The sequence below is a fragment of the Microchirus variegatus genome, assembly GCF_963457635.1.
Source record: "Microchirus variegatus genome assembly, chromosome: 12".
NCBI classification, from domain to species: Eukaryota; Metazoa; Chordata; class Actinopteri; order Pleuronectiformes; family Soleidae; genus Microchirus; species Microchirus variegatus.
In genome coordinates this window covers 18,110,141-18,377,511 of record NC_139813.1, presented here as the reverse complement: position 1 = coordinate 18,377,511, position 267,371 = coordinate 18,110,141, and the positions used below count along the sequence as shown (strand labels likewise).

Genomic DNA, 267,371 nt, shown 5'->3' with positions numbered 1-267,371 from the left:
CAAAGCAAGGTTGGTCTAAAACAAGCTTAGACATGTCTTGTTTTATTTATCCTTGTCAGTATCCCCCAGCCCACTTTAGAGGTTGATAGATGGCATCCATTTCAAGTCATAAATAAGTAACTGTAGTCTCTGCTTCCATGATGGGGAAATTATGATGTAATTTAATTATAGAAGTACGCGCACACAGACAGTGGCACACATGCAAACACATCTTAATTGCATTTATTGTGTGTCTGAATTATCTAACCACTCCCAGACTGTGCCAGATAAATGAATTTGCTGTGATGTGATGGGTCTATCATTCCTTTCCTACCACTTCCAGACCTGTGAAGAGAGGGAGCAGCTAATAATTGCAATGACTTAAGTGCACTCACGTCAGACGTTATAGTGACCAGTAATGGCAATTCAGAAATCTCTAACAGATGGTTTGAGGGGAATAAGTTCCTAATGCACCTTTTGGACAATTTAATGACATTGTCTAAGAGCGTGCCAAACATTTCCAACTGTGACTGCTCACACTTTTCACATGGTGTCTGTGCTGTGAGGAAGCAAGAATGGTGGAAAAAGCTTTCACATAATTAAGAAAAACAAAATATTTCCCACTGAAATAAAGAACCCTGCTGCTTCTTAACCAAGTCCAGTCACTTACTTAATTGTATTATTTAAATCAGTCAGACTTTATGCAATGCAACTCAAAGTACCACCACAAATGTAGCAGAAGAAATGGTAATGAGGAAGTGAGGTAACTCTATCATGGACAGCAGTCAGTGATGAGGAAACATTAGAGACTAAAGTATAAATGATAAAATAAAAAATGATGTCAGTCAATTTTAATTCATTAATAAAAAGTTATTGGAATACAATAAAGATATCTCAAAGAGCTAATAGAAAGGGTTTACAGAAAAGGATACATGTATGTCAGAAAATGGAAAAACTAAAACTTGACAGAGGATACAATTACAATTGCTGAGATGTACAATGAAATTCACATACAAGGTGACTAAAATCGTAAAACAAAGTTTAAAGTTTTACAGGCTGGCTGATTTTCTTTCATTTCTGACTTTCTACTCCCTACCCTTGTGGAATACCCTGCACTGGCTGAGAGCGAAACTACATTACAATGCCAAACTCAGCTGTAACAAGTTACTCTTATCCACACGGAAGCCTTTTTTTCTCCTGTCGTCTCTAAATAAAGTCTTTTCCACCGACTGTGTGAATCATTTTAGGGATGCTTTCACACTCACTGATCCACAGTGTGCTGAAACAGGCCTCTGGGAAATGATGTGAGAGAAACTCTGAGTGGCAGCAAACTGCAGGTGCGCGGTCAGTTTCACCATAGTGGCTGAGTCTGTGATGAACTAAGCTGCTGCTACCTGTGAAGTGAAATAACTATGAAAAAATGTCCTCCTTTTGTTATCGGGTTTCTCTTTGTTTTTTGGCAAAGTACTCGTAGACTAAAGTAACTGATATAAAGTATGTGAGTGACAGTTTTATGCGAGGCTGCATTTTCTCAAAGGTTCAAGGGGGAATTTGAGGACAGCAGTCCACTGAGCTACAGTACCAGGCCAATATATAATGAGTTTAATGTCCGAGGTAGGAGTTTTACTGTGTGCTTTATTAAGCTGTGGGGCCACACGGCTGGTGTAGTGGTTATAAGTCTTGCCTATGCAGCAAGAAGACCTGTGTCATGTCCAATAGTGATGTAAATACCATTAAAGTGTGTTAGTCTGTTCAATATTTACCCCAAAGGAAATATAGTAGGATTAAAGTTGAAATCTGCTTTATTGTGACTGACTGGATGAATTTTGTATTCCTCTGTTGTGTGAAGAAAAGGGGAATGCATTTATTGTAAAGGTCATTTATTACCAGGATAGCTTCACTGAACCTTTTCCTTCTCCACTTCTACAACAAAATCACCCACGACTGAAAAACTCCGAGACACTCTGCCCTCTGCAGCGACATTTGAAACAGGCTCACATTAGAGTTTGTCAGAGTTGGGTATGTACGAGAAGAAAAGCGCTGCCCAGCATGAGATGGGGAATAAGGCAGGTCGAATTGGACAGTGGGTGGATGTGCTGATTTTACAGAAGATAGGAGCGTTATGACTCTCACAACATTAGGTTTGGACAGTTGGACTATGGGGACTGCAAAGGACGACCGTCTCATGCCTGCACTTCTGTTTTGTCCCTGATTATCCAAGTTCTCTTTCTGACCTCACTCTCTGACGCACTACTTTCCCCATTTGTTTTATTTCACCACATTTCCCATGATAATGTTAAAAATATCTAGTAGCTGTGAATGAAACTGAAAAAGGATACACAGGCATGCACAACACCCGTCCCTCATGGATGTGTGACGGGGATAACCTTGGTTAACCTCCTCCCCGAGCTAATCAGACCATAATGAACACAGACACTTGTTAATTCCTGACAAATGGACAGTAGGCGTTCTAACGAGCACAGACACGCATCCATTACCAGCTCCATATTTACACCTAGCTAATGATAATAGGAAGAAACTCTGATGGGGGGCTGCCTTTACATGTTAGAGTTTTATACTGAATTTGCTGTCTAATGTAGAATACATAACACGGCTCATGTTTCACCCACACACTTACTCTGTTCCTTTTAACTGTTTATGACAAATACAATGCTCATCAACATTTTCTCCCATGACTTCATATGAGTTGCAAACCTGTGTGAATAATGTTAAATGCTGGTTTAAGAGGGTAATACAGGTTCAATTACTGCATGAGTTACACAAACTGAATACTAAATAGATGGCTTATTCACTGGCTGAGTGAGAAATGTGGTACAAGAAAGAAAAATCAATGTATGTCATTTATATCCACCATCTGACACATGCAGCTTTCCCAAATGAACTAATTTAACCTGATGCTGAAAGCCAAAGTTGCCTTTCCATGTCAAACCACTTTCAAACTTTGTCTCTCCACACAGAGCTGTAACCTGCGCAATTATTCAAGGTGGTTTGCAGTAGCCCTGTGATGAAAGTGGCACAGCCTTGAGCAGAAGGGCCAATGAAAGGAGCAAAATGAGAACCCAAGTAGGGCAGCAGCTGGCAAGAAAAGAAGACGGGGCTCCGAGCGGAATAAAGAGATCCTGCTCAGGACCTGAGGGTGAGAGCAAAGCCACTGTCCCGGAAATGAAGGGTGCTATCAGGACGCTGACACACTGACTTCTGCTTTCATTGCTTTATGGGTGGAAAGGCAGGTCAGTGCACACAGTCTCAGACACCTATGGGATGTTTAACAGCTTCCTTCATTCTCCTTTTAATATTACTGTCTCCACAGATGACTCACTGTACCCTAAATGTCCTTTCTCTCCCGTCTCTAGGCTTTAAGTCAAAAACATCAGCAGTTAAGTCTCAACTTAGGACCCCAATTAGGCAGTAGTTGTTCTGAATACAAATGTTGGCTGCTTATAATACAAAAGAGATTACTGTTTGTTTTCAACATTAAGAGAAAAATGCTCTTCTATTCTGCACATTCATTCTTTCTTTGGTTGGATAGCAATAATGGCTCCTCTGATTCATTAGTTGGAGCCCAGATCTGTTTGCAGAGCTGCACACTGTACGTAGAGGTTAGACAGAACAGTCAGTGTCTTCCTGGTCAGTATCATTTATGTCAGAGATAAGCTAATTAACCTTTTCTGTCTTCCTTTGTCCTCCCAAATGGCTGACTCCAGCCTACTGGAAATTGGTTCATGTTTTGTCCTTGACCTTTAATCCTGCTTTGTCTATGGGGACCAGTTCTTTTCTCAAGATATCTTGGCTTAGTTTATGGTCCTTGAAACCACTTACTGAGTATATTTTTCACTGTAAATCCTTGATTCTTACTAAAAAATAAGTTGTTAGAAGCACCTGATTGAATGTAGCCAGCTGATCATATACAGATTATCATCAAGGCTTTTCCTCTACATAATTATTATTGGCCAAATTTGCTAAATCTCAAATACTACTTGCATCTACATGGCCTATTTCTACTTCTTGGCATTCTGAGTTTTTGCAAACCATAGTCTGGGTTTCCACCTCTCACTGTGAAAGACCATGGAAGATGGTGAAAATGTTGCTATTGGTCGGCTGAAATAAAAAGCTGGAGCACAACCGGGTATGTTCATCACCGCAAGCTCCACCTCAATGGTTCTACCCCCCACGCAGAGACTTGTTGGTGGAAATTTTACCCAATACATGATTGAAGTTCTTAAACACAGTTCTTTATTGCGCTACATCATTTTCTCATCAAGTCCTGTAATGCAGTTCATATTAATCTCCTTATTTTACAGTAATTCTCAGTGCCTTGGCAGTCAAATTCCTGGTGTCTGTATTCAGTGTAGTGTACACAGGCAGGTGTCCGCTTAATAAAGGGAGAGATGGAGACAGTGGTGTGTGTGCTGCCGGTGGGACTCTAATATTCATCCATGCATCCAAGTTCAATTCCCAGAGCACATATAAAATTGGGACAGTTTTCTTCCCAGAAATAAAAAAATGAGATTTCCCATATCTGCTTTTTCCTCTTCCATGCTGGTCTCCACAGGACATGGTTGAGTACTTATGGAGCTTGGGAATAAACAGCAGATGCCATCTGACATCAGTAATATACATTGCAGCAGAGCTCTGATTGATGGGATGCGCCGTTGAAGAATTTGTTGTGGATGCCAAGATTTGAACCGAGAAAAGACAGAAACGATAAACTTGCCTGCATTTATTAAGTTACACTCTTTGGAAAAAACTTTGTTTTTGCCCTTTAAGATTTTCTTGGTACAGAACCATGAATCCTCAAGGAAATATTCTACAGTAAGATGATTCAATCATATTTATTGAAGTCTGTGATATATCTGTAATAACAGGATTTTCCCTCTTTTTAATGGGCGGTTTCTATGAAAGAATTTCCATCCAAAGCCAATTGTGTACTTAAATATGCTATAAATGTCAAGATATGTTTAAAAAAACTCATTATAAATGAAAGGAGCTCTTTTTGTGATACATAGAGGTGTTGATAAAACATGCTATCTGGGCCAGGACTAGCTGGTCAACATATACGAGAACCAAAGCAAAGAAATGGTAGCAATTAGAGCTAAACTTAGAGTTAACATTGACGTTGCTTTCTCCTGCAAGATTCTGAATTTCCTGTTTTTAATTGTAGTTGGCTGTCCTACAGGTAATCACAGTTGGAAGCACATTCAGACACACACAAATAAACATATTCTCATGCTCTGAAGACTACCCTTATTTCACGACTGTAACCCGAATAGTTACAATGGAAATGGTAGTCCATGGCAGGAGTTGTGAAAATTGAGTTCAGGCTGCACAACAACTTTGTTCTGTACTGTCACCATCTCCTTATTTATTAGTTGGGTCTGAGTAAACGTGAAGTCAGTGAGTTTCTCACTATCATACCTTCATTTTCTGCTATGTTTTAGTAATATATAAAATTGTTCCAACTGAAATACTTGCTGTGCTGTGCATCAGGAGCCCTGTTCATACATAACCTACACTACCGTTCAAAAGTTTGGGGTCACTTAGAAATGTCCTTATTTTTTTTTTTTTTTCAAATGAATATAACATTAAAGGTGCATTATGTAATACATTTAAAGCAACTGGCCATAAAAGCCTCCTAATATGTCACAGAGACTCGGGAATAATGTTCATATAACAAACTGAACTCATCAACAACAACAGCACAGCCAAAATATTTGCATTAAAAAACAATATTTTGCGGACTGCAAATCATGTTTATGTTTTGAAATCATGTTTTGGCGCCATGTGACGTCACCTACCGCCGTCTATCAATCATTGCAGTCAGTAGAGTCTCAGCTGCCAGTTAAGTCTGAGCTACAATGACAGAGAAAACGAAACCTAAAAGACATTGTTTTTTTGAATTTTAGTGTAGTAAGCGTGTTTGGCCACATTCTTACATATGGCACATTTAAATGAAACAGAAACACACTCTACACATTGTTAATGTGGTAAACGACTATTCTAGCTGCAAACGTTTTTAATGGAATAGGTGTATAGAGGCCCATTTCCAGCAACCATCTCTCCAGTGTTCTAATGGTACATTGTGTTTGCTAATCGCGTTAAAAGGCTATTGGATTATTAGAAAACCCTTGAAAGCCCTTGTGCAATGATGTTAGCACAGCTGAAAACAGTTTTGCTGGTTCTTTGACGAAACCAAAGTTTGAAGGGCAAATTATTATTTTGAATAAAAATCATTATTTCTAATCTTGTCAGTGTAACCCCAAACTTTTTAACGGTATTGTATAACTTTTGTCTTCAGTAATCTGCTCTGATTTGAGTAATCTGAACGGGGTCATTATTTGTGAGGAAGGGTCTTAATACCTTGGCACACTGTCGCTGTTGTTCCAGTGGAAAAGTCATTGACATTATAATGCACGTGGGTCACCATCTGCAGCCTGACTGTGATATAATCGCCAACAGGACTGGTGCCATTGTGTTTTCTTCCACATGCCCTGGCAGCTCTCACAGACCCCACAAAAATATTCCTTCTGTTCACAGACCGACCCACACACACATACAGTACACATAAACACAGTCCCACACTCAACAGGGAATTCATTAATTCTGTGTGCATCCAATTTTCTGTGCTAGTTACAGGAATGGGGTGCCCTTCTCAGCGCACTCGATAGCTTCCTCTCTCACCCATTGTGTTCTGTCCATGAAAACAAACCAACAGACATAATAAAACTTGGCCAGTTCGCCTTCAGAGTGTTGAAAACAGAATAACACAGATGGAAGGGTTAATAAAATGCCAGCAAGGGATGGAGCTTACTTACTGGGACTGGGATACTAGGCAATAAGAGAATCATTGAAATGGGCTTCCTCTGAGTTGTGTGTGCAGAATATTGTTTTTGCATTTTTCCCTGCTCCACACAATCATTATTATATCACTCTCAGGCTGGGGCACTTGGCTTATCCACAGGGACAACGCTTGCATCCCAAATGGCACACTGGGGTGACCCACTGTGTTGGCGGCTGGCCCACCAGGATTTGACTTTGTAGTCCCTACGGTCCGTGTGTCTGTTGTGCAGAGATGTCACAAAAGTTGAAAAGTATGAAGATGAAATAGAACGTTGCTCCGTTTCCTCTGCTTGATGTGTAGGTGGCATGAGTTTTGACGTTTTCAGAGCCAGTAGGTCACTGATATATGTTGTTGCTTTTATCCGTGGTGGCTGATCCCACCCCGATTTGTTATCAAGCAGATATATTTGTGTATTCAGTCATGTTATATTGCTTACTTACTTGAATTTAGCTGCAGTAGCAGGACAGTTTGTGCCGATGTCTGCAGTGTGTTGGCAAAGGGAAACGGTCTCATCTTATCTACGAGCGTACTTTACAGCAGCAACTGTAGTGACAGTTTGCAACGCTGTCTCATTATTTGCTCCACAATGTCGACTGTATGTCATCATATTTGTCTGTACAAGGAGCAAATGGTTTTATAGCCACGAAATACACAAATGCTGGCAAAGTGGGAATTTGCTTGCCTTGTGGAGACAAGACAAGAGAAGTGAAGTTCGTATGTCTTTTTATAGAATGGATACTTCATAATTCATATATTTAAATGGTCATTTCTGTCTTTATGAGTTTTTTCAGTGTACACTCTTGGTCTTTTCTGGCCAAAAATATTTACCTCTTTTATTCTACTTTCCACTTTGAAACCTCCCTGTTTGATACATTTGCTCATCATCAGCCAACAGTGTCATCACTTCAATATATAATTGGTCTACAACCCCATGGGCCAAGCCCAATCACTTGTACACAATCAGTCCTCTCCTCTTGTGGAGTGGAGGCGTTGTTTAAATGACATCATCAACTTTTGATTCTCTTAATTCTTGATTTCAGCATCCAGGGTTTAACAGTGTCAGCCAGCCTTACTCATTCATTTAAATTCAGACTCTTATCATAATCCATTCCAAAGTATCTGACATTAAAGCTTGTTTTTATTTTACCTGAAGCACAGCAGGATGTTCAGCCTTGATTTAAAATTACCCTTGCCCCAAAATTCTCTTTGAGAATACAAAAAAACATACTGAGGGAAAGTCTTTAAACTTGCCATGGTGCCTTCAGGATATTTCCAGCGCTGCCATGCAGCAGAGGACAGTTTATTAAATGAGGCACAACGCTGTTGAGAATTGCTGCTCTGGATTTTGTTGTTTACTTCGCCAGGATGATAAAAAAAGAAATGAAGCATCTTGTAGTGATGTGATTGTGACATTGTCCTGCAAATACATCTCACTCAGTAGGTGTTCATGTTTGGATTTCGCCAGTTTTTCTCAATGTTTTTTCTTCTGTGTACCGGCTTCTTCTATTATTTGTGGGTCAAAGCGACGGGGTGGCAACTGTGAGCATACGCAGAGTGGTCCAAATGAACATATATATTACCTATTCAACTCATAATCACATTATTTAGGTCTTCTAACATGTGAACACACTTCGTTCTTTTAATAAACAGCAGCAGCAGCAAATTGGACTTGACTAATCTTGCACCGACTTGGCATAGAGAGGACAGATGCACACTCTCTTGTGACATGAGTTGAAAGATGGGATATGTCAGAGCAGTGCGAGTGCTGCTGATGTAGCCACTCTTTCCCTTGCCACGAGGATGTGGCTGTTGGCAAGAGCAACAGCGAAGAAGCCTGAAATCTCAGCGCATGAGCTATAGTCTGCACTGGACCTCAATAGTCGATCTCAGCGCCCCGGGGTCCCTAGCAGTGATGGATGCTCAGCATCAACAACTCGGATTTCATCAGCACTGCCTGTTACAATTTAAACCTGTTGGTTTAATGATATACTCAAGTCTGGAAAAAACAAAGTCAGGGCATGCTTTATGTGTTTGTGGAAATTACAAAGTGTATAGTGGGTAAAAAAAAATGTAAAAGACAAGAGCCTTGGGAGGAAACTTTGTTTTATGCCTCAGAAGTTTGAAATGGGACCCCATAAAACCCTTTCCAATGGGAACTCTTGACAAAAGACAGCCAAGCCTTAAATTAATACAGTTTTATTGTTTTACCCATTACATTTTTGTCTCCAAAATTATGTTGTCAGGTTACATAAATTTGCTTAGCTGCATATTGATAAATTTCAGTGCACAGTAAAAAGCTGGTTAGACCCAACTAATCAAACTAGACAGCTAAGCTTCCATTGTATTTTAAAGGTTTTTCCTTAAATACTTTTTCCTTGATTTCAGTCATTTTCTTGTCCTCCACACCAGGGAGCAAGGGTAAAAAAACAGATTTTCTTGGCTGGAGATATTGTACATATGTGCCATGACTACCCTCTTGCCAAAGTGTCTGTGTGTGTGTGTGCTTGTAGGATGTTGTTTGTGGTTTCCATGTGAGAATGCACAGCTTACTCTGTCCACTGAAGCACAGACTGAAACGTTTTCCAATTTTCTACCTGTGAAGTTGCCAAATCGAATTAACAGCACACACAAAACAATGAGTCGGTGTCCTGACACCACCTCTTACTGTGTCTTATTTATTTTCACTGATAAACATTATACATACATGTTAGTTTATTAACTGCAGCTTTTAATATGTCAACAACTATGCAATTAATGTATATTCTATGTTATTTTTATAATATAAGAACTGCCTGATGGGAAATGGGAGCGGGATGTAAGGAAAACAAAGTGGAAGTATACCAAAGTAGAAGGATTGGACTTATAAAGTGAAGAGGTAAAGTTGTATGAGAGTCATTCATTGGTGAAATCACAGGATTAATGTTAATGTGGGTTAAGGTGGTAAATAAGTGACTGAGGTTCATTGTGAGGCAGCAGAGGAACCAGATCAGATCTAAAACCTGACTGTTTTACCTGAGCAAAAAAAAAGAATGTAAATAAGAGGTGGTGGTGGAGAGTAAAAATACTTTTTTTTGTGCAGAAACCAAATGCAAACTTTGAGTTGAGAGGGTGGTGATACTATCTTGTGTTGATTACATGTATATGCAGCTGTACTTTTATTGACATTTATTGAAAACTGTCAATGTGAATACAAATAGCATGTGGTCACAAATATATTTCAATAATCTAGTACTAGCTTTCACCTTCTCATATAGCACTCGGAACATAGAATTAGAATTGGTCGAATAGGCCCCACGAAGAATTTTAGACACTTTCATTTTTATCATGACTTGCTAATTGTTTGCCCTCAGACTTCGACCCAGGCACTGAGGGTAAATGTGATTTGTTTGTCTGGAGGTGGCTGGATCTCGGTGGAAAACAGAAATAAATAACATTAAAATTGTGTTAAACTGGAATGAGGTCGATATCGGTGACAAAGACGGCTGGTAGAGGAACAACTCATGAAGCTCGTTATTTTTAATTAGCTCCAACTTCTTCGTCTTGCCGTGTCTTTGCACAATAATGGTACTGCTGATTCTGCCAAGCACGTACTTGTTAAACTAGAAAACGGAGAGTTTGTGAATCACTGCAGCTCCCTGCTTTAGTTAAACTGATAAAGTGACCTCCAATCAGCTGGTGTCCGTGCTCTGTACTCTACTTACAGGTTTAGTTTGGCTTTATACACATATATATATATAGGTTGAACATTTGGAACAAAATACCTGTGCTCCCAAGTGGTTTGATGTCGCAGCAGGTCAACTGTTACCTCTGGCTTTCAACAACTCTGGCTCTTAATCACTGAAATCCTCCTCCTTCTTCTCCCCCTTTCAAAATGTTTTTCACCCTGGCCCATGGGTCTGTGCCAGAATCTGTTTGGGATTTTCACTTCAAAAAGGCCCAGAGCATGAATCTCACTCCATTAAAGATGTCAAGAGAGTTACTTTTCCTTGTGCCTGTTTAATAAAGAGTTGTGTAGGTAACCTGTGCTACCTGTTTGGTTATGGACAGTGTATCATGAGTGATATGACTTGGGTGCAAAAAACTTTAATATTCATGGACTTCATTTTCATATTCCTATGCTAATGTATACAAGCAGAAAATACACAGAATAATTTCTGAGTATTTAGAGAGAGGTTTTACTGTAGTGACTTTGCCTTTTCTGTCAGTGTGTGCTCACTGTGCTTTAGGCCATTATCTATCCAAAGACAAATCAGTCTACTGGAAATGTGACATGAAATTACCCATAATCCCTCTCTGCCCCATCATCAGCTTGGCAGTTTCACAGTCCCCCAGAGTTGCAGGATAATTTAGGAAGGGATTGTAAGTGAAAGTGTGTGTGTGTGTGTGTGTGTGTGTGTGTGAGAGACGCAGAATGAGAAAGAGATACAATTGCAAGACTGACAATGAAAATAATGGGAGTTTATTTCTGAAGATAAAGACTGGGTTGAATTTACGACAGAGAAAACGGCTTCATTTGCTCATTTGTCACTGTAGACCAGTCTTAGCCTGACATATAGGTAAACTCTTCATGTCTTATTACCAACTGTCTGAACTTCACCAACACTCCTTACCCTTAATTTCTCTGCTGTTTTGACGTTCTATGAGGCTTTCAGTCATATGATGTTACCGATGTATCCCTGAGTAGAGGTCTGAGCACCTGGCTCCGTCCTCACACTAAAGATGGGACTCATCATCTTCCCATCTGTCTGGCTCTGGGACCCAGATGTGCCGATCAGTAAAAGTAATAAAGACAGGATAGAGAGTAGGACATGAGTAAACTAAATGCACCAGATCATGTCTTCATTTATATTGTAATAAAGCTTGTTTTTTTTTTATAGACATATCAAATACAACAAATTAACACATGTTCCATGCATGTAGATCATGTTGAACACAAATATAAATTCCACCATCATCTCACAGAGATGATATAGTGATGAGCAAACCAGTCTCCTCTGATGGGTTTGCATTCATTACGTGTTGTCACTAGTGATTTATGAGTCCAGTGGACCAGGGGGCTGGCAACCATATGTCTGCTCCTCCCTCCACATGCAGGACTCTGTTATTAATGATTCATCAGCTACACACTCGATAAAGACTCCAAATGAACTTTTAATGATATCGACAGCACCGCAGCTCTTTGACTTTCCGACGCCCAGCTATGCTAAACAAGGAAGAAGCAAAAACTTAGGATTTAGGTTAGAACAAGCGCTGTGCTGTAGAGCCATTTTAGGCAATTGTGAAGGACAGACAAAGAAATTAACCGGGTCCAATCGTTTATCTGGCACCGTGGTTTGAAAGAGAGAAAATCACATTAGGTCCCATGATGTCAATTAGCTGACGGCTAATCTAAATTTGCTTCTCATTGTGTTGTCCTCATTGTGACTCATATGGTTACCCCCCTAATGCAATGCGAGCGATAAGATGAGCATCATCAGTTTTCGACATATAGTGAAAACCATGTGTAATATAATTAGTATAAAATGTTATTAACTAATGCCCCATGTAAAAACTGATTTGGATGATCTGGTCAGTTCACAGACCCTAAAATAATTAAAGTAATTAAGAAGGGAGAGTTTTTTTACAGCGTGTTCTACAGACCGAATATCCACACAATGGCTGTTTGTGTGTGTGTGTGTGTGGGAGACGTGAGCTGTGTTGTTCTCTGCTAAATGTTATCTGTTCTGGCAGTGTGTCCATGTCAAATAGTGTGAGGGTGACGAAGCGGGTTATTGTCACGCTCTGTCCTCTGTCAACACACTTCAGGTCACCCTCCTGCCCCTGGTCGCCTGCTGGCTTGCTGTGATCTGCGACAACTCAAGCACATCACAACATCTGATGGGATTAAGGGCGGCCATGTTGGATCTGCTTCCCTCAGAGGAAACGAAGGCTGGTAATTGTGAAAGGGCATAGCTTCCTCAGAGCTGTCGTTTGGGGAAACCTCTTTGTTTTATAGTCTAACAGAGGAAATGTCAGCTGAAGTGAAGGAAGATAAAATGAATAGAGCTGAGACTAAATTTGTTCTATAGTTGACAACAGAAAACATTCTGATTGAGATTCCTAATGTCAAAGCATCGTTTATATTCATGCAGTCAGTGTTTCCATTGTTGGACATATTTCTAAAGAAGAAACCAAACCACTGATACACATCACATATCATTGTCTTTTTCTTTAAAAAGAACCTGTCTTTCACGAGGTCATTAACTGCTGATTGGTTTCATGATTGCCATGTTAACCGAGCTGTCAGTTTTGGCATCTGGCATCACAGATTACGGCAGGAGGGAAGAAAAAAAGCAATCACACTCGCCATGCACGGCTACACGGTTGCTATTCCTTAACTGTCTCTTAAAGCAAGCTCGCTTAATTACAGGATAAAAGTGTATTCAGACGAGTGATATATACCTGTCCAGTCGGGTTTAGATGGAGCAGGATGACAAATATGAATAATAATAATGATAATAATAAAAAAACTGATTTTTCAGATACACGCAAAGATGTGAGAAACGAGAGATCTCATTTCTTTTGACATGTCACTGCTGTTGTTTACTGCAAAGGCTGGCGATGTATTGATGGTGTATTAGGTGGATCAGGAGACAATTTATTAAAGAACTGATTTGAAAGGGAAAAACATTAAATATGATTTGAAAGGCACAGACATCTTAAAAGTGATATATTCCTGTCAAACTGTCAATCCGTCATATCCACTGTCGGCATCAGAGAGAAACTGTTTAGAATTTTACAGCCAGGGGAGATTTAATGACACATTTTTAGACAATCTGATGCTCCAATTTATTGTGCTGTAAATCTGCTGTGCAGCATGGTGGGGCGGGGGGGAAATCACAGCATCTTTCTTCCTCACAGTCAAAGAGCTCACATCATAAATCATTTTGACAAAAATAGTCTCCGGGCTCCATATTTTTGATTTATATTTTAATCAAGACCCTTTTAGTTTGATTGCAATAATGCAGGTGTGGTCTTAGTTAAACAAACAAATCAAAATTAGTTAAACAAATCAAAGCCCACTCAATTTGAGATCAGAGTGCTTTAATGAAATTGAAGTTTCTAGTATATGAGCCAAATTATACAAGGCCACAGTTATAGCCCTTTAATAGTGCGACATTGTGAAAAGAAAAACAAGAGCCATTAAACTATTGGGCATTTTAAATGAAATTCAGTAAACGACTTGGTAATTTCTTATTAGATTTTTGTGCCTAGCTAATGAGGTTTTAGAAATGTACTGTAATTAATCAGTGAAATTATAACTGGCCAATTGGTCCCTTAGGTTTTCAGCATGCAACTGAAAATAACGTATATAGCATTTCCTCCATCTTTTATATAACTATACAAGATATTTGCCTTACTGCTCATGTCAGAGGTGACATACAGGAGAAGAATTAAAAAACACAGGCCAGTCAGGATTGTGTACATGAACAGACTTGAGCTCCAGGAAACAGAATTTATTGATTTGAGACATATCTCTATTATCCAAGGTCGCTGAACCGCTGCCTGTGAGGTGCCGTCAGTCTGTGCTGAGCATGATGAATGATATTCTATCCGTACAGACCTGCAGAATTTGATGCATCGCAGTAACATTTCACGACAGAGTGTGCACAGGGAGGTGGCTATTTTGATCGCGTGCACATCACACAATTCTTAAACTGTCAAACAACACAAGCTGCATCCGTCTCCCTGGTTCATATCAAAACTGCTCTGCTGACACTGATCAATGGCGGTGGCAATGTAGGAGATGGAGGGAACAACAGAGCTATTGACAAGCCGTAGATGGATTTAACAGGAAGCCAGTCAGTGCAGTCGCACAGTGACAGCCTGTCGTGGGGACTTGTCAAAGCAAATGACTTGCTTCATCCATTTCTCATTTTTCGCTTACCCTCCATACTCTTCTTGTCTCTGTAATGACCTATAATATGCGTCGATGAGTGTTGTGATTGAGGCAATAATTACAACAACAATAATTTATGTTGCATAGACTCGTGTCTTGGAATTAAAAATCGCCTTTCAGCACTTATCCTTAACTTTGCATGTGGGTGTAATAAGTGCATGCAGTCTTTGCTTGACAAAGATGTCTTGCCAAAACGCACACACTTTGGCTCATTGCTCATATTCATCTGCTGGAGCTTTTATCATCTAGATGAGCAACATTTCAAATACTGAGGAGATCTCAAACAAACATTCATTTAATCATGTTTGACATCGATTAAACTTCAGAGACTCCAGAAAATAACGCTTTTTTTGGTGCTTAAAGATATAAACACGTTAAAATGCATCTTAAAAGCATGATATAGTTTATTGACCACAGATCTCCGTAGCTAAGTTAAGTTTAAGTGCTGTGTTTCTCAGTAGCACTGACTGCATTACTATGGTGGGTGCACACAAGATAAACATGTTCCCGTACTTTAGAAGCTCCGTAGTCTTGTTACCTTAGCTGATTAAAAAAAACTACACCAGCAAATTATCTCATTATCAAATTGATTTTTTTAGTATCTAGGGTCTACAGTGGATATTATTTAGGTGGTGCCACACTCACTTAAATCATTTAAAAGAGTCATTAAAAGGCAGTCAGTTTCCCCATATAATATTACTCACTTGCTCACTTATGCTAAAATAAAGCTACTGTTTTCATCTCCTCGCAAGCAGATGCACTCCCAATTTGTAGCTATCACTTTTCAGGGGTGTTGTTAATGGTGTGATTAGCTGTTCATCAGCTGCTCTCATCTGTTCCAACAGCAGTAATACATGCTTTACCTCCTTAGCCAATCGTCTCGCTGCTGTCTTTTTCAAATGTGTTGTCTCTTTCTGCCTGTTTTTACTTGCACCTTTTCAAAATGGAGATTCGTTAAATCTGTAAAAAAAAAAAAAAAAAAGTTTAATGGCAAGACTGACATAATTATCCCTCTCCCAAATCTCAGTAAGCGTCTCAATTAAAAAAAGTAATAAAATAAAGTGCAACCATTATGAAGAACACAAAACTACCTACTAATGTGTTGCAACAATAAATGTCAGTCTGCATTTGTATATACAGTACAGTATCAGCCCCGTCATTATTATGGTCAAACACACACGACGACTTCATATTATTGAATATCAGTCGGGCACTGCCACTCATTCCTTGTGGTATAACTTGGGCTGCAAATAATGTTGGCTAACAATGCAATGGATGCATTGATGGTTCCCCTCTTTTTGGCTGTGTATTTTAAATTACCCTTACTTTCAAATCAATATATCACCAGAGTTGAAACTACCCAGTTACTACAACAGCATGATTAAAGATGGAAAACACCCAGGTCTTTTGATAGACCTGTCCATTAACTTAATAAAAAGGACATTCCCTGACACTTCAATGAACCTCACTGTGTCTTAATAGATATGTTTTTTGTTTGTATGGTATTTTATCTAAAGGGCATTTTTTTTTTTGGTTTCCTTTTCTCATTTCATTTGCTGCTACAGTGGAGGTGAAATGTGGAGAATTGTCAGCATTTTTCAACAAACGGCTTCTGGGAAAATGCTGACCATTCTCCAGACTTAACTGCTGTCAGATGCTGTACAGGGTTCATGTCTATCAAGCCTTAGTGCTGCTTAGTCTGAAGGAATACATGGCAGCGCTAATCGGTATATTGCAATCTCAGATTTATTTATTATTCAACAATGTTGCACTGCTGCCTTAGGGATTTGGCAGGGATAAGGTATTTTTTTTGTCTATTTATTTGGAAAATGTGTTGAAAATACATGGCAGAATAAGTGGAAGCTGCAGTCAGTACTTTAGTGTCGGTGACTGTCAGGGTGACTGGTGTTTTGCCTGGAAGCAAAGTCAAGAGCAGTGTCTTCATTGGTGCGTATGAAGAGCCCAGATAATGCAGATGACTTGAATGGACTTGGAATCTGTTTAGCAAATCGGTCAAGGGTGCCCAGACTGACGTGATGCATACGAATCATCTGTGGCTCTTTTTTTTTTTTTTTGACCTGTGTCATCCTCTGCACGACTAAAAGCTTAAGCACTAAGGAAGGCGTATTGCAGAATAGAAATAGAACATAGAATGAATTTTTTATATATTTTTAAGTATGGAAGATGAATGCCGAGTCGTTCAAAAGGCATAGTCCATGCCAAAAGTATTGAGTGTTTTTGCAGACAAAGGACTTATTGGACACTCTTTTCACTCTCCAAAAGTTAGACAGTGAGATCTAAAACTGAAAGTAAACAAACCTTGTGCCTTATGGACTCCAAACAACTCTGCTCATCCATCTCACAGAAATGCATAATAAAAGGGGAACATTTAATGAGCCTTTTAATGAGTCTTGTAACTGAAAACCACTTTGTTACCTAACAGTTGCTTGTTTCTTGCTCATTACCAAACAGTGTCTTTCCTGTGTCACTAGTGCATGTGGTATCAGTTTCAAAGATTTCCAGTTTGATTTAGTTTGTCTCAATTTATGTAAAAATATGTACAACAGTCACATTTAGCATTTAAAATGGTTACTGCAATCCCAACTGAAAGCATTGCAGCGCACCATCGGTTTTATTTTTATAAATACTGAAACTAATTGGTTAATTTTCTCATGTTGTGAACAGGCAGAGTTTGAAAGTGAACGTGTCTGCCTTAGAGCAGCAGCAGAGAATGATTACATGATGAGAGGGGACGATAATGGACCGTAAACGCGTTATTACCTGAAATATCGAGCTGCAAATTCTGAGAGAGAAAGAGAGAGTGTTGGCTAACCTTGGCTTATCTGGTTATCCGGTGTTCCTTCCTGATCTGGGAGAGTAGTATCCACACCAGACTGTCTGTAGAATGGTCTGCCATCCATATTTAACAAATTTTTTGAACAGGGTATCGATGCTTTCCTGGTTTGACTGCATTCTGTATTTGCGATGCTTAGCGGCTCACTTCTCTCTGCTAACTCTGTTCTTATCTTGTGTTTTGACGTTTCCTCAGTCTCTGATGACACATCATGGTCATTTAACATCTTAATTAAAGTAATTTCATACATTATATCACCCAGAGAAGATTATTAAATGGTTGTTGTGTGGACCTGTTATGTTATGAAGAGACCTTTGAATCTGACAAAGGATTCAGCCAAACACACAATTGTTTGCTTTTTAGTGTGCATTAGCAGTTAGGGTTGCGACATTTGTGCATTTTCCCTAACTGTGTTTATTAACAATAGTCAATTAAATGTTAACAATAAATAATAGAAACACTTTAGTTGAACATTTGAAACATTGTACATTTGTTGCTTGAAATAGCCGCTTGTGTTGTCCTGCTGTTAAAGTGACGCTCAGAGGCTAGACGAAAGGAAACATACATTGTCAATTAAATGATTAATACATTCTTAATCCTTTTAATTCTTAAGGGCAATTCATTGACTAACAGTTAATTATTAACACCCCTGCTTGCTGTTGTATTAAATTATATTTTGATGACCAAGCTCGTCTAAATGAGGCACCTGAAGGTTTCATTTTGAACATTTAATTAAAATTTGTTCACTTTGTTCAGATTAAAAAGACAAAAGGGACGCACTTTACAATAGTGAATATTATGTGGAGCTTTAAATCAGCAAAATAAATGTCTGTAAATTGAGGGAAATGGGGAACAAACTCTTGTCAGCAAACCAAAACACAAGGGAAACAACACAAGTGCACGGTGTATTCTCAGGAAACATTCTGGATAAAAGGAGAGTTTATATTTGTGGAACACCTGCTACGATTAAATCGTCTCTGTTACAGTTTCTAACCCCAAAGTATGTGACACATTTCCCAATAACATTGGCATCCATAAAGTGACAAACCTCAGTAGCTGCACACATATAGAAAGGTATAGAAGGTATACTGTAGGTACTTAGTTTTCAAACTAGCACCACATTCTGCTCCGATAAAAAAAAAAGAAAGAAATCACTGCTTCATATTCAGGTTTATGTATTTATTTTTAGAATGTTTAGAAACCCACAGTTTTGCTTCCGCTAGCACATACGCAGGGCTCCATCCACCCACCCGTCTCCACTGACACCCTTTAAGGTGCTGTCTTCTGCAGGGACTTACTGAAAAGAAATGAGAAGACTCTTCTCTACTCACAACTCCACTAACTTTCTCCAATCAAAACACTACCTTGTAAAAGAAAAAGCAATATATCCTTATTATGTGTCCAGGCAGACCAACGGTACTCCAATAATGTCTTATTGTGTATGCATTAAAATGGACCTGAAGGGATGTTGTGCTGGTTATTTAGGAGATAGCTCTGAATAACATCTGCTGATAGATAAATAAATAAAGATGAAATGCGATCAAGCTTTCAGAGGAAGGCAGAGGCGGCGCTGCGTTCGCCGATGTCTCGGAACAGAATACCTGCTTGACAGATATGGAGAGGCATTGTCATTTCACAAATTGATTTGTTGCTTTGGCAAGGAGTGCCATTTTCGTGCTGCATCAAAAAACATAATCTTTCCTTCGAAGGAAAAAAAAGATCCTTTTGATAGACAGTTGTGCAAATGGAGAATAACAAGGAAATAACAGTGTAAATAAACAAGTAGTTTGTATTTCCCTAAATTTCTAGCATGCTTCCCACCTGCCTACAAATGAAATATCACAACACCCTGCACTGTGCACAACGTCTCTGTCACTTTTTAGTATATTGATATTTAGTTTGTGTTGCTTTATGTTCCTCTCAATGCCTGCTGTTCAACACATGAGCTAAAAGTCACCTTCTCGCAAATGTCAACACTGTTCATTGATTATTACAAAAACACCTGAAAGAAAATGCCATTGCAATCCAAATTCACCTGTGGACATTACTGAGAAATGCTAATGTTTTCCTCAGTGCGTCATTTGACAGGGTAATAATTCCTGTAGATTAACGCCAAAATATCACAGTAATATTAATTGCTCACAACAATTATGCAGGCAGCCGGTAGAAATCTCGCATACATAAGTGGGGATCGATTAGATTTCAAAAGCCAAGTTGCTGACGTCAGTCATTTACACACTTGTATATTCGCTTCCAAGTGCAGCAAGGTTTTTCTTCACAACGAAAACTTCAAGACACTCTCATGTCTCTAGGTAAGAGAAGGACGGTCTCAGTTGTCCAAACTTTTGGACAAAGTCTGCCTGGGCCTGAACTAAAGCCTCCTCATCTATGTACACAACTGGCCTCCTGACGGTGACAAAGTACTGCACCTTCCTCAGGCTCCAGCCGAGGACGTACATGAGCAGACCACACACCGCAGCTGTCGACCTGCCCACTCCGGCATTACAGTGAACATAGACGGTGTGGCCGTTCGCCAAGAGGCCGTGAAGCAGGAATACAGCCTGGGGAAGCATCCTAATGCGACCTGGAGAAGAAGAAGAGAGTCACACAACAGACATTCAGATTAAACCCAAGTCTTTGTAGATCAGAGCAGATTTGACAGTTCACATCCTCACTAAGTGTCTTGCATCAGAACGAGAGCTGCATGGATTCTGATATAACCATTTTCATTCATGTATTTTAAAGTCAGAATTGACGATCTGAGACGCGTCAACTGGAAAATCAGATACGATTCACTTCAGCCTGGTTACATGGACGTAGCCGTACTTCTCTCGTGTCAACAAAGCCGATGAAAAGACTTGCCCTTGAGAAGTAAAAATCTTTCTCTTGGAATTTATCACACAAAAATCGACTTACCCTCGGTGCTCATGTCAGGTGTCGGCAGCCACACGTACACAATGCCGCAGTCTTTGTACAAGCGCATCATGGTCTCTGGGGTCATGGCCTCCTCAGGGTTGCGTCTGCAGCCATAGGAGTTGTTGGCCACATCCGACTCTGTCTGAAAGTTCATCACGGCAGTGATGCCCAAATCATGCTTCATCTTGATGGTCACATGTTCCACCTGTCGAGGACAGCTGCCGAGCCAAATGCATGGAAGCACCCTGCAAGCCGTGAACCAGGATTAAAGGAATGATTTATTTGCATGTTTGTGTCCTTTTCACAGCAGCACTACACATGATCAATAGTGACTAGCAAGTTAATACTATCAGACTGCACCAGATTATAATGGATTTACAATTCAAAAGCATGGTTTTAAGAAATTGAGCTGAGAGATGTTTAAGTTGTATTTTTTTTAAAGCATAATTGAACCCCTCAACCACTTTTTTCAGGTGAAAACAAATTCTGTGTCAGCTTCACGACCAGACCACACCCCCTGCACTGCTCCCCACTCTCCATCCCTCACTTATCTCGTAGCCTGCTTCCTGGCATTTTTCAAAATCAGGCATTGGGTGGAGTTAGCATCAGAAGAGGGGGTTTAGTTACCCTTTAATCACTGTCCTACACTGGTTAGATGAAAGATATTTTTTATTTATTTAGTACATATAAATACTTGCACAGTGATTTAGCTGGTATTTGTTTTTCATACCTATGTAATGAATGCACTGTATGACAATCTATGCAGTTTTATTTCTCTTGTATGATCAGTTTCACACTTTCAATCAATTCCATTAAAGTGAAAATGCAAAAAATGTGTTTTCTTGTTTTACTTGATCTTCTCATACATGGGAGATTATACAGTAGTTACATTTTTAAAGTCAATGTCTGCTTTGTGTCTGTTAATTGAGATATACCACTTGTTTGACCAAAAAAAACTCCCCTTTGAATATGAGATTAAGAGATAGAGGTATCCGCTTAAAAGGTGAATTTAATTTTCTCTCTGAATCATACCATGATTAACTGCAGAGGTGAGTTTGAATCGTACTTGGTCACAAGGTCTAAAAAGAGACTATTTAAAAAGCCATGGAACAGATGGATGTGTACAATGGTTCCAACTGAATATGGGTCCTTGTCTCAAGACTTGCAAGGTCTATCGATGCAAATTAAAACCCAGCCATGTGTATACAAACGCCACTTATGAGCTCACTATGCCAGAGGCCTGTGCTTAGTTTTGCGCAAAACATCCAGCATGAAATCAAAGTCCCAAATGCAGATTTAATTGACATAAAAACGTGTATCCAACACACTAAAGTTGTGAAGCTAAACCTGACATTTACAGCATCCAGAAAGTGGTGGATTACTGTTTAACCTACTGGATGACAGACCAAAAGGGCAGCATGAATATCTGCACTAAATATTCTGATCCCGTCCAAGGCTGGACAAGAGCCTGGGCCGAGCCTTGTTAGCACTTGAATGGGAGAACAAACCACGCCGGAGCTCAAGTCATCTGATATGAATCCACTGTAGATTTGTCGACGCATTACCCCGAAAAGTCATAAATGTCATTCTTGTGGTGGTAGGGGGATCACGCGGATGCATGTTGGTCTCAATCCACAAACCAGTGCCAATCACTATCCCTGTTATCAAAATATTTCTGTGTGGTTTCAAAGAGGCCGACTGTCTGACTGCTCAACTGACGATGATAACATTACAGTGACAGGCACTGATAACTAGATGATAGAAGCAAGGTAGAAAACAAGCAAACAAAGAAATGAAGAGACAGCTTTGTCTGCCTTGTCCATTTTGCAGGACAGTGAAGCATAGCTTCACAGGAGGTATTTACTCCGTCAGATTTAATATCAGGACAAAGTTTAACTCAAGCTTCCACTTAGAACACAGATTAATCCAGTTCAAGCTTTATTGAAGATCAATTATGTGTGAAAACTTGAGGGAAGCTGAGGAAAGAGCTGATTTGATCTCATCTGTTCCACGTCCTCAGGGGATTTTGTTAATTTTGCTATTATTAACTTTGAGATTTCACATCTCAAAGGCAGGTAATTTTTAATCAGCATCACATTCCACTGGATCTATGTCTGTATACGATACATTAATGTAGGAATAGAGTGTTTTCCATTGTAAAAAATCAACTACCTCTAAACCTCAAATCCATAACACATCCAAATTGTAAATACAGTATTTTCATATGCATTTAGTATTGCCATATGCAACTAAAAACTATTGTATTGTTCATAAATGTTCAGATAAAAGAGGGAGATTATGCACAGACCGATTCAGCAACAACAATAAGCTCTAATACCGGCATACACTCGAGCAGTTTGCATTCTCCTCAAAGTATTGAGTCACTGTATAATGACATCTGTGTGCCAACTTTCTAATGCTGTGGTTTCAAAAAAATCACTGGATGCATGTTTTACTTTGCTATATGAAAGTAAAAACACAGTTTTTTTATGGTATTACCTGGAAAAGTGCATGGCCTTGTGACCAGCCACACTGAAGTAAAAGCTGGTGGTGTGTTTCATCTCATCCGTGTGTCCCGTTTCCTCTATCCAGTGACCGATCGGGTGGCAGTGCACTCCGTCGACCATGTTCTTCTTATCATAAACACAGCACCGGTCATGGCTCGGACCGCTACCTGGTGACAGAGAAGACCGTGCCTCTACAGGTAAGTGACCAGCACTCATTAAGAAATGCTCTTAAAATAGATGTTGTCTATATTTTACTTTAAGGTATGTGTTAAACAGCAAAAATACAGAAGACTGTATTTCTATGTGTATTTCAAGTACTTTTATTGTACTGGTACATCCACAAATATGAACAGATAATAATCATGATTGGTTAATTTATTAATGGATTACTGATATCGGAAAATAATGTTTTTTGTGCTTGAGGTTTTTTTTATTGTTGTTATTATTATTATTATTAGTAGTAGTAGTAGTAGTAGTATTAATAATACTAATAATAACAAAGCAAGGGATTTGTCACTGTAAACACCACTGTTATATGAGCACAATTTATTTAAAAAAATGACTAGCGTTACATTACCGCCATCTTGTGGCGGTGAGTACACATTACACTGCATGAAGCAAACATGGCGGAGGTGTTTTTGTACCCACACACAAACACAAATAACCTTCAACAAAACAGCGTTGACAGCAGCCCAGTGATTGTTGCGCATGCGGTGTGCTTAAGTTGTTTTGTGTAGTTGTATACCTTCCCACACGTGAGAACCGTGGACTCTCTTGATGAACTTAAACCACAGTGGCTCTCTGCACGGCTCTGCCAGCTGCACGTCGCAGGTCCACAGACTCGGCTCGTGGCACGACGGAAGCTTGCGCGAGGCTGTCATGAGCACCGCTCTGCTCAGGTCCCAGTGGCCCATTTCCTCGCGCGAGCCCAGAATCAGCAGCTCCACGTCCGCGGACTCTGGCGTGAGGATGACCCCGAATCTGAACAACATGATGACGATGATGATGATGCGTTGTTTCGTTCAGTAACTCCACACGAGGGATAGTCGTATTATAGCGCGGGTTTTTAATTCTGTGTAGCCGGAGAGACAGAGTCAGGTGTCTAAAAATAACCTGGTCCGCTTCAGTCTGGTAGCGAAGAGGGGAATATGGGACACAAAGCCCACTTTGTCATACACTTTTTAGGCTTGTGTGTGCACACATAATCCCCGGCCACTTTATATGGCACACAGGCCACCTAATAGTATGGACTTATGTTGCAGGAGTCTAGATTATATTTGATAATGTTTAATATTTAATATTTAATAATTGCACACACAAATGTGTGATGATAATAATAATAATAATACATAGGTTTTATATAGTGCTTTTTAAGGTATCCAAAGACGCTTAAATAGTTGATGGTGAACTTGGCCCATTTTGGGTGTGACCCAACAAGCTGTCTTGTGGTTCGAAATGTTTTTATACCACCAGAGAAAACACTGGTCTCTTCCAAGTACCTACAGTGCTATAAATGGGTCTAACCGGTGCTACAGGTAATACAATGATTTTTATTCACCATTTTCTAATAGAATGAAGACATACTAACAAGAACCACGTACAATATACAGGGCAGGGTACAACTGTTGTTTTTTATTTGTCTTTGTGTTACTTGAACCATATCACTGTTACATGTTGAGAGTAAGTATTGTATTACAAAAAAAATCTTCATTTCACTCCCAGGGCTGCACAACAGTGGTCAAATATACTGTAGGTACATTTGTGCTGATCCCAATTCATGTCATATTTACAGATCAGTATGTATTTGAAAGCCTAATAGTCCCTCCTTTTTTCTGTTAAGTCTGTTAGGTTATAGGGCTGCACAGGTACGACAAAAGATGACAGGAAAATTACAGGTTTAGTCATTTTGGCTGCTAAAAGACTAGTGTGGTTGAACTGGAAAACACAAACAAACCACATAGTTTCAACCGTAGATAAGTATGTATTTGCATACGTGACAAGCTCGCACTAGAACAGGCACTAAATATCTCAGTTCTCAGACAGACAGAGTAAGGTGCAGCCTCTCTCTGAAGTTGTATTCACACTAACACCATGACTGTCGTGGAGAACAAATGGTGTTTTAAACAGCCACGTGGTTTATAAAGTCCAACCGCATTGCTATCATATTGTAACGTCTATATAGACAGCAGAAAAAGCGTGAATGTTGAGTGTTCAGCATGAAAAACAATTGAAAATGAAGTTACTGTATGCCAGAATTGTGAATTAACATAAGGTGTATCTGCCGGGATTGGTTATGCTATTATTAACAACAGTAAAAGCATATAAAAGATAGACGTAAGAGTATATTTTAACTCCCAGCGGCCTGTTTATCTTGAACAGAGGAGAATGTGAAGCTTTAGAGCACAAAGAAATGCTCCGACTGAATCGATTTACATTTCAAAGTTGCCTCTTTTCATCATTTATATTGCTGCCTGGTCCTTGTCAAACAGGTTTCTCTAACCAACAGACGAACAGTTACATGCAGCAACATTTCCTGGAAGAAAACTATGGCATAACAAACTGCATAAATGTGCCGCTGCGATTCACCTCTTTTGTAAGAAACACTAGGATCAATTTAGAGTTCAGACGTTAAATTACAGAAGATTTGGTAATGTTGCAGATGAGTAAAAACCTTCCGGTTCCCAGTAAATTCCCAGACACATATTTGAAGAAAGGGAAAAAAATAAGTACATCAAAGAACACATTAACCTGGAATAAGTGTCTGATTAAAATGAAAACTGATCAAATGTCACGATCATTAGCAAGACTGCAAATCTTTGTCAGCAGTGCTGTAGAATCTCCTTCTCGATGATTATGTTTATTAGCATCTTGATAAAACACAATTATTTGTCAGGTTTTCTTTGGTGAGGAAGCCAAAGCACAGGCTGGAAACCAGGAGAAGATTTCATTGTCTCTTGATGAACTTAAACCACAGTGGCTCTCTGCACGGCTCTGCCAGCTGCACGTCGCAGGTCCACAGTCTCGGCTCGTGGCACGACGGAAGCTTGCGCGAGGCTGTCATGAGCACCGCTCTGCTCAGGTCCCAGTGGCCCATTTCCTCGCGCGAGCCCAGAATCAGCAGCTCCACATCCGTGGACTCTGGCGTGAGGATGACCCCGAATCTGAACAGCATGATGACGATGATGATGATGCGTTGTTTCGTTCAGTAACTCCACACGAGGGATAGTCGTATTATAGCGCGGGTTTTTAATTCTGTGCAGCCGGAGAGACAGAGTCAGGTGTCTAAAAATAACCTGGTCCGCTTCAGTCTGGTAGCGAAGAGGGGAATATGGGACACATAGCCCACTTTGTCATACACTTTTTAGGCTTGTGTGTGCACACATAATCCCCGGCCACTTTATATGGCACACAGGCCACCTAATAGTATGGACTTATGTTGCAGGAGTCTAGATTATATTTAATAAAATATTTTGCACACACACATTTGTGATGATAATACTAATAATAATACAAAGGTTTTATATAGTGCTTTTCAAGGTATCCAAAGACGCTTAAATAGTTGATGGTGAACTTGGCCCATTTTGGGTGTGACCCAACAAGCTGTCTTGTGGTTCGAAATGTTTTTATACCACCAGAGAAAACACTGGTCTCTTCCAAGTACCACCTACAGTGCTATAAATGGGTCTAACCGGTGCTACAGGTAATACAATGATTTTTATTCACCATTTTCTAATAGAATGAAGACATACACTAACAAGAACCACGTACAATATACAGGGCAGGGTACAACTGTTGTTTTTTATTTGTCTTTGTGTTACATGAACCATATCACTGTTACATGTTGAGAGTAAGTATTGTATTACAAAAAAAATCTTCATTTCACTCCCAGGGCTGCACAACAGTGGTCAAATATACTGTAGGTACATTTGTGCTGTTCCCAATTCATGTCATATTTACAGATCAGTATGTATTTGAAAGCCTAATAGTCCCTCCTTTTTTCTGTTTAGTCTGTTAGGTTATAGGGCTGCACAGGTACGACAAAAGATGACAGGAAAATTACAGGTTTAGTCATTTTGGCTGCTAAAAGACTAGTGTGGTTGAACTGGAAAACAAACCACATAGTTTCAACCGTAGATAAGTATGTATTTGCATACGAGACAAGCTCGCACTAGAACAGGCACTAAATCTCTCAGTTCTCAGACAGACAGAGTAAGGTGCAGCCTCTCTCTGAAGTTGTATTCACACTAACATCATGACTGTCGTGGAGAACAAATGGTGTTTTAAACAGCCACGTGGTTTATAAAGTCCAACAGCATTGCTATCATATTGTAACGTCTATATAGACAGCAGAAAAAGTTACTGTATGCCAGAATTGTGAATTAACATAAGGTGTATCCGCCGGGATTGGTTATGCTATTATTAACAATAGTAAAAGCATATAAAAGATAGACGTAAGAGTATATTTTAACTTATTTCAGCGGCCTGTTTATCTTGTACAGAGGAGAATGTGAAACTTTAGAGCACAAAGAAATGCTCAGACTGAATCGATATACATTTCAAAGTTGCCTCTTTTCATCATTTATATTGCTGCCTGGTCCTTGTCAAACATGTTTCTCTAACCAACAGACGAACAGTTACATGCAGCAACATTTCCTGGAAGAAAACTGTGACATAACAAACTGCATAAATGTGCCGCTGCGATTCACCTCTTTTGTAAGAAACACTAGGATCAATTTAGAGTTCAGAGGTTAAATTACAGAAGATTTGGTAATGTTGCAGATGAGTAAAAACCTTCCGGTTCCCAGTCAATTCCCAGACACATATTTGAAGAAAGGGAAAAAAATAAGTACATCAAAGAACACATTAACCTGGAATAAGTGTCTGATTAAAATGAAAACTGATCAAATGTCACGATCATTAGCAAGACTGCAAATCTTTGTCAGCAGTGCTGTAGAATCTCCTTCTCTATGATTATGTTTATTAGCATCTTGATAAAACACAATTATTTGTCAGGTTTTCTTTGGTGAGGAAGCCAAAGCACAGGCTGGAAACCAGGAGAAGATTTAATTGTCTGACAAATAGTAAAGTACGACTGAAAAGACTGATTACATGATGATGCAGCCTTGGAATTAACGAAATAATCGACAAAAATGTTTGAATTTTGCAGGTTGTGCACTAAAGTTAATGTTTATACTGTATTTTTTTTATTGGATTATTCTGGCAACCACTGCTGCCAATTTTGTTTTGGGAAAACTCCTCCGACTGTCTTAAGTTTCTATACTGTTTTCTATCGCAACCGGGTCCAGGTATGTGTAGGGAACTTCCAGCCTGGAGTTTCTTGCCGTTATTTCTTCACTGAGGTGAGACAACTCTGCTTGAAACTCCTTAACCCACCACTGTTGTTGTACTTACCATCGCATCCTTCTACTTAAATGCCATGCTTTCTTGGTAAAATATCACTGTAGCATGAACTTTTCATATGGATATTCTTGTTGGATATCCCTAACTTTTTGTGAGTAGTGAAAATAACAGCTTTAAATTCATGTTGACGGAACATAAACCTGCCACCCGTCAGGTTTCAGGTTGTGTTTGTGAAGTTGTTTGGCTTCAAGATAAATATATTTATTGTCATTATACACCTGGTACAATGGAAGTAAGTGAGGCTCTCTTGGTTAAAAAAAATAAAAAACAAAAAATAGTAGAATATTTAAGATAAAAAAGATGTTAAGCAACCTAAAAGGCAAGCAACATTAACTTCTCTAACAAGACTACAACCCAGGTGTGGAAGTCAAAGTTGATGATAAAATAATCTTCCAGCCGTTTACTTCAACATTTGGAGTTGTTGCAGTTATTATAGACATTTGAAAAAACCAAGATATTGTGGAAAAATTTATTAAATGCGGCGGATCAGGGATAGAGCAGTCCTCTTTCAAGTTGACAGTTTGCAAGCCTTTGGTGCCATGTTTAGCTGATTATGGTGGAAATCATGAAAAGGCAAAGAGTAAAACGAACCAAAAGAACAGAATCCTCACAGTTACCATTATTACATAAAAAATAAAACCCTATTCACTGGAAAACCATATATATAACCATATATTTGAATGTGTTTTCTTACAGCTAATTTATCTCCGCCCTCATGCTCTTAATGTTTTATAAGATAGGAAAAGACATACATAATTACTGTCTTAATTATTAAAAACCCAGTATCCCTGCTTATCTTGTCATACAACATATGTTCACCCATGAAAACATACACTATCCCCCACAGATGCAGTCAGTAAATCATCCAGACTTGCTTCCTCTGACTGTCTTAAGTAGCTATACTGTTTTCTATCTCAGCCGGGTTCAGGTATGTGTAGGGCACTTCCAGCTGTGAGTTTCGTGCCGTTATTTCTTCACTGAGGTAAGACAACTCAGCTTGAAACTCCTTCATCATCTCCTTCAGGGCCGGCTCATCAAATCGTTGTTCAGGGTAACCACCCAAGGGAACCTGTGCAGAAAAGTACATTGACACAGGGTTTCCTGGTACAAAAGGTCTGAATCATCATCATCTTTAATGTATGTATGAGCACAAACTTACAAAGTCAGTGTATCTTTGTGAAAGCAACCACAACATTGCCATACTTTTGACAGTCTCTCCAATATTTGGAAGGGTCTCCAAAATTGTCGTCATGCTTGACTGCCCCTTAGTGGTTGGAGGAAGTTTGTGCAGCAGGATTGGACCATTTGGTATCCAAGAGCAGTAGTCGAACTATAGACGATGAAACAAGTTTTATTGTGGTACAAAAAAAGAAACGGTTCCTTTTGTGTGGCTAGTTAGAGAAAACAAATTAAATAAACTGAATTTATATTCAACAACAAGAGGCAGCTGGACTCGCTTGAGAATAGTCCTTTCATCTCTCAACCAGGAAGATTCCTCAGTTCTGACTGACTGGTGGAAAACTCTAGGTTTTAGTTAGTTAGTTAGTTGTCTCCTATGGGAAATTTGTTTCGACAGTTTTTGTACATTTGCATGTCTCACTTTGCGAAAAATCATATACATTACATACATGACTTTGTTTTGTTTAAAGTGGAGATAGCTGAAGGTATTAGGCTTCTACTGAAGCAGCCTTTATTGCATTTATTAGGTTAATGTAGGCCATTTACCTGATAAATCTAAACTCTAAGTACATTTCATCATTCATTTTTGTACAGTTATAATGTCAGATCAGGGCCTTGTTAAGGACGTTTATTAAAAGAAAAAAACTCTTGATCTCCTCTTAACTGTTGCCTCACCTGTCCGTTATTGACTGCAGCATGTTGAGCTGTCGATGTGAAGATCACCATGGTGATGAACCTGATCACTTCGTCTGTACAGTTAAAGCGTTCTGGTATCCCTGTCGGCAGCACCACAATGATCAACTATATGTGCTTTGAAATATTTTACAGTGTGTAATATAAGTTGCTTTATATCCAGGCTGTGTGAATACATTGTGTTAGAATGTGGGTTAAATACCTGACGCTTTGTTTCCCAAGAAGCCATGAGTGAATATCTCACTGATCCATTCCTGCAGCTCAGTGTCTTTACAGACGTCACTGTTTGTGGGATAATAGAACTCCACCACTGCCTTCACAAATCTGAGAAACACACAAACAGTTCTTGTCATTTATAGTGTAATGCATGTTTAGTGTTCCTAAACTCATCATTAGTGATGTATAGCTGAGGTCATCGGGTGTTTAGGGTCTGCCAACATAAGGGACTCCAGAAAGAGCAGAGATTGAGTTCTTTGTTAGTATGTACACAATGGCTGGTGCTCTGGAGCTTCTGCTCACCTGATATAGAGACTCGGTCAGTCCTACTTAGTAAACAATGACAATAAAGGCTTATTTTATTTTCTATTCTCTATATGAGGGTCTGCAGCCTGCTTTAAAATCAACAGCTCAAATATTTGTGTGTACTTGTTGATGATGTTCCACACTTTGAGTCCATCGTCTCTGTAGAAGAAGTTGGGCACAGACTCCAGTCCTCGCTCAGCGATGTTTTCTGGCAGACAGAGGGAGCTGTAGGTTGTTTCAGAGTGAGTCCTTCTCATGAACTCCATCAGACCGTCATACCCAAGTGAGCTCTAATAATCAGAAACATAGACATATTTATCATGAGAGGGTTTCTCTAAGAGTAAAAATTGCAATGTCAAAAAAGAAAAAACAAACTGCATTTGGTTCAATGTAAATGGACAAGAAATAATTCTGTATAAACAATACCAACCACAGCTAGAATTCCATCAGGTCCTAAAAGATTTTTTCGGCCTATTGTGTTTAAGTAGAGAGTGAACCGGGAGTGTGGCATCAGCAGCTGAACAGACAAGAGAAAAAATCCTTTATGTCAATAGGATGCAAATTTAAGTGAGGACATTAATTGATGGTGTGGCACTTGAAGGATGTGCAAATGAAAATTTTACAGATTATGCGGCAAAGAGGAAGCAACAGGTTCAGGCAGATATGGGCAAAAATATAAACTAAAAATCTAATATATTCATATTTATAGGCTTGAAAGATTTTGTCAAAAACTCTGCTGTGTCGTCATACCTTGTAGAGAGGATGAATCACAGGGAAGCAGCGAAGAGTGGCAACAGCATAAACCTCAGCCATAAAGTGAGTACACATGAAGTGTTGAGTCGATGCATGATCCATTATATCTGCATTTCTGATGAAGATCTTGGCAAGTAGCCAGTCTGTCTCTGTGTCACTCGGCAGGAAGATGGGATTCTGGTCTGATGGTTTTTGATGAAGCTGAACATAAAGAAAACAACCATAATGGTTGATTTTACTCACACCTACAAAAACTCATACCTGCGTAAAAATAAATACAGTGACAGATTAATTGTGTTTGTAAATACCTGAATCGCTATTGGCTTTAGTTTTTTTTCTGGGTTCATGTAGAACAAACAGAGACCAGCAGTCACAGGCAGAGGTTCTCCATTATAATCTCTTGGGCGAATTCCGTCCATCTTCTTCTGATCAAAGATGAATATGTTGCCTTTCTGTATGGGAAGAAAACAAGACAACACAGATATAATTTAGGAACTTAGAATTGTGATACAACTACAGACATAAATTTATAAATTGTCTAATAATTCATCCAATGTCTTGGATCTTATTCAGGAACATATACATGTTCAAGTTGTCACCCAAAACAGAAGAATTTCACCATACCTCCATTTCCATCTGCAGAGAGGTTCCCTCTTCCAGAAAAGGCTTCACCATCTCCTCTGTGACTGGAAAGTTTGGGGGAAGCTCCGAGCAGCGTTTAATCACGTTGGGGTTGATACCGTTTAGAAACTGGTATCCATAAAAGTCATCGTCCTTCCAGTGCTCGCTAACATACTCTGGAAGGAAGAAAATCAAAAAAGCAAATGCGACTGATTACTGATCGTAATTTTAGAGGTCACCTGAGTTGACGACATGCATGCTACATTTTAAGATTGACGCAGTAAATTCCCATGCATTATAGTAATTATCTGTGCACGTTCTGACAGGAATTGTAGTGTTGGAAGCCTCACTTGAAACTCAGGCAGTAGCTCTGCCGTGTTGTCTTAAAGAGTAACTAAACCTCTAAACCATGTTTTTCAGGTTAAAACTAGTGCATATGGTGATCTAGTAATATTATTCACTGATCCAAGTCCAACTCTCTGTAGTTTTGTGTAAAATATTCAAACTGTATTTTTTTTTGTTATAAATGGGTGTACGTACTGCCTTTCCTGGATAAACACCTCCCACTACATTTGAATTTTCGTATTAGCTGGCTGTAACCGGTTCTATGTCACCAACCGTTCTCCAGAGAGCAGAGCCACATAAATTCAGTGCATAAATTCACCATGAGCGGAAGAGGAAGTACAAAAATAAAACAACTGGTTTTACTTTTCAGATTAAAAGCTCCCGTGTTGACGCCACATCATATTTCACTTTACTACATAATGGATAGAGTCCTAGCGAGCTCATCGGGCTCCTTTTAAAAAACCCCAAAAACATTGTCTCTCGACCATAGCTGTGTGGAAGCAGGCTGTGGAGCTGTGAGCACAGTGTCCATTCCGCCCAGCAACAGTGAACACTATTTTCTGATTGGCTATCGGTCGCTAATTCAAGACAGCTGTTTGAATGAACTACGCTGAACAAACTGCCTTTGTGTCGTCGTTTCATAGATTACTAATTTATGTGTGGTAACTTTTATCACTTATTAGCGTGAGAAATGTCATGTGTGGCATGTGAGTGTGTGAACTTGCGTCTCACGCAGAATGCAGCTGCCACAGCAAATACAACAGCAAGCTGCCTGCAATTTGTGCTTGCTGTCACTCGAAGATCACGCCCCCAGCGGTGCTCACTCACCCCTACTTCCCCTCCCCACTCACTGATAACTCCCTGCCCACTTTTTGAAGATATTCAAAATCAGTCATTGGGTGGAGTCAGCTTCAAACATCGAAAACTACCTGACATTGTTGTCTGTTTGTTCCAGAAGACTTTTGTCATGTCTTCAATGCTTTCCCACTTTTCCATGGACCCAACCATCCCTTTAAGCTTGAGTTCAATACCACTGAAAACAAAGGAAAGCAAATGGAACATGACAATATATTGGATGCAGTTTGTTTTGATTGCAAATATTAATATCTAGTAGACTCACAGTGATTGTTCTGTATCTGCCATTTCAGTTGATCTGATCTTAGATAAGCCGATTTCAGCTGGGAACTTGGACTCATTATCAAAGCCGTTTACTTGAGGTAGTCCTTCAGCCATTGTCTTCCATCTAAATAACAAACAAACGGCTGTGTAAAGTCTTTAGATAAGTCTCTGAGACAATAACTGTACAGTACGTACTGTTCTGCGCACTTACTGGTACAAGCTCTTTTTAAATGTCACCTCTTTTTTTCGATGTTCAATCAACAAGGGATTGTCATCCTCAAACACCTTCATGGCTTAGAGGAGAAAACAAGTCAGATTTTAAGTTGAAACATACATTTCAAACAAAATATGTCAAAAGTAAAATCTAAAATAATGATTTGGTCTTTCTATGGTAACCAATTTTTACAGAGTTTACAGACCTCTCCCTCCCCTCAGCTCCACATCTTCTCCCCTGGAGATCCACCTGTGACAGGGGAAAAGAATGACTTCTCCTTCTGGAGTCGTCACCACTATTGTAGAGCAGTACCACTCATCTTCTGGGAAAATCCAGAACGGATCCTTTTCCACCTTGACCAGCAGCAGTTTCCCCAGAGATGTTGTTGTTTTTATGTTGTATGTCCCTGTCTGCAAGGGAAAATATAAACATACACAGGCAACCTAAACCAACATTTGCACTGTAAGAGCAATGAATAACTGGATTCAACTTACACTCCCAGTTGTAAAGTCTCTGCCAAAGTTGTCCAAGTCAGCTCGATCGCTCTGACCTTCATTTCCAAATAGGGTGAGGAATACATGATCCCATGTTCCTGCATATTGCATGTTACCTGTTGTCACTTCTATCTTGTACTCAGCCATGATCTCTCAGTGGATAATTGATTAAACGACAGGTCTGGGATTTTGTTTTCAGTGCTCTGCAGTTTTGATCTATGCCTCTTTATCTAGTCACCTGCCCCACCCTAGTTTGGAACAGTTCCATCTTTGGAGGAGGGGAATGTTTTGTTGACTCAGAGGCATAAAGAAACACATAATGTTTTGGGTTTTTTTGGAAAGAAAACACCGTACAGATACATAGAATCATGTCGATTTTATAAAAATTTGGAACATAACTGAAGAATAATCACTGTCATTCCTGCAGTGCTCACAAAAGATTCCAGTTCCAGTAATTTTGGCATTTTTTGCAAGAGTGATTACGACCTGTTGTGCTTGTGAAGTTGTCTTGCCTAATCGACTTACGCAATGTCCTAATTTCATGCCAACCATAAAAGGAATGAGAATGTTTCTGTGCCTTAAAACAATTACTCGATTTGTTTTGTTTTTTTGTGGTGAGGAAGCCAAAGCAGCGACTGGATAACAAAAGTAGATTACTGAACTTCAATGCCATGTTGGTAGACCCAGGCCTTAAACTTACCCCGTAGGCCCGACTTGTCCAAGGATTTCAGCCAGCCATCCTGACGCGACTGTCAATCTGAGCGTTATCTGCCACGCTCACACTGTCCAGTGGTCTAAACCAGTCCAAACAGCAAAATGAGCTGTTTTCAAACCAAAGTATTGAATAGTTATTTTCACTCAGACTTTTGTGGATGCTTAATTAGACACTCAACTTTGATATAATATAAGCATTTTTAATATTACAAGCCATGTTTCCACAGGCTTTAATTATTGAAAACCCAGTATCCCTGCTTATCTTGTCATACAGCATATGTTCACCCATGAAAACATACATTATCCCCCACAGATGCAGTCAGTTAATCATCCAGACTTGCTTCCTCTGACTGTCTTAAGTAGCTATACTGTTTTCTATCTCAGCCGGGATCAGGTATGGGTAGGGCACTTCCAGGTGTGAGTTTCTTGCCGTTATTTCTTCACTGAGGTAAGACAACTCTGCTTGGAACTCCTTCATCATCTCCTTCAGGGCCGGCTCATCAAATCGTTGTTCAGGGTAACCACCCAAGGGAACCTGAACAGAAAAGTACATTGACACAGGGTTTCCTGGTACAAAAGGTCTGAATCATCACCATACTGTATTCGTTAATGTATGTATGAGCACAAACTTACAAAGTCAGTGTATCTTTGTGAAAGCAACCACAACGTTGCCATACTTTTGACAGTCTCTCCAATATTTGGAAGGGTCTCCAAAATCGTTGTCATGCTTGACTGCCCCTTAGTGGTTGGAGGAGGTTTGTGCAGCAGGATTGGACCATTTGGCAACCAAGAGCAGTAGTCGAACTAGACGATGAAACAAGTTTTAGTGTGGTACAAAAAAAAGAAATGGTTCATTTTGTGTGTCTAGTTAGAGAAAACAAATTAAATAAACTGAATTTATATTCAACAAGAGGCAGCGCGACTCGCTTGAGAATAGTCAAAGTTCTTTCATCTCTCATCCAGGAAGATTCCTCAGTTCTAACTGACTGGTGGAAAACTCTAGGTATTAGTTAGTTAGGTAGTTAGTTAAATTTGGTTTGACAGTTTTTGCACATTTGCATGTTTCACTTTGCGAAAAACCATTATTTTGTTTAAAGTGGAGATGGCTGAAGGTATTAGGCTTCTACTGAAGCAGCCTTTATTGCATTAGGTTTATGTAGGCCATTTACCTGATAAATCTAAACTCTAAGAACATTTCATCATTCATTTTTGTCCAATTATAATGTCAGATCAAGGACGATTATTAAAAGAAAAGAAATCTTAATCCCTTAACTCTTGCCTCACCTGGCCACTGTTGACTGCAGCATGTTGAGCTGTCGATGTGAAGATCACCATGGTGATGAACCTGATCACTTCCTCTGTAGAGTGAAAGCGTTCTGGTATCCCTGTCGGTAGCACCACAATGATCAGTTATATGTGTAATATAAGTTGCTTTATATTCAGGTCGTGTTAACACGTTGTGTCAGAATGTGGGTTAAATACCTGACGCTTTGTTTCCCAAGAAGCCATGAGTGAATATCTCACTGATCCATTCCTGCAGCTCAGTGTCTTTACAGACGTCACTGTTTGTGGGATAATAGAACTCCACCACTGCCTTCACAAATCTGAGAAACACACAAACAGTTCTTGTCATTTATTATGTAATGCATGTTTAGTGTTCCTCAACTCATCATTAGTGATGTATAGCTGAGGTCATCGGGTGTTTAGGGTCTGCCAACATAAGGGACTCCGGAAAGAGCAGAGTTCTTTGTAAGTATGTACACAAGGGCTGGTGCTCTCAGAGCCTCAGGTCGCCTGATATAGAGACTCGGTCAGTCCTACTTAGTAAACAATGACAATAAAGGCTTATTTTATTTTCTATTCTCTATATGAGGGTCTGCAGCCTGCTTTAAAATCAACAGCTCAAACATTTGTGTGTACTTGTTGATGATGTTCCACACTTTGAGTCCATCGTCTCTGTAGAAGAAGTTGGGCACAGACTCCAGTCCTCGCTCAGCGATGTTTTCTGGCAGACAGAGGGAGCTGTAGGTTGTTTCAGAGTGAGTCCTTCTCATGAACTCCATCAGACCGTCATACCCAAGTGAGCTCTAATAATCAGACACAGACATATTTATCATGAGTTCATGGGTTTCTCTAAGTGTAAAAATTGCATTTAAAAAAATAAAAAACAAACTGTATTTGGTTTAATGTAAATGGAAAAGAAATACTTCTGGATGTTAAAATATCCCAACCATAGTTAGAGCCCCATCAGGTCCAAAAAGATTTCTTCGGCCAAATGTGTTTAAGTAGAGAGTGAACCGGGAGTGTGGAATCAGCAGCTGAACAGACAAGAGAAAAAATCCTTTATGTCAACACAGTATACAAATTTAAGTGAGGACATTTATAGATAATGTGGCACTTAAAGGATGTGCATATAAAAACTTTACAGATCATGCAGCAAATAGAAAACAACAGGTTCAGGGAGATATGGGCAAAAATATAAACTAAAAATCAACTATATTCATTGTTTAGGTTTGAAAGGTTTTGAGAGAAGTCACTGACAAAAACTCTGCTGTGTCGTCATACCTTGTAGAGAGGATGAATCACTGGGAAGCAGCGAAGAGTGGCAATAGCATAAACCTCAGCCATAAAGTGAGTACACATTAAGTGTTGAGTCGACTCATGATCCATTAGATCTGCATTTCTGATGAAGATCTTGGCAAGTAGCCAGTCTGTCTCTGTGTCACTCGGCAGGAAGATGGGATTCTGGTCTGACGGTTTTTGATGCAGCTGAATATAAAGAAAACAACCATAATGGTTTCACTATAAATGTATACAGTGTAAATAAATACAGTTACAGATTCCCTATGTCAGTAAATACCTGTATCGCTATTGGCTTCAGTTTCTTTTCTGGGTTCATGTAGAACAAACAGAGACCAGCAGTCACAGGCAGAGGTTCTCCATTATAATCTCTCGGGCGAATTCCGTCCATCTTCTTCTGATCAAAGATGAATATGTTGCCTTTCTGAATGGGAAGAAAACAAGACAACACAGATATAATTTAGGAACTCGAGACATCAATGTATAAATTGTCTAATAATTCATCCAATGTCTTGGAACATATCAGGAACATAAATGTTCAGGTTGTCACCCAAAACAGAAGAATTTCACCATACCTCCATTTCCATCTGCAGAGAGGTTCCCTCTTCCAGAAAAGGCTTCACCATCTCCTCTGTGACTGGAAAGTTTGGGGGAAGCTCCGAGCAGCGTTTAATCACATTGGGGTTGATACCGTTTAGAAACTGGTATCCATAAAAGTCATCGTCCTTCCAGTGCTCGCTAACGTACTCTGGAAGGAAGAAAATCAAAAAAGCAAATGTGACTGATTACTGATCGTAACTTTAGAGGTCACCTGAGTTGACAACATGTGTGCTGCATTTTTTAGGTTAACGCAGTAAATTCCCATGCATGATAGTAATTATTGTGCAAGTTCTGACAGGAATTGCAGTGTTGGAATTATCTAGTAATATTCACTGATCTAGGTCCAACTCTTTGTTTTGTAAGTATTCAAGCTGTATTTTGTGTTCAAAATGGGTGTATGTACTGCCTTTCCTGGATAAACACCTCCCATTACATTTGAATTTTCATATTGGCTGGCTCTTACCGGCTAATAAATAAAAAATCCGGTTTGACTTTTCAGAATAAAAGCTCCCTCGTATTTCACTTTACTACATCACACCAAGAGTCCTAGCTAGCTCAGCAGGCTCCTGTTTATTTTTGGTGTGTAGAAAAACTTCTCCGTTCGTGTTTACAACATTTAAAGTGTATTTCTGTGCAAGAAGAACCCCCCAAAAAACATTGTTACGCGACTCCAGCTGTGCAGCTGTTTGGCAGCGGGCTGTGGAGCTGTGAGCACAGTGGGTCCATTCTGCCCAGCAACAGTGAATACTATTTACCGATTGGCTGATCGGTCGCTAATTCAAGACAGCTGTTTGAATGAACTACACAGTGTAAACTGCCTTCGCGTCGTCGATTCATAGATTGAGTGTGTGAACTTGCGTCTCACGCAAAATGCAGCTCTCAGTTGCCACTGGAAATACCACAGCAAGCTGCCTCTGCTGCAATTTGTGCTTGCTGTCACTTGATGATCACGCCCCCCAGCGGTGCTCACTCACCCCTCCTTCCCCTCCCCACTCAGTGATAACTCCCGGCCTCTTTTTGAAGATATTCAAAATCAGTCATTGGGTGGAGTCAGCTTCAAACATCGAAAACTACCTGACATTGTTGTCCGTTTGTTCCAGAAGACTTTTGTCATGTCTTCAATGCTTTCCCACTTTTCCATGGACCCAGCCATCCCTTTAAGCTTGAGTTCAATACCACTGAAAACAAAGGAAAGCAAAGGGAACATGACAATATATTGGATGCAGTTTGTCTTGATTGCAAATATTAATATCCAGTAGACTCACATTGATTGTTTTGTATCTGCCAGTTCAGTTGTTCTGATCTTAGAGAAGCGGATTTCAGCTGGGAGCTTGAGCTCATTATCAAATCCGTTTACTTGAGGTAGTCCTTCAGCCATTGTCTTCCAACTAAAAAACAAACAAACGACTGTGTAAAGTCTTTAGATAAGTCTCTGAGACAATAACTGTACAGTGAATACTGTTCTGAGCACTTACTGGTACAAGCTCTTTTTAAATGTCACCTCTTTTTTTCGATGTTCAATCAACAAGGGATTGTCATCCTCAAACACCTTCATGGCTTAGAGGAGAAAACAAGGCAGATTTTAAGTTGAAAAATAGAAATTAAAAATGTGTCAACAGTAGTAGGCTACTATCTAAAAAAATGATTTGGTCTTTCTATGGAGTTTACAGACCTCTCCCTCCCCTCAGCTCCACGTCTTCTCCCCTGGAGATCCACCTGTGACAGGGGAAAAGAATGACTTCTCCTTCTGGAGTCGTCACCACTATTGTAGAGCAGTACCACTCATCTTCTGGGAAAATCCAGAATGGATCCTTTTCCACCTTGACCAGCAGCAGTTTCCCCAGAGACGTTGTTGTTTTTATGTTGTATGTCCCTGTCTGCAAGGGAAAATATAAACATACACAGACAACCTAAACCAACATTTGCACTGTAACAGCAATGAATAACTGGATTCAACTTACACTCCCAGTCGTAAAGTCTCTGCCAAAGTTGTCCAAGTCAGCTCGATCGCTCTGACCTTCATTTCCAAATAGGGTGAGGAATACATGATCCCATGTTCCTGCATATTGAATGTCACCTGTTGTCACTTCTATCTTGTACTCAGCCATGATCTCTCAGAGGATATTCGATAAAGCAACAGGTCTGGGTCTTTGTGTTGAGTGCCTTTATGTGGTCACCTGCCCTTCCCTAGTTTGGAACTCTATAGGCTTTGGAGGAGGGGGAATGTTTTGTTGACTCGGAGGCTTAAAGCAACTTGTTACATAACTGAAGAATAATGACTGTCCAGTTCCAGTAATTTTGGCATTTTTTGCAAGAGAGGTGACGACATGTTGTGCTCAACGCCTCATCGCCTAATTTCATGGCAACCATACAAAGGAATGAGAAATGTCTACTATGTGTCCTTGCCTTAAAACAATTACTTGATTTGTTTTTTGTTGTGAGGAAGCCAAAGCAGAGACTGGATAACAAAAGTAGATTACTGAACTTCATTGTCTCACAAAAGGGAAAAGTAAAAGTCTGCCTAACTGTAGAATTAGCATCCTTGAAGTCACGTAGCACTACCTGACTTGACTAACAGAATTATCTGGCAGAGTAGTGGAGTTATGGATGCAGAAGCCTCATCAGCTTAGTGTGTCACAAGAACAGAACAAATAAGAACTTGTTTAAATTCAGTTAATTTACTGTTTTTGATTATTCAAGAAATCTGATCAACACGAAGCATGAATCTGAAAAATCACAAACTCTTGGTCTGCTTATCTTGTCATGCAGCATGCTTACACTCATTAACCCATCCAAGTAGCTCTCAGAATGCAGTCAATCAACAAACCAGGACTCTTCATCTGTCTTAAGTAGCTATACTGTTTTCTATCTCAGCCGGGTTCAGCTATGTGTAGGGCACTTACAGCTGTGCGTTTCTTGCCGTTCTTCACTGAGGAGAGACAACTCTGCTTCAGGGCCGGCTCATCAAATCGTTTGTTCAGGGTAATTCTATCCAAAATACATCAATAGATAATTCAGACTTTATTCATGTAGCACTTTTAATACAAAGTAATATAATTCAAAGTGGTTTATAGGATAAAACGGCATCTTCCCACCCATTTCCCATCAATACAAGTACATACAAGATAGAATCCAGCGAGAACCCATGCACTCACAAGCTGAACATGCAAATTCCACACAGAAAGGCCTTCAGGTCAAACCATCTTTCTGTGAGTCAACAATGCTAGAAAAGGTCATCTCAGTCATCAGTGATGAGGAAACACTGGAGACTAAAAAAAATACTAATAAATGACCAGAAAAAAAATCAGGAATAAAGTCAAATCTATTTTAATCTCATCCAATTTAAGCAGTCAAACAGTCTTCACATTTTAGAGCATTGGACGGGCTGAATAACAGGAGAAGATTTCATTGTCTGACAAATAGTAAAGTAAGGTAGTAAACGTGGAGAAAAATGCAGACAGAGGGGACAGAATTAATAGGTGGAGCAGAAAATGACTGATTACATGATGAGGCAGCCACGGAAGACACTGTCTAATGCAGTCAGTAAATCATCCAGACTTGCTTCCTCTGACTGTCTTAAGTAGCTATACTGTTTTCTATCTCAGCCGGGATCAGGTATGGGTAGGGCACTTCCAGGTGTGAGTTTCTTGCCGTTATTTCTTCACTGAGGTAAGACAACTCTGCTTGGAACTCCTTCATCATCTCCTTCAGGGCCGGCTCATCAAATCGTTGTTCAGGGTAACCACCCAAGGGAACCTGAACAGAAAAGTACATTGACACAGGGTTTCCTGGTACAAAAGGTCTGAATCATCACCATACTGTATTCGTTAATGTATGTATGAGCACAAACTTACAAAGTCAGTGTATCTTTGTGAAAGCAACCACAATGTTGCCATACTTTTGACAGTCTCTCCAATATTTGGAAGGGTCTCCAAAATCGTTGTCATGCTTGACTGCCCCTTAGTGGTTGGAGGAGGTTTGTGCAGCAGGATTGGACCATTTGGCAACCAAGAGCAGTAGTCGAACTAGACGATGAAACAAGTTTTAGTGTGGTACAAAAAAAAGAAATGGTTCATTTTGTGTGTCTAGTTAGAGAAAACAAATTAAATAAACTGAATTTATATTCAACAAGAGGCAGCTCGACTCGCTTGAGAATAGTCAAAGTTCTTTCATCTCTCATCCAGGAAGATTCCTCAGTTCTAACTGACTGGTGGAAAACTCTAGGTATTAGTTAGTTAGGTAGTTAGTTAAATTTGGTTTGACAGTTTTTGCACATTTGCATGTTTCACTTTGCGAAAAACCATTATTTTGTTTAAAGTGGAGATGGCTGAAGGTATTAGGCATCTACTGAAGCAGCCTTTATTGCATTAGGTTTATGTAGGCCATTTACCTGATAAATCTAAACTCTAAGAACATTTCATCATTCATTTTTGTCCAATTATAATGTAAGATCAAGGACGATTATTAAAAGAAAAGAAATCTTAATCTCTTAACTCTTGCCTCACCTGGCCACTGTTGACTGCAGCATGTTGAGCTGTCGATGTGAAGATCACCATGGTGATGAACCTGATCACTTCCTCTGTAGAGTGAAAGCGTTCTGGTATCCCTGTCGGTAGCACCACAATGATCAGTTATATGTGTAATATAAGTTGCTTTATATTCAGGTCGTGTTAACACATTGTGTCAGAATGTGGGTTAAATACCTGACGCTTTGTTTCCCAAGAAGCCATGAGTGAATATCTCACTGATCCATTCCTGCAGCTCAGTGTCTTTACAGACGTCACTGTTTGTGGGATAATAGAACTCCACCACTGCCTTCACAAATCTGAGAAACACACAAACAGTTCTTGTCATTTATTGTGTAATGCATGTTTAGTGTTCCTCAACTCATCATTAGTGATGTATAGCTGAGGTCATCGGGTGTTTAGGGTCTGCCAACATAAGGGACTCCGGAAAGAGCAGAGTTCTTTGTAAGTATGTACACAAGGGCTGGTGCTCTCAGAGCCTCAGGTCACCTGATATAGGGACTCGGTCAGTCCTACTTAGTAAACAATGACAATAAAGGCTTATTTTATTTTCTATTCTCTATATGAGGGTCTGCAGCCTGCTTTAAAATCAACAGCTCAAATATTTGTGTGTACTTGTTGATGATGTTCCACACTTTGAGTCCATCGTCTCTGTAGAAGAAGTTGGGCACAGACTCCAGTCCTCGCTCAGCGATGTTTTCTGGCAGACAGAGGGAGCTGTAGGTTGTTTCAGAGTGAGTCCTTCTCATGAACTCCATCAGACCGTCATACCCAAGTGAGCTCTAATAATCAGACACATAGACATATTTATCATGAGTTCATGGGTTTCTCTAAGTGTAAAAATTGCATTTAAAAAAATAAAAAACAAACTGTATTTGGTTTAATGTAAATGGAAAAGAAATACTTCTGGATGTTAAAATATCCCAACCATAGTTAGAGCCCCATCAGGTCCAAAAAGATTTCTTCGGCCTAATGTGTTTAAGTAGAGAGTGAACCGGGAGTGTGGAATCAGCAGCTGAACAGACAAGAGAAAAAATCCTTTATGTCAACACATAGTATACAAATTTAAGTGAGGACATTTATAGATAATGTGGCACTTAAAGGATGTGCATATAAAAACTTTACAGATCATGCAGCAAATAGAAAACAACAGGTTCAGGGAGATATGGGCAAAAATATAAACTAAAAATCAACTATATTCATTGTTTAGGTTTGAAAGGTTTTGAGAGAAGTCACTGACAAAAACTCTGCTGTGTCGTCATACCTTGTAGAGAGGATGGATCACAGGGAAGCAGCGAAGAGTGGCAATAGCATAAACCTCAGCCATAAAGTGAGTACACATGAAGTGTTGAGTCGACTCATGATCCATTAGATCTGCATTTCTGATGAAGATCTTGGCAAGTAGCCAGTCTGTCTCTGTGTCACTCGGCAGGAAGATGGGATTCTGCTCTGACGGTTTTTGATGCAGCTGAATATAAAGAAAACAACCATAATGGTTTCACTATAAATGTATACAGTGTAAATAAATACAGTTACAGATTCCCTATGTCAGTAAATACCTGTATCGCTATTGGCTTCAGTTTCTTTTCTGGGTTCATGTAGAACAAACAGAGACCAGCAGTCACAGGCAGAGGTTCTCCATTATAATCTCTCGGGCGAATTCCGTCCATCTTCTTCTGATCAAAGATGAATATGTTGCCTTTCTGTATGGGAAGAAAACAAGACAACACAGATATAATTTAGGAACTCGAGACATCAATGTATACATTGTCTAATAATTCATCCAATGTCTTGGAACATATCAGGAACATAAATGTTCAGGTTGTCACCCAAAACAGAAGAATTTCACCATACCTCCATTTCCATCTGCAGAGAGGTTCCCTCTTCCAGAAAAGGCTTCACCATCTCCTCTGTGACTGGAAAGTTTGGGGGAAGCTCCGAGCAGCGTTTAATCACATTGGGGTTGATACCGTTTAAAAACTGGTATCCATAAAAGTCATCGTCCTTCCAGTGCTCGCTAACGTACTCTGGAAGGAAGAAAATCAAAAAAGCAAATGTGACTGATTACTGATCGTAACTTTAGAGGTCACCTGAGTTGACAACGTGTGCTGCATTTTCAGGTTAACGCAGTAAATTCCAATGCATGATAGTAATTATTGTGCAAGTTCTGACAGGAATTGCAGTGTTGGAATTATCTAGAAATATTCACTGATCTAGGTCCAACTCTTTGTTTTGTAAGTATTCAAGCTGTATTTTGTGTTCAAAATGGGTGTATGTACTGCCTTTCCTGGATAAACAGCTCCCATTACATTTGAATTTTCGTATTAGCTGGCTCTTACCGGCTAATAAATAAAAAATCCGGTTTGACTTTTCAGAATAAAAGCTCCCTTGTTGACACAGCATCGTATTTCACTTTACTACATCACACCAAGAGTCCTAGCTAGCTCAACAGGCTCCTGTTTATTTTTGGTGTGTAGAAAAACTTCTCCGTTCGTGTTTACAACATTTAAAGTGTATTTCTGTGCAAGAAGAACCCCCCAAAAAACATTGTTACGCGACTCCAGCTGTGCAGCTGTTTGGCAGCGGGCTGTGGAGCTGTGAGCACAGTGGGTCCATTCTGCCCAGCAACAGTGAATACTATTTACCGATTGGCTGATCGGTCGCTAATTCAAGACGGCTGTTTGAATGAACTACACAGTGTAAACTGCCTTCGCGTCGTCGATTCATAGATTGAGTGTGTGAACTTGCGTCTCACGCAAAATGCAGCTCTCAGTTGCCACTGGAAATACCACAGCAAGCTGCCTCTGCTGCAATTTGTGCTTGCTGTCACTTGATGATCACGCCCCCAGCGGTGCTCACTCACCCCTCCTTCCCCTCCCCACTCAGTGATAACTCCCGGCCTCTTTTTGAAGATATTCAAAATCAGTCATTGGGTGGAGTCAGCTTCAAACATCGAAAACTACCTGACATTGTTGTCCGTTTGTTCCAGAAGACTTTTGTCATGTCTTCAATGCTTTCCCACTTTTCCATGGACCCAGCCATCCCTTTAAGCTTGAGTTCAATACCACTGAAAACAAAGGAAAGCAAAGGGAACATGACAATATATTGGATGCAGTTTGTCTTGATTGCAAATATTAATATCCAGTAGACTCACATTGATTGTTTTGTATCTGCCAGTTCAGTTGTTCTGATCTTAGATAAGCGGATATCAGCTGGGAGCTTGAGCTCATTATCAAATCCGTTTACTTGAGGTAATCCTTCAGCCATTGTCTTCCAACTAAAAAACAAACAAACGACTGTGTAAAGTCTTTAGATAAGTCTCTGAGACAATAACTGTACAGTGAATACTGTTCTGAGCACTTACTGGTACAAGCTCTTTTTAAATGTCACCTCTTTTTCTCGATGTTCAATCAACAAGGGATTGTCATCCTCAAACACCTTCATGGCTAAGAGGAGAAAACAAGGCAGATTTTAAGTTGAAAAATAGAAATTAAAAATGTGTCAACAGTAGTAGGCTACTATCTAAAAAAATTATTTGGTCTTTCTATGGAGTTTACAGACCTCTCCCTCCCCTCAGCTCCACGTCTTCTCCCCTGGAGATCCACCTGTGACAGGGGAAAAGAATGACTTCTCCTTCTGGAGTCGTCACCACTATTGTAGAGCAGTACCACTCATCTTCTGGGAAAATCCAGAATGGATCCTTTTCCACCTTGACCAGCAGCAGTTTCCCCAGAGACGTTGTTGTTTTTATGTTGTATGTCCCTGTCTGCAAGGGAAAATATAAACATACACAGACAACCTAAACCAACATTTGCACTGTAACAGCAATGAATAACTGGATTCAACTTACACTCCCAGTCGAAAAGTCTCTGCCAAAGTTGTCCAAGTCAGCTCGATCGCTCTGACCTTCATTTCCAAATAGGGTGAGGAATACATGATCCCATGTTCCTGCATATTGAATGTCACCTGTTGTCACTTCTATCTTGTACTCAGCCATGATCTCTCAGAGGATATTCGATAAAGCAACAGGTATGGGTCTTTGTGTTGAGTGCCTTTATGTAGTCACCTGCCCCTCCCTAGTTTGGAACTCTATATCAAAAAAAAAAATATAGGCTTTGGGGGAGGGGGAATGTTTTGTTGTATCAGAGGCTTAAAGCAACTTGTAACATAACTGAAGAATAATGACTGTCATTGCCGCAGTGATCACAACAAATGTTTTTTCCAGTTCCAGTAATTTTGGCATTTTTTGCAAGAGAGGTGACGACATGTTGTGCTCAGCACCTCATCGCCTAATTTCATGGCAACCATACAAAGGAATGAGAAATGTCTACTTTGTGTCCTTGCCCTAAAACAATTACTTGATTTGTTTTTTGTTGTTGTGAGGAAGCCAAAGCAGAGACTGGATAACAAAAGTAGATTACTGAACTTCATTGTCTCACAAAAGGGAAAAGTAAAAGTCTGCCTAACTGTAGAATTAGCATCCTTGAAGTCACGTAGCACTACCTGACTTGACTAACAGAATTATCTGGCAGAGTAGTGGAGTTATGGATGCAGAAGCCTCATCAGCTTAGTGTGTCACAAGAACAGAACAAATAAGAACTTGTTTAAATTCAGTTAATTTACTGTTTTTGATTATTCAAGACATCTGATCAACATGAAGCATGAATCTGAAAAATCACAAACTCTTAGTCTGCTTATCTTGTCATGCAGCATGCTTACACTCATTAACCCATCCAAGTAGCTCTCAGAATGCAGTCAATCAAGAAACCAGGACTCTTCATCTGTCTGAAGTAGCTATACTGTTTTCTATCTCAGCCGGGTTCAGCTATGTGTAGGGCACTTACAGCTGTGCGTTTCTTGCCGTTCTTCACTGAGGAGAGACAACTCTGCTTCAGGGCCGGCTCATCAAATCGTTTGTTCAGGGTAATTCTATCCAAAATACGTCAATAGATAATTCAGACTTTATTCATGTAGCACTTTTAATACAAAGTAATATAATTCAAAGTGGTTTATAGGATAAAACGGCATCTTCCCACCCATTTCCCATCAATACAAGTACATACAAGATAGAATCCAGAGAGAACCCATGCACTCACAAGCTGAACATGCAAATTCCACACAGAAAGGCCTTCAGGTCAAACCATCTTTCTGTGAGTCAACAATGCTAGAAAAGGTCATCTCAGTCATCAGTGATGAGGCAACACTGGAGACTAAAAAAAATACTAATAAATGACCAGAAAAAAAATCAGGAATAAAGTCAAATCTATTTTAATCTCATCCAATTTAAGCAGTCAAACAGTCTTCACATTTTAGAGCATTGGACGGGCTGAATAACAGGAGAAGATTTCATTGTCTGACAAATAGTAAAGTAAGGTAGTAAACGTGAAGAAAAATGCAGACAGAGGGGACAGAATTAATAGGTGGAGCAGAAAATGACTGATTACATGATGAGGCAGCCACGGAAGACACTGTCTAATGCAGTCAGTAAATCATCCAGACTTGCTTCCTCCGATTGTCTTAAGTAGCTATACTGTTTTCGATCTCAGTCGGGTTCAGGTATGTGTAGGGCACTTCCAGCTGGGAGTTTCTTGCCGTTATTTCTTCACTGAGGTAAGTCAACTCTGCTTGAAACTCCTTCATCATCTCCTTCAGGGCCGGCTCATCAAATTGTTGTTCAGGGTAAGCGCCCAAGGGAACCTGTACAGAAAAGTACATTGACACAGGGTTTCCTCATAAAAAAGGTCTGAATCATCATGAGCACAAACTTACAAAGTCGGTGTATCTTTGTGAAAGTAACCACAACAATGCCAAACTTTTGGCAGTATCTCCAATATTTGGAAGGGTCTCCAAAATTGTAGTCATGCTTGACTGCCCCTTAGTGGTTGGAGGAGGTTTGTGCAGCAGGATTGGACCATTTGGCAACCAGGAGCAGTAGTCGAACTATAGACGATGAAACAAGTTTTCGTGTGGTACAAAAAAAAAAAGAAACAGTTAATTTTGTGTGGCTAGTTTGTGAAAACTTTGATGAAAAACAAATTGTATAAACTGAATTTATATTCAACAACAAGAGGCAGCTGGACTTATAGAGAATAGTTAAAGACCTTTCACCTCTCATCCAGGATGATTCCTCAGTTCTGACTGACTAGATATTAGTTAGTTAGTGAGTGAGTTTGTTAGTTGTCCTCGTGGGGAAATTCTTTTTCACACTTTCTGCATGTCTCACTTTGCGAAAAATCATATACATTACATACATGGCTTTGTTTTCTTTAAAGTGGAGATGGCTGAAGGTTTTATGCTTCTACTGAAGCTGCCTATATTGCATTTATCAGGTGTATGCGGGACATTTACCTGATAAATCCAAAATCTAAGAGCGTTAAATCATTCATTTTTGTCCAATTATAATGTCAGATCGGGGCCTTGCTAAGGATGATTATTAAAAGAAAAATTATAATGGATGAAGAAGATTGCGGATCTGTCAAATGTCCACCTTTTAACCTTTGAAGAGTGAAGGCAATCTTGATCTCTTATTAACTCTTGCCTCACCTGTCCGTTATTGACTGCAGCATGTTGAGCTGTCGATGTGAAGATCACCATGGTGATGAACCTGATCACTTCCTCTGTACAGCGAAAGTGTTCTGGTATCCCTGTCGCCAGCACCACAATGATCAGTTATTTCCTTTAAAATATTCTTTACTGTATAATTTTCTACATCTATCCAGGTTGTGCTAACACATTGTGTCAGAATGTGGGTTAAATACCTGACGCTTTGTTTCCCAAGAAGCCATGAGTGAATATCTCACTGATCCATTCCTGCAGCTCAGTGTCTTTACAGACGTCACTGTTTGTGGGATAATAGAACTCCACCACTGCCTTCACAAATCTGAGAAACACACAAACAATTGTTGTCATTTACTGTATAATCGTCGTTTGGTTTTTGCTCCTCTACATGGCTCTCCTCCCCTGATCCAGAACCATCTCAAGGCTTTCTTCTCTGACATCCCACTGATGCCCAATACACTTAAGCTTTGCACCCGACCTCCACTGGCATGCTTCCTGCCTTCCAGTACTGCTTGGAACAATCTGTGGTCCGATCTTCATACTGTGCCCTCTTCCTCTCATGGGCCATGTGTCAGTTCCCCTGGCTTCCCTGTATTTTGTTGCCTCCGAGACGAGGAGGATGTCTGCCATCTTCACTGTCTTGTGTAGTAGGTTTCAGCACTTGATTGTAATGTGCAAGTAATGTGCATGAAGTGCAACGGTCCTGCCCAAGTTCAATTGGGCCAAGTTCAAACTCATTTTGAGACTGTCATGTGACTACACACGGCGATCCTCGACACACGACGCTGACAGGACGACAACAGGGACTCCGGAAAGAGCAGAGATAGAGGAGTTTTTAAGTATGTACACAATGGTTGGTGCTCTCAGAGCCTCTGCTCACCTGAGACAGTCAGTCCTACTTAGAACACAATGACAATAAAGGCTTATTTTCTTTTCTATTCTTTTCAATATACGAGGGTCTGCCGCCTGCATCAACATTTCAAATCATTTCGTGTACCTGTTGATGATGTTCCACACTGACAATCCATCATCTCTGTAGAAGAAGTCAGGCACAGACTCCAGTCCCCGCTCAGCAATGTTTTCTGGCAGACAGAGGGAGCTGTAGGTTGTTTCAGAGTGAGTCCTTCTCATGAGTTCTATCAGACCCTCATACCCAAGTGAGCTCTAAAAATCAATGAGATAAGGTCATTTTCAGATTTTCCATTTCCAAACATAGACATATTTATCATGAGATGTGTTTCTCTAACAGTAAAAATTGCATTGTAAAAAACTAAAAACAAACTGTAGTAACCATAGTTAGAGCCCCATCAGGTCCAAAAAGATCTTTTCGGCCTATTGTATTTAAGTAGAGAGTGAACCGGAAGTGTGGAATCAGCAGCTGAACAGACAAGAGGGGGAGAATGTTAAATGTCTAAATGTCATTGTTTATATTAACAAACAGGTAGCACATTTTAGTTGTGTTCACCATTACAGGAAGACAGCATAATTTGAATCGAAGAAAAAAATCTCAACACATCTCAACACAAGTGAGCACATTTATTGATGGTGTGGCACTTGAAGGATGTGCAAATGAAAACTTTACAGATCATGCGGCAAAGAGGAAACAACAGGTTCAGGCAGATCGGGCAAAATACAAATTAAAAATCAACTATATTCATTTGTTTAGGCTTAAAAGGTTTTGAGAGAAGTCATTGACAAAAACTCTGCTGTGTCGTCATACCTTGTAGAGAGGATGAATCACAGGGAAGCAGCGAAGAGTGGCAACAGCATAAACCTCAGACATAAAGTGAGTACACATGAAGTGATGAGTCGACTCATGATCCATTACATCTGCATTTCTGATGAAGATCTTGGCAAGTAGCCAGTCTGTCTCTGTGTCACTCGGCAGAAAGATGGGATTCTGCTCTGACGGTTTTTGATGCAGCTTAACATAAAGAAAAATGTTGATTTTACTCATACCTAGATACAGTTACAGATTCACTGTGTCTGTAAATACCTGAATTGCTATTGGCTTCAGTTTGTTTTCTGGGTTCATGTAGAACAAACAGAGTCCAGCAGTCACAGGCAGAAGTTCTCCATTATAGTCTCTTGGGCGAATTCCGTCCATCTTCTTCTCATCAAAGATGAATATGTTGCCTTTCTGTATGGAAACAAGATAGAGTCCAGTTTTTGAGCAGTGTTATATACACTGCTCAAAAAAAGTTGTCACCTCAAAAAAAGTATCACACACTCTTTTTAAGTGTTTCATTCATTTTTCACCAAGATTTTGCATTGATGATGGGAGAGTCGCACCACTGCACAAAGCCTTCTCCAGCACATCACAAAGATTCTCAATGGGGTTAAGGTCTGGACTCTGTGGTGGCCAAGCATGTGTGAAAATGATGTCTCATGCTCCCAGAACCATCCATCCATCCATCATCTACTGCTTTATCCTCCACCGGAGGGTCCTGTGCCAATCTCAGCTGACATAGGGCAATAGGCGGGGTACACCCTGGACAGTTCCCCAATCCATCGCAAGGCCACATATAGAGACAAACAACCATCTCAACCACACTCTCACACCTACGGTCAATTTAGAGTGACCAATTCACCTAATCCCCAAATCTGCATGTTTTGGACTGTGGGAGGAAGCCGGAGAACCTGGAGAAAACCCACGCGCACATGGGGAGAACATGCAAACTCCTTGCAGAAAGGACCTTTGTTCCAACCGGGGCTCAAACCTAGGTCTTCTTGCTGTAAAGGCGAGAGAGCTAACCACTACACCTAGAAGTGCACGGAAGATTTCCACCAGTTTAAAGCTCCTCTTTTCATACCTCCATTTCTGCCTGCAGAGAGGTTCCCTCTTCCAGAAAAGGCTTCACCATCTCCTCTGTGACTGGAAAGTTTGGGGGAATCTCAGAGCAGCATTTAATCATGTTGGGGTTGATGCCGTTTAGAAACTGGTATCCATAAAAGTCATCGTCTTTCCAGTGCTCTTTCACGTACTCTTGAAGGAAGAAAATCAATTGAATCATTACTGATTGTTGTCACCTAAGTTGACGATTTTCAGATTCCCATGCATGATAGTAATTATCTGCGCAACTTCTGACAGGAATTGCACTGTTGGAAGCCTAACTTGAAGCTAGAACAGTAGCTCTGCTGTGTTGTCTAAAACTACCTGACACTGTTGTCTGTCTGTTCGAGAAGGCTTTTGTCATGTCTTCAATGGTTTCCCATTTCTTTGTGGACCCAACCATCCCTTTAAGCTTGAGTTCAATACCACTGAAAACAAAGGAAAGCAAATGGAACATGACAATATATTGGATGCAGTTTGTCTTGATTGCAAATATTAATATCCAGTAGACTCACAGGGATTTCTTTGTATCCGCCAGTTCAGTTGATCTGATCTTCGATAAGCGGATTTCAGCTGGGAACTTGGACTCATTATCAAAGCCGTTTACTTGAGGTAGTCCTTCAGCCATTGTCTTCCATCTAAAAAACAAACAAACGACTGTGTAAAGTCTTTAGATAAGTCTCTGAGACAATAACTGTACAGTAAATACTGTTCTGAGCACTTACTGGTACAAGCTCTTTTTAAATGTCACCTCTTTTTTTCTATGTTCAATCAACAAGGGATTGTCATCCTCAAACACCTTCATGGCTAAGAGGAGAAAACAAGTCAATTTTAAGTTGAAACATAGAAAGTAAAATGATTTCAATACTAGTATCTAAAATAATGATTTTCCACATCAGAGTTTACAGAGTTTACAGACCTCTCCCTCCCCTCAGCTCCGCCTTTTCTCCCCTGGAGATCCACCTGTGACAGGGGAAAAGAATGACTTCTCCTTCTGGAGTCGTCACCACTATTGTAGAGCAGTACCACTCATCTTCTCGGATAACGGAGCACGGATCCTTTTCCACCTTAACCAGCAGCAATTTCCCCAGAGATTTTCTAGTTTTTATGTTGTATGTCCCTGTCTGCAAGGGAAAAAATAAACATACACAGGCAACCTAAACCAACATTTGCACTGTAAGAGCAATGAATAACTGGATTCAACTTACACTCCCAGTCGTAAAGTCTCTGCCAAAGTTGTTTAAGTCCGCTCGATTGCTCTGACCTTCATTTCCAAATAGCGTGAGGAATACATGATCCCATGTTCCTGCATGTTGCATGTCACCTGTTGTCACTTCTATCTTGTACTCAGCCATGATCTCTGTTGATAATATCTTATATATAAAACGACAGGTCCGGGTTTTTGTTTTCAGTGCTCTGCTAGTTTGATGTGTGCCTCTTCATGTAGTCACCTGCCCCACCCTAGTTTGGAACTATTCCAGCTTTGAAGGAGGGAAATGTTTTGTTGAATCAGAGGCTTAAAGCAACACATAATGTTTTTTTTATTTGAAAAAAACAACAAAAAACACCATACAGATACATAGAATTATATTGAAGTTTTAAAAATGTGTAACATAATTGCTGCATTGCTCACAACAAAAGTTTCCAGTTCCAGTAATTTAGGCATTTTTGGCAAGAGGGATGACGACCTGTTGTGCTTGTGAAGTTGTCTTTCCTAATCTATTTACCTAATCTCTTAATTTCGTGGCAACCATACACAGGAATGTGTTAGTGAACTGGCTCATGTTGTGATGAAATGAAATCAGAGTGCACACAAATGATAGGGTAAGAGGCAACCTGTAATTTTGACAATGATAGGTTTTGCCATTTTTTGGGGCATGTCTGCTTAACATCCTGAAGATCCTCAAATGCACCTGCTCTGCCATGTGTAAACCACCTCATAAAAATGTCATAGATAATCAGTCGGTGAGCAAACTGTCCTTTGGATTTTTACAGAATACCTGTGTGGAGTAGACCCTATGGCACCAAACTTCCTGTATTCCCTCAAGCGATTTAGGCCTGGTTCACGCGGGATGCGTTGTGCTTGTGTTTTCACTTCACCGTCCATGTTCAACAAATGAGTGTGTTCACACTGCATGCATGAGGCATGCGTGTCTTTTTGAGCTTCAGGCTTCTCGTCTTGTTTTCACAAGTGTGATCTCAGCGAACAAAAAGACAGAGAGGAGCTCTGTTGATAATGATATTGACATTCGACCGACATGATGACATAGAACCGACACCTCTCGGGCATAGTTCTCGGAGTAAACATTAGTGGTGTGTGCAGAGCAGTGCGAGTGAAACACAGCCGACACGTGTGAACCCACACAGGCGAGGTCGTGACTCACACCTGATGCATCCACTGTTTACTGCACTGGATTATCCAGTTAAACATGTCTTGTTTCTGACATACAAAAACAACTGACACGCTCATGAGAACTTTTCTCATGAGCCTGTGCAAGAACGCGAACCACTACACTGACCTTGTGGCCGCAACTTGTACAACTAAAATGCAACCCAGCTGTCTCCATCATGGGGACGATTATCAGCCACCTTCTTTATGTCAAAAGATGAATATGTTGCCTTTCTGTATGTTAAGGAATCAAGACATGATGAAGCACAGACTTTTAATAACACACGCACATATGATTCAGGAAGTTTACACCGATAAAACGATAGATTGTACAAATTGTTTTGCTCAACAGATGATGATGGTGACTCGTTTAAAGCCACTCTTCTGACCTACCTTCAGTTCCGTCTGCACAGAGGTTCCCGTTTCTAGAAAAGGCTCGACCATCTCCTCTGTGACTGGAAAGTTTGGGAGGAATCTCCCTGCAGCATTTGATCATATCGGGGTTGCATCCATTCAGAAACTGGTATCCATAAGTCGTCATCCATCCAGTGCTCTTTAACGTACACTGGAATATAAACAAAATGGCAAAAAATACTAGAGGAAAATCGTCTATGATCTAAACTTGCCGCTAGTTTGTCTTAAATATTTGAGATAGAATGCAGCAAAGATCGACATATTTATGATCACACAGTTGAACGCTAAATAAATCAGTATATACAGAATATGTTTGTATATAAAGAAACAGTGGTTTCATTTATTGTTTTTAGATCAGCCCACAATAGCAAACTGATTTAAAAAGGGTATTATTTTTGATTATTTAGAGTATATCATTTAGATTATTGACCATATCAGAATCAGAACGTGTTTTATTAGCCAAGTATGAGAACATTCTGTGTACTCATACATTAAAAGACAGAAACGGAATGCAATGATCATAATTGGACTTCTTTGTGTCTGTCGGAAAATTGCCTGCAGCATCACTTGTCAGCGAGAAAGACCTAGAAAGACCTGTTGGTGCAGTGAACTGATCAAAGCCCATAATATGCAGCAGCACTGCCATGTTGAGTTATGCAGCAGAAACGACGTGTGAAGCCGTACCTGACATTGTCGTCATACAAGACGTGTCATGTTGTCAATGGTTTCCCATGTTTTCATGGATACAATCATCCCCTTAAGCTCGAGTTCATTAAAACTGAATCAATACAGGGTGACAAAAAAGGAAAACAAAACGCAACATGTAGTTTGTGTTGAACGTTAATTACTTATGTAGAGATGATGCACATCGATTTCTGTGTATCCAACAATTCAGTAAATCTAGATGAGCAGATCTCAGCTGGAGGTGTGGACTTATCGTCAAAGCTGATGATGTAAATATCAGACCAATTTTTTGGCATGATCCCAGTATCTGAAACAGTGTCTCGGTGCAGTTTCGGTGGAGTTGGACAATATTGCTTGTAGTGATTCCACGACACACCTGCATTTCTGCCTTTTAGAAGCTTTTATTCTAGTGAAAAGGTCCCGCTCAAATGCCGACACTGTTTTCAATTCCATCGGGGCTCATTTTAACATAAGGCAGCTCCAGCTCCAAGTTCCTTCTCGCAATAGCCACACTCAGGGAGGACAGTTCGGCCTGAAAATCCCTCATCATCTGCAACACTGCTGGCTCTTCAAAGCGCTGCTCTGGATAATGACCCAAAGGTACCTGCCAGAAAGACAAATGAGGCCAAAATGAGGCCGTGAATAAAACAAGCCCATCACGTCTTGGACCAAAAAGGTTATACTTACAGAGTCATCAAACTTAACACTGAGCTGCCATAAAAGACTCATTTGAAGTCCCCCTTCATATTTTGTAGGCAGAGCCCTCAAGATGGACTCAATGCTCGATTGTCCCTTTGTTGTTGGTGGCGCTTGGTGAAGCACCGTCGGACCATTGGGAATCCAACCTAAATATAGAAACTACAGACACATTAAAGCAACAGTTTACATCACAGATTTTGAGCCATGCAATTAAAAAAAAAAAAAACATGAACTGGTGTTGCTTTATGAACATGCATCGAACATCGATTTGACTTTGAGAGATTTTATTTGATGTGTGCCTTACAGATGGGCACCATTTTAGTTCAAGTACAGGAGTAGGGCGTACATGGCTGGAGGTCAAATGTCTGAAGGGGTATGGGACTGTGTAAAGATTGAGAACCATTGTACTAGAAGATTAAAGGCTGGATGCGGAATCCACAACAATACATATCAATTCATGAAATTTTTCATGAATTTTCATTTTTCCAATGAATATAACATTAAATGATAATCAGAAATACACTCTATACATTGTTAATGTGGTAAACGACTATTCTAGCTGCAAACGTCTGGTTTTTAAATGGAATATGTACATAGGTGTATAGAGGCCCATTTCCAGCAAAAAGGTTTACCTGTTCTTTCATTATAGAATGGCGAGCTGTTGAAGTGAAGATCACCATAGTGACCAACTTGGCAAGTTGCTCCACAGTTTGAAGGCTGGACGGAAATCCTGTCAGAAAGATGTTGTAGGGTTAGAGGTGCCATATGCAAGAATGTGGCCAAACATTCAAATTCAAAATACAGAGGTCTTTTATGTTTTGTTTCCAGTTGCTTTAGATTTATTACATAATGCACCTAGGGAATAGTAAATTCACCAATAAAGCATTACATTGTGTTGGACTTGAACAGCATTTAGAGTCCTCAGTCTGATAAAACTGCCATTTTTACTTTTCTGCAAACCATGAGCAATGTTACTTGTACATTTTTAATTTAAAAAAAATGTCATAATCACATCAGTATCATGTTATAAGTTTCACATTTGAAGCCTCAATCAGGTGCATTTATTTCTAAACCCAACCACCTTCATAACCAGGAACTGCCACAAGTGGTTAACTGCAGCTCGCCGTTTAGTTTCTTCACAAACTGAAATAGCTACCTGGAAAATTAAGGGGAGGAAAAAATAACAGCATACCAGAGTTGTAATTTCCCAGAAAGCCATAGTGGAAGATCTCATTGACCCATTCCTGGAGCTCAGAATCTACCGACACGTCACTGTCGTTTGCATAATAATAGGCCACCACTGCCGTGACAAATCTGAGGACAATCACAACAATACCGACATCAAAGTCTTGACAATATTTCAAAGCTGAATTATGATTTAGAACAGAGTTGGTTTAAGAACTGCCTATATTTAGTTGTACATTTAATCTCCAAAATCATAATGTTAACCTAGGAGGTCACCTGTTGAGGATGTTCCACAGCCTCAGTGCATCGTCTCGGTAATAAAAGTTGGGAATGAATTGCAGCTCGCGAGATGCAATGTCTTCAGGAGGACACAGGGAGGCGTAGGTTATTTCGGAGAGTGCCCTCCTCATAATTTCTACTTGTCCTTCTCCGTCGAGTGAAGTCTGACAAATAAAGAACAGGTAGCTCAAAACGAAATTCAAGCAAATACTTTGTCAATAGTCATAACCCGAATATTTTGAATTCAGTATGTACATCTTATAATAAGGAAAATATGATCAGTGTGAGGTTGTCGGACTGAATTATGCCAAAGAAAGAGTTCAAAAGTCACATTTGAGAACATTTTGCCGGAGCCATAAAGACTAGCACGAGCAAAGATGTTGATTTGGAGTGTATTTCGATGATGGGGGATCAGCAGCTGTGAAGAGGAGAAAGTAAGGATATATTAGCATGAATATGCAATCATGGACATCGCTGAAAAAAATAAACAAATTACTAAAAAGAACAGGCTACCTTGTGCAAAGGATGAATTGTAGGGAGGTTGCGAAGTGTTGACACTGTGAAAACCTCTGGAATTAGATGAGCCGTCTGCAGATGTGTTACTATTACAGTGTGGATGGAATCCGCGTTCCTCACAAAGAGTTTGGCCAGCAGCCAGTCAGTCTCCAAGTCACTGGGCAGAAAAACCAGGCTCTCCTGCTGATCGAGCTGAGGGCAGAAGGAATGTTTGAATTTGCAGAGGTTATTTAAAAACAAAAAATACTCCAAAGAGAAATACCTGAATTGCGATGGGCAGTAGTTTCTTCCCTGGATTCATGTAGAGTAAGCAGAGTGGAGCTGCAAGAGCTACTGGTTTACCATCAATAACTCTTGTAGGCAGGCCGTCCATCATCTTGTAGTCACTTATGAAAATGTTACCTTTCTGTTGAATGTAAATGAATTCATAGTTGACGACATGAAGACGACAATAGATGAGGAAGTTAGCCTTTCATACCTTCATCTCTGTTCTTAAAGAGCTTCCTTGGGCGAGAAAAGGCTTCACCATTTCCTCCGTGACGGCAAAGTTGGAGGGAAGCCTTGTGCAACGTCGGATAACAAAAGGGTTGACTCCATTTAGAAACTGGTCTCCAAAAAAGTAATCGTCCTTCCAGTGCGCCAACACGTACTCTTGTACATAAATTGATAATCAGATAAGTTGTGAACGTGTCGGTTAAATAACATCATATCATAATATCCAAAAGTACCTGACATGAGTGACTCTCTAAACCAAGGCATCCTCTTTATCTCCTCAAAGCTTTTCCATCGCCCTTTAAGAGTAGTCACTTTGAGCTGAGCAACTCTGGAATAATCACAGAAAAAAACTCTGTTCACTTAAGAAAAGAAATAAAGTCAAATGATTGTTATAGCCCTTACAGCTTTTCAATGGAATTCGTGTATTGAGCAACTCTTGAAAATGAGAATCGGATTCCCGCAGGCAGCTCTCTTGGATCTTTTATGTTCACATTGTACGCCATTCCCTCTTCGTACTTTTCCCACCTGCGCCAAGAGAAGAAGAAGAACCTCAATGTTCACAGAGCAGCAGCTTATTCAACTGTAGTTTGACAACAAAACACTCACCTGTACTTTAATTTTTGTTGTGCCAGTTCTTTTTTCCTTTGGTCAAATTGTAGAGGGTGCAAATCCTCATAAAGTTTTGTACCTGTGCGGAAAAAAGTCCAGATGGATAGGAGATACATTTTTTTTTAATAAAACAACTTCTACAAAGAAATATTCAAATAACATTCGCCACCATGCACTTTGAAACTTCTTTACCTCTTCCTCCTCTCAGCAACACAGATCCACCGGTCGGTAGCCATTGGTAACAAGGGAAAAGCATCTCATGCCCCTCAGGTGTCCTCACCACTATATTGGAACAGAACCAGGACCGGTGTGGGGATTTATATTGATAGACGGGGATGCTAACCAGTTTGAGGAAGAGAAGGCTTCCTAAAGGCAAGCTTGTCATCAGAGAATATGTTGCCATCTGTGGTGTGAGAGGAAAATGCACTCAGGATTATTAACTCAGACCACATGGCACATGGCATTTGTTGCTCACATCAGATTGTTTTCTAAATGGGAGTGTTAAGATAGCTTTCCAACTTTCCTTTCCAGAGCTGGTCAGTCGAATGGGTTCAGATTCCCTTTCAGTGCCAATCAGGGTCACAAAGATGTTATCAAATGGGTTTCCTGGCATCATCTTCCCTGTGGTCACATACAGAGTGTACTCTGCCGTCATGGCTCGTGTGCTGCAACAACAGAGACAACATACGAGAGCGAAAAGGGCACTGATGCTTTGCAGCAAATGGCGTAACTCCATTTCTCAAACCGCCTCAGGGTGTGATGTCATACGGGCAAACATCAGGAAGCTCCTCAGCTCTCCTGGAGCTTAAGTAACGGCAGTCACAGGTGTCGGGCATTTCCTGATTGCAAGACTGAGCGTGAGTTCATTAAGGCTCAGAATTCACTTTGTCTTAAAGTGTAATTTACTCACGTTCTCAGCCTTTATATTGAACACACAAGACGATGCATTATGAAAAGATACAGTCAGTGTTGTAGCGTGAAGGAAAAGGCAGGTGTAGGATTACGAGAGAAATATACACATTATCTAATTCTAACAACCGTCACAGGTGTGAGTGAATGCAATGCTGATTACATTAGTTGAGCTGTGAAATACAAATACAACACATTATGCAAGCTGTGGAAACTTGTAGGTATCTCTCTGTCTGTATATACACACATATATGTGTATATATATATATACATATATATATATATATATATACACACACTAGTACATATATGTACAGACGGTGATGAAAAGCTACTATCCTGATCCAGATTTAGTAATAGGGGTATTGTAATTAATAAAACATACATTCTTTGCCGTCTGTGAATAATGAACCCTCCTACCTGTTCTTCAAACTTACAGTAATGCAGTCAGTTTTAAGTAAATATATGTGGAGTGCATTGTCAGGCATTCTGAAGTTTTAAAAGTGTCTTAATTTTACTTTCAACTACAGGGAATGACCACACAGACTGGAGGAATTATATGTCGGCAGTGTGAAAAGGCAAAGGTTGTCAAGATTTTATTAAATGGTAGCAATTTACATACATTATCGGGACATTAATTATTCATCATCTCATTCCTGACATCCCAGACTACAGACTTGTATTAAGTTGACGCCCTTAGCTTGAATCAGAACGACCACAACTCTTGTTGTGGTCGTTCTGATTCAAGTTGCTTCTGTCAGTAGAAATAACGCAATAACCAAGTATCTCCTTTTTTTTCCATTGCTACAATCAGGGACGTCTCATTATCTCAAATATAGAATATAAATCTATTGTGCATATTTGTCTACAGGAAAAATATACTTTAGTTTAGTGGGATTGCATTTTCAGCAAAGGTTCATGCAAAGCTACAAGTTCATATATTTTTACCCACAACAACAGACACAAAAAGGTGTTAATTGATTAAGGCATCTTCATAATCCATAGTGAAATGCAAGAAGAGTTCACTGTCTTTCCAAATCTTTGATTGCAACATCCACATAATACTACGGTGACCCTGGTGCCATTGGTGAGAGGTCGGCCGTGTGCGCTCAGGTGTTAATGTGACGCAGGACGCGACGCAGTGAGTGCCCGTCTCGTGTAGGGCACATGGCAGGGAGAGGTATAGGTTCAGTCTTGTGCTCGACCACGTTGAAGTGGCACTTTTTAAGATGGTCCGACATGCTGGGGAGATCACGGAAACCCCAGGACGACACCGGGCTGAAGGCAGTGGTAAATCGCCACACCTGCAACAGTAAATAAAAAAGGATGTTGTGATGAAGAGGCAACAACATGCAAATATTTTAGTGGGACTCTTGCTCTAGCTGGGTTGATGTTTCTAAAATGTCCTTTCTTTGAGCTAGGCTTAGTTAAGTGGCTCTTATCTGCGGCTACATATTGTAAATCTAATTCACGGTTTCCTCAACATGACAAACAAATTCTTTATAAATTTAAAGATCCAGTGTGTAAAATTCCAGTGATATTTGTTTGTGTTATTATACTGCCTCTGTGACATTATTTGTATGCTGCGTCCTTCATCTGAAAACAGGCTGTGTGATGCAACACTATTAGACGTGTGTGTGTCCTGCAGTAGCATAAGGACAGGCGGACACAAGAAGTTTTAGTCCATCAAAGGGCTGAACAACCAAAAAGACAGAGAATCATTAATGTACTGAAGTGATTTGGTTGTCTACTTACTCTATTTTTGACCTGCCACGAGACAGTGCCATGTGCATCGGGGCCTCGTCTCTGCTCCCACTGCAGCTCTACTACACCCCTGGTCTTCAGGAGACTGGCACACACTTCCCTCATAGTTCGAGAAACCAGTGAGAGCTGGCACAGGCTGAAACTGTCCAAGAACCCAGCTATGTGCCACAGTATCTCAATGGGAAGCCCACTCAATTGGTCAGACTGGGATTCATTTGGAAGTTTAGCCCTTGGGCAAGGTTGAACCCCGAAGGACCTGAGGTGTCTGTCATGGACCACCTTGGCCCCCTGAGTGGATGGGTACAACCTCCGCTGGGAAAATGTGCAGCCATAATAGGCCAGGGGACAGCGGTGCACCATCCAACCATTGAGACCAGCATGAATGTCACCATGGACATTTGTGAAATGGGAAGAGAACTGGTCCCGGCGGAATGACTGGCCACAGATGAAGGGGAACATATGACGGTATGTCGACTCAACGTTCTGAGCTCCCAGCACAAAGCCAAGTCGAAGAGTGTGGAAAGGGCTGGGGTAAGAGAGCTGAGGGGCAGCATGTTCACAGGCAGACGCAGAGGCCATGTCCCCCACTCTGGTGTTTGTTACTAAGATTGCTGCAGGGAAACAGAAAGTCTGTGTGCCAAAGTCAACACAGTGGCCATCAACATAGACTGTATCGGAGATTCTTCTGCACTCTCTAGACTCTTCTAAACAAAACAGCAGTGCTGCTGTGATAAGATCAATGTCTCCTAGTCCCACTGGGTCATCATCCTGCTGCAGATCTGAGGTATCCACAGCTTTGTCCTCCATTTTGGGTTGGACTCTACACAGTGACTTGTCTGGCAGGAAACCAATATGTCCGTTGGGTAATGAGCACTGGCTCTGGTCTCTAAAAGCCTGGTAATTGTGGAACTTCTGCTTGGACCTATGGCTTTCTAATAGAGCTTGCCCTCTGTCTTCCAGGACCACAGGATCAGCCCTCTGTGCCACACCCTGGGTTATACGGATTGGAGATATCATCTCATGGGTCACTGGCTCTTGAGTGATTCCAGCATTGATGTCATCTACCTCAACAGCTGTCTCTTGAAAAGCCCCAGTTGGTCCTGACTCAAGTCTATTAATTGAGCTTAAAATCTTCTGATCTGTTCCTTTAGGTGCCACATTTCCATTTAAACAGTTAGAACAAACACTTTTCTCCAACTCTCTTTTACTTAAACCCTCAGTAACTACAAGTGCTGTGTCCTCCAGTCCATTCTGAAGTTCTCCATTACTGCTTGGTATACTCTCCTGCACAGCAGCTGCACTCACTGTGCTGCTGTGAACAGAATTGACACTGCTAACAAAGTCCAAAGCAGCAGCTAAACTCCGTGCAGTCTCTACTGTGGCTTCATAAAGTTTACTGAAGTGTTCCTCCTTCAGTCCATTAATTCCACTGACAATCTTCTCCTTTGCTGAGCTTGAGGCAGATGTTGGCAAGGCTGATTCCACTGGCCTGTTCTCTTTACTAACCAGGACATGTGGCATTCCCTCTGCAGTTGGTGCCATGGCGATCACCTTATGAGACTCAAGTAGTGTCCTCTGATCCTGAAGGGCAAGCGCCATATCCAACTGCTCCACATCCTCCACCCCACAACTCAGGTTTTCATAAGATGTGTAGTTCAGGCAGCTAACAGGCCACCTGTTCCACTCCATAGTGCAGCATACTAGACCAGCCGGACACACCTCAAGGTGTCCATACATTTGGTTGCGAACCAGCATGACAGGGCAGCCATAGCCGCTGTTTAGACAGGGTACCTTCAACAGGGGGCACATAAGATGGTGCTCACCACCTTTGCAGGAGTGAAACACTGCACCACACACTTGAGGGCAGGTGATGAGGTCACAGGAAATGCCTGGTTCAGGTCTGACCGTGCATCTCTGGTTAACACAGGCCATACAGTGAATGTGGTCCTCCTCCATCTTCAGAGCAGAGCACCTGAGTGTGACTGAGGAAATCCACTGACCTGCAAGATAAATGAATAAGCCAAATGTGAGTATAAAAGGTGCTACACGTGGTAAATTAATAGGACCGAGTAGATTATAAAACACCTGTATGACACTGATACACACAGTGCACAATAATGTGTGTAAAGTAGCCTTACAAGACTTAAACTGCACACATACAGTATTATATTATATCTAAGTTGTAGGTCTGTCCTGAAGAGCTGCTATACCGACTCCAGACCATTAGATGTCACTGTGCTTTCAGGGATCATTGAGCATAAAATCTGGGAAAACATATTTCAGTTCTCATGTCACACCAAACTCGCTTAGATTTTTGAACGTCTCAAACATTCCCTGTTCTCCAACAATGCTTGTAATTCAGCCCTCAAAAAACACAGTTTCACACACGGGCAAGTATCTACACCACTCACTGCATGAAAAGAACATTAATCAAACCAGAGACAAACACTTTTTAGTGCAGCTGACAGTTGAATGATCACATACAAAATAAATGATCACGTCACCACAATCTTCCTTATTATAAATAATATAATTATTTTTGGTATCTGTTTTACCATGTTTGTTCTTATATTGTGAATTGTATTTGCCTGTTTTACTTGATATTCTTGTATATTTCATATAATTATTGATTAATTCCTTTACCTTTTAATTGTTGATTACTGAGCAGTGTGCACTATGTGCATGCTTGCTCATGTAGTGATAATAAATTTGATTTTGTATGGTGTATTGTAAATGTTGGGACAGTGATAGCTGAGTAATGGAACTACCTCTTCCTATCTAAGTTGTTGATATAGTACAGAATTTTTTTCTAGAACTGACCAAAAAAAGCATTATTTTGGAAATGAGATGGTGAGAGGCAACAGAGCAACTGGTGGTCTGTCTACATCGGTAACCTTACATCACGTGACTCAACTCGCCATCCACCCATCGTTTCCTGAATACATCCTGACTTGTGATGCATATAATTCCAGGTATTTTTTAAATTAATTCATGACATTTTAGCAAGCATTCAATGTTGATTTACGTAACTGTCGAAGAATTACAACTGAGCAGAAAGTGGCTTATAACTGATGGTCGAAGATTACTGACAACAAACATTATTATAATGGTAAGAACCGACGATATAACGACGGCAATCTTTTGCTAATGTGCTCCAAAGTTTGTATACATACTCATATTGAAAGCTCGTCTCTTGTCAACTGTCCCTTCATCATGAAATCAACTTGTTTTTTGGAACAATGACAAAGCTAGCAGCGGCTAATGTTGGCTAACAACAGCTAGCCTGCTCCGAAGTTAAACGGTTCTTAATACAGCTAACTCGGCGACATAAAGTTGCGTTTGCATACGAGTAGATTCTCACCTTGTGCGTGTATAGGCAGGTACACGTTTCGTTATACAGTATATAGTCGATTCTTCTGTATAACTATAATTAGCTACTAATAGTAGTTGCCTCTGTGGAGCATAGATGTATCATAGGACTGGATAGAGCACCGCCCCCTCTGACTTGAAGATATTTCTTCCAGTGGCCACTCGTGGTACTTCAACAAAATATACTCAAATATACCCAAAAAGCAATTTTCCAATTGAACACAATAGTAAAAAAAAAACACGCATGTAAAACGGTTCACAGAACACCTGGATATATGGACATAGAGTCTTCCCAAATGCCTTAAAAGTACCAGAAAATTCCAAGTAGGTGACGTCACAGCTGTGTGCGAGCACGTCAAAGCGCGGCCATGTCCCGTCACGGGGACGGCGCTACTGTCAGGCAACCGCACGATATGAAGACTTTATGAGAAATGTGAATAAATAGAGGCGATGTGGTGTTTGTCGTTTCACAAGTTATTGATAAATGTGATGAACACATGAATCAGAGCTGAAGAAAAAACATGCTGAGTGAAAGAATCTGGCGTTATAAAACTACTGTTTTATTATCATTATATTAATATAATATCATGTAATACTGATATTACTATAATAATGTACACACTGTATTTTTCGTAGGGTTTTTTTTCAGTTTACAGCTACTTTGATTATTATCATACTGTATGTATCCGTGAAATGACGAGCTGAGGCAGATGAACATTTTAAAAATCCATTACAAATATATTAAATACTACATTTAGCATTATAAACAATACCATGAATCAAAACATTTTAAATAAAATGCTTTAATCGCACAGTAAACACTGACAGCAGCTGTAACTACGTCATTTCCATCATCCCTCTGACACTTCATGAACGCGCCGAGCAAGTAGAGAACGCGGACGGCTCGTTCACACAGCCGAGAGGCATTATGGGTGCCGCACAACCCGGAAATAAACACACTTGCGGCACAAACTTACGTTTCTTGTCAGAAAACACGGTCAAAGTGAAGTGGTGATCGTTACACACTGAGCGCACTGACTTGTACGTGACACACCGACCATTTACAGGTAACAAAAACGTGATTATTTGTATTTATTTATCGATAGGGGTGTCATAGTCTCGGCAGAGTAGCAGTTTAAAGTGCGTTGCCAAGCAACAAACATCATTGTCACATGATCAGATGTCCTTTATTACTACATGGATTTGCCCTATAGCTGGTTGATGCCTGGCATTCATTCAGACACCATTTGACGTCCAGACAGACGAGAGAGCAACTGAACAACTCAACCTCCACAAAGTTGATGCTGACTACAGTGAGGCCCCCTGGGCAGCCAAAGTGGAGACCCTTTATGTCAGCAAGGAAAGGAGTCAGAAACCAGTTCCAAACCGCAGATTTTCTTTTACTCCCCCACACCCACCCTTTCTTTCTCGCCTTCCTTCAGTCCATCCAAAAAGAAAAAAAAAACTTCAACCACACATAAGGGTCTTCTGTTTCGTGCAGTAACCACTCACAAACAGAAGAGGTCTGTGTTGCACTGTCCTTGTTTTTTTTCTGAGTAACGGTTAGATTCAGACTGAGGTCAGGAGGAGATGCCACGTTTTTAGGCTGAGATCAGTGGCGAGCTGCAGGACCTGACTCATGGACACATCAGCAGGGAAAATGGTCACTGCTCAGCAGAGCACTTTTCATGAGGTGTTGAAGCAAACATGTGCGGTTAGTGAGACTATTACTACTACCTCATCTAACATTTTATAATGCAAACAAGTGTTTTAAAGCCAATGTTTCAACCAATAATGTATGTATGTCCTAGACCTGCCAGACAATATAAAACACATTTCAGCTACTGCTGATACCACACGGATAGGGGAGAGAGAATAAGAGCACATATATACAGATCACACATAGTGCAATACATTATTTAATCCTGTGTGTATTACCTTATCATCTGCAACTACCAATCCAGGAGGAAGCAAAATAAATGGGTAAAAAGCATGAAAGCTGTGTGGAGGACAAGTGTGTCGCTGTCGATGTCACATAGTTAACAAATGTGTTATTCCAGAGCTCAGTCCACAGCATTTCCGTATTTATTTCATTGGCATTTAAGACACTGCTGATTTCAGGGCACCAATCTTTACCACAGGCTAGTTGTTGAAAAAATATTTTTGTATTTCAGTACTGCTGTGCTAGTTTACCCTTTAGCGATTGGTGATGGTGCAAAAAAAAAACCTCTTTGTCGTGTGTGTCTGCTTTTACCCTGGAAGTGTCCAGTCCTGAAACCCCGCTTGTTGTTTTAATGAGATATTTGAAACAAGACAGTTATTAGATTCTCTCTACTTGTAAAATGTATATGTTGCTGAAAATGTGCCAACAATACAAAGGTTTAACATTAAAATTTGACTGAAATGGAGGACCTACTACAAAAAGACAATATACGTGAAGTATTTAACAATATTAAATTGATAATCAGCCCATATAACTGACTCCTAACCCAGTATCACACGAGTAAGTGAATCTCATCTCCTTTGTGGTCAGCATTGAATAAACCAAGTATACCACCCTTTGCCCTGTGGCTGCAGCATCTAAGTAGTTGCTCCCACTCAAACATGTCACTTTTATTCATGTTCAATATCAGATGGTCGCTCCCCGAGCCTAGGGCACCAGCAGATGCGGCGGCGTAACAACTCCCATACAAATTTGTTTGTGATTTATACCTTCATTACAGCCCCCCGATCATTGCCATACACACAAAATAAAGATCTGTTCTAAAAATTAAAAAATAAACGTTTTATTTCAAAATACTTTGCAAAATCATCGACCCTGTGTTACAGTGGCTGCAGTCCTCCAGTTCTAACTGAGTTGTGATTTCTTCTTCACCTGCATCCAGGTACCTAATGCACCATCATGGTCCATGGTGTTCACTCAGATGTACCAGGCTGTTTCATCTATTCCCCTCTAATTGTGAACATCATTTACAAAGCTGACATCATGTGCCATTAGAGAAATTAGTAAACGAGACCATTAACTGCCACAGAAAATGTTTACTGATGTTATAAATCAAGTGAGAAGTAGACTAAATTGCCCATCTATTTGTGTTATTTTTGCAACCACTGGTTGGATAACTTGGGTGCACTGGGTGGATAACTTTCTGGACTTTACTTTTCAAACCAAAAGACGTGTCACTTTCAGTCGATGATATGAATGGGAAGCAAAGACAGTCAGCGTCCTGCTGATAATCCCTTCTAAACTGTTGGGGCAGCTGTGGCCTAGTGGTTAGGGCTTCGAGCTCGAGACCGGAAGGTAGCCGGTTCAATCCCCGACCTGTCCGCAGCTGAAGTGCTGTTGAGCAAGGCACTGGCCTCTATTGACCTGAGAACAGAAATATCATCAGTGACCTTCATTCAAACACTAGGTGGCGCAATGGGGAACAAATGTTTACTGCTGTCCTTGGTGCTGAACACATTCATTTCACTGTAGCTGTGCAGTGCACTCGCTGTGTGTTATATACGTCTATCCATCAGGTGAACTTGAAGAATGAAGACCAACTGTAAATCACTGAGGACAACACAAGTGTCCAGCTGCATCATTACAATGTCCTTCATTTATACTGAAGTACAATTCAATGGCAAATGCCTGACACCTTAAAGTTACACACATATGATGAATTGGACAGTCAGAAATAAGGATATATGGAAGGTTTTTGCTCCCACTACTGTTATTTCCACGTCCATTGTTTCAGCATGGGCGCATAACAGTATTATTATTACCTGAGCCCTTCACGTCACTGCTTTTATGAGATAATGGCAAGCGCGTCAACCAATTAAGGTGACAAATCTTGCACAAAATGTTTCACTGGTGTGATTTAAAAATAAATAAATAAAAAAAATAGTTATTTGTGACATAGATGCTCTCTCTCTCTTATCATTCGAGCTCTGATCGCATGTATCAACATTTGCCAAATGTACATATAGTCAGATGTGGTGAATACTGTAGAGAAGGCGACGGCTGCGTGGGTGAATAGCGGTGGTGGTGGTGGTGGGGGGGTCTTCATGTTCACGTTTCGAGTTGAGAGAGAGAGAGAGGAGAGAGAGAGAGAGACTCAAACGCTACAGGCGAGGACCACGCGCTACAGAAGACGGACGGAGGCGCGCGACATGTCTCAAAGATCCAGGTAAGTTTTGATGTTAAAGACATGTTTTTTGTGTTTTAAAACATACTTGTGCTGCTTCAATCTACATCTTTGTCATTATTATTAGCATCATCATTTTTGTAATAATGTGAATAATAATCGGTGCTTCACAGGGACAGATACAGTATTTACCAAGGGCGCAGTCTGATCCTTGCGTAGAATTCAAATGGGATTAAAGATGTGTTGTTGTTTTTTTTCTCTCGGCTTCAACTGAAACTGTCTTAAGTCAGATCGTGAAGGGGTGCGCGTACGTGTGTGTGTGTGAGAGAGAGAGAGAGAGAGAGAGGGAACATGACGAGCCCTTGCAGACTGGAGTCCGAACCCCAAACACGTCCCCGGCGCTGTCCGCGGTGCTGAAATATGATTTCTACCTCCTTTTCTCCTCGGCCTAAGAAGCCCAGTACACCGAGCCTCTGTGTCTCTGTCTCTCCAGAGCGCGGTTTTTATTTGGAAAGCAACGGTTGTTTGTGGCATTTTGTCGCTTCAAAGGCAACCGTTACAGTTTTGCTTTGCCCAGTGGACAGGACAGTAAGTGCCTTGCTCAAAGGCTCACAATTCGATGGTGTAGCTGATAAGAGAGGCATGAGGCCAGCTGAAGGAATGTATAACAGGGCGTCGATAGGACTGGAGGCATGTGTGTGTGTGGGTGTGTGCGTAGAAGAATAGAAGGATGTGAGAGTTGTTCTCTGTATGTTTTATTATTTAAGTTTACTTCTCGATAAGGACTAAATGTGTTGCTGTTTCAGGTATAGTTGTAAAACAATGCGTAGAAAACAATGAATGGTGTAAAGCACAAAATAGAAAAAAAAAAAAATGATGTATGAAGAAAAATCTAAGCGTGCGTGTTCAAATAACTCTGGACATTCAGCACATCTGGCGTCGCTTCTCACATTTTGTTCCCCTTTTCCCCCCCTGCAGGTGCGCGTGGACATGCCTCAGGTGTCACGCTCACAGATCATGGTCGCTGCACTGACAGACAGCAGATAGTATGCCAGCACAGTTGGCACGGCTCACGCGATGTGGCACAACATGGCACGCGTAAAGATGGGTCTCTTCGCTCTCCTGTGTCTCCCCACGCTTTTCCTCCGCGTCCTCGTGTTCACCCACAGCAGCAGCAGCAGCGTCAATGAGCGCTCGGTGATCCCTCGCGCCGTGTCACGCTCCGTGGCTCGCATGGACGGAGACGTGATCATCGGCGCGCTTTTCTCTGTCCACCACCAGCCGTCTGCGGAGAAAGTGGCCGAACGGAAGTGCGGGGACGTCCGCGAGCAGTATGGCATCCAAAGGGTCGAGGCCATGTTCCACACGCTGGACCGGATCAACACCGACCCGTACCTGCTTCCCAACATCAGCCTGGGCTGTGAGATCCGGGACTCGTGCTGGCACTCCTCTGTGGCCCTGGAGCAGAGCATCGAGTTCATCCGGGACTCTCTCATTTCCATCCGCGACGACAAGGACGGCTCCAAATGGTGCATTGACGGCACGCCGTCCAACCAGCCTCCACCCACCAAGAAACCCATCGCCGGAGTGATCGGGCCGGGATCCAGCTCTGTGGCCATCCAGGTGCAGAATCTGCTGCAGCTCTTCAACATCCCGCAGATCGCGTACTCTGCCACCAGCATCGATCTGAGTGACAAGACCCTGTTCAAGTACTTCCTGAGGGTCGTGCCCTCAGACACGCTCCAGGCCCGGGCCATGCTGGACATCGTCAAGCGATACAACTGGACCTACGTGTCTGCTGTGCACACTGAGGGTGAGAGTCCATCACTGAACTCATCTCAACCATCATCATATATCTGTCTCAGTTCATCTGACAGACTTCAAACATGTCATGTGACTCACTGAGGGAACCAGTGTGTGCAGTGCAAACTTCAATGTTATTTGGATATAAAATGTAAAGAGATATCAGTAGACACACTCTTAGAAATAAGGGTTCCGAAAGGGTTGTTCTACAAGGGCTGAGGTTCTACCTGGAACCATTTGCTTCTGAAAAACCCTTTCCCGAAGAAAGGGTTTTTCAAGGGTTCTTGGTAACACTAATGGTTCCAGTAAGAACCATTTTGATCCAAAGAACCCTTTAAAACCCCTTTCCTGAATAAAGGGTTTACATCATTGTCAGCATAGTTTGTGTCGTCTTATGTATGAATACCTGCATCCATCTTCATTAGAATATTAATGCTGTTGTTAGGAGGTGAGTTATTGTGTAGAAATACCTTTGAGACCCACTCAACCCTTGCATCATCACTTGTGTGTGTGTGTGCATTACCAGATGCCCTGCACTTGGGTAAAGTAGTAGTACGTAGATTGCATTTTTAATTAACATCAGGTGTCCGTTGTTGTTCCTTGGCACTTTTTTGTGCTTTGATATGTACACTCTTAGAAATAAAAGTGCTAAGTAAAACCATATAAGGTTCTTCGGCTTGTCCTCATAGGAGAACCCTTTTTGGCTCCAGGTAGAACCTTTTTTAAAGGTTTCACCAAGAACCCTTTTAAAACCCTTTATTCAGGAAAGGGGGTTTAAAGGGTTCTCTGGATCAAAATGGTTCTTACTGGAACCATTAGTGTTACCAAGAACCCTTGAAAAAACCTTTTTCAGAGGCAAATGTTCCAGGTAGAACCTCAGCCCTTGTAGAAGGACACTTTTTGGAACCCTTTTTTCTAAGAGTGTAGAAGTGACGCTGCTCGGATGTTGTTCGAGTTGATATCTCGCCAACTACACAAAGGATTAACAATTACAGAGGGTTTTCATTTAGAAATGTTAAATTATGCTTGATTCACAAGGATGACGCTTTTGTCGCGTATCACAAACTCATATTATTAACATCTATTAAACTCGTGCTGATGCATTTACCATTTATTCACAATCAAACATTCCGCTCCTGTAAAGAAGAAATAAACAGGCAACATTTTTCCAGACTGTGCTAAGTGAATCGTTTATGAGAGATTTAAAGTTTGGGATAGTAATAATGAATTTCATCCCTAAAATAAATTACAGGCGTATATAAATTAAAAAGCATATCTTATCTTTTCTTTTTTTTAGCAGTTAAGGTGGCGGCAGGAGGAAACAAACAAGATATGAGTAGACAGAGTAATTACTGTAAAGTCAATCATGGCCATGGTTTTTCATTTAAGTCAGTGTGAAACTCAGTGGCTTGCACAGAAACAGTGACTGCCATAATACCCAGCATCCCCATCGAGCTGCAGACTCAGAGGGAGTGCAAAACGTCTTTGGAATGTCTTATTATATATCGTCCAGTTTTTGGAGGAAAACACTGGTGACACAGGCAGATGGAGACAGCTGTAGTACCTGGAGGCATAACTAGGTGGCGTCAGCTGTCTGACCTTCACCATACCTGCAGGAAGATCCACTGAGAGTGAAGTCATAATTCAGGAGTAATCAAAGAGCAGCCTAGGGAAGGATACATTTGATTGCATGCAGCATCATGTATAAAGTAAGTTAAAAAGTAAAAAATAATAATAAACATGAGCACATAAAGTGCCATTTATCCCCCTCTTTCTCTGTAAATGCAAACCTATGTAAATGTGGTCAGGAGGCATTTTTAATATCTGAGTCTTCATTTTGAAATCTCCTTGACGCAGAGCAGCGCCCTGACCTTTAACAACTCATATTCAAATCCACGTGTTTGTTTCTCCGCTCTATCTTTAGTAATCTCTGAAACAGTGGTCACGACTGGCTTGAGCTCATGAGTTTTCCCTCTCCACCGCATTAGACAAGTTATAAATGCAGCCTGTTGCCCGTAGCAACGGCGAGGGCTGTGAAATTGCATAAATTACCTGTCTCGATTATCATCAGTCTGATAGGAATACTCAAAGCTGGGGTTGTGTTTTTTTTTTTTTTTTCTTCTCCCTGTGGTCATTGTCAGCTAATGCACCCACTGCCCACCTGTCTCACACTCTGCATGGAGAGAATGGAATAATTGGATATCATTATGTCCATTATGAGTGAGAGAATGAAATGAGGCAAATAAAAATACCATTAAAGGACCAGTGGAGAGCTAAAACACGGGCCCTTGCCTTCTACAGCTGCTGTAGCCTCTTGTCATGACAACTGCAAATCAAATGTTGTGACTAGTTCCTCTTAATTTCCCTCTTTCTACATGCACACAACGTTTAAGCATGCACCAGCGATTGGATTGTCTTGTGTAATCCGGCTGTCATGCTAAAGAGCTGAGGGCTCCATCAACAATCCTGGACCGTGACACATTAGACGACCAAAGCGGTCCACGTGGACGTCGAAGATTTAGACTCCAAACGGCTTAACCAGGGTATCTTGATTGGGATGCTTAAGCGAGGATAGCCATCTTTCTATCTATTCACCGCTATTTGGCTGTGATTGCAATCAGCTGACAGTAAACTCTCTGACACGGAAAATATCACAACCGGAGTATTATCCTTCTCCACAAAGGCTCATTTGTGAAAATGGGATTACTCGACGGTGGAACAAAATTCATTACACAAGGAAAGATGTTTGGTCGTAAAATTCCAACAAAGACTGAGAGTAGATTTTTTGTTCTGACACAATAACACCCCCGTATATTATACAATTATAAATAAAAATTATATACTTATAGATGTCATTTTTGAAGCAAGAAAGATGGAAAAGGAAAATTAAGTAACAGAAATAGACATTGAAAACACATACACATCTTCCCATACACCATTATGCTTAAGCCAGCGGCATCAAATTCATTTTAGTTCAGCACAATTTGATCTCAAGTGGGTCGGACCAGTAAAATAATACTATAATAACCTATAAACAACAGGAACTCTGAATCTCTTTTTCTTTGTTTTACATTTAAGTATCTTTTTACAAAACCTGTGTAATTTGAACAATATTATGCCTAAATTGACCATTTGCATGTGTGTATTATTACAACCTACAGCTCACAGTGGATCTATAAAAGCACAAACATTTACTCACAGGTATCTGGAACTGAAAACTATAGTATTTCACATTAGGATTAGCTTCTAATGGTAATGTGAAATTTTTATAAATTCATCCTGTGGGCCGAATTTGGCCCTCTGGTGGGCCGGTTCTGGCCTGCGGGCCATATGTTTGACACCCTTTCTAACCCTTCCGTAAAAAATACAATTTGTTTCTGAGAGGCCACCATGCCAAGTCCTGCAAACCAGTCTTGATAAGAGAGCATCTGGCTTTTTACATGCTACCTGAAATCACAGCAGTTCGACTGAATTCTGAAATCAAAAGTTTGGGGTCACTTATGTCCTTATTTTTTAAGGAAAAGCATGTTTTTTTCAATGAATATAACAGTAAATGAATCAGAAATACACTCTATACATTGTTAATGTGGTAAAAGACTATTCTAGCTGCAAATATCTGTTTTTTAATGGAATATGTACATAGGTGTATAGAGGCCCATTTCCAGCAACCATCTCTCCAGTGTTCTAATGGTACATTGTCTTTGCTAATCGCGTTAGAAGGCTATTGGATGATTAGAAAACCCTTGAAAACCCTTTTGATTAATAAAAGTGTGAGTATTAATGGAAAACACCCAAAAATTGCATAGGTGACCCCAAACTTTTGAACGTTAGTGTATCTGCGCACCTCGATCAAACAAGCTAGAAGAAAATAGATGATTGATTCATTTCTAATCGTCTGTTTTCCTCGTGACTTACAGGGAACTATGGGGAGAGCGGCATGGAGGCCTTCAAGGAGCTGGCCTCTCAGGAAGGCTTGTGTATCGCCCACTCAGACAAGATCTACAGTAACGCCGGGGAGAAGCACTTTGATCGCCTTTTGAGGAAACTTCGGGAACGTTTGCCCAAAGCTCGCGTGGTGGTGTGTTTCTGCGAAGGCATGACCGTCCGAAGTCTCCTGATGGCCATGAGGCGACTGGGCGTGTTTGGAGAATTCCTCCTCGTGGGCAGGTACGTTTGGTTTGAACACCTCCTTTTTTCTTTTTTTTTATTGACAGCTGAAAGCGTCTCTTTGAATGGCGAGAAATTTGCGGTGCTGTAAGGCTGCGAGGCGCTCCGTGTTGTCCTCCTGATGTTCAAATCACCATGGAAACCAAGAAGAATTAGACCACATAAGAGTAGAACTGAATGAATAATTGGTATTTCTTTAGAAAGGGAAAACAATCAAAAATGTGCATATAAAAATCATGCTGAGTCAGTATTATCCACTGTTTTGTTTGGATAATCACTCCATCTCTTTGTCTTTACATTACACTATGTCTTCTTTCTGTCTGTCAGAGTCAATGGAGAGTGACAGTGACTGACTGTGGCAAACATCTTAGTCATTAGGAAAAAGGGCAAGTAGAGTCTTGTCACACACTTATACAGTGGTGCATTACATTATAGAAATAGCCCTCGAGGAGCGTTCACAGTTGTCAGGAGACGCGGCGACCCTGATGCCAACTTTCAGTTCATTCATGCAACGACGCCCCCTCACCCTCCATCATTTCACAGACGAATGAGGTCTTTGGCACCAGTCTGTTGTCGAGCAGTTGTCAGCTGTATTTTCTACACGAGGGGGGGTGGGGGGGGGGGGGTGCGACATTAATAAGACAGCTAAGGATGACAGAGGCTTGTAGCCTTAGCTAAGCAGTCATTAGAGATTTGCTGAACGCTGCACGGGCGTAGCTCAAATACTCACCCATCATCCCCCCTGACAGGAAGAACCTCAGAGACAAACTGCAGCGTCACCGCTCGTCCTCACGTTCAAAGATTTACATCTGAACCCTTTCCACATTATAAAGATGCACGACTATGATGTGACACATTAGTGCACGGTGTTAACTGCGTTTTATTGGACCTTCTTAAAACTGTAGTGCATAACATCCAAGTCAAATCACACAATGCTGATTAAGCCGATCAGCTCCACACACAACTCTCTCTCTCTCTGTGTGTTTCTCAGCACTGTGGTGGGTTATTTTTTTCTCATGTTACCACACAGGAAGTGACTCATTTTACATCACGACTGATGGAAGCAAGACAGAAGCTTAGAATAGCTTAAATTAGTTAAATAGCTATATTAATAATAATAAGTAAGGCTGCTTTTCGTCTACGTTAACACACACAACGTGTTTCCATGTCACCATGAAAAAGTGACGTGACGTTTTGTTTATGTGAAGCGGCACCAGAGTCCAGGCACCGTTTACCAGTTAGCTCTGTTAGCTGCGTTAGCTGCGTTAGCTCCTTTAACTCCGTTAGCGCGCCTACAGTCGGACGGGAGCGGTCTGTTTATGGAACGAAAAGAGCAGCGCTACAAATAACCAGCGTGCTTGTGTACTGCGTATGTGTGCCACTGTTTTTAAAATTTAGCGTTACTACGTAAACATGACGTCACACGCGTCTTTTTCATCGTCATGGAAACGTGTCATGGGTTAATGTGCATTGCACGTTAGCGTGCCCAGCACTATTAAAAAGATTTGTTCAGTACTTCCTACACGACCAAAGGCACAGACTCGTGGAAGGGGTTCTCGCTGCTTTCGGCAAAGCTGTTGCTAAATACACAAATGTTGTGCTTTTTCCATGCTAAATGTTGGAGATTAACGCATTTTTTCAGGATTTTTAAGTCTTTTTAACTGATCTACATTTCAGTTTGATTCTCGTGTCGGACGTCGCGCTCATGACTCTTCCAGTGATGGCTCTCTCTGACCAATCAGTGGCCGGCAGTCTGACGACGTCACATATAGTATCGGCTCAGCTCTCTTGGAACCTCACAAGAGCTGGTACTAAAAAGAAGTACCAGGCAGCAGGTACTCTCGCTATATGGAAAAACAAAAGAAAACACGTGCCAAGTCGAGCCGTGCCGGGACCGTGTAGTGGAAAAGCATCATTTGAGTATGGCTACAAGCACAGAGGAGCACCCGCAAAAAAGTTTCACAAGTGGAGTCTATTGCTAATAATTAAAAAGGAGTATTTTGGGATAAATGCTTATTGTACCTTCATAGAGGACGAGCGAGGGTGGGGCAAGATCATCAAGGCGTACGTTATGTAAAGGAAGTTTTTTTTTGGTAATTACTCAAAATTCTTTATGAGGGCGGCAGTGATTCTGCCCTGGAGCTTTAAAGTCTATTTAGTGGCATTATTATGATGCATATGGAGGATGCTTTTAAATCCTTGAATAAATAAATTTTTGGTACAAGTAAGTGTGTTTTGCTCTTTGATTCTTACAGTTTATTTTAAATATAGAGTAGTATCACACTATTGGCCATTTCATTTGTTGAGGATAAAATGCTTTAAACACTAAGCAGCCTAGTTAAATACTACCTTGTTGCAGTCAGTAAAATCTGTCATTGTCCTCATCTTCTTTCTATAATTTCTCCCCACTGTGGAAACGAAGCGACGACGAGTGCTTCTCTTAGCAGCTTCTGATTGTGGTGATATATTCAGTGTATACAGTACCTGCATGTTTAAGTTCTGGGCAGGAGCACTCTTTCTTTTAAGATGCACAACATGCCTTTTAAATTATCTATTATAATGACACTCTCGGGGGCTACATTCCCATATCTCTCTCCATAGAATAGGACGGGGAAAGTGGGCCTTTTTATAGCTTTTGTGGACGTCTCCATGGGCGGAGAAAATGCTTCTGGGTCAGCGAGAGGGAGAGAGAGAGGGAAGGCAGGTGGCAAACCATGTGTGTTTCCTGGCATGTGCACTGGAAAAAAAGGTATTAGCTGATCAAAGAGGCACTTGTTTGAGTTTATATAATTTATATTTAATGAAAGAAAAGGAACAGAGCAAAAAGAGTAGTTACAGGCCGAACAGCTAAAACCCACTCTAATCTTTTTCATATTTCAAATGTATGATGGTCTACTTTGCTAAATCTGATAACATACTTGCATTAAACTGGGAAATTGAGCGAGAAGCAAAGAGCTAGACTCAAATCTGCATGGATTTTCTCGGGGGTGCTCTGGCTTCACCCCCACAGCCCCAAAGATTTTAGTGATTCAATATGTTTGCCCCCCCTGGAAATACTCTGGCGAACAATCCAGATCCCAGCCCCGTCTATCACACGGTGCCAGCTGGGACCGGCTCCAGCTCCTGTGTGAGGATAAGCGGCACAGATAGTGGGTAAATAGATGAGTCCACTAAAAAAACACTGGTGGAAATTAAAAGTTAACATTTTAGGCCGTGAAAGTCATCGCTTACAGCTTTAATGGCAAAATCATTACAAAATCATTACAGAGAAGTTGACGGCGAGGAGCATTATCAAAAATCTGTGCTGCTTTCAAGGTTTCTTTCATGAACCATTTGTTCTTTCAGTTACAGCGAGTCCATTAGAGCCAAACAGAATAACAATTTAAATGTTAAAGTGCTTATCGCAGTTGAACGGCGATGTTCACAGAATCACATTAGTGCTTAAATTTCAGCACCGCTTTAATGTGGTATAATAACTTGTATATGAGGATGTATAGGAGCGATTGCCAGGTACTTTAAGGCTTGCACTGGTCCTTATTCCCTCATCAAATCATCGGAGAAAAAAACACCACACTGTAAACTGTGAGTAGACGACAGTAGAGAGTTTTATTTTGGCTGTTGAGTGAACACTGCTCTTTCGACAAGAGCCAGGTGTGGCAGCTCCGCTCGACCCACTTTATCCCTGACCCTGCAGACTCCACTCCATCACTTCAACAACTTTACTTCCGCTCTGCTCTGCTCTGCAGCTGGCTGTCAGTTGAGGAGGAGTTCTCGTCTTTCTCTCCTTCAGTTGTCAGTCATGATTTTTGCCAATCAGCTGCTGCCAGTCACTGCCAGTGACTGCTCGAGCAGTTTTTTTTTATTTTTGGGGTGGAAGTGAAACGAGGCCGTTGTGTAATTAAGTGAGTGGATTGTTTGGCTGTGGAGTAGCTCTGTTGTTCAAGGTGGACGGTGATAGACAAGCAAATAAACACTGATCTATGATATTATAGAATGGTTCACATGGCAACGTCCCTTTTTGAGTTATGAGAAGAAGACTCGCCATAAGGCAATGACATAACATCACCTGACACGTAAAGCCTGTAAATTTAACCTTCCTGTAATGTAATGTAAGCAACATTAGTGCTTGTGTCAAAATGATATTTCTATTTAGCTCTTTTTTTAAAGGATGTGCAAAGTTTTGCTTTTCATTTCATAATCTATCAAAGACTAAAGCTCAGCGTCGGGCACTTCGATGACAAATAGAGATACAGATAAATGTAATACGCACACCTTAAGCTGCAAATGTGTATAAATATAAAAAACAGGTTAGTTGTGTATGACGGCTCGAATAAAAAACGGCGAGTGTTGTCTTCATCTAAATATATATATATATATATATATAAAAAAAGCGATTGTCAGTGATTTATTCAGCAGTATTTGTTTAAATTATGGATCATAATCTGGGAACATTTGAGCTTCATGAGGGAGTAGTGTGTGTGTGTGTGTGTGTTTCTTCACTCCTCTGTTGTCCTGTTCTCCCACAGTATTACACACCAAAAACAACTACATTTTTATAGATTTTGTTTGTCAGAAGAAGAAGCAAATCATATCAATGCAGCTTGCTTTTAAAGCAAATATATATTTCTTAGAATTTAGGCAGTTGATACGGGTAAAATAACTATTAACTTGTTGCAAGTTTGACATTTTAATGACTGATATTCAAAGTTATGACTCTGCTGCAGTATATCAGGAATGCATTTAATATGTGTGTGTTTTTACCCTGAGGCAAAAGCTATTAAACCACAAGTTATGTAAAGAAAGAGTACATCAGTAAATCTGCAGATTTGAAACTGTGCTGCATGTTTTTCCTCTCACTGCGTCTTCTGCCCGTTCCCCTCCACCAAGCCCATAGTTTCTGAGCTGCAGCGTGCAGTGAGTGAACCCACCTCCCCATTTATCCGCCTGCCCAATTAGCAGCATTGGTTTCCCCCTCTCCTTCTCCCTCTAATGCTGCCTCCAGTGCTGTTATTACTAAACACCATTTGCATAAGCCGCTTTTCCCACATGTAACACTCTGTTTTTTTTCTGCTTCATCGTTTTGTTCCGGGCAAAATGGACACTGAGACAGGGAAACGCGGATGTTGCGCCTCTGTTGTGCCTCGGCGCTATAGTCATTAGTAGGTTATGACTGTGTCGGTGGTGCAAAGAAAGCTGTGAACCTACATTGTGTGTGTCACATGCATTTTTCCGCAGTCTGAGCTTGAATGAAATGTTGAGGACACCAGTGACAGAGAGAGAGGGAGTTGTGGCTTGTCACGTATAGCTGCCTTTTTCCTGTCATCTTGCAAGGCTTTCATCTCCTCCCATGCATCTCCAGGAAGGAGAACGAGGAGGATGTGGAATTCTGCCTATTGACTTCTTCTCCCAAACCAATTTGGCAAATAGCGGGGCGCATGAGCAAAATAAGACGACTTTATCTCTGGCAACAACTCTGGCAACAACACCCAAATAAACAGGTGGCTTCTTTTCCTGCAGATTTGTAAATGAACAAGAGGCATTGATCCTTCCTGAATCAAAATAACACAATTAAACAGCCTAACAGGATTTTCTGCTGTACATACAGTACTTGAGGATTATATCTCGACTAAAATCAGTGGCAGGAGTTTTCCACAAACATCCTTTTCATGTCTGTGGTTCAGTTAAAAAACACAGCAGCGACTGATGCATTAGTAACGAATGCTAAGGTGTGCAGTGCAGAGGAAGGGTCTGCAAGAAATCTTCATCTTACTCTCCCGTGTGTCGCGTGATGCGGGAGGCATGACCGAGTTTATTGAGAGTTTACTGGGGCAAATATGCAGGAATCAAACTCCAGAACAAGGCGCTTGTGCGCTGCTTGCGTTACAGTCGCCATGGTGACGTTGTTTTTGGGGGGGCTCGTGACAAACTTGGTGTGATGCTCTCACGACAGATCTGTCATAAGCACAATAGTCCCTTTCTCAGTAAATATGGCTGACATCTAAGAAAGAAAATCCTCCCCGGCAGCAACAGCAGCAAAGATTGTAATTATGAGATAAGGACGACACTCTCTCTGTCAACGTTCATTCACAGACTCAGCTCCACTTCCTTTACTTGAACACATATGTGGCTCCGGAAAAAAAAAAGTATGTTCAGGTTGAGTCAGGATCTGCAGATTGCATCTGTTTGTGTTCCACTAAGCAAGCGAGCACAATGAGCTGCATTTGAATATTTATAACACGCCTCTGATGTTAATTGAAAGCAGCCACGCATTGTCAAGGACATCGCTCTGTTTTCAATTGATGCCTCGTGTTCCCCCGGTGCAAGGGGATGGGCGAGTGACATTGGAGCGATCAAAAATAGCACACTGGCGTCGCATCTGGACATAGTTGTCACATCACGATTCGCAGAGAGCGGAATCTGCAAACAGCGTAACATTGGATGAGAGAGCGAGAGAGTGCATGGATATATAATGTGAGCACAAAGAGACACACGTTCATCACAATCTGCCACAATAAGATATAAGATACTGTAGGGCTGCTGCGATTGGTTGAAAGATTAAATACATTTAAAGTTACGTTAAAACACCTAGAGCACCAAAATATGTTAATAAAAAATTAAGCTATAAAAAGTGTTATATCTAATTGTATTATTATTGTTTTAAACCAACATCAGTTCTTTCCATACATATCAAATATTAATGCATTTTTAACCCTTAAATTGCCAAGTTTGGTAACACTCTAGATTAGGGAACACATATTCACCATTAACTAGGTGCTTACTAACATAAGTAGCATACTAGCCCTTTATTAGTAAATACTAAGCACGTATTAACACCTTATTAAGGAAAAATCTTAATTCATGTCGTAATAGAGGTAGAATAAGGTGTTAATGCATGCTTATTGATTACTAATAAAGGGCTAGTATGCTAATGATATATGTTAGTAAGCACCTAGTTAATAATGAATATGTTCCCTAATCTAAAGTATTACCTCAAGTTTTTGTCAAGATGCACCTTCATTTTATGGTCTAAAAAACACACAATAAATTCATTATTTTCAGTATATTTCATGCAAACTGGATTATTTGTTGTTCGAATATTGCAGCCCCGGTATATGTGAAATATTTGCAGAAAGATTAGTTTATATGCATTATTATTTTCATCATTATCATTTAAAATACTATAATTATCATAAAAAATACTATACTTTTTTCTTCTTTTTTTTAAATCAGCCCTCATCATATCAAACATGAATTAATTTTTAAAGTTTTTAACCCTTAAATTGCCAAGTTTTTGTCACAATGCGTCAAAAAGGTGTGAGTATTTTACGTTAATGTTGTTTACATTTAAAATACATGAAAAAAATGATAACAGGGTGAAATTAAAAGCCAAAAAAACACAAAAAAATGTGTCTAGGTGTGTTTTAAATGCAAAAATCACCAACATTCTCTGCATTTCAGGTCCACTGTGTAACATTCATGAGGTTTATTGGCAGAAATTCAATATTCTGTATGTGTTAATCACTAGTTTAGTATAGAGTATTGCTAAGAAAAGGCAGTTTTGGAATAATGACCAATTAGCATCATGTATTGTGTTCTCTCCCCTTTAGTTAACTGACATTTTATAGATTGAATTCTAAATCAATAGAGACACTTTTCATTGTATTGTAGCGCTACTGAGACGTTGTGCATGCTGTTGATACTCGATGCAGAGACCGTCACGGGGTTAGTAGTGAGATTACATCTCTCGGTAGTAAAAAAGCAAAAAAAAAAAAGAAGCGTAGAGCCTCTCAACTCAAACTGGGGCATGATGAATAAGTAAAAGCAGCCTGTATGGGCTTTTAAAGGCTGCCCAGTTCACCCAGGGCCACTCTGTGTCACCTCGAGAGAGAGAGATCTGATGCTGCCGCTATAAAGCTAACAAGCCATATACCAGCACTCCACAGGGTCAGAGAAGTAAGAGAAATGGATGATATTGGGAGGCTGTGGAGAGGTCAGAGAGGAGGGAGAGAAGTCTGCAGGGCCAATGTGGAGTTTCGGAGCAAATTTCCGACATAGAAACGTCTGTATTCAGAATGAAAGAATATTTAGATATAAACACTGTACTGTGATTGAGACACAACAATGGTTCAAAATGACCTGGAAGAAAAGACAAATATTCTATAATAGTCTATTCATTGGCAAAATTTAATCAAATCTCACATTGAATCATGCAAGCGGTCATTTCAATCATGACATAATTTCTTCTTACTCACTTTAATGTGTGCATAGAAGCGCCCTTTTATTATTATTTTCTTTTTGCACATCTCATTTGATCTTACGATTATTGCTACAATATCCACGAAAAAACATATCCTGTTCATTCCTGTAAAAGAAAAATGATAAAATAAATAAATAGGGATAATCTGATAAATGAAAGACATTCAAATTAAAAGAAGATTCTCCACTCAGACTAAGTGCAATAAAATGTGGAGATCATGAAAATAATCATCTCAGGACCTGGTGTTCAATGAACAAAAACGTGAAGAAAACATCACAGATTTAGACTTAGTTTTTCTCATTAATGGAGTCATCGCTTTGCAAATTCTGCTTCATGACATTGCAAAGAAACTACTAAGACTAAATTAGCCAAAGCTAATTCAGCCTTAACCAAACACACCTTTTTGTTGTGCGCACATTACACATTGTTTATTGCCTTACGTATGTAACACAGCTCAGTTGTTTTATTTTATTCTTCCTCTGTATACAGTATATATTGTCAGTGCTAAAATGTCAACAATAATGACAAAAAAAGTGTTGACTCTTCTTGAATGTGTATTTCTCTAGTATAATGTGACTGAGGACATGTGTGTCTTTTCCAATATGTGAGGTATGAGGTAACATGAAATCCGATTCTGTGCTATTAGTTGTCTCTGTGTTAGGCCCTGAGAGTTTTTGAAGAGCAGTTTGGATCTCTGCCAGACAGAGGAGAGGAGAGAGGAAAAGCGAGAGGAGTTTCATTTTGCTTCATCAGGAACAGTCAAGCATGTCCTCAATCGCTTGTGTATTATTCATGTCTCTCTCTCTTCATCTAAAAGCCAATCTGTTTCCCACTATATATGTTTAACGTTAAACTGTATTGAACAGGCCACATTTAATGCACTTAGGGCCGTCAGTGTCTTTATGCTAAGGACTGGGGTTAACACACACACAAAGTCAGAGTGTGTGTCTGTGTACACACACACACACACACACACACACACAGAAGGGAAGGGAGACAGAGACCGAATTCACTCGGAGTGAATTAATAAAATGTGACCAGGACAGATGGAACTCACGTGTGTCTGACTCTAAACTCAATTAGGGCATCATGGAAAAGAAAACACACCTGTAGAGAAGATTTAAAAAATCACAGCAAACGATAAAATATAAAACATCTGTTTTGACCTGTGAATGAGTCATCAGTGTATTCATCCACAGCAAGAAATAGTCCTTGAAAAATCCCCTTACAGCAGGGGTGGCCACACTTTTTTCCTTTAAAGAGGGCAAAAATTTTTAAGGTGCCTCCTTTACTTTACATGTCATCTTTGAACTTAGTTTAACTTAGTTTTAACCAGTCAAAATCGTATACATGAGAATTCATTGCTTATTAACCAAATTACCAAAGAGCTCTGGACATCACGCGGTTCACTTTGTGTAGGCCACCATGGTGGCAGGAAAAACATTGAAGTGTTTGCCGGTTTCAAGCCATCAGAGTTCACTGTCCACTTTAAATCCATAGGGATTGAGCAGTGTTCAGAAATCTTTCAATTTTGTAATCAGTTAGTATTCGATAACATAAGAGGAATCTGTTGTCTGTTGGTTCTCATTGTTTTGTCTTTTATGCTTTGTGTGCCTTTTATAGCAGTGATTCCCCCTTTGCTATCTCTGTCTTAAAGAATCTGTTAAAATGCTCTTGTGGTATCCTGAAGGCACAACAGCTGTCCACCACCCTCACTTTGTATGCATACAGGCAGCAAAGAGATAAGTTGCCTGCCATATAACCTGGTATAAATAACGCTGCCGGTTGCATATGCATAAAAGGCATATCTTTACTTCTGGCTGGCCAAATGAAACCCTGTGGCAGGACAGCTTTTGCTCGCAGGCTCCTCTTTTGTTCCAAGCTCTTTTTTTTTTTTTTTAAATGATCCCTTTGTGATTTGTTTTTAGAGATAGAAAACAAAACAACACCAGCCTTATCCATTGTATTTCTATGTCTCTATGTTGCTTTCGTCAACCAGCAAAACTGTTTTCAGCTGTGCTAACATAATTGCACAAGTCGTTTACCACATTAACAATGTATAGAGTGTATTTCTGATTCATTTAATGTTCTGAAAAAAAGTGCTTTTCCTTCAAAAATAAGGACATTTCTAAGTGACCCCAAACTTTTGAATGGTAGTGTACATTGAGCAGTTCTCTTAATGTAGATGTGTAATTTCTTGAGACAGATGACAGAGAGACAGATGTCAGGGTCAGTCAAAGACTGTGAAACTTCCCTTCTGTCCAGAGGATGACAAGAGCTGCTCCATCTCGCCGGTTTTATGTCGTCCTTCCAAGATTCTCACAAAGTTTGACAGGCGTCTCCGTTTTCTTTGACTTGAAGTATTGCGTGGACATAAAGGTCGGAGACTTTGACCTGTGCGCGCACACGTGCACGCAAACACACACACAAACACCATCCATCACTCAGAACAATCCCATGTGTGCAGTAATTGACTCCGTGGCGAGTCGTTCGGCACCTAATTGGCGCGTAGCTGTCAATACTGCAGGTGTTTCGAACAGTATCTGGCAGCCTGCTTTAAAGTCAGAGAGGCTCTGGTGTTCAGAGTCAGAGAAACTAAGCAAGCAACAGTGCTGTTTATCTGTTCATTTGTTTGTCAGCGTCCCATTCGCTGGTGTTTTCAATTACTCTCCGAGCCCAACGGGCAGCGGCGTGTCCAAATTAGCTTGCTAGGGTAGAGGCTGTTGCACAGACGGTTGCACAGGCAAAACAAACAAAGCAAACCGAGGGGATTGTGCAAAGCCTACAATTACAGCTGAGGCACCATTGTTGAAATTGCAGATTGCTCCGGTGGACTTGAGATAAGCCAGTAGCCGACGCTGCCATGCTAATTTAACTTTGTACAAATGTGGAGGCAGAGGTTTACCTACACGTGGTGGAATCTCATTACTTGCTGATGCTGTTGCTGTCGTTTTTTGTTTTGTTTTGTTTTGCTGCTCTTTGATGAGAATTTGTCCATTAGTCGCCAACTGAAAAAACACAATGAGGTTGAACCTGTAGCTGCTTCAGAGTTTGTTCTCTGTGTTACTTCTCTTTTTGTTTGCTGGTTTGTATCTGCAAATTGTTTTTGCATGATTTTGTTTGTCCTCCGTAATCCAACTGCGCGTTTAAAAGTGGAAATAAAGTCATGGACCATGTAGTTTGCATATTTATATTCAGGTACATAGTGTGCCTTATTGGGCTCCTAGTTTGTTTTACATAGTGTAAAACTTTAGTTAGCCAACTACAAACTGTTCTTTTTGCCACAAGCAACAAGATGACATGATTTAAGTTGACTCAACAAAGCCTTTATTTTTATTCTGACCATTTCTTTTCTGTAGCTTTAAGTTTAAAATGATACCGAGCGTCTCGCAGACGACATTATTTGCGCAAGCCCGATTTGCATTACTGTAATTATGTGATGGTTTGTGCTGTCAGAAGAATTCCAGCAGTTTCTGAAAGCTGAGAAGTTGCACGTCAAAGCCAACGTGTGGTTATTACGGTAATTTCACTCGCGCTGTTTCAAGAAGTCACCGAATCAGCGTCTTTGACACGAGAGAGGACAGAGTTGGAAAAAATGCCTGTGCATAAGTTTCCATTATTTGGCCTGTTTTTGGACATTGAGACAGAAATTCAAACAAATGTTTTTTAAAATGTTTTAAACTGTTCATATTTCAAATTTAACATGCACAATCTGGTGTTTGTGTATGTAACTGCAGTGTTTTTATTCTAAATAAAACACTTAATAAAACACTTAATTCTTAAGACAATATTTTAAAATGCAGTAATTGTAAATATCTGTCAGATGTTGAAAGTTATTCTGGAAAAACGGACAAAAGCACTTAACTCACAGCACATTTTCTGGCACTTTTATGGTCAAAATAAGGAAAAAGGTCCTTTTGAGGCTTCGGTGTTAAAGGGTTAATATCCATCATATCAAAATCACTGGCAGAAAACTGTATTTTACTGCTCTGTGTTATTGCCTGAACACATCAGTCAGTGAATGCATCACTGGTCACACAGCTGTGATGCTCAGCCACTTCTGACTTTCTACTTTTCATTAGTATTCTTGCTTTGGTGCAAGCTGTTACAGTCAAAACGTAGGCGTGTGTGCGTCAGTGTGTGTACGCTTAATATCTCAGCAGTTGACTGTTGAGTTATCGCATTATGGTCGTATCATTTGATAATCTTTAGTGTTTAAATAATGGTTGACAGGAGCTGCATTGGTTAAATGTGTTTTATTTAAATTGTGTAAAATGAAATTACAGCCTGATGCTGTGCAGAAAGGTTTAAGGGCCTTGTCAATGTCAATAAGCAGTTAAAGGTTAAGTATCATCACTCTAAATTATGACAGTGTTTTGTGTCACATCGTCATGTCTCACCTTTGTTTTTATGGTCTCTTACCATTCCCCCCCCCATTAGCTTCTTCCTCGTTTCACATTACGGCTTCTTTCCTCTGGCTCCTGCAGTGACGGATGGGCAGACCGCTACGAGGTCGTGGAGGGTTATGAGCAGGAAGCAGAGGGCGGAATCACCATGAAGCTGCAGTCTGAGGTCGTCAAGACCTTCGACGACTACTACCTGAAGCTGCGCCTGGACACCAACACCCGCAATCCCTGGTTTGCCGAGTTCTGGCAGTACCGCTTCCAGTGCCGCCTGCCGGGTCATGCACAGGAGAACAAGAACTACAAGAAAGTCTGCTCTAGTAGGTGACAACGGACAAATTCACATTTCTGTCATTCTGTTTCAGTGTATCCATCATTATTTTTATCCAAGTGTTAATTAGAGTAGAGTATCTCTACCAACACAACCTTAAAGGGGGCATATTATACCCTATTTCCCCAAGTTAAACTAGTTCCCTGGTGTCCTAATGAACATGTCTGTGACATGCTTTTTGGTCAAAATACCTTAAGCATGAAGCACCACAGCAGTTCAATCACCCTGCCAAAATGTTATTGTTTATATCCTTATTTATGCATCAATTTACATATTTCCGTATGTAACCTGTGCCCCCCTTCTGTAGCACTTCCAGCGACTGCTGTCATTTTAAAGGTGCTCTAGAAATAAGGGTTGAGTTGAGTTGAGTCGAGGGTTGAATTTGATGCAAAACTGAATAATCTCTTCCTCTGTTGTCATCCCTGAATGTTTTTTTCCTTTTCTCTCAAAAAGGCGATCATGGTCAGCTTAAATCTCAATAAACATAATCAAGAATACAGTACAATATAATCAAATAATCACTGCAGTCAGAAAATGCTGAGCATGTTTTTATCACATGATTGATAAACTTCAGTTTTGTGTTTTGTGATGACTTTTCTAATGTCAGAGCAGTGCAGTCATAGATGGTTTTCTACTTTCTTTTACACTCTTTTACCTCTTTTATTCAAGACCTCCAAGGTGGTAAGTGCATTTTTGTAGGCACCGCTATAGCGACGACAGCCACTGCACACGCACTCACTCAGTATTTGACTCTTCCAAGACAGGAAGAGCTTGACTGATGCTCGAAGGTAGCCACAGCGCATCTCAGTAAACTGTGATTTAATTGAACGGACAGATGTTTTCATCCCGGCGGTGTCGGGCTCTCAGTCAAACTGAGGAGTGCATCAGTCAAACTCTGAGATGGTCTCCACTGTATGAGGAAGAGAAAAAGACAATGTCCTCCTCACACTTGCACAAAGGAATGTTTCACCAAGCGCACACCATTCACTATAACAGCTGTTACACCTAGAAATTGCGTTCCCTGCCTTTGTTTTGATTTTAAATGCATGTTAATGTCATAGACAAAAACATTTTAAATGCACTGTCAAGGGCAAACATGAATTATTCAACAATGCGAGTAATTTTCCCTCAAACATGAAGGATAAATCTTCTTAAACACTGAGGTTTGACAGTGCCTTTAGAAGGCTGATGGTGTTGCACAACTTAGCGTCCACAGATTTTCCCTCACAACAACAGATGCTCTCCATGTGTTTCATTGTGAGCTTTAGACATCTTATTGTGATTTCCTTGTATTTTGCTGCTGCAAAAAAGTTTTATTTCCATCATGCATCGTAAAAAAAAAAACCTTAGATTTTAGATTTTTTTGCAGCACAATATTTTCTCCATCCTCACATTATAGTGGCTATTTGAATACAGCACAGACTAGCAGACAGCAGACCATTGTGATGCCCTGATATATATTTATATTTTTCCTCTCTAACAGGGAATGAAAGCCTGCATGATAACTATGTTCAGGACAGTAAGATGGGCTTTGTCATCAACGCCATATACGCCATGGCTCATGGCCTCCACGATATGCACCAGGAGCTGTGCCCAGGAACGCCAGGACTCTGTGAGGCCATGGACCCCATCGACGGCAGCAAGCTGCTGGACTACCTCTTAAAGACGTCCTTCAGAGGAGTCTCAGGGGAGGAGATTTATTTTGATGAAAATGGAGACACCCCGGGAAGGTAAGACGATGAGGAAGTCTTGTATAAAGCACCGAAAAGGGATACTTGAGTATCTTACCAGAAAATGACTTTTTACTATATTTTTTAAAGTAAAGTCGAGTTTTTTTTTACTAATCTCCAGAGATAAATGTGTGGAAATTGACATCAACGTCACTTCCTTCACAGAAAATAAAAGCCTGACACTGCGCTTTTCTGTCAAAGTCATCGTCAAAGTGTCATAGTTACAGGAAATGTAGTAGGAATATATTGTTATCTTCAGCTTGGTCATAATCTGACTCTCGGTCTCTCTTCCTTGTTCGTTCCCATGCACCGACACGCACATGTTTGCCAATCGTAAATCGCCCAGAAGGATGTAATTAGATTGGACTGGAACAGATTCAGGGGGATCGTCATCCACTTCCTTCTCTCCTTCAGCATTCAAGAGTCAGATAACACAGATCACACATGATGTCATTCCTTCATCGACTTTATAGGTCAGGTCCAGCACGATATGTATAAATAAAAAAATGAGGCCACGGTGTGCACAGGCATGAGCTCTTGATGTTTCACTGACAGGGTTTTGTTGGATGTTTAAGTGAGAGAAAAGGTTTTGCTAAGCTGTGGGATCATCGTCATGAAATTACCTGTCACTCTCACCCTTCCCCCCCCATCCTCCCTCTGTTTCTACTCTGTTCTACTTTTTTCCCCCATTCTTCCCTTAATAACCTCATTTCCACTCTCACCCTCTTACCCATCCAGGTATGACATCATGAACCTGCAGAGTGTGGAAGACAGTCGCTACGACTACATAAACCTGGGCTCCTGGCACGAGGGCGTGTTGAGCATCGACGACAACAAGCTGTGGTTGAACAGCAGCGACGTGGTGCACTCTGTGTGCAGTGATCCCTGCTCCAAAGGACAGATCAAAGTAGGAATTCAAATCCTTTCTTCAGAGCAAATCCTTCGCCGCCGTTAAATCGACTGTGTCAATGTTCATCTAGTCAGGAAAGAAGCAGATGTCTGAGAAATCAATAGTCATTAACAGAGTGTGTGTGTGACTATGGAGAGAATGTCTAAAACTTTCTCAAGCACAGAAGTAAACACTGTGCCAGTGTTTATAGGAGTAAATCGGAGCTTGGCTCGAGTGAGCTCATTTCATTCTAACAAGTGCATGAGGAAAACTCTTGCTCCTGTTGGAAATAATACTGGAGGGATGTCAGCGTTTTTATGTACGTGCTTATGTTGTGCAAACCCTAATTGACCTCCGCCAGGAGGTATATGTTTTAGCCGGGGTTTGTCTTTCTGTCTGTTAGCAACATAACTCGAAAAGTCACGTACGGATTTGGATGAAATTTTCAGAAAATGTCCGCAATGGGACCAGGAACAAGTAATTTTGGGCATGATCCGTAGACATAGAGGTCTGTGCTCTTCTAGTTTAACATTAATTCACACAGTTTTGTGGAGATATAAAAAAAAAAAAAAAAGATATAATATATAAAACATTATAATAATAAATAACCAAATTTGACAATATTATTGCTCAGATATTTGACAAATATCTAGTGGCACTAGAAAGAAAATCACCTGTCTTTTAGTCTGGCAAAAATCATGTTTGCCAATCACTTTACCCTCAACTGAGTCGCAACATAACTTAGGATCAGTAAAGTCTTTATGATTCATTGATATGAGATTTACTCATTTAAAAAAAAGACATTCAGCTAAAGCAAAATCATAAAGGGTCAAGCAGACCACCAAACTCCTGGGATACAATCTCTAGGGATCATGAATGTCTAATAATTCATGCTGTTTGTGTGGCTAAAAATAAGCAGATACTACAATTAGCTCCTAAATATTTTGACTGGTAACTATGTCACTGAAGGAATTAATAATGGTGAATAATGGTACTTTTCTTTTTGCAAACCATATCATTCATTCACACACTTCTCTAAATAACTTTCAAAATGTCACATTGAAGTGTCGGAACCTCGCTTTATTGATCACGCAAAACTGCTAAAAAATACTGAATAAAATAATTGGCAAACGTGTTTGCTCTGTCTCATTAAACTGAGCTTTCATCTTTACTGGTGACATTTTGAAGTTAAATCAGTTTATACTGCATCACAAGTTTGCTCAGGTTGCAGAAGACTTATCCTCACTATCTGAGTAAGACCAGCTCACTGTAAATAATACAATCTGGTATTAAGCCCAGTTTTTGTTTTGATATGCCCTGATTTGCTTCATCTGGGGCCAACTGTTTTCAGTCTAGCTATACACTAAGTTGCCCTGAGGGAGGGTGTATCCTCTCTCCTGGCTGCTCATGCTCCCCCCCCCCCTCTCTGCTTTGTTTCCTGCCCTACTTATCACCCTGCTTTACATATCACAGTGTTGGTAACAGAATGTAAATGCAATTTGCCCTTGTCTTATAAACAATACGTCTGGGGCTCAAGGAAGAAGAAACAACAAAACACTGCACTGCAACATATCCTCATCTTCAATAACCCACTGATGCCCGTTACATATTTACGTGGCCTCTTGTCACGGTTACGAACACGTCCGTGACCCCTCGGTGTTGACGCCTTGACCTCGTCTGCGTGCAGGTGATCAGGAAGGGCGAGGTGAGCTGCTGCTGGATCTGCACCACGTGCAAAGACAACGAGATCGTCCAGGATGAGTTCACGTGCAAGGCCTGCGATCTGGGATGGTGGCCCGATGACGAATTGGCAGGTAAGAGAAAGAGCGAGAGAGAGAGAAAACAGTTTGTGAAGAAATGTTTCTCCATCCTCTCCATTTTTTAACACCTTAATGAAACTACAACTCTTATTTTTCACATATTTGCTGGAAGCTATAACTCAACCATGTGGCCACTCACTCTCTTAACAGCACATTTATATCTTTTAACAACAGTCGCACTGAAACACTTTCTCTCCGAATATTTTGTTCTCTCAAATAATCTCATTATCCACCATCGGCCTCTTCATACTTCACACCCTGACACCTCCTTTTGCTGATGCTGTTCATCATTAAGTGAAACTACGTCCCAGCTCAGCTCTCTTTAAGTTCTCAGTCTCCTTCTCCCAAAAGCAATGCTGCTCACTCTCCGCTGCTCTTTGTCTTATCGACAGTGAAGCCCTGGGAGCTTTGAGCAGTCTTTCGAGGGGGGGTGGGGGGGGAACTCTGATTACGTGTCTCAATCTTGATAAAGAAAGTTGGTACTCTTAAGCCCAATTTATACTTCTGCGTAAAGTGCTCTGCGTAGGCTACGTAGAGACTCTGCGTCGACGCAGAACCTGTCGAAGAGCCTCTGCGTCGTCTCCGGGTGCACGGAATATTTTTTAAGTGTCCGTCACTCCGTCAAGGGACTACGGAGACGGCAAGAGCTGCGATTGGTCCTCAGGACAGGCTGAGCTAAGCTGCTCTGTGCCGGCTCTCAGTGCGCTCCGGGCGTCCTGACAGAGGCGGAGCTGATCCCCGCCGATAACGCCGCTGCCGAACTATAAATACGTCATATCTTAACACACACAGCACATGTTTAGACTCTAAATGGCCAATTTCTCGCCTCAAATTATCTTAAAACTGCGTTCCGTGACACAGAAAAGTGAGAAACGGCCACTTTTTCAACAACAGCAGTCTTTCTCTCTCTTTCTTTCTCGGACGCCATTGCTCACTGTAGCCAGAAGCACAACAACCTTGCGCAGCGACCCCTACTGATCGGGCGGGAAATTGCAGCGAGTGTCCGTCACCACGACGCAGAAGTATAAATGCTCGAGGCGTCTCCGTGGTGACGCAGACGGATAACGCATACGCAGTCGGAGAAGTATAATGTGGCCTTTAGGCTGCATTATCTGTGTGTGAAACACAGTGGAGAGCAGTGTCAGGCTTTTATTTTCTTTGAAGGAAGTGACTTTGAAGTCAATTTTCATGATTTTTTGCAATCTTAGCTTCCTCTGTTGTTGCACGTTAGTGCATGACACGTTTCCATGACGACTGACTGGAAAAAGATGCTTGGAAAAAGACACACATGACGTCATGTTTACGTGCCGCAGCGCCGGTGTCCAGGCACCGTTTACCAGTGAGCTCCGTTAGCTGTGTTAGCGCCGTTAGCGCGCCTACAGTCGAACTGGAGCGATCTGTTTATTAAACGAAAAGAGCAGCGCTACAAATAACCAGCCTACCAGTGTACTGCATATGTGTGCCTCTGTTTTTAGAGGCAGTAAGTTTAGCGTTACTTTAGAGACTCATTTTAACGTCACACGCGTCTTTTCCAGGTCAGTCATCATGGAAACGTTGCCCAGCACTACAACACATTTATCTCAGGAAATTAGTAAAAAATAAAAAAAATTAAAATTTGGGTGAAGTGGCCCTTTAATGCAATAAAAGCGAGTTCAGATCTTTTTAAAATAATTACTCCATCATGCAAGAGAGAAATTGACGACAGATAGTATATAACTATACGATTTCTTATTGTGTAACACGTGATTCCCACCCTCGTTCGTATTTGACGCTCACGCTTCGGTAAGCTAAGCTGTCGCTGAGTGGTGAAAAAAGAAAATTGGCAACGTTTTGCAGCAGTGTGCTTCTGACACGTTTCCCTTTTCTAAAGTGTGACTTTAACTGAAGTGCTTTTCAATTGAAGAATGTGCCAGACTGCAGTTTTGTCAGTTGAATCAGATTTATTCCTTTTTTTTCTATAATATATGGACGACTAAAAAAAACAATACAGTACTTCTGAGCCTCCGATGGAAAGAAAATATGCAACATTTCTCTCTGATGGTAGATAATCAAACAAAAGCCAGAGACAGTGTCATCGCTGTGAGCTGTAAACTCATTACTTTAAGCAGAAAGCTGAAGATAACATTATCTCAAAGCCTGCATGGACTCAAGTTGCCTCCTCTTCACATCAGACTTCATGTACCTGTTGCAGTCACTAGTGGGAATTAGTTTTAAGTGAGGAGCTCTAACTCTGCAGCGAGTGATAAGTCAAATCTTCCATTGTGTGAGGGAAGCCCTACTTTAGCGGAACGAGTGGTTTACACGTTACCACTCACTCGTCACATTTCATGTTCAAAGTGGCCCAAAAGTTTTCAGACGTGACGGGTATTTGAGAATTTCTGATTTTTTTCACGTTTTGCACACACAAGCCTCACTAGTCATGGCACTGACTGTAATGCTATTAGCAGCAGGCATGTAATTTATGGAGTATTAAGCCGGGGAAGTCTGAGGATATCACTTTTCGTGGATGCATCATGACAGAGTTGACACAAACCCACTTTGTGTCTGCACGTGCAGATTTGGTGTATGATGACACATGCAAATGAGTTCCATCTTGGACGCCTGATCTCTGCTACAGACCCTCACAACTTCCCTCATGTCTCTCCTTTCCTTTTCTGTCATAACGCACCTTCAATTCATGGGTTGTCAGACCAGCAGAAAATGAATCAGACATTTTTTCCTCTGCTCTTTGATCTCAGGCTGCCAGCCGCTGCCTCTGAAGTACCTCGACTGGGCAGATGTGGAGTCCATCGTCGCCGTGGTTTTCTCCTGCGTGGGCATCCTGATCACCTCCTTTGTCACCTTTGTGTTCATCCAGTACCGCGACACTCCCGTGGTGAAGTCCTCCAGCAGGGAACTCTGCTATATCATCTTGGCAGGCATCTTCCTCGGTTACATCTGCCCCTTCACGTTAATCGCTCGTCCCACGGTGCCCTCTTGCTACTTACAGCGGCTTCTGGTGGGTCTTTCGTCTGCCATGTGCTACTCTGCCCTTGTAACCAAAACCAACCGCATTGCCCGCATCCTGGCTGGCAGCAAGAAGAAGATCTGCACCAGAAAGCCCCGCTTCATGAGCGCCTGGGCTCAGGTGATCATTGCCTTTATGCTCATCAGTGTGCAGTTGACACTGGAGATTACACTCATCATCCTGGAGCCTCCGGAGCCCATCAAGTCATATCCAAGCATTCGTGAGGTCTACCTCATCTGTAACACCAGCAACGTGGGCATGGTGGCACCGCTGGGCTACAACGGCCTGCTGATCATGAGCTGCACCTACTATGCCTTCAAGACACGGAACGTCCCGGCCAATTTTAACGAGGCTAAATACATTGCCTTCACCATGTACACTACCTGCATCATCTGGTTGGCCTTTGTGCCGATCTATTTCGGCTCCAACTACAAGATCATCACCACGTCCTTCTCTGTCAGCCTGAGCGTGACAGTGGCACTGGGGTGCATGTTCACGCCCAAGATGTACATCATCATCGCCAAGCCAGAGAGGAACGTCCGGAGCGCCTTCACCACCTCCGACGTGGTGCGAATGCACGTTGGAGACGGCAAGTCAGCGCAGTGTGGAACTAACAGCTTCCTCAACATGTTTCGCCGGAAGAAGCCTGCTCCCGGAAATGCTAAGTGAGTGACCTTTTTATGTTGTTTATCCAGTTTTATGATGACTTCTGGGGTGACTAGGACGCCTAAACACTCAAATGGTGCAGTGACCGACCGTAGTCTTCCAGGTGGTAAGACGTCACCTGCAACCAGACACCTATTGGACGATTTCAGCTGCCAATTACACTGGTGTCTACTGTTTTTCTCTTAATGGAACATAATTTACAAAAAAAAGACATCATTTGAGGACGTGAAACTAGTGATTGAGACCAGAAGCACCTGAGGAAAATGCTTATTTTTTTCATTATGTCACAAGAATATTTGTGTGTTTATGCGTCAATTCAGTTGTTTGACATTTAAAACATTCTAGTACCCCTGTAAAACAAAAAAATGTGTAAAACTAAAGTATTTAGATGCCATAAAGTTTATCTGAAGTTCATCCCCCTCCCCCTGAGAGTGAAGTATTATCAATGCAAAATCTAATTGAAAACTCAAGACGTTCTGTTGATGTTAGCTTGAAGCTAACGGGCTATGCTAACATGTCGGCGATAGTGAGAGAATATAGATTGCACATTTAAATTAGATGTAAGAAATTGCATATAACTTTCTTGAGATCCACAGCGGTGACACGTGTGGACGCGTGTCTAAAGTAAGACTTGTGGCAGAGTATGAGAGTGATCCCACCATGTCTCTGTGTTGTCTCGCACCTTTTGCTATGCAGCCTTTTTCTAATCCTAATCTTCTAACCCTTGAACCTTTGAAACTGAGCTGCACACACACACACACACACACACACACACACACACACACACACACACACACACACACACACTGTCTCTGCAGAGTGTCAGGGCTGGCAAATGTTTTGGCATGGGAGGTCGTTAAACTCCGTCTCTGGAGAGCTGCACTGTCACCTGATGCTGACACCAACGGAGAAACTTCAATTCTAAATCAGCCAAATAGGCGTAAACTGATCGTAACAATTGTAAAGTCTTAAAGAAGACACAAACAAGAGGTGGAGTTTTTGTGGAAAACTGAGAAGACAAATTCTGTTTAATCCATTTAACTATTGTGTAGATTTTTACTTGAAAATGTCAATTAAAGGCATCACTTAACCCAGTGATTTGTTTGTGACACTGCAGCCCGTTCAGAGAGAGAACTGCCACCTTGCTGCTTTTGATTTATCCTGAATTAACCTCACATTTAACTTCTTGTCAGCATGAATGCCCTTCTCCCTCCCCATGTCCCCCAACTAATCAAATTAGAGCCAGTCTTAGCTCATCCTGCACTAAACTATGAAGTCTTCAGACAAGCTCAGGCACCAAAAGAAGTATTTTAAAGTGCATGTTTCCCTCCATTTCAACAATCCAACCACTTTGTTAGACAGGAGTAAACGAGCTGAATGGCTCTTAATTCTGTATAAGCTAATTGTCTGAAGCAATTTGGAGATCATAATGCTGTCTGCAGCACATTATGAATCACTGTTTACAATCACTCTTAAGGCTTGTCAGAGATCGTGAGTGACGAACGCTGTTCATGTCAAAGGCGTGTGGTTCCAAAGTATTTTAACATGCATCTAAAAATGTTGAAATGCTGCTGCTTCCCTGTGTCACTTTTGCTGCTGTGTTGATTTGGTGTTTGTTCTGTCTCCAACCTCCCGCATTCCAATGATAGTAACTTGGGTCTTTATCTCATTCATAGTTCTAATGGCAAGTCTGTGTCATGGTCTGAATCAGGTGCAAGACACCCTCCGAGGGGGGGGAATGTGTGGCACAGACTGTCTGTGCATGTGAGGAAACAGGAAGCCGGCTTGAATCAGACGGCAGTCATCAGGCCCCTAACTAACACCCCCGACCCCCACAGTTGCAAGCCCCCCACCTGTGACCTTGGCACAGACCAGCATGTCCCTCAAGAACAGCCGGGTGCTAAATCTCTGTACAACCAGGTGGAGGAAGACGACGAGAGCGACGTGCAGCGCCCCCTCTGGAACCCCGCTTGCTCTGGACAGACGTCCGAGTTGAATAAGCCGGATTCTCGTTTGCCCCCTCACTTGACGAGCCGCACCTCAGAGCACCTGCAGGGGGCTGTGGTGGACACACACAGCTCCCACGTCCCCGCGCTGAATGATCACGCACAATGCTCCAAGGCGACCCCCACCGACGAGCCTCTGAGCTTGACGCCCGCCGCGCTCCCTCGTGCGGGAGCGTTCGAAGAGCAAGGGTCTGAGGACGAGGAGCTGGACCTCTTACACAGCTACATTTATGACGCCAAGGAGGACGGGGAAGAGGACGGGGAGATGCAGGATGTGACTCGAAACAACAAGTCAACTCTGGAGGATTCCCTGGCCCTCTCCCCCCCCTCCCCGTTCAGGGACTCTATTTGTTCGGGGGAGTCTGTCAGTGGCTCCCCCGCCGTGGAATCGATGCTCGGGAGTCCTCCGAGCTCGGTCTACGCCTCAAACATGTTCCAAGACTTCGCACACAGCTCCTCGACACTGTGAGAGCAAAAGCAGGCACTGACGCGGTGGCTGTCAGCACAATTGTTCATCACACGTTTTCTTTTTTTGCATTTGCACAAACAGCTACACAACAACCGCACACATCAAACACACAATATTTACCTTTCAAGACATTCTTCTTCTTCTTTTTTTTTTGCTCCATCATTTGCTTGCTTGTATTTATTACTCTGCTTTTCGTGAGTTTAGGGGCCGATGCCAAATTGTAAGTAGGAATCATCCATGAGTTGAAGGGCTGACACAAAGCCTTTCTGAGAACAGAGTGCCAAAACTGACAAGCTCTTGTGCCAAAATCTTGTAAGGACAACACAACATTGAGAAGTAACAGATGTAGATGTGGTTTTTCATGGTCTGCAACAACATAAAGAAAAGTGCAGTTTTGTGCACAATGTGTGCATTATTTTAAGATGCAACCGGAGACCAAACTCTCTAAACCACAGTCACTCAAGTGCATTTTCATGCCAGGTCTGATCAGCTCTTTTCCTCTCTGCCAATCCTTTCTTTTTTTCATGTGTATTTCGCCTCAGTTTCCTCTCTTCTTCAGACCTCGCTGCTGTTTGAGTAGAACACAGATAGATTAACAAGTGCAGTAAAGTTAAACTCTTACTTTTATGTGTCGCAAAGCGTGCTCAACAACACAAAGATACGACGATCACGCGGACCGACGTTCCGCTGAAGACTCGCGCTGTACGATAGTGATGTGACATGGTTGCAATGTGCCAAACAAAAAACAAACAAAAAAAACACACAAAAAAAGATCAACCTACATCCCTTCTTTGACTTTCTACGATGTAGCTGATACAGGTTCGTGTGATTGTAGATGATGGCTGTGTCGTTTATTGCGTTTACACTCGGTCATGACCCTGAGGACCAGTTTTATGAGCATGGGATGTGATAAAAGTCAGTTTGCTGTGTCATTGTAATGAAAAAAGAAAAAAAAACACAGTACTTGTACAAGGTCTCAAAGTTTGTAATACTGTTTAAGCCATCTCTTGTTTTTTCACACAGGTGGTATGTTTGTAATACTGATAAATGTTTCTATATTTAGAATGTCAACTGAAAAAAAGAAAAGAAAAAGTTTATACATTTTGAAAAAAAGTGTCCTCAGATTCTTGTCCAGGAGCAGTGTGTTTGGTAACTTTTAGGCTAACTTGAGTCGACTGTATCCTCTTGATAATATTCAGTTGTAAAAGTAACAGATGATTAGTTGCTTCTTGTAATGACATGATACATGTTTCGATTTTTTTTTTTTTTTTGCTTCAATCTTGCATTATAAACTTCAGTAGTTAACTTCAGGTTAAGTTTCTTAGTTCTTTACCTATGAGAATGCAAATTATTACCGAGTACGAGACTATACAGTGCGTAGTGCAATTGTATTGTATTTCCAAATGTTTTTAGTCCATTATAGTGTTGATAAGTTGTTAACTGATTTTAACCGATGTAAAGTATATGAGGGAGCCAGCTGCTTTAAACACTGTCAGATCTAGAGTGAAATAGGCCTTTTATGTTTCGGGTAAGCTGAACAATGCTGTAAAATAAAAACAAGTATTTATATTAAGAAAAGACTTGTTACTGCCTGGCAACTGGTTGTGTTATTAGGCTGCACCTCTGCTACATGCACCTCCAGCCTGAGACACACACACACTCAGTGAAAACATGGCTGCTAGTGAGGACTCAATACAAAAGGCTTACCTAATAAAATCACCTTTTTAAGAATATGTAAATACTTATCTCACGGTTAGGCAGCCTTTTCTGATTTCTGATTGCCCACATTGAAGTCCATAGAGAAAATAATTAATTTAAGCTTATGTAGACACAGATTTTATTAGGTGAGCTTCTTCTAATTGTTCTTTTCCACTCAATTCTACTCTTTTTTTTTTTTTGCTTTTCCATTAACGATGATGCTTTTTTTAGTACCTGCTCTACACTCTACTATAAGGTTCTTCGGCTTGTCCTCATAGGAGAACCCTTTTTGGCTCCAGGTAGAACCTTTTTATAAAGGTTCCACCTGGAGCCCTTTTAAAACCTTTTATTCAGAAAAGGGGTTTTAAAGGGTTCTCTGGATCAAAATGGTTCTTACTGGAATCATTAGTGTTACCAAGAACCCTTGAAAAACCCTTTCTTCGGGCGATACCTGCAATAGAAAAGGGGTGTGAAAGCACGACCTGGAGGGGCAGAGCCCTGCAACAGACAAAGGGATGTGAGAGGGGTGTTTATTTTTGATTATCGCGTCAGAGAAAAATTACAGATTAGATCACTAATGAAGATTTTGCACGAGGGAGAATATATATAATCCTCCTCCTGCTGTCGGGCCCTCTCCATCCATCTGTGTGTCTGTCATTACTATGACTATTACTGTCCAACAGAAAACTGGGACTTTTATTTGGTCGTCCGACTCACTGTGAGTCCTGTGTTTCGCGTTAAACTCACATTTGGTTGATAGAAAAGTTAACATACATAGGAATACTATATATCTTTTACTTGGCTGTGAACGTGTGTGTGGCGTTAATGTAAAGTATATCAGGTACTGCACATAGGGGTGCAATACTGTATGTACAGCAGGACAATTCAATGACAAAGACATTTAGCTGGGCCAGTAAGCAACAGGTGAGGACACATTTAAAGAGCACATTAAAAAGTGAATACAAAATATACACCTTTACAGTGCACAGTATTAGCTGTAACTATTTTAAATACAAAATGTTTGTCATCTTAAAGTGCATGAAATCAATAAGGTGCTCGATATTAGCATTTGTTTCCTCTTTGAAATAAGGTAAACATGTCTCAAAATACCTTTAAGGGAATACAAAAGAACTATCATCACACTACTGTAGGAAGTATGTAGGAATCTTTGAGGGACACGGGCCGCCATTTGAATAGGCTGGATGTACAGAATACACTATAGTTCCTTATTTTATTTTCAGGAACTTACTTGGCAACCCTAAACTGACAGGATTAATGTTTGTTTTTCAGTGACACACTGCAGCTTTAAGGTTAGATTTTTATAAATTAATCTCAGTCTGTTATGTTTTTTTTATATATATAATTGAGAACCATGTTGAGGTATGTGAGTGTGCACACTCCTTTCTTACATGAAAAGCTTACTGTAATCACACATCATACAAGTTTCCCCTGACATTTCCGGGTTGAGTCCTATGACTTATCAGGTGGTTGCTGAGCGGCGGCAGCAGGAGGAGGAGGAGGAGGAGGAGAAAAAGGGGGAGACAAATGTAGTTTGTGTTGTGTTTGTCCCTCACTCTGTTGACCAAACCTCTCGTGTCTCCACTGCAAACTCTCCTCTATGAACGATAAAGCAGAAGTGATCTGAGTTTTAGTCAAAAGTTTGGTGTCAGTGTCTGGAGCTTCGTCGTCAGCAGCAGCAGCAGCAGCAGCAGCATGGCCGGAGGCTCGGTGTCAGAGTGTAAGGAGTATCTCTTCAAAGTGCTGGTGATCGGGGAGCTGGGCGTCGGGAAGACCAGCATCATCAAGCGCTACGTGCACCAGCTGTTCTCGCAGCACTACAGGGCGACCATCGGCGTCGACTTTGCGCTCAAAGTCATCAACTGGGACAGCAAGACCCTGGTGCGGCTACAGCTGTGGGACATCGCAGGTAAGCGACTCTTCTTCGGCGGTGCCAAATTGGATGAGAAGCTGGTGTGTGACGCACGGACAACGCAAAGGAGGAAGGAGTTGTTGCTTTGTCACGTGGCCTGCGAAATAGAAACTAGGCAACATTTAAAAACAATGGGGTTTAAACGTCGAGTGTGATATAAGCTGTTATTTTAATATTTAAGTGTTTACCGAGCAAGTATTAATGGGAAGTGAAAAGAAAACAAAAGTTCCCCACCAGTAAAGACCGGTTGGTCATGTCTGCTTCATGGTCACGCAGCTCGTAATTGTCAGAGGAATGTAGGTCACGTTGTTGTTACCGAGCGTCGCCCCCTCCACCCTCATCCCTGCATCAGTGGCACTCACTATAATATTATGATAAAAATTCCCCCTGGTGGAATTTTCTTCAAATATCCTGTTGTTCTTCTTCTGAAACTATTTTATTTCTGGAAACTCCACATTATCCTAACCCTTAACCATCAGAACTAAGTGATCCTAAACTTAACCCTTATTCTAACTCAGGGTTTATATGTGGCTGTAGAATTAAAGATAAATGCAATATCAAAAAGCCTTTTAAAAATGTGTGTTTGAAATATAGAAAGTAATTCCTGACACTTTAATTCAGTGATGTGTGCATGAAGAAGTGCACATTGGAAGTCATGGGTCCATCGTACTGAATGCCAGGCCAATTTGCCACAAACAATGGAAGGACTATGTCTACATAATTACAAACTATCCTTATTTTACATGGTATATATGGTATTATCTCAATTTCATGGGTCAAATAGGTTTTGCAGCTCCAGATTACATTTTATTTGGGTGCAGAGTTGACAAAAATGGCTCTTTTCATCCTAAAAGTTGCCCTAAATCTAAACTCAAACCCCCTAAAATCAGACCTTAACCCTGAAAAAGCCCCAGACAGGATGTCTTCGCATAGATGGATAGGTTTGTATGTTTTTTGGACCTCACAAGTATATAAAGTACACAACCATTCTTTTTAGGGTTTTCGGAGTGACGTCCATTCATTTAAACTGTCTTAGCTGAACCATAACAAGTTAATACATAAAAAATAACCCTAAAGGGCCAGATTATAAGAATTAGTGACATCTAATGGTGAGACCACAGATTGCCTCCAGTAAGTATACACTTACACAAAATATTATGTAGTATGTTCAGTTTTTTGGAAATAAATCCTTTCTAAATTGTTGTTTCTAGATGTTAAATCACATCTTAATCCACACTTTAACCAGAGCCTCGGAAACAAATCCGACCAGGTGGCTGTGGATCAGTGGTAGAGCAGGTCAAGGGGTTTGATTCCCAGCTCCACTCGTCTACATGCTGATGTGACGCCAAATTCCTGATGACTGTGAGTGTGTGTGATCGATGTGTGCGCTTGTCAAAAACTGTAGTGCAAAGTGCTTTGAGTGACGGCAACAAAAGTATTTTATAAAGTTATGTTTGAATGTAGACCTTTACCAAATGAGATTCTGCCACATTAGGACCAGGTTTTTGGTCCACCATGAGGACGACTGGTCCTGGAAAAATACTGTTTGTATCCAGAAAACAAAAACATGCGCACACACACACACACACACACACACACACACACACACACACACACACAAACACGCCTGTGCATTCCTGCAGCTTTAGCAAGCAAAGTCTGAGACTGAGGAATCATAACAGTGTAAATAAATGTTTCCCACACAGGCCGCCTCACTCCAAACTCTCACTGTTTGTCATCTCCAGGTAGGAAAATGTCACACTGCAAACAGACGAGTATCAGAATGGGAACGGGATGAGAGGGGAGGGGAGGGGCATAGTGAGGCGAGATGAGGAGGAAGAGACAAAAATGACTCATTACATTTCACTTATGAAGGAACAAAAAAATCAATCTGACATTAGGACTCTGGAAATGATTTGGTCACATTTACTCGCGCTCACGTGACCGATTTAATGCAGATGTTTATGTTAGGAGTCATGAGGTTGTGTGGCTTCAGGGTCTGTGTGTGTGTGTGTGTGTGTTGGGTGGAAGTGGGTCTTCACTCATGCAGATACAAACAACTGGTTGTGTGTGTGTATATATATATATATGTGTGTGTGTATATATGTATGTGTATATGTTTGTATGAATGTATATGTATGTATATATGTATGTATATATGTGTGTGTATATATATATATATATATATATATATATATATATACATACATATATAAGTACATATACATTCATACAAACATATACACATACATGTATACATATGTATGTGTATGTATATTTATATATATATATATATATATATATATATATATATATATATATATACATACATATGTAAATACGTATGTATATACACATACATACATGCTTGCTCTTGTGGGCAAAAGTCCATAGGTTGTTTCCATCTTTATGTGTAAACCTTCTCTAGACCATGAAATCTTACTGTGCATGTTAGTCAGTCAGTCAGTCACGGGTTAGACCAAACTTCACAACCCTGAGTTTACGCGTACAGTGGAGCCAGTTAATGATTCTCTGTGGAAAGTGGTGAAAAGAAAAGATTGTGGTGAAAAGGATTTTTTTGTCCTGTGTGTGTGTGTGTGTGTGTGTGTGAAGAATATGTGACTGAATGTTGAGGTCAGAGTTGAGGTTTGAGGCCATTTTGGATTTAAAACATACACGTCTTGATAACATAGAAGACAGACTTTCAGTCATATCGTTGCAAATACGATGACCACAGAATTTGGCACGGACATAAAATCGACAGCGATGGCCGCCGTGCCCTGAGACTTTTGCCTCAGTCATGAACTTGGCCTGCATCAAAGAGGAAATTGATGTTTTGAGATGATCTGTTTTCTTGGCCTGAAAGTGATTCGCTGAATCTTATCGTCTGACCCACATTAAGTTTATTGCCTTAGTGGTCAGTTTTTTTGTTTGTTTATTTATCTCTATTGGAAGTCAGTTGGCTGCATCCATTGCATGTAAATGCACAAAGTTCTGTTTTGCTGCAACTTTATCTTTTAGTTTTAAAAACATGTATGTCAAAGTGTACAGAGGAAGAGCCCAGCCTCTTAAATTTGAATTAATGGCCGTCTCTGCAAGGTTATTAAGAAAAATTAATTCTTTCAGTTGACTTCTGAGTAATTTAATTTAACCCTTCTGTTATTTGGCATGCACACTTTTCATCACAGTAACTCCTTTTTGACCGTTTGTCATATCTAGAAAACTCAAGAACTATGCACTGGCGATCTATCCAGGGTGTGACCTTGCCTTCCTCCTCCTCATGTTGAGGATAAAGCGGTGGAAGATGAATGGATGGATTGCCCTGATATACTAGTCATTACGGTAGAACTCAAGACTTTCAATCACAGACAAGTTTGTGACGTCAGCCTCTCGGTACCATAATTCCTGAATGGTTTTATAACTTCCAGATATAGAAAGTGAAAGTTATCTTGGAAAAAGACAATTCAAAAGCCATAAAATCCAAATAAACCCAGGCAGCCTGATCATCACAACAGGGTTAAAGACAAAGATGAAAAATCCTAACCTGTTCTTTGTTATTGATTATTGTTTTCCCGCCCCTGGATGTTTTCTATTCTTACTTTTGAGCACAGGGTCGTTCAGCTTTTATCTTCTCCCTCAATCCGGCAAGACCTCATCGGCTGAGACGGATCAGGACAGACGGTTAGAAGACTGCTGTTTGCCGTTTTTAGATTCATCCCATCGCTCGCAGCAGCGTGAGGAAGGCGGGCGCACTGTTGGACTTGCACGTCTGTCACGGACAGATTGGCAGTGCTGTCGCTCAGAGAGCAGGGGCATTTGTGAGTGAGCGCCGCGGTCGGGCCGTCTGTCTGTCACCGACGGACGGCGCTCGCCGCGAGGGTAAATAAAACACTGCCACGCGGACGCACTTAGACTGATATCATTCGCAGAGACAAGGGAACACAGCGGCAGACTTTGAGGTGAGGTGACACAAATACTGAACCTCATTTTTCACACCTTTACACCGCGAAGGCCCTGACCTGAAGACACTCGCAGGATAAAATAACTTATGGGTGTGAAAGAGCGAGGTATATTTGTCAAGTGATTTAAGAGCGGCGATTAAGCCATTTAATCACGCAGGAGAGGAGGATGAGGAGGAGGAGGAGGAGGAGGAGGAATTCTCTTCTCGGTGATGCTGTGGGCAACTTCAGAGTTGTGTTGTCTTTTACCAACCTTTTAATAGTGATTACAGGCCCGGGAGGAATGATAGTAATCAGAGGTCTGTACAAGACGAGGGCACCATGGGAGTCGGTGTGAAGCTCACGTCTTCTCCACCCACTTTTCACCCACAATTGCTACTCTGGTCTGGATTTGTCTCAGCCAGTGGACAGGATGATTATGGTATAGAGTTTAAAAAAACAAAAATAAAATCCCATCACCTTTTTAGGACCGAACAATCCTGTACAAGCAGCAGGTTGCACATAAATGACGTGTTCGCTCTGCAGTGGTAACCTTCAGTTTGTCCCTTCGCCTCCGACTCTGTGGAGAAAAGAACCTGAGATTTATGTGGTCGGTCAAACCCATGAGTCCGATAGGGGCCACAACATGGGTCAAGGGACAATTGTGCAATAAATGTATTGGTATTACACTGTCTTTTGTCAAATGTTTGCTTGTTTTAAGTCAGATTTGGATTTGGTTTTGCCTTTAATCAGCTCAAATTTAGCCAAATCCAGCTGACGCGCACTGACGTGCTTGTCGCTTGAACATTTACTGAGAGTGACACGTCCGTTACAGGAGATGAGATTGGAAAAACTGCAAATAACGGAAGGCGATGTACAGGTTATTGTGACACGTTAAACAGGAATTAACATAACCCTTTAGCATCGAGAGTACGGTTTGTGCTACGGGAAAGATTCCGACAGTTTTTAAAAAGCTTGCACGACAAAGTGTGGTTATCGCGGTGATTTAATTCGCGCTGTTTCAGGAAGACGGCGAATCTTAGCCATAGGCTAGCTTTACACGACAACGATCTTGAACACAAACCGCAAAAAGCGGCGTTGCGTTCCCACTTTTTATTTTGCGTTTAGACGAGCGTCTACATGCGTTTGATACTGTTCAAATTTAAAATTTAACATGCAAAAACTACTTTTTTAAAATAAAACCTTTTTTTTTTTTTTTCATGCATTAAATCATAATTTGAAGATATTGAAAGGTATTCTTGAAAAAACATTTTTTGAGGCTTTGGTGTTAAAGGGTTAAATTCTCTCACTGCTTCCTGGCATCAAATAGCATTATAGCAGTATATCTGTGCGTCCCACTTCTAAATTATTTCCACAATAATTATGTGAATATTTATCTCCCAACAGTAAATGGAAAGAATAGTCTGAATCTGATCAGGCACAAACTTCTCAATATTCTACAAATAGGATCATTTTGAGCTTAATTCTTTCAAACTTGTGCCCAGACTTCATGTTGAGGGCAAACGAGGGCTAATGCGTCGTAGAGTTTGACTCTGTTCAGTTCTAAATGTCACACAGTAAACTTGCAGTCCCGTCTCACATGCCGCTCGGTGAGATTTGAACGTGCCAGTCGTGCGTTGGCTCGGCCTCGTGCTGAAGATCGAAACCCTGTGATGTCTTATTGTTATTTTAGTGTTGTTGGGAGGGCGAGTTGGGAAGTTTCACAGCCAGTTGCCTCCTGACAACAGAAGCTGCTGCTGCTGCTGCTGCTGCTGCTGCTGCCGCCTTGTCTGGCTTGGACAGTTTCTATGGTAACCCACCCACAGGAAAGCAGTACGTACAACAGTAGAGGAAACTGGGGTTGCTAGGGCTATGGATAATGATGAGACTTTGCTTTTTCTTTCAGTTTCTCCCACACAACAAACAGAGATGATATGGTTTTGGCTGGAACTAAACCACGTCTTTCTTCATCTGCTGGGTTTTTTTTTTTTTTTTTTTTTCTCGTAGCGTTAAGTTTCACACGTCCGTAAACCCGGCGAGCCTGATTGTACTTGAGGTCATGATCTGGCATTCATCAGTGCTGTAGACTCGGCTCAAATGTCCTTGGTCTGAAGCCTTTGAATGTCCACAGTGGTTCACCGTCTCAAACAGACACATTCAGACGTCGAGCTCCTGCAGTCTCATGCTCCTCTGTGGCATCGGCTGCATGATTACTCCACCTTTCACGCAGCTTGGTCTATTCCTGTGTTTTACGCTGATTGGATAAGCATCAATTGAAGCACCTACTTCACGTATAATTTGATTTATATCTCTCTATAGCAGGGGGGTTAGGGTTCTTTTAAACGTAAGCAAGTATGGAACAAGACGAGACTTAAAAGTAATAGTTTTGGTCCTAAACTCCCAAATATTTGTTGGTTTCCTCTTCTAAAATGTGCCGATTTGCTGCTCTCCATGTTCTATTTTCATTGTAAATTAAAGGTGCATTATGTAATAAATCTAAAGCAACTGGCCATAAAATCCTCCTAATATGTCACAGAGACTCAGGAATAATGTTCATATAACAAACTGAACTCACCAACAACAACAGTACAGACAAAATATTTTGCAGACTGCAAATCATGTTTATGTTTTGAAATCATGTTTTGGCATGTGGCGCCACCTACCGCAGTCTACCAATCATTGCAGTCAGTAGAGTCTCAGCTGCCGAGCAACCACGGGTTGCCAGTTACGTCAGAAAACGAAACCTAAAAGACCTCGGTTTATTGAATTTGAATGTAGTAACCGTTTTTGGCCACATTCTTACATATGGCACCTTTAAGTAAATTCTGCCACTTTCTGACATCGAATCATTAACAGTACGGATGTATTGACCAATAACCCATCGTCAAAGTTAGGTATACTGTACTGTAGAGATTTTTTTTTTTTTTTTTAATGATTAAAACAAGATTTCTGATCGTTTTAGCTTCTTAAATGTGAATATTTTCTTTGTTTCTTTGCTCCACATCACAAAGAAATCATTAAAACTAGTAATGTTGTGAACGTGCAGGCTTTCTCAAAATCTAGTTGAATGGTGTGAAATGGCAATAAGTGTTGTTTTTCTGCAGCGGCTGAAAAACGACTGCGTTTGAAAAGTCAGTCACCATTGAATGTTTTGTCATTTAATGTTTTTGCACATTATCGATACCCCACATAACGTATGAACCCCTGCAGCACGGAGGTGTGTGAGTGTGTGAGTGTGTGAGTGTGTGCTGCAGTCACCGCGCTGATATTGATTGATATAATCACTCCATATGAGTCCTTACCATCTATCCAGCTCTTTCCCTGGAGGAGTGAGGTTAACCCCCCCCCCCCCCCCCCCCAGACTGGCTCTGCTTACATATCGACCCGGCAATAAGGACTGGACGTGTCAGAAAGTCAGTGTGTTGATCGTAGACAATGATGTGCTGTCATGGGCCCTCTAAAAAAAGAAATAAATGACGGCACTTCGCCTCGCCATCGATTTTAAATCTTTGTCAATCCAAAAGAAGAGAATTAGAAGAAGGACACGCGTATATATGCGTTCTCTGAGCCAGGAAACTTTGTTTTCAGTCGCCGTGTGTACCGTCGATCAATCTCTTTCCGCACAGGAGACATTTTAAAGGTTCTAAAAATCATTCATTGTACGTCTGTCTGTGTCGCTCAAGGTTTTACCGACTGACTGTTATAATGACTTTCCTTTAGCAGAGGAAAAACACGCTGAAAAGTGTTCTTGAACGGCTTTTCTCCTGAGAATATTCGCTCAGTATTGTCACGTTGTTCTGATTAAATTCACTTTTTTTTTTTAAAGGTGCCATATGTAAGAATGTGGCCAAAAACCGTTACTACATTCAAATTCAAAATACCGAGGTCCTTTAGGTTTTGTTTTCTGACGTAACTGACAACCCTTGGTTGCTCGGCAGCTGAGACTCCACTGACTGAAATGATTGGTAGACGGCGGTAGGTGGCGCCACATGCCAAAACATGATTTCAAAACATAAACATGATTTGCAGTCTGCAAAATGTGCAAATATTTTAATGCAAATATTTTGTCTGTACTGTTGTTGTTGGTGAGTTCAGTTTGTTATATGAACATTATTCCTGAGTCTCTGTGACATATTAGGAGGATTTTATGGCCAGTTGATTTAGATTTATTACATAATGCACCTTTAAGCAAAGGCAGAGAAAGACATATTTTTGTTATTGAGCCAGTTTATTTCGTTTCCACCTTTGCCTGCACACTATGACGGGCCGTGTGAATACTAAATGGACTGGAAATGAAACTCTTATTCCAGCTCTTTATCCCACTGTGCCGTGTCTCCACTGAATTTACCTGGGGTTATAGCCACTAAAATTAGACTCTCAATTATGAGCAATTACTGTCAGGCCTGTGGGCCCCACAGTGCATTCAGTCTCTTGCTCACACCCGCGATGTGCCTCGCCACTCTTTGCGTGGTTAAGTAAGTACGCACAGTAAAGTGAAAGCGCGTAAGCAGAAGCTGTGCTCACAGTTCCTCAAACCCCCTTTTTTTCCATTTTGCATGATAACTTGAGCGGAGTCTGTTAAGTGTATAAAACACGGCACAATTACACTTTAAAAAATGTCTTAAATTGGAAAGCGTAGCATGTGCTAAATCTGTCAAACGCTTCCTCAAGTCACCGCAAAACCTGACATGTGTCACAGACTAGACAGACACTGAGGCTAAAAATAAAATACAGGTGTGGACGACAACACACACTTTAAATCTTAAATGTTCTCTGTGGTTAAGTCGTAAAACTGAAAGAGACATTCATATGAAAGTGTGTGTCACTAACTGAAAAGGACATATGAAAGTGAGAAACAGGAACTGTGTTTGGAAGCTTATGCAACAATTGTGTGCGCGTGTGAAACAATCGTTTCATGTGAAGATAAAACACAGTCATTAAAATCTAGTATATGTAGTAAAGACGGACCATTGCAGCTTTTTGTGGTCCTCTTTTTTTTTTTGGTTTTTAACGTTAAAGGTCAGAGACCGTCATGCCAGCTGCACCCTGCTGTCCTTCTTTTGAGTTTAGGCCTGTACATACTCTGCAAAATCAGAGAAATGTGTTCTTATTCTGGAGGAGGCAAGAACAAGAACAAGGTTAGTTTCTTCATGAGAAACTCAAGTGCAGAACTCCTGGGAAATATGGCTGAACAATTCATTGAAATTTTAAATCGCAATACAGCCGACTGCAATTTTCAAATGCAACATTTAATAAAGCAAATGAAAATGAGAATAATGACCATTCCCTGATATGGGAGCCCTGGGGCGAGATAACAAATTTCTCTGTTTTTGCAGGCATAATATGTACAGGCCGTTTCTTCACGTGATAAAAATTGAATCAACCTGACTAAAACCTGACTTTTTAGCCATATTGGAATTCCTAAACTAACTCCTTGACTAAATTGAAGTCATCAAAGTCGGACTAACACCCGGATAATGCGATTTAAGAGTTAAATTACGACTGCATGTACTGTATACGCTCAACTGGACGAATAGATAAATTAAAGAAGGAAAAGACAATATTGAGGAAAAACATATGCTGGATTATTAACTTAATAGATGGTAGGAGGACACAAAATGGGTCCACAACGTGGTTCCGATAGCTGCCAGCTGAGGTTGTTTTGGTCCGTGATGTAATAGGTCAACTTGAAAATGCCTATTACCAACAAAGTGAAAGGGTTCGTATTACTGTCTGGTGTAGCAGAGTCAGACGCTTCATTCTAGAAATCCATTCCTCCACCACTTTTTTGTACTCCGGCACGACTGTAGCTCGACTTATACCTGAGAAAATATACTGTCCGTGTTGAGTCTTGAGTCTTGATCCTCTCTCAACTGAGTCTTAAGTTGCATCCATACAACATCCGACTTAATTTTGAGTAAAGTCCGCAAAACGGATTCTCTGCTGTTGTTTAGTTGTTCAATTCATTTTAATATTGAAAGTTTATATTCAAAATCTGTCTTTTAAAAGGTGGGGGCAGAAAACTGTACACTCTCACTCTCCTGCTTGAGCCACTGTTGGCAAAGGTGACGTTTTCAGGCTGTTCCTCGTTTTATTATCTCATTTTAAGACTCTTCTTTAGAATCTTCAAGCTTAAAAAACAACGTGTATGTTGGTTCCCTACAAGTCTTGCTTTACTTAACCACCGTGACCGGGTTCTTGCAGATGCGCAGATATGTCACAAAGGAGCTGCGTTATTATGTGTCTATAGATGTCATCTACCTTTCCCGACACAGCACAACAACAGCATCACTGGCATCTTGCTCAATCTACCTGCAACTGACATGAACGTTGTCTGTTGCCTCTTTAAATATGCACCTCAGATATACAATTTAAAAAAAAAAAAAGTACTACAGTTTCAAAAGAAAAACTAATTGTCACTTGACTTAGTGAATGAAGCCATGGGATTGGCTTTGAAGAGAAGATCTAAAAGAGCCACATAAAACAAGCGCGTCTCAGACGCCGTGTTTTAAGGCAAAGGCCGTCTTGATTGATAGTGACAAGCTACATCTTGCAGAGTAATTCCCTGCAGATTTGTCTGTCAGAGGATGGATGCAAATTATTCCTGCTATCCTCTGTGTGGATTACACTCATGGCAAATGAGGGGAAACGGGTGAAATAGAAACCATTTCAATCCTCCGTTATTTACCGGGCCACATACAGAGGAGAATGAAATAGAGAATGTCACACAATCTACTGCAAGAAAGTTCAAGGATAGACACTTGGTTTTGTCTCCAAGAAACCATCATTGGTTCTGATCGACTGTCTGTCACTTATCTGGCGACCGCTTTATAAAACTGAATTCTCCTCCTCCCATCGTCCAGGTCAGGAGAGATTTGGGAACATGACGCGGGTCTACTACAAGGAGGCCGTGGGGGCGTTTGTGGTGTTCGACATGACGCGAGGCTCCACGTTCGAGGCTGTGTCCAAGTGGAAGCATGACCTGGACAGCAAGGTGAAGCTGGCTAACGGCAACGCCATCCCATCAGTGCTGCTCGCCAACAAGTGCGACCAGAAGAAAGACGGCTCCAACAACACGGCCCTAATGGACAATTTCTGCAAAGAGACTGGTTTTCTGGGCTGGTTTGAAACCTCGGCTAAGGTGAGAGACCAATACATGAGACGGTGTGTTTACATGCATGTTAAAAGTCTGATTTTAGTCCGACTAAGGCAGTATTTGGTTTTCTTAATGTCAAGTAAACACGTTAGTCTGACTAACTTAGAGCTAGTTTTAGTCAGACAAACATGGATACGTGGATAATGAGATTCATAGTCTGATTACTCCTGCATGTAGACGCTTAGTCGGACTGGATTCAGGCGTAAAGGTCAACAGGAAACGGATTCAGGAACTTATAGAGAGATACAGCGCCACCTACGGAGGTGGGGTCACACATACATGGCTAATAAATCGATTTCATCCTTCGCATTTATTGGACTCGATAAGATGTCCGATTGCCTGTCTTAATCAGACTATTGCATTAGCTCGATTATACTGTTTGTTGGACAATTGATATCTGATTCAACATTTATTGAGGTTAGCATTTTTTATCATAAATTCATTATTTTAGACATCTTGTCGATGATAATAATAAGAATATGACAATCAGTGCGTTTACATGCATGTTAAAAGTCCGATGTTAGTCCGACTAAGACAGTATTTGATTTTCTTAATGTCATGTAAACACGTTAGTCTGACTAACATCGAGCTTGTCTTAGTCGGGCAAACATACCTGGATAATGAGATTCATAGTCTGATTACTGCTGCATGTAGGCACTCAGTTGGACTGGAATTGGACTGAAAGGTCAACAGGAAACTGATTCAGTACAGTAGCTTATAGAGAGATACAGCACCACCTACGGAGGTGGTGTCAGACATACGCGGCCAATAAATCGATTTTATCCTCCGCATATATTGGACTCCACAAGTTGTCCGATTGTCTGTCTTAGTTGGACTATTGCCTTAGCTCGATTATACCGTTTGTTGGACAATTCATATCTGATTCAGCATTTGTTCAGGTTAGCATTTTTTATCATAAATTCATTATTTTAGACATCTTGTCGATGATAATAATAATAAGAATAATGACATTGCGTGTAGAAACGAGGACAAGAGCACCCGTGAGTGAATCCCTGTTTTCAAATTGTGTGACTGATAGATATGCATCATGCATGCTTCTTCTGTTTTTTATCACCCTGCCGTCTGAGCATCGAGGAGGATGTTTATCTTCCAAACTAGTGAAAATATCTGTCGGACAGCTGGTGAGATATGGTATCGCCTGACAGTGATTGATGTTGCAGCCTTGAGCAGTGAGGGTTAGCGGGCCAGGCCCGCCGCTATAAGATAATGCTCTGCTGTGTTTCCACTCAACTTTTGTCACAAGTTTGGTGTTACAGTGGCTGTGTGTTTACACTCTTCCACTTCTGCTTTTTGTGTGTGTGTGTGTGTATGTGGTGTGTGGACGTTGATGAAGTGGTACTGTGTACTACAGTGGTTTAAGTGTATTAAGCTGCGGTGTTGGAAAAGAAGAACCCACATTCATTTGCTGTCCAGGATAACATTTGTCAGTGTATGACAGTGTGTGATGGCCTCATTTCTTATTAATATGTGCATTAATATTGGAGTTCGGTCGTTGTGGTGCAATTGCTCTCTAGTTGGGTGGTTTATAATAAAATCCTGTGTACATAATAAGTAGTAACGCTCTGTTTCCCTCCCTGAGATCTAGATGTAGTGGAGTGGAAGTCATGCCAAAGCTGTTCAAAAACCAAATTGTACAAATCCACTTACACCTAATTTCCACAGTGGGTTAGTGGTTGCCTTGTGGAGTTTGCTTTGATGAGTGAAACACAAACTCTCTCTGCCATCGCTCTCATCAGCTGTGGGAGGACACAGGTTTGGCACAAACAAACGGCTCCGCATCTGGTGAGTGGTGAATGTCAAATATCCCAGGAAATGGAGCCTCTCCTGTGTTTTCCCTGTGTTTCTCCTTCCCAATCACGGGGATTTTCCTGTCTTTCTCTGACTGTCTGACTCCTCAGAAAACACATTTAAACCGTATCCACTCGAACAAGAGCTTATCCTTCCAAGCACAAGAATGTTCTCGCAGCCACAGTTAACTTCATTAACTCATTCCGAACGACCTCGGGCTCTGCAGCTGTATCACGTGCTGTCATGTGAAGTGTGTGCGCGAAAATATTTCTGGCAATTTCCTTCGTATTGTTGTTTTGTGTCTTCAAAACATGTGATTGGAATTCTTTCCAGGAGTTGGGACACTTTCTGTTTGAAGTGACACAAACATGCACTTTCCTTAAAGTCATTCACGTAAACATGACACAATCACGTCATTGTTTTTTCCTCGAGACTCATCGACTGCGATGATGCGCTAACGACGAGGTTGGATGGACAAAACGGTGCACTCGTGATCAAAATGGGGGGGTTTGTTACTGTTCCAAATTAACTGTGCAGTGTGGCATCATGGGAGTGCAGTGGTTGCCTAAAGATTAGAGAAGAGAGCTTGTGACCAGAATAGTTTAGTTCCCAGAGTGGAAGGTGGAAGGATTAATCTGGTTTGGGGGGGAATGTGGTGAAAAAGCAGCATGTTTCTCTCCCTCATTAACACCACTGTGGTTCCCTTTAGAGTGGTTCATCCTCACCATTCAGGTCAGACTGAGAAGCTTCCAGGTGTGAATGTGATCGAGATGCTCCTGTGATAAAGAAAGTGAAAATTGAAAGTTGAAAAAAATAGTTGACTCATGAGAATTGTTTTTTTTTTACTCTCCGTCTCAGGGAAAGACCTTAAAGAGCCGTTTCAAACCTTCGCTGAAGGATAAAAGCAAATGGAATTGAATGTAATCTTGACGGACTGGAAACATTCTCTGAGTTCATTCATACGAGGCATTTCATGCATCACGGGCTGATCTGATCACGAGTGTGCGCGCCGCTTTAAATCTGGTCAGGTCACACCTTTCATGGGTGTGTTAGTGTGTGTGTGTGTGTGTGAAGAATAGATAAAAGTTTGAAGAAAAGAAAATGACTATGTGATGGTATCAGATTTACCTGAGACAGATGTTAAGATAACATGGCCTCCGTCTGTCAGCTGTTGCTTTAACAAAGCTCGATCATAGTTCCGTGGAGTTTAGATGTCTATAAAGGCCTCGGATGCCACCTGCTAAATGTACTGTAGATCCCTAACGCTCTCTGGTCGCTATGGTAACGCTATGGTAACGTTCTAAGCCTTCAAAATAAGATACACAAAACAGCTGTAAACGTTTCATTAATGTTGATATATTTGTTTCAATCGCTGAATGAAGCCTGTCCTATTTGGAACAAGAGTCGCGACCTTAAATTGCTTGCGCAAAACTATTGATCAGCATTTTTGTTGTTCATCAAAATCAGTATTTTACTTTTCTCGAGAAATCGCTGCAGCGGCTCTGGCCAGCGATCACCCTCGGGATGCGTCAAGAGTGAGTCATAGACAGATGTAACGGAGATAATCCGGTCATTTTTCAAAATAAAACATTGCCCCGATAATAAATAAAACGGAAATAATGTAAGTTATTCATTCTTTCTGTGCAGCCCCGTACCAAACGACCCCCGGACGGGTACCGGTGGTTGGGGACCGCTGCTGGAGAGGACTCACATCTGCACCGTTTCATCGCTTTCTCTTTCCCTTCTGTCACAGGACAACATCAACGTGGACGAAGCGGCGCGATTCCTGGTGGAGAACATCTTGGCGAACGACAAAGGCTTGCCGTACGAGGAGAGCAACGGCGAGCGGGTCAAACTGGATCAGGAGACTGTGGCTGCCGAGAGCAAGTCGGGCTGTTGCTGACACTCGAATCTATTCACGTTAGCCCTCCTCCCCCCTCCCCCCCCATTTTGGCAGGGTCCACTGCCTGTGCCTCTTGCTCTCGGTCTCAGAGGAATTTGCACTTTCAGGTTCTTCAAAGCTCTAGGAACTTTAATTCCGCACGTTCAAGCTCCGTGTCCAAATTTCTCACTGTCTGGCCCGAGCAGGAGCCCATTTTTATTGTGTCGTCACACTTTGCCGTTACTGTGCTGTATGCCTTCTTTGACCTACATCTCCAAACAATGGGGTCTGTGTCGTCACATGTTGTATTACACCGCCGTCGGATTATACCACACCTGAGAAGGAGTGACAAATATGCACCGAGAGACGCATGAAAACGACCTGCAGCTTCTTCATTTTCTTTCACTTTGAGTCTCTCTCTCTCTCTCTACTGCAGCCGTGTCCTTCTCATTCAAGTGAAACGACTCTATCTCACATAACATGGATGCTAAACTCTCGTCTTTACGGTACGGCCAGCGTGTTTGTGTGGAAAGCTGTTCTCCTAATATGTAACCCTGAAAAATTAAGCAGCAAACGGACAGTATTTAACTCTAATGATGTAATATAGGAGACGTGTTTGTTTGTCCTCCAGTATTAAAGTGTAAAACTGTCAGGTCATGCGTTAAAAAAAACCAAACATCCGAGGACGACACTCTCTCTCTCTCTCTTGTACATAACGGGTGATCATCTGTTGATAATCTGTGCTGAGATGAAATATGAAGGATTTTGTTTTTGTTTTTTTTAACACTGAGATGAGATTAAGTTTACATGTGAAAATACTTAAAAAATGTGCACAAAATAACAGAATAAACATTTTAACAGAGTTGTGTTGTATACTAGTATTAGACCGACTGATCTCGTGTGTTTATGTACGAAGCAGCAGAACACTGCAGCGTGCTCTCCATCATATAGGCGTATAACTTGCTAAATAAACAATGGAATAAGTAAATCAAGCTATACTTGTAAAGGTCAATAGTTGGGTTATTTTTCCAAGCAGACGCTGTAGGTTGTACAACTCATTTGTCATTTAATGAGGTTACTTTAGCTGTCTTTATTTTCACATTAACACAGTTCATACTTGGGACTTCAATTTAAAAATGGCAGCAAGTTGATTTTAGCCATGTGACGGCAGAATATGAATAAGAGAGGCCTTAAAAAAGGGGGAAAACCAATTTATCCATTTTGAAATGGCTGTAAACGAGGTAAAGCAGAGGTTAACGAGGCTCACACAAAGTACATTTCACACTCTTAATTGCGTGATAGTTTCTGTTCCGTTCGACTAAGAACCTTTTTATTTGTCCCACATGTAAAATATATCGGGAAAAAAAAAACCGCGGAGCCTATGGGGACGAGTGCCACTCGAGGAAATCCGGCACAATGGATAAAGCTGTGCATGTGAAAGGCAGGACTCACACTGAGGAGAGAGAAAGGGAAGATCATCTGACTCCACTCTAAGAAACAGTGTGTGATAGTCATCAGACGTTTTCAACGCTGCAGCTCGTGCTCTTCCGCACACCTAATTGTTACCAAAAAAATTGCAATCGCACTGTGCCAGTCGATTTGTGTGTGTGTGTGTGTGTGTGCCTTAACAGCAGCTCTGGAGTCGGTGCCAACATGGTCATACATTTCACTATGCATTTCACGCTGGGTTTAAACCTTGAAAGCACACGGATATGCTTCTATTTTTTCTTTTTTTTTTACTCTGTGTGTGTTTGAGTGTTTCTCAGCACAATGCTGCCTTTCTGTGAAGCTCCATGTGCATCACATGGTGACAGACTGGAGGCAGCACAATGCAACAATTTCAACATGACGACAGTCAGGAAGTGGCATTTTTTTGGCGATGTTCTTATCCAAGATGGTTCAAGAAGAGGGTGTTAATTTCAGCTGTGCAATACTGTAGTGGTGTTTAAATGTACACTCAGTAGCCACTTTATTAGGAACACAGGACCCAAAACTAAAAAAGTGGGCATATGTTGTATTTTCTACTTAACATACTAGTATGGCAATTCTACTCTGACCTCTGTCACTGATGAGGAATTTTTGCAAAAAATTACTGCTCCCTTTTCTTTCTTTTTTTGGACCATTCCCTGTGAACCAGTGTCTCAAACTTGCGGCCCATCACTTAATATCAACTTATCATGAGTTTAGAGCTGAAACGATGAATCAATTATTAATTTTTCATGAATAAAACAAGATCTATTATTGTTTTAGCGTCTTAAATGTGAATATTTTCATCGTTTCTTTGCTTCACATTACTAAGAAATCATTAAAACTCAACCATTTTTGGTTTGTGGACAAAACAAGACATTGGAGAACATCGTCATTTCCAGGTTTGACAAACACCAATCAAGGTTTTTTAACATTTTCTGAACCAAACGACTCATCGATTCATCGAGAAAATAATCATTAGTTGCAGCTCCAAATTATTTATTTTTGTATGTTTTTTATTACTATGTTAAATTTGCATCATAAATAGGTTTATATTGTCAAATGCTTGTCGTTCCATATCAAAAAAATCACTTTTAATGTGAAATTATTTGAAATGTCATATCATTCATAAATATTATTTCCATGTCTTTTTCTCAAAAAGTTGGGCTTTTTTGACTTCACCGGCCCCTTACTGACCACTCGATGGCCCCCAGAATCACCTTCCCTATCTAGAAAAAGGCCATTATACCAAATAAACTGGATGAAGATACATATATATGTAGAGACGTGAGTTAATAACTAACAATGTGGCCATTTTTGAATGATAGATAAGAGAAAGTGTGTTCCCAAGCCTCACTATAGTAACAAGTGATGCCACAGCCCCACAAGCCCAGGAAGCCCTTAGAGCTCCGTTGCTAAGCAACGCGCAAACTTTGAGAGGCAGAGACCTTAACAAACAGACGCAAACCTCCGCGACGGTGTGTAGTCCCTGTCCCTGACTTGTTCGCTTCCCTTTTTACCCCCACATTTTGTCACACCAAGTAACTACTATGTCCAAGACCCAGTTAAAGAAAAAGGAGTCGTCGTCCAGCAGCAGCAGAGTGTCTTTGTCCGGCAAACACGCAGCGTGAGTTTGGGGTTTGATTCAATGTTGTTGTTAATTAGCTTCAATTAGGAGCAGCTGTGGGTTAGCCGCTAGCGTTAGCTTATACCTTCAACATAAGGTAGCGTGCTGACACGTTTAGGTCACAACAACAGACAGACTACACGGCAAATATAACGCTGACTTTGAGAGAAGTAACCAAGGGCTTTGCTGTGTCTGGACAAAAAAAGGAAGTCAAGGACAACAGTGGTGAATGTTTTTGTGTCATTATTTTCAGAGCAGCGTCTCTTGTTGCCACTTCCTCTGAGAGTCTGGGAGGAGGAGGAGGTGGAGGAGGAGGAGGAGGTGTTTGGAGGAGCAAATCCCCCATTTGGCCTGAGTGGAACGATGCAGAAGTCAACAAGGAGAAATGGGACTCCAGTAAAGGAGCTAATTCTGTAAATCTTGAGTAGAAATTCGATTGCAATGGAATTCATTCTTGTTTTCTGTGCATTTATTAAAAAAAAACTAACAACCATTCACTTTATTTGCTTAATTGTGTCTTTAGCCTTTTTTTGAAGATCCTGAAGGAAAAATTTCTCTGCCTCCGTCTTTAAAAGTCCACTCCTGGAAACGTCCTTCAGAATTCATCGTTGACAAGGTAACTTTACTACTAGTATGTATTATGTATGTACGTGTATGTATGTATTTATATGTATATATGTGTATGTATACGTATGTGTATGTATACGTATACGTATGTGTATATATACGTATGTATGTATACGTATGTATATATATGTGTATGTATACGTATGTATATATATGTGTATGTATACGTATGTATATATATGTATATATATGTGTATGTATACGTATGTATATATATGTATATATATGTGTATGTATACGTATGTATATATATGTATATATATGTGTATGTATACGTATGTATATATATGTATATATATGTGTATGTATACGTATGTATATATATGTGTATGTATACGTATGTATATATATGTGTATGTATACGTATGTATATATATGTGTATGTATACGTATGTATATATATGTGTATGTATACGTGTGTGTATATATATGTGTATGTATACGTGTGTGTATATATACGTATGTATATATACGTATGTATATATACGTATGTATATATACGTATGTATATATACGTATGTATATATACGTATGTATGTATATTTACGTGTGTATATATACGTATGTATATTTACGTATGTATATATACGTATGTATGTATATTTACGTATGTGTATATACGTATGTATATTTACGTATGTGTATATACGTATGTATATATACGTATGTGTATATACGTATGTATATATACGTATGTGTATATACGTATGTATATATACGTATGTATATATACGTATGTGTGTATATATACGTGTGTATATATACGTGTGTATATATACGTATGTATATATATGTGTGTATATATATGTGTGTATATATACGTATGTATATATACGTGTGTATATATACGTGTGTATATATACGTGTGTATATATACGTGTGTATATATACGTGTGTATATATACGTGTGTATATATACGTGTGTATATATACGTATGTGTATATATACGTGTGTATATATACGTGTGTATATATACGTATGTGTATATATACGTATGTGTATATATACGTGTGTATATATACGTGTGTATATATACGTGTGTATATATACGTGTGTATATATACGTGTGTGTATATACGTATGTGTATATATACGTGTGTGTATATACGTATCTATATATACGTATGTGTATATATACGTATGTATATATACGTATATGTATATGTTTGTGTATTTATCCGTATGTATATATACGTATATGTATATATTTGTGTATATACGTATGTGTTTATACGTATGTGTGTATATACATATGTATACATATGTGTATATACGTGTGTATATACGTATGTATACATATGTGTATATACGTGTGTATATACGTATGTATACATGTGTATATACGTGTGTATATACGTATGTATACATGTGTATATACGTGTGTATATACGTATGTATACATGTGTATATACGTGTGTATATACGTATGTATACATGTGTATATACCTGTGTATATACGTATGTATACATGTGTATATACCTATATACACATGTATACACGCATACATACATATATATGTGTGTATATACAGTACATATACATATACATATATATATATATATATATATATATATATATATATATATATATATAGCTGCCCTAAATTAATTCTGTAATGGTCAATACACCAGTATGTAGAAGCTGTCTAAGTGAAATTATATTTAATTATCAAATGTACTGTTTAAAAAAAAAAAAAAAATTGTATAATAGTATTTAAAAAAAAAAGTGAAGCCGTTATATTTATACATTCATTTCTGATTTCTCACATAAGCCCACCGAGCCAGCTCAAATTTGGGTAAATAACAATAACATTTTTGTAGACAAAGGTATTAAAAGTCTGCTTTGTCTTTTAAAAACTAAAGGGCTCATCTACTAATTAGTTTAACAGACGGGTTAATTAAAGAAATCTGATTGTTGCAGCTATTGCATATATTAATAAAAAAGTGCAATTTTTTTGCCACGGTGTGAAATGTAGTTAAGTAAAGCTGCTCTCCAGTCACCTCCAGGGAAATTTTTATTGCATCACTCCACTTTTCTGTTACCCCTCTCGTGCTGTGCACTGTTTAGCAATTACCGCAAGCTTCCTGCTCCATGAATTAGTCCTTGCCAGGTCATGCGCCGACTTTCACTCAATATGTCAAAAGCCTTTTATTAATTTTCGTACACGATGAACACGGGCTAATCATAAAAGCAATCAGCTGTGCAAATGTAGGCAGCAGCTCCTCTGCGGCGCTTCCTCTGAAACCGGTCTTTTCCGGTCGGTATTTGCAAACCTGGAGGAGTTTTGGCTCACACTTTATTTAACGACGGAAGGAAAACACGTCCTCTTATGACCCATAGTTGATCTCTCGCCATCACCTGATTAATTAATTCATATTCAAATGAATAACATGATACAGCCTATTAACTTGGTGGTGGAAATTTAATCACAGTCTGGGTGAGGGTTAAACCATTAAATGAGTCGCATGTTAATGTCTGATTTAGAATTGTATTTGTATTTTCATTTCTGATAAGTACACAGTGAAAATAATCTATATTCAGAATGTTTGTTTGGTCTTTTTTTTAGCAACCCGTCATCGTTGAAAATCAAACGTCATTCAACCTGATCTCCCCGAACCATCATCTCATTTGCAGTGAGGTTAGTTCTCTAATGAATGATCACTGATTTGACTGGACGGTATAAGCCAATACATTGACAGTGTAATTCAAACAGTGTGACATGTGAGTGGCAGAAATGAATTAGACTCCAGTATTGTATTGCCCTATTGATTTTTGTGGAAGACGGATCAGAGAATTGACGCGTGATTTACCTCCTCCTCCCTTTTCTTTTCCCTCCGTCTTTGATCCAGTTGATGAGGTGGATGATCAGTGAAATCTGTATCGTGTGGACGACTGAACAAGACGGTTTGAAACCTTGGGAGCATATCTACTCGCTGTGTAAGGTGGCGAAAGGTCACGCGCCACTCTACAACAACTATGGGAAATACGTCGTCAAGCTCTACTGGATGGTAATTCTGACAGACGCACACATTCACACACGATCACCTGAGCCGAATAAGGAAATCTTACGTCTTAAAGAGGAAGTAGTTGTGTCACAATGCCTCTTTGTTCATCGCACTTCTCTTCTAGTGGCTCACTTGAGGCAATGAATGACATAAACCCGCGTTGCATTGTGCAGCAGACTTCATGGGATCCAGTAGATCAAAGGGTAATGGGGATGGACTGAGGGTTGCAGGGGTAAGGGATGAGAAAGCCTGATTCACTCAGAGCTCAAATCAATCAGTCTCACTGCTGTGCCAAAAGTGGCCTGGCTCCATCCAATGGCTGATGAATAGATATGGCTTAGCAGGGAGTGAGCGGCTTCCCAGAGAGCGGGGCTCAAGTTAGATATCGAAGCGCACTAAATCCATGACAGCAGGCGCAACCCTTGAAGGGCTAAATTCATCGCAGTGACATCCATATCACTTATTATTAAGTTCAAGAAATGTTTGGCTCCAAATGAAGGCCCTCTCACTGCTTTTGGATAAAGCTTAAACAGCGAGCGTTTGCTCGTGGACACTACATCTCCCTGAAAGTGAACTTCCTTTTGCGCCACGATTTGGGTCAGCTAAAGCTGTAAAGTAAAAATAGACGCAGCTAAAATTGATGGTGTTCTGTCACACCATGACTCTTCGCCTTGACAAACAAGCATGACACAGTTGTAGGCAGCAGTCCCCGTGCCAACCGGAGCACATTAACAGATGGTTGTTGAGATGGCGTTAAGCACCCAGCCCCCAACTCACGGTCTCGTTTCCTCGCCTGTTTCGCTCATAGGCTTCTTGATTTCTCCGCAGCTTGTCTGATCCTTAATTGTTCTTCATCTAGCCACTGTTAATATGCATACCATTCTCATTCTGCACCATCCTAAAACCCGACCATCTCTGCATTCTTCTTTTTCTTGGTTTCTCCTCCAACTTGCCCTTCTGCACTGTTTTACCACCATCTGCGATCACGTCAAGCCTTTCCTCAGGGCGACGGTTTGACAAGGAATTGGAAAAGGGAGCAAGAAAAAGGGGAGTGCTCTCCTAGAAAATGGAGACGCAGCTGTGAACAGTCAGTCAGATTATCACCTGCTTTCGCTGCGTTTTCCCTCCTCGTCAGTGTGAAACTCATCTCGACGTCCAGTAACCAGACTGTGACACCACAGCCAGCGTGTAACGTTCTCTGACAGTGCACGAGATTCAAGCATTAGAGGCTAATGCCGGGAGAAACATGGAATATAAATAATACAGTATAATCCAACGATATCAGAGTTTGTGATGAGGTTCATACTATATAATTCCTTACTGATGTTCAGACTCACACTTTGAGCAGACTTTGAAAATACATCCATTATCTGCCGCTTTGTCCTCCACTGGAGGGTCGTGGGGGGTGCTGTGCCTAGCTCAGCTGACATAGGGCGATAGGCGGGGTACGCCCTGGACAGCTCGCCAGTCCATCACAGGGACACATATAGAGACAAACAACTCTCACACCTACGGTCAATTTAGAGTGACCAATTCACCTAATCCCCAAAAATGTTTTTGGACTGTGGGAGGAAGCTGGAGAACCCAGAGAAAACCCATGCACACACAGGGAGAACATGCAAACTCCATGCAGAAAGGCCCTTGTTCTAACCGGGGCTTAAACTTGGGGGACCCGGGACTTCTTGCTGCAAAGGCAAGAGCGCTAACCACTACACTAACCATGGGCCCAACTTGGAAAATTATTCTGAAATTTTTTTATTATTTAATATTACTGCTGCAGTAGATCTGTTGGACTCGTTTCAGTTGACAGTTGACAGTTGATTTTCAGCTCCGATGGATCGTTTAATCGAAGAAGTGAAACTTCAGACAAGCTCCTGCGTTCTCATGGATGAACAATGGATGAAAACATGTGAAAAAAGGTGGTGTTAAAGGAAGTGGTACACTTTTATGAATGTTGTAGCCAGCTGCAGCCAGTTCATAGCTACAGTATGTACACATGTACCATATTGCCATAAGAGTGATTAAATCTCAGTAGAAATAATGTGTTTCTTCCTATCACCACTCCTTTGTGATGCATCAGTTCCTGTTCCCGTCTTCGGTTCTTTCAGGGTTGTTGGAGGAAGATAATAGTGGACGACTACATGCCATTTGATGAAGAAAATAACCTCCTCCTCCCTGCCTCCACCTGTCAGACAGAGCTGTGGCCAATGTTATTGGCTAAGGCTCTCATTAAAGTGGCCAACACAAAGTAAGTTACTATACACTACTTTTCTCTAAGCAGAGTTAGGAAATCAATAAGCGGGTTAAAGAGTTAAAGACTTAACCCTAATCCACACTACACTCCCGTTATGCAGCATGGCTGTAGTACATATTTGTTCAAATTCATTACACAATATAATGGTACTTTTGTCTGATTTTATGTTCTTTTATTTTACCCTTTGTGCGTCTGTTCCTTCTGATCTTTATCAAAGACATGAATAGGGCTCATTTAAATACATGTAAAATCACTGTGTTTCAAAATATACAAAATATTTAATGCTGAAATGTTCTATGCATTACGACTCCCCCCCCCCCCCCCATTGTCTAGTAATTTACATACATTTCAATACATTTCTAATTGAAAGTGACGACACATTCAAGCTCACATACTGTACACACACGGTGTGTATTTCGCTGACTTGGCACAACCTTCACCTGACCTCAGCGACTTTAGTGATTGACGGACGGTGTGCATGTCTGCGATGGGGCGACGCGGCGTGTTTAAAGGTGACTGTTTCAGTGTCTGAAGCAAGTCAAAGCATTAATGTTTCATCCAGTACAGGAAACACGGTAGCCTCTCTCTTCATCAATCATTCATAATCCATTGTAAAAGTAAGTAACTAAGACAAAAACTTTGCCCAGGTGCTTGCTGGCTCTTTTATAGAAAGCGTCACCCTTTTTTAATAAAAAAGCTGAATATGTGGTGCTACGTCACTTCTTCTTCTTCTTTTTCTTTTTTTTAAGTGGTTATGGCTTGTGTGACATTACCAGTCAAGTTCTATTGATTTCATTTCCTCTTTGTCCCGACTGTGGACTGCACGGGTTAGCCACAAAGTCCCCGAGAGGACCAATAAAAGCAGCTGCAGCCAACTGTTTCCACTAAAAGCCAGCTGCAAATGATAAACTCACACTTCCCTCAATTAGATAGAGAGCTTTAAAAAATCATAATGGCCATTTATAAAGTTAATGCAAGCAAAATGGAGCACAAGTAAATCTGTATTATGGACATTGTAGTTATGTACTACTGTTTACTCGATGACTCAGAATTTAATACCTTAAGGTTTGAGAGGTGTCATCTTTATGTTTAAGTGACCAAAAAAGAAAAAAACACAGCCCTTTTACCTTTTTTTTGGGAAGGTTAGGTGAAGCCTCTTTTTGTTGTTAGTTGTTGGGGGATTTAATGGCGTCTAATTGGTCACTTTTTCTTTCAGTGCAGTGTCAGACAGCTGTGGAGAAATGGGTGACTTCACTTTCATCCACACCCTCACGGGCTGGATCCCAGAAATCAGGCCCGTAAAGTAAGCTTCTCATCAGTCCACTCTGCTTGGTCTCAGTTTACATTTAATTTCTCCATCTTTAAGAAGATAAAAAAAAAAAAGTGAGCCGGAGTCTATTTGTCTGCAACAGCACGGGAAGCCACGCTTTGGGAGAAAATGACTGAGGCCTAAAATGGAAACAAGGAGATGTAGTGCATAATATATATATGATAAAAGGTGGAGGGTTTCAGGGGTAGGCGCTGTGCAGTGGCAAAATCCCAGCTTGTCAGTGATGGAACTTTAATGGGGCAACAATACGTTGCAGTGGAAATGCTGAACCTTATTCTCTGTAGCTGCTCTCAGTGAGTCGCCTGGGGGAATCTATCAACACGTACGTACAGACGGACGTCGAGCATGACTTGTTGTTCCAGTTTATTTGTGATATATGGGGGATGTAGTGCACGTACCCATGGACACATTCATACTGCAGGTTTTATTCACATCATCTACTACTGAAATAACAAAAAGGGCTGTTCTACCAATAGGAAAAAGAATCTATCTGCTGACTGACATTCAGAATCAAGAACAAATTAATAAAGTTCTATCTAGATTTTGGGGTTTTTGGAAATCAACTCTTCCTTTAAAATGATAAAGTGATGTCTTTTAAACAGGGCAATGTGACTCTACATTTCACTTACTAATCATAATGTGAGGATGACGCCTACTGTGTGTGGTACACTAACCTCAGACAGCCGCACACAGTATAACTGAATGTGTCGAGGTGGCAAAGAACGCAGAGAGACAACAGCGAGATTCTCTTTGTCTTTAGCTTCACACTTGGTTTTGTCAACATTTTGTTTTGTATCACTGGAAATGTCATCGAAAGGTTGTGATAATGTGAAGAGAAGCAAGAGACAATGCAGGCATTACGAATGCAAGGGTTTCCATTTGTCATGGTGTCGCAAGTGTTTTAAGCTTTACAGCAGACATGAGAGCTTTTGCATAGGACAAGTTAAAATACATGGACATTTACAAATCACAACCCATAACCAACTGTATCCTCTTTGACTTCCTCGCAGGGCTGTAGATCTTGGAGAAATCTGGGATTTCCTACAAGACACCGTTCCCATATTTACACACCTGGATACGAGTTTGCCTGAGACAAAGCCGCAGACTGAAGATCCAGCCTCGGGAAGAGACTCCAGCAAGAGCCAGTATCCTGAGCAAGAGAAAAGTAAAGAGTCTGTCTGTGACACACACACAAACAAACACACACCTGCAAACATGCATGTCAATTACACACTCTGCCTCCACATGGAATTGAGTGAGTCAGTTGAATCAATCATCCATTCGATTGTGATCTTCTGTATGCACAGTGTGTCTATTGCTTCAGTGTGTTCATTTCTTTATGAACACATTCTGTGTGTGGTTGTACATCTATAAGATACTATTTAGTTGCAGTGTGCGATCTCTGTTTTGCTCCCTCTGCATCCATAATTCAACTAGTTTAGAGAATGATAATGAATATTTCATTGTTTGACACAGACTCATCAATGATTTCATTTTGAAAAATTATAATAACCCTAAACGCACATTTATAGTATTTATTGCAAATGTTGTTGACTTTATAACAGAAAAGACTCCACAACATAAGTAACCGTCAAGTAATATCCCAAAATATGCAATTTCTGCTGCTTCTTTCCTGTCATCTGAGGCATCACTTACTGTTTTCCTAAGCTCATGTATTATGAAGTGCAGGAAGGGTTAATGTGTGTATGTGGACTATAAATAAACCAGCAGAGGGAGCAGGGTGAATTATTTGGTGTTCCCTGAGGCCAGAGGGGCCTTTCAAGGTCATCGGAATTTAAGGTTAAGGAAATAATATGGAAAGAAAATGACTTTTGGTGTCAAAACTCCCAGAGCCACAATATGACATGTTGTTATGAAAATGCTGCAGTATAAATTCCATTCCATTCCACATTCCTCCTCCTGCCTTCTTCATCTTCACTGACGATCTGTTTTGTTGCATTGCTGCCGTCTTCTGGACTCAATCATCGTGTACTGCTTCATCCATTACGTCAACATAATTTATTGGCATGCATGCACACAAGTGGTACTACCTCACAAATTCATTCATCTTTTTTTTTTTTTTTTTAGGAAATGCATTGCATGGTGCTTATACACACACACCCATACATTCAATCACAGAAAATACTCGCTTTCCCTCACACTCTCTCTCCATGCTCAATATTATATGCCACTGAAATGGATTTGTTGAAATGCACAAATCACTATACCGTGTGAGAACCAATTCTCTGTTCAATTCTTAATGTGCAGCCTTTATATTAGTCTGACAGTGCGTCATGCATCTTTCTTGCACCAAGGTCTTTTAAATTGATTTTCCGTGTCTCCTGGCCCACGTGTCTCTTATACATTACGCCACGGAATGCACAACGGGAGGCAGGACCATCTATAGATAACCCAGATACTCGCTTTGTTTTATTTCTACCTTTTTATAAAACCAGTAGTGCTTTTACTCCTCTATAGACTCAGGTAGGTCTTAAAGTGTAATTTCAGTCCATCACTATACGGTTATCCTTGTCTTTTTTTGGTGATTTTGCATGTACCTATTGGGTTAACATGTGATTTTAATAATTAGATGACTTCATGTGTGTGTTTCTCAGGTACCATGGAGGTCGTGGTGTGTGTCAGCTACTACCCTTTTCATCCACGGGACAGTTCCTTTGGCTTTGGCTATAAGGTGCGTCTTTGCACAAGTCGTCTCATCTTAAATTACACATTTACTGTAAACACTTTTTTTTTCCTATGATGTGAAACATTTTACCCCATGAAAAACGTGCACTGCAGTTAGAGCTATTAGACCGATCTGGTCCAGAATACATGCAATCCAATCCAACTTAATTTATAAAGCACTTTAAAAACAACAACAGCTTAAACAAGGTGCTGTACTTCAGAGATAAATAAATACAACAAATAAAACGTGATCTAATAGACCTAAGAGCAAACCGTAAAATAGTGTAGAAAATATAAAAACAACACAAATAAACAGGTCATACAATAAAGATACATAAGATGCATCATAGACCTTATCATTAGCTTAAGTTGTTTTTTGTATTTTAATATAAAAAAGGTTTTTGTATTTACATATTGCACATTGTACATAATGGTTGAATCACAATAGGTCTACTTTAGATACTTAAAATATCTAGTGCTTCCAGCACATCTGTTATTTAACACAACAATGCTGGAAATGTACTGAAGCCATAGCAGTGGGTGGTAAAGTTGAAACACAACAATGCTTGTGATCTGGGGGGCATGTTGTGTTCTATTTGGATGCTTTGCCTCGACAGGCTTCACTGTATTTATTATTTACGCCAATGCTAAACCTTATTGATGGACAGTTTCCAGGGTTTTCTGCTGTCGCTGTTGTAATTAAGACCTAAACAGTGACTTCCTGTAATGTGCATTTATTTCTGTGCCCGTTTGCTCCATCGTAGGCCAATTCCTCAGAGGTGCTGCGACAGTACGGTCTCTCATTGCTGTACAGCCACATCGCATTGTTGACGAGAACCCGATCATGTCCGCTAGAGGCACCACCCCAACCTCCGCCTGTGCCCCAATGGAAGCTCATTCGCCCGCGCAAGGAGACCGTGATCACGGATGAACCACGGAGTAAGTGAGAGACAGGGAAACAACACGGACTCATTTTTAGAGGAAAAGGTGACGAAGGGGAAACCAGGAGGTGGACGCAGGGGAGAAAATCAAACACACGGCACAGATTATGTGATGGAGTGTAGGCGAATGTCATAAATAAATATGACTAGGAAGGAAAGTGAGTGCTAATGCAGGAGATTTTGGAATCCACAGTACAGAAAGCAAACAGTAGCATAGGCAGAAATGAAAAAAAAAAAAGAGGGTGAATAATAGGTACAATACGGTATTGTGAATAGCTGCTGGATCAGGCATATCTGACATCAGCTGATCTCTGAGTGCAAAACAAGAGAATGCAGTAAAACGAGTGAGAGCGTGAAAAAGCATTGCTGGCATGATGGATGAGGATTTTTTCCTTTTTTTCCTTTTCTCTTTTTTTGCAGAGCTTCCTTTGTCAAAACCAGAGCAGTTCATTGAGGTTGCCAGCCCTTTTCTCTCCTACTGCATCGGGAGCAGCGTTGGATCGATCCCAGAGCTGTGTGTACACTGAGATGATGTAAAAGCTGAAGAATTAAAAGAACTGTATCTTTTCTGCCTTCCTATTCTACTGCTCATTTAGCCGTTAAGTAACCCGTGCTCTGACCTCGCTGTGGAGAGAACATCCTCTCCTGCTCTGCCTTCCACAGGGCAATGACATACATGACAGTTCAGAGCAGCGTTATTGTTGAAATGCTGCTCTGGTGTCATGCGATGTCTGTGATGTGGCATGTGTGACTCATTTGTAGGTGATATAGCATTATTGCTTAAAGGATTCTACCATGAGATGAGGTGCATGTGTGGCACGATGATGATGATGATACAGTGTGATGCATGTCCTGTTTGGCATGAATATGTGTGTCTTTGTGTGTCAGCGAGGCCAAACCGAGTGCTCAGAAGCGTTCCAACGGATCCCCTCTGGTGTCCATCACTGAGAAAGAGGAGACTGATTGCAGAGAAGGCCAGGAGCCTGCTGCAGCTGAACCCACCAATGAGTCTGCAAACGGCACTGATGAAATAAAGGTACATAGAAGGACTCCCTGCTGGACATAAGGTTGATTTATACATCCGGTGTGAGTATAGCAAAACAGTATAGATCCTTAATTAATTGTGGTTAACCCAAACTATTTCTTTAATAGCTTTTAGGATATGTGAATTCACTGCAACATTTGTCTAAAGATGGTATCAGCTTCTTCTTTTTTTTGTCACCCTACTCCCGTCACAAGTAAGCAGTTGAAGGCTCTGTGTGTTACTGAAAACAAGGCTGCCATCCCCCAGTCTCAAAGTCACTTCTGTTGTTTCGCTGCCACTGACCAGGGGCACATCTGCACTAAAGAGAAAACCAGTGATGGAGGGGGGGAGATGAGATAGGGGTGGTGGTGGTTCAGAGCAGCAGTGGAAAGACAGAGACAAAGATAGAAGCAAAAGAGAGTGGACTAAAGGGAGTTTGGGGAGCAACTGTGGCAAATCAGAGAAGAGAGGGACTGAGGGAAAAAAAGGGAAAGAACGTGACAGTTGGAGAGGGAGAGATGAAAGCGGAACAAGAGATGGAGATATGGGAAAAGAGAGAATCTCTGATGTGTGTTGGTGTTGAACAGGACGTTTGGGTTTCGTATAGAGAGAGAGGTCGGTTGGTGCTCTGATGAAAAAAGAAGTGCAATTAGATGGTGAGCCATCAGTGTCTGCATCTCCAGGGGGGTTCATTATTACACTTCATCCCTGGCTTACAGTGGAAAAAATAGAGTTCATATTCATCGCTCTCTTGTGTAAGTGTGACCAGTTATAGAGCGGTTAGGCTCGGGCGATGTGAGCATGCTGATTTCATGTGCGAGCATGCGCTCTTGACGACCGGTTTGTATGCAAGTGTGTCACAGTTTAACTGATGCACATGTAGTTTATACTGTGTTGAGTCTTTTCTTCCTCTGTTTCATTCAGTGCTGGCAAACAGACTCTGTGTCTACCTCCATAGAAATGGAAGGGGAAAAAAAAGGTGGTGTCACATGATCTCGCTAATACCCTCCACAATCAACTCGCTCAACTACAACTTGGGTTTTAAATTTTTGGATCCTTGAGCATGTGTGTAGTTTTAGTCTCTGATATGCTTGGAATGTGGTAATTCACTAAAGCCCCCTCAAACTAAAGATTCTTCACTTGTGCTATAGAGAACCACATTTCCCCTAAGTTCAGTTTAGGCTGTGAGATCAATGGCTTGTCTTGTGCCTTTGAATTGAGAAAGGACACTTTTTTCTTTCTTGCATGAACTGGGATACACATAAAATATTCAATATGGAGAGTCATTTGAAGAGCAAAGACTTAACTCTGCCTGTGTTAAAATAAAGCCTCTGTTGGGGTTTATTTCTGGACCCGGCTGCAGATGAACACATGAGGAGAAATGGGTGCAGTAAAAATACTTTGTAATTAAAGAAAGCCATTTTTACAGTACTGACAAGATGGTAAGAAAGATAACACCGATTTCATCCGTAATGACATTGTGGTGTGTGGTTTTAAAACACCCACCCATCATCTCATGACTGAAGAGAAGAAAACAATGCTTCCTCTGAAAAGCAGCTGCTTGTGTGTGTACACGGTTAAAAGAAGAATCCTAATAGAATAGAAAGAGGTAACATTTATGCTCTCTTGTGATCCCATACAGGTCACACACACACACCGCATATACGTTTCTGTTGCACAAAAGTATTGCTGTGCTGGTGGTTAGGAGGTCAAGTGTGCCTCCTCATCACAATGCCTCTTTCCGTCTGGGTCTCCGAGTACTTATTCAAATAAGTGGTGACTCAGACACACAAACACTGACTCATTGGAGAGCCTTGGCAGGGTTTGCTTTGAAGTTACACAGCACAAAACCATAGTTCTTATTCAGAGTTTCGTTAACTATTTGATATTTCAAATTTCCTTTCCATTGTTTAAAAGAAACAGAAGAAAGTGTAGCTTGTGATATAGGTGTACCAAGTTTCTCGTACTTAATGTCCTGCCACACTCGTACAGAACAAAAGTATATGTGATAAGGACTCGTTATTCGCTATATTTCTTGATAGTGTTGGGCAGACAGGAATTGAATCCGAGCTGAGTGTTTTAAATAACGTTGCCAAACAACATAACACCTCCTCATCTCTCACTGTTAGTGGAAGCAGTTCGGAGCTGGTAATTCCTTGGTGGTGGTTTCAGCAGAGGAGGAGCAGCCCTTGTCACATTAAACCGTACCTCATGTCCTTTGCTGTTCAGCAAAAATGGCGTAACACCACAGCTGGCGTGGAATCACTGGGTGGGGGGAGAGAGGCATATCTCTGGCAGAGTTACTCAGTACCTCACTTTTAATGCTTTTCTCTGTCCCTCTCTCTCTGTCTGTCCCCCTAGGTTACTGCAGAGGACAGGAAGAAGGACGATGATGACATCTCCAGTGGTAAAAAGAAAAAAAGCTGCTCCTGTGCAATGCCGGTCGCCTCATCTATACTAAATGAATGTGCGCCATATCTGCACACAAGATTACTTTTACCTGAGGTCAAAGTTTTACCGTATGTGGAAGATGCTAATTAATTTAGGTTTATTTTAAATGATGAATGCAGTGAGGCCTGCGTTATTGACTTGAGCAGCATCTGCGCAGCATCGTCCAATTAATGTGTTTAGAGGAATTTGCATCTTTCTCCTCCACACCCTTGATGTTTTCTCTCCACGACTCTATCAGTTGGCCAAGACACTTTGAAGATGATGGGACTGAAATTATGCCTTATGACAACCGGCCAATTCCCTGCCTTCTCTGTGCTCCCATTTAGTTGCTTAGTAACACCTGCAGTTTGAGTGAGCAGACCACCATTGCTCAGCAGCAGAGACTCTGGCCCTTTCTGCCTCAGCTTTGTAATCAGACTCTCACTTTGAGTCCAGCTCGGGGGCAGAGCAATTGTGTATATATATATTTATGTGAGTTTGTGTGTGTGTGTTTTTGGGTGGAGTGAGTGTCTGCGTGCATATGTCTATGACTTTGCTCTGCATGCATCGAGCTGGTGGGAGTCAGTGAGTGGGAGTTTGGATGTGCATGTGCGCTTACACTATGCCATTACGTGGGAGTGTGGCCAATTCCACTCACTGTGTTTAAGATAATAATTTGAGTCTAGGATAACATGCAGTGAGTCACAAGAGGAAAAAGGCATTTTGTTACTCGGAGCATTTTGAAATGGAGGATTTCACAGGCGATTTCTGTATCCATTTTGTAATGAAAAGAAGCGTTTGAATCGGATGCTCCTACTTAATAAGAACATATTTTTCCCTTTTTATTGAGTTGCTGGACATTTCTATTACCAATGAATGATTGTGTATTTATTATTCAACTCTAGATGCACTGACATCTGCAACAGTGGAGCCTGTCACTGAGGAAACCTCAGTTCCTGTTGAACCTTTATTACAGAAGACCTGGGTAGAGCTGGATGACTTCGCTAAATGTTTTCAGTGAGACGAACGCACTTTTGCCACTAAAATGAACGACAAAACCGTCAAATATTATTGTTGAGTAAGTAGAATTTATTTCTGTTTGCATTGAAGGACTCTGGTGGTGTTCCATAAACCACAAGTCTACCCACATCACAGCCATACATCTCATGTTAAGGTACGGTTTGCATCACAAAACTACCTTTTCTGAGTTTTGCATCTATTCGATCGCAGCGTTGTATGCATTGAGTTAATATTGCTATTTACGTCGCTGTTATCTGCAGAGCACTGTGTCCAAAACTGCAGCAAGCAGCAGCAGCAGCAGCATAGGATCGTCTACCCACTCTCTTAGCGTCGGATCCCTCCATGTGATATCTGCTGTTGCAAACCCTGAAGTATACACATTAACACACTCGCACTCTGTGCGCACATTTCTTCTTCCTCTCTTTAAATAATACTAAGTGACCATTTAACCATCACTTCTCCATATGGCTTTCTGGTTTCTCGCTCTCTCCCTCTAAATACCATACTTTGTGTTTATTTGTATTTTTTGTCCAAGTGTCCAGAGGTGAGAGGCACTTATTACCTGTGTTTGGACAGCGTGCAGCCTTCCCAGATCCTCATAAGCTTCTCAGTTCTGCTTATCTGGGGAGATATGGCTGAAGAGAGTAAGGTTTTCTGCACACACACACAGAACAGTCAAATTTTTAGTTTTAGTATGCACAAACCATATCCTCATCTTATCTTTTGTAAATATTCATAGAACTGTTTTGAATTTTAAATCCAGTCATCCGTTTTGATATATGATTATCATGTGTGACCAGTAACACCTTCTCTTTTTTTCTTCTTTTTTTTTTTTTTTCACTTCCCATGACAACACTGCTCAGAAAAGGAAATATCAGCAGCTTGTAGGTCTGCAGTTCTCACAGCACAGCCACACTCCTGGAAGAGTGTGCGTTCTCAGCTACCTGTTCTCACCATCAAGACCAGGTCCTCCAAGGCAGCCATGCTTAGTTTACCTCCAGGGTAGGAGAGCATTGTTTAATACTACTTCTACTCTTCTACCCTCCAAAGTCAAGTTTTTCTGTCATTATAGTTGTAGTAATAGTGATTAAAACTGTAATCCTAGTCACACTCTGTGTACACACTGAGTCAGAATGAAAAAGGATACACATGTCTTGGCACTCTCTTTCTTTTAGAAGGATAGAAATACTACTTCACCCATTTCACTGTCGTAAATGTATGCAGCTATACTGAGATCACTTGAGGCCACTATCAAGTGAGCAGAAGGTATCTGTCTACCTCAGATGCTCTATAAAAAAAAAAAGCAGTAAAAAAGCAACTGTCCTAGTCTCTATTAATGGCTGCTTCTTGGCCTAGAAGCAGAGGGCCTAGTTTTTGGGGTCAGGTGCAGGTATGCAGCAGTGCAATTACCACTGAGCCGTAATCACATGCACTCGCTGCTTATCGTGCCCATATGCCATATAGAGGACTCTCTGAGAGATAATAGCTGATAATGCTGTTAGGCTGCAATAATTTTTAAACACTTCCCACTCCTTCTGTGCTCCTGTGAGCCCAACTGTATGTGGAATACCATGTTCCCTCTCTTTTATTCTTTATTTGAACACGTTCTTTCCCATGTTAATAATTGAATGTTATAGAGATTTTTGTCTTTTTAACAGCCTAACACTGAAACTACTGTTGTAAACACTGAATAGTGGATTATGTGTGCCTGTTTTCATAATACTACCCCCTCTTCTGCAGGCGCCATGTGTTGTCCTTCCACACAAAGGCAGCGCTGGGCTACCACGTCCACCTGTGCAGCAAGACACCGTTCATTTTTGGGGATGAAGAAACCGTTATGTCACAGCTTACCAAGGTAACCAGGGCCTATATTTATCTGTTAACTGTAATTCATTTAGCGTTCCAGAGGAAATGCATTCATTACATTTAAAAACATAGGGTATATGGGTAGGAGCTACTCTCACATAGTCCAAACTGTTGGTTTGTTGTCCTAGTATTTAGAATAGAATATAACTTTTAATTTATGTCCATCACAGTCCAGTACAATCACATACATGTATAGGAAATGTCTCAATCCTGGTGCGTTTCACCATCATAATACACTGAAAATAGTCGGCTGCCCTTTATAAATAAATACATTTGATTTAATCTTTTAACAGGAGAGTGCTGGTTTTTCTGAGCAGGCTTTATCCATTTTGCAAGCCCTAACCAGAGTGGTGACTTCCTTTAGTGATGAGCACAATCAGCCGTCGGCCAGAAGAGCCCTTAAAGAAGCTCATTGTCCCCAGAACGTCAACACCGCCCTGGGGAAACGGGAGCACGAAAAGGTAACTTGCTTATGGTCATGTTTTGGTAATTGACAGTTGTTACACATACAATACCCAATTTAAATGAAATGCATTTTAATTACTGTGCAAAAAATGGTATAGCTTGGTAAGTTGTACATAATATTATTGCCATACTATACTGTGATAATGAAGAATAATTGTTTCTAATGGGGCAGGTTTGCATTATTTTACACCACTGCTCTATATGATTATTTCTAATTAGAAATGCATTTTTTACCCAATATGCTCATGCTTGTGTGTGTGTGTCTTTTAGGTATTTAACTCTGCAGTTTATTTCATGCTGCGTGAGGCTCTGGGCAGGAAGCTTACAGCAGAGGAGCGATTTGCTGTGCTGGCCCTCACTGCTGACCCTTCTCTCTTGACCAATGGCTTCAGGAAAGACTCTCCTGCATGTAGGTGCCATTTATCTGTTTGTATGATCTCACACATGTAATTAAACTTAAACTCATGAAAGAATGAGACACATTAGACACTTAATTGTCATCCAGTGTCCAGCACATCATTGTCCTCTTGTCGGCAGCTCAAACTGCAAGTAGGATAGAAGGATATCTGTCATGTTATCTCATAATTTGCCTTGTGCATCGTTGCATTGCTGTGATTTAGATGCAGAGCCACAGCTTCCTGAAAACTGGAGAGACAGGCAGCCTTCAGATGAGGAGGTCAAGGCAGTCACCGTTCTGCAAGCTGGATTTAGAAGGCACTTGGTGCGAAAAATCCTGACTGCTTCAAAACCAGGTAAATATATTCATACTGACATATCGAAAAATATCTTGTAGCATTCTTCTCTACTGTCTTGTTTAAAAGACAGACACATTTGTAGTTGTTAGGCAGGTTTAATGAACTAAATTGGAGGGGGGAAAAATAGAGCAACATAATACCTGTGTTTCATGTGGTGATTATAATTATTCGCACACACAAAATACCCTCTGCTTCTTACATTCACCATTTGATTTAGCCTGATGGCACATATTGAGCCTCAGAGCAGAGGTACAAATATGTATTGATGAGACTGCCATTGTTACTAATGCATTCTGACAGATGAGCGGCGGCCACAGAGGAGACACACACACACACACACAAGAATCACACACAAATAAGGACACAACATTCCCGCATCAATAGCTGAATATTGAAGGCAAGTGAAAGATGAGGAAGATGAGATGAGGCAACATAACTGGACAGATTGTAGTAAAGAATGAGAGAATACACATAGTGACACATTTTATTTTTAGTTTTTCATTCAGATTGATTTGAAAGTCTTGCTTTGGAATGATGCATTCAATCTGTTCAATCAATTTACATCATTTCCATTCCTTTCCTACAACCTCTTTTTTGATAAAAGTTTATGGTAATTGTTTTTTTTATACTAGAGGTGTTTTTGCTGTATATCCTCTCCAGACATATGTGAGCACATGACACATTTACCTCATTTAGTGTTTGCATGAAAAACTGCTCGATTATTGCATGTGTTTTTGCCCTAATTGTTCTGGTTTGGAAAATATGGCTCAAGAATACCAAATATCCAGAATATGCACATAATGAGAGAGCCCATCTGCCTCTGTTGTCGATTGTGTTGCAGTAGGAGGAGCACACACGCAAACACATGGAGGCTGGATACTTTGACTTCTCTGAAACGGATCTGTTAAGTTCTCTTTGATGAATTTACTTGACAAAGTACTTGCTGTTTCCTTGAGTGCCACTTAAAAACACTGCCTGCACTTTGAGAAGGAATTTATTTAAATAAAATTAAGAACCTTCAGTGCTTTTTATTCACAGTATTACAGTAAAAACATCTCGCTGCTCGCCTCACATTTCTGTCCATCCCTCCTGAACGTCACTCTTTCAGACGTCACGTTCTCCTTCCCCCAATTTTTCTTCCGGCCTCTGCCTCTGTCTGTGCTCGTCTCTTGCCTCGTTTAGTAACCATCTTTTTGTCATAAAGATGATAGCCTTGGCCACTCTTATGGCTGTATCAATTGAGGAAAGTGGCCATTTAAAAGAAAAGGGTTGAAAGAAAGGAGAGGTTGAGGGGTTGGGATGTGAGGACACCTATGCCACATGTCAGATGTGGAAACATCCGTCATTCAGCTGTCTCCTAAGAGTGCTTTTCTCCGTTACATGTGCACACACATACCCATAAACACGTCGTACTATATCTTTCATCAAGGCTTCATTTCTGTCTCGGCGGTCACCTGTCTGCTGAGATGAGTGTGAAAGTTCCTGCCAAGGTGTGAATAATCTCCTATGGCCTCTCACTGAAGGAGGCAAAAAATGCATTTTGCTTGTCACCTTGAGACATTTCTCAACCTGGCACGAGAAACCTGGATGAAACAAGGTGTAAATAACTACCATGAACTGGGTCAGTGACAATAATCTCCCTGTGTTTGACAGCATCATGGATTGTTTTTCCGTCTTTAATGGTATACTTCTGTTCTGTGTGTTCATGTATGTAGTATGCATGTACATACTCTTTGTGTGCTCATGTCATCCAGGCACGAAGGAGAACCTCAGGACTTCTAAGGTCCTTTTAGACATGTGGTCAAAGGTTGAATTGGATGCTGACAAACATGCCATCTTTTTGCTAAGGTAAATCATCAATCAATGCATTTTGTAGAAATTAGAAAATAAAGTAATAAAATAACGCAACACATAGGATACGAGTGCTCCCCTACCAGTCCTGTACTGGTACATTGCATGGCATCCGTTTAGCCTCTCTGTTGCACTGCATGCCCAAAATCTGCTCTCTCTCCTGGTTGTGGCGGCCTGTGGCGGGCCATGCAGGGAGCATTTTCCACATTGTGTTCCATCTTTTCCCAGTGGTACCATCTGCTGTTTATCTTCTCCTCGTTCCAATCAGCTAACAGCGTCTGCTGAATGACCTGCTGTCTGGGGAAGGACTACATGTGTGTGTGCATGAGCATTCAGAGCACAGTCAAGTGTGTGTGTGTGCATGAAGGGGGGGTGGGGGGGGGGGGTTTGTTGGGTGTTGTGAGCTTGACAGAAACTGACAGAAACATCCACTTCAGCCAAAGTCCATGCTGGGTTGTAGAGTGCATTTAGATTCCTTCATTTTTTTCTCACTGTCTATCTTTCATAAGGCATTCAATGTGTAAATTATTATTTGATCACATATGCCATTGTGATCTTTCTTCTGTATATGGTGTTATGATTCCCAGGTATGTTATTGAAAACCACTCGGAGAAGGAAGCAAATCTCTATCCCTGTCAGCAGGATGAATGGACCAAGATCACCTTTGCCGATTATTCTGTCTCTCTTCAAGACACAATCAACTCCTGGGTCTTGGTGTTTAGGTTAGAATAACATATGCTAAATCTAATATTGAGAAATGCTTATTCTGTGTATATCAACTGGAGTTTAATATTGTGCTCCTTCTGATACTTGTTTATATGAAGAGAGGTATTCCTGGTTCCCAAGGAGATGCTTGTGGTACCAAAGGTCTTCTCCCCGATCCCCAATTGTCTGCTGCATGTAATCAATAATGACACAGGGGAGGAGCTGGACATGATCTTCAACAAGCCAGCACCCAATATTTATCAACCTAACAAGGTCTGTTGAGAGTACTAAATAAATTGTATTATTTTTTTTTTATGTCTATGATAAATAGCACCACTAAATCTATCAGTAACTGAGTGCAAACACATTCTTAGAGAGAGAACAGCAAATTGAAATGTCTCCTTGTGCTATCTTTCACTACCCCTTCAAAAAATATGTTGATTTTATCATTAAATGTTTTTGTGTTTTGTTATTTCAGCTTGGTTATACCTTCATAGCAGAGGCCGTCAACCCTGAGTCACTGCCTGTCGCTGCCAAATGGAGGATGCGCTTGATCGGCTCAAGAGAACCGCTTCCAAAATTGTCCCGTGACATTCCACTCAACAAATTCTCTGTCAAGGAATTCCAGGATTATTACGTTCCCAATGAGAAACACGTCATATGTCGGTGAGACAAAACAAGAGTGCATACGAGTCTGTGTAGTCAAAGAGCAAATATTTAGCTTGTGCTCGCATTCATGTTGAAAACATTTTTCTTACAGTTACTCTGTCCATGTAACGACAGACGTCCAAGGCACAATTCAGTTTCAGACTTCGGCACCAGATGTGCTGATAAGTCTGTCAATACTCGACCAGGAGAAAAAGGTGGTCAGCAACACTGGGAAAGGCCGTGTGGTGATTCCTGTGTTCTGTTTTCTGGCCAACGGAGGTGAGCGCCCGATGGTTTCAGCACATGAGTAAATGGAAAGATGTATGGCTGTTTATATCTGTGTGCCATCACAAACATTTTTAAATTCTATATATGACTATTTGCTTTACTTAAGCATTGTTTTTCAATGTGCATTGCATTTGTTTGTGCTTTATTTGGCTTTAAGTGCATACTGTAAACAAAGCAAGGGTGGAGGAGGAGTGGAGTAAAGGGAAGAGACCGTTACACACACTTTTATTTTTCTAATTGAACATTTCCATAGTGGGTGGAAAATATAATCTCAGAAACCTCTTCAACCATCCAAATAATCTAATAAATACATGCGACTAAAGCTTAGTGAGAAAATAGGTGCGACGCAAACAATAGCTCTTCAAATCCTGTCAAGTCTGCTTTTCTGTTCATGCCTCTTTTAGTTACAAAGCTTGACCACTCCTGTATTTTCTCCAATAATGGTCTTTGTTTAATATCTCTACTTGTGTTACAGCATCTAGTTACACGGATGAGACGAACCAGAAGCAGGATGGACACACAAACCAGAGCAATGGAGTAAAGGTGGGAGGCACTTCCCTCCAAAATTCTGGGAAATCAGACTCCTCGTCTGACCAGCAGCAGCAGCAGCAGCAGACTCCTCCCACGAACACTATGGTGTCACTGACAACTGTCTGTGTGCTGTCTGCTTTTGTTCAAACGCTTAACTGATCTCACTTGTGTGTATTCACAAACAACAACAAAAACGTGTGCATCCCACTTTTCCCTCTCTCTGTCTTTCTCACCCACTTTATTGTCTGCCTGTTTTCATATCAATTTTTCACCACACAATGCACACAACGCCTTAATTGCAGGCATACACACACACACACACACACACGCACATTCTCGCACAAACAATATTTGCGAGAGAGCAGCAGCAACCAGAGGGGTGGTTTTGTTGTTACAGTCTGACTTGTCAGGGAACAGTAATGTGTACATGATTTATGAGTCACTCTTTTTGTCTGAAGGCTGTATACCTAACCTGTTGTCATTTATTTATTTAACGCCAAAGTATATTGCAGGCAGACACCATCATCATTTACACACATGCAAAAAAAATGTCGCTTGATGGCTACTAGTCGTACATGCGGGGAGCAGTTTTAACTTTCCTTCAGTCGACTTTTTTGCTGTAGACTACAAGGTTAGGTCTGGCTAATGCCCAGTTATGTGTATCGAATCTTAAGTGCGAAGCAACAACAAAGTAGCGGCGTCAATAGTAATGAGACGGATCATGTTGGATCTCGGCGATCAGCAGCAGGCTAGAATAAACAGAAATCAATCAGGACTAAGAACATTGATCAAGACTTAGAGCAAAGGGCCAGTGATTAAGGCTCTGTTCTGCACCACAGGGACACACTGCAGACATATTGATGCTCAGTAATGATGGATTAATGGGGAAGCCTCCTATAGTGCAACACACTATACACGATAACATACCTCTTTTCTGCTCTATTTTAACTATAAATGTCTACATTAGACAAAGTTAAAGAAAAAACAATGTTTTTTTGTGATGTGTTTTGCTCAAGTGGCACCTTGGGTGAGGATTGTGGGAGTTGTCACCCCTCAAATAATCTCGGCTAATGAGCCCTTTTGCTTTTTCCTGCCTTCATGTCAAACACTAGCTTGTGTCAACAAGAGAAGAAAGAGCAGAGATGACATAAAACAAAGTATAATGCTCTGTGTTCACAGTTATATGAGCTTAAGGTGTTATATTGTACGTATTCTTTTTTTTTTTTGTTGCATTTGTCTCTCATAAGTCGTACACTGACTTTGAATGTCTGTGTTTTACAGGATCATAAGTATGTGGTGCAGGCAGAGGTGCTTCATAAGAGCTGGAACTTGGATGAATCTCAGCTGGATTTTGTCCACACACTCCGAGACGTGGAGAAGAATGAAATGAGAGGTAGGCTGATATGAAAATCTAACCATGCTCATATCGCCAACTAGCCCTATAATCAGTCATATCATATCACATCAAGTATCAGTCCAATATTCTCTTCATGTTTGTTTTCACGTTGCTTATTTTTGTCTCCAGTGTGAAATGTGGTGGATCTTTATTCAGCGATGTCAGGGGCCAAGGCAGATGCTGTTTGTTCTTTGCTTCCGCCAGTCAGGGGTCTGTAATCACAAGCCTAATGAAAGCTAAATGAATACAGCTGCTTTCACAGATCAGAGTGTGCGATTTGTTGTGCCCACTGGTCGTTGGCTGAGGCAGTAATCCTGTCCTCTGCCACCGACTCTGCTCCTCTCTGCCTTCAATCGTGCTGCACAAATTAGATCAATTGAAAAACCAGGGCTTAGAAATGTGCCAAAGCTCCTTTTTTATTTTTTATTTTTTTTAAATCGGTGTGGTTGAATTAATTTCATGGTTGATGTGGACAAAGGTGCTGCATGTGTAACGATCTGCAGCTGACTGTCACTGAAATCTCTTCTCTCTGTTGATGCTGACAGTAGAGTCTGCGTATTTACCAGTTTACATGGCATGAAATCTGCAGATAATGAGGATGTTGATGGGTGTGTTTGTCAGTGTGTGTGTGCGCTTATTTGTGTAGGAGTGAGTGTGTGTATTTGTGGCGATATTTCTGAATTAAGAAGCTAGAAATTGTGATATTGCATTTTGACTCCATAATAAGAGACCTTTTTAATGTTTATTACAGTAAAGGTCATGCGTTTGCGTGTGTTCTCGCTTGCATGCGTTCATAGATGCAGTATAATGTTGTGGTTTTGTGCAAACGTATGCTCTGGTTTAGTCCGTTATTGTATGTACGACCCAGTGTCCACATGTGTCTTTGGTGGTTTTTCCCGATGAGCTTGTGAAAGTGGGTCAATGGGAAGTCAAATGAAGTTGGCTCTTGCTCCCCAGTGCCCTGGGAAATATCTCAGCAGGAAAGTGAATTAATTTCACCCAGTTTAACTCTCTGTGTCTCAGTGGTGAAGGCCGCCCCCTTGATCATGCTCCCTACATGCTACGTGGATGCACACAATCACGACATGCAATGCCTCGTTCTGAAACCAGCAGTAGCGCCAGTGTACATGCACAGTTGTCCACCTATTTTTGATTCTCCATACACTGTACCCATAATAAAAAAAACACAATTTTAGTATCCAAATAGTGTTTAATGGAATTCAGAGAGCAGTATCTTTTTTGCCGTTGTCCATTTCCATCAGCTTGATAATAACACGACGCACATTGATATTTAGATCCTGTTTAAAACATTGAATTTCAGATTCAGATAAGACCAAAGCTGCTCCGGCAGAATGACAGGGTTTCAGCTTATTATGCATCTCCGTGTGAGGAAAAGAGAGACCCAGTGTGTGTGTGTGCTTCATCTGAGCTGTGTATATATCCAGCTACAAAGTGCAACAGTGCCATCTAGCACACAAGCGGTCACACAGCACACTCTTGTGTGCTTCAACTGAGTTTTTTATACCTATGTGGAGAACAGAATAACACGGCTCACTCTGAAGGTGGATGTGCACCAATGAATGTGATGTGAATTGACTAAGGAGGTGTTTATGTCTTTCCCACTATAATTAAACTTAACAACAGACATTTGCCAAAGATTTTATGCAAAATGTCAAGCTATATTTTCACACTAAATGCCACTTTGAGGTTCATGGTATCATATTCATGTAAATACAGTACCGAAGGTCTAATAATGATGATAATGTTATGCTTCTCACATCTCACGTTTAGCACCATAATACCAGTAGTTATCAGATATGTATACAACGTATTTTTGGAGATGATGATGATGATTTTTTTTGTTTGCAAAATGTAGTGCACAAGTTGGAGGAATCGACGCCTTCATCTGCGGCTGGTCCTCCCAAAAGCAACCGCAAAGGTGAAGGCGGCAAGGACAAGGAGAAACCAGCTGCCGTGTCCAAATCTGGCTCCAGACAGGAAAAGGTAAAACATCACCGCAACCTCGCTGTGGCACACAACATAAGCATAATCCACAGTGTTAGCTGTTTCATAAAACTTTGAGTGAATAGTAATATTGACCTTTTTCTGAGCAGAGGCACTTCAGTGGAGCACGTTGTAACTCCTCTTCACAAATTCCCCTCTAAACCCAAATAATGATGTTGACATCAGTTGTATAATTTGGCAGGTCAGCATTTACATATCCAATTTAGACTAAAACAAAATTTCAAACAGTATCATGTGTTTTCTATGATCGTCAGGGGTCATGGTGTTGCTTTAGTATCTGGAAGCACAGGTTTTTGACACGTGTAGTAAGTGCCCTTTTTTACTGTGCTAATGCACTAGACATGAAAGTGAACCCACACTGTTAAGCACAATGAAATGTGAAGTGCAGGCTGTTTCAGGCTCCTTCAATAAATTTCCATTTTGAATATTTTTTTTTTCTATCATTGACACCACTACCACTGTGAAGGGTAGAGGACATGGTGATATCTGAATAAAACAAACTGAACACTTACTTTATAAGAAGGGCAACACGGCTGTAATCCTGAGTGACTGTACCAGACGATCTGAAAGAGATTGTGGTAAAGTGACCTTCAGCTGTAAGCATGTGCATTATGGATTTTGCGAATTCTCTATTTATATGAACGTGCAGAGCCTTGACGTGACTAAACCACACTGGACGCTCCGTGTGGTCAGCGACAAGAGTAAAGCGGAGAGCATCGAGGTGAAGAAGGACACGGAGAGAGTGGAGGAGATTAGAGCCATTAAAAATGCCTGGGAAATCGGTGAGCCAGGTCGCAGTGCCAAGGTAACGTCTTTACCTTTTTATTATCCATCTCGGTAACACTTTATAATAAGTACACACTATTAGCATTAGTTAGGCATTAATACATAACTCATGAATACTCATTAGTATGTAGTTTATAAACACAAATGTTTACTTACTCATCCCATCAGCTGAGGAACAGTGTCCAAATAACTGCTGTACTCAAGCAGCCAATCAGTATCCACTATAACTATTTATAACTGTGTTTATAAACTACATTCTAATGAGTATTCATGCCTTTTAAATGATGAAAAGGCATTTCAATGTTTATTCATGCTGAACTAATGCTAATAGTGTGTACTTATTATAAAGTGTTACCTGCATGTGTCTTTAGCCCAGAAATCTTAAGTTTCTCTTCAAATATGCACCACACAAAGAAATGTTGCTGCATTTTTAGGCTCTACAGTCTCGTCTCCAGTTTCTTAACGAACTCCAACAACAAGAGGGGGAAGAAACCAGCGAGCAAGGTATCTAAACTCACTCTGAACTCACTGAATGTCGCACTCACTACACTACGATAATGAGCCTTTTCGTAATTGGTCTTCTTCACAGCTGCGTCCACATCTGGTCCTGACACGTCTACGTCCAATCAGAAAGTGACCGATTACGCCTCCACCTTTCCAAACATGGACTTCTCAAACCTCATCAGGTGCTTCACTTATTTCTTAGCCCGTTCTCTTCCTTTTTTTTTTCTCTGTCCTTTCATCAGTTTCAGTCTTTACCTCGGGAATCATAATAAACACAATTCACACGCATCACAAGTTACATGGCCTTATAATTGTACACTACTGAATTCTCAGATTCGGTCTCTATAACAGACACTGGCTCAGCTTGTTCCAAGAGACAAATCTGTTACTGTGCGGAGAGGGCATAGAAAGATAATGATACATAAACAGCTGAGATGGACTCATCATTGCATATTTTTCTTAGGGGCAGTGTCTCCTTTTTTCCCCTTATTGAAGTCCTGTGGGTAATATGCAGTTGTGCGGTCCAGTTGCCTAATGTAGTTGTTGAATCAGACTTTTTGAGTCTGAAATAAGCCTTCGCTGAACGACCTCGATGCACTACACTCTGGGCTTTCTTGTGCCCGAGTACATGCATGTACATGTTTCTGTGTTGGTGGACATACCAGCACCCCTATCTTCCCATTCAGTAGATTGGTTCATGCACTATGTGCAATGGATAAGGTTAGAGATTTCATGCATTAGTGACATTTGCTCCCATTGGTGCTGTGAACAGCAGTATTACAACACTATATACACCCTCTCTGTCCTGCATGGACAATAACTTCCAAGGATAGTGACATACTTTATGTAATTTATAGGCATAATAGTACAGCACTATTATGTCGTAGTCTTTGTTGTTGTAGCAGTGCTATAATGACCATACAGTGCAATTATTCTCACCTTACTAGAACATAATCCAGAAAATGCAGTGGTAAGATAACACATTTTTAAGAAAGAAACAGCTTTTACAGACTAAAGTGTCAAGTATTAAGTGTGACCTACCATTACACTTTGACAATAACTTGACCCCATGGCTCTCTTAAACCTGGAGTGGAATCCTAATTAATGTTACTGGTAAAAGCTGTGTTTGACCTACTCTTTAATGTCGACAATAATCTGCTGTGGAAAAAGTTCAGGTTTATTAGAAAGAGCGTTACATACAACATGGGTCAAACTCATTAACAGCTCGCTAATCAATATAAGACCCACTCCCAATCCTAATGCTGTATTTGCACAGTAAAGGGATGCTATGTTGGGAAAAACATTACAGTGCAGTCACAATATGGTAATAGAATGACTTATACTGTTATGAGAAGCTTAAATAATGGTAATAAGTAATATTTTATTATAAACTGATATAAAACTGTTATTATTCATGTTGTGTTGCCATTGTTATCTTGGGTGACTCTATTTGGACGTTGTTTTTCATGGCCCGACTTAATCTTCATCACAAGTCGCAGTCGACCGCTTTGAATTATATCCGTCCTCTGTGTAGAAGTGGACCCCATTTGGAAAATGTCACTCAGAGCAGTAAGAGAGCGACAGACCGTCAAAAGAATATTCATCAAATTCTTGAGTCAAAAGCACCCTGCTGTTGTTTTTTTTTTGCTTATCAACGTGTGTCGGCGTTTGACTTTTGTCGCTTGTGTGTTTGAAACGGAAGCCTCTCCCAGTCCTCTCCATGATAAATGAGGTGATATGTGGCTCTGTTAATTAGAGATCTATTCCGGGACCTCAATGAGCTTGTCGCTTCAATGAGACTTGCTCCTCTCCCCATCACCTCTTCATCCTCTCCTTCTGTGCGCTTCCTCGTGTGTGTGTGTGTGTGTGTGTGTGTGTGTGTGTGTGTTTTCATGCTGCAGCGTTATGCGTCTGTGTCCTGCTGCTAATGGCTGCCTGTGCTGTGACCTGCTATTCAAGCAGAGAGAGAGAGGGGCAGTGCAGTCTATTCTGAGTGTGATGAGTCTGTAAAACACCTCTGACAAAGGCACATTATAGGTTCACAGTGGTGCACAATCACACACCCGGAGTCATGCGTTTGCACACACATGGCTACACGCGGCGATAAAGTTTGGACATGACAGTGTTGATTACCCAGATGTACTCTCCTGTCCTCCCCTCTTCATTAAGGTCAGCTCACAGGAAACACAGAGCCACGTTTGTCACTGGAAATCTCTCACTTCCTTGGTTCAGGACGAAAATCTGGAGTTATTTCTGCAATGCACACGCACTGAGTGACTAAGTGCCTTTTTTCTCTGTCGCTCCCCCCATCTTTTGTGTGTCTTTGAATGCAGACATGGACACAAATAAATGACATTTCAGTTTCACAACCTTAATGGGGAAATACCCGGGCACTGTGGGCATAGCCAAAACCAAATAGATTCCACAGATATCAATTTTAGATATACAACTCGAAATATGAGATAAGGCATCGGCCTGTTTGTCATTTCCTCTGCCTGTGTCTGTATTTATCTTGCACATTTCCATTTTTATTTGCTCTGCCTGTGTCAATAATGTCTCGGAGAATAGAGTGTAAAATCTGCAACCTGGTGCGACTTGATAAGGTGTACAGGAGTTTGAGATGATTTGATTCTCAAAATATTCTTTTTTTCGTGTTGCATTTTTCCTCCCAAAAAAGTAAACATGCATAAATAATGACACGCGGTACATAATCGACATTATATGAAGTCCTTTTTGTGCTTGTGCTCATAGACGCCGAATGGATGTGCCGGTGGTGATGGACTCGCAGCTGGAGGAGATCCGGCAAAGGGAGCGCTTAGAAAAGATCCAGAGCTACCGTTTGGTCCAGGACATTATACTGGAACAGCAGCAACAGGAGGAGCTCCACAGGAAGGAGCTGATGAGACAGCAGATGGAGACATGGGAGGACATACAGGTCAGTGACAGGAGAGACAAGTGTGTGGTTACTGACAGTGAAATAAAGTCTTTCTCTTTGTCTTCAGGCAGCCCAACGGCAGCGCTATGAGACACTGCTCGGCGCTTATGAGGCATTTAGCAGCCGCGAGATGGAAGCCGAGAAAAAAGAACAAGAGGAGAAACAAGCTCTGGTGGAGGAGGCCCAGCATGCAGCTTGAGAAAAATATCAACCCCCACCTCTGCTGCCAGCCAGCAGACCAACAAATGCGCCAAAAGAGCTGGCAAGAAGGAGTGACGGTCATTGGCACCAAGTTTTCTGTCTCTTCTGTTCTCTTTAACAAGTCTGCTTGAACACTGAAGGATCTTCCTTTTAATCACAACGTGGTTCGTAGTTGATGATACAACCAAAAGATTGTTCATACCCTTAATATGAAGTTTTAACTCGTATACATCTTCACACAAGTAACCCACAGAACACCTTACAAAACCAATTATGTAATAATATTCTAAATATCTACTCTAAACGTCTAGAATAACAAGCTATCTTTGTTTGCAGTGTGTGGCTTTGGCTTTGGTGTCCACTGCACCTGAATACATTGTGTTCAAGGCTTTTGTTTTCTTGAAGGTCACTGTATCGACCGTGTGACCAAAGGCATGCTGGATACAGCCAGCCTTCTGCAGGCTGAGTGCTTCTGATTGATTAGGTTGATTGATAGGAGCCCACAAGAGTCTATTGGTCTAGATCCAAGAAAACAAAGCGATGTTTTATTTAAAAAAAAAATAAAAAAAAATGCAATGTAAGTTCTCATAGATGAGCTTTGTCCCTGATTAATTTGATTTGGTAAAAAAATAAAATCACATCTTTAGTATTTGACGTGCAAGTATTTGGTCTGAGAGTCAGCTGAGGAATGGGAAGCCAAATTGGAAATGAAAGGGAAGATGGTGCCATCTAGTGGCGGTGGAGGTTAATAAATCCCCATTACCACGCCTGCACGAGGTTGTTTTCAAGGTTGACAATAATGAATAGTTCAATTTTGTGCTGCTGCATGAAGAAAATTATCATCCATGCTGCGCCTGTGTGTGTGTGTTTGTGTGCACACTGCATTGTATGGATGTGTGTGTTTATACAAGATAGCAGGATGAAAACGATTATTTGTGCCTTCTTTTATGTATGAGCATGTGCAAAGTCATCCTGCAGTAGTTTGCTCCAGCTTTAAAGGTCCTCTCCCCCTCATGCTGACAATTCCCTTATTAAAAAAAAAATATTCTATGTAGCAAAAATATATTGGGGTCAAATTAGGAAACAATCAGGATTTGAATTATATCTTAGTTTTGTAGACAGTTTATAACACAAACTGCATGCGTGCATTGCTTTTTTGTTTTATGTGAGTCTGTGTTCAGTATGTCAGGCTTCATCCAGCCCAAGCCACTATTTCTGCCCTTGTAGCAGCAAGACGGAGCTAATCCTGAAAGCCTTGTTCCTGGCACAAAAACATTCCCTCCCGTCTCTGCACTGCTCCCTCTTGCCCAATTCAGTCCTCGCTCCTTAAAACATCAGCTATTATTTGTGTTGTTTTCTCCACGCCTGAAACCTCCATCCTCCTCCTCCTCCTCCTCTTCCTCTTCTTCCCTCAACTGAGTTATAGCGGAATGTATGTGATTTCATTCTGTTGTTAGGAAAAATCAACCCAAAATTCTAATTGGCCGTGTCGTGTGTGTCTGTGTGTGTGTGTTAACAGAGAGGCTGTTTAATTGGCAGCTGTTTACTGGGTGCTTTTGATGCAAATGTGTTGTGAGAGAAAGAAGAACGCCAGTGTAACCTTGAAGGCAAGCAACCAGTCACTGAGTGTGTGTGCGCTCATTAAACATCCCATAGGTATAATGAGAAAATATTTGATCTTAAATGGACCCACGTGGAGGGGATGATGAAACTAAGTGAAACCCCACACATGGTGTTTTTAATGTGGAGGTTAATCATTTAAGACTCCCCTTAATCAACTGTTTACTCTTTATTTTGTGAATGATGGAGAGATTTGTATATCTTTCTTTTCTATAGTAACGTTTCAGTTGATAAACAACACCTGTTGTTACACAGGTGTTTCATTTTAGTTCATATCGTCTCCTACTTTAAGTCACCGGTATAAAGTGTCTCGATCGGTTAAAGTGCAGCAATTTAACAGGATTAGGGCCAAATGAGCTGTGGAATAGTAATTCATTCATTTATTTTCCCTTTAATGACGGTAAAAAAAAAAAAAAATTAAATTGAACACTTTGCCAGAGTCTATTTGTTCCTAGTCAGAATTAGTGTTAGATTTTCTCTTTCAATGTAATTTAGTGTGGATAATCAGCACCTCATTACATAAAAGTAATCCATCTTTGTTCTCTTGTCACTCTCTCTGACATCTGTTTGGTCTATTTTGTGTTTAAATGACAGCAGAACTCTCTAATATACTGTAGCTACTGGCGATATAATTCTTGGACCTGGTGGTTTTCCCTTTCATGCACTTATTTATTTATATTTTATCTATAAATCTATAATGTGTGCAGTGCCCTTCAAATCTTCAAAAACTTTATTGTCAGAGGATTACTTCTTTCAGCACACACAGTTTTAACTACATTGATTAACGTGTTCTTGAAAACTTTACCTAAGCATAACTACAAATTGCCCAACCTCCTCTATATATATGTATATTTTCCTAACCTTAAATCATATAATGACCTTTTTAAATGTGGTGATTCACTCGGTTTGTATCCCAGTGAGAGAGGAGACAAATCCCCCATAATATAACTGTCCTGCAGATTTAGACCTCCAAAACACCACTAATACCTCCACCTCATACACGGACATTATGCGTCCAGCTGGCAGCCGGTGGATACACAGGGTCTTTTGGACTTATTGGCTCAACATGTTTCACTGTTGTACCTTTGTTGTTGCTCTGTTCCTCTCTGGGATGGAGCGTCTCAAAGGGTTTTGTCATCACATCCATGCTTTGCTGATAAAAGACACAAGTGTAAGACTTTGAATGTAAAAACAAAGTAATGCCTCGGCTCAGGGAACAGAAAGTGAAGTCTTAATGTTGACGGAAGGAAGAGGGGCGGGGGAAAGGTGAGAGCTTAGAGATTGCCATGCAGGCTTTATTGCAGTAATCTAATCCCTCCTCTAATTCTCTTATGAACACGGACAAGTTTGTGCAGCTATTGATCTTAAGACGCTGCATTGACGTCCATTCTTTTGGACAACCTTACCTTAACCAGAGATGAGGTTCAGCCTCCTTTAGGAGCAGGTTTAGGTCATGACGAGGTCAGTGTTTATGCCAGAAAAGTACACACACACACTCACACACACACTCTGAGTCTGCAGACTGGACAGAGACACAGAAATGCTGACCTTGTTGCAGCTTCATTCTTCTTCTTTTTTTTTTACGCAACCATTTGTCTCCCTCGCGTCCTTTTGCTTTGACCTCCCTTCCTCTTTTTACCTCTTTCACCCCCTCTTTGGCAAACAACATTATCAGTGGGGGTGTGAGGGGCCAGGGCCGTGTCAGATTTGTAGGTGCAGTGGGAATAAAACGGTACCTGTCATCAGTTCTCGGGGTGACAAGAGACTCCCGTGCATGATAAATCCTGTGTAAGACTGTGTTCTGTTGTACTGATAAGGTTTCTAATTGTATCGTCCTCATTTCCCAGCGGCGTTCACTTATCAACGTCTGCGTGATCCTCCCTCGACGATTAGTTTGATACTTCTATACTTTCTATGTGAAGGTCAATTTTTAAGCAGGGCTGAGGAGCAGCACGTATATAGTGGAGGATGTGGATGACCTGTCTGTGGTCCCCGCTACAGTCAAAGATGTGATTGACAAGTTTCTATTCAAAGGGCGTCTGGGTCTGGACAGCTGTCCTTCTTACGGGTTTATCTGGGAATCGCGAAACGGATGTGTCCACAAACACGGATCAAAGTTTGTTTCTACATCAGGCTGCTGCCTTCAGGGATGTTTTAGTCAGAAATCCACTGACAGTTAGACTAACGTCGACTGTTGGCTGCTGGTGTGAGCTGGAAACTGCATGTTCTTGAGAGTTTGATGTGAATTCATGTTGTGCCACATTGCATCCAACACCAAAGTGTATATTTGAAGTGAGTGGTTGTCTAGTAGCGGTTAGCCCTCTTGCCTTTGCAGCTAGAAGGCCCATGTTCAAGGGGCTTTCTTCATGTAGTTTGCATGTTCTCCCCATGTGTTGGGTAAATAAAACACTCTAAATCAAACGCAAGCCCCCCCAATCGATGTCCTGTGGCCCTGCACTTACTTTAAAGTGATCATGAAAACTGGCCTGTCAACAAACTTTTTCAAAATGATGATAATTATGTTGTTTAATGTATTAAATTCAATGTAAAGGAAGCTAGGCTACTATTTTGCAAGTAAGGTAGTTAGCAGGACAAGCTAGGTTACTTTATTGCTATTAAGCTAGTTAGCAGGACAAGCTAGGCTACAAAAAGAAAGATAGGTTACTATTATTATTAATATTATTAGTCATTACATTTCTAGAGCGCTTTTCTAGACACCCAAAGCGCTTTTTTACAAATTACTTTTACTATTGTTATTAAGCTAGTTAGCAGGACAAGCTAGGTTGTTAAAAGAAAACATTTAATTGTATATACATTTGTCTAGTGTTTTAAATACAATTGTCTACATTTTATTATCAATGATTCTAGACAGATTTTTTTTTTGTGAAGTATATATCATATAGTATATATAACAAACGCTTTTACTTTGAAAGGGTCAAGAGCATATCATCCTGGATATTTGAAATTTGCAGTATCATGATGGATTATTAAGATAGAATTTTAAGTTATGTTTAGTTCATTTTATCTAAACTGACCAGCCTAGAAGTTCACTGTCCTCCAGGTCATTTTGAGTTCGAGGCCCCTGCTCTAAATTGACCATAGGTGTGAATGGTTAGTTGTCTTTATGTGGTGTCCAGGGTGTGACCCCTGCCTATCACTCTATGTCAGCTGAGATTGGCACGTTGACCCCCGTGACCCTCATGTGGAGGATAAAGTGGTAAAAGAGAGATGGATGATCTTTCTATTGTGCGTCAGATGTGAGTCTTCATTTGAATACAAAGGGTTTAATGTATTCCAGATTCTTTTTGGTGCTTAGGCACATTTTTCTTTAAAGCTCTGCCTCAGCTGATATGAAGATGGAAGGCAATCTTACAGATGGATGACTGAGTGAGGAGGATACAGACAATTTCCTTAAATAACACCCAGGTTTTGACTTGAATCTCAATCCCATGTGTTGGTGTTTGATTCCATTAATTCAGCGACGCAGACTGGGGTTTACACAGCAGAGCTGGAGGAGGAGGGTGGTGGTGGTGGTGGTGTCAGGTTGCCAATAAAACAGGAGTCTAACTTTCATCCCACTTTATTGAATTGGGCAATAGCCTCTGCCAAACACGGGGGATAATTGTGCGGCTTAATTTACGATCAGAGGCAACAGAACGAGAAGTGTCCTTGGTAAGCCGGCTCACCGTCGCACCAGCGCGGCCCTCTGAGGAAAGGAATTTATTGGCAGTATCCGGTTTCACTTCTTATGAGCTGGATTTCACTGCACCTACTTGTTTGGCAGAATCTTTTTTATTTTAACACGTGGGCGCACGGAGGATGATTCTCAGTGTTTTCGTTCAGTGACACAGACATGGGTCCTGGTGAGGTGTTGAAGGGATAAGGAGTGAATTGATCAGTGCTGAACCGACAGACGGTTGGTCATTGATAAACTGTTGTGTCTGAACATTGATCGTTGCTATCTTAGATAGGAAAGGTCTTTCTCATGTTCACACACACACACATGTCCATTGTCCTTGTGTATAATAGTGAGCAGGTCAATTTCCAAACACCAGTAAAATCATAGGGTAAACAGCAAATCTATCAATATTTCAAATGTAAATGCATCTAACTTTGTTCATTAATAAGAAAAAGTTAAATGCAAGAACGGACTATTTAATCAATTGAAAAGGAAATGGTATCTCATAATGGAATCTTATTAGAGCTGCAACTAACGCTGATTTTAGTAATCGATTACTCTTCTCGATTAATCATTGGTCCATAGAATGTCAGAAAATGTTAAAAAGAACGTTGATCAGTGTTCGTCAAACCTGGAAATGACGATGTTCTCGAACCAAAATTATACATTTTTAATGATTTCTTTATGTGGAGCAAAGAAACAAAGAAAATATTCACATTTAAGAAGCTAAAACAATCAGAAATATTGTTTTAATCATGAAAAAAACTTCAAACCGATGAATAGATTGTCAAAATAGTTGACCGTTATTTTAGTAATCGATTAATTGAGATTGAGCTCTAAATCTTATTTATGACCATAATGCAATTTGATCTTTTAGGATATTTTTTTTAATGAACATTTTTTAGTTAAAAAAAAAAAATAAAAATGTTTATCACAATATTAAATAATAAAATAGGACATATACAAATATGAAAAATGGTCTGTACTTTCACAATGTATGGTTATCTTCACACATACGTAGAATTAGTTGTATTTGCACACATGCACCATTTAGTGATAGTGAATTTGACCACACACACACACACACACATGCCCTTGACCTGTCCTGGCTTTTGAACCCGTCGATCCTCCGCGGTTACAATCCCAATTCCCTCCCTCTTAACCGTGGACTGCCCAGAAGTCGCCTTTCATTGAGTGGATTTGATTTCCCCTTTGTTCCCTCAGAGGACCTGGGACTGTCAGTCTTGATTCATCCGGGGCAGTGACACTGAAATGAAGATAAAGTGTTATTCGCCTCCTCTCTCTCTCTCTCTCTTCCCGTTTCCCTCGCTCTCTCAGGTGACCGCGGCCGTCATGCACTTCATGTTTGTGGCTGTAAGCCTCTTTCAGAGAATCTGTTTGCCCTGCAGGTCTTAGTCGTGTCACACAGCCGTGGTGGTGATGATATTGGAAATGTCCTTTCATTTAACTGCAGCATCCGTCTGTGTGTGTGTGTTTGTGTTTGTGGCTGATTATTGGAGATGATACAAGCTCATTTTCATCCTGAGTGGAGTTATCACTGTGTCAAATCCATCCCTGGTGGGGGTTTTTTTTTTACGGGACGTATAACCTTTGTGACCTTGAAATGGCGGATGTTCTGTTTCAGTCTTTTAAAAGGCGATTCCAGGCTTGTAAAGTCGGACTCGATCCTTTCGATTAGGGAGCTCTATGTGGACGCGATGGCGGTTTTATGGTGTTTTCCATTTCTCCATTTCTCCACGCGCCCACCTCCTGATCTCTTTTATCCTCCCATCCATATTTATAGGCCTCACTGTAACCATAAGGGTTGCTGCTGGTGGGTGGACGGACATTTACAGACGTGTGTCCATGAGCTTTTTTACCTTCCCATGCGCAACATCTGTGTGTTTGCGAGGGGGCATGTTTGACTTTGAAAGCATCCTCCAATTAAACCAGACGGAGACAATCTAGTGTTCCCTTAAGGACGGCAGCTCATTAACTTGCAATCCCTTTGGTGTGTGTGTGTGTAAAGATACTGTACGTCCTTCCACTTGTTAGCTACTGTTACCCTGCGTATGCATTACTTGTTGTATAAGGGCAGCGCTGCAGGGACTCTCTGGGTCGTAAAGCTTAAAAATCAGGTGAGGAATGATTCATTTGATTAACTGTGGCTGTCAGTGAGGGTGGAAGGTCGTCGTCCTCTAGCGTTTCTTGCATGACAAGCAGAGACGCCCTGGATCTCTGTGACCCGGCGGGTTGTCCTCCTGGGTTTTGTCTCTACAGGGGTCGCGCAGGACTCTGACGATTAAGGGGGAATTTAAATGTAAGATAAGCCGCCCTTTGGAGTTTTAACGCGGTCACTGCAGCCCTTGCAGAACGTGGGTGTCAAAGTCCTTTTTATTTGGTTAATTTTCACGTGTCATGAGAGTGAAAGCCAAAGAGCGTCTGCTGGGAGCAGGACACGCGTGATGAAAGGAGACGAGGCGACAACAATAGGGCTGTAAATACACTCTATTTGTCGAGTATCCACCGCTAAACAACACGTATGGGAGACGGAGCATTAGCTAACCTTGGCTGGTTTTCTGTTTTGCTTCCTTGTACAAGAGAAAAATCTCCACTGCAGACCCTCATTTTTGCTTCTCTTCTGGTAGCATTTGGCATTTCCAACCCTGAGCTGCAGCTGCACTGTGTTGTTTCTAAGCGCTATATGAGCTCTAAACATCACGTGACTCAAGACTCGTAGAAACTGACAACTAAATACTGTATATCTGGCTTATTATAATGCTCCTGCAGGGGCTTTCACACATATGGAAACAGCTGAAATGCACATTATTCAAGAGTTGGAAGTATTCTGACATCATCTGCCTGAGACCGCTTTAGACGTCACAATAAAGCATGTAGAATAAACACGATGTTTAAGTTAGTTAGTGTTGGATTCTGTACCTGATGTAAAGTGATAACTAAACAAACTGAATCCATTACGTGAGGTTTATTATTCTTATGGCTTCATCTTTTACACAATCGGATCTGATTGGTGCATGACGGGATGACGTGATGTCAGCTACCGGAGCTCTTATGAGATGAAAACTGATTCAAAACATCACAATTGTGACAATACTATTATTTATAGTATACATATTATTTCTTTTATAGCCTAATATAACACATTTTGTACAAGAGGTGAATCTGTGCATAAATGGACATACAGTATGTGCTGCTTATGTAACTGTACATTTTGTTTTTGTTCTAGTTCATTCATTCACTCGTCGTGTGCTGCTTCATCCTCCACATGAGTTTTTTTTACACGGGGCTGCCAATCCCAGCTGACAAAGGCAGGGTACATCCTGCACAGGTTCACCAGTCATATAGAGACAAACAATCATTCACTCACATTTTGTCCGTACGCACACGTGGGAGGAAACCGGAGAACCCGAGGGAAAAGGCTCTGGACTGCTGCGAGGCTAACGGTGCTAGCCACATGCTCCACTGTGTGGACGATGATCATCATGTAAATCCTGTACTGCAACAAGTCATGTCGATGATGCATGCTGCAGATGCATGTTCATTATCTCGATGCAAACATCTGTGTAATTTATGCAAATGTGCGCGTGTATGCAGGTGTGTTCACTGTCCTCTGCAGCCTCCCTCTATTGTGCGTTGGATTCAGATTTACCTAAAAAAGAGAGACCTGTGCTGCTGCTAAATGTATGTACGAGACCTCTGAGCGACGCTAATGCACTGTGTGATACAGTTCTGTCATGTTGTAGACGCTCCTGTCTCATCTGTCCTCACCTCTGACCTGGGATTAGCGTTGAATTATCGCCCCGGCTCACGTCTGTGACAGCCTGTAGATCTACGTGTGCTCCGTTTGTACACTTTCCCCAGGGGTGGTTGTTGTTGTTGTTGTGTTGAATGATAATACAATGATAATGAAAGCTTTTACAGATGCAGGACGTTCTCCCCTGCGTGCGCTAATATTATTACTTCACACTGTTGATCCCCGTGAATTGAGTTAGTGCTGCAGGACATATTTCAGCACTTTAGTTTAGATGTAAAGTGACTTTAAATTGAAATGAGGTTGTGGCTCTGCAGGTTGGGCCAAAAACCTGTCGCACATTCACTTCAATAATACTCAATAAAATGAGAATACTGTGATTATACTCACTGTAAGTACAGTGAGCAGCAGGCTGTCATTTTGAAACTTCACAGTCGCAATTAGTTTACTTTTCTTGTGGCTTCCGGAGCTTAAAATCAATTTTCCGCTCTAGTTTTGTTGCTTGCATTTTTAAATATGTTTTTTTTTAAAAAGCAGATAATGATTCAAAATATTAGGACTAGATATGGGTATGGGTAAGTGAATACATGATTTCATAATAAAAGTGGAAAAAAATATTTATAATTAATACTGCGTTAACGTGATAGCGGCAGTTAACAGTGTCAACGGTAACTTATGACGTGTTTCCATGACGACTGACCGGAAAAAGGCGCGTGATGTCGTGTTTCCGTGACTCCGGGTTGTTAAAATAAGTCTCTAAAGTAACGCTGAACAGACCGCTCCAGTTCGACTGTAGGCGCGCTAACGGCGCTAAAGGAGCTAATGCCGCTAACGGAGCTAACTGGTAAACGGTGCCTGGACTCCGAAGTGGCGGTACGTAAACATGACGTCACGTGCATCTTTTTGCGGTCAGTCGTCATGGAAACGTGTCGTACATTAACGTGCGTTAACCTAGTGCCCAGCACTAATAATTGAACAGATTAAACAAATCTTTATCTTTCTTCAAATCTTAAATTCCCCCCCAAAAAAGTCTGAATGAAGTATCAGACCTTCCTTGAATAGTAAGTGTACGTTTCTCTAGAGTCGGTGTGTTTTCCAAAGTCATCCATCTTTGATTGGAGATGGCACTGATGCCTCTGATTGACCCATCTTTCTATTCTTTCTCTCTTTGCACTTTGTTCTTTTCCCAAAAAAGGGAGAGAATACGTCGCTGTTTCAGTGGAAAGCCTTATCAAAGAGCACAAACGCAGCACACACTCACTCACACACACACACACAATGCGGCGAGATGAATGGCTTTGCCCCAACACAATGGCGGTAAATTAAATCACTGATGTCAGACTGGCCAGAAGCCCCTCCCCCTTCCACATCACTCTCTCACACACACACACACATGCAAGAATTGACTAATAAGCATCTCTTTTGTTTGTTTGTCGCTGTAATGTATTCTGGATCAGGCGATATCAGCGGTGGTTGGAAGGTGCATATGGTCAATTTCAGTTCATTATGCAAATGAGCGATGCATCTATTGTTCTTGAATTAATAATTTGCTCCCTGGTCCCCTCTTCATATCTTTGTGTGCCCCTTTTTTATTCAATGTCGCCATCATTGATGCGTTTGTTACGTCAGCTGCAGCTTACGTGGAAACGGACGTAATGCGATAATTCATATTTGTGCGGTTGTGTGTGGACACAGAAATGCCCTTATTTAGACTTTTACCCCCCCCCCTGTGTGTGTGTGTGTGTAGCACACTGAGTTGGCATCAGGTGTTGTTAGCGACAGCACCAAACAGCTATTATTTCCGCAGCAGCAGCCCCCGGTCCCTGCTGCCAGCGGGCACCTGTCGAAGACGAGCACGTTAGCAAGCGGCTCAGACAGGTGCCAACGTCGGTGTCACTCAAGCACGAGCGGCCTCAGCTGAGATTGTCAGAGCTGGAAGTATCATCTGTGACCTTACAAGGGTGCACAGCTGTACTATGAGGCTTCTGAACTCAACTCACTTTAAAGCTCTGAGGTGAAGTGTGGCGTCTGTGCCGAGTATCTTAAGAGGGGGAACTCCTTAACTCCTAGTGTAGTGTTTAGATATTTAGAGACAGGAACGAGGGGTGGGAATCACAGGGTTCATCACAATACGATACCATCTGTGATCCATGGTCCACGATACCAATAATATCACGATACAGCGATTCTGTGATCATCAATATATTGCAAGATCCTCATATAGCGATACATCACGATATCTGTCTAACTGAATCTCTATTTATTCACAACACAGACAACAAAGTGCATAAAGTCTATGTAACGTGGATGTAGCATCTCTTAACGTAGCTTCTTTCTTCACCATTATCCCGCCGTAAACTCCCTCTTCTTTAGCCATGAAAATTTCCCTCATTCGTTTGAGCAGCGGCGCCGCGTGGAGACATGACGTAGCGACGCCTGGTGAGTGAAACTGGCAGGGACCGTTTACTTTAAAACGCTTTAATTTGTCAATTAAAATATCGATATTTGCCCTGGCGTATCGATTATCGTATTGCACTAGGAAGGACGGCGATGTTTTGATCCAGTCCTAACAGCAACTACAGACATTCTGGTTGACTTATTTCAGACTGTAATGGTAAATTCAATTTCTCCGGTTCATAGCTAGATCTACCCATCACCCGATACCTGCCCAGTACAGAATACCAGGTCCTTTGTGTATAGTGTATTGTATATTGTGTCTAGCCTGCACCTTCCTGCAGCACCAGCAGGGCGCCAGCTCCCCGATACCTACATTAGACAAAGAGGTGTGAAAGCACCGTCTGAAGGTAGAGTCTTTGTCTATTGGAGGAATGTGAAGGGGGAGTGGCTCAGGTATAAATATGGTGTTCACTTTGCTCTGGGTCTTTCTCCAGCTAGGATCACTCCTGTGAAGACTGACCTTTTCCTTGTAACAAAAATAAAACCTTGCCGGCAGAAGTTCTCTATTTCGTTCTTCACCAGCAGCAGATATTACACATCCCAAAAATCAGGAAATTCAGCAGCAGCAGCACCCGCCTCCTTTTTGCTGTCCACTCAAAAAGGCGGCTTTCAGATAAAAATTGAACCACCCCATAACAGGTAAAACCTGGATTGTGGTTGGTTAGTTTGAAATCGATAAGAAGGCCCGTGGAATAATGCATAGTTTGTCAGTTCTGCCTTTTTATTTAATTAGGAAAAAATCATCATCATCAGCAGCAGCCGCCTTTTTGTCGTCTACTCATTCAAATCTGAGCTAACACATGCGGCCATGTTGTTTGTAGTTGTTTAGCTTGCGGCACAGTGGCAGCTGGCCACACATTTTCAATAGATTCCATAAGCCAGACTGTGCGATTTAACACTCATCTAAATTCTAACACAGGACAGACATACAATTACACCTACACTTGTTTACAGTTTGAAATAAAGACAGCGTCTGTGACATCTGTCACCTGGTTTGCAGACACAGACACAGCAGCCTCTCTGACACACACACACACACACACACACACACATATACGTCCCCTGCTCGGTTGCTCTTCACAATGAAGTGTTACTCCCACATGAAGTCACACAAAGTCACAGCTGTGCGGGGCCTTCTCCACATTAAATGGGAAGGTATAAATTACAGGTAAACGGCGAGGCTCCCTCCAGCACGAGCAAGAAAGCAGCGTCTCCATGGATACGAACAGATGCATTTGCTTGCTCAGCTGTTGTCGGGTTGTTTTATGGGCCGTTTCCCTGCGAAAGGAGCTGGAGGCATCGTCGTGTGCTATGATAGGTTTTTTTTTTAAAGAAATAGGGGTCAGAAGAATATGTCAAATATGAAGTGAGTTAATAAGATTGATGATTTTTCTTCCCCCCCCTTTTTTTTTACTTTAAAGCTCCAGTGTGACAGCTGATGATGAGACAGCAACAAACAGGGGACTCCTCTGCTTACCTGGCATATACATATGGCCTTTATTACATGGAGTTTTGCATGTTCTTCAAAATAAAGATGACTCAAGCAGGTAAGGAAAGTGTCATTGAGATTAAAATCTCTTTTTCAAAAGAGAGCGGGCCAAGACGGCTGCATCCGGTACGCATAAAAGCTGCATCGTAAGAACAGACGATGCAGAAAACAACGACCACAACACAAGCGAACGGGTCACTATTTACAATTAGAGCAGCTACATACATTTTTTTAGACCCTACAGTATTTTAGATACAGGCCTCTACCAAACGGTTGAGACGTCTGTTCATAATAAACCTGGTTTGCATAATTCATAAAGTACAACTTTCAGAACAAGTAACATTAATTTAGTGTTAGTGAGTTCAGCCTGATGCATTTTTCAATGAGATATAGTGACTTAAAGTGTGGTCGACCAAATGGTTGAGTAGTACCTTAAAGCAGGGGTGCCACATCAGCATAATGGTTACCCTCAAAGGGCCAGATGTAACCGTCAAACAGAATAAATGTGACTAAATATAATGTAAAATAAAGGTAACTACTACGTAGCATATTGCTAAATAACTTTTTGTTTTTATTACTTTTCAATTTTTCTCGTCACATGATGCATATACAATAGATACACTGCGATCTAGTGGCAGTGCCGTCACTTTGTGGGTAACGCAATCGCCATGAATTGTGGGAAATGTAGTTTATGGTCAATGCACGCCTTAAAGCAGCATAGACCTATTTTCACACAGATTTTTAAGACCAATTAATCACTCGCGGGGCCACATAAAATGACGTGGCGGGCCACATCTGGCCCCCGGGCCTTGAGTTTGAAACATGTGCCTTAAAGGGTTAGGTGATTTGAAAGTGGCTCCAGGATGACAGGGCGGCGTGTGCGTCACCTGACGAGATTCTCTTAGATACAGATGTTGTACATTTGCTGTATGCATTCAGTTTATGTGGTAAACCTCTGCTTCACAACACATCTGCTTCTGTTCTGTTCAAGATGGCGGCCTCTGCAAAGCAAGGCCCTTGCTTAACGTACATATAAAAGGGTTATTCTCATATAGTCTGAAAACTCTAAATATTTTTAATTTGAAGGCAGGAAAAAAACACACACACACACACAACCTTGACGACATGAAAACAGTGCAATGAGAATGTCCAGCATCCATTGCCAGTGGATGGGGATTCAATAATGTTTCCATTTAAGTAAGCACACACTGACAGAGGTGGGGAGGATGCAGTGGAAACAATGAGACTGAGTCAGGTGTGTGTCTCTCTCTCTCATACACACACACACACACACGTTGCAGCATCCCAACACCAGCAGCATCACCAGGTGCAGTGGCTCTCTAGACCTATGTGTGCGTGAGAGAGAGAGAGAGGGAGAGGGAGGGGGAGATGAAAGAAAAATGAGAGAGAGGAGGAGAGAGAGAGAGAGAGAGAGAGAGAGAGAGAGAGAGAGAGAGAAGGCTGGCAAAGGTAGCAGGATTTGTGTCGAAGCCTCTGCTCTGTCAGACATGCGCAGGAGCGTCAACAGCAGCAGCAGCAGAAGCAGCAGCAGCGCCGCCACCGCTGCTCTGCGTTTCCGCCTTGGCTGAGCGGCGCGCACGGCTGACAAAGTAAGGAGGAGGAGGAGGGGAGGACAGCCTGAGCCGAAAGAAGAGAGCAGAGCAGCCACCAAGACGCAGTGTGGCACTGGCACCAGCACAGGACTCACGAGTGAATTTACACCGACGCACCAAACCAAACCAACCAACCAACGTCCCCCCGGCAGCGCGTCTCCAAAATCTCGCGTCAAAGGAGCGCGGGAGCCCCCAGTGGAGCAGAGAGAGCACCTGAGCACTTCCATCATGGAGACTGCGATAAAAAGGCAGCACTAAAATGTGAGATTTACAGAGGAATAGAGTATAGATTGCGTGTGTGTGTGTGTGTGTGTGTGTGTGTGTGTGTGAGAGAGAGAGAGGGAAAGTAGCCATCTCTGTGTATCTTCTGCGGGTGATCTCCATTCTCTGCTCCGCAGTGTGAAAAATGAAGAAGTTCAACATCAGGAAGGTGCTGGACGGCTTGAAAGAGGTCTCCTCCTCGGCGCCGTCGGTCCAAGTGGGACCGCAGGAGAACCATCTGATCCAGGAGACTCTCCAGTCCGACCATTTCCAGCTCTGCAAGGTTGGCCACACTCGTGATTTTTTTTTTTTTTTTTTTGATTTTTTTGCCCCCCTGCCATTGCATTCACCATCGACCCCCTTCCTCCTCCCCTCCCCTTCTCCTCCTCCTCCCCCCGCATGTCCTCCACATGTAGTTTCTTCATTATTCAGTTTATGATGCGCATATCCAGGCTCACACAGCAGGTGTGAGTGCAGAGCCCTTTTTCCTCTCCCTCTCTCTTTCTATGATCTCCTCTCCTAAAACATAAAAGGCTGATCTGATGCGTTTGGATAGATGCCACTCACTCAGTGTAACCTTGTCTTTCTACGATGCGACAGCAAGTTCCTATGTGTTGTGTTGTGTTGTTGTGTTACACCTTGTGTGATGATGTGTGCTGCCTGGCATGAACTGTCATATGATGGAGGGGTTGGGCCAAACTGATCCTTCTCTTGCATAATAGGCTGGGTTTGGATTAGTAAAACAGTGGTTTCTGGTCGATGCCACCTCTCTCTCTCTCTCACACTCACACACACACAACACTTTACCCCCTCCACTTTATTGATCCATTAAGGACTGGTGGCGCCTCTTTGGGAAGGAAAAAAATTAGCTTGCCCTCCTCTTGTCTGATTTTGCCACAACACTGCATGAGGTTGATTCGACACTCAATTTCCATGCTATGCAGCCTTTAACTCGCCATCGCGTTAAACTACTCCATAGCAGCGTGAAGTGATTGTTGTTTAATATCAAGGCTGTGCTCATTTGGAACCAGGTGTCATTGATCTCACACGACACGGTTCTCTGTGTGTCTGGAGGTCACAGTGTTGTTTGTGTTGCCTTTGTTACTGAGTGAAAACTTTTGTTTTTTGTCATCACAAGAGTGGTCAGAAGTAGACAGTACAAAGAAGTCCACACACGTTAGGGCTTAAAGGATAAGTTTGGTTTAGTGCTTTTCCGGTTTGATTGCTAACTGCAGCCTTGATGCGTCCATCAACGCACCTGATTGAAGTGTCTCTCTAAAGTCTGTCTGGACCCAGACTCACACTGTAATGTTGAGGAGGAGGAGGAGGAGGAGGAGGAGGAGGACAGGTGTTTCTGCTGCACTGTGAGTGCTTCTTACGTAACGTGCTTTAGCCTTCTGCTGCTAAACAAACAAATCCCACAAACAGCCCACCACCGGCTGACTGATGCCATTAAGCCACACGGTCACACAGACCAGCGTGGACAGGGTCAGGGCATTATCTTTCCAAAGTACAATGCGAGAAGTCGCTGCTTTTCTGCATGCATTCTTCCCAGACTTCAGTGTAATCACGACTTCACGTGGGAGGGGGAGTGAGAGAAGTAAAAAAAACGAGATGAAACGGTGAAAGTGAGAGCGATTGAGTCTCAAAATAGGCCCCGCGATTTATAAAAAGATCCTAAATAGTGATGACAAATAATCAGGCTCAGACACACGTTTGTTCCTTCGCTTTCCTTTTCTCATGTCAGCAGAAAAAAAAAAAGTAGGCTTTACATGTTTGCTTCGACACCTCCTATATTTGTATTTCTCTTCAACACTTTCATGTGTTTTTTTCCCCCTGTGTTCCTCACAGACCGTCCGTCATGGGTTTCCCTATCAGCCGTCGGCCATGGCTTTTGACCCCGTGCAGAAGATACTGGCCATCGGCACCCAGAGTGGAGCTCTCAGATTGTATCCTTTTTTGTTCGTTTTCGCTGAGTTGTTATCGGTCACTGTGGCCTGTGGCAGCTCCTCTGGGCAGCTGCATCTCTGAGAGGCAGCAGCAGCAGCAGCAGCAGCAGCAGCAGGTAAGTGGACGGATGTCTGAGCTGACAGTGAGTTTCAGTGTATTTTTAGTGTGCTGAAGAGTTTTTGGTGTTCCTTTAAGAGCTGACGGCCTGCTGCCGTGATGTGCTGGTGATGAGCGTCAGAATCAAGCGTCCTTGACTGAATGCAGATGTTGTCGCGTTCGGAACTTGTAACTTTAAGTGATTTTTGCTGTTGATGTTGTTGCTGCGTCCTTCTTTAAAAAAAAAGAAAAAAAAAGGGCTGTCAAGCAAAACTATCAGACCTGACTGGTAGCATTTGTATGTATACGCTGGCACAGAGCTGCAATTAACGATTATTTTCGGAATTGATTAATCTGTCTTTTAATAATCGATTCATTGTTTCAGCTCTATACTGGCAGCTCAGGGGTGGGGGGTGTTTATTCAGGAACTGCAACGATTAATCGATTACTATATGAATGGTCAACTATTCGATAATTATATAATCGATTATTAAAACAAGGTTTCTGATCATTTTAGCTTCTTAAATGTGAATATTTTCTTTGTTTTTTTGCTCCGCTTAACAAATAATTAATTAAAACTGAATCATTTTGATTTTTGGGCAAAACAAGTCATACAAAAACATCGTCATTTCCAGGTTTGACAAACACTGATAAACGTTTTTTAACCTTTTCTGACATTTTATGGACCAAACAATTAATCAACTATGAAAATAATAATTTGTTGCATTTCCGCTCTAGTTTATTCCCTCAAAATATGGAACTACTGGGTATTTTGTGCATTATAATTCGCCTCTGAAACCCTTTTTGCTTCTGCTTTGTCATTCTCCAACTTATTAGTGGCTGTCTCGCTTTACTAGCGCAATGTTGCTCTTGCAGGAGAGCCGAAGACCTCAGCTTTGTGTAGAGCTGACAGTCTTCATCATCACTGTATGAGTACCTTAGGCAATGGTTTGGTTGCTTAAAAGTTACACCCTACCGTTCTAAAACGACCAACGACATACTTAATTGAGCATCTTTTGAGTTCCATGTTGCAGCTGCTTTGCTCGCACTTCGAGAAAGTCCACACATTAAACTATGTAGCAGAGGTAGCTCGCATTAGCCGTTCAATAAGGGGATGTTAACACAAACAGGGACAACAGCTTGGCGACGAAATGGCACCACAGGGAGTCGTATAGCTTCAGAGAACGCCCGCGAGTGCGCCTTTGTCAGGTTGCTTTTACGGGTCCTCCATGTGTTCTCCTGCCTGTCCGACAACCCTTTGCCAGCTCATTATTGTGTGATGAAGAGCTGTCGGCCTGTCCGTCCCTCGTTCCTGCCTGCTGGCAGCTCGAGTTGTGACTCAGTCTCGTTCACCTGCGCTGGAAAGGTGAGGATATAAACGGAGACTCTCGCAGAGTCTCTGGCAGAGCACAATGTACCGAGCTACTTTTGGCAGACTTATAAAAAGACAACGGTGGGCAGTCTTTCTGTCTTTAATGTGTTTTATTCCTGACAGACTGAGAAAGACACGGGAGGTAATCCTGAAATGTTCCTAAAGATTTACAGATTCGACAGAAAACATGGGACGTCTTTATCCCAAGCGGAGCCTATTCTGCCCGTCGTATGCATGTATTATTAGATAAAAGATGAAATCCTTCCTCTGGTGGACGTACAGTACAATGTTGGTGTCGACTGGTGAATCAGCTTAATGGGGCTTATGTCCTGGTTGTGGTGCTTTACTCTTTTGAGCTCCAGACTGGATAAACTCTGTAAGGAAAAGCTGTTCTTGAGGCATAAAGGTATCCTATAACCAAACAGCCTAGAGCAGGGTTCTTCAATCCTGGTCCTGGGGACCCACTGCCCTAAATGCTTTAGACGTTTCCTTGCTCCAACCCACCTGATTCAAATGTTCAGCTCATCAACAAGCTCTGCAGAAGCCTGATCATTTGAAACCTCTAAAACATGCAGGGCAGTGGGTTCCCAGGACCAGGATTGAAGACCCCTGGCCTAGAGTAAGAGTTGCATTCTCCCTCAGACGATCCCAGGTTTGGGTGAAACCATCTCGTCAGGTGGCTCCTGCTATAGCTGAAGCCGGTCACTTTGAAATTGAATGAACAGAGCAATCTCCGTTGTGTGTGAGTGATGTGGATCTGATAGAGTCATGATGGTTTTTTTCCGTCCCCCTGTCATTTGCTATACAGTCGGCCCTGTTTCTTTATCTGATGGCGATGATACCAGCGTGGCACGGATCATCATGGAGATTTTATGACTCATGTTTTTTTTTTTGTTGCGTTGCCATGCTGCAGCTCGGACGTTTTTTGCGCGACGAGTCCAACCGTTAGTTGGCGACAGACATCATGATGGGACTGATATACATCTATACCCTGGAGGTGATGTCGTTTGCGGTCGGTGGCGACCAATGTGAGTGCATGTCTGTGGATATTTGTGCCTGTTTGCCTTCGCCGGCTTGCCAGAACATTTGGCTGCACCGCTGTCCCGCGGAGGATTACAGGAAGTGGCAGATCAAGGGCCTCAGTCTGGCAGCGTGGCAGAGGACGGAGAATTACAGCAGGCACAGGAGGAGTGTGTGTGTGTGTGTGCATGTATGTCACTGTGTGTGTGTGAGTGACTCCTCTGTGGACATGGTTGATCTATCCAGCCATGAAGCCCCAGTCATTTCTGTGATCCCCCAAAACTGTCTCCTGTTTGATGCTCACCACTGACTCTGCTGCTGCTGCTGCTGCTTCCATTATCCAGCTGGGTCGATGACAATGTCCCTTTGGTGTTGTCTAGAGGAGGAGGGACAGAAGAGGAGTGGAGAGAGAGAGAGCGAGAGAGGTTTGGCGGGAGAAGCGGTGGAGAGGACAGGCCGATAGATATGTGTATGTGAGAGGGAGACAGTGCTATCCCCCTGCTTAAGATCTAATGGCCAGGAATAGAACCATTATTGATCAGTGTATGGTAATGCACCGAGACACACACACACACGCGCTTCTCTTGAGCGTTTAGTAAACAAGTTTCACTGTGCAGCTGTTCACTAAAGTGCACCGTACATGTAAGTAAAAACGCAGGGTTGGTTTGCAGAAGGATGGACGGACGGCAGACTTAGATTGTTAGTGCTGATGTCTCTTAAACATCGGTGGCAGGTTGTTGACACAGAGGTGAGCTAGTACTGTAAAGACAGGGATCCATCCATCCATCCATCCATCCATCCATCCATCTTCGACCGCTTTATCCTCCCAATCTCAGCTGACATAGGGGGATAGGCGAGGTCACACCCTTGACGGACTGCCAGTCCATCACAGGGACACATACAAACAAACAACCATCCACTCTCAGATCTACTGTCGATTTAGCGTTTCCAATTGACCTAATCCCCATATTGCATATTGTTTATGGACTGTGGGAGGAAACTCACGCACGGTCTTCTTGCAAGAGGCAAGAGTGCTAGCCATTACAACTGGAATAAGACCGGGATATAAGATTAATAAGTAGTGCTAGTTCAACACAATTGGCTACCATGTTTTCTGGACTATATGTCGCACTGGAGTATTAGTCGCGTCTGTCAGAAAATATGTCCTAAAGAGGAAGAACCCATTTGTGGACTCGTTCCTCCATCTCTGACCATCGCGCTTTCAGCCCGATAGTAGTAAGAGTTACCTCTGCTTTTCGCCAGACCCTGACGAGTTTTTCTACTCGCTCCAATCTTTCTTTCTGCTGCTCGATTACCGTTTTCGGTTTAAATTTTGCGGTATAGCGTTTTCTTTTCAATGGCATTTTATCTGCGTTCTCTCATTTTTCCCGGTGGTGCAGTAGCAGCGCTCAATTGTCACAAGTGTAGACAGTGCCCTCTTGTGGTCATAGATGACATTTTTGATATGTAAGTCGTATATAAGCGCAACTTATAGTTCAGAAAATACAGTACTTTCAATATATCATATCTCTATCAAAAGACTGTGGAAAAGACCTTCTTGACATTATTCTTTGATCAGTTTTTATTCAGTTGTGTTTTGGTTGAACAAAGTTGTTGCTGTTCATGCTAAACAACACATATGGTGTGGAAACGTGAGTCATGTGATTGGCACTGGCTTTGAAATAAATAGCAATAACCGACTGGATCCTTGTGTGTGTGTGTTTTGAGGTGTAATGTTAGAGGAAATAAACAGTTTTTTCTTTTTTTCGAGCTAATGCATTGACTGTGTTAACAGGAGAGTTTGTCACTGCTTTGGAGGAATAATGGCACTTAGCTGGATTTTTGGCAGCGTGTCATTATTAATGCCACCTTTGTATGTGTCTGTGTATGTGTGTGTGTGTGTGGTTTTCATGTGTTCTGCTCACCTCCTTAAGAGAAGGCGGCTCCTCACTGGCGGTGCCCCCCCCCCCCCCTCCCCCCCGCGACAAATGGCAGCGCTATAACTCAGACACTCCCTGTGAGCGAGCAGGACTGCTGATCAATAGATCAAATTGTCACTCTACGCTCTGCCAGATTATATCATCGACAGGCGCGGGACATCATAGGCCACACACACACATCTAATGATAAATGACTTAAAAAATGTTAGCGGACGTGCCCACAAAAAAAATACTGTACAGCGTCCAGGTAATAACTATGCGAACCCTCAAAGTTTTGTCTACAGCCACAGGAAGACTCTTGAAATCTCCTGAGTGGAGATACTTTTAAGTGATGGAATACAAATTGTTGATTAGCAGCAGATATTAGAGTTTGTAATTATTGTGTAGCATACAGAAGTTAAAGTGTTCACAGAGCACCTGCTTGCATATTTCGATTTCTGAGCAAACTTTGATGGGATTTTAATATATTCCAATATGTAGTGCTTGGCACGTTAACGGCGGTTAATGGCGGTTAACGTATGACACGTTAGCTGACCGAAAAAAAGGCGCGCGTGACGTCATGTTTACGTGTCTCCCGATTGTTACGAGTCTCTAGAGTAACGCTAAACTTTAAAAACAGAGGCGCACAAACGCTGGTTATTTGTAGCGCTGCTCTTTTAGTTTAATAAACAGACCGCTGCAGTTCGACTGTAGCGCGCGCTAACGGAGCTAACGGAGCTAAAGCAGCTAACGGAGCTAACGGAGCTAACTGGTAAACGGTGCCTGGACTCCGGTACGTAAACATGACATCACGTGCATCTTTTTCTGGTCAGTCGTCATGGAAACATGCGTCAACATTGACGCAGTTAGCGTCACTAGCGCAGCTAACCACCCGTTAACGTGCCCATCGCTAATGCCGTGTTTAAAAATTATACCATGACATAAACTTTTATTATATAGATTGTGCAGATATTTAATCATTTCAACTGGTTTACATTTTTTCTTCAGTATCTTTGATAGGAAATTGTGTAAAACAGTTATTTGCTCTCTTTCTAGTTCATTGCTTATTATTCCCTTTTTTTGGTGGCATCTTTGTCCTCATCTCGCGTTATTCTTGACGGGATTGTTGCAAGTCGACTCTTGTCGAAGGCAGTTTTACAGGACAGCTCAGGCCTGGGGTTGTTGTTGTGTGTGTGTGTGTGTGTGTGTGTGTGTGTGTGTGTGTGTGTGTGTTGTTGTGACTTGGTTTATGTAATAATGTGCCGGAGAGCGCTGATAGAGACGGCAGCGGTCTCATCAAAGGAGTTAAGCTTTTTCTCTTCTGTTCTGCTGCCTGACGCCATTGAGTGCATGTTGTTCGAGCAGTGTGTTTTTTTTGTGTTCTAGGAAAAGTCGTTCCTGGTTCAGTTTGTAGGATGAGGAAAATCGAGATGGATTAGTTTCTCATCCCAGACGACCTTATTTCACTTTTCACAGAGCAATAAGTGAGGGCAAGAGACGGGGAAAATATCTGGAAAGTTTTTTTCTGTGGCTTGTTTGTGTAACATTGATTTTCTTCAATTTCTCATCAGCTTATACATAAAAAAAATAATAGAAAACAAGCTGTCCATAATGTGTGTGTGTGTGTGTGTGAGAGAGACATACAGAGCAACAATGGCTTAGAGGTCACCAACCTGTGCACTAATTATTCCCAACAGATGGCAGTCAACGCTTGAGTGGGTCATTGTAAATATACAGTGTCATGTGGTCTGGAGAGAGAGAATAAATTGGTTCAGATTTCCATATGTACACTTAGAGGGCGTATATAGCAGGTATATATATGTTATATACTGTATATATATGCTTGGCTGGAATCTGCAGAGTGAAGCTCCGGTGTTTTGATCGTGACAGATCAGCCGCTGCTGTGTTTACTGCTCAGGAATTGCTTGTCACAATGTTTTTTGAAGTGCTAATGAGGCAGCATCGTTCCAAAGTAAACTCAAAATTACGGAAATTACTTTCAGACGTTGACGCGAGACCTGATACCGGATGCCGCTGCAGCACCGGAGGCTTTGTTGTTGCAGATGATATAGAGGCCGGTGCTTAATCTCAGTCTTTCAGGCGACACTGTTAAACTTTCTTGCTTACATCATGTCTGATCATCATTCTTGGTAGTACGGTGCCTTTTTATTTTAGATGAAGTGGAAACAATGGCTCAAGCATTGAAAAAAAAAAAAAAAGTAGCTCGTTCTTTCAAGGTTTTGTTATTCCTGAGGGTGGTGATTTTGATTTGAGCTCCAGAATAACCATCATGTTGTCAGTCTTTGCCCCGAGTCCATTCCACAGTGCGCGCACAATGCTGTCGGCCTCCGTTGTGATTTATGATCTGCTTTGCTTCAAATGACTGATTTTTTTTTTCCGCAGCCACTTGTGAGGACCGTGTTCCTTTTGTATGTATTGATTTGCACTCGTATTGTTCCTGGTCAATACGGTCGTCCACTGTAACGGCACTCTTGTGACCGAACGGTTTGACCAGTGTCTCGTTCCCGCACCACAGAGGTCCCTCATCGTAAAGACTCAAGTTTCTAAAGCAAATGAACCGGCGTTCTTTATTGGATTTTCTGTGTCGCTCTTGTCTGATGCAGTAGTTATGGGATCTGTATGCTGCATGTGTGTGTGTGTGTGTGTGTGTGTGTGTGTGTGTGTGTGTGTGTGTGTGTGTGTGTGTGTGTGTGTGTGTGTGTGTGTGTGTGTGTGGTAACATGATGACTCCTATTGATTAGATATTGCGGTTCATTTGTGAGTCTTGAGTTATTAATTACGCTTTCTTTAATTCCTTGAAGACTAAATGCTTCACTTGTCGGAGCTTATTACCAACGATTCCTTTACAACTGTCGTATTAAAACGAATGATCCACCTTACCGTTTGTCTTTTAAATAACGGAGTGTTCAGTTGTTGCTAGTTTATATTAAAGTGGACATATTATATACCCTATTTCTCCAAGTGAACCTAGTTCCTCTGGTGTCCTAATGAACATGTCTGTGACATGCTTTGGTCAAAATACCATAAGGATGAAGCACCACAGCAGGTCAATCACTCTGTCAAAACAGCCCTGTTCAGAACACTCGCTTTTAAGTGCCTGTCTCTTTAAATGCAAATGAGACACAGGAAACTACGTCAGCGTCACTGAGGCTCCGGCAGCTAACAACAGTTAGCATTTGGAAAAGGCATCATTTGCAGACTCTAGCAGGCACCATGGCCGTCATATATAAAATGTATCCACTGGACACGTAAATCCTCTGAGGCTGGAAGTTTGTGTAGAACTCTGTGCTGCACTGTGGAGCCACATAGACTGAGGAGGACCACAAAAACATGACTAAGTCATCTTTTTTTCACACTTTGCCTACTCATAGGGCCTCTAGAGTCCCAAATATAAGTATTAAAATTATTAAAAAAAAAGTTGAGTTTGCATAATGATATGTGCTGTAAATCCAGTGTCTCTGTGAAATGTCAGTGTCACGTGACTCTGACGGAGAGTTGGGCTGCGTGAGATCGAACTAAAGCCATTGTTGAGGTCGAAGGAGAATGCAATGTCTTTCAATTACCTTGAGTGTACACACACAACAGCGCGGAGTGTGTTGAGATGAGACATCCGGTGGGTAAAGCACGAGTTCGACCACAGGTCCCGGACTGTGACCGACGGTCAACTTCGCTTCTTTTCCTCCGACAGCAGGAGACACAGAGTTTGATGCAGTGGTTTTGTGTCTCAAGGTGCCCTGGTTTGACTTTAAAGGCGGCTTCACCTCCAGTGATTGAGAATCCTGCGACTGAAACATCAGCTAAGAATAGACCAAAGGCTGTCTTGTTTGAAAAATATCTGCGTGGATCGCTGACACTGTGTTTTTTTTTTTTTAACTTTGATGTTGCGAGGTGTCGAAAGTGTGGCATTGTTGAGTCTAACTTGTGCTGTCGGGTTGGCACCGTCCCTGTGGTGCCTTGCGTCCAGGAAGCACACACATTTTTATACTCTAGCCTTTTTGCCCTGCCCTTCATGTGACCTCCAGGTCTATATAGGTCCACAAGTGAAGTATTCCTCTCTCTCTCTTGCACTATATGTTTACTGCTTTCCACTCGTGTGCAGTTCACATTCCCAGGGATATAATTGTTTTGTTCTTTTAGGAATACAGGATTTTTCTAATGGGATTTAGTGTTTTTGTGCTCCTGGTCCTCCTGCTGATTCTCTGCAGCTCATTATTTTTGTGCAGCTACTGTAGGTAATCTTCTCCTCGCTCTCTGGGGGCTCTGCTCCCTCCCATGTTTTAATGTTTAATATGTTTTCTTATCATTTCTTTGTTGTAACCCCTCCACTCCCAAGAGCCTATATACTCTTGGCCACATAAGCCCCCGTATCATTATGTGCATTTATTGTTTGCCACTTGCTCTTAAGTTTCAGTCGACGATATTAATCTTAGCCTCACGTGATAAGGAATTGCAGAGCTTTACTGCACAGTTATTACTTTCGATGCAGTGATGCGTGCAAGTATGTAATCAGATCATACATGTAGTGTTACTTGTCGGCCTGGCATACTGTGTTCGTAATGTCGTTGTGGATATAATAGGTTTCATAAAAGGGATTCAATCGTTCTTCATAGGTACTTTAAGCTTTAAAATCCACGTATATAATAGCAGAGGACTTAAAGACTAAAGTGACCCTCCGTTTTTTCCAAAAACCTGATAACAGGTAAATCATGGGCTATTACACTAGCCTCCTCATTGGTTGGTCCCTGTTGCCATGCCATTTAATACTTCTTTTTTTTTTTTTTTTTACATCAAATGGCAGTCAAGGCAAGCGAGTGGTTTGAATCGAGTCCCAACTGTCTGACGAGACACTAAGAAAACAGCCAAGACTTCCTGTTTTAACCCTCAGACAACATTTATATTGCTAATGAACAACAATCTCTATCTCATCTCATAAGAACTTCATATAATATTTATCGTCAATTATTGTAAACATATAATCACGATATTACAGTACATTTAAATGAGCACAGCACTCTGCAAGAACCTACAATTAAATATATATCCTTGTATAAGCAGACCACAACCCACAGATATTTAATATGCAATATAAAATATATATATTTATATATATATGTATATATGTGTGTGTGTATATATATATATATATATATATGTATATATGTATATATATATACATATATACATATGTATATCTATATGTATGTGTATATATGTATACATTTTATAAAACCCTGGAAACTCAAATGACTTGAGTTGATTACTGAGTTGACTTTTCATTCCTGCACTAATTTTAAAGGCACTCATAAATAGTGAAGTGTCTCCATAGTCGTCCACTTAACGCCGCGACTATAGCGCCGTGCTCTCCTATTTCTTTTCAGTGCATCGTTTTCAGTTTGATTTGAAACTGAGACCTGATTTATATCGCCGTGTTTGTGAGGAGCACACTCTTTGCATACCTAAAATCGGACGAGAGCTGCTGCTGCTGCTGCTGCTGTGTTTGTGCTAGAACAGGTGTGTGTGTGTGAGGACGGCACGGGACGGTTCTGGTTTAACTGTGAGCACCTAATGGCCGTGGGCTGTGTAAATGGTTGGTTATGACCTTACTAAAATCTATACACTCCGTCACTCTGTTTGCAAGGTCCTCGACACACACACACACACACACATGCGCACACACATGCACAGTTCAGAGAGACCGTGAGGTTCCCAAAGTACCAGACCTTGAGGAATTGCCTGTCACTGCGATTGTGTGTGCAGAGACACAGTGTGTGTGTGTGTGTGTGTGTGTGTGTGTGTGTCAAGGCTCCTGCACACAGCGACAGAGCTATATAGTATGTGACTCCAGCTTCACACATACAGCACTTGTGTGTGTGTGTGTGTGTATCCTTTGCTTTAGGTTTTTATATTTATGTGCAGTTTGCCACAGCAAGGACTTAACACCCAGTAAAAGGTCAAACATCTGCTCTGGCACAAGCACAAACACATTATTCTACACTTTTATTGCTGTAAAGCTAGACGTTTCACACCACTATTACACGACTGGTCTTTTTTTTTTTTTTTTTTTAACGAAAGGCTAAATTCTACATAGCCAACTCAATCAAACTCAGCTGGGGGAATATTAGCGTCTCTAACGACGCTGCTTTCATCGGAAGCAGGTTCAAAATCTGCATGTGCACCTAGTGTCTATAGAGGAATATTGCACACTAAAGACCAACATATTTGCTTATCCTCTAAGGCAGGGGTGTCAAATGCACAAAATGACTGTATTTGTCTGTTCCAGACACCCCTCACTAGATGTACATTTTGTAAATTTTTGTGGATCCAAATGTGTAAATGTTTAATTTAGGTATAATATTGTTAAAATAGCACTTATTTCCCTCAAGAAATAAGTAAGGAAAGTTATTCATAATAAAAACAAAGGGAAACATTCAGAGTTCTTGTTATTATGCTATTATTTTACCGGTCTGGCCCACATTGTGACCCCTGAACTAAAAAGAGTTTGACATCCCTGCTCTAAGGATGCTGATGCTGATAGCCTAAAATTCTTCCACTTGCACCTGTAGAGGAAACAGTGATTCGTCCTTGACGTGAGGCTGTTGTGTAATTACAAATCTTTGATGTATCACTTTAAAGAAAACTGCTATTTGAAGCGTCTCGGTGCCGAGCTTCATCGACAAAGTCATCTGGGGTTTTGCCTCTTTATGTTTCTTCTTTGTGTCCCTCCGACCTGACAGCCCACCACAAGTCTGCGGTGTTTTTACCGTGCTCGCTCGTCCTCTTCCTGACAGCAATATCACAACAACGAGAACATGTTCTTCCGGCTCAAGAGAGAAGGCTCGGGAAAAACATCCGCCACCAGCGACTCGAGACTTAAGCAATAAAGATAGCATTTTTATCACAGACTTTTGAGTAAAAGACGTGGTCCGAGATGGACTCTGTGATTGTGCCGGCACAGCCCTTCGTCTGTCAATAAGAGCGACGCAAATCTCGACGTTTGGCTTCCTCCAACCCTGCTGGTAGCTGCGGTGATATTTACCACCCGTCGTCTCCTCTCTAGGCTGCCCTTCTGTACGCCGTCATGCTGAGTCCCTGTAGGGAAGAGACACATGTGTCATGTGACGTGATGACTCCTGCTTTAATGCCGTGCCACATGGCTGTCATGCGCACAGACAGACCTCCCCCTCCCCCTTCGCTCTCAGCCACTTGGTGTGTGTGTGTGTGTGTGATATAGGCGTATTTTTATGTGCTCCATGAGGCTGTTTATGTTGAGCGTGTGCGTCTCGTGTGTGTAATGTGACTGACTGGCCGTGGGGCTGTTTGTGCTTCTCTGAATGCGGATTATGTTGTGATGTGAGGAAACGGTGGTGGGGGTGAGGGGGAGGGGAGAGAGGGAAGGGTTGAGACATCTCCGATCTTTAGATGTATGGAGGGGAAAAGATAGAGGAGTTGCACTTCTGCTCGGTCCAGACACAAAGCACTACAGTTCACAGTGTCTGTGTGAATGCATCATCCAGACGGGGAGTTGGCAGACTCGACAGGAGTCGATTTTTCTTTTTTTTTTTTTTAACAACACCAGCAATTTCTTGCGTAGCATCAACACGGTGCAGAGCTGTAAAGATCCAAACACCTAAAACACAGAGCTGCAGATGTGTCCTTGGTTTGTCATTCAGTGCAGCACCACCAGGCTCCCCCGAGTCCCTGCAGCTACAGCTATAGGGAGACGGTGAGGTAAAGCAAACCGCCGCAGACTGACGAAGTTGCATCTAAGTTTAGAAAAGTGAAGAGGAGGAATAGGAATGAGGGAAGAAAAAAAAAAAAGGTAATAAAGTGTGCTGTTGGAGTGACTGCCAAGTTTCTATGTGTTTCACAGCCATTCATCTCTGTGACTCAGAGCCCTGGTGTTGTGTGGGCGGGGTTTGCAGGGACTCGGTAAAGGCAGCGACTGGCTCCTGACGGTGCATTCATGCAGGCCTGCTGCCCCCCAAGCTCAATCAAACCCAACTTTTTCCCCTCACAGAGCTCCGCAGATATCCGGCCCATCCCCTCCACGCAGTCTGCAGATCCTCCTTCCCTTTATCTGCTTTGCTGCTTTGATTCATAACAAGGACTATTCTGTAGCTCATGCCTCGCTGCCTCTGTTCCAGTGATGGAGCTGCTTATTTGTTTGATAAGCCAGGAGCCCTTGCCATCTCCTCGACGTCAACGGGGAGTGAATGATGAACAGGCAGCACTAGAGGTCTCGGCTAACGCTGCCACTAGGCCCCCATTAAGCCTCGATTGGGCTCTATTGGCCTGATCTCTCTTCCTGTCTGGCGCTTGGCAACACTTTCGCTTTCACATTTAGACGCGGGTGTCGATGGCTGCTGATAATACACTGAGGGAGGACAACGGTGGGCACATTAACCCTCACTGGCACCAATACTAGAATCCAGAGAGAGATAGCACAGGAGGCTACATCATTAATGTAATATACTTTGCTGTATACTGCACTGGAAGAGTGTTTTTATATATACAGCATCGTGTTATACTAAAATTACGTCGTGGGAGCGATTGCCCGTCTCACGTGGCAGCTCTCGGCTCGGCGATCAGCAGCTGGCCCTGGTGCTCAATTTTAGAATCTGTTGCTGCAGTGCCATGCATTTTTAATGGATAAGGCCATTGTGTTGTTTGTGCGTGTGCGGATTTACTGTATGTGTGCTTGTGTACACGCGTGGCGTATTATGTGTATGATGATGAGCATATACTGCCATAGCTACTGCAGAAATGAGTTTAACGCTTCACTACACCTTTAAAACTGGGGATCTGGAATTGCCGATATGGAATACAGTTGTGTATGCGGTGCTTTTTGTTCTGTTGTCATCAACATCAAGCAAACGTCTGGTTTTTAATGGAATATGTACATAGGTGTATAGAGGCCGATTTCCAGCAACCATCTCTCCAGTGTTCTAATGGTACATTGGGTTTTCTAATCGCGTTAGAAGGCTATTGGATGATTAGAAAACCCTTGTGCAATGATGTTAGCACAGCTGAAAACAGCTTTGCTGCCTCTGGACTATATTTTCTGTTCATTTTGCAACTCTTTTGATCAATAATAGTGTGACTTTTAATGGAAAACACACAAAATTGTATAGGTGACCCCAAACCATTGAACGGCAGTGTATTACAAGTTAAGTATTGTGTTAGTCAGTACATGGTGTGATCTTTAAATCCGTCTCCAACTGTGTTCTTTTGATTTCACAGAACAAACAGATTAAATAACAGTGTGAGATTTGGAACACCAAAATCAACATTGTGGATTAAAGCCACTGTATACGTTTTTTGTTTTTTTTGCTGCAGTGTTGTTATCAGTCACAATTTTAAGCCCACTACTAGAGTGTCTTCCTTATCTAAACAGCGCGTATTATTATTATTAACTATGTGATGCAACTCAGCAAAGAGTGAGATACTGAGATTAAACTTAACAGGAAACTGCACATAAATGATATGTCGCCGCAATCTCTGCACGGCTGCTTCAGTAACGCTGTGTGGAATGATTGTAGTCGCGACGACTGTGTTTGGCGTGCGGTTTAATGATGTAACTGTAACCTATCATTTATGAAGTGGTGGATTGAGATTAATCTTTCCATCACTCACACATGGGATTCTTTTTACTGTCGTGTATTATCCGTTTTTACTACTTTATTCCCAATATTTACTGTGCAGCTGAATTATTTATAACACATACTTTGGCCACATCCAAGAGAAATTAAGGATAAGCTATAGCTGCTCCGTCCTACAGTGGGGGATTCTGGGATTGAAAATACCTGGAAAGAGAAGACACAACTGAAAATATGCTGCGAATAAATCAACAAATAAATAAAGGGCGGGACGTGTTTTACAGTAACAGTGAGCTGCCGTCACTTTACTGCAACGCACGCATGTATTTCCACTGTCTGAGGCAATAAGCTCACAAGTGTCTGCAGTGTCATTACCGTTTATGTTTGTGTGTGTGTGGGTGTGGGTGTGGGTGTGTGCACGCACGTGTTTGTCGACTATTAACTGCCACGGTTGGGTTACCCAGCAGACATCCAGGAAACAGCGGTGGAATAAAAAGGGAATAAGGAGAGAGAGATTGATCAAACGGGGAAGGGATAGAGATATAAAAAAAAAAAAGGCAGATATGGAAGGAGCGAGAGAGGCAGAGGAGGCGACAGAGGGGATTAGCAGCCGAGCGAGGAAGACACATGCCTTCCCTTTTGTGTGTGTGTGTGTCTTCCACTCACTGTGGGCACTTTGCCTGTCACACAAGTGACGGACCAGAATGCATCCTGGTCTGTCTGCGTGCTGTCCGACGCGGCGGCACACCACATGTCTATAAACACGAGGACACAATCCTCTTGACTTATGTAACTGCCTTTGCTGCACTATGTACTCACTCCAGACCAGACCCCTCCCCCCTCTGAGGGCCTGTATATGCTGTGTGATGTGATTATGTGCGTCTGTGCATTCTCCATCCTTTTTTTTTTTTTTTTTTTTAAACCTGTCTCTTTTAATCCCTATGGAAACAACAAGGTAACACACACAAACATGTACTGTGGTATTTGTGCGTGTGCATGATTAATCCAAAGTACGATTATGATGGCCGGAAAATAATCGAAACTAAATGATTATTACAAAATGGGGTGCTTTTATTCTGGTGGCAAGAAAAGAACACGGGCAATCAGTGTAATCCCACAGGTTAAAGATGTTCCAATCATTTAAAGTTATATTCAAAATTTCATGTGCAACAAATTGCAAGTTTTATCATTTAAAATAATCCCGATTTCAATTTTGATTCAAATAATCCTGATTATTAGAAGCCCTACTTCACCATTGTTGTGTTGTTTATAATTGCCTTTGATGAGTGACTTTTTTTTTTATTAATCCCATATTTCAGACACATCGTCATGCTTTAATCCAGTCTAATGCATCACCTACATTAATCCATAGTCACTCTCTGGCTTCATGCTGTTAGTCAGTCTGTGTTAAACAGCTGTAATAATCCCTACAGGATTAGTAAAACACTTTTTTATAGTGTATAAACGTTTTATTAGCGGCGTCTAACACAGATGTTCTTTGTTCAAAGCTATTTCAGGCATTTTTTTTGGAGTAGAATACAGTATATAAACTGGTCCACCAATATTTCCAGATGCAGTTGAAAATGTGTTCTGACATGTCTCAGCTTTGCTTGCAATAATAATCCACTTTTTCCATGATAGCACGCTGAATCTTTATGGAAGTAAATTTATAATGCAGTTCCAAGGGCAAGTGGCAGCTGGTAGGGGTAATGAGATTGAGCCAAAACCACTGTCGATCGCTAGCTGTTGTGACTGTCCGCCACAAAACAGCTAGCTATGCTCATGCTAATCTAATATGAAAACATTTGCATTGTGCAATGTGGTTGCACAGTGTTTGTATAATGTTAGCCCTACGCTTAAGCTAATCGTAGCCTTGCTATCTTACCTTTGGAAACAGGTTCACCAAGTTAGCCGCAAAGCAGTAGCATGCTAGTGCAAAATAAATATGTGCTCATGTATTGGTGAATGGACACCTCGACGTTTCAGTATAACACAATGTTCTGCGGTGAGCCGTGTGAAAATGTCTCACCCACCATGAGGACAGCCTCTTCACTCCCACCTCCCCTCTCCAGACAGCTAAAAAATTAGAAATTAAAAAATTGCTAAAAACTACACCACCGCGCAGTGTTGCCAGATCAGATTGACAGTTTCCAGCCACAATCACATCCTAGAACCCTGCCCAATCCAATAAATAAACAGCCTAAACCAGTGATAACACATGCAATAGAAAACAAAACATCCAGAGCTTCATATTGGCATCAAATAACCACACAATAAATACATATATTGATCGATTTTTGTAAATTGCATACAAGAGCTGCAGTAAAGTAAATGAACCATAGGCTACACAAATTGCAAGATGAAGCTCTGGCATCCTAGCGCCAGTCCTCGATGAGTAATAATGCCAGCTGCATGTAAAAAGGAACACTGTGAAGCCGTGTAGGCCTAATAAATGTAATTATTTATCTCACTAGTGACCTGTATGAGGACTGCAAAAACTCACCAAATGTGGAAAAAATGTAGTTTTTTCCCGCCTGACGTAAACAAAAGCATCCCGAACCGGCAACACTGCTACCGTGCCGTGTACAGTAGTTTCATCTCATCATTTCCATATATTTGTGAAGTTTTCTTGTCGGAAAACTGCATAGATTTTATTGAAGTTTAATATTTAGGATTTTGCTCAACCATCATTATGGAAAGAACATGCAGATGCTTGACTAAGTGCAATACTGTGCTGCGTGTAAACATGTGTGTGTTTGTGCGGATGCTCATGCACTGGCAGCCTCCACTTGTGTCGTGGGTACACTTGGCCTTCTGTCTCGCATTAATCAAAGGACAGCAATTCGATTAATATTTTATATGCTGCGTGACACTTTTGGCAAGACGCCCTTCTCCGGGCTGCTGCTGCTGGCAGAGTGACAACCATACAATGTACCAGCGGTGTGTCTAATTAGTCCTAAAGCAGACACAACAGAATTCAGCAGGGATTGCTGTACAGATAACTCAATCCATCAATCTTTATATACCCATAGATAGCCCCTGTGTTACAGGGCTTTAATGGGTCATTGCAATGTCATCGCGATGATGTGATTTTTCCCTGCGATATTACAGCGCAGCTTTCGTTTGACCTCTCTCTCTGCTCTGTGACTTTGTTTATTTTTCTGTTTGAGGCACAAAATCAGGTAAATTCAGGCGGTGGCGGATATACAGAGTGTATCCCATCTGTCCCACCTGCCCCCTCGTAATCCACATGAAGTGATTTAGCTGTTGCTGTCCTTGAAAACCAGAGCCGGCCTTGCACTGGTCGGTCAGATTGAAACATATTAGAGGCCGGCAGCGGCTAATCTCCTGTGGTCCTAGCTTTTTTTTTTTTTGAAAATAGATTTATTTGATATCAGTTCCAGAGAGCGGAGGGAACAAATACAACACATATATAGGGTACGTACACTTTCTTTGCTCGGGGATAGTGTTGGGAATATGATTCAGCTTTGTAAATGATGTACTTCTTTAACGCCGAGCGCATCGTAGACGACGCATTTAAGCTAGCACACTTTGCATTAGCGTAGCTACGCAACGGTTTGTGCTGTCGGGAAAATTCCAACAGTTTCTGAAGCTAAGAAGTTGCACGTCAAAGCAAATGTGTGGTTATTACGGTAATTTCACTCATGGTGTTGCAGGAAGCTGGCTAATTAGCGTATTTGCCGCCAAAGAGGAGGGAGTTGGAAAAACGCCTGTACATAAGTTTCCATTTTTTGGCCTGTTTTTGTACATTAAGACAATTTTTTTTTTTTTTTTTAAAGTTTAAAATTTTTCTTTTTTCTTCATTTCAAATTGTTAATACACTATTTTGACATGCTGTGAATTGGAAATAACTGCCAGATATAGATATTGAAAGTTATTCTGTAAAAATGGGCTAAACCATTTACTCATAGGACTTAAAATAAGCAAAATAGTCCAGACGGACATTTTGAGGCTTAGGGGTCAAAGGCTAAATGTTTTTTTTGTTTAATTCTGCAGTTACATAGCCAAATACACCTGTTAATATACAGTGCAGTACTAATTATATTTACAGAAGTGTGTTAAGTTTCTATATGTGTTTCATTGCCTTTGGTGCTTGTGTTTCAACAAACACACACACAGTCTGACAGTGTAAATGTGTTAAAGGTTAATTTGGCATCGAGTTACATTCTAATATATACATATATATATAGAAAAAAATCCTCTCTTCTACTTTGAGTGGGTAATACATAAAACCATCTAAATGCATATGCTGGCTCGTATTCGCCACATCCATTATTCATGGACAGGTGGAAACCCCGGTTGCTTGTATCTCTTTTCTCTCGGTGTCGTGCTGAACCACGTTTTCCCCCCTTTAAATTATTCCCCCTGTTGTCTAAATGCCCGCTCGAGTTTTGTCTTTCAGAGTTTGAAACTTAGATTTCCTCTGATGTTTTCTATCAGGTCTCAAGTTGTTTATCCAAAGCGTTTATTTATCCCTGCTCCTTCCGTCCAATGAGATGATGTTTACATGGCTAAAATAGAGTTGTGCATGTGCTGCTCTCTCTGTGTAGACCCTCGAGCTTTAGACTCCCTATTGTTTGGAATATCTGATGATGTATGGATTGAACGATGTATGGATTGAACAGCAGGGAGTTGAACACATGAGGGGAGAACGAGCAATGAGCTCGGCGTGCAAAGGAATTACATGTGTTCCTTTGGAGACCTGCTCGTGACGGGGTTTATGTTTAATTTATATCATTGATTTCTCCGGTTACATAGAATGTTAAAGCATATATACACTGAGGAGATGCCGCATCAGGCTCTAAAAATAGAAACATAGACGCTGTGAGAGCTGAGATCCACGTGGTTCTTGTTGCTCGTAATGATGGATTTGAAACCGTAGTGGAATTGTCACTTTGAGATGCGTTTCTTAGAAATATGCTGGATAGTTTGATTGCATGCAAATTGAATCCAAAAACGTATTATGGAGACGACACAAAAGGATCGCTGATGTGTGTGTGTGACGTGTACACTGGGTGTGAAAGAATTGGGATTTCTATAAATCTATGATTTGGACTATGTGATGGACTATGTGAATCGTCCTGAGGTTCTACCGTAATGACAAGTATATGTGCGCAACGCTCTATTTCTCCGCTTTCCGGTGTCCATTCATCCGTTTTCTACAGCTTTATCCTCCATCAAAAGGGTTGTGAGGGGGTGCGCTGTGCCAATCTCAGCTGGGTCACACCCCGGACACATCGCCAGTCCATAGTTTTTGAATTTTCTATATATCACAAACAGACTAGGAGTTATGGTAATGAGAGGTATGCATGAAAAACCATGGGGTTAAACACAGCTCCCTGTGTTGACTTATGTTTAAAACATAATCGCTAACATACATGATGTGAAAAATGCCTATAGCAAGCCAAACAAAAACATGTCAGTAACTTAAATTTTGGCACAAAAGTCGCTGACTAAACTTGTTTCCTGTGGCAGACGTCGGAACTTCTTAAATGGATAAAAATCCCTAATCCTTGTTTTCATGCCAGGACGGCAACATAATACCACAGTCGTCACCTTTTAAGCAGGAAGAGCATCTCCTTGTCACTTAAAGAGAGACACTGCCCGCGTCGCACTTTTGTGCGCGCGTCGAGCAGCGTCGGTTGTGTCGGGCGATGTAATCCTTAAATTGGCTTTGCATCGCTCGCACAAGAGCAAGGTTTTGACAGTTTTTGATGGTCTGTACGGAATCACGTACGGAGAGTACAGAAATGAAGTGAGTTAATTTGTAATTCTCTCATTCACGCCGCGTCGCTCCCTCTGTGGTGACTTCATTCACTTCCCCTCGATTTCCTCTGTCACACTCTCTCTCTCCCCTCCCACCCCTCCTCCCTCCTCCCTCGTCTCTTCCAATTTCACGTCTCGCTCACATTTCTTCTTTTTTTTCTCGACATCTCTCATTTTTGCTTGTGTGCATGCTCTTGCAGCCAGTGTTTGGCCCACGAGCCTGTTCTGCTGACTCTACATCTCATAGTTTACCCCCTGTTACTGCCTCCTCTCTCATCCTCTGCTCACAATCTCTCCCATCCCTTCAGCCAAAGAATTTCCAAACCTCTTTCCCCCACTTTTGTTATGTGCCTCCCTTCCTCCCCTCCCTTCCCTCCCTCCATCTCATCTGTTTTCAGAGTATTTGCCTTGGAGTGGCTGCAGTAACTCAGTCCTGAGTTGTCCCTGCTAAAATTATATGATGTCCTGGATTATTAACACTCCACCACAGGGCAGAGCTGGCCACGTTCCAGGAACCAACAATCCACATCATCCCTGCAGCATGGGGAGGGTCCAGGGGGTTATTTACTCGTTTATTTTTTACCGTGCATCACCTCTGTGCCCGCCTCTGCCTCTGCTGGCACTAACCCAGAACTAATTCAGAGACAATTTTTCTTAATAGAGTTGTGAGTCGAGTAATAACTGGCCACATAGCTCTCATAGCGTGTCTCAGCATTGTTGCTTCTCTTAAGAGCTCACAGGTCACAGAGGGGAAAAATGTAATTCCCTCATGGGAATGGAATGGAATGGTAGTGTAATATTAGTCCGAGAAGGTGCTCCAGTTGATATTTATCTCACTTTTCTTTGGTGGAGACACATAAATCACCAGAGGACTCATCCTTTTGCAGCATATTTCGGGCCCTAATCAGCGTTTTTTGCTCGTGAAACCACGTGGACATGGCTCAGTCTCTATCTCTGTCTGTCTGTCTGTCCATCAGGTATTAAAGCATACCCTGTGTGTCCACCGGGGGACGAGTCCTTACAAAGCTGACATGGTTTTCCTGGTTATTAAGAAACGGAGAACACGCTCTGGACAAAAAGGGCAGGGCAAAAAAAAAAAAAGCTGAAGCATCAACACCAGTCAATGGAATTTGAAAACATCTCAACAAAAAGTGCTTGAAACTGGTTTTCAGCTGTCGCTTAGCAACAGCACGGACAATGACTAGCATCCCACCAAGGGGCTGCTGCACACTATAAGCTAAAACAAGCTCTCCGGACACAGGTCGCTCAACCTCTGAGCCTGAGAAACGTTTACATCGCAGCTCTAAACATGGTCCCTGTGACTTTATTCATGTTCATCTGTTTCCCCCTGTCTCCTCCTCCTCCTCTGCTAACGCATTCAGGCAACAACACATACATCAATGACAGCGAGGCCACGAGGGAAGCCGTGAGATTCACGCAACCCCCGTGAATATCAGAGTCCTACATGGGAGAAGAAGAAAAAAAAAGACACAAGCAAATAAACACGCAACCTGCAGGCACTGGCACCCAACACATAACCGAGGGGGGAAAAAGCCCAGAGTTGAGGAAACTGGTGATTCATTTGTTCAACACAGTGCTTGTATAAATAATCTCCCTTGACACATTTGATTTATTACGCAGGCAAACAATTAAAGTGTGATGGGGCCGCTGAGTATTTGTCGCTGCCTCAGCTCCCACACAATCACCTTGTGGAAAGCATTACGACACACACACACACACACACACACACACAGAGAAAGACACATGCGTCTATTATAGTGCACCCTGTCCCCAAGATTCATCTAATGACATTCTTGACAATGGCCATTTGCTCAGGTGAACACGGTTCAACATTTGTAGCAATTCACACTAGAGATAGACCGATATGGTTTTTTAAGGGCCGATACAGATACCGATTATTAGTAGTCAAGAAGGCCGATAACCGATATTTGGAGCTGATATTAATTTGGAGTATAAACGAAAATACATTTGTGTGAGAATATTTTTAGATAGATAGATACTTGCTAGTAAGCTAGCTAGTATAGCTAGATAGTCACTTGTCAGTAAGCTAGCTAGCATAGATAGATGGATACTAGTTAGCTAGCATAGATAGATACTTGTTAGTAAGCTAGCTAGCATAGATAGGTAGTCACTTGTTAGTAAGCTAGCATATAGATAGTCACTTGTTAGTAACCTAACTAGACACTTGTCCGTAAGCTAGTAGCATAGATAGATAGATAGATAGACACTTGTTTGTAAGCTAGCTAGCATATATAGATATACATTTGTTTGTAAGCTAGCTAGCATAGATAGATAGATAGATACTAGTTAGCTGCTGCACTGTTGAAGCGTGTGTGCAGCACTGTGTCCAAATCTACGTCATTTACAAAATCCCTTAGGATGTAAGGAGGACGAAATCTATCTATCTATCTACCTATGCTAGCTAAAATGTTTATCTGACATATTTAGACTATCTATCTAAATATGTCAGATAAACATTTTTATTTTTTCAAATTGACACATGGAAAATAGCTTCAAAAGACTGCTGTTAAAAAAAAAAAAAAAAAAAAAGGTGCCAAGTCAGGGTGGCTGACAAAATGCTTACTGGGGGAAAGGTATAGAGCAAAGTGCCTGGTAATAGCTGAGTGCTGGAGCTGGATCGTGGCTCGGAGGGATGGAGACGCAGCAGCTCCCTCAGCAGCCTTTAATATGCGATGTAAACAGTCACACGGGAGGGGCGGCGGAGGCGGGCGGGCGGTGACACGGGATCGCTCAGGCAGGTCGAGGTCAAAGTGTGCTGCATGCGTTATGGATGATTTGTCGGAGATGATGTCCGAATGGGTCCTGAGTAAGTGTCTTGATGTGATTTGGGGGGCTTCGAGGCTTCACTCCAGCTTTGATTTGTTGTTCTCGAGACCTTCTCCTGCCTTTGACCAGCCCGCTATTTCCTTGCTTCTTCCTCCTAAATTCCATCGCCACATTCCTAGATCTGTGGTTCCAGTGCAGAGCAGCCTGTGCTCACGAGTGGCCCCGCCCCACTGGTGATGTACGAGCAGCTCGACTTTGACATCACTTCAGGGCTGAGCGTCACAGCAACCCAGTGCTCTTAGGTTTGTTCTTTCACCCTCATTCTTCTTCCTCTCTCTCCTCTTTCACCAAAATGTGCTTCTTTTCATTTCCACTCCTTTAAAAGACTTCCTTCTATCTCCGACCCGAGCCTGTCTATCATACATCCACCGATTTGTTTGTCTAATTATAAAGCATCTACTTAATTTTTCTGCAAACCAACCCTCCTCTCATGTCAAATACAGACTCTTCCCTATTCAATTATTATTATCAAGATCAGCTCTGTTCCTGGACAACATGGCTTCATAAAAACCCGTGGTCTGACTCTGCCTCGGCGAGCGGAGCCGAGCCCCGGCCACTTCCTTCTATGACAACTTAGCTTTGCCAGATGCCCAGCAGTGACTCACCTTTTTTTATTTATTTATCAGGAAAGTTGCCCGGAGCTGCGACTAAAAATAAACACGTTAAAAAAGAAGCCGCGTATAAAAGTGAATTATCGCTCACCTTTGACTCCCAGGAATAACGAGGGGGGGGGGATTTCATTGGAAGTGACGAGACGTGAAGTGCGTGACCCACTTTTCTGCTTCCTGTTTTTCGCCTCTCGTAGCCTGCAGTCAGTCAGTCTGTCTGTCTGTCCACTTTTAGCTCGGCCACGGTGTCGTGAGAGTGGAGGGAGACCTCGCCTTGTTAAAATAAAAATGAGGATGACTTTTTTGGGCATCTGTGACACGTCTCCTGCAGACTCTGTCACATTGGAACAAAGTTTGGAGTGGATTTGTTTTGTCTGCTGGGGCTACACAAAAAATGCGGTATTTTTCTTGTAAGTCCAATAATGGTGTAAATCATTAGATTGGATTTTGGGGAAAAAGAGAAACATAAAGTCCGGCATCATCTAAAACTTCTACATGAATCCCATAAATGGAAGAAGCTAAGAAGCTCTGGCTGTCATGTGAACAGAATGTGAGTGATGGTGATCGTATGAGCTGTGTTGACTTTCATTTACTCATCTTTTACCGCTTTGTCCTTCACATGAGGGCCACGGGGGGGCGCTGGTGCCAATCTCCGTTACTATCTTAAAACGTATGCAGAGGCTATTAGAATGTGCGATAGAGTGTCTTTTATCATTTTTTCAAGGTGTCCGCTAGGTCTTAAAAAGTCTTACATCCAATCATTTGAATTCAAGGCCTTAAAATTTTGGAAATTCTAATTTTTGTGTTTGGAAAATGAAAAACATGTCTCGATCGATCCCTTTTCATGCCATAAATACAGGACTTTACTGTCAGTCATAATGTTTTGTTATCACTTGTCAATCACAGTGACCATTATTGCAAAATCATAAAATTCATCACCTCTGCACAAGATTATAACATGTTTTCCTCACAAAGAAACAATGTGGGTGAAATCCATTCAGTTAATTACACGTGAACCCAGCACATCATTAAAGTTAAGTATTATGAAAACACAGCATGATAATGTTCATTAACACCAAGCTGCATCTCCTGCTTTCTGTCAAGTCCTGTTTTTTTTTTTTTTTTTTTTCGTGGTCAAAAGCCAATGATGTGGAAACGACCTCACAGAAATTGAAATAATGCAGTTCCCCACTCTGGCGTGAAATTGAGGCAAAGACTCCAGACCGCCAGAGGAAATATTGTATTTCAATGTACGAGGGAAAACACATTTTGACACAACGGTGGCAAAAGAGCTAACCAGTGCCAAAGGTTTACAATAACAAACCAATACAAAACAACAACACATTCATGCACTGGGTGAAGATGGGATTACCGTCAGATTGTACTTAACATCAATGTGTTTTTCAAGTGATTAATAAACAAATTGTCACGTCAAAGGTCAATTCGTTATAAGCATTAACCAACTCTTAAGTTATTACAATAAATTGTTTATATATTTTGCCATATTCTACCATAAATACATTGTAAATCTCTCCCTTTAATATTAAATTAGCATGACTCAAGCATTACTTCGAACACTTGTGATACATTTCCAGTAACACTTAAGGTGCTTACTAACGTATATAAGTCGCATACTAGCCCTTTATTAGTAATAATTAAACATGTATTTGTTACGGAAATTTTGTATTGATATCGTATAAATGTAAAAGTATGAACTGTAGTGACCTAAGATCAAGGGACCATTTGCTATTTTGTTTTACACACAGGGGATTGAGTCGTAAACACCCTATCTTCCTCTCTCCCTATGGGGGGTCTACCTGATTCCCTCTCTTCCAGTGGGAGGGAGGAAACCTATTGTTCTGATCTGTCTGTGTGGGGGGGGGTCACACCCACCACACAGGTTAACTAGAGAGGTTTTCCATTGATTCAGCAGTCTTCGCGGGGTGACTTAATCTGCAAGTTGCTTCGTGATTGCTCTTTCTGTACAGAAATAAACTCTTGTTTGATTCCTGAGCTGGCTCCAACATCCATCTTTTACCAAATTATCCTGACATTTTGGCGCTCCAACGTGGGACCCCGATACCTGTCCCTCTCTTCACAACGGTGGACCTGAAGACCTTGCAAGGCGGAGAAAAGAAGCATTTCTCCAGAAAAGACCTCCACCTCGGGGCTCTTAAAGCTCCGTTTGGTCAGGGAGGCCAGGTCCCCTGAAGAGTGGGACAGTGACGGTGACCAACCAGAGAGGGGTGACGGACCAGCCAGGGAGTCAAACAATCAAAAAGGTAAGACACGTGTCGTGTATGTATTGTGAGGAGCCAAATCGTTTGGAAATTTAATTTTGGATTGGGTGAAACAGATACTGGTTCATTTGGCTTCGAGATCAAACATAGTGAGGGCCAGATCATTGGAGAATTAGTCTCAGGGGGGTTTGAAAAAAAACCCTCGTCTGGTACCAAGATTTAGAAATATCTCATGAGGACCAAATCATTGGAAACTTAATTTCAGGGGGGTTTGAAAAAAAACCCTTGTTTGGCACCAAGATTGAATGTATACGTGAAGAGCCAAATCATTGGAAACTTAATTTGTGGGGGTTGAAAAAAACTCTCGTTTGGCTTCAAGAACGGGTGGTCTGTTATTTGGAAGGACAGCATAGTCAAACTAATCCCGAAGTCTCGACTGCGTCAAAATAAAAAGAGAAGGAAAGAGTCAGGGACTCTATACAATGGATGAGGTTAAGAAGATAGAAGAAGAAGATAAAACTTTGTGGTAACGAGAATAAAACTTTGTGGTGACTTATTCAGTGTCTTAAATATCCTCTGTGGATATTACAAGGGTGCGTTGCTCAGAACGAATGTGTCGTACAAACCACCTGGCTGAAAAGATTATCCAAAGTTAGTGTATGTTTGATAAAGATCCAAATGTGTGTATGAAAAATCAGGATGTGTGAAACAGTTTGAGTATGTGTGAAACAGGTTGAGTGTGTGAGAATAAGAAAAAACAAAGTTAAGAAAAAGAAGTTGAAAACCGAAGAAGATAGCCCATTGTAAGTGATATCACGCCCATTCGATGAATGGTAGGTAAAACCGGTAAAATAAAAAAAGCAGGTTAAAAAAAATTAAATAAAAATAAAAAGTATAAAAATGGGAAACTGTAACAGTTACAAATGTTGTGAACCTGACGAGGTTCAATTTAAAGGGGATGTGAAACGGATGAGCCAGAAAGCGTTAGACAATGTGAAATATGTGAAAAAATGGGAAAAGAAGTATGGTTTTAGAGGAAAACTACTGGTAGAAGAATGCAAAGAATTGGTAGAAAAGATAGAGGCAAAGTCTAAGGGAAGTAAGAAGAGGCAGAAAAAGGAAGGTTACACACAGGCAAAAGCATGGTTAGAGGAGGCAGAATCAAGAAGGAGAGGTCTGCGAAAACAGAAGGAAAAGGAGATGAGACAATGTACAGAAGGAATTGAGAAAAGACAGGAAGAAGAGATGCAGGATGTTATAAATTTAATTCTGTTTTTAACTCCAACTGAGATAAACAGGAGAATGACGCCTCTGGGTCTCCATCCCCCGTGCATCAGCACTCAACAACCACCACCTCCAGCTCAGGCCTCTGCTCCAATTCCTCCCCCTCCTTCTCACTCTGCACCTCCTCTCTCTGTTCCTGCACATACCGGAAGTGTCACAGGAAGTCCGAAAGCGACAAGGTCAGATAAGTGGTATGAAAAGTTGAAAAGTATGCTAATGCGTTTTCTGATGTGTATTTCTGAGACAACATCAATCGTGGAGGCAGGAGAGGAGGAAGAGGAGGAGGACGAGGAGGATGGAGAATTGATGGAGATGAGAGCTGCTACAATTGTGGCAAATTTGGACATTGGGCTCGACAATGTAAGGCTCAAAAAGGCAGAGGTCAAGGAGGCTGGAGGGGGGAAGGAGAAAGGAGACCCAGATGAGTTGAGGATTCATCAGAATGACTTGACAATAAACAGGTTATGCACCTACACACACACGTACACACCAGAACCTAGAAGATGAGGAAGTTTTTTAGTGTTTTATTGTGCATGGTAATCATGTGCTTTTGGAGGTTTTTGGATGTTGAATAGACTGTTATAAAATGATGAAGTTGTTTGAGAAGCAAGGAAGAGTAAGTTGATTGGGACATACTGTGGAAAGTAGTGAGAGTGAAAAGAATAAGTTAAAGTTGAAGTTGAGATATGATTAGAATGTTGAATAAAATACATACAAATAAAAAAAGGTAAAAACAACAGTAACAATAAATTAACACATTAATTAATTAAATAAATAAATAATAGGAACTGTGTATTTAGTTATAAGAACTATATATTTCTTGTCACTATGGAGGTGATGATATGTGGCTGGGGCTGAGTTAGCTCAGCTTAATTTGTTCCTGTGTTTTATATGATACATGAGATGGTTAATGAGAGAAAGATTGTCTAGGATGAAGTGTCCCTGATCAAGACACTAAGTCCTTAACGGCTCTTGATAAGTGTGGTTTATGTAGAGTACGTGTAAATTTAAGGAAAACAACAAATGGTCAAATTGTGGCTGAAGAATCACATGTGCTTCAAAGTCTTTTTCTGAGGTTGCGTTTGCATTTTTAGTTATATTTATTCTGTCGTACAGTTACATCTGGCCCTATGAGGGCAACCAGTATGCTGATGTGGCCTATAGTGGAAATAAGTTTGACACCTCTGATGTAGAGCATGAATGTGAATGAATGGGAGAGTTCAAGCTGTGCAAGAGTGCTTTGAAAGGCCCAGTGGACAAATGGAAATAGTTTTTAAGATGAAGGTGTGACAAGATTTTGTTTGATTTGCAAATGGCTTTGTCTCATTGTAGACAAGAGATGTGTGTTGGTGGATGTTGTTGATGTGACTTATGAAATGACTGAAGTGGTAACCAACTAACATCTGAAATATACAATACAGTCACTATAAGGTTAAAATAATAATTAATTAAGAATAAAAAATGTATAATAATTAAAGTAATCTACAATTAGGCTAGGAGATAATAAAGGTCATGAGGAACGACATAGGACGCTATGTTGTTTCTAATGAATCGCCAAGAGAGGAGAAATCGGGGACGCTCTTTTTCTTCTCAAAGCCTTGGGTGAACTCAAATTGTCCAAATAAATATCTTTTGATAATTTTGGATATTATAAAGAACAATTAGATACATTTGATATAGGTATAGTGGATGACTACCTGATTCAATCCGTGAATCCACTAACAGATCTGACTGACTCATAGGAAACTGACTCTGCAGAAATAACTTAGAGTGTATGTGTCTCTGTAGATAATGTGAGTAGTGTATTGGAGAGTTTGAAGGTTTTCTGAAGTATGTTGATATTTAAACTTAGTACAAGGTCAAATGTGCTAATTTGGAAATGGTTTTCTGCTTCAAGGTGGTGACATATTGGTTTGATTTACTTTGATTAGGTTAAAATCAAAGAAAAGATTAACGGTATTTCAATTGTTGATGTTGTTATTTTAGTGATGTATAATGATGTAAGTGGCAATTGGGAAATCAATGTGCAGTGAGAATGGTTGTTTTTGTTGTGATATGGAGCAGTGTACTTTTCACTGGCTTAGTGAGAAATGAAACTTGAAGACTCTCTGTGAAGTAGGAGTGGTTATCCATATGTTACTCTATCATCATGTTTCTCTGACATTTGCTCACTCCCCCTGAGTCTTAAAAAAAACTTTGAAAAGAAGAAAGAACAAGATTTAAAGTCACTGTAAGTAAGCTACACATACAATTCAAATGTGGAGATTTACTAAAAAGATTTGGATATAGAAATGTAAACATTTTCAGCAGATTTAAGATGTATGCAAATAGATGGAAATATATATATATTCTGATGTCTTAGTTTGTTACAGTGTATTGTATTTTAGCTGTTAAATTGAAATAAGAACTAATGCCTGGTTTTAACAAAATTAGGTATTTCATTTAAACGTTTAAAGAAATAAATCTTAAGAATTTTTTTTTTGGGTCTTTAAGGAACATGCTGACTTCATGAAGGACATCATAAAGATTACAAAGCAAAGGATAAAAGTAAAGGTAAAAATAACGAAAGTAAGGAGACTTAGAATTAGTAATAATGTGCACAGAGTAAATCTGTGCAAGGGGGGAGAACAATAATGGAAATACATATTGAAACAATAAAATTCAAATTTAAAATTTTTGGAAAAATGAAATAAATGTAATGGAAGATATGATAAATTATACATTTGTAATCTTTGGTGGTAGTTTAATACTCCACTGAGAATTCCATTACCAGATCGAGATTTGAAATATTAAGTTATGAATCGTGTAGTCATTAGGAAAAATAAAGTAATAACTGATAGTCTGTCATTGGATTGTAATAGCACCATTGGATAACCTAGAGAGAGAGAGCAGTTGGTAAAACAAATTGAGAAAGATGTTTTTGGAATTTGGAAAGAGTGGAAGTTTAAACTCCAAGCCAGGGAATTAGGTATATTGAATGTTGGAAATTGAGAAGTGAGTGGTTGGTTGTCATTACCGTTGATAATTTTAAAGTTAAGGTTTGGTTGATATAATTAATGCAACAGTGATTTAATAACAAAATGTTATGAAAAGTGTACTACCAAAACACTAAAATGATTATGTTTTGGATAACTGCATGTTTAAATCACAGTACTAACACTGCATGGAATGCTAACAGGTGAACTTATGCTAACACAGCTGCAGAAAGGACTCACTGTTTTAAAGATTGCAATGTACTGAATATTAAATAACCCACATTAGATGACTGCCCTCCATAGGCTAGTCCATAGGTTTGTTTTACTTTCAGAAAAGATGGTGGAAGCTCAGCTTGAGACAAGGAAGTTGAGTGCTGTGAACCAGTGTACCCGAGGGGGGTGCAAAGGAAGTGGAAGAGCCAATAAGAGGAGGAGCTTGAACTGTGATGATAACAACATCATCAGCAGTTTAGTCTGAAGGAGCATGGCATTGTGTCAACTGAGCAAGTACAAGGAAGTGTACGACAAGATCAAGAGCAGAATTTGGTCTGAAAGTGATGCAAAAATATAGGGAAAACGTTGACTGTATGAAAGCAACAGCTCATACAGCAGAAAATGGACTGTGGGCCCTGAACGTCAGTAACAGGAAAACTGATTCAACGTAGTCTGGACATTTCAGGAGACAACACGACTGAAGTTTTAACATTCAAATTTACCGGATGACATGTGTGAATGTTTGTAATTTTGTGTTTATGTTCAAAGGGATTGTTAGATTAAGAAAGGATGTTTTATGTTTTGTTTTGACGGAAACAATGTTTGATTTTTAAATGATGCTTATTTTGTGTATGATTACTGTTTCTTGTAACATGGAGTACCTGTGTGTGGTTGCCGGGGCAGCGGAACCGTGAGAGAGTTTCCCTTTCTGAAAGGATAATGGATAAATAGAATGTTTTGAACTGCTCGAAAGGGTTTTCGCTCTCACACTCTACAAAATTTATGTTATAATTATGCTTAAAATCAGCATAAACAGGAGGGATATGTTACGGAAATTTTGTATTGATATCGTATAAATGTAAAAGTATGAACTGTAGTGACCTAAGATCAAGGGACCATTTGCTATTTTGTTTTACACACAGGGGATTGAGTCGTAAACACCCTATCTTCCTCTCTCCCTATGGGGGGTCTACCTGATTCCCTCTCTTCCAGTGGGAGGGAGGAAACCTATTGTTCTGATCTGTCTGTGTGGGGGGGGGTCACACCCACCACACAGGTTAACTAGAGAGGTTTTCCATTGATTCAGCAGTCTTCGCGGGGTGACTTAATCTGCAAGTTGCTTCGTGATTGCTCTTTCTGTACAGAAATAAACTCTTGTTTGATTCCTGAGCTGGCTCCAACATCCATCTTTTACCAAATTATCCTGACAGTATTAACACCTCATTCTACCTCTATTACGACATTAATTAAGATTTTTCCTACATAAGGTGTTAATACGTGCTTAATATTTACTAATAAAGGGATAGTATGCAACTCATATACTGTTAGTAAGCACCTAGTTAACGGTGAATATGTGTCACCAAATTTCCCTTTTTGCACTCTCACTTATGTGTGTGTGTTTTGAGTGAGGAAGTCCAGAAATACAGTAAATTAAGCTTTGACTGAATATTTTTTTTATTATTTTTTTTTTACCTCAGGGGCAGCACTGAAATAATTTGCTCAACAAAACATGTGGATTTTTCCATCGCAGTCGCACAAAAACGTCAACTTCCCATTTCTACGTCTACAACTTGGAGCATGTCTCTCTCTCTCTCTCTCTCTCTCTCTCTCTCTCTCTCTCTCTCTCTCTCTCTCTCTCTCTCTCTCTCTCTCGTCAACAACAGCTAATTTATTTTGCTGAAATTCCGTCTCTGGCCTCTCTCGTTCTCTGCGCTTAACGCCCCGAAGCTTATTCCGCTCACATTGGAAGAATGCCTGCGTTTTTATAGTAATTATTATGGCGACGTTTACTTGAAACACAGGAACGAAATATCTGCCTTTCCCTCCTTTTGACGGTTTGAATGTATTCGCCTCGTGGCTCTTTATGACCATGTCATTGCATGTGTGTGTGTGTGTGTGTGTGTGTTCTTCATGATAATACGCTTGTGCGGTGGCTGCTGCTCTTCAGAGGAGGAGGAGGAGGGGGCAGCACGAGCAGTTTAAAAAAGCACAACCTTAAATCCTTTCCTCTCTTCTTCTTCTTCTTCTTCTTCTTTCTGAGGCCCCCCAGAAGATTAGGTTGCCTGGCAACATTAGGAAAGAATTTTCAATTAAGTCGCTCCCGAGTTAGATGGACGGCACTGTCAATGAGCCCAAACCTTCCTCTCTCCGACAACACGCTGCTGCTGCTGCTGCTGCTGCTGCTGCTGCTGCACGTATGAACATAAGAGAATGATTCTCAACGACTTCCTTTGTGTACGCGTGCTCCCTCTTTAAACGTATTGGTGCAACAGGAGGATTTGAAGAGCTGATGAAAGAAGAAATGTGTGTTTTTTTAGAGACATGAACTAATTAAGAAAAGCGCATTCGCTCGATATTGTTCAATCCTTAAGTAGCGTCGTTAAAGTTCACACTCGAAGCTTCCGTTGCTTTTGTTCAAACAAACATCAGACACCGTTGTGTCTCATAGAAACAATACACAAAAGAACACAATTAAAGCTTTTACTCGCAGCACACAGTGAATTATAATCTCCTTTAAATGAGCTGATCTAAGATTGTTCCCCCCCCTTTTTTGCCAGTAGCACATCCTGAATGAGGACGACCACAGTAGGTCGAGAGGAGAGAGCGTTGAGGTCTTGTGTCCTCATCCACTCGATGTGACAGTGATGATGCTACTCTCTCATGAGCTCAGGATTTTTCCAGAGTACGATGCTCTTGTATGTAGTTGCTAAATCATCCTCCTGTGTTGCAGCTGGATGCAGATATATTTGGTATAAACCATAACATAAAGTAGAGATCATAGAGTATCGCGGCGGTAAAACAAGTGAACTAACTCCCAAAAATGTAACAGATAATGTTTTACATGGATTTCATTCAGTATTTGTTTATGATAAAGCTGCACCTTTGTCGTTTCTTGGAGGTATAAGATGGATATTTGATATTTGGCTGATGAAAATGTCTTTAAGCAAGACTGGACTACAATGCAGGGCATTGTGGGTAACAACATACGCATGTGTAGAACGATAGCCGCGAGAAATGGCTTAGCCCGTTTTTGCACTTGTCCTGAATTAACCAACAGATGAGCGAGGTTTTCTTCTTCATTGTTGTCTCGTCTTCTAATTCAGTCATTCTTGACGCAGCGCCACCTCAGGCGAGGAGGGGAATACGTTATTCAAAGGGTTCGGTTCGTTTCATTAAAGTGCGGAAGTGTGGACACAAACTCGGACCGGCTGAATGTTGCAACCCCCAATGGAATTGAGTCTGGTGGACTAGTCTAGTGTAAAAACGACCTTGATCTCAACTGCCAGTGAGTCAAACAACAGAGATCTAACAGTTCTTTGGAAAATATATCAGTGCATGGAAGTTGCTCCTAATTGAAGGAAAGTTGACCAGTCCAAAAATTAGTTTGCATCAAGAAATTATCATTGGAATTTCTTCAAAGTCCAGATATTAAGACTAATCCAGTTTCTAGAGTGTTTTTTATAGATACCCAGCCCTACACATGATCTGTCCATTCAGGCTCAGTAGCTGCTGAAGTGACACAGATGGAGATTCTGATCATCGCTGACTCTGTGGTGCCCTGTCAGTGCCAGAGATTAGGCCGTCTCCTTCACCCCTCTGGCAGTTTACAGGCTGAAATCCAGTGCATCAGTGACTCTGTAGAGCTCTAGTCCTTTAATGGACCATCCAGAAGAAGGAGGGCAAAGGCTAATCCACACGGATGAGTTGTGGGCCAGCTTTGGTGAAAGCTGACTGGATGGAAAAACCAGTATGTGCTGTGATCCGCTGATCTTTGTGGTGAAGTTACACAATGAATTAAAGGCTGCAAGTCTCTCAGGCGATTCTTTTAATAGATCGTCTACTACTTCAAAAAGTAATTAACAAAACAAATAAGATCGTTACAACTGTGAATTTGCAATCAAGATGAATGAACTTGTGTTTGTGGCCATCAGAAATGATCACAGGCCACTATTCGCTGTCCTTTTGGCTCTGATTTAGACTCCTGAGGGAAATATCTGGCTCCTTCTAAAGGCTTTTACTGTGTTCACCAGCTGTTTGCCAAGTGTATGTGTGTCTGATGTTTGAGACTGGGCATGAAAACAGCTGAAAATGATGCTGATGAGACTGGTGAGAGTGAATCAAAGCAGTCAATGCTACAGACTGAAAAAAAAGAAAAATCCCCCAAAACAAAATGACGTGAAATATTCTAAAATGTTGCCAATTCAGGTGATGTTTTTCTATATTGATTTTACAATTGACAATAAAAAAAGTACAGAACTTCTGTCATCCCCCTTGAGGAATTATCCAAACCACTGCCAGAGTCTCTACATGACGAATGACCAACATTTGCAATAAGCGTTTATCTCATCAAACTGCTGAATGTCCCCGTTTATTTTTAGCTTTAGAATTTATAGTTTTGAAACTGTTGACGGGCGTTTCTTCTGCCACAGTCCAACTGTTTAAGTATAACACAAAATATAGAGAGAACTAATTTGACAAAGGCTTGAATTCAACGGTAAAACACAACCGTGACCATGATTACACACAATTACTTGTAGTCTAGTTGTTGGTAGTAGTAGTAGTTCACCTGTCCTCATCTTTCACCTGTCCTCATCGTTCATCTGCCCTCAACTTTCACCTGTCCTCGTCGTTCACCTGTCCTAATCTTTCACCTGTCCTCATCATTCACCTGTCCTCCTCGTTCCCCTCTTCTCATCGTTTACCTGTCCTCATGGTTCACCTGTCCTCCTCCTCATTGTTCCCCTGTTCTCATCGTTCACCTGTCCTAATCGCTCATCTGTCCTAATCGTTCAACGTCCTCGTTGTTCACCTGTTCTCGTCGTTCCCCTGTCATCGTTGTTCACCTGTCCTTGTCGTTCATCTGTCCTCGTGGTTCACCTGTCCTCATAGTTCACCTGTCCTCATAGTTCACCTCTCCTAATCGCTCATCTGTCGTCATTCACCTGTCGTCATTGCTCCCCTGTTTTCGTCGTTCACCTGTCCTCGTCCTCATTGTTCCCGTTCTCATCGTTCACCTGTCCTCGTCGTCATTGTTCCCCTGTTCTCTTCATTCATCTGTCCTAATCCTTCACCTGCCCTCGTCGTTCACCTTCCTCTTCGTTCACCTGTCCTCGTCGTTCACCTGTCCTCATCGTTCACCTGTACTAATCATTCCCCTGTCCCCATCGTTCACCTGTCCTCATCCGGTTAATTGGTGCTAATTATTGGCTATTTTGTATTACTCAGTAACAGATTTGATTTAAAACATAGTGAAGTAAAGCACAAACAGTAATATAACAAATACACAAAAATCCTACTAAATTCAGGTAATGTAAAATAAAAAATATAGAGCATCAATTTCACAGGAAAGAGAAAAAAAAGGTGTATTATGGCAGCTGTGGCTTTGTTGATGTGGCTGCTTTATTTCACTGGGATGTTCACAGCACACACCACAGGAACGCTTACATACATTATAACTTAATAAAGGACCGCGGTGCCGGGTCTGTGGGCTGACGGCACAGTTTGAATCAAATCCGTACGGGTGGCTCTGCTCGGTGCTTTTGGGCTGCCATTGTCATTACCGGCACTTGATGGGATTTATTTCTGTATGTAAATGCACCGGTGATCATCAGGCGCTTTCTCCATCCATCTGTATTCATAAGGAGCGGCGCGGCTCAAACTGTGTTTTCACTTGGTTGGCACAGCGGGCAATTTACATTACCTGCTGACATGCTCCGACACACCACCTCCCAAGATGCCGACACACTCACACACATGCACACATTTACATACATATGCATATACGCATACATAGATATGCAGCTACACACAGATTCCTGCAGAGATGTCCTTTTAAGGACTCACATTGACTTCCAGTCATTTGGACAGCTTAACTAAAGTGTTACCGTACCCATAACCACTTAACGCCCGGTTAATGAGGATTACTGGCCCTGACGAGGTCAGTGTTTAAGGTCCCAAAGAGGGAACAAATACAAACACACACACACACACGCTAACAATGAGCAATAGTGTCACCCCCGGGGTGTTAAACCTCTGTGCTTCTTCTGTAGGAATAACTGCGACGCTCTGCCTCAGTCCTTAGAGTCATGGGAAGAATGAATGGGTATAATCAGTGAGTTCACCTATTCACTCTCTCCAGGAAGAGGAGCTCATTATTCTCTGTCTCTCCTCGCTCCTTCTTTTCCTTTCCGTCTTTTTTTCCTTCTCTGCAGCCTTCATTCTATATATCCTCCTGTCTACCTGTCTTCTCTTGCATCTTTCATCAGTTATCGACGTCTGTCAGGCTTCTATTTCTGTTTAACAGCAGTATTATTAAGTCGACGCGGCTCGCTGTACGTCTGCGTTGCACACACCGTTTGGTATTTGGCCGTCTGTGTGTGTGCCTTGATTTCAGGTAAGAACCGAGTCAAACCATAACAAGGTTATCAAAACAACATTCGTCCATGAGCACATGGGCAGAGAGCGGTGGATGTGCGGCCATTTGCATCAACCAGCTGCCTTGACAGAATGATGCGTTACAAATTATTATTGTCGAGCAACAAAAGGGATGTGATTCACCGGCGTCTGAAAGAGCTTCGTCCTGCAGAGTAGAGATCCTCCCTTGTTGTGGGTGATGAATACGTCCGTGCTCTGTTGCCGGACCATAAAAATGTCTCGGAGAATATTCCATTTTACCCCCTTCCCTCCCAACGTGTAACCAGCTAACAGATGTTGTGACCTTTTGAATCAGGTGCAGGAGAGGAATGAATGAATGAATGAATGAATGAGGTACTGTTCCCTGGCACCATATTTGGGCAGAAATGATATGCATTTCTACACAAACGGACACAGAGCACACACTTTCTGATCATTTCCACGGGTGAAACCATTACGTTCCTTGACAGAGAACCCTTGCAGGTTTGGTCGTCCGGGTGTGGAGTGTTACTGTCAGCACGAGAGCGGAGCTGCTGTTATCCAGCTACAGTTTCTCATCAATGAGGTGAGTTCAAATATATATATTTATTTGTATATCATATTGTGAAGCCTCGAGATTCATGATTTGACCACAAGCTCACCTGCAACCAGGCATCTATTGGATGATACCAGCTGTCAATCATACTGGTGTCCACTAGTGCTGAGCGGCATACAAGTTCATCCCAAAAACTGCTATTTATTTTGTTTATAATATGATTTTTCATATACTGCAAGACTGATATATGAATAACATTGACATTTTGTAAAAAATACCGTGTTTGATGTGATGATGTTTGTTCCTACCATCCAGCACTAGTGTCCACTTATACTGTATCTTCAGTTTTCTTTATAATAGAAACATAATTGACGTCATCATCTAAGACCATTAACTCCTGAGGTATATTATGTTTATGACATTATAAATAAAGTGAAAAGTCCTCCTCTCACTTTTCAAAAGTGGAAGAATATATGAATTTTATATGCAGTCCATGCACTCTCCACAAAGCCCATAGTGCTGTCTTACAGTCTGTAGACCTGGAGGCAGATTCAAGGATGTTCCTCCCTGTTAATCACATCTCACCCCTAAAATGTGCAAAAAAAGTAGAGGTTCTGTAAAATAGCTCACCTGGCTTAACGGCTCATCTTCCTCCACTCGCTCCTTGTTTTAACACAGTGAGCCGTCTTCTTCTGCCATGTAAGAGGAAAAACAGCCATTCAGCAGTATTGCATGAGTAGGGATGTTGCATATTGATTCTCATAACAACATTAAACATTGATGCGGAGAATATTATTATTTTTATACTGAAGTCATAAAAATTTGCAAGTGCTCTTAAATAAAAGAGATACCCAAACTTTTATTTTCCCCTAATTTCATCATATACTAGATATGAATATGGACCTCCTAGCTAACAACGTTTGGTTCCCAGAACGTTCTGGGAACGTTACCTTTTGGTTCCCTAAAGCTTCCCCCCAGGTTTTCCTGTGGTTGTTGCGGAAAGTTTTCCTAACGCTAGTTTTTGGTTGCACATTTGGTTCCCAGAACGTTACTTTGTCACAACCTTCAAACAACTTTTAGAGTACGTTCTGTAAAGGTTCCTGTCACAACCTTTTTACAAGGGTTAGTGTTCCGCGACTTTCCCATAACAACTTTTGTCGCAATGTTTATCCAACCTTTGGAGAATGTTCTCTAAAGGTTCCCAGAATGTTCCCCTAATGCTACTTTTCTACAACCTTTAGAGAACATTCTCTTAAGGTTCCCAGAACGTTCCCCTAATGTTACTTTTCTACAACCTTCATACAACCTTAAGAGAACTTTCTCAAAAGTTCCCATAATGTTCACCTAATGTTACTTTTACACAACCTTTATACATTGATTCATTATAAATGTTATTGTTTTAAACTGTGCACATTAGTATACATATTTAAAATGAAATGAGTAGGCAAACTTGACAGAATTAATAGTTTTATTTTCAATGAACCAAAATATATACAAGTGCATATGGAAAAACAATATACATGATCAAGTCAAATAGAAAACAAACTCTTAAATAAAAAATAATTGTCTTCCAGTTTGATAAAAATAACCCCATAAAGTTTGAGATGTCACTTATGTCAATTATGTTCCCATTTCGAAGAAAATAGATGCTAAACATGGCACAAATAACTGATGGTATCATATAAATATGTCCCTGGTTGCAGGTGACGTCTGTCCTGAGGCTCCACTGTGGGAAGATTCCATTCACTTTTCATTGACAGTATACTGTTTTCATTTCACCCATGTATAATATACTGTATGATACATTCACTGTGAATGATTCCTTTCAGACTAAATTGTCAGTACAGCTCATAAGATCCTGACTTTGTTCTGTATCGACGACAGTGCTGCGATTTTAAACCGAGGACGTTGAATCAAAACAACTCTTTATAACTGCTATTGTCGCGGTTTTGCGTCAAACCACCAGAAAAATCACAGATTTTCAACTTCACTGCCTGTTTAAAAAGCCCTGCTCGGCTGAAATAAGCTCTCCTGTCACATTGTGTGATTGACAAACTGCGAACATGCCCTGAATACTGACAGCACCTTCTGATACATATTAAAAAAAAAAAAAAAAAAAAAGTTTGAATGACTTTCTTGACTGATTCATATTTATGAGAGAGGCAGTATTTCATGGTCAGTTAGTGTGTGTGTGTGTGTGACTCAGCAGCTCTAACATACCCTGAGGGAGAAGAAGATGATTTTTGAGTGCCTCCCACATGCTCGCAAAGACTCGTATATACATCTTATGAATCACCATGGCTACCTGGGAGAAAGCTTGCCTGATTTAAAATCAGCCTGCGTTTCCAGGGAATGAAGTCTGACTCACGCGTGTCGCGCTTGAAGGCAAAAAAAAAAAAAAAACTGTGTCCGTCTGTGGATCTAATTGTTAACGTCCATGTTTAGTTATAAAGTTAAAGCCTGTGTTGTGTGACAGGGTGCACTGGTGAGCGCTTTGGCCGATGACACCGTCCACTTGTGGAACCTGAGGCAGAAGAGACCAGCCATCCTTCACTCACTGAAGTTCAACAGAGAGAGGTAACAGGGTTCACACACACACACACACACATATCGCTGCAAATAGTGTAAAAGTCTGCAAAGTCCATCTTGCTGCCACTCTCTCTCTCTGTTTGTGCTCTCCCTCCTCAGTGAGGCCATCACACTTGCTTTGGTGTGACATGAACTGTGGCTCTCAGAGTTGGGCCAGTGTCACAGTTTTCTCTCTCTGTGTGTGAATGTTCTTTTTCACCGACTGTCATACTGTATGCAAACAGACAGCATTTTTCGTTTGGCAAAAATGTGTCCGTGTGCCTGCAGAACTGTGCACAGGGCAAAGGAGTAGAGGAGAGGAAGAGGCTGATGTATTCACACACACACACACCCTCTCTCTCTCACACACTCTCTCACTGTTGGCCCAGAACTAAACACTCATTATTTGGATCACTTCCTCTGCCTCTGATGCTTCCCCTCGTCCCTGGGCCACAGGTGTAAACTCACCCAAACATCGGCAGGTTTACACACCGGCAGGTTGTTGCAAACACAAATAAACAAAATTAACTCACTTAGTCGAATAATATCCATGACTGCACACACTTTTACATCATAAATTACTCAAATACTAACCTAATATTATTACCAGTCATATTTTAAGGCATAGGGTGCAGAGCGGAAGGGAATTGAGCCCACCAGGTCAAGGGCTGACCCTAAATTGGCCTTATCCATGGGGTGGGCCACAGCCAGTGTACCTTTAGAGGAGATGCTTGCACCAGGAACAGGAAAAATCTCTATGAAGTCAATGGAAATGCCAAAGTTCATAAATTAGAGATAGACCGATTTAGTTTTTTTCCAGGCCAATACCGATGAATGGAGGCCGATAAATGATATTTGGAGCCATAAAAGTGAAAATATTCGCGTAAAAATTTTGACAAATTGATCTCTTATAGGCTGTCGGATTAAAAAAAATAAAATAAAAAATGCAGAATATTGGCGATAATTGACCCTGTCGATAATTGGTCTATCCCTATCATAAATACATGTAAATGAATCCCCCCCCATTTGAAATAATGAGTGGGTTGAGGTCATTTCAGGTTGCTGGGGTAATTAACTGAATTTATTCATCTATTTTTTTTAGTGCTGTCAAACCTTAACACATCAACGGTGTAAACATCATGTTTACGTGACTGAATTGTTAAAATTAGTCTCTAAAGTTTTACATTTTAAAAACAGAGGCACACATACGCAGTACACAGGTACGCTGGTTATTTGTAGCGCTGCTCTTTTCATTTAATAAACAGACCGCTCCAGTTTGACTGTAGGCGCGCTAACGGCGCTAAAAGGAGCTAATGCAGCTAACGGAGCTAACTGGTAAACGGTGCCTGTACTTCAGTGTCGTGGCACATAAACATGACGTCATGTGCATCTATTTCTGTCGTGGAAACGTGTCATGCGTTAACGCGCATTAATCTTTTGTACAGCACTATTTTTTTTGTGTTTTTTTTAGTTTAATTTGGACCTTTTTTTTTTACTCTGACATTATCTAATGGATTTTACGAGCAGATCTAACAATGAAAGATTCAAAGACAATTCTTCAGACTTTTTTTTTTGTGAGAGGACCGACTCTGACATTTCAGAATAGCAGCTGCAGTATTTCACGATGAAAGCATAATTCTGGATTAAGTTCATGAATAGTAAAAGGTTGCAAAAGGTTAGTCATCATACGGTAAAAATAGCACTATAAGGAATTAAAGCCAAACTGGGACATATGCAAAACGAGACTAAAAACCATTCCTGCCTACATTAAATGAGTCACCGCTCACAAACACGTCTATAACCCATCAGAGGTAATTATATCACCGACCATCGATCTGTCACCGTGGACACGGTTGCAGCGCTAACACGTCAGAGCTAATGATCTACGAGGACGCTGATGTGATGGACAGGTGGCCAGCAGCGCCGTTGAAGGGCGGGTTGTGTTCTTTTGCGGAGGCGCTTGACCACCTCTGACATTTAAAAACAAAAACCAAGGGCCCGTCCAACGCGACGCAGCGACCCTGAACAACAGCGTCAGAGAGGAGGCGAGTCACTGCCTCAATGGGAAAAAAGGAACAGCCTCAATGTCACAGTAGCAAGTGGTGGATAAGGAAATACAGAGCTTGTGAGGAAGGATTTGATGAGGATTGCAAAGTAGAAATCACAAGGGAAATAACTTAAAAAAAAAAGAGGTAAGGGTGAGCGGGAGTAAAGCCACTTTTCATGTCCTGGTTAAAAATGAAGGAGAATGAATTCTGCCTTTCACAGCTCATACATATGTAAACGAGTGGTCAATTAAAGATGAAACTGCAAATGGACTCAAAACTACAGTTCTGTCCCTTTTACCTGAGGGCTTTGCTGCCTCCTTTTCTGCTTATTGTGCAATATTTATACGTATATAAATACACTTGATAATGACAAGTTTTCATCTTATATATACATTACTGTTCAAAAGTTTGGGGTCACCTATACAGTGTTTTTGTCTTTTCCATTATAGTCCCATTTTTATTCATCAAAAGAGTTGCAAAATGAATAGAAAATATAGTCAAGACATTGACAAGATTACAAATAAAGATTTTTATTCAAAATAATAATTTTGCTCTTTCGTCATAGAACCAGCAAAACTGTTTTCAGCTGTGCTAACATCATTGCACATGGGTTTTCAAGGGTTTTCTTATCATCCAATAGCCTTCTAACGCGATTAGCAAACACAATGTACCATAAGAACACTGGGCCACAATGGGCCTCTATACACCTATGTACATATTCTAATATGTCATATTAAAAACAGACTTTTGCAGCTACAATAGTCGTTTACCACATTAACAATATAAAGAGTGTATTTCTGATATAATTAATGCTGTATTCACTGAAAAAAGTGCTTTTCCTTAAAAAATAAGTACATTTCTAAGTGACCCCAAACTTTTGAACGGTAGTGTATAATATATAAAATAATAGGTGACGGTACAAACCTACAGCAGCTTCATGTGCGGAACACTCACACCTCCTGTAACCCATATAACAATTATATATATATATAAATATATATATAAAGGTCCATATAGGAGACTATATGAATGGTATATCCCTGCTGTTAGTGTCATTTATAGCACCAGTGCTGTACAGAGAGGAGGAGGAGGCGTTTTTCTTCACTCTGGCAAAGACAGAGCACTTCTGCTATGGACAGGCTGTCATGTCATTTTTGGCACTCTGCTGTGCTGTGTGTGTGTGTGTGTGTGTGTGTGTGTGTGTGTGTGTGTGTGTGTGTCTGCGTGGAGTGTGGTCGAGGGGCTGCAGGATTATATTCTCATCATACAGTTTAGTCAGAGATTTCACCATTGGCCAAATGGCTGCAGATCATTTCCTTGCAGTGTGATTTGTTTGTTTTAGTAAAAAAGTGTGAACACACCTCTGGATCTCACTCTTAGGTTAGAAGTTATCTGACTTGTCCTGTAACGGCGTTGGTCACCTTCTAGTTTTCTATTTGCCTTTGCTCCCTTGTTTTTCACCCTCCCTCGTCTGACTGTTTGTTCAAAGCTTGGCATTAACTTGTCAGGGTGAAGAGGACACGGCAGCCATTTCCTGCATCAACAAAAGCACAGTAGTCACCCAAGCAGAACTGCCTCGACAGTCTCCTAATGGGCTGCAGCAGGAAAAGAAAAGGAAACAGCGTCCTGTCACAGAGCCAAATGAAACATTCATGTTCAAACTGACCCAAATATATTTAGCTGCATTATTAACCACAGAGATTGTTTCTGATTGGACGACACATCTGGGTTTGTGTTCACATGTACCTGAAGAAACACTTACTTTTATTTTGTTGTTTGAGTTTAAACTTAACCTGAGAAACAAACTTAAGTTTGGGAGGTCCTTCCTTCCTTCCTTCCTTCCTTCCTTCCTTCCTTCCTTCCTTCCTTCCTTCCACTGATTGATCTTCCCTGTGTCTTTCTTTCCTTCATTCCTTCCTTCCTTCCTTCTTCTGATCTTCTCTCTTTCCTTTCTTCCTTACCTCGTTCCTTCCTTCCTCTGATCTTCCCTGTGTCTGTCTTTCCTTCCTCTGATCTTCCCTATGTCCTTGCTTCCTTTTTGTCCTCTGACCTTCCCTGTGTCCTTCCTTCCATCCTTCTTCCTCTGATCTTCCCTGTGTCCTTCCTTCCTTCTTCTGATCTTCCCTATGTCCTTGCTTCCTTTTGACCTCTGATCTTTCCTGTGTCCATCCTTCCTTCTTTCCTGTGATCTTCCCTGCGTACGTCCTTCCTTCCATCCTTTGATCTTCCCTGCGTCTGTCCTTCCTTCCTTGCCTCCTTCCTTCCATCCTCTGATCTTCCCTGTGTCCTTTCCTTTCTTCCTTACCTCGTTCCTTCCTTCCTCTGATCTTCTCTGTGTCCTTCCTTCCCTCGTTCCTTCCTTCCTAGCCTCCTTCCTTCCACTGATCTTCCCTGTGTCCTTCCTTCCTTCCTTCCTCAGATCTTCCCTATGTCTGTCCTTCCTTGCCTCCTTCTTTCCTTCCTCTGATCTTCCCTGTGTCCTTCCTTCCTTCCTTGGCTCTTCCCTGTGTCCTTCCTTCCTTCCTCTGCTCTTCCCTGTCTCCTCCCTTCCTTCCTCTGATCTTCCCTATGTCTGTCCATCCTTCCTTCCTCCCTCCCTCCCTCCCTCCCTCCCTCGCTCCCCAGCTCAGTATTTGAGGTGTGGAGGAAACAAAGACCTGGGGCGTCAGCATCCACTCACATCAGATCACAGGCACTAGGACAGAGGAGAGAGAAGAGGAGAGGAAGCTGAGACAGACTGGGCCTCAGCCAGAGAGCAGTGAGTCAGTCTGTGGGCTGTGAGTGTGGGGATGCAGGGAGCGCGAGAGAAATCCTGTCGAGTCATTCTGGCGTAGGATGCTCTCGTCACCTCGTGGCCTCGCAGGAATGCGTCGCAGATTCGGATGCTGTCGTCAGCGCAGGGTGATATGATGGCACATAATTGGTGGAGGGGAGGGAGGGGGCAGCGGGGGGTCATTACTTTTACAAAAATTAGATCTTTTTGGAAGGACATTTCTGGAACAGAGACTCATTTGCTCATTTACATTTGGGTTTAGGCACTAATTAGGTAGCATGACGTGATCTCAGTGGCAGTCGCACAGTTCCTTTTAACATAAGACGCTGAAATCATAAAATATCTGGTTTGGTTTCAACATCTGTGCATCAAATAAATAAGAACATGACACTACTGAGTAGGCACGAGGCGACATTAACATTTCCCCATCGCGATTCTTAAACTTAAACAGGACGTAGCTTATGAAATAATCAATTTAACACGATCATAATGAGTCATGAGGATAAGAACAGTTTCTGCCTTGTGGCTCGTTAGAAAATAAATGACAAGGACTGTATGTTGGTGAGTTATACTGGATTTTCAAGTCACTTAAATTAAATATTAATGCTTTTTATCACATATTTACTTTAACCTCTTTTTCTCCTTGACCTTTGTACAAATGCTCTGTACCTTTAAAAACAGTGATAGTGAGGTAATGTCTGCGCAGTTGAAAATAAGATGAAGTCGCACACTTGAATTGATTTTTTGGACGTGCTCTGTGTTGGAGCGGCTAATCAGATTAGATTCCTCTTAACTGAGACCCATGTTTGGGCCTCTCAGATTAGAATAAAGTTTGGATTTTTGCCAAATAGATACTGCACGCAAGCCATATCTGTGCAATTTGGATTTATTATCCAACAGCGATGGGCAGTCACCCTTATGTCTAATGTTCTAATGTCTCATCACGACTCTCAAACTGAAGTGAAAGGAACATCTGTTCTCTATATTACTGTAAGATGGCTTTGGAACAGTAACGGCCAGATGGGAGGTGGCAGATAAACATATTTTGCTTCCATTAAATGTCAGTTTTATTCTCATACATGATCAATACTCAAACTAGGGGTGTTTGACAGTAATCGTTTCTAAGACGCATTAACAACATTGATGCAATGACAGCTCATCACAATCGATTATAGTCAATTAACATTGCTTAATGTTAATTTTCAGATATGTTAAAATTCATATATAAGCTCATATTAATGCGACTGCTTTAACTGATTGATTAAAAATTAGCCTTGTGCATTCATATAGGAAAAAACACATTTGCAGTGCATTGTGGGATCAAGTTGATTTGAATTATTGACGTGACAAATCGTAATCAGATGTGAAGAGCATTACAGCCACATGTAAAAAATATTTCATAGAAAGAAAACAATAATAAAACATTTTGAATTCTGAGATTAAAGTCATAGTTCTCATACAGAAAAAAATATGGTATTAAAGTCAGATTCTGAGAATAAAATCTGAGATTATAGTCAGAATTCAAAATTAATGTCCGAATTCTGAGAGTCTTTTAAAAATTAAAATCAGAATTCTTAGGAAGAAAATTGAGATTAAAGGCTTCTGAGATTATTGTCAGAATTCTGAGATTACTGTCAGTATTCAAGTTTAAGATTAAAGTCGGAGTTCTGAGAAAAAGTAGTTCTGAGATTAAAGCCAGAATTCTGAGATTAAAGCCAGAATTCTGAGATTAAAGTTAGAATTCTGAGATTAAAGTCAGTATTCAAGATTAAGATTAAAGGCGGAATTCTGAGGAAAAAAGTCAGAATTCTGACTTTAATCTCAGGATTCATGCTGTTTTGTGAAATGTTGTGGCCCTTATACTCGTCCATACATCTGCCATTAGATTTAATGGAATAAAGTTTTATTTTGTAAATTTTTATTCCCTATATCCAGATTAAGGTAGTTTAGTACATCGAATAAATGATTGTTTAATGACAAACTCAAGCTCTGATGGGAACGTCACATACATTCCTGTATTTTCAAAAAATGTACCCTCTCCCCCAAATCATTTGTCAGTGATCCATGCTCTTCTGCATTTAGCCTCAGAGGTGTGTGTGTGTGTGTGTTGTGTGTGTGCGTGTGTGCGTGTGTCAGCCCTCACAGTCATTTCAGAGGCAACGTGATTGGCCCTGAGCCTTCAAGCTGGCAACTGCCTTTGTGTGTCGTGACCACTTGAAGCTGGAGATTTCACCGGGAGATGTGTACACACACACACACACACACACACACACAAGTGTGAACTCAAAAACAAACACACACTTGTATTTGCATGCACACAAACACACAGTGACAAAGTGAGAGAAAATTTGTATAATTATGCTGCTAACAGAGCCTCTCAGTTGGGCCTCAAATACTGGCAGATTACGTGCATGTGAGCGTATACTATACACACACACAGTCACATACATACATTGTTTACATGGTGTTTGACAGTACACGCTCTCTTATATACAGAGAGACACGGCACATCTGTTACTGCAGATGGAAAAGGACATTAAATCCAGGAGACAGTCTGCCTACTGGATACAAGTACGACACATGAGAGGTCATGCTGCTCTTAGTCATGCCTGCTTAAGTGAGTCTGTGTTATACTGCCCATGTATAAGTCAGCTCATACTCAAAAACACATCCCTGTCTTCTCAACAAAACAAAAAAAATTTCCACATACAAATTATTATTTACAGAAGTACATTGTTTAACTCTTAGTTATGGTCTTGATGAACTGGGAATCCGGCACTGGAGGAATCCTGCAGGGAGCTTAGTGGCAAAATGAACATATCTGTGCATGAAAAGGGATTGAAATAATTTTTAAAAAGTGTTAAAGAGAGTGTGGACATGTTTTGTCTGTTGTGTTTATCTGTGTCTCATTGTGTACATTTTGGATTGTGAAATATGTAACATATTCATGTGTTAACTGAGAGCACAACTTTGTATGTGCATATTTTGGCTTGTGTGTGTGTGTGTGTTGTTTTATGGCCTTGCAGCAAAAGTATGAGAGGGTTTGTATTAGGGTGAGCAATGAATCGGAATTGAATTAAAATTGCAATAGGGCCTTCTGCAACTTTAAAATTTTAGGCAGTATCACAACTCATCTCATGGTAATCTCAATTAGATATTTACATAAAATGCAATGAGTGTAAATGAGTGTAATGTACTGTTTACTGCTGCCCCACCAAATAAGTCACATTAGAACATGCGGCTATCGTGATAAACTTATGCAGATGTAAAAACATTTATTTCCATCTGGAGTTGCATTAATTTTTTCACCAAGATCTTGGCAAATCCCACAGATCCTCACTGGGGTTCAGGTCTGGATTAGCCCAGTCAATCCTGGCACTGTCATCTTGGAATTACTTCTATGCCATCAGGGAAGAAAGAAAAACATCTACGGAAGTGGATTAGTGCCACATATGAAATTTTTTTATAATAAAAAACTAAAAAAGCCAGAATTCTGAAAAAAAAAAATGAGATTAAAGTTAGAATTCTGAGATTAAAGTCAGAGTTCTGATATTAAAGTCAGAATTCTGTGAAAAAAATATGAGATTAAAGTCAGAATTCTGAGAAAAAATATGGATTAAGTCAGAGTTCTGAGATTAAATTCAGAAGAGCCACTTAGTATTTCCACAAGTCCACACTTTTGTTCATTATTTGTGTTCTTTAAGCACTGACTTGTACATGTGTGGCTACCGGCCGACCTCCTCACAATCTCAAGATTAAGTTTCCATGGTTACCGTCTTCTTCATTGTCTCTCTCTCTCGACGAAGTAGTCTGGAAAGTGTTGTGCAGGTCGGTCAGACGAACCACCAGATTAACCTGAATTCTGAGAAAAAATATGAGATTAAAGTCAGAATTCTGAGATCAAAGTCTTCTAAGATTGAAGTCAATATTCTGAGAAAAAAATTCTAGATTAAAGTCTTCTAAGATTAAAGAATTTAGACAAATCACAACGACACAGAAACAGACAGATAAACAATTTTTGGGGGACCATAATGATATAACTTAACTTTAACCTTAGCCAGAGAAAAATATTTGAAGGAGAACAAAATGATTTGTGGAGGGAACATTATTTTTTGACACGTTTGGTATGTTACGCAGTGTGGGGGAAAAGTCAATAAACTATTAAATGTGACAAAGAAGAGAGTGCTGTATAAAAAGAAACACTTGCAGATTATTGTCCTCCCTTCTTAGGTGGGCTTTACCAGCTGATGAAACTTTAAGATACAGGCCACAGGTGTGACTCAAACCCACCGCACACAATCACACAGGATCGCCCGGAGGGGCTGCCGCTGCTGCTGCTGCGTGACCTTGAAAGATTAGCGCGCTGAATTACTGAGGTTGTTCATTATTATTCCTTAGATGATTTGGAGGTTGAATGGGAAGACAGATGAAAGAACAAAAATGATGAAAAAGGGATGAGCAGATGAATGGATAGCCACAGTTAAGGAGGAATGGGATTATAGCCTCTCATTAAGATAAAGTCTGATGGATGGATGAAAGGAGGTTGATGATGAAAAACAGGAGAATTATGGGTGTCTCATGGCCTCATGTATTCTGTAGGTTTGCAGACAAGGGGCTGATTGAATGACTCAAATATCTCTTTGGTTGCGGCTCTTAGCTCTGCTGCTTTGACCTGATGGGGTGGTAAATAATCCTCTCCAAGTTTTGCATAATTTATTTCTCCTAATAGGACATGGAGTGATTTTCAAAAAGGCTGCTGTCTCTCGGGTTGTCTGTGTATTTCTTGTGCGTCCGTCCTACAACCTACTAACGCTTGTCCTGTCCTCTTCTGTCCCCTCTTCTGCAGAATAACTTACTGCCACCTGCCCTTCCAGAGTAAGTGGTTGTACATTGGCACAGAACGAGGGAACATCCACATAGTCAACGTGGAGTCCTTTATGCTCTCAGGCTACGTCATCATGTGGAACAAAGCCATTGAACTGTGAGTATAACTGTGTGTCCTCAAAGTTCTTCACATGTCATCCCTTCTTCTTTAAATGCTTCATCATTTCATATCTGCACCAGAAGAAGAAGAAGAGCGGGGAATAGATCACTATTTGATTCTCGACTCTGTTGCCAGTACTGCAACAATGATCTCAGCGTCTATTGAGTCACCTTGCCGCCCTTAAGCGAGGCGAGGGGGATATTGTGGAGCCCCCGAAGTGACATGAGGAAAAAAAAAAAGAGATTTTTTTTTAATCTCGAATTTCAAAGTCAAGATCTCGAGTCTCCAAAAAAAAGAATAAAAAAAATTGAACATTTTTTGGAAACTCAATATCTCGACTTTCCCCCCCAAAAAATTATTTTTTTTTCAAATTTGAAAAAAAAAAAAAAAGTTACAATTTTTTTGGAAAGTCAAGATCTTGAGTTTCCAAAAAATGATGATTTTTTTTTTTTTTTTTTTGTGAAAAAATTAAATTTTTCATATTTTTTTCATACTAATTTGGGAAACTCGACTTGAAAACTCAAGATTTCAAAAAAAAAAAATGTCCTCATTTTTATTTTTTTTCCCTCATGTCACTTCAGGGGCCCCATAGTAATCAGTGTTTTACCTCTTTAAAGAAAAAGGGTATCGTAATGAGACGAGAGGAGAATCATTAGTCAGTGCATCGTTTCCAGGCAAAGTATCGGACTTCAAGTATAGTGAGTGACCTGTCTCTTTACTCCTTCAATGGATCCGTCACTTTGACAGGCTCCATTTTGGCCCCCCCCCCCCCCCCCACCACTGTAGTGACTTAAATTATTCACTGGAGCGTTTTGCTTTTGCGCTTCCCCCCCCTTCATCCCCCTCTGTCTGTGTATGTGTGTGTGTGGAGAGAGGAGGAGGAGGAGGAGGAGGGGTGGAACAGGTGTCTGCAGAGATCAGTGTGTGGCACGCACACAGACGTCTTGTCTCGTCGACTGGGCTGCAGGGGAGAAAAGGCGAGAGTGAGTGGTGGAGGAGGAGGAAGAGGAGGAGGAGGAGGGAGGCTGTGTGACAGAGAGGAGAGGGCTTTGGTAAAAGGATATCCAGAGAGGAGAGGGGACAGATAATAAACGCAGGTAACAGGATGGTCAAGACGGAAGGACACGTGCAGGGTAAGTGAGGATAGAGAGGTGGATGGACGTGGTTTCTAATTAAAGGGGAAGGGCGGCAGAGGCAGGTAAAGAAGTGATCGCGAGGAGATAAATGGAGATAAGATGGAGGATTTAGATGCCGAGGGCTTCTTGACAGGGACATACAACTACATCCATCCCCTCACCTTTTTTTTTTTAAAACCCCCTTTAATTTGTCATGATGTGCTTCTGTGCTCCAACACACCACTACAATGTCATGAAAACACACTATGGAGGAACAGTTAACTATCATTTTTTGTGCTAGAATTGTCGATTGAGGTTGTGAAAGATGGCGTACATTGTATAATGTAGATAATAATCGTTAAAAACTACCTGTGACACACCAACAAACCTCCATTTTCCCCAATTTTACTGCCCACACGTAGCTCACGCTGCTAGCATGTAGCAAGCTAGCAAGTGACGTTACTTCCTGTTTACTGCCAGGGAACTGTGGAGTGACAGCAACACAAAAATAGCTTAAAAACGTGTATTTTATTTTACTAATACTTAAATATTGGAGCCAATTTTGCCGCTGAATCAGTAAGTCAAAGAAATAGGGACTCAAACGTATAGTTTTCAGACATTTTTAACTCAGAACACGTTAATTTGTCATGATGTGTGTCTACTCCAACACACCACTGCAATGTCATGAAAACACACTATGGAGAAACAGTTAGTATAATTTTTGTGCTAGAATCGTTGATTGCGGTTGTGAAAGATGGCGTACATTGTTTAATATATATATAATGGACATAATAATAGATAATAGTGGTTAAAAACAACCCGTGACACACTAACAAACTACCATTTTACCACTTTTACTGTCCACACCTAGCTAACGCTGCTAGCATGTTAAAGTAACGCAACTTCCAGTTTACTGCCGTGGAGTTTCTACAACACAAAAAATAGCTGAAAAACCTGTATTTTATTTTACCAATACTTTAATATTGGACCACATTTTGCCTATGAATCAGTGAGTGAAAGAAATAGGGACTCAAACTTGTACTTTGCAGACATTTAAATCTTAATTGTAATATGACTAAGCGCAATATCTGAGTCATTGAAATGCAGTGTTGTATTTTGATATTTGTTGAAAATAGGTTATTACTTGTATTTATTATGAATCAAAGTTTAATCAAGATTTCCTAATCAATTTTCTACTATTTTGATAATTGATGACGTGGTTTGAGCTCCATATTCAAACACAGCATTTTCTGACATTTAAGGGACAAAACATCTAATAGATTACTGGAGGAAATAATCCCCAGATTAATCAGTAATGAAAATAATCAGTTAGCTACAAAATTGCCTTGGGTCACATCTAAAACGCTGTCGTTTGTGATCGGATTGGAACATAAACCACTTCCATCACCTGGAAATAAAAGGTCACTCAGCCTGTAAGTCGAGCTTTAATCGACCTCCATCCTCCAAAAACATCCGCAGTGTTGCTTGTCCAAGCAAAACAAAAAAAAGTCAGAATTTCCATTTTTATTTGCAATACCGCAATGACATGCACTTTCGAACGAGAAATGATATCAGTTACATTTCTGTGGTTTCCATGCAGCTCATTGATCTGCATATAATCTCTCTTCTCCTCGGATACATTTCTCCTCCTACGTCTGTATTTCCTCCCGTTTCCACCCAAAGAATACGTATTATTCTTTATCACGAGGAACCCTCCCATCATTCGTCTTAATACTGTGCTCTGCCACCACTCACAGCTTTGTTAAAGCCACCAAACTTTTTTTTTTACCCGATATTGTTCCCAATCAAACTGTAGCCCAGCACAATTAGTCTGAGGAAATGAGGTTTCTGTATCTTTTGGTTCTGGTCCTTAATCGCTCACACACGGCAATTCTCTGGAGCGTTATGTCTTGAGGACGGCAGCTGAAGTGCCAGCAATCGATTTTGGGGAGTCGGGGTTCGTTACAGTTGCCTTCAGTTTGCATATCTGTTCCAGGCTGCGAGTGAATCACTGTGCAAATCAGAGAAGTGTGAGGTGGATTTCCTGTTTTGAGTTGTTGCTCTACAGATTAGAGTTGCAGCTAATGATTATTTATCATTAATATTTCAATTATTGCCATTATTAATGGATGGAGTTTTTGATCGTAAAACACAAACATTGTGTTTGGTTTGTCTGAAACATAAAAAAAAACCCTCATTAAAAAATGTCTTATTACCACAGTTCAGCGCGCAATATGTCGTACTGCACTGTTTCCGTGCAGTACGACATATTGCGCGCTGAACTGTGGTAATAAATATTGATGTGCTGCGAGTATCCTAACAGTTTGTGATTCATTTATTCATCTGATACTTAATGGATTACTCCAGATAATTGTTGTCCGTGCATCTTTAGTTCTGCAACGAGAGCTTTAAACAAGATGAATCAACATTAGCTCAGAATGAAGTTGTTTGACAAATGCATCGAGCAATTACTGTGGGTGTGCGGCGTAACTTTGGAGAATTTAGCGTCGTTGTCATTCCAGTTTCTCTCCCTGAGGGCTTTGCCTGAATCCCTGCCTGCTGCACCTCTGCTCTGTTGTGAAATGACACTAAGATGTGGTGTGCACCGGGGTCATCTCCCTCGGGGGGCCCTGCTATTTGGAGTTGAGCCGTAGTGGCAGTGCCAGTGTTCGCCGCGGGGGCCCCCGGGCCATGTGCTCATGTGTGTTTGCATGACTCACACCTCTGTTCTTAAGCTTTTGTATGGGAAAAACACACAAAGGCATGCCACACATATGTAACTAGAAAAGCATTTGGAGAACGTAGACCTCCACCAAGGCAGCTCAATGCCTACAAAATACACCCTGCCGAGTGTTGTAACCAGTGGTAGCCTCTACGGGTCACGCCCACTTTTTCCTAGCCTTGTTGCGGACATTTCCTGAAAATTTCATCCAAATCCATCTTTGACTTTTCGAGTTATGTTGCTAACTAACAGACAAACAAACTCTGGCAAAAACATAACCTTCTTGGTGGAGGTAACTAGTTCAGTTGCTGTGATTTAGACGTGTGCATGTGTTTGTTCACATGACGCGTTGTTTGTTTGCATGCATGCTTTGTCCTCTCTGTACAAGAATGCTAATGTTTGTGTTAGCTGGCAGCTACAAACATTGTGTGTGTGTGTGTTTGATTTAATTCAGCTTGATGGTCACTGCGCACAGAGAGCCGAGGCGAAGCGGGACAGGAGTTGTAAAATGTTAACAGCTTACGATGACACATAGTTCACGTGAGTCTGCGAGTCCCGAGGCCTCTCCTGTTCTGACCTCTTTCATTTTGTTTCCCGCGCTCTGTCTCTCTCTAACTCCAGGAGCCTGCAGCTACTTTAAATACTCGTTTTGAATATTTCATGCGTCTTACGTATGTTCCTGCAGACTGTGTGGTTTGAGGCATGTGTAAAGGTTCTCTGTCGCACCGCAGCGCTCCGGAGACGAGCCCTTAATTCTGTCCTGCGGCATCCAGCACTTGGAGACGTTCACCTCCGTGTTTACAGTAGCTGGCTGCAGGTGTAGACCTGACACAGTGACCTTTTTTAAGTTTACTGATGTAAATAACATACACTACCATTCAAGTGTTTGGGCTCACTTAGAAATGTCCTTATTTTTGAAGGAGAAGCACTTTTTTTCAATGAATACAGCATTAAATGAATCAGAAAAACACTCTATACGTTGTTAATGTGGTAAACGACTATTCTAGCTGCAAACGTCTGGTTTTTAATGGAATATGTACATAGGTGTATAGAGGCCCATTTCCAGCAACCATCTCTCCAGTGTTCTAATGGTACATTGTGTTTACTAATCGCGTTAGAAGGCTATTGGATGATTAGAAAACCCTTGTGCAATGATGTTAGCACAGCTGAAAACAGGTTTGCTGGTTCTTTGACGAAAGCAAAGTTTGAAGGGCAACGTTAACGCACATTAAAGCATGACGCGTTTCCATGACAACTGGTCGGAAAAAGACACATGTGACGTCATGTTTACGTGCCGATGCACCGGAGTTCAGGCACCGTTTGCCAGTTAGCTCCGTTAGCTCCTTTTAGCATCAGCAGTCGAACTAGAGCAGTCTGTTTATTTTAAACGAAAAGAGCAAAACCAGCGTACCTGTGTACTGCTTATGTGTGTCTCTGTTTTTAAAGTTTAGCGTTACTTTAGAGACTCATTTTAACAATCGGGACATCAGGTCAGGCCGGGTCAGTCGACATGGAAAAGCTTCATGTGTTAACGTGCTTTAACGTTGACGCCATTAAGGCTGTTAACCGCCGTTAACGTGCCCTGCACTAATATTTACTATTCATTTTGCAACTCTTTTGATGAATAAAAGTGTGACTTTTAATGGAAAACACAAAAGAAATTGTATAGGTGACCCCAAACTTTTTAACAGTAGTGTATATATATATAATGCTTTTCCGTAATCATCATAAAGAACGGTCTTGTGCAATTACCTGAAATGAAAGACCTGATGATGAATATCGCTTCCTTCGTAGGACACGTGACGTGACATACGGCGCACGGCTCTCCCGCAAGCAGGCTTTTCGGTCACGTGTTCCTGCTTGTGACTCTGTCATGGCGACCACGCCCGCGCTTCCTCGCCGCGCGTCACCTGTGGTGACACCAGATGTTGCGGGGCTTAACTCTGCGTGTGTGTCTCTCTATGTAGAAAAGCTCTTGCATTGATATGCTCAGTGAATAATACATATTAGGTTATTTTGATGTCGTGAGGACGTTGTGGTTGCTTCTTACGACTGCAGTAGTCGTTTTTGTAAGACTTGGTTTAGGGTTATGGTTAGAAATACAGTAGGATTAGGTTTGTTTTGAAGTTTTATAACAGTGGGCGTCTTTTTATAATATACAGAATGACAAGTCTCTATGTATGTGTGTGTGCTTGCTCAACTGCTTGCACTATATAGAGTATTGTTTTTCCTATTTAATGAGGTGTTGTTCATCCTATTTCTTTAGCATCCTTCACACATTAAGAAATAACTGCCAAGGTGTTGTGTGCGTGTGTCTTAAAGGCAAAGTTTGGCTTTTTGGGACACATAACTAACAGGTTTTAAACCATAAATAAATAACAAAACCGATGTAGATCTAAATGAATCGTCAACTATTTTGATAATAGTATTTTCTAAAGGATTAAAACCAGTTTCTGGGATTCTTCTATGTCACATTGCAGTTGGGCACTATTTTCTGGCCCGTATCACTACGCCGTGCAGCTGCGCAAGTCACAAATCGTGGTGTTTTGGCTGTTTTAGTCGCTAAGAATGAGGGGAATCAAACAAACAAACACATGTCCCACTATGAAACTGATGATGAACCGTGTAGAGAAAAATCCATCGGTTTATCTTTATGAACCACAGTACACAGACGAGGAACTTTACCTGAGAGAAACCTGTTAGTTATGCGTCCAAAACTCTCTCCCAGAACTACTTTTCTCAGCTCCTGCGGTCTAACGTTAAAAATTCCGAACTATGCCTTTAAATGTGTACAGTTATGGTCCATTTTCTTTAATGTACTAAAGGTATGATTAGGTCACAGGGTATTTGATGTACATGTAGTGCAGTAAAACTTTACAACAGATGATTTTTTTTATGATGTTAAGTGATGTGTTTGACGCGGGACCTTTAGTTTAACTGTGGCAGTCAAATAATATGTGTGTGTGCGTGTGTAACACAAAAGAACCTCCACTCCAGCTGAAGGAGAATAACAACCATACACGGGAAACTTGTAAACACATTAACCTAAATGTTTGTGTCCCTGAAGCCCTTTTTTTAACTCTGTGTGCAAAAATGCAAAAATGCAAAGTAATCTTAGCACAAATGTGCGATTACAGGAGTGTGTTAAAGGAGTTAAACAGCTGTGTGTGTGTGTGTGTTCAAAGGTAGGTTAGGGTCATGTCATGGGCTGAGCCTCAGTGAGCGTCCGCACATAGCTGGAGGCACAAATGTGTGTGTGTGTTCTTTGCAACGGGCGATTTTTTAGGAGCCTGTGCTCTCTGCCCAGCCTGCCTCTGTTGCCATGGCGATTCCTTTATCGCCAAAAACCCTAAATGTCTATCCGTGGACTTAGTGAACATGTTCATGTCAGCTTTATTTACTGAATAACAAAACTGATTACAGGGTTTTTACGCAGTCTCGTGGGGTGGGTGGAGAACAATGCTCTGGGAGAGCCACAGGAAATAAACCATAGGGGACAGGAGGAGACAAGCCTTTGTGCAATTGTGTTTTTTTTTTTTTTTTTTTTTTTGTAATTCAGCAGGAAGGTAATTGTAATAGGTGTATGTTTTACAAATGAGCTGGGGGTGTTCAGATGAGTCTTCATATTTTGCTGTCATGCAAATTTGTGTCTCTGTGTGTGTGTGTGTGTGTGCGTGTGTGCTGCTGTGAGACAGGCAGTGAAGAGGGATTAGATGAGTCAAAAGCTCCAGCTGCAGCAGAGCTTAGGTAATAAGGCTCTAACAGGCTAAATATAGAGACAACTGACTGACTGACTGCCCACTAACTGCTGCATTCTAACACACACACACACACAAACAGGCTCGGAGACAAACACGGGCGGAAACACATCATTGTTTTCATTTAATAGAGGAACGTTATAAAGGAAACGTGTTTTTGTAGTTTGATATCATCAGGGATGTTGCCTCGCCTCCCTTTGTATGACACAGATCTGGTCGCTGGTGTTTCGGCTCTCTTTACGGTGGCTCTCCTGTAAAGCTGTGACCTTCTCTGTCACTCCTCACTCATACACATCATATCTTCAAGGCGGGCGCACGGTTAGGTAAATCGTGGGGGAGCGCAGATCTGACATAAGGCTGTCTGGAGGCTAAAGCACACACAGGAGGAGAGGGGGTCGATGAGGAAGCAGCATTTTGGTGTCTTGTCTTCTACACTCACATGCAAATGGACGCTCACACATACCGACACACATGCACACACAGACGTGGCCGGTGGGGATTTGCTGGGTCCCTGACAGATCCATCCATCACAACCCTTCACTGAGCTTATGTCTTTGAACAGCCTTTTTAGAGCCTCGCAGTGATTGGCAGCTTGCTCCTCCCTCCGGGGGAACATCCTCAGGTCCAAAGACACCCCCCCCCCTCTCCATAACAGTCTTCTTATCACTTATGTCATGTGAGTGAAACCATTCATCCATGACCTTGTTGTGATGGGGGGTCTTTGTCTTTCTCTCTCTCTCTCAGGTCCTCTAAGGCTCACCCTGGTCCAGTCGTCCATATAAGTGACAACCCGATGGATGAGGGGAAGGTAAACATATTTCTGTTCATTTTCTGTCCTTAAAGGTGCCATATGTAAGAATGTGGCCAAAAACGGTTACTACATTCAAATTCAAAATACCGAGGTCTTTTAGGTTTCGTTTTCTGACGTAACAACCCGTGGTTGCTCGGCAGCTGAGACTCTACTGACTGCAATGATTGGTAGACGGCGGTAGGTGGCGCCACATTCCAAAACATAAACATGATTTGCAGTCTGCAAAAGATTTTTTTAATGCAAATATTTTGGCTGTACTGTTGTTGTTGGTGAGTTCAGTTTGTTATATGAACATTATTCCTGAGTCTCTGTGACATATTAGGAGGATTTTATGGCCAGTTGCTTTAGATTTATTAAATAATGCACCTTTAATTAATCACAAGTAAAAACTATTTGAGATGGTACCATGTCAAGTGCCTTTCCATGTCTGTCTACCATCCGCTAACATGGAAATATGAAATACACTTTAAGCTGACGGAGCATAAATTTGGTCTCCTCATCAGTTCTAAAAATACACCTGTCTCACTGTTGTTTTCTCAGGGATATATTTTTCATTTTGAAGCACTGAAACGCAGCTTTGTCTCTATAAATAAAGCTTGAGAATCAATAAAAACTTCACACTCGCTTTTCTGTATTATACACTACCGTTCAAAAGTTTGAGCTCTCTTAGAAATGTCCTTATTTTTGAAGGAAAATATAACATCAAATGAAATACAATGTATCAGAAATACACTCTATACATTGTTAATGTGGTAAACGACTATTCTAGCTGCAAACGTCTGGTTTTTAATGGAATATGTACATAGGTGTATAGAGGCCCATTTCCAGTGTTCTAATGGTACATTGTGTTTGCTAATGGCGTTAGAAGGCTTTTGGATGATTAGAAAACCCTTGTGCAATGATGTTAGCACAGCTGAAAACAGTTTTGCTGGTTCTTTGACGAAAGGGCAAAATGATTATTTTGAATAAAAATCATAATTTCTAATCTTGTCAATATTTTCTATTCATTTTGCAACTCTTTTGATGAATAAAAGTGTGACTTTTAATGGAAAACACAAAATTATTGTATAGGTGACCCCAAACTTTTGAACTGTAGTGTATAAAAAAAAGCATTTTCTATGATCATGTTTTGTGAGCCAGGGAGAGCAGGTGTCTCCCCGTGCGGCGTCGCCGTCGTCGACTCACACCTGACTTCCTTTCCCGCTGTGTTGGAATGTCAAACGTATTTCTTCTTCTTCTCCTCGTCATCATGGAGGTTTATTCTCTGTCATCGCAGCCACTTTTCTCTCGCTGACTTTTTTGTCCTGTCGCTCTTCCTATCCAGCTCATAATTGGATTCGAGTCTGGGATTGTGGTCCTGTGGGATTTGAAATCAAAGAAGGCCGACTATCGCTACACTTACGATGAGGTAGGCAAAAAAAAAAAAAAATCATCCCACATCATCTTCTTCCAACAGCTTCCTGACGTTTCTCGACCCCCTTTCATGATCTACCGTATATATTTTAATGCAGAGGGTGGGAATTAAATCACATATGCATGAGCCGTTCTGCATGTGGTTGTGCAGTGTAAGAGTTTGAGAGTCCAGAGAGTGTGTGTGTGTGTGTGTGTGTGTCAGCCTCTGTGGGAGCGAGTCCCCTCCGTCACTTGTGTTTTAAAGCTGATGATGGTAGAAAAAGAGAGTGCTGACTGCAAAGACACAGGACCTTGTACCTTCCACAGGGTATAGGAGGGGGAGGTGACTCACAGAAAACTGCAGTTCCTAATGTTGCTGTTTCAGAAAAACAGATAAAACACACACTTAATATGAGTTGTCCAGCTGTGAAGGAAGGATTTCCTGAAACTCACCTTTCTCTTTACACATCTGGAATTATTTATTATTATTATTATATCATTTTAAATAATAACTAGAGCTGCAACTAACGATTATTTTCTCGATGAATGGTTTGGGCCATAAAATGAGAAAATGTTAAAAAAACGTTGATCGGTGTTTGTCAAACCTGGAAATGACGATGTTCTCGAACCTTTTGTTGTCGACAAACCGAAATTATTCAGTTTTAATGATTTCTTTGTTACGTGGAGCAAAGAAACAAAGAAAATATTCACATTTAGGAAGCTAAGAAATCTTGTTTTAATCATGAAAAAAGCTTCAAACTGAGTAATAATCGATTCATTGTTTCACCTCAATAATAACCAAGGAAGAAAGACCCGACTACGGTTTGTAAAAGGTTGTTAAAAGCGCTGAGTCATGCAGCTTTTATTGGCTTCAAATAAAACACAGTGGTAGTGCTCAGATTCCCTCTGGACGTGGCGTGTGTCAAACCCAGACTGTGTCCCGGTAATTTAGCAAGACTGCGGTGTATTGATTAAATCTGTATTTCCTCTCATAACACATTATACTAGTACATAATACCTTTTTTGGTCGTCGACGTGTAACCGCAGATTTTGAATTTAAGAATGGATTTCATTCACAGAGGTGTCATTGAGGATTAAGCGTGTTGAACGGGCTGTACACGGTCATACAACGGCGTCTGTAACGCAGAGCCAAGACCGCGTGTTTAAGATAATAAGATTATTCTGCTTCTCACCTGACTGCTGTGTGTTGTCAGCAGATGTCTTGTCTGTCTCTCCGTGTTTGCTCTGCGTCTTTGATTGATAAATGAATGTCCTCCAGCACAGTCTCCATCACTGAATCTCCCATGATAACACACACACACACACACACACACACACACACCTCCTCTCTTTGAAACGCCTGCAGTTACACATCTCATGAGACCCCTGTTTGAGTGTTTAGGAAGTAAAGGGGGGGGGGGTGTTGAGTGGCTTGGGGTTTGGGAGTTCCACTGCTCCTTCCTTCACTCAATTATGACTTACACTGACAAAGCAAAAAGAGCCTGCTGCTTTGTCATCTCTTTTTGAACGATTATTCGTGATTATCCCCCGCGGTTGATACTGGGAATCCACACACTGTCTGAAATCCAGATCTAGTCTTCAAGTAAATGTTTGTGCTCCGTGGTTTTTCTGATGATGTTGTTCAGTGGACAGTGGTCAACGTTGATTAAATGGACTTAATGCAGCAGTTGAACACAGTGGTGGGTTTGTGGGGGTAGAAGTAGAGGAATCTATCAAAGTTTTATGTACTGCATGTTCATTTAAAAAAAAATCATGGTATTTACCATTTCATTTGTTTTATTGTATGCAAATTTAAGCACCATATCTGTTGGTTCAGTGGGTTTGTTGTTTCCATATATGTAAATATATGTGTATATATGTAAATGTGTGTGTGTTTGTGTGTGTATATGTGTGTGTATGAATATGTATGTATATTATGTATGTGTTTATGTATATACATATATGACCTATATATGCATATGTATGTGTATATGTATATACATATATGACATATATGTATGTATATATGTATGTATGTATATATATGTGCATATGTGTATATATGTATGTATGTATATATATATGTGCATATATGTATTTATGTATGTATGTATATATATATGTGCATATATGTATGTATGTATATATATATGTATGTATGTATATATATATGTATGTATATATATATATAAAAAAGGATGTATCTATATATATATAGATAGACATAGATATACACATTATGAGTTTGCATCATTTTATTGCAATATATTGATTTAGTTGACCATGTTTCACCAAATTTCAAAATAAAGTATTTTGTTTTGCTCCGGAACAATGTATAGTTCACATTAAAAAACCTATTTAGGAGGCAAAATCAATCTAAAAATAAATTTAAGCAGACATTTAAGTGGGGGGTTGCATGATGTTGATTGGGGGGGGCCGTATGTGGCCCATGAGCCGCGAGTTTGAGACCTCTTATCTACATCGTATTGTAAGTGGATTCCAAATTTCTCAGTCTTCTCAGATTCTGGACTCCAGGATACAGTTATTTTTGTCTTACTCTGAAATATAATATAACATTGTTGCTATGGACACACTTTGATGTGCAGATACAGTTGCTTTGCATTATTTAATTTCCAGTATTTACTGTAGATTTATCGTCTATTATGTGCAGTTTGTAACGCATGGATTGGTTTGGTATAATCAGTCTCTCGCTGTGATTTCGCTGACATTATTAATGTGTGCAAACTCAAAGCTTCTTCAAACAACAGCCTACTGGTGGGTGAAATATCTTTTTAGTTAATACTTCCATTGCGGGCTATATTTTCCCGCTGCGTGCTCTCTTTCCTGCTGGGCCCTTTGATTCGACACTGTTTGCCTAGAAGCTCGCCGCTAAGTATCAAAGTTTTCGACTGAAATGAACGAGGAAGCTTTTCCCTTCTTCTTCTTCTTTTCAAGCAGCCGAGTAAGCCAGCAGCAGCTTTTTTTTTTTACTTTTGCGAAAGTTTAAACAAATGAAACGCAGCGTGTGACAAAAACAAATCGTCTCACAGTGAGTAATGCTGGCACACTTCCCCGCAGAATGTCAGAGCGTGTGATGCACATAAAAATACAAAGATCATTACAGACACTGTCAGACCAAAGAGACGTCTGCAAATTGGGGGGAAATCAACCTGCCTCACAGACGACATCCAAGTGTCTCACAGATTTCAGGCGATAAAAGTCTCCCTAAAGCTGAGAGAGCTCACTCTGTGTCTTTCTATTATTAGCTGTGTGGCTCAGCAATGTGTGGCTTCTCAGTGAGTGCAGGCCAAAGAGCATCCGTCATCCTGACCCGGCTCTGATCCGCTTTGCTCTGTTTGGCTCGGCCACCTTGATCCGAGTTTGGCCCTGATGATGACTTGGAGTTCCCACTTCCCTCCGTTACTGACTCCATAAAGTAATACATGAATGTTTTCCTATTATTATTATGTACCACAGAACATACACTACCGTTCAAAAGTTTGGGGCCACTGAGAAATGTCCTTATCTTTGAAGGAAAAGCACTTTTTTTTAATGAATACATTAAACATTAAATGAATCAGAAATACACTCTATACATTGTTAATGTGGTAAACGACTATTCTAGCTGCAAACGTCTGGTTTTTAACCCTTTAAGGTACTACTCAACCATTTGGTCCACACTTTAAGTCACTATATCTCATTGAAAAATGCATCAAGCTGAACTCACTAATACTTAATGTCACAATGAACTTTATGCAAACCAGGTTTATTATGAACAGACGTCTCAACCGATGATTATTCTGAATAAAAATCATTATTTCTAAACTTGTCAATGTCTTGACTATATTTTCTATTCATTTTGCTCTTTTGATGAAAAAAAACACAAAAAAGTTGTATAGGTGAGCCCAAACTTTTGAATGGTAGTCTATTTTCAAAAAAGATGGACTTAATCTTTCGGTTTCCTCCCTGAAACCAACCGGCGAACAGCGACTCAGTTTGAATGGAAGTCTGTGTGATAAAATTAGACTCAAGGTTCTATACTTTATTGCCATGTGGACACAGTCGATTGGACCTTGTTTCAGTCGGGGTTCACGCGCTGACGAGAAACACTCACTCGATGCGTTACGCTGTAAAATAAATACATAAGAGTAAAATAAAAATCCAGGCCGTAAAAAAGAGATGATAAAGTATTATTTGAGGGGTAAGAAGCAGACGTCATGTTAAAAAAGTGCATGATAAGATGAATAATAATAATAAATCATTTACAGCCCTGTCATGTTGCTTGAAATCGTTCCAGAGTGTTCAGGAGTCTAGTTTTCTCTTCAGCGACTATAGTTTCAGGTCTTCTTCAGCTGCTCATTGATGTTGATTTTTATTTTTAATTTAATGTCCCCAGTTAGAGACGACAAAGCACAGCACATACTGTACCAGTGGACACGAGGCGGCTGGTTGCAGGTGATTGTCTGAATCGTTCCAATCATTTTCTTCCTCGCAATCTTTTCCACTTTTATATCACGTTGCTTTGTTAAGTCATGGAGATGTTCCTGCAGTCTTTGCCTGGATCCTGGAGCACGAAAGCCTCAATGAGAAATTCTTAAAACTTTACCTTACCTTAATTATTCAGCGGTTTGTGGCTATTACGGTAATTTTAACTGGCGCTGTTGCCAGAAATCCGTCGAATCGGGCATCAAAACGCTTGTGCGCAAGTTTCCAATTTTTGGCCCGTTTTTTGGACATTGAGATAAAAACTCAAAGAAATGTGACTTTAAATGTTTTATGCTGTTCAAAGTCTGGTCTTCATGTACAACTACAGTGGGGGGTTTTTTCAATAAAACTTTAGTTTTTTCATAATTTGACATTTTTAATACACAAATTAACATGTAATAAACCGTAAATAACTGCCAGATATTGAAAGTTATTCTCAAACACATGTTGTTTTAAATATCATTAGCCTAATAGCATAATTGCCTCAGTCATTTTTTTGGTAATTGTGATATCTGTTCAAATATGCTATTAGTCTAAAGATAGGTTTTATACTGTTCAAATTTCAAATTGAACATGCAAAATCTGTAAACTTTTTTTTTCTTCATTTTAAATTGTCAATACACTATTTCAACATGCAGTGAACTGTAAATAACTGCCAGATATTGAAAGTTATTCTGGTAAAAAGCAAATTTTCTGGCCCTTTTATGGTTAAAATAAGCAAAAAAAACAACTTTCTAAATCGAATTCCAGGGGCAGTATTTTGCCAGACAGTTGAACTGACTGATCTGTTCATGTCTGACTTTATTAGTTAGTATTTAAGACCTGTAGTGAATACAGACATATATAATGTTACTATTCATAGCTGATGTGTCTTTTGGCAAGTCCTGTAAAATATCCATTAGTGAAGGGTGAGTCTGTGTGTGTGCGTGCATGCATGTCTGTCCTTCAGGAAGAAAAGAATCACACACTAATCTCGCATTCCGAGAACATTTGTTATTCCTTTTGAGTTAAAGCTAGACTGTGATCTAAAAACAATTGAGACGTAACCATCCCCGTCTATTTCCGTCACCCACACAGGCCTTAAATGATCCCCCTTAACTTTTCATTTAAACATAGTCAATAATAATAATAATTCCACTTGGTCTTAGTTTCACTCTGAAAATAATGATACACATTTCTTGCTCCGGTCCTGATAAAACAAACACAACAGGTGACATTTCCCAAAACAAAAAGAAATTGCTGAATGGAAATTACTGTTGACATTCTTGTCCTCAAAGGCTTGTTGTTGTTGTTTTTTTTAAGATTATTTTTTTGTTTCAAGCTTTTCTTGTTGAGCTGAGTAACCGTGTGTGTCAGAGAGACTCTAAAGGAGACACAGTGCTGCCAGAAACTATTATAATTGGTGCTAATGTTTACGTGTACGTCTGATTTCACCTCGTCTCACTTTTGTTTTTCTTCTTTCTTCTCCCTGAGCTTCTTGTGTATGAGTTTGTGTGCGTTTGTGATGCTAAAGTGTCGACTGAGTTCTCTAATCCCCCAAAGACCAATCTGTGAAAACTGACCTAATGTAATAAATCACAAAATTAGTCTTTTTAATTGGTTATTGTGCGATATGATGAGCGCCGTGTGCGTGCGTGTCAATTATCCTCCTCATTCTCTCATTAAGCACTGTGAGCATTGTTCCTCTCTCGGGACGACTGTCACTGTGAACCCACGTACTGATGGATTCGAAGAACTCAATCAGTCCTTGTCGAGGCTTTTTGCTCATAAAAGTGCGATAAGATTTAGCGTTTATTGAATGACTGTGGGTTCAGTCGAGGGCTTGGACAACACGGCCGAGAGAAAATGTTAAAATCAGTCGATATAGATTGTTATCGTGATAGAATGGCAGATAATTAAAGCTGTAGTGCGTAACTTCAAACCATTCTCAAATAATTTTTTATTTTTGGCGTCTCTGTCACTCACTGCAGGAGTTCACTTCATTACAACCACACATCAGAATCATGTTTATTGTCAAGGAAAGGTTTACACAATACAAAGACTTTGCTCTGGTCAGTGGTGCGGAAACTAGTTTATAAGGAAATTAAAATAGGAAAGAGTTGGCAAAATAGGCATTTACAGTCGGTGCAACATGAGACCTACACTCTTAGAAATAAGGGTTCTAAAAGGGTCCTTCTACAAGGGCTGAGGTTCTACCTGGAACCATTTGTTTCTGAAAAACCCTTTCCCGAAGAAAGGGTTTTCTAGGGTTCTTGGTAACACTAATGGTTCCAGTAAGAACCATTTGATCCAGAGAATCCTTTAAAACACCTTTACTGAATAAAGGGTTTTAAAAGGGTTCTTGGTGGAACCAAAAAGGGTTCTCCTATGAGGACAAGCTGAAGAACCTTATATGGTTCTATTTAGCACTTTTATTTCTAAGACTGTAGTGCAAAGTGTCAAAAAGCAAATAAAAGTCAGACAGAGGGTTGTTACTATAATGGGGCTTATGGGTAAATTTACATGTCTGGAGATGGTAGCTGCTCAAGAATGACCAGAAAAATACCTTAACTGTCTTTTCTGTTCATTCTGGGAACTAATTTTAAAGTGAGAAAGGTGGGGATTGAAAAAAAAAAAAAAAAAAACTTTAAATAAAGGCGCCATATGTAAGAATGTGGCCAAAAACGGTTACTATGCTCAAATTCAAAATACCGAGGTCTTTTAGGTTTCGTTTTCTCCGCCATTGTAGCTCAGACGTAACTGGCAACCCGTGGTTGCTTGGCAGATGAGACTCTACTGACTGCAATGATTGGTAGACGGCAGTAGGTGGCGCCACGTGCCAAAACATGATTGATTTTTTTTTATGCACATTTTTTTTTTTACGTTTTATGACATTTTATGGACCGAACGATTTAATCGATTACGAAAGTAATCATAAGTTGCAGCTCTACTCCAGCCCTACTTCAATCCTTCGACGAGGTTCTAGAGCTGCAGTGACTGTTTGAGTAACTGATGATTATTCTGAATTGTAAACCGTCATCATCATAAAACTAGTCTCATCATTGGTTTGTGGTCGAAACAGAACTTTTGAGCACTTTGTCAGTTTTGAGGCCCATTATCGGTTTTTTTTTTTGGCACCAAACGACTCGGCGGTTGCAGCCCTCGTATGTTCCGGCCAACACAAAGGAAATAAAAGAACCGTCTCCTCCTGTCCTTTTCTAGTCTCCAGATCCATTCATGTCTCATCTGTGAATGCTGCGTTGACAACAGATACAGATAAATGCATCATTTTAAGTAGACAGACTGGAATAATTGTTTGCGCGCCAACCGTGTGGGATGCTACAAAAAAAATTTGACAGAATTCTTTTCTGGAAATTTGTTCACGCTGCATACACATGCTGTAATTCCATCCACCTGGCACTCTGCACTGATGCTGAATCACTCCTGGCACCGAATCCCTGACAAATTATCCCCCCCCCCCCCCCCAATTTTGGCCACTGCACCCATAGTCTCCACCACTCGGCCCGACGAGGACGCGCTTCCGCCGCCCGTCTCTAAATAAGACGCCGAAGTCGTTACTCATCGCCGTGCTCTTAATTATTTCCAAGAAAAGAGGACACTATGAAGAGGAGATTGGCAAAATCCATAAGTGAAGAACACTTGAGGGCAAAAAAAGGTTTTTTAGAACTTTAGTCATGTTTGATTTGTGTGTGTGAGGGGAGGATGAGTCATTAACTGTGTAATGAGACAACGTGAGTGTGTGTGTGTGTGTCGTTCAACCATAGCTCCGCCTCATCAGGCTAACAGTGACCTGGAGGAAATCCCATCAAGAGAATCACAATATGAGAAAAACAATGTACCTCATAAACCTCTTTTTGTGTGTTTGTGTTTTCGTTCTCTGCTCCACATCATCGCTTTGCATGTATAAGACATGGCCAGACATCTTTGCGAGGCTTGGCAAACTTTAGCGACAAGCAGCAGATGGGGTTCATTAACCTCCAAAACATACAAATATAATGCAATTTATTCTGGGACTGATACGATTAGATTTGTTGTGATGAGCCAAACTCTGGTGGTGCTGGGTTTTTTTTCCCCCCTCTCTATTTAGCTATTTTCTGGAGAGAAAAAACAAAAAAACATCTGCACATTCAGTGAGTCTGACACACACACACACACACACACACACACACACGGCACCGATTATGATTGATGACGCACTGAAGGCAAAATTGATATACACAATAAATAGCAAGTGCAATTAGAATAAATTGATTTAACCTGACCCTGTCCTCACATCGGCGGCAAGGCTATCATTCAATGCAGATGAGACGCGGGAGACAAGTAGCAGCAAAGGGACACGGAAAATATGTGGCTAGTTAGCAGTTTAACCATATCAACATGTATAAATAAGCTTAGATTTAGATTTAGATTTTTGAAAAAAGTGTTCTGACATCGGTTAATCGCCAACAATTTTTCGGCTTCCTAAATGTGAATATTTTCTGGTTTCTTTGCTACATATAACGATTCAGTCATTAAAGGGCTGTTTCACCCATTTTTTTCCCACCTGGTCAAGCGAATGAAAAACTTAAAATCAGTCTTGTATAAAGTACTTGAAAGCTATACTTGAGTAAAAGTACAAGTATTTTACCAGAAAATGACTTCGGTAGAAGTTAAAGTCACCTTTTAGAATATGACTTGCGTAAAAGTCTGACATTTACTGTACTTAAATATCAAAAGTAATTTTCTGATATACAAAATGAATGTACTTAAGTATTAAAGGTAAAGTATTTTTTTTTTATGTGAGCAATTACAATTTTGAATGACATTTATTGTGGCTTCTTCACAATAAAAGCATAATATGTACAGGCAAATAACGTCAAACAACATTAAAACCATTATGATGCTGCTGTATGTGTTTGATTCACATTCTAATACAGCAATGGATTAAATTTGACCAGTTAAATTTATTTCATTTTAATCTTAAAACGTGTTGTAATTGAGAGAAACACAGTAAAGAGAAGTGTTGGGCTTTTATTTTATTTTCTTTGAAGGAAGTGACTATGGCATCGAATTCTTGTCAGTTTTATTAATTTTTTTCAATCCCAACTTTTTCTCTGTAGCTCAGATCCACTGTCTGATGATCGAATAACACATTTATCTCTGGAAATTAGTATTTTTGTGTAGAAATAAGGACATGAGAACAGCAGCTGTATATGTGACACAAACACTGTGGGCAGCAGTCGGTTAGTTAGACACTAAACAGTGGAGTCTGGGAATCTGCTGATACCAGGCAGACTCAGAGAAGGACAATGGAACCCTGGGAGGAAAAGTCAAGGCTCCATGTTGGTGTGTTACAAGGCTATATGGACACTTTAGCTCACCCATAACACTTTATATTGTGATTTTCCATTACAAGTGCTCGATTAATCAGTTATAATAAAATAGTTGAAGCCTTAATTTTCTCTGAAAAGTTCTGGTAAGTCACTAAGAGTCTCCCCCCTGGGTGAGAATCCATGTGACAAACCTTGTAAAAATCACTTCAGAAGAGTGTTTGGTGCACGTCATCGTATTTACTTAATGTCAAAACCTTTTGCCGGGGTTTAATTATGGGCTGCGGAAAGGGCATCAATAAGCGAGGTTGCCCTTTACTGGCACACTTTGGTCATGATGTGTTTGTGTTTTCGCTGATTGCTTATCAGCGGATAGATCACCGCGAGCCGCGGCTCACGACGGCAAACAGGAGGACTGTGAGGATGATGAGGAAGATGAGAGCACAGAGAGAGAGGACACTGTCTCTACAGCTCCTGTCCGTCTTTCCTCATTTATCTATTTTTAAGCAACTTGGGTTTCAGTTGAATGTTGACATTTTCTTCCTTGAGTGGATGAGTATCTTTAAAGCCGTACTCGTAAAGCTTAATAAACCTTCAGCAGTTAGGTCACACAGAAATGTATTCTTGTATTCGGTATGTGTTTATGCCACAGGGAAAAGGATGAAGTCTTTTATTATGTCCAAATGTATATTATGGGTAATACAAGGCACTATTCTATGGAGGACAAAACCTGCCATAATAATAAATAAATACATGCATGAATAAATAAATAAATGCATGAATTAATGAATAAAAACATACAGGAATAAATAAATAAATGCATAAATAAATGTATAAATAAAATAATAAATAAATGCATAAATGAATAAAAGTAAACATAAAATAATAAATAAATAAATGCTTTTTATTTATTTCTACATTTCTGTTCACCTACATTTATTTATTTCTACATTTCTGTTCACCTATATTTAATTATTTTTACATTTCTGTTCACCTACATCTATTTATTTATTTCTGTGTCCATATGTTAATGAGGTAGGAGGTAATAGAGGAAATAACTAATTATTTTGACTGAAATTGTGATATCAGAGGGAATGGAATAATAATATTAAAAATGACGACTATGTTATATTTGTGCAGATCTGTGAGAAACAAAGATGTTTTCTCCACTGTGTAGAATATCATGTGTACAGGTCAGGACAGTATTTAATCTAAAATGTGTCATTTGACATTAAAGAGATATATAAGCTCTTTCCCCTTGTTTGGTTTTTACTTTGGGGACAACCAACAAACCACTCCTCACTGATCTCAGTCTTCTGCCAGGGTCATACGGCGTTAATAGCTCTAAAATAAGCAATAAAACCTCTATTATCTGTTTTACTGGCGACCAGTAAGGAGACTTTTACACATCATCATCCCGTCACAGGTGTTGAACCCATATATGACCATCGTGCCCCCATATGGCTGATGCAGTACAACAAGAGTGTAGTGTAAAGGAGATGGTGTCACGTGATGTTTCATCCCCGGTGAACCGCTGACCCCTTGTCTTGCTTCCTTGCTGTTTCGTTTCCTAGGCGATCCACTCGGTTGCTTGGCATCACGAGGGCAAGCAGTTCATTTGCAGTCACTCAGATGGAACTCTGACCATATGGAACATCAGAGGCCAGGGCAAACCCATACAGACAATCACCCCACATGGTAAGGACACACACACACACACACACACACACACACACACACACACACATTTACACACACTTACTCATGTCCTTACAGTATAACACATACTCCTGTTTGTATGCACTGTTGGAAACTCTGTTCATATAACACAAAGTAATGACTTCTTTATTGTATTTTTCTACATTAAATTCTACAGAATCAATTCCTATACCTTAAAGGAAGTTGTTGCCAGTGCTGGAGAAGCAAATAATTTAAGCAGGCCACTCTATGAACTCTCTGAACTGCTCTGCAATGCTACATAATATCGTTAGCCTAATAGCATAGTTGCCTTAGTCATATTTGAATTTTTTTAGCAAGCACATTGGTAAAGTTAGGCAGATGTCACAATTACCAAAAAAAATGACTTAGACAATAATGCTATTAGGCTAACGATTATTTACATTATGTTTAAAGCCTATTATTAGGGATGCACGATATAATTAGCTCGGTATCGGCAGATATTTAAAATGGATTACAAACAAACAAACACACCTAGATCTGCCCGTATAACTACAAAAGTAGGCTATTTCCCTCTAGGATGAGGCTGCAATGTATTGCAGTTAACAGGGAAAAAAGTATGTTGGTATCAGTGTAAGTTATTGGTCCAAGCACTCCCAATATATTAGCATATCAGATATCGCAGAAAGTTAGTTAGTTATTATGGAATTATTGATCAATAACAACAACAACAAAAACAAATCCTAACTACTGTACTTTATAGTCAGTCTTGTATAAAGTACCTAAAAGTGACACAAGTATCTTACCAGAAAATGACTTCGAAAATGACTGGTCGAAGTCACTTTTTATTATATTACTTGAGTAAAAGTCTGTATGACATTTACTGTATTTAAGTATCAAAAGTCACATTCTGATATAAAATATACTTTGAGAAGTAGAAGTATTTAAAAAAAAAAAAAAAAGTGGTGGAAGAGTTAGGATTGAGCCATTGTAGCTAAGTGGTAGGGCAAATTGTCTTTCAACTGGAAGGTTGTGGGTTCAATTCCTGGCCCTGCTCGTCTATATATGTCCTTGAGCAAGACATTTAACCCATGTTTAAGCGTATGAAAGATCATCATCATCAAGACCAGATAAGCAGTCTAGACAGTTAGAGGAAATATAGTGGAGTAAAAGTAAAAGTTGCTAGAAATACAAATAGTAAAGTACAGATATGCACATTTTGTATTAAGTATTTATACACTATTCAATTCATAAAAAAGGTTTATAAGTCAAATCTTTCATATACATACTTGAAAAATTGACTGTTTCTGCCATGTGTGCCACGCACACGTTTGACAATACGTTACACAATTGCTGTCAGCCTCCTCTGGAAGTCACATGACCTTCTCTCTGTGTTCATTGTAGTCATCCCTCAAAAGTCTCCCCACACACACACACACACACACATTGCTCCCTCATCATTTCCTCATTTCAGTCAGAGGATTATTGTCAGTTCAATTATGTCCTGCCACCGCTGTTTGCTTTGCTGTGTGTCTGCACACACACACACACACACACACATTCGTGCCGGTGCTCTGTTTATTTCCTGCAGAAAGCAAGTCTGCTCGTTTGAAGATGTATTTTAATCCACACTCCACTCACTGTGTGTGTGTGTGCTCCCCTGCTCCCCCACCCCAGATGCACACACACACACATACACACACATAACTGCTTACACCACTTTGACAGTTCACACAGATGAAGGACCTGGAAGAGAAAGATTCAATGTGTGTGAGAGCGACCAACGGACAAAGAAGAAGAAGAAAAGACGCTCATAGAGAGGAACAAAGAGAACAAAAAAAAACTAACTTCTAACCAGCTTCTCAACTTGGTTTTGTGTGTCTGGGATTGCAGAAAGGAATTCACCACACAGGCTTTTTAATTACTTGTTTCTCCCACTGCTGCATGCATAATTAGTTTGGTATTTAATGGGCAATTATGCAAATTCCTTTGACAGGTTTAAGTAAGGCTTATAAGTCCTTCTCTTTAATTGTCTTTTAGATACCTGTTATTTAGATGTAGTTATTAAAAGTTCTTTATTATTCAGACCTGACTTGTATAACCTGCCTCAGAGTCTTGTTTGACTTTTCAGTAACACTTGCAGCACAATAATACACGCGGCGGTACATTTACGCGTGATTTCCTTCTTTGGTGTCTTCATAGATTTATTTTGTGAATCAGAATTGATGACAGGATGAACTCAAGTAACTTCTGTTTGTTCTATTTTTAGGAAAACAGCCCAAGGATGGGAAGAAGCCAGAGCCTTGTAAACCCATTCTTAAAGTGGAATATAAAACCACCAGAATTGGGTAAGTTCTCTCATTCATTCTTACAGACAAGTGATTATACTGGAACCAGGTTAATCAGAGTGTTACATAATCTTTCTTTGATTACTCATTCCAAAAGACTGGGTTGGGACTGACATACATACTAAAATTAATTTATCAAACTGAAATCTCTTGATAGCACTTTTTTGACTGATACCGATACTATTCCGATACAGTCATTTTAGACCATTTATGAACTATGAAGCTGTTAGTGACATATTTGTGCTGAGTCATTTCAAAGACATAATTCTCCAACTGTGTAACAAGCATTGTTGTCATAAACAGTGGGTTGTATCGGATTTTACATTTTTATCTGTCCGATATCCAATCCAGTGATTTTGACCAGTATCAGACCGATACCGATTCTCATCCCTATTTAAAATGATAGTAATATAATCATAGTAAGTGTCCTATACCGATATCAAAAAACTCTAGTATCTACTTACAGTATACCAATATCGGTCCGATATCAGTCTGTCATCTTAGACCATTTATGAACTATGAATCTGTTGGTGACACATTTGTGCTGAGTCATTTCAAAGACATAATTCTCCAACTGTGTAACAAGCATTGTTGTCATAAACAGCCCAAACATGACTCAGCTCAAATGCTATCTGATACACTAGCTGATATCCGATCCAGTGATTTTTGACCAGTATCGGACCGATACTAATACCAACATTGATTCCCATACCTAAAAACAGCCTCTAATTTTATATTTTGCACAATTCATCCCAGTTGATTTTGTGAATGGAGTCGAGCGAGTGTGGCGTTCTTATTTTATTCTCATGTCAGTCACGCAGAAACAATTTCTCAGGATTTGTGCAGTCTAAGCCATTAGGTTGTTATTTCTTATTTGAGTGGTACTTTATATAATCCTGCACTGTCTTCTAATGTATCCTCTTAAATGAAAGTCCACTACATATACATATATAAACCCTCACAATAATTGTGTTATGCATATGTTTTTCTCTGTGTGTTCCAGGGATCCCTTCATAATCCTGTCTGGTGGTCTGTCCTATGACACGGTGGGCCGGCGGCCTTGTCTGACGGTAATGCATGGAAAGAGTACAGCTGTGCTGGAGATGGACTACCCCATCGTAGATTTCCTCACACTGTGTGAGACACCGTATCCTAATGGTGAGTAAATAAACACACACAGAGACACACACACAACTGTTTTCTCTTTAATTACATCAGATTGCTTTGCCTTGTGTTCTTCTGTGTGTGCCTCTGTAATAAATATGAAATTTCCCAAGGGGACGGATCCTTTTTCACTTTCATTATCCCGACATGCCTAATATTACATTTTCATCTCGTGTTCTCGTACACACGAACCTTCCGTCTGAATTAAATTATCTCACTTTCTGTGTTGAGAAGTCAACGACTAAAACGAGTACCAGTGCAGCGCCGATAATCCGCTATGTAAAAGCTACCACGGCGTCATCAAGGATTAGTCAGTTATGTAACTATGGACATTGTCACCAGGACACTGATTTCATCTAGTAATGGACAACACGGGGTTTTCACATTACACAATGCACGTGTAGCTGATTAAACAGATGATGCTCCATGTGCACGTTTCTGTGATTATCAATGTATTGCGAGACAATAGCGATACATCACGATATCTGAAGAAAACAATATGTCTGTGAAAAGTGAAAAGTGCAGGATTTCTCTATTTATGTACAACATAAAAAACGAAGTGCATGAATCTATAAAGTCCTGAATGGGATTTCTTATCTTTTAACATAGTTTTCTCCGCCATTATCCCGCCGTAAACTCCCTCTTCTTCTGCCAAGTAACTTTACTCACTTTAGAGCGTCTTAATTTTGTTAATTAAACTATCAATATTTGGCCTGGTGTATCAATTATTAGTACTTGCAAGTGTTGGTTTCTCACCGTAATCCACATTTAACTAGAGCAAAGACTCTTACTTTCATATTGTAAAGCTTAAAGCTACTAAAATGTGTAGCTTTTTGTATACTAATAATGCATGAATGAATGATAACATGTACATATTCACATAATAACTTTAAATGTTACACTTTATCACCTTTACAGCATGAGTTGTGGCATGTTCTATTCGTATATATGGAAGCCCATTTCCGCCAGGGTACAAAAAAAAATATCCTACTTTCTCAAAATAATGAGATAGTTATCTCAATATTTTGAGATACTAAGTCAATATAATGAGATACTAAGTCATTATTTTGAGATACTAAGTCAATATAATGAGATACTAAGTCATTATTTTGAGATACTAAGTCAATATAATGAGATACTAAGTCATTATTTTGAGATACTAAGTCAATATAATGAGATACTAAGTCATTATTTTGAGATACTAAGTCAATATAATGAGATACTAAGTCATTATTTTGAGATACTAAGTCAATATAATGAAATACTAAGTCATTATTTTGAGATACTAAGACAATATAATGAAATACTAAGTCATTATTTTGAGATACTAGGTCATTATTTTAAGATACTAAGTCAATATAATGAGATACTCAGTCATTATTTTGAGATACTAAGTCAATATAATGAAATACTAAGTCATTATTTTGAGATACTAAGTCGTTATTTTAAGATACTAAGTCAATATAATGAGATACTCAGTCATTATTTTGAGATACTAAGTCATTATTTTAAGATACTAAGTCAATATAATGAAATACTAAGTCATTATTTTGATATACTAAGTCATTATTTTAAGATACCATGTCAATATAATGAAATATTAAGTCATTATTTTAAGATACTAAGTCAATATAATGAGTTACTCAGTCATTATTTTAAGATACTAAGTCAATACAATAAGATACTAAGATACTATCTCAATATATTGAGATAGTATCTCATTATTATGAGAAATGGGCTTCCATACGTATATGAAATAACATTGCATCCTTCTCTTTATTGGGGTGAAAAAGGCACATTTAAGATTTATTTGCAGATGTATAATTAGTTTGTATCCTTAGCTAAATCTGCCTTGAAATAATCCATAATTACTGTCGCTGTTCCCGGCTCCTAAATCCTCCAACAGTGGCTTCAGTGTTCTTCGTTTGCATAACCGTTCACACACAGCACAGCATTTGAAATTGCTTCCAAAGAGCAGCACCGGGGAAGTGAAATATAGATTTTTTTTTAAAGCGCAAGACAGTGATGTGTGACAAAAGTTGTCCAAGTGTTGCTCTCTGACAGGCGGAGACCTGCCACTGTAAAAATAGTACATATCTAAATGGAATCGTATGCAATGCTATTTCCCTAATATCCCCTTGAAAAATGAGGAATGGCTGCCACTGCTTATACATAATGCAACGACATTTGCTTTATTACTGCAAACAACGCTTGAGGGCAGTGGGTGATTTGTGGCTGGAGTAGCAGTTTTGTCTCCCTCTCTTTCTCTCTCCATTCCCAGAGTTTTTTCAAGGTGACTCTCAGTAAGATGTTTAACCCCCAGCTGCGTTGGTTAAGTGGCTGTGAATAGAAAACGTGTGAAAGTATTTGTGTGCGTTCACAGCCTCCTTATTTACATTTTACATCCGAGACGATCCTTACCGTTCATCCTACCTTGAGCCTTCTGGGCTACACTCAGACTTTTATCAGGATTTCTTTTTTTCCATGTGACTCAGATTTGATCTTTTCAAGGCTGTGTGGGCACAGAAAAATCCAATCGTCATTTCCAATTTTGAAAACAGAAACACTTCAGTGCGCGGTCCTAGATAAGATATATATATATCTGATAAGCGTCCATGTGACATGAATGAGAATGGTCGCATCGAAATCCATGAGGCTTTTTGGCTTTACATGCAGCTACAGCTCGGACACAAAGTCACTATGATGGCTTCTATTTCTGAATTATCCCTGTGCAGGGTTGAAGCTACATTTTCAGAATCAGAATACTTTATTAATCCATGGGGGTGGAATTGTTTTTATTCCAGATGCTCCGTGCAAAGTAGGTAAGAAATACAGCTGGAAACAACTTTGCGTAGAAAGTGGCGTAAGTAAGCTTTAACTGGGACCTCCTGTACAATCTGACTATTCAGCTCCACCTAGACTCTTGCAAAAGTCGCATTCTCTGTCTTCATGAATGTAAACTATCAAATCTGAACATGTGCGCCTTAATGCAGGGGGAAAGATGACTCTGCAAACTTCAGCGACTTGGTGAAATCTGAACTCAGTGATGCTCTCTGGTTTATCACACGCAGTACGTTCAAGAATCTAATCTGTTATAAGAGAGATTTATCTTTGTGGGACAAATTAAATTCTAATCCTGAACCAGGGCTGACACAACACAAATTTTTGTTAACCATATCCTCTACAATTAGAATTCAACTCAGATATTGTGTTCCTGTTCCTCACATCCTCGGGGCACACTCATATGAGTTGCTATTTAAAGTCTGAAATTTCCCTCCCCTGTGGTTTGCAGATTTCAGGGAAGTTCATTCATAATGCACTTAAAGTGGGGCCTGTCTTTGTGTGTCTGTGTGTGTGTGTGTGTGCAGATTTTCAGGAACCTTATGCTGTGGTCGTCCTTCTGGAAAAGGATTTAGTGGTGATCGACCTTGCACAAAATGGGTGAGTGACTCCAAATGTAATAACTTCAAATATCATGAATATCAAACATGCCTTACTGGTCTCGCCGTCCTCTTAATTACACCACGACTTAACATAACTCTCGTAAATCTTACGTACTTTTTTGTGTGTGTTGTCATGTAGTATTGAATGAGATTAAAGCAGCAGTGATGTTGGGCAGACAGACTAATTGGACAGAGGCTTGTCTGCTGTGCTCTCTTGATAACAGCTATCCCATATTCGAAAACCCGTACCCTCTGACCATCCACGAGTCTCCTGTGACCTGCTGTGAGTACTTTGCCGACTGCCCTGTGGACCTCATACCTGCACTTTACTCTGTTGGCTCGCGGCAGAAACGACAGGGCTACAGCAAAAAGGTAGAGTAAAGAAATCCTGCTGCTGCTGCTGCTGCACCTGCTTTTTCTTTTCTTGTTTTCTTGTTAAAGGGAAACTTAAATGGAAAGAGAAAATGTTTGCATTTGCAGTTAACAGTTAATTAAAGTGAAAGTAGATATTTTTTATTTAAACTCAGCCATAGATTTTTCTCCATATATGCAGAATTGTGCTTTCCTCTTGACATATTATACACGTTTGCATTTTCGATTCATTTCAAAATTATTTGCATCGCGCAGAATCACATACATACATTATCTCAAGGCTCTGTACATGCACAGAGAAGAGAAACCCAACCAGTCACACAATGAGCAAAGCACGAGGCATCAGTGGAGAGAAAATACTCTTAAACTTAAAGATGTGCCGCCATCTGCCTAGACAGGTTGTGGGGAAAGGAAAAATGGGGATCAAAGGAGAAGTGGGGGGAAATTAACGTACTGTTTTTCATACATGTGTTGCAGCAGATGTGCAAATAAAATATCTTTAATTGTGCAAAATGAATAAGCATAAAAAAACAGTAGCTGTAGGGGGCGCTAGCATAGACGTCAAGGAGTTAGCAGCCTTTTCAGCCTGCTATTTTAGTCATTAGTCAAATAAACTTTATTTAAATCACTTGGCATCAGTGGAGAGAAAATACTCTTAAACTTAAATATGTGTGGCCATCTGCCTAGATAGGTTGGGGTGAAAGGAAAAATGGGGGCTAGAGGAGATGTGGGAGGACAGAAAGGGGGGAGAGAAAGGACAAAAGGGAGGTAAGGTAGAGCTAGAAGAGAGAGACCAGGAGCAGAAATACAACAATCGTATAACATGACAACTACAGTGTCATTTATACAAGATGTTGACGAACTGTGCAGTCACTGAATCATTTCCTTGACCCGGTTTGACCCGTTAATACGAGACCTGACCTGACCCATAATTAAATACAGGCTCGACGCTGCTGCTGCTGCTGCTTGGCAATGAAGGCAAAGAGCTCGAGGAGGCAAGATACAGTCGAGGCGTCCAATAGCACGAGGGAATAGATGCTAAAAATAAATGCAGCGATGGTTGGGCCAGATTCATATAATATAAAAACCCCCTCCATCATTTTTCGCACATTATATCTTAAACATGCTCGGAACAGACCCGGAGCTGTAAGTGCACGCTCACACCTCTCTCTCTCAAAAAAAAAATCCTGCTCACTTTATGCTTTGCTGACACAGCAGGAAAAATAAGAAGAAATCTTTGCTGAGGCAGAGACATACAGTTCAGAAGGATTCTGCTCAGTCTTCATTAATCATTGGTGTGTTTTCAGGGTGTTGTGCAATGGCTCAGTCACAGTGGCGTCTACAATGCCTTTCGAATTCCGGGCATTTTTTTTTTATAATTATAAAAGTGCATTTGCCAGGATATAGGAAAGAGAACTCTTATTATTATCTGACATACACAGTGAAAACAATGAGCTTCTGTGCTGCTGTTGGTACATTCATTCATTTTATTTAAACAGAAAAGTTTCTGGATGGGAAGCCACTTTGTTGACACAAAAAGCATGCACTAATCCTTGTCTACATTTAATGTAAGGATGCACGATATTGGACTTTTTGCCGTTAGCCCATATGCCCATATATGGGGAGCGCTTGGGCTGATGACCGACATCGATATATACGTCTTTTCCTTCATTTATTCTCTTCTGCAGTGAAATTAATATACTATTTTTCATACATGTGTCGCAGCAGATGTGCATATAAAATATCTTTAAGTGTGCAAAATAAATAAGCTGTAGGGGGCGCTAGCATAGAAGTCAAGGCCTTTTTAGCCTACTATTTTAGTCATTAGTCGTCTGCTCATACTGATACCGCACTGCTAATATCTTTCATCCCTCATTTAATACATCTATTGAAGCAGGAAGTAAAAGGATTTTACTTTAAAAATAAATCTAATAGCTAAGTCTTTGTACATACGTCCAATCACAAATGAATTTATGTTTAAAGCAGGGGTGTCAAACTCGTTTTAAGTTCTTCTTAAATCTTTTTGCTAGTGCTAGGCACGTTAAGGGCGTCAACGATAAAACACATTGCTTTAAAGACTAATTTTACAAATAGGGAGTCGCGTAAACATGGCGCGTCATGCACGTCTTTTTCTGGTCATGGAAACGTGTCATGCGTTAGCGTTGACGTCGTTAACCGCTGTTAACTTACTTAGCACTACTTTTTTTATTATTATTTTGAGAAATATAAGTGCAATTTCAACAACATTATGCCTAATTATACCATTTACAAAGGCACAAAACATTTAGCCACAGGTATCTGAACTGTAAAACATAACATTTCACATTATGATTAGATTCTAATCATACTGATTAGACCCACTCATGTGCCGGTTCTGGCCTGTGGGCTGTAAGTTTGACACCCTCTGTTTTAAAGTATCATTTGATGGAGTTTTCTTTCTCGTTGCGTTGGAAAGCAAAGCAATAAAACAATGTAAATGTCCCACACTGCGCCCTCTAACCATGCTGCCACACGCAAGCAACAATCATATATCACTTCCCAAACTATGTACATTTATATTTGCGGTGCTCAAATGTATTTCTATGGAGTTAAATTTGATATATATCAGTGTCCCATTACGGTCCTGCGCTGCCTGTGCGACACTTCATCTCTCCTCTCATTCCTTTACCGCTGTAGCACCATGCTCTTTTCCCTGTCACCTTGTTCTGTCACAAATGTCAGCATGTGCTGACCCGGAGTGGCTGCGTCGCTTTTCCCTTCCTTCTTTCTTACAGCGCAGAGCTGGCCGAGCTGCGGGAAGGCATTCTCACATAAAGATCACCATGAGTCATCGCGGTGACCTTTGTGGGTGTCAACGTGTTCAAAGCAGAACCCCCCCCCCCCCCACCCTCTCTCTCTCACACACACATACACACACACTCATTGAGCTGCATAATCTATGGTTCCTGGCCGTGTTTTCCCACGCACACTCACACGTTTGCAGTTGTATCATGTCATCTCTTTCTGAAAAGAAAAAAAAAAAATCAATGGTTCTGTAGACACTGCTGTTTATTGACAATGCTGTGCTTCTTCCTCTACCCTTTCATTTTCTCTCATGCAATGTGTGTGTATGTGTGTGTGCTGTCCATCTATCCAGGAATGGCCTATTAGTGGTGGAAACTGGGGTCAAGGCACACAAAGCTACCCAGAGATCATCATCACTGGGTAAGATGATACTTATTTCACTTCGTTATCATCATTATCGTCTTCGCCGACGCTCTTTCATCTCTCCTGCGCTGTCAGGTCAACACGGAGAGACGAGAGCGAGCGTTTTTATGTCACACAACCTGCGTCTGAATGATGCTTTGATGTTTATTATCCGGCATTAAGCTGTTTTCAATAGCAAAATGTATGTAGCCGGGGACACTTAAGATGTGACATTGAGGTATGTGCTTGGCAGAGAGAAGCTCTTGCTCTTCTTTCTTTCTCACTCACTCCTACATGCTGTATCACTCTTCTGTCCAGCTTTCTCTCTGTCTGCCACACGAAAAAAAAAAATATTTCTCTCCCAATCAACTTAGCTCTCGTTTGGCAAGAAAAACTATGAGGAAAGAAAAAAAAAAAAAGACACCAAACTATGTGTTATTTTGCAACAACAGTGTTGTTTTGTGTGACACTGAGTGGAGAGAGGCTGTTATGCTGATCACCTGCTGATGACTGCAATGCACATTTGGTCGGTTCATTTTTCAAAGGGATCATCGATGCGTTGGAACAAAAGGAACAACTTATAAGAGCCAAAATGATGTTGTCACATCTGTGCGATTGTCAAACGTGGGCTAAAATCATTGCCACTGATTCTGCTCGTCTTTTAAATCGATTTTTTAATGTGTTGTGCAAAAATGTGCTCACATTCTGTTGCCACAGCTTTTGTAAAGTTATATATCGATGTTTGCACAGGTAGCATCAGATTCTTCTACATCAAATCTGGCAAGCAATTTCTTTATATATATATATATATTATTGTCAAGTTAAAATGACATTTCTTAAGTCTGAACTGTGTGTGTATGATGTAGCAAAGACCTAATAGTATGTATATACCATATAATTCTGGCCATATAGTTGACCTAATTATTCAAAAGTAATGATCTAAATGAACAAGAAAGAGTTTTGTTAGTTTAAAACAATGTCTTTAATTGATTCTCTGGAGATGTTCTTCTGCTCTGAATTTGAAAACACTACTCTTTTAACTTTTGCCTCTGAAACTGTGAAGCAGACAACAGGTGGCAAATTCAAATTCATCTCATGTTTTGTTTATTTTTTGTTCTTTTAACCCCCCTTTTTCTTTCTTCTTTTTCAATTCACAGGCATGCGGATGGAACTGTGAAGTTCTGGGATGCCTCTGCAAGTGAGTTCTCTCTCGGCGGTTTCTGTCGACTTTTGACAAAAAATTGTAGTTGTCTGGGAAATTTTCACGACAAAGAACAGACAATAAAGGGCATTTTGAGCCTTGAGAGAAAGTGGAAAGGTTAAGGAAGAAACTGAGAATACTTTTTCCTCCCCCCCAAACAAACACTGCCAGTATAAACTCACATTGTTAGGAGTCTGATTTTCTGTGATAACCGTGGATACCTTCTCTGTTGTCCTTCCCAGTAATGCTTCAGGTGCTCTATAAGCTTAAAACAGCCAAGGTTTTTGACAGAAACCGGTCCAAGGAGGACAAGGGCAACGCGGACGTGTCAGACGAAGACCCCTTTGCCATTCAGATTATGGCCTGGTGCCCTGAGAGCCGGATGCTCTGTGTGGCTGGGGTGTCAGCCAACGTTATCATCTACCGCTTCAGCAAGCTGGAAGTAACTACTGAGGTGGTGCAGGTGGGTAATGGTTCACCTTTTGTCTCTTTTTTTAGACAGTTACATCTATTTTTATATATATATATATATGTATATATGTTTATATACATATATATATATATATATATGCAGTGTGTATATGTATGTATATATATGTATGTATGTGTATATGTATGTATATATATATATCAATTTATTTACATATATTTTTTTACGTACATACATACATACATACGTACATATATATATATATATATTATGTACATATATATAAAAATACATATGTATATCTTTGTGTACATATGTGTATATATATTCATATATTGTATACACATATAGCTATATATTTGTGTGTATATATGTATATATGTACATATACATATATATTTTTATATTTAAGTAAATATATATGTATATGTTTGTGTACATAGGTGTGTATATACAGTACATATATTCATATACTGCATACACATATAGCTATATATATATATATATATATATATATATATGTGTGTGTGTATATACATATATATACGTATACATATATATATGTGTGTGTGTGTGTGTAATAATTTCGCTCTCCAAGAAAATATGTATATTTGCAGAGGAGACTTGACTTGACCTTGTCTTTTAATAGTGTTATGAGACAGACATTATGCACATTTATGCACATTCACTCAAAAAACAACTGTAGAGTCAAGGCAGTATATGGTTGCCATGCCGACAGACGGAGCAGTGAATAAGCAAAGCTAAAGCCGTTATTATTGTCATTATGATCTGCCCTGATCATGATGTAAGCACTTGTGATGGCAGTCTGCATTGTAAAGCTAAGGCAATTTTGTGTACTTGTGATGTTACGTGTGAGTGTATATAATATATATATATATATACCACTCGACTACAATGACTGTAACTAAGCATATATTATTGTAGTCGAGTGGTAACCAGCAAACTGCTTAAAATTATAATAATATATAATCTTGGCAGCATTTTTCCTGCTAGGCAGTCATTGCTGTGTTTCTCTGAACTTCTGAGACATCGCTTGTCAATCAGAGAGCGGTCCGTGGGCAGTGCTGTGCAGTGATGATGTGTTTTTTTCTTGCAGGTCTGTGTTAATGAATTAAAAAAATATATTTCAGCACTGTTTTTCCTAAATATCTGAAAACTTTTCTTCTTCCAAAAACACTGAACCTAGAGTGTGTTTTTGATGAATCTGTGGGCTCTACTAAGCTTTTTAAGCTGTTAAAGAAGACAGATTCAATTCCTTTTAACGGTTTTTATGTGGGTGACTGCCGTTGCTAATGGATATGTGAGGGGAAAAACACTCCTAAGTGTTTGATTAGGATGTGGATCAGGAGACTTCCATCCAACCTACCATCCTTTTGGACAAGGTCAAACACCTGGCTGTGACCTTGCTAGAGCAGGACACACCGAGACAGGTTTTGAAGATGGCCAATGATTGCTTTTTTCCCTCCCACGTGTCAATTTGGCTAATGAGGCCGACAGAAATGCAGAAAGCGTGTGTGCGTGAGTTGGGGTAACGCGTGCCAGTGTGAAGGTGGAGGTTGCAGAGAAGTAGCTTTTAAGTAGAAGGAAAGGAATGCTTCAGAAGTGGAGGACCTTGTTAATTCTCCACCTGCCTACACACACGTGTGCACAAACACGCAACTCTCTCATGTCACTGTTTTTATGTGTGTGTGTGTGTGTGTGTGTGTGTGTGCAGCTATTAGAGGTGCGAATGCAGTACGAGCTGAATGACATGGAGTCTCCAGATGGTGGGGGCGGAGGAGGAGGAGGAGAACAGACTGCAGCGCTTCCAACACCCGGTGCCTCGCCTCAGACGAGCGGCCCACCTTCACACCCCTCCACCAGCAGCAACAACTCTGACGGAGGCAACATGCCCTGCCTCAAGTATGAAACACACACACACACACAGACACACACACACACACACACTGGAGCAGTTACAGTATCTCTCATAAGAACCAGGAGCGCTTGCACCCACATACTCATAGACATGAGAGTCTTGCCTTTTTGCCTGGAGCACTCTTGCACAGACTTAGTCAGCGCCTGAAGCGTTCTCAGCCTCAGCCTTTCCATCATTCCCTTGCAGCCACTCATGCCAGACCCTTAACACCCAGCTGCTTCACAAATGCAGCTGCCTGGCTTGTCATCCTCTCTCTATGAAATAGTTTTTCCCCCTGTTTTTCTCTCTCTTTCCTCCTCATTTATCTCGCTTCTTTGTGGGTTTTTTCTCGCCGTCTCCACCCCCCCCCCCCACTTGTCCACTCCACAATCTGTTCTCTCTTCAGAGTGCGCAGTACTCCTCTGAAGCAGTCTCCAGGTTACCAGGTAGATTTGGTGGTTCAGTTGGTGTGGGTGAATGGAGAACCACCTCAGCCCATCACAAGTCTGACACTCAACTCCTCTTATGGCTTGTAAGTACGCACACGACAGCATTACAGTAAAAAAAAAAAAGGTTTAATTGTTTTCAGAAAAAATAGGGATTTTAAGTGTTTTACACCAACGACAAAATGAATAAGATTCACAAACTTAGGAAAATAAGATTTCGGTCATTTGTTTGCAAAAACTGAAACTAATTTCCTATCTATAGGTCTTTAAACATATTTTAATACATCATTTTAATACTTATATTTGGGACTCTGGAGACCCTATGAGTAGGCAAAGTGTGAAAAAAGATTACTCTGTCATGTTTTTGTGGTCCTCCTCTAAGTACAGGAGATAAAACACGTGACGCTGACTTCCGCACTCATTGTGACGTCAGACTAAATTCCTGGAATTGTTGTCCCTCAGAGCTCCACTTTGTCCATAAAAAACGTGAGAGTGCAGGCGAAGGCAATAGTTTCCGGAAGACATGTTCATTAGGACACCAGGGAACTAGATTAACTCGGGGAAATAGGGCATAATGTCCTTAACTAATCCGAACACATTTCTTATGTGTCATTCTTGTTCCTCCCACTGTCTCTGTCTCTGTCGCCCTCACCCCCAGAGTGGTGTTTGGCAACAGTAACGGTCTGGCAGTGGTGGACTACATCCAGAAGACGGTAGTGCTAAACTTGGGGACAGTCGAGCTTTACGGCTCCAATGACCCCTACCAGAGACAGCCGCGGTCGCCAAGAAAGACAAGACAGCCGTCTGGAGGTAAGAAGGAAGCAGAGGGAGGAAAAAACCAGTGAAACCTTTCTGACCCAGAGTATAAAAATGTTTCTTCCTGTAGCAAAATTAACCTGTCTGTCAGTCACACTGGTGTCCACTCATCTGCCATGCTTTACTGTCTATTTTCATAACTTTGAAAATTGACATTATGTTACTACTACTACTACTGGAGAAGAATTGAAAGTAGTGATTAATTAAAGTTTAAGTACGTTATAAATCAAGTTTCCCATGGAAATATATTGCAACTGACTTCTTTTTGTTGCTCCCTGATGGCTAACTGCTAACTGGACTTTACTTTTGAAGCTGTATACACTTTAAATACATTTGTATATACATGTTTGGACCTGTTTCCCTAATTTGATCATGAGTACTCACACTTCCTGTCTGCTTCAACCCCCAAATCACCCTGTCAATATTTACTGACAGTGTTTTACTGACCTTTTGTCTCTGGATTTTATCAACAATGATCACTGTGTAGCCCCAGTGGTGCACCACGTCCGATTTTATTGTAAACTAATCTAAATATAAGCATAAACGACGACATACAATAACAAATGTTGCATCTAAAATGATCTCGATCTTCATGGGGGGTTGCACACAAAAACATCATTTCTTTTTCCCCCCTCTTGTCCAAACAGCAGCCCATCCCTTTTACTCCCCATCGCCACTGCAGCCTCACTCAGCGGCACCACCGGTGGACACAGATAATAGGATGCTTTTTTTTTTTCAGTATGCAAACACTGCCACCATGGGTTAGACGGCGGCAGTGCAGCTATGTAGATGATACCGCAGTGTCATGCTGGTGATGCACTGCCTGGTGCTTGAGCGAAAAACTTGACGGATGAGTTTGTGTGTGTGGACGCTGATGGATTTCTTTTGTTGACGTTTATGATATTCAACTATGCATTTTCCTTCCGCTTGCACAAACTAATATGCACACACACACACACACACACATAAGCACAAGCAGATTTAAATACACACAGAGCATCTGGTGTCAGTGAGTGTTGAGCAGTGGGCTGGCACCTGTCAGAGCTTAGTGAGTTAACCAGTAATCAGGCATCCAGCTGTGCTTCTCCGCCTGCAGGGATTGTTGTGTGCTTGGTTTTCTGCCTCAAAGGACAAAGTCACACACACACACACACACACAAGCAGTTGAGAAAGAGAGGAAACAGATTTAAAAATAGGCACTGAGTAGAAGCGAGGTTTGTTGATAGCGAATAAAGACACATTTGTCATTTCCACTGTGTAAAATGCCGTCTATTTGTTTCACCGTATTTTGCGTTTATCTCCTCTGCAGGTCTGTGTGACATCAACGAGGGCTCGGCGACGTCAGAGGACCGATGCAAGTCGCCCACTTCAGGTAATATGTCTTTCAGCGTCTTGTCGAAAAGGAAAGAGAAGGAGAAATAATATGACAAACAGCAAAACAGTCTTCACTGTACCACATTCAACATTCAGGACTAATGTTTCGGAAGATAGTTTAAATGAAACTGAAGCTCATCAAAGCAGGATTTCTTTGTTTCTCTGGCTTCAATATCTTCGCATATCTGTAGAAATGCACCGTTTGAGCTCAGCGGTGCACAATTATGGATACAGATTTCCCCCTTTTTATGTTTGCATTCTTTTACCACCTTGCAGAATTCAGTGGACAGGAATGCATTTGTTTTAATCCGACTCAGTAGCCTGTGAATGATAAAGATTCATAAAATTAAATCAAAACTCTGCCGTCTGCTAGAGAAACCCATTAATTTACATTTGTCAAAGTAGTACTTAATGAGAAAAAAGCCTCAAACTACGGGATTTTAATGCATAATTGCAGCCGTGAAACAGTTTAAGTATAATCGATTGCATGTGATGTGAATTGTGCCGAGTTTTCAGTGCCATAAATATGACAAGACACAACGAAAACAAAGAAAAATAAGGCATTTTCATTGTTAACTATTATGTCACTTTAAGACATTACATACCCAAATATTTCTCCCTTTGATGATGGGAGTAGTGGGGGATTGTTTTTTTAGCAGCACGACGCTCTCTTGCTCTTTTACTTGTCTCCCTCTTAATATACATCATTAGTTTTTCAGCTGAAGGTGCTTGAGGAGAAAAGGCCCAGATCCATCTCATTAAGCAGAACTTGGCAGTAGCACACTGGAAATAATAATAATAATAATAATAAAAAAAAGGTCTGACAGAGAACAAATCTCAAAGTCTGGAGATATGCCATTGTTTCCAGGTATGAAGTCCCCCAGTCCCCATGTCTCTCCTGTACCGCTACACTCTGGTCTCATGCATCTGTCCACTCTGCATTATTCATCAGGCAGAGAGGGATAAGGCGCCTACCTGCAAACAATGTCTGCCTTAAAAACTCACTTAGTCTCTGGCTAAGTGGTAAGTAAAAGCTGACGATGGAAGAGAAAAAAAAAAAAGTGATTTTTTTTCATGCAATTATACCATTTCTAAGACATTCAGAAAAACTTAATTTGAGATGCTAATAATGCATTTTTTTTGTAATTTTAAAAATAAAAATAATAAGAAGAATTTGTACAATTTCAATAGGTTCCTCGTTAACGAGTGTAACGAGGACCCTAAAAATACATCTTTTACAGGTGTCAATGAATGACTTGCAGTCATATGATGGTATCAGCTATGTCTTTGTGACTTAATAGACCAATTTTTCTTCTTTGTTTCTGTCGATCTTTTGAAATTTTACATATAATTAAACTTTTTTGTAAGAACTAGTGCTTGGCGCGCTAACGGCGTCAACGCTAACACACATTAACACAATGTGACCGGAAAAAGCCACGCGTGACGTCATGTTCACATGCCGCGGCACCTGGAGTCCAGGCAACCGTTTACCAGTTAGCTCCGTTAGCTCCTTTAGCTCCGTTAGCGCTACAGCTGCGCGCCCAGCACACTAGGGTGACCATAAACCTAGCTTTTTAAACGTTGAAGCCGTTAACCGCCGTTAACCACGGTTAACCACTAGTAAATAATTTCATTGCTATCTCATCCTGGTCAAGGTTTCAAACCCTTGGAATTCCAATAGTTTAGAGCCTCTACTTGGATTGATTGACCTTATATTTAGTTTACAACAAAGCTCTTACATCAGAGAAAGTATAAATACGTCTCAATTGAAATTAAATTGGGGCGGTTTTGTTGCAGAGGACATAAAATGGACGTGCCATTACGGTGATATAGCGATATCCTGTGAGCAGCAACAAACCAAACGGGTGTTTCTCTAACTGCACATTCACTGTACTTTACTTTCCCCCCCCCTTACACCCCCTTAAGTGTTGACGTCAAACAGCAATCTACAGCAGTTCTACAATGGAGGAGGTAGAGGAGGTAAGATTGGCCAAAGATTTCCATGAGGAGGCAGGACTACATGCTCCAGATATGTCCCCCCCCCCTGTTTCTTTCTCTATATTATTTTTTTTTTTTTGTCTTTGTCATAGAGAGACTGTCTCTGTCGTCCGTGTCATTGGAAGAAACACACCAGCTTCTTTTGAGCTTCTGTGCCAGTGTTTTTGAGTTTTGGTTCTCACTGTGTTTATAGACGCTTCCGGGAACAGAAGCTGAACTAGAAGCAGAGCGGGGAACCACAGCTGTCTATAAACCCCCTCCTGATAACTCCTTAACTGCCTTCTACACATACTGCATGCCATACAGTACATGTATGAAGCACGAAGTGTCAAATTTGTACGTGTGCTTGCGTCGTCTGGTATCTGTCCCGATTCCCGATTGTTCACGGCACAGTGAACAACAATACTGTCCAATGACTCCTCGGAGCAGGAAGTAACTCATCTGTCCAACTGTGTCTTTGTCTCTCTCCAGTGTGTGTTCACGAATAACAGATCAGTATGCATCTAAAATAGATGAAACAATTATTATTTAGAATTATTTATATTAAAAAGTCCAGTTTGTAGGAATTAGTGACATCTAATGGTGAGAATGTGAACTGTAACTTCACGGATGACTCCCTTTCTCAAAGTGTATCAGAGAAATTCTGTGGCCGTCACGTATCAGAAAAAACATGTGATTTCTTAAAGCTTCTGCTTTATTACGTGAAACACACACACTTTGGCCGGTTTGTCCATCCGGGCTGCCGTAGAAACATGGCGGCTCAATTTCATGCCTTCATTTTAAAACAATGACTTACTTACACAAACCTACTTCATGGTTAGTGAATTGAAAAAACATTTTAAAACCTCATAATTGTCCCTACATGCATTTCCATATTTTCACTTCCTGTGTTGCACCTGCAAGGACACAAAGACATTTACCTATAATTCATAGCATAGCTCCACCCCAGCTCTAGAGTCCAATGCCTTAAAGATCTCAGTTAAATAAAGGAGAATCTATAAAAGGATCAAATCAAAAGTGAAAATGACTTTTCTATGGATTGCAGTGGTGTTTTATGACACGCGGCGAAGATTCATCTGCTTTTTTTTTCCCTACAGACGGAGAAAAAAAAATATGTAATACGCTCCATCCGTACCAGTAAAAACCAAGAAAATAATGGTCCACATTATTCCACACTATAAAAACCCAATTTATTTTTTGTCTGAGGTGAAAAATACGGGGGTGTACACGGAGATTTAGAAATGGGTTAGTGAGCGTTATTACTTATGAGCAGATTTTACTCAAGAAGGTTCTGGATAATGAAGTTTAATTAGCTCACAGTTATCATAATAAGCCTTGGACCATCTTTTTCACTGTCTTCTTTCCATTTCCCGTTCAGAATTTTCTGTTTCCTGTTACCTTCTTGTTCTTGGTGCATGCACCTGTGGCATGAGGTTTCCCGTTTGGCTGTGCAGCCAGAGGTCACCTCCTTTTTGTTTTTGTCTGTCACAGCATGCCTTCTGTTAAATACAGGGTTTGTCCTTCTTTATGCGGTGTCTCCTCTGCTGTGTCAAACATTTCTGGCTCTTGTACTGAATGAAATACTCCCCAGGCCACAGTCTTTTGTCGTTTTCCGTGTATTTAAGCCCTGTGCACAATCCTGCCCCAGTGCCAGTTATATCTAGCTTTGCATGGCATCGTGTGTCAGCCTCGACGTGTGTTTTGTAAAGAGGGATGTTCTCTTTTTTCCAGCAAAGATGTCACGGAAATTAAGCTTGCCTACTGAGCTAAAGCCAGACTTGGGTAAGCCCTGACTTTGTGTCTCCAAACAATTTGTATGCAGCATATAACGTTCTCACTCCAACTCGGACTCCCATCACATTTCATTCAGTCCAGTTTTATCTGGTTTTTAGCCTCAAAATTGGCTAAGCTCTGCAGATGTTTATCTAAGTTTGCATGCGACGATAAGGTAGCACTGATCTGATCTCTCTTCATGTTTGGAATACATTTTGATGTCAAAATCTATGTGGGACTCCCACTTTTTTTTTTTTACCTTAGAGGTCAGTGGTGCTAAATGCTAAATTCTGCGCACTCCATCTCACTGTAAAGCTTCCTGTAACTTTTGCAGCTTTATCTTTTTCTCGTCTCTGTTCTTCATGGCTTTTCTTTCTCTTGTCTATTATTGGTTTAACTTTTTACAATTCCCAAGTTAAGAATTAGGTCGCCACAGAACGACATACACTCCTTGTCTTGAGGGTTGTGCAACTTCTACATCAGCATAGATGGAACATTTGATTTGTAAGGTGTCTTAAAAGGTGCACGTTCCACATCATTCACCTGTATACTTTTACTTAATTGATCTATTGAGATGCACTCTTAGAAATAAGGGTTCCCTTCTACAAGGGCTGAGGTTCTACCTGGAACCATTTGCTTCTGATAAACCCTTTCCCCGAAGAAAGGGTTTTTCAAGGGTTCTTGGTAACACTAATGGTTACCAAGTAAGAACCATGTTGATCCAGAGAACCCTTAAAAACCCCTTTCCTGAATAAAGGGTTCACAATGGGTTCTTGGTAAGCCGAAGAACCTTATATGGTTCTACTTAGCACAAGAGTGTGGGATGGAACATTTGATAAGTTTGTGACAAAGTGCAAAAGTGTGTTTGTACTGGATTATTTTGCAATCAAATTAGTTTTAGGTGATGTTTCGCTGACAATCATCACACCCAGCTGTTCTAAAACTATATGAACTCCAGTCTTTGATCCATTTACAAACTCTAAACCTATGTTTCCCCTTGTTCCTGGATTGTCAATATAACTCTTTGACAAATACAGCTGTTCCTGAGGTGGTAGGCCTGGAGTCTGTTCTAAAATCTCAACCCAAACTCATTTGTCTTTTAAAGTGAAAACTGTTCACTTATTGATTATGATCGTCTTGTCCGTGGAGCACGATTGTCCATATCCGTCTCGTCTGTCTTGCGCTGCCGTCTCTTGTGCAGGTGCTTTACCTCTCTTGTTTTCTCCTTACTGTCCTCCTGTCTGTATGCCCGCCGCGGGGTGCCAACCCATTAGACCACCGGGACAACTCCTTTAGCCGCTCTCGCTCCTCCAGTGTCACCAGCATCGATAAGGAAGCCCGCGAGGCCATCAGCTCCTTCTACTTCTGCGAGACCTTCGCCCGCAAGGGGGACAGCACGTTGACGCAATGCCTGTATGTGGGCACCTCCCTGGGGACTGTGCTCGCTCTGGCGCTTACGTTGCCGCCGGCGGGGGAGCAACGGCAATTGCAGCCAGTCATCATTTCACCTACGGGTGGGTAATGGGACCGTGGGAGGAAAAGATTGAAAAGAGGGTGAGACAGACAGTCAGAGAGTTGTTTTATGATATACACTACCATTCCTATGTCCTTATTTTGAAGGAAAGGTACTTTTTTTCAATGAATATAACATTAAATGATTCAGAAATATGCTCTATACATTGTTAATGAGGTAAACAACCTTTCAAGCTGCAAACATCTGGTTTTTAATGGAATATGTACATATACACATACATGTTCAAGGGTTTTCTTATCATCCAATAGCCTTTTTATGTGTTTTGAAAACACAATATACCATTAAAACACTGGAGAGGTTGCTGGAAATGGGCCTCTATACACCTATGTACATATTCCATTAAAAACCAGACATTTGCAGCTAGAGTAGTCGTTTACCACATTAACAATGTATAGAGTGTATTTCTGATTCATTTAATGTTGTATTCATTGAAAAAAAAAGTGATTTTCCTTTAAAAAAAAACAAAAAACTTTTAATCGGTAGTGTATATGTATGTGTTTGAGGAGAATACTGTCAGTCTGAAAGCAGGGTAAGAGTTAAAGCCTCTGAGTTGAAATTAAAATGTCAGTAACAATCTTTTTCTCCATCCATTCCCCAGGCATGTTGGTACGACTGAAGGGCAGCATCTTACGAATGGCCGTCCTGGACTCCACAGGGTCCCAGCTGCTCCCCTCGTTCGAGTCCTGGTACGAGCCCAACATCTCGGCAGATGGCGAGGAAAGAGAGAAGGTGCGAAAGCGCCGGCCCGTCTCCGTGTCCCCGTCCACGTCGCAGGACCTCAACGAGAGCCAGTACGCCGTGGTGTGCTCGGAGAAACAGGCCAAAGTCATCGCCCTCCCCTCGCAGACCTGCATCTACAAACACAGCATCACAGAGACCTCCTTCGTCTTACGAGCAGATGTGGTGCAGATGAGCCAAGGCATGTGCGTGGCTTGTTTCTGTGCCAACGGCCACATCATGACCCTCAGGTGAGAAACACGTCTGTCCGCATCAAAGCTCCAGCACAAATCGGAGTAGTTATTATTAAATATGTATCAATCAAAGTCAGTTTGGATAAGTTCAGTGCATGTTATTGGGTTTAATTAGACGTCCTGTGTGACCTTTAATCTGAGTGCAGTGTAATTTTGGAGTTTGAGTGGGTTCTCTTGAGCAAGGTACCCAAACCCACTGCTTCTGTGCCTACTTTTTGTGTGGGATAAAGCAGGAGAAGATGGATGGATGAACTTAGACAATAATATAAGGTAACACTTTAGATTAGGGAATTAGGGATTAACTAGGTGCTGGTAATTTTCAAGTCATTCCGAGATACTTTTTGTTTTTGAGAAGAAAAATTTTGTTAAAATTATTCCTAAAGAGGTTTGCAAATATTTTCAACTGATCCTTGTTCAGGGCGATGCCGACTATTATGATGGTAAATGTCAAGTCATTCCAAGATACTTTTTGTTTTTGAGAAGAAAGTCAGCTCATTGTCAAAGTGCATCAGGGCAAATGGATCATTTCCTGAATTTCAAAAATTAATTAAAATGATTCCTTAAGAGGTTTGCAAATATTTTCGACGGATCCTTGTTCAGGGCGACACCCTCTAATATGATGGTAAATTTCAAGTCATTCAGAGATACTTTTTTTTTTTTTTTTTTAAGAAAGTCCGCTCACTGTCAAAGTGCATCAGAGCAAATGAATTATTTCCTGAATTTCAGAAAATCATTAAAATTATTCCTTAAGGCATTTGCAAATATTTTCGACGGAACCTTGTTCAGGGCGATGCCGACTATTATGATGGTAAATTTCAAGTCATTCAGAGATACTTTTTGTTTTTTTGAAGAAAGTCAGCTCACGGTCAAAGTGCATCAGGGAAAATGGATCATTTCCTGAATTTAAAAAATTAATTAAAACTATTCCTTAATAGGTTTGCAAATATTTTCAAGTCATTCCGAGATATTTTTTGTTTTTCTGACGGAAGTCAGCTGAAAATGAAAACATTTGCATTGTCCCTAATGGGGTTGCACAGTGTTTGTATTATGTTAGCCCTATGCTAATGCTAATCGTTAATTCAAACATTTATAATTGTCTGTATTGTAGACCAGTGAAATTTAAGTTCTAGTTCTACCAGGCTAGCATATCTGTAGCCCCCCTCCCACACACTAAACTCCACCCTCAATGCTTCATCACGATCTCAGCTTAAATGTCATTGTTTATTGAATACTAGAGCCTGGAGAGTTGTGTGTGTGTATAAATCTGTCCCTCAACCTCATTAACCTTCACTTCTGCAGAGAAGACACACAGAGAAAGGCTCAGCCATTCCAGTAAATGAGTGTCTGACAGAGCAGATCTGTTTGTCAAAGTCTGGTTCTGTATGCTGAATGAGTGCGTTTGTCTCCAAAGACTGACACGGACAATGTCATTCCTGATTCTGTGGGCTGAAAGACTCCAAATACAATGAAATTGTATGAATTGACTGACTTCTATGTATTTCTATGTCCTCCCCTCTCTCTAGTTTACCAGGACTGAGACCGCTTATGGATGTAAACTACCTGCCTTTGACGGACATGCGGATAGCCAGGACTTTTTGTTTCACAAACCTCGGTCAGGCCATGTACCTCTGCTCCCCGACGGAGGTCCAGAGGATCACGTACAGCCAGGACACCTGTGAAAACCTACAAGTCAGTAAAACACACAATATATATATATATATGTACATTTATACTTTACCTAAGAACAGGGGTCTCCAACTCAAATGACCTGAGGGCCACTGAGCATCTAGTCTGGACAGTAAGGGGCCAGTTTTTGAGAAAAAGCAACTGTTTAGTGGGGCTGGGAGATAAATTTCAAAATAAAAGTGTTTTGATTATGGAATTATATTATAGTATAGAATAAATATCTAAATAAAAAATATACATACAGAAATAACTTAATAACACTAAGGTGCACCCTTGGGAATATACACAACTCCTTATATGGATATTCTGGGTGTGTGTGTTTATATGTCACATTTATCCTCAGGCTTGACAAAATGCTTTTTTTTGTCTTGTTATATAATTATAATACATTAAATTTTATATTATATTGGCACAATACTCTTGCAGAAATCACAAAATTGACCGTTTTTCTTTTATTTTTGTTCATAAAATGGAGCCAAGAAAAACTTTGAACTTTGACATGTTTCAAAATTGAACACATTTAATCTGATTTAAAGCTTGTTTTTTTGGCTCAGGTGGGAAAAATAATAGTAGGTTGTGCTAAAAAAAAAAGCAGTTTAAATGCTCTGTGTTCTATGGGTTAAATGGCGTGAAATCAAACCGCAAGTTTGAGACCTCTGCCTTAGATACTCCCCTACCCTGTACCCTGTGTGTGGCATGCTAGTATACTATTTGTTTTGATGTTTCAGGAGATGCTCGGAGAACTCTTTACACCTGTAGAAACACCAGAGGCGCCGAACAGAGGCTTCTTCAAAGGTCTTTTTGGAGGAGGAGCACAGTCACTGGACAGAGAGGAGTTATGTATGTCAAACCCCGTCATGCCCCAGACACACAGCAGAATAGATCTCTCATGTGCTGCAGTAATAAAATGTATTCACACACATCTCTCTCCCTCGGCCTCAGTCGGTGAGATCGCATCTGGAAAGGCATCTCGAAGCCTGGCTCAGCACATCCCAGGCCCGGGTGGCATCGAGGGCATGAAGGGGGCGGCGTCCGGTGTGGTTGGAGACCTGGCACGTGCCCGGATAGCGCTGGACGAGAGAGGCCAGAAGCTGGGCGAGCTGGAGGAGAGGACGGCTGCCATGATGGCCGGCGCGGATTCCTTCTCCAAACACGCCCATGAGGTAAAATGCTGACTACAAGGTCAACATGAGAGCGAGAGCAGCATCTGTGTGCTAATGGCACCAGAGCTACTTGTGCAGACACTCATAAAATACAGAAAGAAAGAGAGCGAAAAATGAAGCCTAAAGGCGTTTTTTTTTTTTTAAATAGGTCACTGAGAAATGACTGAATGATGCATTAGATATGCAGTATGCTAATATTATGGGGTGTTTGCGTTTCAGTAATTACAGTTTCACTTGTGATTTTAACATGAATAAAGAAAGATAGTTTGCTTAAAAACATTAAGAGGTTTTAGTCTCATTGGGCCCAAAATTTGAATAATTGCACAATGTTTTATTAAAAAGTCATGGAATAAAAGTCAATATCACTCACTTACAATATCAGCCCACTAGAGGGCAGTAGAAGACTGTTCTGAAATTGCATGCAGTACATGCTGATACACTGGTCAACACCAAATTTAATGTTTAAGGTTTTTTTTAGCTGATTTAGGATAATTCTGATGTGCTGAATCCAAATATCACATTGGTTTTGCTCAATCAGGTCAACTTTCTGAACACAGCTACATATTTTGTTCTTTAACGTTTTTGTTTACGGGTATTTTCACGTTACATGATGCAAAGTTCGTTTATATTTCTTGCAATAAACGCATTCTGAAGATTTTGCATGTGCCAACTTATGACTAATTGTTTTTTTTTTTAAAGTGAATGAAATGGCTTAAACTAGAAGATCTTGTAAAAAATAAGCCTGACGTATTCTGCTACATCTGCTGTGAATACACCATTGTTCTGAACAGGAATCTGTTAGAAAACCACTTTTTTTTTTCTCCCTAAAATCTTTTTTGGATGAGAAATATTAACGAAAATCAACTGATAATGTGTCAGAAGATCGGATTTTTCCAAATCAAATTAGCATAAAAACTTGACCTGATTGAGAAAACTGATGTCATTTTTTGATTCAGCGGTGCAAAATGGTCCTAATTCACTGGTTGTAACCCAGTGTAATCAAATACTAAATAAATAAATACAATTTGAGTGTCTGAATGAGTCCAACTGAATGAAAAATGTCTAATTTTGAGATCTTTGATTCCTCTGTTCTCAGATGATGCTGAAGTGCAAGGACAAAAAATGGTACCAGTTCTGATGAGCGGCAGACAGGAGCAGACAGAGCTCCACGGACAAGGCTTTCACCTTCCATCTGCTCATTTTGGACTCACCGTGACCCTCTCTCTCTCTCTCTCTCTCTCTCTCTCTCTCTCTCTCTCTCTCTCCACTTGTTTCGTCTGTCCGCACACACACGCCCACCCTTCCAAAACCTTCTTCTCTGAGACACTTGGGATTTTCTTCCCCAGCACAATGTCGATTACTGTTCTTACCTCAGAAGTCTGAAGGTGGAACTAAGGGGGAAGACGGAGGAGAAGGAGGACACCCTCAGAGGGATCAGATAAATGGTGTCTTCTTCTTTTCTTTTCTTTTCTTTTTTGTTTTGTTATGTTCTTGTCTTTCCTCTCCTCTGAGACACGCACCTGGAGATTCTTCATTCTCATTTTGCCAAACGCATCCTTCACCATTCTCCTCCACTCCTGTGGAGCCTGTTGGTGGGCAGTATTCAAAACGGCGGCAAAGACGACTGAAAAAAGACAGGGGGAAAAAAAAAAAGTCCTAAAATGTGTAAAAAAAAAAAAAAGGAGGAAAAAGAATTGAAAGACATCATTATATATACATAAATCTAATAAATGTGCAATGCTGTATCCACTTCCAAGTGACAAGTACAAAAACGAACGGGGACAACTCATCGATGGAGGAGTTTGATGGGAGGCCGAAAGGAGGCAGCAGCAAACGACGGAGATCCACAGGAAGTGCTAACACAGCGACAGCGACGCCTCCTCTATGCAGAGTGTTGCAGGGATAAAAAAAAAAAAAAGCAACTTATTCTGATGTACACTGGATTATCTCATCATCTCACTCCACCTCGAGACTCTCCTCTGTCTTACAAGGCGTTTCCAACAGTGTGTATGTATGTGTGCGTGTGTGTGTGTGTGTGTGTCCATTTCTATTTGTTATCTGTTGGGTTTTTTGGCTCCGTCTGTATTATTGGAAAATCTTTTATTTTTCTATCGTCGTGAAAGTGGATGATATTTTGATTTCTTGGAAAAAGAAGAAGAAGAAGAAGAAAAAACGTTGTTTTTGTGGCTTTCAGATTAGTTTATCCTAATGAAAAAGGGCTGGATTCTAAAGGGAGGGCAAGGATATAAAAGGCATATAATATATATATATATATCATATATTTTACTTTTCACTGACACGGCACGTTAGGATATTCTGTTTAATGATGTGATGTCAGCTCACCCTCTAAAGTCTGGTGTACGGAAATATAAAACCCGAGCAGAGATCCTATTTTTATGTATTCATATATGCAGAGAAACATATGAGTCCATATGAGAAAGTCGTGTGTGTGTGTGTGATTTCTTTGTTGTTATTTATTTATTGAAGTGCAAGGGACAGTTGTGTGTTTGGTGTCAGAAATGTTCACCCACCCCCCCGGACCCTTCATCGATTATCTTCTTCCCACATGTTTGCAGTGAAGCTCAGACGTGGTGGTGTTGGTGGTGTAACTCTCTTGTCTTTTACCAGGCTTTTAACCTTTATTTGTATATAAGTAAATAGTTTGACAATCTTAAAGACCAACTGGAAAGTAAATGTCACGGTTGCAACGTAAAGGCGCGACATCAAGAGGAGAGAGGCCATATTTTTTCTGACGCCAAAGAGTTGCTTTAGCTTTTCCATTGCACTTTCATTTGTTTTTTTTTTTTTGGGCTCGCCATGGAGTGCTGCTGTAGGAATATTATTCTGTTTTTCGTCCCCCCCCCCCCCTTTTCAGGATTCAAAGAAAAACGGAGCAAGTTGCAATGGAACTCAGCCATTTTATTGTAATACTGTAATAATCGTAAGAAAAATATATAAGACTTGGGACAAATGTTTTAAAAGTGGCCTAAAAGTGTTGGTTTTGACGAGGCTGAAGAACCTGAACCATTCCACGACAGCTCAGACACAACAATGTTTATAGTGTTCATCCGTGTGTGTGTGTGTGCGTTATGTGTGAATGTGTGTGTCCGTTTGTGTGAATTA

General features: G+C 40.8%; 9 protein-coding genes across 9 annotated transcripts; 4 read left to right on the top strand and 5 right to left on the bottom strand.

The window, feature by feature from the left end:
• Window positions 1-18,910: 18,910 nt before the first annotated feature.
• On the bottom strand, window positions 18,911-24,072 carry epm2a (EPM2A glucan phosphatase, laforin). The gene is made up of 4 exons (XM_083898452.1): window positions 23,800-24,072; window positions 23,047-23,221; window positions 20,548-20,792; window positions 18,911-20,215 (listed from the first exon to the last, which is right to left on the bottom strand). Exons 1-4 carry the CDS (start codon window positions 24,044-24,046, stop codon window positions 19,932-19,934), a joined length of 951 nt encoding a protein of 316 aa, XP_083754578.1. The 5' UTR covers window positions 24,047-24,072; the 3' UTR covers window positions 18,911-19,931.
• Window positions 24,073-28,932: 4,860 nt separating this feature from the next.
• Window positions 28,933-34,562, bottom strand: LOC310935339 (hydroperoxide isomerase ALOXE3; the record flags this gene model as incomplete). The annotated part of the gene is made up of 14 exons (XM_083899217.1): window positions 28,933-29,544; window positions 29,635-29,805; window positions 30,330-30,430; window positions 30,550-30,671; window positions 30,993-31,159; window positions 31,300-31,386; window positions 31,620-31,823; window positions 31,931-32,074; window positions 32,247-32,419; window positions 33,518-33,621; window positions 33,709-33,831; window positions 33,919-34,000; window positions 34,127-34,331; window positions 34,416-34,562. The coding sequence occupies 14 exons, from the start codon at window positions 34,560-34,562 to the stop codon at window positions 29,365-29,367; spliced, it is 2,010 nt and encodes a 669-aa protein (XP_083755343.1). The 3' UTR covers window positions 28,933-29,364.
• Window positions 34,563-35,484: 922 nt separating this feature from the next.
• LOC310934767 (hydroperoxide isomerase ALOXE3-like) lies at window positions 35,485-46,832 on the bottom strand (the record flags this gene model as incomplete). Its single annotated transcript, XM_083898564.1, has 26 exons — window positions 35,485-35,664; window positions 35,763-35,933; window positions 36,414-36,514; window positions 36,612-36,733; window positions 37,050-37,216; window positions 37,361-37,447; window positions 37,695-37,898; window positions 37,990-38,133; window positions 38,285-38,457; window positions 39,384-39,487; window positions 39,575-39,697; window positions 39,785-39,866; window positions 39,982-40,186; window positions 40,271-40,326; window positions 41,900-42,065; window positions 42,815-42,915; window positions 43,013-43,134; window positions 43,451-43,617; window positions 44,100-44,303; window positions 44,395-44,538; window positions 44,690-44,862; window positions 45,799-45,902; window positions 45,990-46,112; window positions 46,200-46,281; window positions 46,397-46,601; window positions 46,686-46,832. 26 exons carry the CDS (start codon window positions 46,830-46,832, stop codon window positions 35,485-35,487), a joined length of 3,657 nt encoding a protein of 1,218 aa, XP_083754690.1.
• Window positions 46,833-48,352: 1,520 nt separating this feature from the next.
• LOC310934766 (hydroperoxide isomerase ALOXE3-like) lies at window positions 48,353-60,332 on the bottom strand (the record flags this gene model as incomplete). Its single annotated transcript, XM_083898563.1, has 23 exons — window positions 48,353-48,532; window positions 48,605-48,775; window positions 49,379-49,479; window positions 49,594-49,715; window positions 50,391-50,557; window positions 50,685-50,771; window positions 51,114-51,317; window positions 51,390-51,533; window positions 52,207-52,379; window positions 52,551-52,654; window positions 52,742-52,864; window positions 52,952-53,033; window positions 53,146-53,350; window positions 56,150-56,317; window positions 57,045-57,142; window positions 57,605-57,726; window positions 57,874-58,040; window positions 58,486-58,584; window positions 58,655-58,798; window positions 58,871-59,043; window positions 59,840-59,899; window positions 60,016-60,161; window positions 60,265-60,332. 23 exons carry the CDS (start codon window positions 60,330-60,332, stop codon window positions 48,353-48,355), a joined length of 3,108 nt encoding a protein of 1,035 aa, XP_083754689.1.
• An 878-nt stretch (window positions 60,333-61,210) lies between these two features.
• LOC310935005 (F-box only protein 30-like) lies at window positions 61,211-64,131 on the bottom strand. The gene is made up of 2 exons (XM_083898830.1): window positions 62,161-64,131; window positions 61,211-61,709 (listed from the first exon to the last, which is right to left on the bottom strand). Exons 1-2 carry the CDS (start codon window positions 64,123-64,125, stop codon window positions 61,515-61,517), a joined length of 2,160 nt encoding a protein of 719 aa, XP_083754956.1. The 5' UTR covers window positions 64,126-64,131; the 3' UTR covers window positions 61,211-61,514.
• Window positions 64,132-70,742: 6,611 nt separating this feature from the next.
• Window positions 70,743-99,213, top strand: grm1a (glutamate receptor, metabotropic 1a; the record flags this gene model as incomplete). Its single annotated transcript, XM_083899095.1, has 8 exons — window positions 70,743-71,478; window positions 75,386-75,635; window positions 88,380-88,615; window positions 90,110-90,356; window positions 91,095-91,263; window positions 92,933-93,059; window positions 95,804-96,737; window positions 98,415-99,213. 8 exons carry the CDS (start codon window positions 70,743-70,745, stop codon window positions 99,211-99,213), a joined length of 3,498 nt encoding a protein of 1,165 aa, XP_083755221.1.
• Window positions 99,214-102,624: 3,411 nt separating this feature from the next.
• rab32a (RAB32a, member RAS oncogene family) lies at window positions 102,625-117,706 on the top strand (the record flags this gene model as incomplete). Its single annotated transcript, XM_083899096.1, has 3 exons — window positions 102,625-102,838; window positions 113,643-113,920; window positions 117,498-117,706. 3 exons carry the CDS (start codon window positions 102,625-102,627, stop codon window positions 117,645-117,647), a joined length of 642 nt encoding a protein of 213 aa, XP_083755222.1. The 3' UTR covers window positions 117,648-117,706.
• A 2,937-nt stretch (window positions 117,707-120,643) lies between these two features.
• adgb (androglobin) lies at window positions 120,644-150,992 on the top strand (the record flags this gene model as incomplete). Its single annotated transcript, XM_083898562.1, has 34 exons — window positions 120,644-120,720; window positions 120,974-121,133; window positions 121,244-121,336; window positions 123,916-123,987; window positions 124,199-124,357; window positions 126,463-126,602; window positions 127,825-127,911; window positions 128,949-129,103; window positions 130,554-130,630; window positions 131,388-131,562; window positions 131,985-132,078; window positions 132,453-132,600; window positions 134,950-134,995; window positions 135,924-136,003; window positions 136,299-136,409; window positions 136,574-136,682; window positions 136,902-137,040; window positions 137,779-137,893; window positions 138,198-138,365; window positions 138,640-138,778; window positions 138,990-139,121; window positions 140,879-140,972; window positions 141,563-141,697; window positions 141,800-141,953; window positions 142,159-142,346; window positions 142,441-142,607; window positions 143,092-143,267; window positions 144,429-144,540; window positions 146,420-146,547; window positions 147,218-147,373; window positions 147,789-147,858; window positions 147,944-148,040; window positions 150,610-150,793; window positions 150,861-150,992. The coding sequence occupies 34 exons, from the start codon at window positions 120,644-120,646 to the stop codon at window positions 150,990-150,992; spliced, it is 4,269 nt and encodes a 1,422-aa protein (XP_083754688.1).
• A 15,038-nt stretch (window positions 150,993-166,030) lies between these two features.
• On the top strand, window positions 166,031-265,386 carry stxbp5a (syntaxin binding protein 5a (tomosyn); the record flags this gene model as incomplete). The annotated part of the gene is made up of 27 exons (XM_083898810.1): window positions 166,031-166,168; window positions 167,737-167,834; window positions 204,732-204,813; window positions 207,260-207,360; window positions 217,019-217,153; window positions 225,496-225,559; window positions 226,887-226,970; window positions 238,323-238,446; window positions 240,695-240,773; window positions 241,777-241,931; window positions 245,306-245,378; window positions 245,605-245,752; window positions 248,889-248,956; window positions 250,096-250,136; window positions 250,382-250,602; window positions 252,305-252,492; window positions 252,894-253,019; window positions 253,592-253,743; window positions 255,059-255,121; window positions 257,050-257,103; window positions 258,853-258,903; window positions 260,169-260,408; window positions 261,027-261,396; window positions 262,923-263,088; window positions 263,814-263,925; window positions 264,028-264,248; window positions 265,345-265,386. 27 exons carry the CDS (start codon window positions 166,031-166,033, stop codon window positions 265,384-265,386), a joined length of 3,396 nt encoding a protein of 1,131 aa, XP_083754936.1.
• Between the last annotated feature and the right edge of the window lie 1,985 nt (window positions 265,387-267,371).

Excerpts from the sequence above, each read along its gene's own strand:
- epm2a (XM_083898452.1), bottom strand. The coding sequence starts at position 24,046 with ATGTTGTTCAGATTCGGGGTCATCCTCACGCCAGAGTCCGCGGACGTG. Across the intron at positions 23,222-23,799 it reads CGGTTCTCACGTGTGGGAAG|GTAGCGGTCCGAGCCATGAC; the intron begins GTATACAACTAC and ends CTCTGTCACCAG. Across the intron at positions 20,216-20,547 it reads ACCTGACATGAGCACCGAGG|GTCGCATTAGGATGCTTCCC; the intron begins GTAAGTCGATTT and ends CTTCTTCTCCAG.
- LOC310935005 (XM_083898830.1), bottom strand. The coding sequence starts at position 64,125 with ATGGAGGAGGACCACATTCACTGTATGGCCTGTGTTAACCAGAGATGC. Across the intron at positions 61,710-62,160 it reads CGTGGCAGGTCAAAAATAGA|GTGTGGCGATTTACCACTGC; the intron begins GTAAGTAGACAA and ends TTACTGTTGCAG.